The 288,358-nt window shown below is 44.1% G+C and overlaps 3 protein-coding genes across 8 annotated transcripts; 1 reads left to right on the forward strand and 2 right to left on the reverse strand.

The window, feature by feature from the left end:
- The first annotated feature begins 5,937 nt into the window (after positions 1-5,937).
- On the forward strand, positions 5,938-90,328 carry LOC121008636 (neurabin-1-like). 4 transcript variants are annotated; one of them, XM_040441301.1, is made up of 19 exons: positions 5,938-6,190; positions 8,276-9,987; positions 44,517-44,649; positions 47,104-47,224; positions 51,904-52,008; positions 56,970-57,099; positions 57,376-57,522; positions 60,856-60,909; positions 65,636-65,865; positions 67,407-67,503; positions 70,942-71,110; positions 71,890-72,041; positions 73,502-73,634; positions 74,821-74,899; positions 75,593-75,664; positions 76,211-76,391; positions 80,646-80,762; positions 86,726-86,914; positions 89,395-90,328. In XM_040441301.1, exons 2-19 carry the CDS (start codon positions 8,458-8,460, stop codon positions 89,563-89,565), a joined length of 3,810 nt encoding a protein of 1,269 aa, XP_040297235.1. In that variant the 5' UTR covers positions 5,938-6,190; positions 8,276-8,457; the 3' UTR covers positions 89,566-90,328. The 4 variants fall into 4 exon arrangements, with proteins under 4 accessions (XP_040297235.1, XP_040297232.1, XP_040297233.1 ...); XM_040441298.1 differs by having other exon boundaries at positions 8,279-9,987; positions 73,502-73,820; positions 89,395-89,565; XM_040441299.1 differs by having other exon boundaries at positions 5,939-6,190; positions 73,502-73,820.
- A 9,626-nt stretch (positions 90,329-99,954) lies between these two features.
- Positions 99,955-152,911, reverse strand: PDK1 (pyruvate dehydrogenase kinase 1). Of its 2 annotated transcripts, XM_040441119.1 has the most exons (11): positions 152,624-152,911; positions 143,266-143,407; positions 140,818-140,889; positions 139,903-140,087; positions 138,368-138,463; positions 133,791-133,868; positions 133,339-133,415; positions 131,501-131,599; positions 130,781-130,891; positions 103,212-103,325; positions 99,955-102,042 (listed from the first exon to the last, which is right to left on the reverse strand). In XM_040441119.1, exons 1-11 carry the CDS (start codon positions 152,745-152,747, stop codon positions 101,902-101,904), a joined length of 1,239 nt encoding a protein of 412 aa, XP_040297053.1. In that variant the 5' UTR covers positions 152,748-152,911; the 3' UTR covers positions 99,955-101,901. The 2 variants fall into 2 exon arrangements, 1 of the variants encoding a protein (XP_040297053.1); XR_005780589.1 differs by lacking the exons at positions 99,955-102,042; positions 103,212-103,325 and having other exon boundaries at positions 130,855-130,891; positions 133,339-133,410.
- A 13,863-nt stretch (positions 152,912-166,774) lies between these two features.
- Positions 166,775-241,106, reverse strand: ITGA6 (integrin subunit alpha 6). 2 transcript variants are annotated; one of them, XM_040441121.1, is made up of 26 exons: positions 240,778-241,105; positions 207,093-207,217; positions 206,048-206,127; positions 204,533-204,788; positions 202,980-203,111; positions 200,530-200,743; positions 193,609-193,805; positions 191,416-191,507; positions 190,640-190,767; positions 190,457-190,552; positions 188,796-188,857; positions 188,556-188,704; positions 187,703-187,849; positions 187,211-187,323; positions 185,204-185,393; positions 185,035-185,118; positions 184,831-184,910; positions 183,668-183,745; positions 182,717-182,819; positions 182,250-182,423; positions 178,720-178,821; positions 177,166-177,276; positions 176,974-177,072; positions 172,618-172,743; positions 170,136-170,266; positions 167,841-167,978 (listed from the first exon to the last, which is right to left on the reverse strand). In XM_040441121.1, exons 1-25 carry the CDS (start codon positions 240,957-240,959, stop codon positions 170,159-170,161), a joined length of 3,228 nt encoding a protein of 1,075 aa, XP_040297055.1. In that variant the 5' UTR covers positions 240,960-241,105; the 3' UTR covers positions 167,841-167,978; positions 170,136-170,158. The 2 variants fall into 2 exon arrangements, with proteins under 2 accessions (XP_040297054.1, XP_040297055.1); XM_040441120.1 differs by lacking the exon at positions 170,136-170,266 and having other exon boundaries at positions 166,775-167,978; positions 240,778-241,106.
- Positions 241,107-288,358: the final 47,252 nt, after the last annotated feature.

A 288,358-nucleotide genomic window follows, 5' to 3' on the forward strand; every position in this document is an offset into this window, starting at 1 on the left:
GGGCATCTTTACCATCGAGAGGTGCCCATACGGATAGGAGTTAGGGTCAGGAGCAGGGTTTTATAGGTGGTGACCCTTTTCCTTCCCTAGCGGTGAGGCCTAGTGTCTTTTCCCTTCCTTCTTGTTGTCCTTTGGTGTTCTCCCCTACAACATCCGTGACAGTTGGGGTGGTATTAAGGTATTGCTGGCCATGCCTACTTCTTTTCCCCGCCTTCAGTTAATTTGGGCCCGCCTGCAACATGGAGCCACTTTTAGATTTTTTTTCCAGGGCTACGTTAAAGGAGTTCTGCAGTTTTTTTAAACTGATGATCTATCCTCTGGATAGATCATCAGCATCTGATCGGCGGGGGTTCGACACCTGGGACCCCTGGAAATCAGCTGTTTGAGAAGGCAGCGGCGCTGGCAGTAGCGCCGCAGCCTTCTCGCTGTTTACCGCAGGCCCAGTGACGTCACTACTAGTAACAATGGCCTGGGCGGGCTAAGCTCTGTTCATTTGAATGGAGCTTAGCCCCACACAGGCCATTGATACTAGTCCTGACGTCACTGGGCCTGCGGTAAACAGCGAGAAGGCCGTGGTGCTCCTGCCAGCGCCGCTGCCTTCTCAAACAGCTGATCGGCGGAGGTCCCGGGTGTCAGACCCCGCTGATCAGAGACTGATGATCTATCCAGAGGATAGATCATCAGTTTAAAAAAACTGCAGGACCCCCCGCCCCTGGAGTTAAGCATGTGTATTATAGGTGTCAAAGCCGGAACATGTACAAGAGGGAGGAAGCTAAAACTAAGGGAAGCTTGTTAGGAGATCATAAAATCAACCATTATTTTGTCAGTACTTTATAGCTGGAATGTAACTTTATGATTCATACATAATACAAGTCAATGGGATGTCTTCAGCTCGTCCACGTTAACATAGGAGAATCCATTGACAGACAAAGCTGCTATGTGCTCCACCAATGTAATCTTCTGACCTGTCTCTATAGTTGATCAGGATTTTTCTAAACGCGTGATCACATTTACACTGCCTCTCCCTGTCAATCAAAGTGCAGAGGGTTCAGCAGTTGCAGAGAGAGCAGAGCCTCTAGGTGTAAGGACAACGCCCCCGTTGCTCCTAGAGGCTCATTTGCATATAATAAAACATCATTTTTCTCAGCAATGAGGACACATATGAACATGGGACCAACACAGATGTTTTCAGCTTCACAGGTCAGCCAGTGTCATAGGTACAAATCTGCTGACAGATGCCCCTTAGATGCAGTGCATGCAACATTGGCAAGTCTGCAATTCATTATGACAACATAAGTCTGTAGCTGAAAGGCAAATAAATCACTATAGGTTTACAGGGAGGAGATATTTGATAAAAATTACTTATGTGTGTCATAAACCTCAGGCAGAGCTCGTTCTGCCATATAAAGCTGTAAAATGTGAAATTCAAGATCATCATCAGCAGAAATTGCTGTAAACACGTTCCAGCCGCACGGTTCACAGTCCATCGGAGAAACTTCTGGGTTTGCATTGCCGGTTGCCTTGGCAACTTTTATTTTAGTTTGAAGAAATGACGGAAGCCGTGAACATGAGAGCCTGAACCCAGGAGAAGACCGTCTTTTACAGTCACTGCAAAACATATGTGACTTCTAATAAGTGCATTCCAGAATAATGGCGCTACAGCCAGGGAGAAGGTGTCTCTTAGACAGCGCTACAGCCAGGGAGAAGGTGTCTCTTAGACAGCGCTACAGCCAGGGAGAAGGTGTCTCTTAGACAGCGGTACAGCCAGGGAGAAGGTGTCTCTTAGACAGCGCTACAGCCAGGGAGAAGGTGTCTCTTAGACAGCGGTACAGCCAGGGAGAAGGAACGTCCAAGGAGAAAAGCTGATGTCTCCTCCCTGGCGTTCCGATGCTGTTACTTAGCATACAGCGCGGGAGAATGTAACGGGGGCCACAGCGGTGCCCAGAAATAATAGTAAGTGCAGGGACATCCCCCATGTATGCCCTACATTTCCTGCTACTTAGTTAATAAAGTATGGACTCATGAAAGGTCCTCCAGTGGCCAGCGGGGCTCAAGAGGCAGTTGCCTTGGGCCCCCCAGGAGCAACTGGGAACGGGGCAGCTGCCCCTTTTGCGCCGCGTTAAAGACATGCCTGGCTAAGTGAAAGGTATCATTACATTCAGCTAGCCCTACAAGGCATTGTGCTTGGTTTAATGGTGGATTTCCTGGTGACACATCCCTTTAAGGTATAAGGCGGAGCCCCCAACATTTAGGATAGGATTTGATATTAGCGCCAGCTATATGATTTTCACCCTGGTACCAAGTGTTAATAATGTGATGGCGCACAGTAATAATTGCAGCTGCCAACAGCTGGGGTCACATGCAGGGGCCCGAGGACCACACGTGCGCCAAGAGCCACTGGTTGACAAACACCGGAGTAAGGTAAGAACAGTATAAACTAATTACATGTTCTCCGTGTTCACAACCAAACTCGTCATACCTAAACCACAACAAATTAGCGTTGGCATCCCACAATTATGTCTGACAGAGTCCCAGGAGCATCCTGTAATCCTGGAGGATCCATAAGGAGCAGAGTCTGTTATGTTTGATGTGCAGAACAGCTCTGGATGCAGCACTATATGAAATGAGGGACACTGTGGCGGACCCTAATAAAGGTCAGTGGGGGTCTGCTGGTCGCAGTCAGCGTCTCGCATGTGACAGATCCAGGACATTCCTTTAGGCCAGATTCTAGGGATTTAGCATTTCATTTTACTATAGTGGCTGGAAGTGTTAAATGTTGAAGGAACACTCACAATGATACATTGTGGCACTGTATGGTGACATTATTTAAAGGGGTTTTTGTCACTTCAGCAAATAGCATTTATTATATATAGAAAGTTAATACCAGGCACTTACTAATGTATTGTGATTCTCCATATTGCCTCCTTTGCTGGCTGGATTTAGTTTTCCAGTACATTATACACTGCTTGTTTCCATGGTTACGACCACCTTGTAATCCAGCAGCGGTGGGCATGCTTTCACACTATAGGAAAAAACACTGGCCTATGTGCGCTCCCGCGGTCACAGCCACCAGACAGGGCGATGCTTTTTCCTATAGTGTGCAAGCACGACCACCGCTGCTGGATTACAGGGTGGTCGTAACCCCTGGAATCGAGCAGTGTACAGTTGTGGCCAAAAGTTTTGAGAATGACACAAATATTAGCTTTCACAAAGTTTGCTGCTAAACTGCTTTTAGATCTTTGTTTCAGTTGTTTCTGTGATGTAGTGAAATATAATTACACGCACTTCATACGTTTCAAAGGCTTTTATCGACAATTACATGACATTTATGCAAAGAGTCAGTATTTGCAGTGTTGGCCCTTCTTTTTCAGGACCTCTGCAATTCGACTGGGCATGCTCTCAATCAACTTCTGGGCCAATTCCTGACTGATAGCAACCCATTCTTTCATAATCACTTCTTGGAGTTTGTCAGAATTAGTGGGTTTTTGTTTGTCCACCCGCCTCTTGAGGATTGACCACAAGTTCTCAATGGGATTAAGATCTGGGGAGTTTCCAGGCCATGGACCCATAATGTCAACATTTTGGTCCCCGAGCCATTTAGTTATCACTTTTGCCTTATGGCACGGTGCTCCATCGTGCTGGAAAATGCATTGTTCTTCACCAAACTGTTGTTGGATTGTTGGAAGAAGTTGCTGTTGGAGGGTGTTTTGGTGCCATTCTTTATTCATGGCTGTGTTTTTTGGCAAAATTGTGAGTGAGCCCACTCCCTTGGATGAGAAGCAACCCCACACATGAATGGTCTCAGGATGCTTTACTGTTGGCATGACACAGGACTGATGGTAGCACTCACCTTTTCTTCTCCGGACAAGCCTTTTTCCAGATGCCCCAAACAATCGGAAAGAGGCTTCATCGGAGAATATGACTTTGCCCCAGTCCTCAGCAGTCCATTCACCAAACTTTCTGCAGAAGATCAATTTGTCCCTGATGTTTTTTTTGGAGAGAAGTGGCTTCTTTGCTGCCCTTCTTGACACCAGGCCATCTTCCAAAAGTCTTCACCTCACTGTGCGTGCAGATGCGCTCACACCTGCCTGCTGCCATTCCTGAGCAAGCTCTGCACTGGTGGCACTCCGATCCCGCAGCTGAATCCTCTTTAGGAGACGATCCTGGCGCTTGCTGGACTTTCTTGGACGCCCTGAAGCCTTCTTAACAAGAATTGAACCTCTTTCCTTGAAGTTCTTGATGATCCTATAAATTGTTGATTGAGGTGCAATCTTAGTAGCCACAATATCCTTGCCTGTGAAGCCATTTTTATGCAGGTCACCGTTTCTTTGTAGGTCACCATGGTTAACAATGGAAGAACAATGATTTCAAGTATCACCCTCCTTTTAACATGTCAAGTCTGCCATTTTAACCCAATCAGCCTGACATAATGATCTCCAGCCTTGTGCTCGTCAACATTCTCACCTGAGTTAACAAGACGATTACTGAAATGATCTCAGCAGGTCCTTTAATGACAGCAATGAAATGCAGTGGAAAGTTTTTTTTGGGATTAAGTTAATTTTCATGGCAAAGAAGGACTATGCAATTCATCTGATCACTCTTCATAACATTCTGGAGTATATGCAAATTGCTATTATAAAAACTTAAGCAACTTTTCCAATTTCCAATATTTATGTAATTCTCAAAACTTTTGGCCACGACTGTATAATGTGATGGAAAAATGAATCCAGCCAGCAAAGGAGGAAACATGGAGAATTATGCACTGTGATATTTGGTTCTGCTGTGGCGGTATAGTGTTCTGCACTGTGGTATTTGGTTCTGCTGGGGCGGTATAGTGTTCTGCACTGTGGTATTTGGTTCTGCTGTGGCGGTTTAGCGTTCTGCACTGTGGTATTTGGTTCTGCTGTGGCGGTATAGTGTTCTGCACTGGTATTTGGTTCTGCTGTGGCGGTATAGTGTTCTGCACTGTGGTATTTGGTTCTTCTGTGGCGGTATAGTGTTCTGCACTGTGGTATTTGGTTCTTCTGTGGCGGTATAGTGTTCTGCACTGTGGTATTTGGTTCTTCTGTGGCGGTATAGTGTTCTGCACTGTGATATTTGGTTCTGCTGTGGCGGTATAGCGTTCTGCACTGTGATATTTGGTTCTGCTGTGGCGGTATAGCGTTCTGCACTGTGGTATCTGGTTCTGCTGTGGCGGTATAGCGTTCTGCACTGTGGTATTTGGTTCTGCTGTGGCGGTATAGCGTTCTGCACTGTGTTATTTGGTTCTGCTGGGGCGGTAGTGTTCTGCACTGTGGTATTTGGTTCTGCTGTGGTGGTATAGTGTTCTGCACTGTGGTATTTGGTTCTGCTGTGCTGTGGTATTTGGTTCTGCTGTGGCGGTATAGTGTTCTGCACTGTGATATTTGGTTCTGCTGTGGCGGTATAGTGTTCTGCACTGTGGTATTTGGTTCTGCTGGGGCGGTATAGTGTTCTGCACTGTGATATTTGGTTCTGCTGTGGCAGTATAGTGTTCTGCACTGTGGTATTGCTGGCTCCACCTACATATGTTGTTCCTGACTACTTGTGTTGCCCACCTTCTGTCAATTTGGGCCCACCTACAACATGGGGCCACTTTTAGGTTTTTCCAGGGCCAGTTTAAGTATGGGGCGCCCCGCTATAAACCCACGCCTTTTCAGAAGTCTTGTTTCAGGTGCGGCACACCTTCTATCTTTCACGCTGCAGAGGACGTGCGGTGTGAACACCACGCTACAAGGCTGGCCGGGGACTGCTCTCGACCTCTCACAGGCTGTCAGTGTTATGCAGGCGGGCACGCGCAGCGAGCCTCGGGGGCGCGCCTTGGGAAGTTCTCCTGGAGCCTCTTCCTCCTCCTCCTCTTCTCTGGCCTGTGTCAGAGCCGGAGCGGGAGTGCGCGCCGCCGCGAGCTCCGGATTGGCTGGGCGCCGTGGACGCGCGCGGCTTGGCAGTTAGTTATTTGGGAAGAACGAGGAGGAAGAAGAAGGAGTCGGAACCAGGGGGAGGAGGGAAAAGTGATGGCGGCACGGCTAAGAGTGACATAAGAAGCCTTCCTTAGCACCTAGTACTCTGCCTCCCCCCGCGAGACCCGGTTGTATTATTCCTTGGCTTCGTATCGCTGCTCGGGACGGGTCCATCGCACGCTATTAGGAGGGGGGAAATAACAGGAGTTCAGGTAACTTTGTAAAGTTCTCTTGGAGGTCGCATGGAGCGGGCAGAGTGCGTGTGAGCTCGGGCCGGTCCTGGGGGTGTGCACCGCTTTGTGCTGGAGGGGTGGGGGTGCTGCTGCTGGGGGCTCCTAACTTCCAGCCTCTGGCGCAGTGATCCTTGTGCTCCACTTCCCCCGTTTGCTCCTCTGCATCCACATCCATTGTGTGCTCCTCATTGTCTGCAGCCGCTCACCCGGCTGGGCTGCCTTCCAGGAAGACTTGGAAGCCCTTTGTAGGACTTGAATGGAAGCCTGGGTGCCTTGTGTGGTGTCACAGCAAGTTCAGGAAGCCGCAGAAAAGCTGTAAATGATATTTTTATAGCATCCCTGTGAGAAATCTACCATAATGATGTGTACTCTGTGCCTGGTGGGGGTTGTAGTACTAGGCATGCACTCCATTGCAGAGCGTTGAGGCATGCTATGTGTGCCCGTCAAGATGCCTGTCATTTGGCATACTGGGACAATGACAGCGACGCATGACAGTCCGTCAACATCTGCGCTGAGCGTCAGATTGCACGTCTTATCAGTACCTTGTGGAACTACAAGGGACAGCAACTCCTGATGACTTCTTGATCTTAACCCTTTTTATTGGGCGTGCCCCTTTTCCGGATCGGGGCAGCCTAGGATGTCATGTTAAGCACATGCAGCCCAGTTACTATATATATTTCATATATAATAATGCTTCCTATGAACTTGGTTCCAGTGTGAGAGTCCCACTGGGGACAAGGACTGGTGTGAATGGTGACTCTCTGTACGCCGCTGTATAAGCAAGGAAAAAGTAAATGACGGTGCTAGATATCGGCAGCAGGTATGAAGCGGTGTGGTTTGCTGCCTATAAAGTATTCCAGCCAGAAGCACTGGATAGGTGATAGATGCTGGATCGGTGTGGTCTGACTGCCGGGACCCCCGCTACTAGGGGGAGATTGAGTGGAGCAGTGGTTGAGCATGCGATCTGCCTCTATTCAAAGTCCATGGCACCGATGGAAATAGAGCTCTAGTACTTGGTGGTGTTGGTGGTCACCTAATACACCTATACAAGTGTATGGAAGTTAGGGAAGCGGCGGCGCACCGTCCGCTTGGATGTTTTCACAGTTCTGACCATCACAGGCCGCCGCAACCAAGTCAGATGTTTGTCCAGGCTTGTCTTGAAAATGTGAGGCCTTGGGGTTGTCTGAGCTTTTGATATTGATGACCTGTCCTTGGGATAGGTCCAAGTACAGCTGTTATTTAATGGATGGCGCTATGTTTGGAAAGGCCTCCTCAAAAAGCTGATCGGCGGGGGTGTTGGGTGTTGGACCCCCCGTCAATCTGCTATTGATAACCTGCCCTGAGGACAGTTCATCAGTATAAAAATCTCGGAAACCCTTTCAATATTGATGATGTATCTTATCCGGTGCCTTCTCAAACAACTGATCGGCAGTGGTCCTGGATGTTAGACCCCCACTGATCTGATACTGATGACCTATCCAGAGTAACCTCTTGAAAACCCCTTTTAAATACAGTGAAACCTGTTTGAGACGACCACTGACAGTTGCTCTTCTACTAGGGCGGTCTTCTCAAAGAAGATGACCGGTTTACATAGCCTATAATGGAACTGAAGATCTTTCACCACTTGAGATGAAATTGTCTTCTGGACAGGTCTCACTGTGTGTTAATTATACTAAACATAATTGAGGAACTGATCCTTCATGTCACGGTTACTTTGGTACAGAAACATCTTCTAAGATGGTTTGTCACTTGACCCTTCTCAATACAGACAGGGAACCTTCGGCTCCCCTTAGTGTTTGGAGTTCCTGGTCCCGTTTTAACCTTGTTTGGCTTCCTGTTAGGTTATTGGAGTGCAGCGGGTCATTTGCAGAACATTTTTATCCTTCATTGTCCCCTTTTATTCCAGATCTTGTACAACTTTGCTTTTTTCCCTCCAGCATTTGGTGGTTCTCTCTCTGCTATGCAGATGTCTCTATTTTGCACAGTCTTGTTACAAAGCTTACGACAAAGCATCATGGAAAAATGTTTTGTTCCCCTGTATGATTTTGTTCTTCTTTCGTTCAGCAGATGGTCGTCTTGTGGCAATGAAATTAGACAGACAGCTGAGTGCGGAGGGAGTGATTCACTGCTCGGGATTTCCCATGAACCCAGCGCTGCATTAATTCCTATGATCCTTGCTGTCCATGCAGAAAGGGGAGTGACGACGTACATTTTCTCAAGTGGGCCAACTTTGTGACAAAAAAAAAATGATGAAAACAGAAGGCAAAGGGGAGCGGACCCTCAGGAGTGCGTCTCCACACAGGAATACTTATAAGTCTGATTTCCACGCTATCAAGTGTTCATTTGATGGGGTCAAGCCAGAAATCTCTCCAAAGCCTACGTCTTTGAAATTAAACGCTAATGGAGCACAAGGAGACCTTAACCGAGGCCGTGCCTCGTATGGTAATAGGGTGCATAAGATCAAGAATATGTTCATGCAGATGAGCTCCTCTCCTCCTGATCCGGTGGAAAGCAAACTTATAAAGCCCGAGGTTTCTTCTCCACCGACCAACACTCATGTAAGCGTGCAAAAGAACAATGCCTTAAACATCAGCCCCGATGTTCCGGGTTCAGATAAATCGGTCAATACGGTTGAAGAAGTAGATTTGGATAAAGTAACTTTGGCGGAGAAATTTTCAGAAACCAGAAAACTATTTGAAAGAAATCTCAACCGCCAGGCTACTTTCGACAGGTCTTCTCCAACCAAGGAGGACAAGGTGATCAGGCTTGAGCATAGACATGGATCTGTTGAAATGGAAAGTGCCTCTTGTGATCATAGCCCCATTAACGCTTCAACAAAGTCCAACACGTCTACGTCCTCTGAGAACAGTCAGTTTCATGGTCACAGGTCAACATCTTCATCATCCTCTTCCTCCTTAAATGCGGGACCCATAAGCAGGAGATTAGAAAGTTTTCTTGCCGACAGTGACGGAGAGGAACCTAAAGACTTGTCCAAGACTAACGAAATTCTAATAGAGTCCAGCAGTACTGCTTCATCTGTGACCGTAAACCACTCTAATTCCTTGACCGATACAGGACTAAATAATGATGGGACCAAAAACATTTCTGCTCAGAATCGAAAGGTAGGAGAGGACCTGAGCTTGGGTGGTGATCAGGCTGGAAAAGATGAATCCAGTTCTCTTCAGAATAACAATACGCTTCCGGGTACGAAAGGAGATGTTTCTGAGGATTCTGCATCTAAAAAATCTCAGACTGAGATGGTGCGAGCGCAGCTGGTGGTTCTACAAAATGAATCTTCTGAGAGTGAAGAAGATGGAAACTTAAAAGATGATGTCTTTGAGGACATAAAGGCGCTCGGTCCCAAGCCATGTCTCAATGACAGCCTCCAGATCGCAGAGAGAAAGTTCAAGGAAGAAGAACATAATGCTCCTGTGGACGAGGTAACAAACGCTCGCACGGAGGTTGTCATGAAACCAGCAGATGAAGCCCAAGAGGAGGTGGACAGTGACGAGGAAGATGGAAGCGAATTTGAAGAACAGATCGATAACAACAAAAACGTAATAAGATATTCTACTGAAGCTTTTGGTATTGAAAATGCAGCCTTTGATGATGACCGAGACACTGAAGGAGAACATCCTACAACTGACAATGAAAAACTTGTGGTAGATGAAGACGCGGATTATGACTTCAGCGATTATGAGGAAGTACCCGGCCTGTCGGAGGAAGAAGACCTAGCCCTGGCAAGGAAAGTAAAGTTTTCCACAGCTCCAATTAAGGTATATATAGTATTATTTCTTTTATCCCCAAAAAATTACAAAAGTTAGTGTTTATTTTATTGGTTATTTTTGCTATTGTCTATTTTATTTATATATTTTTTAAACTTCTTCATGTTCAGTATTTAAATATGTTGGAAATATGGGACTTTACAGTTTCTTTCCAAGTTTTTGTCTTCATGTTTGAGTCACGACTGATGTATCATGACTTTCTGAATCATCAGCTGCGGATGAATGCTTTATGACACGTGCCAGTAACACAACAATTAACTTGTCTTAAGCTGAATTCACACTGCATTTTCAGTGTCCGTTTGACGTATGTGCCAGGAAAGCTTCCAGAGCGTACGTCAGATTTATCCCCAGTCCTGAAGAGTGTTTCCTTTGGCCTCTGTCGGGCTGGTTTACATCAGTATACCTTATTTTTAAAGGGTTTGTGCCAAGTTTAGAGGTTATCCACTGGATAGGGGGTAACTAACTGATCGCTGGTGGTCTGATCGCAGGGCGAGTGGGCACCCCAAGAGCAGGAGTCCCATTCCCCTTGTCTGATGGAACTGCCAGTCAAGTATGCACCCTGCCACTCCATTCATTCTTTATGGGAGTGCCAGAAATCTCCAGTGCTGCCATAGAGTATGAATGGAGCGGCAAAGTGCATGCCTGACCTGCTGCTCCATCAGATCGGGAGGGATCGGGAGCCCTGTCCTCAGGATCGTGGGGGTCTCAGCAGTTGGACCCCCCCACACACACACACCTGTGATCAGTTAGTTATTCCCTGTCTTCTAGATAGGGGATAACTTCTTAACTTGACCCCTTAATTGTATGGAATAGCATAGTTTGCGGTGCTGTTCCATCAGGCAAAAAAAACCAAAACGTATACTACATGGTGAACATTTATTTAACTTGCATGCGGTACAACTACATGACACTACGGGGGAGACTTATCAAGTCAGGCGCTTGTCTTGATATCCCCTGCGCCGCCGGAGGATGCCCCTAAGTTAGGTGCATGCCTCGTCATAAATTTGGCGCTTCCCCCTGCAGTCCGTGCACCTAAACGGAAATCTATGGCAGCTGAGAGCTGCCGTAGATCTCTGGCTTCATTAGCGCCAGAAGATAAATTTGTCGGAGCAGTCTGCCACGCCCCCTGTAGGGAAAGTGTCGAGGGCGGCGTAAAACTTATAGTTGCACCTGTGACTTTTTAACGCCATTTTTCATTAGCAAGGGAGAGGATTCTTCCCTTTATATGCCTATACAGTGGCATGTTCTGGGAAATTCTTCTGACTTGCACCGCCTGCGTAAATTGCAAAAGCAGTGTGAATGGACCTCTGCTGGCTCAGATTTTTGATGGACAGGGTAGTTAATCCAGGACTTCAGAACACGGACAGCACACTGACGTGTGAATGATCCCTCAGAACTTCAGTGAGCGCCCTGTCCCATTGATCGTTCACCAGGCAGAGCTCTGTAGTTTTAGTAGCCGCTGTTTCTGATATATAAACGCTGCGGAACCCTGGCAGGTCCCCTACGCAATGGGCAAAGCTTTCTTCAGCTGTTCCCAGTGGATGAAGACGGACGATCAGTGCGGATCCGTTGTAACAATGCCTGTCCTTGTCCGCCAAAGGGACAAGAATATTACGTTTTATTTTTTTTTGTGAAGCGGACATACGGAAACGGAATGCACACCGAGCCATTTCATCAGTATCCAGAACCTGGACAGGTCAGGCATGCACCATCCGCACCCTCCCTGTTCAGAGTGACATTACACCAAGGAGTCTTGTACTACCTGCCAGGGAACGCCCCTCCAAATTCTAGAGGACCTGCAGTCGTGGAAAAGCTGGATTAACATTTACAACCAGAACAAGCTTTGTAAAGCTCATGAGAGCGCCCGCTTCACAATTCGGCAATGGAAATCCTAATTATTAAGTGTATAGGTGTAGTGCAGGGTCCTCGGGACCCGCCTACCGGTCAGGATTTGAGAATATCCCACACAATGAACACCTGCGGTAAGTCCTGATGAACTGACACTAATTATATCGCCTGCTCAATACTAAGGAAATCCTGAAAACATGACCGGTAGGTGGGTCCCGAGGACCGGAGTTGAGAAACCCTGGTCTAGTGCAATGTAAACATGATCATTACCAAACTGTGACATAACGTAATAACATACGCTAGCAAGTTATTAACCGCCTGTATCCATCAGATGAACCATTGTGTGGTACTAGTCATCGCTGTTTAAAAATAATCTGACACTTGTGTGTGTAAGGATCTGTTCACACTAGTGGTTTTAGGTGTCCACCGGTGGCTTCGGTATATCTGAGGACAAGATTAATACAGCTGCTATTCTTTGTCACAAATTATGGAATCGTAATAGATCCTCTTTATAAGTCGAGACTGTTTAGGCTACTTTCACACTAGCGTTAATATCTTCCGGTATTGAGATCTGTCATAGGGGCTCAATACCGGAGAAGAACGCTTCCGTTTTGTCCCCATTCATTGTCAATGGGGACAAAACGTAACTGAACAGAACAGAGTGCGCCAAAATGCGCTTATACCGCAGAGCAAACCACAGTATGCTGCAGTTTGCTTTCCGTCCTGGGATGCGGAGCAAAACAGATCAGTCATGACACACAATGCAAGTCAACGGGGACGGATCAGTTTTCCCTGACACAATAGAAAACTGATCCGTCCCCCATTGGTTTTCAATGGTGTTCATGACGGATCCGTCCTGGCTATGTTACAGATAATACAACCGGATCCGTTCACGGATGCAGACGGTTGTATTATCAGTAACGGAAGCGTTTTTGCTGTACCCTGCCGGATCTAGCAAAAAATGCTAGTGTGAAAGTAGCCTTAGCTGTTCTAGCTCTTTTATGAATGGAAGCTTCATCCTTCATATAAGATAGGGCCAGGGGCTATCCATAGTATTCAGTATATTGGGCAGACTAGATGGGCCAAATGGTTTTTATCTGCCGACACATTCTATGTTTCTGTTTCTTGAGCTCTGTTCATACTGTAGCTTTTTTTTTTTTTTTTTTTTTACAGTACTCGTATACAATGTTATGCCATACAGTAGAATACCTTAAAGGGGTTGTCTCATCTCAGACAATGGGGGTATATTGGAGCCCTGAAAGTGGTGGTTGGCGCACTGCGCATGCGCAGCTGCCCTCCATTCATTTCTGTGGGGCTGCCGAAAATAGCCGAGCACTGGCTTATAGAAGTGAATGGAAGTGGTGGACAGTCATGAGCGGTGCGCTCCCATTCACTTCTATGGGGAGAGCGCTTGGTGGTGGCCGGACCGGAGTCCTCCAGCCACCACTTTGCAGGGCTCTTTTTAGGAGATAGGTGCGGGTCCCACCTTGCACCTATCGGAGAATAGGGGCATATCCTAGCGATATGCCCCCATTGTCTCAGACGAGACAACCCCTCTGCCGTCCCCTCTGCACTTGGACATGGTCAGACAGTGAAAACCTCACCAGATCTGGCCCTGACTTCTCCTAAAGTCTCAAGCTGGGCCGTGCGCCTCAGTATCTGGACAGGCGCAATACAGGAGAGGATCACCGGCAGTTCTCTTCTGTGCTGCCAGACTCTTTCCAGCAATTTCAGAGAGAGCAGAGCCTCTAGGTGTAATGACAACGCCCCCGTTGCTCCTAGAGGCTCATTTGCATATATTAAAACATCATTTTTCTCAGCAATGCGGACACATATGAACATGGGACCAACACAGATGCCTTCAGCTGCCCAGCGCACATGTAACGGGTCAGCCAGTGTCATAGGTACCACATGAAATGGACCAGACGCAGTTACAGACAATAAGAAGAAGAAAAATCACACCAGCAAGGGACAAGACACCTGTAGGATGCTTACATTTTTCATTTTTGATGAAATTAATTCTGCGATTGAACAGAACATTGCATTCTCTTACCACACACTTGTAAAACTGCAGAAATGGTTTCCATGGAAACCCAACTTTATTCACCCCTTTTTTAAAAAAAAATTTATGACATGCGCGGAGAGCGGTATATTACGTTACATTGATTAATGGTGTGGAGAACGCTTTGGTCAGATTGGTTACACCGTATCTTTGCTGACTATACCGCAGCTGCTATCTGCAGCCATCTGAAAGTGCAGCTTTTACACCATCTGGATTTAAATGGCGCTGTATACACGCATGTGCAACCTTCCCTCGCATGCACACACAGGACCACATACTAATGGTTATAATGCAGTGTGAATAAAGCTATTTTCACATATTCGGCATAGTCTTCTGGCAGCTTGTTCCGGCATAGAATGGCAGGAATCGGCCAGACAAAAAGCTGCTGCGTATGTCCTCCCCCCGGACCTAATCCCAGCATATTTGCAGGGTAACAGCTGGACCCCATTTTAGTTTATGGGGCCGACTGGCATTCTGCTACCATTTGGCAACGCCGGATACAGAAAGCTCTGGCAGGCTGTTCTCTACATACGTGAAACTGACTTTACTTGTCCACTTTTGTTTTTTCCACCCCCCAAAAAGGGGAAAATATTATATAAACCTTTTCTTTATACCTCTCCTCCCTGCCTGAGCTGACCATAAGTCCAAGTACAGGCCACAATACAGAATGGAAGACAATTGACCATTTGGCATTGAATGAACCAACATCTACAGTTGCAAGAAAAAGTATGTGAACCCTTTGGAATAATATGGATTTCTGCACAAATTGGTCATAAAATGTGATCTGATCTTCATCTAAGTCACAACAATAGACAATCACAGTCTGCTTAAACTAATAACACACAAAGAATTAAATGTTACCATGTTTTTATTGAACACACCATGTAAACATTCACAGTGCAGGTGGAAAAAGTATGTGAACCCTTGGATTTAATAACTGGTTGAACCTCCTTTGGCAGCAATAACTTCAACCAAACGTTTCCTGTAGTTGCAGATCAGACGTGCACAACGGTCAGGAGTAATTCTTGACCATTACTCTTTACAGAACTGTTTCAGTTCAGCAATATTCTTGGGATGTCTGGTGTGAATCGCTTTCTTGAGGTCATGCCACAGCATCTCAATCGGGTTGAGGTCAGGACTCTGACTGGGCCACTCCAGAAGGCGTATTTTCTTCTGTTTAAGCCATTCTGTTGTTGATTTACTTCCATGCTTTGGGTCGTTGTCCTGTTGCAACACCCATCTTCTGTTGAGCTTCAGCTGGTGGACAGATGGCCTTAAGTTCTCCTGCAAAATGTCTTGATAAACTTGGTAATGAATTTTTCCTTCGATGATAGCAATCCGTCCAGGCCCTGACGCAGCAAAGCAGCCCCAAACCATGATGCCCCCACCACCATACTTCACAGTTGGGATGAGGTTTTGATGTTGGTGTGCTGTGCCTCTTTTTCTCCACACATAGTGTTGTGTGTTTCTTCCAAACGACTCAACTTTGGTTTCATCTGTCCACAGAATATTTTGCCAGTACTGCTGTGGAACATCCAGGTGCTCTTGTGCAAACTGTAAATGTGCAGCAATGTTTTTATTTTTGGACAGCAGTGGCTTCCTCTGTGGTATCCTCCCATGAAATCCATTCTTGTTTAGTGTTTTACGTATCGTAGAATTGCTAACAGGGATGTCAGCATATGCCAGAGACTTTTGTAAGTCTTTAGCTGACACTCTAGGATTCTTCTTCACCTCATTGAGCAGTCTGTGCTGTGCTCTTGCAGTCATCTTTACAGGACGGCCACTCCTAGGGAGAGTAGCAGCAGTGCTGATCTTTCTCCATTTATAGACAATTTGTCTTACCGTGGACTGATGAACAGCAAGGCTTTTGGAGATACTTTCATAACCCTTTCCAGCTTTATGCAAGTCAACAATTCTTAATCGTAGGTATTTTGAGAGCTCTTTTGTGCGAGGCATCATTCACATCAGGCAATGCTTCTTGTGAAAAGCAAACCCAGAACTGGTGTGTGTTTTGTATAGGGCAGGGCAGCTGTAACCAACACCTCCAATCTCATTCATTGGACTCCAGTTGGCTGACACCTCACTCCAATTAGCTCTTGGAGGTGTCATTAGTCTAGGGGTTCACATACTTTTTCCACCTGCACTGTGAATGTTTACATGGTGTGTTCAATAAAAACATGGTAACATTTAATTCTTTGTGTGTTATTAGTTTAAGCAGACTGTGATTGTCTATTGTTGTGACTTAGATGAAGATCAGATCACATTTTATGACCAATTTGTGCAGAAATCCATATCATGCCAAAGGGTTCACATACTTTTTCTTGCAACTGTAAGTATTTTTATGGCGTATCTATGCAGAATCCTAAATGATCTCATGTTTAATGTTGATGCACCAGGTTGGTGGTGGGGGGCACAATTGGATCGATTTGATTTCCATTTGTTGAAGAAAAGTGCTCAAATAACAAAAAAAACGATCTCCTAAAAAAATCTCTTGATGCCTAAATTCGTACTTCCTTAGGTTCTGTTCACTTCTGTATCATGGTTACCATGATAGACCATGCAGTCTGGGAAGTCCCGGCTCCAAGTAAATCTAAGATCTGTAGAGCAGCTACGTATTTCAGGCAGGCGTTGGGCCACAACCGTGAACCTCAGAATAAGTCCTCAGTTTTGGGTGCCTTTAGAGGAAAAAAAAAATTAAACTGAATCATACATCAGGATTTTCTCAGATGGCATTGCATACAAGTCACGGGATTACTAACACCCATGGACGAAGGTCTAGTTCTCAGCCACAATAGAACGTTGGAATGATTCAAGTCCTAATAGGATTTGTTGTCATAGATGTGTTTGTAGTAAAGTGGTCATTAATGAGTTGTTCTGGGTAAAGCTGGATATAAGTGGGATGCAGACATGCTACTTTTATGAGATTTTCATAAGGCTTGACAAAATGTCAGGGAAGGAGGTCACACATGGGTTACATGGAGCTCGGCCAACCGTTACGAATACAGAAGTCCTCCAGAGTTGATGGGCAGACCTACAAAGGGAATCTTAACTGCTTCCTAGCTATGGCTCCCTGCTTTTGATCATCTTGGCTACTCCACTGCGCTCCCAGGATGTCCTTTTCCATCTTAATGCTGCTGAACCCAATTGTTGGCTTCGGAGGTGACCTGCTCCCCTTGTGCCATGTGACCGCTTGACATGACGCAAGGGGAGAAGGTCACCGCTGTTGCAGCAGGGTCAAGACGGTAGTGGACAACCTTAGAGACAGGGGAGAGAAGGAGCAGTGATCTAGTGCCAGGAAGCGGGTGAGTAGGCTTCCCGTCGCAGGTTTCAAACCTCTTGATGGTGGCCGTAAACATTAGATTATGTTAACCCCGTTTCCTGTGCCAGCGATTCTGTCCCCACATGCAGGTTCGGGCGCAGGGCTTCCTCACTCCTCCCCACTGCTGTACGCTGTGCTGACCCGGCGTGGACAGCGGGGTTCTTGGCTGTGGTTTTTGGGGTTCCTGCCTCCAGCATCTCCCTCTTGGCTCTTAGCAGAGCTTGCACTTTGGCTCAGAGTTCCTTGTATACATATAGGGTGTGTGCGGGCGTGTCTCTTCTCCTTATGTGAGGCAGCATGCGGACGCCTCCTATTTTCCCTAGCCTATGACTGGTCTGCAGAGGGTATTTAAAGGCGCCTCCTTCTACAGGAAGGCGCCTGAGCAACTAACTGTCTGCTTTCTGTCATTACTGTTTACCGGACCCTGCATCTTGTGTAACAGACCTTGCCTTTTTGCCCTGACCTTGTATCTTGTCTTATGGATTTTGCTATCTTGCCACCTTCCCTGACCTCGGACCTCATTTACGGACTTCTCCATATTGCTGCCTGCCCTGACTTTGGACTCTGTATCCCGACATTGCTTTGTCTCCGTATGATCAGCTTCTGGCCACCTGGCACCCTCTGGGTGTCCTGAGCCATCTGGAGGCCAGTCCAGTGGGTCCAAACCCAGGTTCTCATTTCCTCATGTTCCAACCCCCCCCTTCAGAGGTAGGGTTTGGTGTACCCCTTGGGAAAGTATATCCTCACCATCAAAAGTATTGTGAAGAACGAGGGGTACACTTAGTCCTCCCCTCTGAGGAGGTTGGTCACTTGGGACAGCGGGTTCGCACCTGCTGATCATTACAGATTAATGTTGGCCAAACCCAGCATGAGTTGTAGGTTGGTGAACGAGTGCTGATACTTCAGGCAAAACTGACTTATTTTTTATTTATTTTCTGCTGAAACAGATATACTGCTGCTGTCACCTCTAGTGTCTTAGAACCAATAGCATAATCCTTATTTTGCCGTCTCTAAAGACTTGTGTATTTCAGCATCTTCCCTCTGCCCTAGTTCGCACATGCCTCTGAATGGCCTTTTCATCCTTTCATTGCCATGTTTGCTTTGTGACTTTGTTCTTTCTAACAGTATTCCTTTTTTTTTTTTTTGGGTTTTATATCTGTATTTTCTATGCTGACTTGCAGCTGTGCTTAGCGTATCAAACTTTTGAGGTTTAATGCTAGACATTGAGGTTTTTATCAATGCAGTGCTTTTTCTCTGAAATTCTCAGGCTGAAATAGGCACAGGTCCCTCAACAAACTTTGCATAAGTCAGTAGTAAAAGCGAATATAAGAAACTTTGCAATAAATCTTATGAGAGAAAAACGCCTCTTTCTCCACTTACCAGCCATTTCTCTATACTCTCCTCCATTTGAACGGATTATTCACCCTCTGTTCATTGATACACCAGACAGATTATCAGCTCACTGAGGGATCAGGTTACATGAAGCCTGTAAAAGTCAGCGCAGTTTCAGAAACCTCTGGTACTCCAACTATTGCAAAATTACTTTTAGCATGCTCTTCCGACTTTTATGGTGGTTTTGAGAACAATTTATCAGGTCTGCATGCTGGGAGTTGTAGTTGAACAGCGCCAAAGGTTGCTGCACCCTGGTCTGTAGAGAGGGAAGTGAGAGGAGGAATGAGCTGCTGCATGTAGACAGAGGCAAGAAGACACCACAAGAAGCTACATAGGGCTCTAGTAAGCTTTTTTATCTCTCCTCCGGGCTGGATACACAGCCAGACTGCTTAGTACTGCTGTATAATATCCTCCTGATCGTGTGCTACAGAGGTATAGGGGAGCAAGATCTCCTCCTCTTCTCTGTGTGTTGTGTATGGAAGATGACATAGTAGCTAGTGTCCACTCTCTCTAGCTCAGGGAAACTGACCAGGTGCTATTATAGTGTGGAATATGGTATAGACATATTATATGTGCCATATTAAATATTGTGAATTATTCAGAGAATACTGCTACGAGTCTACGACTGATATCTAACTCATACGGAGGAATGCCAGTCTCAAACTACATTATGCTATTATAGTTTGCTGGCAACCGAGACATACATATTATAGTGTGCAGTCTTATTATAGTGTGCCATGTGTTATAGTAGCATTAGCTGCTGCCCGGGGAGCTCGCAACAGTCCGGTAATTGGGCCTCCTGGATGATTGACGGGCTGAAAACGAATGAACCATTATAAATGTCTACATATCATGGCTTCCACAAAAACAATTGTGTAATAGGCAGGCCCTCCCTCTTTATACACTAGCTCCACTTTTTGTATTTAAAACCTTTTATAAAATCTTGACTGTCTTTTGATTATTTTTGTTTTTACTTTTAGTGTATGTGATCTGTCATTGTAAACGAAAAAGAAGCAAAAAAAAAAGTTACAAGATGAGTCATTGTGCTTATCTTATACTATTTGCTTAGTGTGTTTCCCCCCCCCCCCCCCCAAAGTAACCTCTCAGCTAGCTATTAGAGCGTTGTAGTGCTGTACACTACAGGATGCTTTGTAGTAGGAACCATGTGGAGTCACGTGTGTGTGTGTGTGTGTGTGTGTGTGTATATATAATGATGGAGTGTAGATAAACCATTGACACGCCTAAAAATCTTCACTTTGGATGTGAATGGAGATGAAAACATGCTTCAAGTTAGAATCGGTAAAATGTGATAAAGCCAAAGCACTAGAAATGTTGTAACATAGTTTATAAGGCTGAAAAAAGACATCTGTCCATCCAGTTCGACCTGTTATCCTGCAAGTTGATCCAGAGGAAGGCAAAAAAAAAAAAAACTGAGGTAGAAACCAATTTTCTCAACTTAAAGGGGTTTTCCGGGTTCAGAGCTGACCCCATACATATGCCCATTTTCACCCAGGCAGTACCCCTGACTTGAGCATCGGAGCAGTTCATGCTCCGATGCTCTCCTTTGCCCTGCGCTGAATCACGCAGGGCAAAGGCATTTTCCGGGGTTCCGGTGACGTACCGGGCTCTCCATGGGGCTGGCAGGTGGAGGCTTCCGCCCAGCAGTGAGCCCGTTGGCTGTAAAACGGCTAGGGCAGCGCTAAAGCCCGCCCATCAGAGCCGGTTACGTCACTGAACACCCTGCCGGGCGGAAGCCTCCGCCTGGCAGTGTGATATTGTAAACAAAAGAGTTGAATGAAATGCTCCGACGCTAACATCAGGGGGGCTGCCTGGGTAAAATTATGGGCATATCCGGGTTCAGCCCTGAACCTGGACAACCCTTTTAAGGGGAAAAAAAAATCCTTCCGAACTCCAATCAGAATAACTCTCTGGATCAACGACCCCTCTCTAGTAGCTATAGCCTGTAATATTATTACACTCCAGAAATACATCCAGGCCCCTCTTGGACTCTTTTAGTGAACTCACCATCACCACCTCCTCAGGCAGAGAGTTCCATAGTCTCACTGCTCTTTCCTCCAGACGCAGAGGATGTCCCCTCGTCACAGTCCTGGGGCTAAATAGATGATGGGAGAGATCTCTGTACTGACCCCTGATATATTTATACATCGTTATTAGATCTCCCCTCAGTCGTCTTTTTTTCTAAAGTGAATAACCCTAGTTGATAATCTTTCAGGGTACTGTAGTCCCCCCCCCCCCCCCCCCCCCAATTCCAGTTATTACTTTAGTTGCCCTCCTCTGCCCCTTTTGATGCAACCCATTATCTTATTGACCTTAGCAGCAGCTGCCTGACACTGTTTTCTACATCTTAGTTTGCTGTTCACTAAAATTCCTAAGTCCTTTTCCATGTCAGGTTCACCAAGTGTTTTACCATTTAGTGTATACGGGTGACTTGTATTACTCCTTCCCATGTCCATAACCTTACATTTGTCAGTGTTAGGCTACTTTCACACTTGCGGCAGAGTGATCCGGCAGGCAGTTCCGTCGCCGTAACGCAAAACGTATGCCAACTGATGGCATTTGTAAGACTGATCAGGATCCTAATCAGTCAGAAAAATGCATTGAAATGCCAGATCCGTCTTTCCGGTGTCATCCGTCAAAAAGGATCCGGCATTTATTTATTTTCTACTTTTTTTACGGTATTTTGAATGCCGGATCCAGCACTAATACATTCCTATGGAAAAAAATGCCAGCATTCCGGCAAGTCTTCAGTTTATTTTGGCCGGAGATAAAACCGTAGCAAGACTGAACTGAAGACATCCTGAACGCTCCATTCAGAATGCATGGGGATAAAACTGTTCAGTTCTTTTCCAGTATAGAGCCCCTAGGACGGAACTCTGTGCAGGAAAAGAAAAACGCAAGTGTGAAAGTAGCCTTTAACCTCATCTGCCACTTCTCTGCCCAAGCCTCCAGTCTATCCAGATCCCTCTGTAGTAGTATACTGTCCTCTTCCGTGTCAATTACTTTACAACGTTTAGTGTCATCTGCAAAAACTGATATTTTACTGTGCAAGCCTTCTACAAGATCATTAATAAATATATTGAAGAGAATAGGGCCCAATACTAACCCCTGAGGTACCCCACTAGTGACAGTGACCCAATCGGAGTATAACCACCCTCTGTTTTCTATCACTCACTTACTTACCCACATACAGACGTTTTCTCCCAGTCCGAGCATTCTCATTTTATATACTAACCTTTTATACGGTACAGTGTCAAATGCTTTGGAGAAGTCCAGATATACGACATCCATTGATTCGCCGCTGTCAAGTCTAGAACTTACCTCCTCGTAGAAACTGATTAAATTAGTTTGACATGACCGATCCCTCATGAAGCCATGCTGATATGGCGTTATTCGCTTATTTTCTTTGAGGTACTCCAAGATAGCATCTCTTAGAAAACCTTCAAACAGTTTACCCACCACAGATGTTAAACTTACCGGCCTATAGTTTCCAGGCTCTGTTTTTGGACCCTTTTTGAATATTGGCACCACATTTGCCATGCGCCAATCCTGTTGGACATTCCCTGTCAGTATAGAATCTGCAAATATCAGAAATAAAGGTCTGGCTATGATAGATCATCAGTTTAAAGGATAGTTTAAAAACTGCAGAACCCCTTTAAGCTTTTATTCCCCTAAGGTATGTACCTCTCTCAATTAGATTTTAGGATGCTTTTAAAGATATCCCATTTTGTGGCTGTATTTTTTTTATTTTTGAGGACTTTGTCCCAGTTAGTTAGGCCTATGGCCTCTTAGTTGGCTAAATTTAGCTTTTTTGAAGTTTTGGTATTTTTGTTCCTCCGTGTAGAAATGCTCGTTTGAATGATAATTGGAAGGTTATTACTTTATAGTCACTATTTACCAGGTGTCCCTCGACCTGCACGTCTGTTGTTCTGTCAGGTCTATTGGTTAATACTAAGTCCAGTATGGCCGTCCCTCTAGTCGGGTCCTGAACCAGTTGGGAAAGGTAATTGTCTTAGGTTATTGCCAAATAACCTGTTTCCTTTATGAGATGTACAGGTTTGTTTCCCAGTGTATATCTGGGTAGTTGAAGTCCCCCATAATAACCACCTCATTATGATTTGCCGCCTCGTCTATCTCGTTTAGAAGTAGATTTTCTGTGGACTCTGGTATATTAGGTGGTTTATACACTGCTCAAAAAAATAAAGGGAACACTTAAACAACACAATGTAACTCCAAGTCAATCACACTTCTGTGAAATCAAACTGTCCACTTAGGAAGCAACATTGAGTGACAATCAATTTCACATGCTGTTGTGCAAATGGGATAGACAACAGGTGGAAATTATAGGCAATTAGCAAGACACCCCCAATAAAGGAGTGGTTCTGCAGGTGGTGACCACAGACCAATTCTCAGTTCCTATGCTTCCTGGCTGATGTTTTGGTCACTTTTGAATGCTGGCGGTGCTTTCACTCTAGTGGTAGCATGAGACTGAGTCTACAACCCACACAAGTGGCTCAGGTAGTGCAGCTTATCCAGGATGGCACATCAATGCGAGCTGTGGCAAGAAGGTTTGCTGTGTCTGTCAGCGTAGTGTCCAGAGCATGGAAGCGCTACCAGGAGACAGGCCAGTACATCAGGAGATGTGGAGGAGGACGTAGGAGGGCAACAACCTAGCAGCAGGACCGCTACCTCCGCCTTTGTGCAAGGAGGAGCACTGCCAGAGCCCTGCAAAATGACCTCCAGCAGGCGACAAATGTGCATGTGTCTGCTCAAACAGTCAGAAACAGACTCCATGGGGGTGATATGAGGGCCCGACGTCCACAGGTGGGGGTTGTGCTTACAGCCCAACACCGTGCAGGACGTTTGGCATTTGCCAGAGAACACCAAGATTGGCAAATTTGCCACTGGCGCCCTGTGCTCTTCACAGATGAAAGCAGGTTCACTCTGAGCACATGTGACAGACGTGACAGAGTCTTGAGACGCCGTGGAGAACGTTCTGCTGCCTGCAACATCCTCCAACATGACCGGTTTGGCATTGGGTCAGTAATGGTGTGGGGTGGCATTTCGCCAGCCCTCCATGTGCTCGCCAGAGGTAGCCTGACTGCCATTAGGTACCGAGATGAGATCCTCAGACCCCTTGTGAGACCATATGCTGGTGCGGTTGGCCCTGGGTTTCTCCTAATGCAAGACAATGCTAGACCTCATGTGGCTGGGGTGTGTCAGCAGTTCCTGCAAGACGAAGGCATTGATGCTATGGACTGGCCCGTCCGTTCCCCAGACCTGAATCCAATTGAGCACATCTGGGACATCATGTCTCGCTCTATCCACCAATGTCACGTTGCACCACAGACTGTCCAGGAGTTGGCAGATGCTTTAGTCCAGGTCTGGAAGGAGATCCCTCAGGAGACCGTCCGCCACCTCATCAGGAGCATGCACAGGCGTTGTAGGGAGGTCATACAGGCACGTGGAGGCCACACACACTACTGAGCCTCATTTTGACTTGTTTTAAGGACATTACATCAAAGTTGGATCATCCTGTAGTGTGTTTTTCCACTTTAATTTTGAGTGTGACTCCAAATCCAGACCTCCATGGGTTGAAAAATTAGATTTCCATTTTTTTTATTTTTGTGTGATTTTTGTTGTCAGCACATTCAACTATGTAAAGAACAAAGTATTTCAGAAGAATATTTAATTAATTCAGATCTAGGATGTGTTATTTTTGTGTTCCCTTTATTTTTTTGAGCAGTGTAATAAACTCCTATTAGTATTTTATTATTGTTTTTGCCTCCATGTATTTCTACCCACAATGACTCCACATGTTCATGTCCCTCACTTATATCTTCCCGGACTGTGGGCTTTAGACAGGACTTTACATAAAGGCAGACCCCTCCCCCTCTCTGGTTTTGACGATCCTTTCTAAACAGACTGTAACCCTGTACATTAACTGCCCAGTCAGTTATCATCCAGCCATGTCTCAGTTATTCCCACTATGTCATAGTCCTCCTCACACATCACTAATTCCAGTTCCCCAGTTTTATTAGTCAGGCCTGGCAGTATACATACATTTGAGAGGTTTATGTATTTTTTTTTTTTTTTCCCCTACACCTTTCCTTCTGAACTGTTCTAGTCCCTCTTTCCATTCCTCCCCCAGTCCCACTACCTTGCCCCCGGTCTCTATCTGCACTATCTTCGCCTCCTATAACATATTTACCCTCCCCCCGAGTCCCTAGTTTAAACACTCCTCCAACCTTCTAGCCATCTTCTCCCCCAACACAGCTGCCCCTTCCCCATTGCGGTGCAGCCCGTCCCTACGATAGAACCTGTACCCGATAGAGAAGTTGGCCCAGTTCTCCAGGAACCCAAACCCCTCCTTCCTACACCAGTTCTTGAGCCACTTGTTAATCTCCCGCTGCCTTTCTTGTGTGGCTTCTGGTACAGGCAGTATTTCGGAGAACGCTACCTTTTGAGGTCCTTGCCCTGAGCTTGTGACCTAAATCTCTAAAATCATTTTTAAGGACTCTCCACCTACCTCTAACTTTGTCATTGGTTCCGATATGGACCATGACCGCTGGATCTTCTCCAGCCCCTCCCAGGAATCTGTCAACCCAATCCGCGATGTGTCGAACTTGAGCGCCAGGAAGACAGCACACTGTTCGGCGATCACGGTCTTTGTGTCAGATCGCCCTATCTGTACCTCTAATAATTGAGTCTCCTACTACCAGCACCTGTCTGGCCTGCCCTGCTCTCCTGGTTCCCTGCCTACTGGAGCTGACATTCCCCTGACTGGCAGAGGTGGTGTCTGGCTGCAGCAGTGCTGTCCCTGGACTGACACCCCCCCCCCTCATCTGCCAACCTGTTTGTCAGACAATTTTTGCTGGTTTTAACTAAGTACTACTTGTAACACTATTGCTTTGTGTGGATTTGACCAGATTCTAGAAATCTGTTACTCACTTGGTGGTTCAGGATGTTCTGCTGTTATGACGTTCACGAGGAGCGACTCCAGAGAGCAGTCTGACAGTATGCTCTGCAGTACAGCTTGCATGTGATTAATGCGATGGAGACAGCTTTCTCTAGGAAGGGAAAGTGTTACAACATGTCTGCTTTTTATAGGACCATTCAAGAATGACTGTCAAAGACCATTGCTGAAAGCATGTAGAGAATTGTAAAATGTTCAGATAAGTGACCGATGAACGTAACGTCACTGACATAGGAAAAGCTGAGAAGTCCACGGCTCTCACAGGAGTGCTGCTGCCTTCTGAAACAGCTAATCGCCGGGGTTCCTGGGTGTTGGACCCTCACCGATCAGATACTGATGACCAGAGGTCGCAATAACGCTGGTACAAGCGTCATAGACGCCTGTTCAGGCCACTTTACTCCCTGGAAAAAGTCTATGACGTAACAATACACCTTCGATTTTTTTTTTTCCCTGCCATTCATCAGTGCAGTGAACGGCACGGGCAGCGCAGCGATGTGGCTGCTGCCTGAAACAACCAATGACAAAGCTCCTTACAGTAAGGAGCTTAGTGATTGGTCAGTTTGAGCGGGCTGCCGGAGCCTATGGCACTCCGCTCTGAAGTAAGGAAGGAGGTGCACGCGATCGTCACTGGCGGGGTAAGCGGCCTTGCTGCAGCGCCTTGTTTTAACTTGTTCAGCCTCACATGCTGTATGAGCCTAATCCGGCTATGAAGACACATGGATATGTGAGCTATAGCGGTGCTCGTCCTCGGTGTGCGTCCTGTCCAGGACCAGCCCTGCTAGTAGTAACTGTTCGGTAACGCCACATTTCGCACAGGTTACCCATAAGTGACGGCCGGCAGCATGGTCAGTGTTGTGTCACTGACAACGTTTCAGTTTCCCGCCCTTATCTGTAGTGTACAGCTCCTAATGTGCAGGCATCGTGCGTCATGAGGACAGGAGTACAGTACAGCTGTTACCTATAGCAACCGGAGACGGCCTGTTCTGTAATTAGAGGAAGCAGCCACAGTCTGTTCATAAGTCATAACCCCATCAACCACATTACCCCCAGAACAGGACAAACCCTTTAAACCTCATAAAATCGGCGCAACAGTGTCCTCGGCGGTGCCGACCCCCTCGGCGCAACAGTGTCCTCGGCGGTGCCGACCCCCTCGGCGCAACAGTGTCCTCGGCGGTGCCGACCCCCTCGGCGCAACAGCGTCCTCGGCTAAATTTTTAATTGTCTAAATTTGCTTTTTATGCATGGAAGACAGTTCTAGTAATGGTTTCCCTGCATAAATAACAACCCCTTAATGTTATGTAGTCCTTCGTATTAACTATTTGAATTACTGTAACTTTCGTACTCCTCAAAGGCTGAAAATACTCCTCAAAAATGGTAAGAGGAGTATTTTTACTCTTCCAGAAAAAATGTAGCGCGACCTCTGCTGATGACCTACCCAGAGGCAATCTCGGGGAAACCCTTTTTAGGCCTCTTTCACATGTCTGTGACAAGATGTTCATTATTTAATCTGGGAAGGATCTGTGTTTGGTCCGCGTGTCCGTTTTTTGCCCTGTGTGTGTCATCTGTATTCTACATACACTGCTAAGCTGAAAATTAGTCTCCAGAGCACATCCTACCAATGGTTTGTGAAAAAGACAGACCAAACATACACTCACCTCAAGAATTATTAGGAACACCTGTTCTATTTCTCATTAATGCAATTATCCAGTCAACCAATCACATGGCAGTTGCTTCAATGCATTTAGGGGGGTGGTCCTGGTCAAGACAATCTCCTGAACTCCAAACTGAATGTCAGAATGGGAAAGAAAGGGGATTTAAGCAATTTTCAGCGTGGCATGGTTGTTGGTGCCAGACGGGCCGGTCTGAGTATTTCACAATCTGCTCAGTTACTGGTATTTTCACGCACAACCATTTCTAGGGTTTACAAAGAATGGTGTGAAAAGGGAAAAACATCCAGTATGCGGCAGTCCTGTGGGCAAAAATTCCTTGTGGATGCTGGAGGTCAGAGGAGGGGGTCCAACACCGTATTAGTATGGTGTTCCTAATAATTCTTTAGGTGAGTGTATATGCCATTTGTGTTCCATCCATGGTTTTCACCGACACATAGACTATAATGTGGAGGGGGGATCTGTAATCATGGGCAAAAGTAGGGCATTATTTCGTGCCATGGAAAGCCACTGATGTGTGAATACACACAATAAAGCGGTTATACAACCCCTATAATGCCCCCCCCCCCCCTTCCCCCTCCATTTCCCGGGCCCCTCGTATACATTATATTACCTGCTCCCTGGCACCCGGAGTTGCACAGGATCCCTGCACAGCCGCCACTTCATCTCCCCATTGCGCCAATCAAAACATCCCGTGACGGGGGGAGCAGCCAATAGCAGGCCGGAGTAGGGACGTCACCCGTGATACTAGGAAGGCTCGTCCCCATCGCGGCCTGCTATTGGCTGCCCCCCCCGTCCTGTCACCGGATGTTTTGATCCCCCTGCAATGGGGAGATGCCGCGGAGGCCATGCAGGGATCCGTAATGACGTGGGTGTCGGGGAGCAGGTAAGTATAATCTATACGAGGAGCTCGAGCATTGGGGGGTTATTATAGAGGCTGGTTTTATGGGGACAGCACATGTAATTCACTGAAGTGTGAAATTGGCCTTAGGCCTCATGCACAGGACCGTTGTGTGTTGTGCACGGACAGCCATTGATATAACTGCCTTTTCTTGTCCGCATCTTTTGCGGCCCCATTGAAGTGAATGGCTCCGCATCCAAGCCACAAAAACTGCGGCTCGGATGCGGACCAAAACAACGTTTGTGTGCATGAGGCCTTAAATGATGTGTAAATTTGGCATAGCATTAAAGAGTTAAATGCCGTATTCACCTCTGCTACGTCTGTGTTTGTCATTGATGCCATGTGCCGCCCTTTTCCTTCCACCTAAACTAAATATTGATTTCCCTTTTTCTCCCAGTTTGTTTGGCACGCCTTAACCTACCAGGATAATCCCTATCATTTGGGAGATTGGTTTCGCCTGCAAACTTAAATGCTTGAGAACGAACATTTTAATTTGCTTGTAAATGAAGAACTAAGCGTTAATTGTGTGCGGAGAGGCATTGTGCTTCCCTGATCCCTTTGTGTGTCTTCCCAGCTTCGTGTCTGTGTTTGCTTTTTCGCCTTTGAAGTTTATAAGAGTTTCTCGTAAAGTTTGTGTAGCCGCACGGTATAAGGACTGGGAGGTAAAGCGACGTCATTACTGGTACAGCCCAATGGGGAGGACAGATCACTATTATGAGTCCAGATTGTGTGCGGCTGACGTTTCACTATCAGCACTGTATCCTCTGTGTTTGAGGACTTGCATAATAACTATGGGGGAATAATCACCCATAAATGATAAGACTTCTCTCAAAACGGCAACTCAAGGACTTCTATGCGTCTACGATACTGTCATGTCTGTTTCTGAAAACTCTAGCTGACAACCAGTATGACTCTCATTACAACTCCCACTGTCACATGGGTTGTCACTGGGTTGCCGAATTGGTGGTGTGTTTTTTTGTTTTTTTTTTTGTTTTTTTTGAAGCTAAAAGGGGTTTTCTGGGACTTAAATTGATGACCTTTCCAAAGGTTAAGTTCAGCGAGAGAAGCGTTAGTGGGAATTCACGCGCCCAACGAGGACACTTCTTCAGCGCAACTAAACGAGCACAAGGATGTAGTTAACCTCTTTTTTTATTTTTAATTTTAATTTTTTTTGAAGGACCTTCAAAAATAAGAGGTTAACTACATCCTTGTGCTCGTTTAGTTGCGCCGAAGAAGTGTCCTCATTGGGCGCGTGAATTCCCACTAACTCTTCTCTAGCTGAACTTGCTCTACATGCCTCCTGGGGGCCGGCAACCCCTCTTAGTAAGGATCAGACGACACTGGCAGCACCAACCCCCCCCCCCCCCTTACTTTTACCTGTGTACACTAGGGTTGTGCCTTTGCTTGCACTACTTCACAAGGTTAGCCTGATCATCTATGTGATTCACGCTCCAAGCATACTGGAAAGACGCCGTCTAATATTGTATACCTTGATCAAAACTAGACTCCATGTAACCCAAATAAATGGCTTATTGACCTTTTTTTTTTTCTCTGATCACCTCCAAGGGGAATTCATAAAACAACTATAATCTCGATGGCAGCTACCACAATACGTATTTCTTTCTCTTGGAAATTCACAGAACCCTTCATTCCATACTGGATTACTACATGTGATCAGTTTTATAGGATGAAAGAACATGCTGACCAAGGATAGGCAATAACTATTAGATTGCTGGGGGTCCTAACGTTGGGACCCCAACTGATCAAAAGACAAGGTACCCAGTACCCTTCTGTGCCCAAAAAGAGCGAAACAGCAGGTTTGCTTTAGAAATAAAACCCGCTCTGGGTATGAGGACTACAACTTTAATTCTGGGCTTTGGTACGTGAGACCTAATGACTGGATGAGCCACGTACTGCAGTGCATGTCAGCGTGATCAGAAAATAGTGTTTGCTCCGCTCTCCAGCACACATCACAGCGACGCTTGCAGTTGGGCTGTAGATTTGTCCTATTTGATCTCCCGTCGGCTCTTTGGGGATCATCTTTCTGAGAGTAAATACCTTGAACTGTTTTACGAGAACGCGCTTTAATGTCCCCTGTGTGGTGGAGGTGCAGGCTCTGCATTGTGTACGTGTAATGGCGCCGTAAACGCTTTATTAGCTTGTTTCTGCTATTCATGTCGATCACTTTATAGCTGCAGATTATCTGGGATTTCTGTCGCTTTCTTAATCTGAAATATGTTATTGCTGGTTTATGAAGTCCCATCCAAGTCCGTACAATCCCGTGCCCATCGCAGTAGGCTTTGGGGCGATTGCTGAGAACATGAAGAACCATGGGCTGATGGTTGGGAATGAAAACCGATCGTTCCCCATCACTCTCCCTTGTAAACATTCAGTTAGTCTCTCGAGCATCCGTACGTTTTATTAAGGGATCGCATCTTTCTTAAAAAATTGTCTTTGGCAGCCCATTGCTCTGCTGCGTTAGGCTGCTTTCACATCTGTGTTTTTGCTGGATCTGCCATGGATCAGCAAAAAACGCTTCAGTTACTGATAATACAACCATCTGCATCTGTTATGAACGGATCCGGTTGTATTATCTGTAACATAGCTAAGACGGATCCGTCATGAACACCATTGAAAGTCAATGGGGGACCGATACGTTTTCAATTGTTTCTGAGAAAACAGATCCAGCACCATTGACTTGCATTGTGTGTCGTGTCGGATCCGTTTTGCTCTGCATCTTCAATACCATGCATCCATTAACAACGCAGAGTGACTATACAGTGCAGTCTTGGATAAAGAAGAGGCTGCAGCTGCCTAATTGTCACTGCGGTACACTAACGCCCATGACCACGCCGTGGTGCAAAAAAACACCCCAGCCAGATAATGTCCTACATGGTGGCATTTCAAGAAAGTTACCTTCGTGACCCTTGTTGTGTTTGGCAGCACCCTTACTGCTCTGTGCCAGGGTCTACTTTTAGGACCAAGGATGAGATTGCATCCTACGCAATAAGCAAGCTTTGGGAGGCTTCCGAGTTTAGCCGGACTGGATGGAGTTGAAGGGGTGAATAAAATATAAGTTTCAGCAGAGAAGTCTGTGTAGTCTGGACCCCCCCCCCCCCCCCCCAATACTCACACTATAATAATGGTATAGCTATGTAGTCTGGATCCCCCCCCCACTATAATAGAGGTAGGGCTTGTGTAGTCTGGACCCCCCCCCCCCACCATAATATAATACAGGTATGGCTGTGTAGTCAGGACCCCTCCTCCACCATAATACAGGTATGGCTGTGCAGTCTGGACCCCCCCCCCCCCCCTATAATAGAGGTATGGCTGTGCAGTCTGGACCCCCCCCCCCCCCCCCTCCTATAATAGAGGTATGGCTGTGCAGTCTGGACCCCCCCCCCCCCTCCTATAATAGAGGTATGGCTGTGCAGTCTGGACCCCTCCCCCCCTCCTATAATAGAGGTATGGCTGTGCAGTCTGGACCCCCCCCCCCCTCCTATAATAGAGGTATGGCTGTGCAGTCTGGACCCCCCCCCCCCTCCTATAATAGAGGTATGGCTGTGCAGTCTGGACCCCCCCCCCCCTTCTATAATAGAGGTATGGCTGTGCAGTCTGACCCCTCCCCCCCTCCTATAATAGAGGTATGGCTGTGCAGTCTGACCCCTCCCCCCCTCCTATAATAGAGGTATGGCTGTGCAGTCTGGACCCCCCCCCCTCCTATAATAGAGGTATGGCTGTGCAGTCTGACCCCTCCCCCCCTCCTATAATAGAGGTATGGCTGTGCAGTCTGACCCCTCCCCCTTTACCATAAGTTTAATGGTCCATTTACACAGCTCATGCACACATCTGTATCTTTTTTGTGGTCCTCAAATCGCCGGTCTGCAAAACATGGATACTGACCTAGTTTATGCCACCATTTGCAGCAAGCTATTTTTTTTTTTTTTAATGCTGCTTATAAAGATGCAGTCAGCCGACAGACAAGCATTTACCGTTTGCTGGCTGATCAGCAGCAGGGGACAGCAAATGTTCATCCCCGGAAATCTGCCTATGTAAAGGGGCACCATACGGCAGCGCCTCATAATAACCGCAGTCGGGCTCTGCAGCGCCCCCCATCTCAGAAGTCTTGCTGCCTCTATCTACTCTTTATCACATTCTAAGGCAGGGATGGCCAACCTGAGGCTCTCCAGCTGTTGCAAAATTACAACTCCCAGCATGCCCAGGCTACCTACAGCAGGGCATAGTGGGAGTTGTAGTTTTACAACAGCTGGAGAGCCTCAGGTTGGCCATGCCTGTTCTAAGGGCTCGTTATAGGATAAGGACAAATGTACATACTGCCAGAGCGATAAAAAAAAAATACCCTTGCAGAATTTCTGCCTCGTTCCCCCTGTGTACTACAAAGTGGGGCTGAATCTTTTAAATTCCGACTGCATGAGTGAATGGGCCCATTCTTCTCACCCCGCTCTCCGGTAGATCTGCGCTTCTGTATTGGATAACACATGACAGCGAGCCTATTGTCTGCTGCTGTTTACATGCTATGTGCAGCAGGACGGCAGCCAAAGTCATGTGCGCCAGGTCGTACGCTACTTGGGCTACTTTCACACTAGCATTTCTATTTTCTGGTATTGAGATCCGTCATAGGGGCTCAATACCGGAGAAAAACGTTTCCGTTTTGTCACCCATTCATTGTCAATGGGGACAAAACTGAACTGAACAGAACGGAGTGCTCCAAAATGCATTGCGTTCCGTTTAGTTGTGTTCTTATACCGAGAGCAAACCGCTCTCCGTTCCGTTTAGTTTGCTTTCCGTCCTGGGGTGCGGATCAAGACTGACCCGGCATGACCCCCAATGCAAGTCCATGGGGACGGATCCGTTTTCTCTGACACAATTTGCCACAGTAGAAAACTGATCCGTCCCCCATTGACTCTCAATGGAGTTCATGACGGATCCGTCTTGGCTATGTTACAGATAATACAACCGGATCCTTTCATAACTGATGAAACTTGTACTGGGGGGGGGGCGCGTGTATCTCAGATATATCTGGCTCCTGCTTCACAGATTTCGGCCTAGTGACACATTCCCTTTAAGATGGCACTTAACTTAAAGCTATATAAAAGTATGAAAAAAGGAGCTGCTGGGGAGAAGTTGTGGTGGCCTGGCTTATTATAGGGGGCGGGGGGGGGCTGACCGGTGGGACCCCTGCTCATAAAAGGGTGTCTGCCACTCCATGGACCCCATTCTAGTAATTATCGGGGGTCACAGCGGTCGGACACTCACTAGTCAGACATTTTTTCCGTGCTGTGGATAGGGAATAAGTTGTCACGGGACCCCGTTAATATTTTCTGGTAGGTAGTAAATCATAAAGGGTTATTTTATATCCCCCTTATATCTGTAACAATCTGTATAAAAAAAAAACTTTTTGAGATTGTGTATGTATAAATAAATAAAAAATTAAAGAGTAAGAACAAAGACAAAATGTATATATAATTATTATTTTTTTAAAAATAAAGCTTCGACCTAATAAAGCACAGCTTGCCCTGCAATACACAAGGGCGTGTTCAGCTCTTGATCTGAACTTTCTGTTCTTTTGATGTGTTGGAAGAACATGAAAATGGGGGAGGGGAGGGAGGACTTTTTTTTTTTTTTTTTTATCCCATTTATTTGAAATGGACATCAATTTATGTCAGTTCTGTCAGACATCAGTTATTTTTGACTGAAGCAAAAGTCCTGCCTGCTGTACATTTTCTCCCATCAAAAATAGCTGAAACCAGATGGAACTCGTGCTCAAAATGTTTTTTTTTTTTTTTTTTTTTTTTTTTTTTTAGCTTTAATTTGTTTTACAGCTCAAGAGAATGGAAAGCTCAATGTGAACACGATCGTTGTTTGAGTCCGCATCTGAGACACATTTTTTGCAGCTCGGGTGTGGACCCATTCACTTCAACAGGCGCCGCAAAAGATGCGGACAGCCCTCCGTGTGTTGTCCGCATCCGTTGCTCCGTTCCGTGGGGCCACACAAAAAAAAATAATTTTACGTTTCCTATTCTTTTCCATTTTGCAGACAAGTCTCGGCCATTCTATTATTGATGACTCGTTCCGTTCCGCAAATTGCGGAACACACTCGGGCGGCATCTGTGTTTTGTGGATCTGCAAGTTCGCGGACCACGAAGCACTGCGCGGTTGTGTGCATGAGCCCTAACAGAAATATCATGACTGTCAGTGCTCTGGAGGACAAAAAAACTATTGTCATCAGTTCACTAAATTTAAAACCTAAAAAAATAATAATGTATAAAAAAAAAAAAATTTTGAACGAAGAAAGTATATAAACTTGAAATAAAATTTTACTTCCATGAAACTTGTACTGCTCACAGTAAAAATAATAAAACCCCATAAAGATTTGTCAGACCGCTACTTTTTCCAGCTGCATAGCGCAGTGCAGTGACCCGCACTAGGTCGGTGTACCTCCAGGCGTCTAGTTGTCATGCGATCGGTAAATGTTTCTAACATAACACGTGAATCCTGTATAGCAGTCCTCCCGGCGGCCGGAGCGGGCTGGTCCTGACGTCACATGTGGAATTTCTACATGGACTTACTTTGTATTCCTCCCTTGTGTACTGTTCCCAGCACAGTCGCTGTAAAGGCTTCAGCGGACATCTGCACTTTTTTTTCCCCTTTAACAATAGGGTCTCGTTTCTATGCTCGTTAAATCACGTTGGCTCAAGGAGAGCATGTCATTTGGGATTTTCTTGGCTTCCCTTTAGTAAGAGGCTTTTGGTAAAGAAAGAGGCATTGTGTGCCATAGCTGAGGTATTCCTTAGCAACCGCTCACATTCTTCCTGCAGGACGCTGGCAGCGTGGAGTTTACATTGCGATGGCGTTACGTGTCGTTCCACAGAAAGTGCCTGTGTCCTGCGCTGTGAAATATCCCGAGGTTCTGGTTACTTGTGCATGGTGCAGAGCTCAGAAAGGTGCATGTGTTTTGCATTTCTATTCTTTATTTGTTTGTTTTAATTTTTAATTTATTATTATTATAATAATAATAATAATAATAATATTTTTTGTTGCTTCAATACGTTTGGCGAAATATAGAAGATGGAACGAGGAAACTCATTTGTGACCTCAGTCAGTGTGTGACCTGACATTATGATCAGCTGTTTGAGGCCACGTGATCACGGCACGGATTATCATGCAGAATAATCCACAGCGTAAGGGCTCTTGCAAATGGTCGTAGCCGTTTTTACTGTTGCAAATCGCGGGTCCGAAAAACACGGATACTACCCATGTGCGTTCCACATTTTACTGAACTGAACGTCCTTACCTCTAAAGAACTACCATATCCTTGTACATGATGCGGACAAGAATAGGACATGTTCTGTTTTTTTTTTTTTTTTGTGGTTGCTGTGGAAGGACATACGGATGCGGACAGCACAAAGTGAATGGGTCCGCATCCGGCCTGTACAAAGTGCGGATCGGATGAAGACAAAAACGATGGTCGAGACCTCAGGGTGCACTCGCGCTGTGTAATTTTGTTGCAGAATTTTCCACAGCTGAAAAATCCTTTCCATTCATTTACCGTAATACCGTACCAGCTACGTAGATGAGATTTTCATGTAAACAGTGCGGAACTTTTCCACGCGTAAAATGACCTGCGGTGCAGATTCTGGAATCCGCAGCTTGTCAATTGTTTTGCTGATAGGTGAGATCTAGGGCAAATCTACGACAAAATCTGCTAGTAACACAGGGTGCAGAAACGCAGTGAAATATGCACGGAAATCCACAGCTACACTGCTGTGTGCATGCGGCCTGGTGGGCAACTTGTGTACAGGGCTGTGTATATCTGCACAATGTGCATGTAGTATCTGTGCTGTTTATTAGCCACGTTGTCCCATTAAAGTAAATGTACGGCAAAGTAGTGTATGGAGCAATCACCCGAGCTCTGTGGACCCTTCAGACAGCTGGGCATTTGGGGGTGGAGGGCGTTTGGAGCCCCTCCAATCCTAAAATAGGCCATCAGTTTTAAAGACCTCGAATATGTTTTCTCAGGACCCATAGCTTGTATATCGGTGAACATGGGCAAAAATAGAACCTGCTTCAGTGAAATCACCACGGACCCACTAACTCTGGTAAATGATGGACTTGTGAATGCACACATTATTATCAATGGGTACGCATGCTGTCGGCAGAGAACACGGACAGCACCTGTGAATGAGACCTATATAGGTATGATGTGACGTGGAGGCTTCCTGCAGCCAGTTACGTGCTGGCCGCTACACGAGTGTGAATGAAGAACCCCACTTTTTCACAGTATTTTTCTGGAGTGAAGCCAACACTGCATGCGGCACTTTCAGATGCACTCACACATATATTCGTTGTGTCTTGGCTCCTGGTATACAACTACTAGCCGGACACAACTGATATATGTGAGCCCAGACCAACTGGTATGTCAGATTTTATCTTTCACGAGTAGTTTTTCAGACTACTCTACTCTACTCTTTAAAAATCCTGAAAACTTGATGGCATGGAACTGATCATAGATGTTAACAGAGCCTTAATGGGCTTGACCCCTGGGTCTCTCTCCTGACATGGCTGTCCATGTCAATATAAAGGTGGTTCCATTGACTCTCTGTTGTATCTCATAGAGGGGACCTCCATCTGTCATGTCGATTTGCCCTAAATGATCTTAATGAGACAACCCCTATAATGAAATTCCTTTGACACATGTGATTACTTTTTGCCACCATCTATATTTTTCTAGATAAGGCCTCTGCACACGTTGGCTGTCCTTTTTTCTTTTACAACCGTTCTCACACGTACAGATGTGCACGTCACCGGTATTGGTTTATACCTCGCTGAAGGATGAAGCTTGGTGTAAAGTACAGTAGTTGGGCACACAGTAAGCGGACTGTATCTGGCTCTGTGCTTGGCGTGTCACACCTGAGGAATGTGCTCCTCCTCATATGTCTACATTCCTGCTCTCTAGCTCATGAGGTTGTCCACACCCTTTGACGTTCAGGTGAGGGCTTCCTATATACACGCTTCTGGCCTTTTGCTCTCTGCATCCCATCAACTGTATAATATAAGCTAGAGGCCTTCAACCTGTGGTTCTCTAGCTTCCAGCATGGCCTCACAGCCTCCGACTTGAAATTGTATTTTCTGTGAGAGCATGAGCTTGAAGACCATTGATGATCATGATACACACCAATGACAGCTTTTTGAGTATGAAGCACAGGCTGTTTATTACTTAAGTTCCAATTTCATTGACTCTCAATTTAACGCGGCAGTAAATTGCTTAGCATTAGGTGCCTTCTCCTGGGGCCATTGCTACTTCTTGCTTATAATAGTATTTTGTATGAACCACCTGTAGAAGTGGGGACAGGAAACTGCACATTTGTGATTGAAAAACTGTCCTCTCCGGTATGCAGGATTATGGTGGTCGGCAGAAATGGTTGTTTGACTGGTGGCACTCAAATGTTCATCTGGCTTCAAAGGGTCCTTAAAGGATGATTAATATATAGCTTGGCTTGTAGCCAAAATGTGATCTTTCCCATCTTAATAGCGCCAGTATACTGATTAGTGACATTGGTTGGCTCTAGTGCCGTTTCTCAACAGCTCATCTGTGATTGCTAAAGACCATTGTGAGATGCAACGTCAGGCAGCCCATGTATGAGATGTAGGGCGTGAAAGCGCATTTGCAGTGTGAGTCGCAGTCGCTGGTGGGCTCAGGGTTGGATTTGGCATTCCTGGGGCCACGGACAAAGATATCTGGAGGCTCTGATTTTCACCGCAAAGCCCCACTTTCAGCTTGGCAGTACAGCTGACCACTACTAACGCTGCCCGCCCTGGACCCTGTGCAGTTACAGGGCTAATGCACCCCTCAGTGCAGGGCTGATCGTGGTCTATGGAGGACCCGACAGCTCCTGCATTCCCCGGCCCCCACGGTCACATAGCGCTTCCTGATCTGTATACCCAGTGCTCGGTGAGCGCTGTGTATACAGCGATCTAGAAGGCAGGGGCACCTGGGAACTGTCCCTGCCTTCTCTCTGGGTTGCTCTGCTGTCCCTGACAGCGGACCCCCTGCTCGGCAGCTGCACGATTAGAGTGCAGCTGCCATCTCTGGATGTTTTGGAACGTCCATTTAGAGAGAAACAACCGCACATAGGACGTTTATATCCTATGGGCGGTCAGGAAGTGGTTAAAAAAAAATCAAATCAATTTTTTTTTTTTATATATATTTTATTTATTTTTCTCTTCGGGAGCCCTGTATCGGCACATCTTCTTTACGCTCTTCAGTCTCTGCATGTCGGGCGAAAAACAGATCAGAGAACAAACACCCTGCAGCCATTGCTGGAAGAACACAATCTGGCGGTGGCAGCGTTATGGTCTGGGGAATGTTTTCATGGCATTCTCTGGACCCACTCATCCATGTGGAAGACACTCTGAGCTGTTTTGGGTATGAATCCATCCCTGCAGATCATCCTCGATCGTCGTGTTCGCTCCCTCCAGTATCTGTGGGACGCACTGCAGTCAGCATGGCTCCAGATACCTGTGACAACCTACTAGGACCTTATGGAGTCACACCCAGCTGAACATGGCAGGTACTCTGGATATTAGCTGGTGGTCATAATAATGTGACTCGACTGTGTATTATGGACGCGTCTCCTTTTATTCTAACACTTTGGCATTACTAATATAGCTCAAATATCTTCCCCATTGAAGCGGTAGTGACTCAGGGTCTTGGGCCAGCACTCGGTGCCCTAACCATTCCTTTCATGCCAGTGGTAAGAGACTTCGAGAACCCTTCCTCCCACACCCACCATTTTACAGTAACAGGATCTGAAAAGCAGCTGCATCTGAAACGAGTTTATATGAATATATTTGTATGTGAAGCAGAACGCACACAGCTTGTTATTACCAGGAATGCAGACACATTAAATGGTTGTGATTCTGTGGACCCCGTTGGGATAATCCAGTTGTGTGCACCAGGAACGATCATATTCTAGGAGAAGCTATAGTATGTGGAGTGCAAGCATGCTCTGCTCACATTACATGGGGCTTTCTTTCTGGCAGACTTCATTATGGTATTTTTATTTTTCCATGTTTCCATATTAATGAAAAAGTTCCTAAAATGATTACTTTTTTATTTTTTTTATTCTGTTAGCCCCTAAATACCCAATGTAAACTATTCATGACCTGAGAAGCCAATTACGTACAGTATATCACTCCCAGTTTCTGGATATGCAGTAATATGCAGGGTTACCTAAACCGAGCAACCCTTTCACTAAACTAAAAACTGCATCTACTACGCTAAATTATTATTAATAATAATAATAATTTTTTTTTAATTTTTTTTTACGTATATTGTTGTCTTATACCAGGACACCCTTATGGGTCCTCCATATGTTATGGTATTCCCCCCCCCCCCCCAAGCAATTCATCTAATGAAAAACATGGAATTGCACTTGTATTGCCACCAGGGCCCACTCACACGTCTGGTTTCGATAGTGTTGTTTCTGCCATGGTTGTTCACTCTGAATGCTGTGGATGCGCTTGATTAGCTTAAATGAATGGAGCTACACCACAGGCAGACACCTGTCCCGTTCCAGGGCGACGCTTCTTCTCATCATGGGATGCAGACACCACGCAGCTGCTGGTGGAATTTTTGTTGCAGTTTCAGTATGAACGGGAGCCGAAAGCATTATAAAATTGGGAAAGAATGATGACGTACTCGCCCTTTTAAAAGGTTTGTCTCACTTCAGCAAGTGTCATTTATCATGTAGAGAAAGTTAATACCAGGCACTTCCTAATGTACTGTGATTGTCCATATTGCTGCCTTTGCTGGCTGGATTCATTTTTCCATCACAATATACACTGCTCGTTTCCATGGTTACGGCCACCCTGCAATCCACCAGCGGTGGCCGTGCTTGCACACTACAGGAAAAAAGCACCAGCCTATGTGTGCTCTCACGGTCACAGTCACTAGAGAGGCCAGCACTTTTTCCTATAGTGTGCAAGAACGACCACCGCTGATGGATTGCAGGGTGGTCGTAACCATGGAAACGAGCCGTGTATATTGTGATGGAAAAATGAATCCAGCCAGCAAAGGAAGCAATATGGACAATCACAATACATTAGGTAGTGCCATGTATTAAATTTCTCTTCATGATAAATGCCACTTGCAGAAGTGACACAACCCTTTTTAACTGTCCCTCCATGCTGGTCCTGCTGGTAGGCCAAACCATGTGCATATTAGGTCATGTCAGCCACACCAGAGACTCCTCCAAACTGAAGAGTGACCCATCTGTAGACAGCTGTTTTGAGGTTGGCTGGGCGAGCCAGGAGTCGGCAACCTCCACCACTCCAGCTGTTGTAAAACTACAGCTCCCACCTTGAACGTTTGCTTGGCTGTTCTAAAAACTCTTATATACAGTAAGTGAATGGGACACGTCTGGAGCATCACCATAAAATAATTCTCCATACACCCACTAGGCCCACAGTCTCCATTAAAGAGGACTTTTTTTTTTAATCTAGTTTAACCATTTGGAATTAGATCCATGTTTCCTAAGTAAATAGAGTAGTTGCCCTCAACCCTAAAATGAGGACCTGGTGGTATATGTTCCTTCATTAATAAAAACTTCATCACTGCGTAGTAAATGAACAACCTCCACGTCCAAACCCCATCTGAACAGGTTACCTCTCCTTATGTTGGTGATGGTTCCTTTTAGTTATTGTAAGTAACTATGGTGTTTTCAAATTGGTGGTCAATGAGAATGCGTAGTAATAGTTCCATCTGGGGCTGGTCCTTTATGGACCAGTATTGAGCTTCTGCTCGTGGGTCTAATTTGCGCACTTGGTGAGGGTTGAGCTGCAATACAAAGCGCCAGGTAATGAGTTTTTAAGCTGCGAGGTTTGGACATTTAGTGGAAGAGGCAATATTTGAGTTTAGGCAGTGACTTCTCAAAGCTTCACTTTGCTTAGTCAACTGTTGTCTTGTTTCAGGGCCTTCTGATCCTCCGAAAAACTTTTTCAGACACGTATGGCCAATTTCACACGAGCTTTATTCAGTCTGTGAAATACCCTCTGCGTGTCAGCAGTATTTCATGGACTGAACACTGCTCCTGTGACACAAACTCACAGCATTAAAATTTTTAATACTTTTCTGACCCACCTCGGCTGAACTGCATTATGTCAGTACAATTCAGTACAGCCGAGATTGGATGGGAACACACAGCATTATAAAATAAAATGTCACAGGAGCAGGGTGCAGTCTGGGGAAAAACTGCTGACACGTAGAACGTATTTCACAGACTTGATACAATTGTGTGAAATTGACCTAACTCTAGGGTTGTTCCGCCCCTACAGTATACATGGCATGAAAATGGCAACCTTTTAAAGGAGTTGTGCAAGAATTGTGTGTGTGTGTGTGTGTGTATATGTGTGTGGGTTGGTTGGCACCACTTTACCAGAACTGTGAAGGTAAGATTACTTACCTGCTCCCGATCCGTCTTCTCCCTGTTTACATTTAGGCCGCCTGCAATGTTCCACTGGACTCCTAAATGTAAACATCTGGTTTGACACCGCCACAGCCAATCATTGGCTGTTGCAGAGACCGGCGTCCTTTGTCATTGCAAATGGTCACATGACGCAACTGGATCCTGTCACCGCCATGACCAGTGATTGGCTGCGGCGATGTCAAATCAGATGTTTACATCGAGGGAGCCTTGCAGAGCATCACAGGCCTGGAGGAGAAGGAGCAGGGAGCTGGTGGCAGAAAGCAGGTATGTAAGCTTTCCTTTACAGGTCCGGTACACCACTTTAATCTGTGCCCGGTATGACTTCTGACACTCATGGGTGACCATAGACAAGACCCCTCTAGAGGAGCGGTGGGGAAGGTCGCGGGTACTCCTAGATACACGTACTGTGACCGCCCTATAACCTATGACTCATGCCGAGTACAAAGAGCTGAGGAAATGTTTGTTGTGCAGCGGAGTAAATGATGGCTTACCTTGTGACCAGAGCATGCCCTGCTGTCTGATGGGAGCCCTCATCTATCCGTGTCTGGCAGGTAACTGCAAAGCCCAAAAGGATTTCCGCATTCCGTGTTACTCCATTGTAAAAACAAACATTCGTCTCTGCCTGGTTCTATTTGTCAGGCGAGATCGTTCTTGTGCTTGCTGTATCGCTGCATCATCACCTTTACATATTTGAGTTGTTTTGACTTGTTTGATATTGCAGTTATGTCAAAACTTCCTTGTCCTCTTTTTAAAGGGGTTCATCATCAACGTGCTTTTAAAGTAATCATCTATGAAGGTAGCTGACATTCTGTAGTGTATTTTTTACCTTTATTGCTCCTATCTTCCATGTTGACCATGTCCATGCAGTTTTTTATTTCCTGTGATGTTACGTCCATGGGCATGTCGGTGATTCGGGAGTGTCTAGATGTGTGGGAGGAGCTATAAACTAACTGGGTGTTAGGGGTGGGGCTGGAGGTGTGACAGAGAAAGGAGAAGTGCATCATGGGTTTGGTTGGATACAGCAACAGGAAGTGCTACATACAGGATGGAAGCCAACCAGAGGGATTGGTTTACATGGTGAAAAATGGGTGAGGAGAGGCCAAATTGATAAAGTTGAGAAGCATGGAGATGATGTACATAAGGTAATCAACTACATGACCATATGTGTAAAAAAAAAAATCATAGGAATCCTGGAGAACCCCTTACATTCTGCGAATGAGTTGGGACCCAACTGTAGAACGTGAATTTGCCCTCCATTTAAAAGCATCTAAATTTGTTTTACTTCTCCATTATATAAAATGATTTATGTAGCACCTGGAAGACAAGTGGTGAAAATGACTCTAGGCGTGCTGTAATGAATGACCCGTAGCTCCGGACACCTCTGGGCTTTGAAATTAAAAACCAAATCCTTTTAAACTCCACAGTTCATGCTTGATTGTTGTTTGGCAAAGCTAGGGTCCCTTTTTCCTGCTTTGCGCTGCCATAGGTTCAGTGTGGATCCCAAGATCATACTTACCATAAAGTCAGGTACTGGTTCTGTTATGGACGCCCAGATATAAGCCTTCTTACGGGTAAAGGGATTGTCCCACTTCTGCAAATGGCATGTATCATGTAGACAGAGTTTAAAGGGGTTGTCCGGGTTCAGAGCTGAACCCGGACATACCCACATTTTCACCTAGGTAGCCCATGCTCCGTTGCTCTCCTTTGCCCTGCACTGGATTGCGCAGGGCAAAGGCATTTTCAGGAGATCCAGTGACGTACCGGGCTCTCCATAGGGCTGCCAGGCGGAGGCTTCCGCCTAGCAGTGAGCCCGGTGACGTCGCCGGAACTAATGGGCGGGCTTTAGCACTGCCTTAGCCTCTAAAACGGCTAGGGTAGTGCTAAATCTCACCCATCAGGGCCGGTGATGTCACCGGGAACACTGCTGGGCAGAAGCCTCCACAAAGCAGTGTGTTATAAACAAAAAAAGCCCTTGCCCTGCGCGATACAGCACAAGGCAAGGGAGAGCATCAGAGCGTGAAATGCTCAGATGTGGATATCAGGGGGGCAGAAGAAGATTGGGATATGTCCGGGTTCAGCTCTGAACCCGGACAACCCCTTTAATACAAGGCACTTACTAATGTATGTGTGCTGTCCGCATATTTTGCAGCCCCATTGAGGTGAATGGGTCCATATACGATCCACAAAAATCGCTGATCTGACGTGGACATAAAATACCTTGTGTGAACAACCCCTGAAATTGAGAAATCTATAAAGAAATCTATGTTGCAGTAGCTCAGTCATGTCCCTCTCCTCCTCCTCACTGTCCTGTGTCTATCCTGTGTAAGGCCTCTGACGACAGCAGGAGCCTCCCCCTTTCTCTCTGCGCTTGGAAAAAGGACGATCACGAAGCTCTGCCCCCTTGACCCGTCTCCACCTCCTCCGCCAGAAATGGAACCGGTTTGGCAGATTATCCTCTGTTCTCTGCAGGATTTCTACAAGAATGTTTGTTTGTTTCAGGAACTTTCAGAAAATCCTGCAGACCGACCAACGGTGGTGGTGAAATGATCTCCAGTTTATCTTTCATTTCTAGGCATAGTGTTTCTTTAGTCTTCCTGTGTAGTCATTTTTCTACTTGCACAGACCAGTATCACCAGACTTTATTACCCCAGGTACTGAAAATTTGCATGTAATTTGTATGCTCTCTCTGTGTTTGTGTGCTAAGTACATGTATTTACAAGGTTTGCAGCAAAAAGCATAAGAATTGATCTAACATGAGGCATAATTGTAGCTCAATTACCAATAGTAATTTTACTCCGCCTATGTGTTTTTATATTTTCTTCCATGAAGGTATTCCCTACATTTTCCAACGAAGACTACGACCGGCGTAATGAAGAGGTGGACCCGGTGGCTGCTTCTGCGGAGTATGAGTTGGAAAAAAGAGTGGAAAAGATGGAAGTTTTTCCCGTCGAAATTGAAAAAGGTATTCAATGTTTGTCCATCACCGAGTAGGACCGCCCACGGGACTCCTACGCATAGAAAAAGCAGGGATTTCAATGTATACGTTTTTCAAGTTTTACTGACTCTTTTCCCACAAAATAATATATATCGGTCTGCTCAGCTCCTCCTGCTCGATAACATGATGGCAGTAGAGATTGGAAATCTCTTTAAAGGGGTTGTACACTAATTTCCAGACCTCTCAGACTGGCAGGACCTGTGTTGGTGATCGTACTTACCTGATCCCTGGCGCAGGGTCCTGGCTTGCTCGCGCCCCCGATCCTCCACTGCTGGTTTTCGGTCCCTCCATGTAAATTTCCAGTTTGACCCCGCAACTTTTATTTTTATTTTTTGTGGATTGCACACGGACTCATTCATTTCTAAGGGTCCCTCATCCTTGTGGCCATTTCGAAAATGATAGAGCATCTCCTACTGTCTATTTTGCAGACAAGAATAGCCATTTCTAGTATAAAAATGCAGCGTGCACACGGCTGGTACATGTATTTTTCAGATCCACGCGTTGCAGACCGTAAGATAAATACGGTTGTGTGTATGAGGCCTAAAAGGCCAGTAACTAACTGGTAGTTTCTAATTTGACAGTGTAACCCACCAAGAGGGACTTCGTTTACTTGGTGGTCCACTGCACATTTTAATAGGTTTCTTAACTTTACGCCGTCAGCTGATGTGTTGGTCAGCTACTTTCGTCACTCCAACTGCTGTGAAACTACAACTCCCAGCTTGCAAACATCCTTGGCTGTTCTTCTAAGGGTACTTTCACACTTGCGGCAAAGGATTCCGGCAGGCAGTTCCGTCGCTGGAACTGCCTGTCGGATCCGGAAATCCGGACGCAAACTGATGGCATTTGTCTGACGAATCCAGATGCGGATCCGTCTGACAAATGCATTGAAATACCGGATCCGTCTCTCCGGTGTCATTTGGAAAAAACGGATCCGATATTATATTTTTTTGCATTTTTAAAGGTCTGCGCATGCGCAGACCGGAAAGCCGGATCCATTTTGCCAGAACGCTTAATGCCAGATGCGGCACTAATACACTTCAATGTAAATTTAATGCCGGATCCGGCATTCTGGCAAGAGAGAATACTGCAGCATGCTGCGGTATTTTCTCCGTCAATAAAACGTAAAAGGGACTGAGCTGATGCATCCTGAACGGATTGCTCTCCATTCAGAATGCATTAGGATGAAACTGATCAGTTTTTTTTTTTTTCCAGTATTGAGCTCCTGTGACGGAACTCAATACCGGAAAACAAAAACGCTAGTGTGAAAGTACCCTTACTCCTATAGAAGTGAATGAAGCATTCTGGGAGTTGTAGTTTCTGAACAGCTGGAGGTTGCTGATCCCTGGTCTACTACCTGATCTACGCCTGCAGCTGTCAAGTGACTACAACTCCCAGCATGAATAAAACTGTTATGTTCCCACGATTTGGATGTTGTTCTAGTCAGTGGAGCTCATTGTTTCCAGATAGAATACATATTCATTGGCAATTATGTTTGTACGACGAGAGCCATTATTTCAGTGTTGTCCCACTTTCAGGTTTTGTTCCTAACTGCGTTTCTTTGAATGCTGGCAGACCACCCTTCCTTACTTGTAAAATATTGGTGGGCATTATTAATATGGACTAAAAAAAAAAAAATGCATAAATTGACTTGCACATTAGAAATTTGTGTCATGTTCATTTATGCTGCAGATCTCACTCTTTGCAGTGGATAAAGAGTATAAAATCCACGGCCATTTCAGAAGCAAAAATGTTTTTACCGTGAAATCGCAGCAAAAACTGCAGCAGCAGTTGCTTTGTTTGTGTACTCGTTATACAGGGGAAGTCTAAGGGTACTTTCACACTAACGTTATTCTTTTCCGGCATTGAGTTCCGTCCTAGGGGCTCAATACCGGAAAAGAACTGATGCATTCTGATTGGAGAGCAATCCGTTCAGTCTATAGTTCAGTCTTTTTGACTTTTCAGGACTGAGATAATACCGCGCATGCTGCGGTTTTATCTCCGTCCAAAAATCCGGAACATTTGCCGGATCCGGCATTACGGTCTGCGCATGCTCAGACCGCAAAAAAAATTTACAAAATGAAAAAAATAAATGCCGGATCCGTTTTTCTGCATGACACCGGAGAGACGGATCGGGATTTCAATGCTTTTATCATACGGATCAGGATCCTGATCCGTATGGCAAATGCCATCAGTTTGCATGCGTTTTGACAGATCCGGCAGGCAGTTCCAGCGACGGAACTGTCTGCCGGAATCCTCTGCCGCAAGTGTGAAAGTACCTTTAGAAATTACGTTCAGGGGTTTCTAATATTTTTATCTGTACAATGATGATGGGTCGTATTTGTCATCATGGATTCTTACAGAGTGCACTCTAGGTCTCTGTTTTCTGTTTTTCTTGCTTACATGTATATTTTTTCTGCCCAGGTGACAGTGGCCTCGGAATCAGCATCATCGGCATGGGGGTTGGCGCAGATCAGGGCTTGGAAAAGCTGGGAATATTTGTGAAAACCATTGCAGAGGGAGGAGCTGCTCAGCGGGACGGACGGTAAGTACCGTAATTGGTTTCTGGTTAATATTTCTTCTGGATCTTTAGGCACTATGATACTGTTGGAGCTTCACCTCTGGATAAAGGGAAGATTTGGTGAGCTTAGCAGAAAGTGTGCATACCTGCTTAAAGGGCATCTGTCAGCAAATTTATACCTATGAAACTGGCTGACCTGACCAATCTTCTCTACATTGAGATCATGGGATGGTCTAGGATCCATCTATCTAACCTCTATAGCTTTCCAAGCAAAGAATAAAAGATTCCCTTAAAAAATAAAACCTCCTAGTAGGGTGTTGTCAATGTGCTTCTCAAAGAGCAGAGATATTAATGAATGAATAAAAGCTATACTGAAAATGTTCCCACCAAACTATGGAATCAATCTGCTCAGCTTCTCTTGCTCTATACCATGCTGCATACTGGATAGCATCTTCAACGGGATGGGTTCACTTTAAAGGGCATCTGTCAGCAGTTTTGTCCCTATGACACTGGCTGACCTGCTACATGTGCACTTGGCAGCTGAAGACATCTGTGTTGGTCCCATGTTCATATGTGCCCGAAATGATGTTTTGATATATGCGAATGAGCCTCTAGGAGCAACGGGGGCGTTGCTGTTACTCCTAACAATGATTTGTTGAATTGGGTTTAACTGCAATGGAAGGCCGCATGCACAAGACTGTATGTATTTTGCAGTTTGCAAACCGCAGATTCACGAATATGGATGCAGTCCGTGTGCCGTCTGCATTTTTCTGCGCACCCGTTGACTTCATGCGGACCAGATGTCATCCGTGTGCTGTCCGTATCTGTATGTCCATTCTGCAAAATTCACACCATGGACCCGTTGAAGCCCATGGGTCCACAAAAAAATGCCAATGGCACACTGACCGCATCTGTATTTTGCGGATCCTCTGCTTGTGGACGGCAAAATAGCCTAACTGCTCTTTCACACGAGCGGATGCCATGCGGGTAATCCGCTGCGTGAAAGAATGCCAAGCCGCGCTCCGGACAGCAGAGACATGGACAATTAACATGACTGATAATGCTCTGTGCCTCTCCGTGATCTTTTTACTACAAAATCACAGTGAGGATAAGGTTGTCACCGTGATTTTGTAGTAAAAAGATCACAGAGAGGCACAGAGCATTATTAATAATTTTAATGCTCCGTGCTTCCTCTGTCCGCAGCGGATTACACTCGTGTGAAAGAGCCCTAAGGCTGAGTTGCAGGTACTGTGCTTGGGAAAAAATTGAAGGGGCAATGGCATTCATAGAAGCCCCCTTTGCTCAGGTGGTCAGTGGGGATTCCCAGGATTGGATCTCTACAAATCTCACATCCTACTCATAGGCCATCAAAATATATTCCTTGAAAACGCCTCCAAAGGGGTTGTGTCACTTCAGCAAATGGCATTTATCATGTAGAGAAAGTTAATACAAGGCACTTACTAATGTATTGTGATTGTCCATATTGCCTCCTTTGCTGGCTGGATTTAGTTTTCCATCACATTATACACTGCTCGTGTCCAGGGGTTATGACCACCCTGAAATCCATCAGCGGTGGTCGTGCTTGCACACTATAGGAAAAAGCGTTGGCCGTTGTGCACTCCTGCAGTCTCTGCCACCAGGGAGGCCGGCACTATTTCTTATAGTGTGCAAGCACGACCACCACTGCTGGATTGCAGGGAGGTCATAACCCCCGGACACAAGCAGTGTATAATGTGATGGAAAAATGAATCCAGCCAGCGCCATCCACATTGTAAAGCATCATTTTCATATGGCCGCAGGCCGCAGGATAGTTCTATAATCTGCAGATGTCTGTGTGTGCAGTGATATATAACCTGCGGTCGGTCAGCCTTCTGTGCCACCCACAGGCAACTAGTCGGTAGTATATGGGGCATTCAACAAACTATGCGTCTTGTGGTCTGGAAATTGTGGATCTGCAAAACACTGATACCGGCCATCTGCGTTCCGCATTTTGTGCATCAGCACGACCCGCCCTTTGTTAGGCTACTTTCACACTGGCGTTTTTGGCTTTCCGTTTGGGAGATCCGTTCAGGGCTCTCACAAGCGGTCCAAACGGATCAGTTGGCATTCTGAATGGAAAAGGATCCGCTCAGAATGCATCAGTTCCGTCTCCATTCCGCTTTGGAGACTGACACCGTTGCTTGCAGTGTTTTGGTGTCCGTCTGATGAAACTGAGCCAAACAGTTTCTGACACACAATGTAAGTCAATGGGGACGGATCCGTTTTCTATGACACAATCTGGCACAATAGAAAACGGATCCGTCCTCCATTGACTTTCTAATGGTGTTCATGACGGATCCGTCTTGGCTATGTTAAAGATAATACAAACGGATCCGTTCTGAACGGATGCAGACGGTTGTATTATTTGAACGGGTCCGTCCATGACAGATCCGCAAAAAAACGCAAGTGTGAAAGTAGCCTTAGAAATGCCTACTCTTGTCCACGAAACGGACAAGAATAGGACATGTTCAAATATTATTTTTTTTTTCCAGGGCCTCTGAATGGACATACGGATGCAGACAGCATGCGGTGTGCTGTCCGCATCTGATCCACGAACCGAAAATACAGTTTTGTGAATGCCCCCTAAAGGATAGAAGCAATGCAGGGAGTGGTCAGTACACTAATTTAATCCTCCTATTATTTAAAGGGGTTTTCTGAGATTTATTTTATACTGATGATCTATCCTCTGGCTAGGTCATCAGTAACTGATCGGTGGGGGTCTGACACCCGGGACCCCCGCCGATCTGCTGTTTAAGAAGGCAGAGGCGCTCCTGTGAGCTCCATGGCCTTTTCGTAGCTTTTCCTAGGCCAGTGACGACACTTTCATCAGTCACGTAAACCTAGGAGCAGCTCAGTGCTATTGAATTCAATGTGGCTGAGCTTTACAGTGTGAGCAGAGAGAAGACCGTGGTGCGTACAGGAGCACCGGTGCCTTCTCAAACAGCTGATCAGCAGGGGTCCTGGGTGTTGGACCCCCAGCGATCAGAAACTGATGACCTATCCTGAGCATAGATTACCAGTATAAAAATCTCAGAAAACCCTTTTAACCCTTGGAGAATTTCTTTATTTTTTACCTTGCAGTGGGCTATGACTACATTGCAAGATATTCCGTCCTGCACATAGCTGTGCACGGTTGTACGTGTAGCTGATGTCATGTTGACAGTGTCATACGGTCTACACGTGATATGTGCCTAGGTCAATAAACTGTCGGCAGGCGGCTCGCCAGTCCTACAGCTGCAGCCTCTCTCCCTTCAGGGCGTGTTTAATGTTGGGAATTTTGCGCTCGTTACTCAGTTCTTCTTAGTAATTATCACGTGTCGCTTGCTGTACATTGTAGGTTCTTTTTGTAACCCAAAAACAAAAGTGCATTCTGTCCAGAAAGCCATTAAAAGGGTTGTCCCATCAGGAGACCCCATGTCCTTGTCCTTATCCCCTATTGGGGCATGTGTATGTCATAATGTGGAGTTCCCTGCATCAGACCTGAGCCAGGGCAGAGACCCACTGAGTATTAGTGGCTCTAGTGGACCCGACCTCTTTGTAATACATGGATGACCATTTATGTAAAAGTCTGTACGATGCTTTGAAGTATCTGTCGCACGATGGAGACCACCGGTGTTAAGACACTACCTTACAATGGGGTTGGTCAGGTTGATGGGGGGATGGGGGGGGGGGGGGGGGGGGGGAATAAACTCTGTTCATACTGCAGTCAAAGACTCATGTAGCACTAAAGGGTCACTAACGACTATTTTGATCGGTGGGGGTCTAAGCGCTTAGACCCCCAGCGATCACTAGAATGAGGAGCGAGAAGTGCTGCTCACATATCGGGCGCTCTCTTCTCGCTGCGGAAGATGGAAGCTAGATGGGCCCATGGACTTTCTATTATGTCCATCTCGCTTGCATTACTGTGGCTAGGAAAGAGGGCATGCTATGTCAGCACTTCTCTCTCCTCGTTCTAGCGATCACCGATCGAAACCTCACTATGACATCAAAATTATTATTTTTTTTTTTTTTTTGTGTGACTGCTCAGTGACCCTTCAATACCACATTTCCTCTGAAGTGGCCTCAGCTACGGAAGTTCATGGTTTGCCACAACTTCCCCCTAGTTGATCTGTAGGCGTATACGAAATTGGACCAGCAGTGATTATCTGAATGGCGCTCTATTTCAGGAGGGGATGCCTTGAGGAACCCTTCCAAAAGTAATGATTTATTAGTATTGGACATGAATGTATTTAAAAAACAAACACACAAAAAACTATTCAATCATTTATAGCCCATTATGGAAACCACTTTAGCAGCTCCAACGCAGCTTTCCCAGAATCCAGACATACAGATCAGCGTGGTTGTACCGTGATCCGTTTTCCACAAATTTTCAATACCTTGGGTCATTTTATGCATTTCCATTCTTCTGAACTCTTAGGAACGATCATTGTATGTTTTTAGTTTTATACACGACACATTCGTCCTCCCGTGTAAACTGACCCTTGCAGGGCACCGTAGCTGTGCGTCTGTCAATATTGATTCGTATTACCTAATCCTGGTCGGTGTGTTAATAATTGACATCACTACTGCCGCAGCAGACCTCCGAGCTCTTTCTTCATTCTAACCTGTTGCATTTTTTCTTTAGCTGGTTTAGATAAAAGTTCTTTTTTGCTTTTCTCCCCCAGAATTCAAGTCAATGACCAAATTGTGGAAGTTGATGGTACAAGTCTAGTTGGAGTCACACAACTTTTTGCAGCTACGGTACTCAAAAACACCAAAGGTACAGTCAGGTGGGTACATCATCGAAACTATTCTTTTTAATCAGGTTATGTACAGGACATTTTGGATGTGTAACTGTTGGTATGAAGTGTCCACAACTGTGTGTAGCATTTAGGCATTTTGTAGAGGGTGGCATATGGACCACGTGTCTTGATAAGGTATAGGTTTCTGTATACAGCTGGAAAACCAGGGCATAATTCTGCTGCAGCATTATCCTGACAAAAATGGCTGATCGTAGAGTGACTACATGTAAAGCTTGCTGTAGAGGTGCCCCCCTGGCATTAACAGTTAAAGGGCATCAGATTTGTACCTATGAAACTAGCTGACCTGTTACATGTGCACTTGGCAGCTGAAGACATCTATGTCCCATGTTCATATGTGTCCGCATTGCTGAGAAAAATCAAGCTTTGTTTTATGCAAATGAGCCTCTAGGAGCAACGGGGGTGTTGCCATTACACCTAGAGGCTCTGCTCTCTCCAACTGCCGTGCACTCTCCACCTCATAAAAACATAACGCCTGGTCGTGCCAATCACAGTGGGGAAGGTGCGGCAGTTGCAGAGAGAGAGCTGAGCCTCTAGGTGTAATGGTAACGCCCCCGTTGCTCCTAGAGGCTCATTTGCATAGAATAAAACATCATTTTTCTCAGCAATGAGGACACATATGAACATGGGACCAACACAGATGCCTTCAGCTGCAAAGCGCACATGTAACAGGTCAGCCAGTGTTATAGGTACAAATCTGCTGACCGATGCCCTTTAAGACATCTGGATGCTAATTGCCCTATCAATACAGCAGAGGTCTCATCTTTACATTTTCTAGCAGGTCCTGCAAACCGGTCAGAGTTATGACGTGTCCTAAAATCTGCTTTTATTGACTCCATTTGATAGAAATGCTTTCTAGCTGCCAGGATGGAAACTGGTAAGACTATGGCCTATTCTGCTGCATAGAACGGGCAGCTTTGGATCAAATGACCCTTAGGGCTGTAATGAAGGACCCTTTTGACCATGTTTATTCCTTTGGTTACTAGACCTGGAATACAGCCTTATCTGCTCCAGGGAGTATAACGTGACATGTTACCAGTATAACCAATCTAATTTTTCTGAACTTCTCTGTGCTGCTGTGGGCTTTACACTGTTCTGATTTGATAGAGACATTTTAACGGAAGTCTGTCAGCAGTTTTCAGCAGATGTATTTAGAGAGATGGCCATGCAGGCCTGAGTGACAGATCTAGTGTTCTCCTCATTGGAATCTAGAGCTATCAATCAGAGGGGAGGGTCTGGGAAGCCTTCAGCGCAGAGGACCAGGGACTTGGACATGAAAGGGTCACCTCCTGGGAACTTGAGATCGGAGTGCTGGAGAGTCACCGATAGAGTGCTGTCAGCAGTTCTAAGGTCTCAAAGCTGCTGACAGACCACCTACATGGTTACAACCTATGGGGGACTGTATTAAACCCTGTAAGCCAGTTACTCTGGCATCAAATTTTTTTTTGGGGGGGTTTTCTGCATCACGCTCACCACTTTTCAAAAAATAAAAATCTGACGGCCTGGCACATTTATTATAATTTACGCTAAAAAATAAATAGTCCCTAATTAATACGTTTAGCCAGTTTTTTCACTGTGTTGCTGCAATATTGGGGATGTTCTGGGTTTTCTTGCCTCTCTTCGGTTTAGAGAGAAGAACCCGTACAAATGTCAGATCAAGGAGCCCTTCGAACCCTGGCAATTCTGATTTACCCAAAAAAAAAATATAAAAAATTCCAACCAAAATGTAAAAATGGCTATACACTAGTAAGTTAGAAGTTAGAACAGCTCCCAAATTTTGATGACCACTGTACGTCCCCTCATCCTCGGAGCACATTATTTGCTGTCCGCGACATACAATATGGCCAGTGACACAGCTCACGATGGGAACATTACAAATTCACTCCTTTGGTTACCATTACCCTATGTTGGTTTTATAGCACCGACCTATTCCAGAGCCCTGTACCGAGACATGTCATGTTGGTGTATAGTGTGGGCACATCCTGCGTGATTAGGGTCTGGGTCACAGTGTTTTGCCGCTTGGGTTGGCCGGTAATATCGGACGCCGACAAAACTGCGATATGGTAGGTTTCAAAAATTGTGACCTACCGCAGCGGCACCTGAACACAGCAACATGCCTTCTCTACAGTGAGTATGGGATACTGAACCCACCTGTATCGTCTTGCCACACTGCCGTTTTCAGTACGGAGGGCGTATTGAGCATGCAAAGATCCATCACTTATTTTTTGCTGTTAGTATTTCTTGCATTCCCTCTAAGGCCATGTAGAGTTTTGTCGTACAGAAGGCTATTGGGCCAGCATTTGTGATGCGGCTCAGCACTAGATATGGAAATAGCGAGCCTACCATATGCAGACTCTCTCATCTTTGTGCGCTCTGTAAAATGATGCGAATGTTATTCTCTGGTTTCTTGGATGACGTGGGGTAATTTCCATTGTAATTGCATGAGCAGCGCTGTGCCTGAATAGTGATGATGTCAGGTAATCGAGCTGGGTAGGAGGAAACATTGACATGACTAGTGGTGGATGACGCCAGCATCCTCTACACCGAGTGCTAGGCTGGTGTTTTTATGTGAAAATGTTTAACCCTTCTAGATTGCCAAACTTAGCAGGTTTGCCTCTGCCACCAGATATAAGGCAGCTATCCTATAAGTCAATTTACAACCTTTTACTGTAAATAGTCCTTTAGACATGACTTGGATAACAACTAAGCCATCATCTCATCTGCAAACCACTGTTTCGGGGTAATTGCCCCTCATCGGTGCAGAGCAGCAATAGTGCTGCAGCTTTGTAATCGATCAGAAGTAATCTGCAAAAGGACTTTAGTGTAGGTTAGGGCTCTTTCACACCTGCGTTCTTGTCTTCCGGCATAGAGTTCCGTCGTCGGGGCTCTATGCCGGAAGAATCCTGATCAGGATTATCCTAATGCATTCTGAATGGAGAGAAATCCGTTCAGGATGCATCAGGATGTCTTCAGTTCCGGAACGGAACGTTTTTTGGCCGGAGAAAATACCGCAGCATGCTGCGCTTTTTGCTCCGGCCAAAAATCCGGAACACTTGCCGCAAGGCCGGATCCGGAATTAATGCCCATTGAAAGGCATTGATCCGGATCCGGCCTTAAGCTAAACGTCGTTTCGGCGCATTGCCGGAGCCGACATTTAGCTTTTTCAGAGTGGTTACCATGGCTGCCAAGACGCTAAAGTCCTGGCAGCCATGGTAAAGTGTAGCGGGGAGCGGGGGAGCAGCATACTTACCGTCCGTGCGGCTCCCCGGGCGCTCCAGAGTGACGTCAGGGCGCCCCAAGCGCATGGATCATGTGATCACATGGATCACGTCATCCATGCGCATGGGGCGCTCTGACGTCATTCTGGAGCGCCCCGGGAGCCGCACGGACTGTAAGTATACCGCTCCCCCGCTCCCCACTACTACTATGGCAACCAGGACTTTAATAGCGTCCTGGGTGCCATAGTAACACTGAACGCATTTGGAAGACGGTTCCGTCTTCAAATGCTTTCAGTACACTTGCGTTTTTCCGGATCCGGCGTGTAATTCCGGCAAGTGGAGTACACGCCGGATCCGGACAACGCAAGTGTGAAAGAGGCCTTAAACATTTAGGGGGTCATTTACTAACCTACTTATGCCACTTTTGTGGCGTAAACAGGTCACACATTTTGTTGTATGCCATTTGTGCAACATATCCCCTTCACGCCACTTTTCAGAAGCGGTAAGAAAGGGTGCGTGCTGTGGGCTGCCACGTTTATCTTTACACCAGTTTTCTGGTGTAAAAGACTTAAATCTAAGGCACCCGGGAGGCTGCTGTAGATTTGTGTGTCGCATGGCATGCTCCGCTGCATAAATTTGGCTCATCCTCCAGCAGCACAGGGGGATGGCGTACAGTAAATGTCCCCCTTGGCTTTTAATGTCCCTCTTCAAGGGAATCTAACCCCAGAAAGTTCAGTTAAGCCAGGCACAATGCCTTGTAGGATGAGCTCTTTCACTCATTGAGCCGTCATTTAATTCTTGAGAGAGTCCTTGTCTTCCATATGCAGATGAGTAGTTAAGTGCACGGCGGGCGGACCCAAACCCGTCTGTGCACCGTTATTTCTTTTCTTTCCTTCTTTATTAACAGGGTCAGGCAAAATGAATATGCAATTACCTGGCTCTGTCAATCAAGACGGGGGAGGGGCTGGCAGAGGAAAGGGGAGGAGCAATGGTGCACAAAGTAGCATGGGGCATGTGGCTCGTTAACAGTGAATTTCCTTTCTTTAAAGCTACATGCACACGACCGTTGTGTGTTTTTGCGGTTCGCAAAACACGGATGGCGTCCGTGCGCGTTCCGCAATTTGCGGAACAGTACGGACACCCTTTAATATAACTGCCTATTCTTGTCCGCAAGGCGCGGACTAGAATAGGACATGTTTTTTTTTTTTTGTTTTTTTTTGCGGGGCCACGGAACGGAGCAATGGATGTAGACAGCACACGGAGTACTGTCCGCATCTTTTGCGGCAAAGTGAATGGGTCTGCATCCGAGCCGCCAAAACTGCGGCTCGGATGCGGACCCAAACAATGAGGCCTCTGGGACCTGCACCTATCCTAGCGATATGCCCCCATTGTCTGAGATGGGAATACACCTCTTAAATGAAGATTGCTTCGAGCTGCTGTTGAGCACAGACTGCTGAGATGCACCTAATTTAGGACTCAGCCTGTGCCTTCTTACAAATTGGGCAGATCTTCCGGCAGCGCTGGTCTATGATAAATCTCCGCCATGGTCCAGTCTACCACATCTGAAGCTTGGGTCTTAGTGGATCCTTGCTTTGACTCAAAGAGTGGGAACCAGCAGGTCCTTAGAGTGCATGCGGAAATGATTGTCCTGGCAGCACAAGCCATCAGTAGATTATTTCTACAGAGGAAATCATTGTGTATTTTTTATTTTAGGTTCCTTATTGGGAGAGAGAAACCGGGAACACAAAGTGAAGTTGCTCGGCTCATCAGTGAGACCCTGGAGCAGGAGCGATGTCAGCAGGAGATGTATGACCAGCAGTACTCGGAGGGAAGCACCGGGCAGGTAGTTGAGTAACTTTTTGTTCCTGTTTTTTCTTTTAGATATGAAATCCTGTAGCTTGTCTTTGAACATAACATTTAAGTTAAGGATTCAGTTGCATCTGGAACCAGGAATGTAGCTTGATTTCTGAAACCTACAGCCCTTAGTGTTGTAAGCCTATAATCTCGTCCAGGTGCTGTAGGGGACATGTGTAGGACATCTGTTTTTAAATTCATTTGTAAGTTGACAAATTCAGAATTTTGGGCAAATCTTCTTCTTTTTTTTTTTTTTTCCTGACAGGAAGAAGATTTCGAAGAGGATGATGAGGATAATCTCGAGTCACATCTACATGGAAATTCTGTCGAAGTTTTTGAGTTGCCTGAATGTGATGATCTAAACTTTCCATCAGATATGGATGCGTCTCAGCTGGCACTCAAGTTTAAAGAGGTAGACCGCTGCCAAAATGACCCCAGTCCCACATCATTCAGTTTTTGTACATCAGAAAAGTCAGCAGTGTTGAAGATATTGCGACTGCCTGCAGTAGATAAGAGCCAGGAGATGTCCCATTGTGCTGTAAAAACGGACACTTGATTGCTCATGCAGAGATCTGTGGGATTTGTTTAGAGGCACGCAGGGATGGGCAGCATTAAGTGAAATAAAGTATTACATAGCATTCATTGGTACTCGTGGTCACAAAAAGTTATCCAGAGCAGAGGACTTATATTATTACTCCGAGTGTACATCCCCTTTAAAGGGGTTCTCAAGGCATTTTTTATTTAACGTATGGTGCTAACTTGTGGAGGGAAGCGCTTTTACTTAGTGCCTGCCCTACCTCGCCCCCCCCCTCCAATGCTGCTCTCTGTCAATGCCTGGCGAATCCTTTTTAACTCTTTAGGGCACATGCACACGACCGTGATTGGCCCAGGAAAGACAGTCCATGTGTTTGTAGCATCTCTCGGGCTGACCGCGTCTCCCCTGACCTGCACTGCCTATCATAGTACTGTATTTTTCACCCTATAAGACGCAGCGGCCCATAAGACACCAAGATTTTAGAGGAGTTCAATAAGAAAAAATTTTTTTTTCATTATACCTCAGATCAGGCCCCAGTCAAACCCCCAATGTTAATAAGACCCCCAATAAGACCTTAGATCAGCCCCCATGCCACAGAGAAAATAATGGAAAAAAAAAACACTTACCTTTCCTGCTCCGGACGCCGCCGCTCCTCACCTCCAGAGCGCTCTCTCTTCTTCCTGCCGCAGCTGTCTTGTGACCCCACGCAGCCACAGCACAGCCGAGGACCAGGAAGTGGTGAGTACAGAGCCTGGAGAGCGCTGCATTCACCGCTTCCCTGTCCTCTAGTACTGGGGGGGGGAGAGAGAGAGAGACTGTCTTATGGGGTGGAAAATACTGTAATTTATGATAGTCTCTCTGATTGCAGGGCTATTGCAGTGTACTCTCATCATTACTCTGCAGTAGCCCTGTAATCATGTATGAACCGACTGTATCCTAAAACGCAGCAAGCCCGTTATAGGTGCTACAGTGGTTTTCCAGGATTATGGCTTTTTAGACAAGCAATATAGAGCCCCTTTACTGTAATAAATAAACTAAACATTCCAGTTCCCAATAAAAAATACCTACTTTTATTAAATACCAATCCTAAAAAGCATAAAAATTACTTAGAGACAGAATCCCTACATAACGTAAAGCCTCCAGGCGCTCCTGCAGTATCTCTAAACCATAACAGTACTAAAGAAGTATTAATCTCACTGCAAATTCAGTCACAACCGGGATCTTCAGCCGGCGGTGAGCTAATGTTTATTGTGATGAGATTACGGTACATATTGTATGTTACCGAAGTACGGGCGATGCACCCTGGCTGTGATTAATACCTATTTAAGTACTGTTATAACGGTTTACAGATACTGCAGGACCGCCTGGAGGCTTTATCTAAGGATTCTTTCTGCAAGTATTTACATTTTTTTTTATATTAGTATTTAATAAAGTATATATTTTTTTTAATTGTGAACTGGAATGCTTACTTTGTTTATTTGGGTTATGGCCCTTTTTAATTGGCTCCCGTAGCATGTTGTACCTAATAAGAAAATCCATACTCTCCTGCTGCTCTGTTCCGTAGCCCTGGCTCTGTTTGGCGATCCTTGTTCCCTGGTTTGTTTACTTCCGGCTGGTGTACGGACAGGGTCATGTGCGCCGCTGCAGCCAATGACTGACCTCAGCGGTAAAGTGTCTCCAAGCAGTTACTGCTGAGGCCAGTCAATGGCTGCGGCAGCACATGTGAATTCATCCGCTGGTAGTAAGCAAGCCAGGGACGGAAGATTGTGGAAAGGAGCAGGCAAGTATGACTTTTTTTTATTTTCTCATTTGGGAAACTCTTTATGGATTTATCGTTTTTTGCCCGGCCGAATCCCAGCATACTTGCCAGGTAGCAGCCAGATCTCTGCCAGTCCCCTTTATAGTCAATGGGGCCAGCGGGTATTCTGGTAACATCCGCAATGCAGGACCCAGAGAGCTCCGGTCGGCTGTTCTGTGCCGCGACTACTGCCGGCAGTGTGAAACGAGCATAATGGTACATAAAAATGTGTTATCGCTTACATGTGACTAATTTCTGATGGAAACCGGTAATGGTCGTCGTACTAGCAGCCATTTTCCTCCCGGAAGACATCTCGGCATTCAGCCCTCCACTCTGCGCAGCCCTCCACTCTGTTCTAGCACTTTTTGACCTGCACAGAGCATCCTCTCCATTTACTGCTACAGGGGTTCCATAAATAGCCCAGTGAACGCGCTCAAAGCTCCATAGCAGCAAATGGAGAGAAAACCAGGCATGTCGGTGCTCCGATATTTTTGGAAATCCCATAGCGGTGAATGGAGGTTGGCCACCGATGTGCAGCTGCTCTCCCTTCACTTTAGGGGCCCTGTTCTGGCCATAAGAGCACTTTTTTTATTGTGAGTTTATTATTTCAAGTTGTTACAGATGCACTGATATCAATTGTGTGTGTCTTTTTTGAGTTAATGAAGTGTTTTTAGGGAACTTGAACATGTATTAGGCCGGTATAATACATTGCAGTACTTCTGTATTGCATTGTATTATGGTTTTCAGCGTAACCTTGACAGCTATCCTATCTGGCTTTTCCTCAGACAGGGCCTAATAGGTGTACTAACAAGACAGACCTAAGGACCATTGTTGGACATCCCGCAATCATGCTGTGAGGTGTGGGGGGGCGGTGGGGTGACAGAGGGAGCCTATTTCCTCTAACAGTGTGGACGTAGCAGCCCATATCTAAGGCCTCATGCACACGAACGTTGTTTTGGTCCGCTTCCGAGCCGAATTTTTTGCGGCTCGGATGCAGACCCATTCACTTCAGTGGGGGTCGCAAAAGATGCAGACAGCACTCCGCGTGCTGTCTGCATCCATTGCTCCGATCCGTGGCCCCGCAAAAAAATAAAATAAAAATAGAACATCTCCTATTCTTTTCTGTTTTGAGGACACAAATAGACATTTCTATTATGGGCGCCCGTTCCGTTCCGCAAATTGCGGAGCCCACACGGGCGGCATCCGTGTTTTGCGGATGCACAGTTTGCAGTCCAGAAAACACAGCACGGTCGTGTGCCTTAGGGTTTTCATGACCTGGATGAATTTTACACACCTGGAGAATCCCTTTTAATGCTTCAGTAGGATGTAAACATACCTGTGGATACCTTGTTTTTGTTGATTTCGATGTACTAGTGTTGGGTTTTACTAACACAAGGGTTTCTTTTCTTCAGCTCCAGCTAAAGCATGCCGTCACTACTGCTGAAGTCAATCAGCTGAAAGACAGGGTGAGTCCACCTGCTTCAGGCATGCATTAACGTAGACTCCACAGATTTCCTTCAATTTTCCTGTCACTTTACGCTTTTAAGATATCTATATTTTATTGGGATGTAATGCTAGGGTGTCTCCTGTGGTGACTGAGAGATGTTGGTATGGCAAGTGTTTATACGGCAGAGCTGGCTGCGAATGCTAAGACGTTTTAACAGGTGGACATATGCTAATAAATTTGCATTTTTTTTATTTTTTTGTGGTCTCCCCTGTCTCTTGCATTACTTTTTCCTTTTAAAATGTCCTCTAGTTACAGTTCTCAGTGCCATTTAAGAAGTTTTGATCGGTCCGGATCTGCATTCTTTGCAGATTGGATGTGGACCCATTCATTTCAATGGGGCCGCAAAAAATCCATCCGTATGTCCATTCCGCAGCCCTGCAAAAAGCTATAACCTGTCCTATTCTTTTCCATTTTTGCGGACAACAATAGGCATTGTTACAATGGGTCCTGCAAAAAAATAAATAAATTGGACGTCATTTGTATTTTTTTTGTTGATCCACATTTTGCAGACTGCAAAATACATACGGTTGTCTGAATGCACCCGAACCCCGTGTCTCCAAGGATCAGCGAAGCAGAGCTGTATAGCGTTCAGCACCTTCATTTTAGCAATTGATGGGGGTCTCGCCACCTGGGCCAAAACTGATCAATGGCATTGCTCGTGGTACACTTGAAAGTGGACCTGACTGCTCTCCTATGCTGCCCTGTCTCCAGCTTTTCACTGTATATCCTTGAGCTCATAGTGTTGCCCTCTTTACTGTTCTACCTCAAGACAGAGGATCATACTGAACTGATCCCCACAGCTGCTGCGGGTACTTCGCTCCCATCACCCTGTGTCATCTTGTTTGACACAGGTTACATGGCTGCTGCAGCCAATGACTCCCCACAATGGTGACGTGTGACCCAGTGACATGACACATAGGGTACACATCATTACTGCAGTGGCCACGTGAAACTGGATGTTGACATGGGGAGACCCGAGATCTGCATCGGGGAGCGAAGTAGCCGGAACCCGGCGGCAAGGATCAGGTTAGTATGATTCCCTCCATAGGTTCAGCCATGCCGGCCAATCTGCCAAAAGGCCTCCCCCCCCCAGGAGTGAACAACCCCTTTTAAAGGCTGTTATAACTTTTACAGCCATGACTATCCCCTCAGAACTATAAATGCTGGGATGTCATTTAATCAACTTTTTCCCAGTATGAATGTCTTGGAACTATATGGAACTGCTCCAATTTCACAACTGATTGGATACCAGAATGCATTAATTAGCGCAGAAAGTAGATCCTTCCAAAATATTTTCTTTAGAATACCTGCTTCACATAATGCTTACAGTGAAATAGTAGGATCAGTGGCGCAACTAAAAATGACAGACCTCCACAGCAAATTTTTGAACTGGCCCCTTTAACCCCCAGCAACTTCTTCGCAACCCCATTTGCTGTGGCACGTCAGACAAGGCACGTTCCGTCTGCTTCCTACAGTGTCACTGTGTATAATGTCATTAAGTGTTCTTGCATGGCATGACTGTGCCTTCATTTTTAATATGTCAGATACATACTATGCATCAAAATGTAGGTCTGGGTCTTGTGATTTTCACAATATTAAGCTCTTCGCTGTAGGATTTATAATTTTCAATCTACACTACTACGTTTGAAGATGGCAACCGCCAGTGAAGTGAGCAAGTTGGAGCAGTTTGTTTTTAACCGCTCTTCTCTGCTCTTGCTGTAGAGTGAGTTGCCATAGGAACCAGGTGTGTAAGCAGCCGGCAGAATGACAAAGGCTAGAGTGTGAGCTGAAAAATCAGGACATAATTTCTAAACTGCCACCACTCCCTCATTTTCAAGCTCACCTACACAAATCGGCTGCTAATGTTTTTATAAATGTATGTTTTAATGTAACTGTGAAGCACTTTGGGCAACAACATTGCAATTAACCTCTTGCCGCCACGCTAACGCCGAAAGGCGTCATTGCGGCGGCTCTCCCAGGCTACACTAACGCCGATTGGCGTCATCTTGCGAGACGCGAGATTTCCTGTGAACGCGCGCACACAGGCGCGCGCGTTCACAGGATCGGAAGGTAAGAGAGTGGATCTCCAGCCTGCCAGCGGCGATCGTTCGCTGGCAGGCTGGAGATGCGATTTTTTTTAACCCCTAACAGGTATATTAGACGCTGTTTTGATAACAGCATCTAATATACCTGCTACCTGGTCCTCTGGTGGTCCCTTTTGTTTGGATCGACCACCAGAGGACACAGGTAGCTCAGTAATATCAAGCACCACACTACACTACCCCCCCCCTCACTTATTAACCCCTGATCACCCCATATAGACTCCCTGATCACCCCCCTGTCATTGATCACCCCCTTGTAAGGCTCCATTTAGACGTCCGTATGATTTTTACGGATCCACTGATATATGGATCGGATCCGCAAAACACATACGGACGTCTGAATGGAGCCTTACAGGGGGGTGATCAATGACGGGGGTGATCACCCCATATAGACTCCCTGATCACCCCCCTGTCATTGATCACCCCCCTGTAAGGCTCCATTCAGACATTTTTTTGGCCCAAGTTAGCGGAAATTTTTTCTTTATTTTTTTTCTTACAAAGTCTCATATTCCACTAACTTGTGTCAAAAAATAAAATCTCACATGAACTCACCATACCCCTCACGGAATCCAAATGCGTAAAATTTTTTAGACATTTATATTCCAGACTTCTTCTCACGCTTTAGGGCCCCTAAAATGCCAGGGCAGTATAAATACCCCACATGTGACCCCATTTCGGAAAGTAGACACCCCAAGGTATTCGCTGAGGGGCATATTGAGTCCATGAAAGATTGAAATTTTTGTCCCAAGTTAGTGGAAAGGGAGACTTTGTGAGGAAAAAACAAAAAAAAATCAATTTCCGCTAACTTGTGGCAAAAAAAAAAAATTTCTATGAACTCGCCATGCCCCTCATTGAATACCTTGGGGTGTCTTTTTTCCGAAATGGGGTCACATGTGGGGTATTTATACTGCCCTGGCATTTTAGGGGCCCTAAAGCGTGAGAAGAAGTCTGGGATCCAAATGTCTAAAAATGCCCTCCTAAAAGGAATGTGGGCCCCTTTGCGCATCTAGGCTGCAAAAAACTGTCACACATCTGGTATCGCCGTACTCAGGAGAAGTTGGGGAATGTGTTTTCGGGTGTAATTTTACATATACCCATGCTGGGTGAGAGAAATATCTCGGTCAAATGCCAACTTTGTATAAAAAAATGGGAATAGTTGTCTTTTGCCGAGATATTTCTCTCACCCAGCATGGGTATATGTAAAAAGACACCCCAAAACACATTGCCCAACTTCTCCTGAGTACGGAGATACCAGATGTGTGACACTTTTTTGCAGCCTAGGTGGGCAAAGGGGTCCACATTCCAAAGAGCACCTTTAGGATTTCACTGACCATTTTTTACAGATTTTGATTTCAAACTACTTACCACACATAAGGGCCCCTAGAATGCCAGGGCAGTATAACTACCCCACAAGTGACCCCATTTTGGAAAGAAGACACCCCAAGGTATTTCGTGATGGGCATAGTGAGTTCATAGAACTTTATATTTTTTGTCACAAGTTAGTGGAATATGAGACTTTGTAAGAAAAAAAAATAAAAAATCATCATTTTCCGCTAACTTGTGACAAAAAATAAAAAGTTCTATGAACTCACTATGCCCATCAGCGAATACCTTAGGGTGTCTACTTTCCGAAATGGGGTCATTTGTGGGGTGTTTGTACTGTCTGGCCATTGTAGAACCTCAGGAAACATGACAGGTGCTCAGAGTCAGAGCTGCTTCAAAAAGCGGAAATTCACATTTTTGTATAATAGTTTGTAAACGCTATAACTTTTACCCAAACCATTTTTTTTTTTTTTTACCCAAACATTTTTTTTTAATCAAAGACATGTAGAACAATAAATTTAGAGAATTTATATATGGATGTCGTTTTTTTTTGCAAAATTTTACAACTGAAAGTGAAAAATTTCATTTTTTTTGCAAAAAAATCGGTAAATTTTGATTAATAACAAAAAAAGTAAAAATGTCAGCAGCAATGAAATACCACCAAATGAAAGCTCTAATAATGAGAAGAAAAGGAGGTAAAATTCATTTGGGTGGTAAGTTGCATGACCGAGCAATAAACCGGTAAAGTTGTGGAGTGCCGATTTGTAAAAAAGGGCCTGGTCACTAGGGGGGGTATAAACCTGTGGTCCTTAAGTGGTTAAATGTGCTATATAAATAAATTAAAAGTTGAAATGCATTTCTCACTCTATGAAGCTTGCCATGTGCACTTTTTAAATTTGATCAATCAATTGGTTAGTGTAATCTTTACTCACTCCAAACACTCCACACAGTTACTCTGCCCACTCCACACAGTTACTCTGCCCACTCCACACAGTTACTCTGCCCACTCCACACAGTTACTCTGCCCACTCCATAAAGTTACTCTGCCCAGCCCAACCTTTCCACAGTTACTCCAGCCACTCCAACCACACAACAGTTACTCAAGCCACTCCTCCCAGTAACTCACTCCAGCTGTAGACTACTGGTGGAGGCAAGAACACTTCACACAATTTCCCCAAAAATTTCTAGTTGTATATTACTGTTGAAGGGGCCCTAACAATAAAACTTCTTCTTTTTTTAAATTTATTTTTTATATTCTAGATCAAGGCTGCAGAGAATGAGAAGATGGATTGGGAAACCAATCGGTTGAAGTATAAACAGTCTGTTGAGGAAAACAAGGAAAAGATTAAGAAGTTGGAGACCTACTGGTTGGAGGCTCAGGCGCTTTGCAAGACAGTTAATGAACATCTGAAGGAAACTCAGGAACAGTATGATACATTGGAGAAGAAATACACCAAGGCCAAGAAAGTACTGAAGGATTTTCAGTTGAAGTAGGTGCTCTACCACATATCACTCACACTAGGTCAAGATGATGCATGAACACAGCCGCACTTTCTGGTGTCCAGATCACCTAAGAAGTGGCTGTGTGATACTTTGTTTTAATGGCCATAAAATGATTCACTGTGTAATGTATATGCATTCAGCACTTTCAGTATGATTACATGCTTTCCTCCATATACCAAAGATGCATTGACATTACTTTATTTCTCCCGAAACTGTGCCATACCTATCCATAAGTTGTGTATTTGGAGCATTTACTTGGAGCTGACCTGCAGTACCATATAACGCCAATGTACAGGTGTGGTGCTGTTTCTAAAGTAGCCATTTTTTTAAAAATCCTGGACAAAAAGGACCTCTCAGCTTGATCAGCCCTATTAAACTAGGCATTCTTCTTGTAGGGTTGATGATGCTGATTAAAACAATATCTTTATTTATTTTTTTAGCTTGTACCGCTTTGGAGATATCATTACTTTTATATTTATCCAAATTAGTTAGAGCACTGAGGGGCTGGTTGTAGCACTAGGAGCACCGCTAAAGCTAGGTCCCAATGCTCAGTATACTCCCCCATCCCATTGACTGTTTGACAGGAAAAGACCTTTCATCTTGCTCTGTCTTCTGGGTGGAATGACTTTATCGGCACCTGAGCACTGTGAATCTGCACTGATCAGCAAGCATCTGCAGACCGTGAGCACAGGAGCCAGAAGACAGGGCAGGGTGAGATGTCTTGCTCTGTCAATAAAATGGGAGGGGGGAGTGTACTGAGCATCGGGCATAGCTGTAGCGGTGCTCCTAGTGCTACAGCCAGCCCCTCGGTGCTCTAACTAACTAATTAGAATAAACATAAAAGTATTGATATCTCTGCAGCCATACAAGGTAAAAATGATTTAATTTTAATTGGCATGATAAACCCTCGGGCAGTTTACCTGGTTTGATGGGGTTGATCATGCAGACAGGTACTCTTTAAATGACCTTACTTTAAAGTGGCATTCCAATCTTAAATAAGTGATGGCGTATGGCTAGGATATGATATCATGACTGGTGGGGGGGTCTGTTCTGTGGGACCACAACAATCCTGAGAAAGGGGCTGCAGCGCTAGTTTAGCAGTGTGTTCCCTTCCCTGTTTTTACTGCACAGTGGTGCCCTCGCTACCCATTGTGCAGGGGAGCTGCAGGATCCCGTTCACTAGATTGGTGCATCCGTGGGGGCCGGACTAGCGGCACTGTGCAGTTAAAGTTAGACAGGAACACATCGCTAAACCAGCACTGCTGCACCTTTTTATTCTCAGGTTTGTAGTGGGTCCCAAAAGACCACTTTAGAAGAAGGGAGAACCTCTTTTATTAAGCCTGCTGAGAAAAGTTAGGGAACTTCCCTTGAAATCTATCTTTTGTGGAAGACTAGCCAATTTAAATTGGCTTTAGCTCACCCATGGTTTTACCCAAAATATAGGTTAACCCAAGTCCCCTTTATTAGATCAGGCGTCAACCTTACAATTTTTTTGTAGCTGTTACATTTCTTTCCTTTTTAATTATAGGGAAATAGAATTTGAGAAGAACGAACTGGAACACAAGGAACTTTTAAGGGAAAAGGACAGACAACATGCTGAGCAAATGAGTCTTCTATATGCAAGGGTAACACTGATTGTATTAGGGGAAATGCTATTGGAGCGGAGTACAGGCTCTGTAGACTTGGTGGCCACTGCTGAACATCATTTTGTACATATAAACTTAATCCTACACCTTGGACCTATAAATGACCAGCTGTTGGATGGAGAAGTTTCAGAAACATTTACATTATTAGGAGCGGCTTTTTTTTATGTGACTTATTGCCGATGTTGAGTTGTATTCAAGGGAGTGGCCTTTACTAAATGAGTACCCAATGCCAAGCGCCCCGATCTGTGAGGGTGCTGGGTCATCGGTATAAACAGGCTGCACAACCCCTTTAAGAAAACCCTATACAGGCTAACTCTGCAGACATATTTGCTTGCTTTCTGTCACCTGCCTTAGGGCTCATGCACACGTTTTTTGTTTTTTTGTTCCGTTACAAGTCCGTATGCGGAACCATTCATTTCAATGGGGCTTGAAAAAACCCGTAAATGACTGTGCATTCCCTGTCCGCATGTCCGTTCTGCAAAAAAAATAAAACATGTCCTATTGTCTGTTTTGCGGACGAGGAAATACATTGTTACAATGAAAAAAAAAAAAGGATGCAACACGGATGTCATCCGTTTTTTAAAATATTTTTATGCGGATCTGTGTTTTGCGGACCGCAAAATACATACTGTTGTGTGCATGAGCCCTTATTCTAATGTACGCCTGATGGGTTACAAAGCAATAAAGGACAGATGGAAGGGAATGTGACTGCAGGGCTGTGACGGTGCAGGGCTTATTGGTTGTTACTATGGACAAAATAGTACCCTTATCTCCCCCGACGAAGCCACATATCTGGCGAAACATGTCTGGAGGGGTGGCGTGGAGGGTCATAAAATCTATGATTGCAGGGAAAGCGAGGGGGAAAGTGTGCAATATAGGAGGTGTGTGTGTGTGTGTGTGTGTGTGTGTGTGTGTGTGTGGAGAAAAGATACATAGTATCAGTATGCCTTAACTGCTAGCCACATTGTATCGGCTTGAGCAATGTAGGCTAGTGAGCATATGTATAAAGCAGTGTGTGTTTAAAACGTGCAAGGTAGCGGACAAGAGACTGTCAGATAATGTGGTCATTTTGAGCAGCACTGATATTGATGAGAAATACTATGATCATTTAATAGCACTGGAAGCGCTTATCTCAGGCACAATATAGCTGGTGTTTTGTACCCCCACCTTATAGAATATCTGCTGAGGATTGGCAGAAAGTGTGTAATAAAAGCACTACATAGTGCAAAAAGACTCTAAGAGGTGTGAGGGTGAATAAATACTGATAATAATAACACCACACAAACCAATTTATTTAAACACAAAAAGGAGAGTTTATGCACAAATAGCTCCGCAGTTATCAATAGTAACCACTAGTGACCCTGTTCTACTGTCCTGAGTATCACACATGATTTTCCTTTTCTTCACATTTGCAAGGTTTTAAATGACAAAATAAAGATGTATTTTTATTTTTTATATATAATGGGTTGGGACCCCTAAAGGGATCTCTTTTTGGTCAGTTGACCGGTTGGCGTTTTGTTGAAATTATCCTAAGGGTCCCAACCAGGGCCTCTAATAAGATTGTTACTATGGAGACGCATTGTCTACATAGGAGCTGTGGTAAGAAAACGTTGGGTCCGAATTTAACATTTTTGATATTTAGATGTGGCAAATTATCAAAAACTGGTAGTAAAGGCATACACGGCTTTTAATGCCGGGGAAGCTAAGAGTGGCTATACTTCTTGTATAACAAGAAAAAGTAATGCTGCATGCAAAGGCCGCACATCATATAAAAATATATTTATTTAAGGGGACACAGCCAAAAACATTAAAATCATTGTATACAACTACATCCTTATGTGTGGACTACATGTCATGTCCTACACATACCCACAACTACCAAGTTCACAATAAGAACAATAAATGCTGCCAAAGTATTGCAAAGGTGGTAAATAAAACATCAAGAATTGCATAATACTTATCAAATAGGATGGACAGGCATGGTGTGTAGGTATAAACGCCCCACGCATAACGTCAGTCACAGCTAGCTTCCTCAGGGGTCTATGTAGTAAGGGGAAAATGTGCTATATATATATATATATATATATATATATATATATATATTAGATAATACATTGTAATAATAATCACCTGCTAAATAATAATTGGGGAGGGACAGATGTTGAATCGCCGCAAATGTTCCCCCAGTGCAGAGACCCAACCCACATAAGATGGCTCCGTCCATTGCAAGGCGGCGTACCGGCAACTGAGTCTGCACACGTGCAAGATGGCAAACCAAAACACGGTGTGCTCCAGTCGCCGGAAGCGCATTGTGATCCAGGAAGGGGCAAGTATGCGCCAGCTTCCAGCCCTGCGTGTCAAGCATGCATTCCAAAGGCAGGAAGCATACCAGCCACTGCACGCCGTACACACCAGAGGCGCACTCACAATGCTGGAGATGTGATTATTTCATAGAATAGAGGACACAAAAAATATAAATGAATATTAAAATCATATGATTACTTAGATATGGAAATAAATATATATAATAAAAAAAAGGAAAGAAAATAATTAATTACATAATACTAAAAACATGATTATAAAAATAAATAAATGTGATAAACCAACACAATAAATTGTACATTAATACAAATAATATATGCCATAAAAATGAGAAGTGTGATAAGGATTACAATAAAATAGGGAAGTAATAAATTATATGTAAGAAGATAAAGCCATAGAGTGAACATAATAAACATATTAAATAATAACAGAATTGTGTATTTCATAAACCACTTTCCCAATTATGGTCATTTGGCCTCTTACGATTTATATTCATGCTATATGCCCTTCGGTCGTCTTGTCATGTTTGGCAAAAAGTTTTACATTTTATGAAATGTCCTTTGAGTGACCAGCGTTATATTCTACATGATGCACCTTATATTAAATCAACATATTGGAGTAATTTCATGGTTTCTTTTTTTCAAATTGTGTAAGTTAGCTGAAAAATTGAAGGATAATGAATAGTGTAATGTTTATCTGGGTTTGCTCCTAAATTCTATTTTGATGCACCATCGTTGGAAATGTGATAGAGATTTAGAAATTGGCCAAGTACAGCAGTTGTGTAGGCGGCAATATTAAACCTGTTCACGAAGATGATGATACTTTCAAAATATATTTAAAAACACTCAATTCATTGCCGCAGTCTTAAAATAGTCATAATTGCATACGCCTCTATCTAATGGATTAGAATGAAGCTCTGGTTATTAAAAATAGTCTGAGGGGAGTTCTCATGAGCAGACATCGTTCCATTCTCTTGATCTATCTGTGTGTGTGTGTGTGTATATGTATGTATGTATGTATGTATGTATATATATAATTACAGTATGTGGTGTATCTATAAGATGAAGATAAAATGACTTCTTCATCACTTTGTAGATTACAGCTCTAGAGAACAAACTTGGCGCATATGAACAAAAACTTCAGGTGATCCCAAACCATAAATATGAAAACGAGGAATTCACGCCGCATACTGCGACTGCTCCGACGGAGGCTCCAGCTGAACTGGGATCAGAAGGTTCAACCCTCCTAGAGTCTTCCATATCTGGTAATTGGAAAAACAAAATCGACATATTTGGATTTCCAGTATTGAAACGTGTTGAGGTCTTTTAAAGATTTTACTTAAACTCACCTTCGCCTTAGAGGGGTTATTCACTATCACTAGGGATTTTCCAGCTTTCTTATTTTTAATTTTCTTACCATCCAGCTGTACTTGTGGAGAAATAAATACTCGCCTGCTCCCTGCCACTCCATATTGGCTCCTAGGCTCTCTTCACTGGACTTCCAGTCCCTGTCTGCCAACATCTGGACAAACAAAGCCACGTGCACCTCTGCAGCCAATGACTGGCCTCAGTGGTGATGTGTCCCCAATCGGCACATCAGTACTGGGTCACGTACCGCTTGGGGACATATCACCACTGAGGCCGGTTATTGGCTGCAGCAGTGCACTTGACCACATTTTGGAAGTGGTGGAACAAAGGTTTTGTGTTTAGAGGGATACCTTTTTATTTATGGCAGTGCCCTTCCACATGCCTACCAATGGTCGTCACCTCGCTTCTCAGTTGTTGCGTGTGGAAAGGGTTTTTACCCATGATCCATTCAGCAAGATCCCACTTTGCTGGCATATAGGAAGCACACACAGAAGGTTTTGGAGGGCCAGAAGGCATCCTGCACTGTGGTACTTGTATGCAAGACTGAATAGAAGACGTGCAGAATATGTCAGCGCTGGGATTTCTTTTGCTTAACATTCTTATGGTTCTGATTTAACATCATTTGTAGTGAAAATGACTTGTTTAGACTTGGCTGACAGTCTTTGATTGACACTAGATTTTGATGCATGCGTGGGAGAGATCCAACGTTTGGACACCAGCGCCCACAAAGCCAAAGCACAGCTTGCTCTTAAAGTAAAACGCCAGCGACCGTCGAGGAACAAATTAAAGGAAATAATCGTTGGCAAGGAGCAAAAATTGTTTCAAGAGGTAAGATCATAAAAATTAAATATATTCGGTTCAAAGGGGTCGTGCCAAGTTAGAAACTTATCTCCTATCCGCAAAACGGGAGACTAGTAACTGATCGGTGGGTGTCCGGCTGCTGGGATCCCCACAGTTTACGAGGAGAGTCCTGTGCCCCTGTTTGGATTGAGCGAAAGGTAGCCATGTCTGCTGCCACTCCATTCTATATGGGTCTGCAGGAGGTATCGGAGTTCTGCTCTGTTATCCGGAAGTCCCACCTGCCACCATGAAGACATGGATCCCTTTTTCTCATGATCGGTTCAGGGTCGCAATGGCCTGACCCCCACATATCAGATACATATCAATATGGTATACGTTTCTGTATTGGCACAGCCCCTTTATATAGGTTGTCCCGTCTCAACATTTATCATTTATTTGTGTTTTCAAGTTTGGCGTACAAGGTTCGGGTTATCTAAGAATTCTGTTATGTATTTCGCTACCATGGACCATAACTTATGATCCGTTGTAGAGGAATCCATAACTGGATTCTTAGTTAACCTGGACCTTGTATGCCAAACTTGAAACCACAAGTTTGCTCAACACTAATGATGACTTATCCTTAGGATAGGTCATCAGTATGTGATTGGCTGGGGTCCAACATATGGGGCCCCATGGATCAGCTGTTTGAGGAGACTGCTGCCTCCTGACCGCTTACCAAGCACAGCACTGTACATTAAGAGGCTGTGTTTGGTGTCTCAGTTCGGTCCTATTTCATTGAATGTGTGAGCTGTGCCTAGGCCATATGACCGATGAACGTGACGTCACTGACCTAGGGCAGGCATCTTCAAACTGCGGCTCTCCAGCTGTTGCAAAACTACAACTCCCAGCATGCCCGAACAGCCTACAGGTATCAGCCTACAGCAGGGCATTGTGGGAGTTGTAGTTTTAAAACAGCTGGAGGGCCACAGTTTGAGGATGCCTGACCTAGGGTAAACTGCGAGAATGCAGAGAGCATTGGTCCTTCTCAGACAGCTGATCAGTGGAGCTCCCTGGTGTTGGACCCTCAATCAGAAACTGATCACCTATCCTGAGGAGATGGTTATTGGAAAACCCCTTTAAGGCTGGGTTCACACGAGCGGATGCCGTGCGTGGCATCCGCTCCGTGAAAGAGTGCCAAGACCCGATGCAGACTGCAGAGGCAGGGAGCATTAACATGACTGATAATGCTCCGTGCCTCTCTGTGATCTCTTTACTACGAAATCACAGTTGTCACTGTGATTTCGTAGTAAAGAGGTCACAGAGAGGCACGGAGCATTATCAGTCATGTTAATGCTCCGTGCCTCTGCAGTCTGCATCGGGTCTTGGCACTCTTTCACGGAGCGGATGCCACGCACGGCATCCGCTCGTGTGAACCCAGCCTAAGCCAAATTGAGAATTGTATTGGACTTCTTCTTTCATTTTCTAATCCACATATAAACACCACATAGGAGGATGAAGCAGAGGAAACCCTGCAAGCTGAAACTGTGAGCCCTAGTGAGAAAACAGACGATTCTGAGGACCAGCTTGGCTCCCAAGATGAAGATCAAAGGATTGAAAAGTCTCAAACCGCAGAAAGTTTAGGTAGTCTCCTGGAGTCAAACCCTTCCATTTCCACTTCCTCCTCCCCAGCCCACAGGACTAACACTGAAACCATTCTAACCTCCAGTCAGTCTCCCACTGGGGAAGGGCTAGCTCAGAGTTCCTCAGGAGGATACATTAGGAATACCAAGCTGAGAGAATCTAAAGGCAAAGGCAAAGTCGCCAAAGGTAAGCTTGGGTAGAAGACAAATTACGTATGTACAAAAGACCCAAGTTCCAGCGGTAACTATAACGTGGGGATGTAAAGTCAAGTTAGGGTTGTATCAATAGCAATCCTGGGTAGGTGCAGAAATGAGGATAACCTCAGTAAGATAAGAATTGATCCAGCACCTGTGGTTGAGGGATAAAATCCAAGTTTATTTAGCTTGGAATAAACTTGGATTTTGGTGCAGACATGATGCAGAAATGCACATAAATCCTCACATTGAAATTCGTGCAGATCTTATGTGCGTTCACCCACACTCGTGTGCAGGGCGTCTTAGGTTTTGTTTTTTACATCTCTCTTTGCCTATGCGTTGGAGGTCTACATCAGGCGTACACCTGCTGGAAAGTGCAGTGTGCGGTGCTTTACTGTACAGTGTAGGAAACACTCCCTACCCCCAGTGCCTCCAATTGATAAGGATATGTCAGAGTTTTAGATCATTGAATTCCAGAGGAGAAAATTAAGAAAATATTACTTTGTTGACTAACAGACCATTGTCACTAAATCCACCTGTTCTGACCGCCCGAAGGGCAGGGAGAGAATGCTCACTGCAGCTTATCCCCATTTCTGCGGTCCTCTCTATGGTATATAGGTCATGTAAAGCCAAACTGAGCTCTAGTTTTTCCAGGCTTGCATCTGCTGTTATGTGGTGATGTAGTCACATCTCAGGGCGCTGGGCTAATAATGTCTTCAGGAGCAGCTGTACCGCTTTGTACGTGCACTGTATTTTACATCTTATCTGATCTCTGTATCTAAATCCTGCAAATTATGCACAGCGGTCCATTGATTTGCTCATTTATATTTTTTAGGATTGTTGAATATTTTCTTCCTTCTCTCCTCTGGAAGAACAGAATCCATTCTAGTTACATTACATTCATGTTTGTCTCCATGCATACCATTGCTCGACCGCTATATATGTTGTATGTTTTAGTTATAAAATGCTGTGACTTGTATTTGCCTGTATAGATGAAAAGAGAAACGACGATAAAGCTGCAGAATCGACTGAAAACGCAGGAAAGCATAAAAGAAGGTTCCCAGATTTTGGGTAGGAGACCCCAATGCATATTGCTGTATCTATTTTATTATTATTTTTTTTATTTCTTGTATGTGTTTTTACATAAAAATAAAAGAATATTCCATCGATACTTACCATCGTGCATTTCTACAGACTGAGGGATGTCAACATTAAGGGGGTGAGGTTGCCACTTGCACCCGGGCAATAGCAGTAACATATTTGGGCAGTACACAGCCTATTGAGGTTTTCATATATATATATATATATATATATATATATATATATATATATATATATATATATATATATATATATATATATATATATATATATATATATATATTATATAATATATATGCAAATTCAAAGGGGAACTTGGCCAAATTAACCTTAGCCGTTTATGTAAGGAGATCACATCAGTAAAGTCTTTTGAATCACCACTGATTTCTACTCAGATGGTGTCTGTGTTCCCCATGAAAAATTTTGAAAATTGCCATTGTGCAATTCTCTTAGGCGCATTTATTTAACTGTAAAAGTAATTATGATGTGAATTTATACATATAGTCACAAATCTCATCTTACAGCCTGAGCCGCCTCGCACATCTGTACTTGCCCTCTGTAGAAGAGCTGTGTACATTGTCTTGTGTGTTGGCTTCATTGCTTTACAATATTACTGCTTGACCGCAAAATGTATTTTATTATAACCTAAATGTTTTACTTTAGGGGACTGCGAAAGTCTGGAGGGAAAGGCAAAAGGCAAGACCGGGAGAATCAGAGGGGATCCTTGGATAGTCGGTAAATAATATGCTTGGATTGTGCTTTCCTTTTATTCACTGTTGGTTGTGTGTGGTTCAGAAGTCAAATATATTCCTCAGGATAGGTCATCCATGTCTGATCGGTGGGGGTCTGACACCCGGGACCCCCGCTGATCAGCTGTTTGAGAAGGCGCTCCTGTGAGCTCCATGGCCTTCTCCCTGCTCACCAGGCACAGCGCCGTACATTGTATAACGGCTGTGCTTGGTATCGCCCTTTTGTCCCATTCACTTCAATGGGGCTGAGCTGCGTCTAGGCCACTTGACCGATGAATGTGTTGTCACAGGCCTAGGGAAAGCTGTGAGAAGGCTTCAGCACTCACAGAAACGCCGCTGCCTTCTCAGCTGATCGGTGGGGTCCCTGGTGTCGTACCCCCACCCATCAGATGGTGATGAGGATAGGTCATCAGTATTAAAAACGCAGAAAACCCCTTTAATGTTACGGCTCACGTCATTGGATGGTCAAATCCTGTTGAAGGTCGGTGCTGCATGTCAAGCTTTTATTAAGTCTGTTCTGTCTTATTTCCAGTGGTTCCAGGGACTTGCTGGATGAAGCTGGAAATCAGTCCTTGTCGGATTCAGACTCCCCAGTTCCTACTTGCATGCCCTTTTCTTGGTTTGGTGAAAGCCACAGGGAATCTGCATACAGTGGCAGCCTGTCCTTCCCCAGCTCTGACCCTCTGGATGAGCCGGAGAGGGCCCGACTCAAGGTAATGACTGAGAAGCTCCTTATATTCTCTCTAATAGCCCATATTCTTAGAAAAACCAGTAAGACCACTGAAGACGCAAACTTTTTTTTTTTTTTTTTATATATATATTATTTTCCGTTTTTGGATTGACCTTAACTTTTATAGCCCTCAGTAGAAAGACTTCCTGAAAGGCCAGTAACAAATTATATTTACTAACATTAAAGGGCATCTGTCAGCAGATCTGTACCTATGACACTGGCTGACCTGTTACATGTGCACTTGGCAGCTGAAGGCATCTGTGTTGGTCCCATGTTTATATGTGTCTGCATCTGAGAAAAGTGATGTTTTACTATATATGCAACAGGGGCGTTGCCGTTACTCCTCCAGGCTCGGCTTTATCTGCAACTGCCGCGCCTCCTGCACTTTGGCAGGGACAGGTGTGATGACGTTTTCACTGCCTAGGCCTGTTAATCAACGTGCAGAGGGTGCAGCAGTTGCAGAGAGAGCAGAGCCTCTAGGTGTAAAGGGAACACCCCCGTTGCTCCTAGAGGCTCATTTGCATATATTAAAAAAATTTTCTTAGCATTGCGGACATATTATTCAGATCGGACATCGGCGCCGATTACTGGCTGCATGCAATGCTGCTTCCAGCATATGTGCAGCTAGTAATAGATACTGGCCAACCCCTTTAAGCCGTAGTAGTGTAACCAGTTTGAGCCAGCTGCTTGCCCCTTGTGAAACTATGCTGGGAGTGTCTTTAAAAATTCATGTGCTCCCGACATGGTAGGCTCTTAAGACGTTCCTGATGAATAGTGCATCGGGCAGCTATTTCAGGCAAATGTAGACTGTAGAGTGCTGCCCTGTTTTATTAGGTCCAAATTAGGGCAAGTGCATTAGCACCAAATGCTGGCAAAGGGTTGAAGGAGTCTTAAAGTGACAACCGTCAATGAAAAACTGTCATGTTCAAAGGAGTTGTCACTTCTCATCCCCTAGAGTGCTGCCCTACAGTGGTGTAGGAAAGGGAACCAACACTTTACGGACGGGTGACCTTGCAGGTTAACGAGGTCCCATTTGTTTATTCTTGGATCAGTTATGTTCACATTTCTATTGTGGTTTCCATTATAAACAGAAGCCAGAACTCTACCACCAGTCATCTAACACTGCCTTCAGCGCTGATTTATTGATTTATTTTTTTTACCATCAAACAAGGCAGAATCTGCGATGGAGGCTCTGATGCAGATGTGTATAGAGCCTTACAGTTAATATGCGACACATTCACTTTCAGTTTTAATGTTTCACTTTGTAGAATGTTGGAATCCTGAATCCACCAGACGGGAAATGCAAAATTCTATCTTAGAAGTGAAATGTCTGCAGACTTTTAAACATTATTTTACTTTAAATTATCTCTCTGAATATCTGTGTTATCTGGAACAAAGTGAATTGCTGAAAAACAATAGGGGAGGCATCATGCTACGTAAGCAACTCTCTGGACTGACTTACATCTGTATTAATTTGGCTGATAATTCAAGTCCGTCTTCCCCAGTACCAGTTTTATAATGCCAACCAGGTGCGTGCTGTGCCTGCGGAACCTGTCACAGTAAACATGGTGTCTGAGCTGCATGCAGCACGTTATAGAGCAGGAGGAGCTGAGCAGATTGATATATAGATTTATGGGAAAAGATTCAGTAAAACTTGTAATTTATTCATTAAATTCCTGCTCATTTGGGGTTTTGAAGTCCAGGAGGCGGTCCTATCAGTGATTGACAGCCTTCCCTCTATGACTGTGTATACAGAGAGAGCTGTCAATCACTGATAGGACCGCCTCCTGGACTGCAAAGCCCAAAATGAGCAGGAATATAAATTAATGAAGTACTGAATCTTTTCCCATAAAACTATATATCACTCTGCTCAGCTCCTCCTGCTCTATAACATGCTGCCTGCAGCGCTCGTGTACTGAAGAGCACATTTAATAGCAGCAAGTCTAAAAACTAGACTGTTTATGCACTGCCATATTGTATGTTGATTATATTCTGGGTTTGAGGTTCTACATCTATCAAGATGTTGCACATTTATCAAGCCATACACTCCTGAATTCTGGTTTCAGAAAGGGGCAAAATTGGGCCTTTGTGACTTTTTGGGCTCATTTGTGTAAAAGTTTTGCAACAGTTTGCATTTTTACACCAATTGCTCCAGTTCTGGAAGGTGGATGTGGATAGCCTGTTGATTGTCCAGGTTTTTTTTGTTTTGTTTTTTTGATCTTTCCCACCAGCCATCAGGACCTGTGGAGAAATCTGTACTCGCCTGGTCCCCACCACTTTGGTCACGTGCTTCTCAAGGGTTGGGTCCCTGCTGAGGCCAGTCATTATTTGCTGCATCGGCACACATGACTTGGTCAGTGACTGGATACTGGAAGTCAGTCACCCATGACCCTCGTTTGTGTGATGCTTATATGATTATTAAGGGGCAGATACAGTCTATACGATCTTACAATGTGCCATGGAGACATCTGAGAAGATCACATTGGTTTAGTTTGTGATCTTGGACCTCCACTGATTTCTGGAAAGAATCTGCTCTACAGACTGGTGCCACCTTGGGCATTGCTCCGAGATTTCAGTTTCTTGAAACAGTCTATCAAACATTTCATTCACCAGAATGAAGCTTTGCTTAGAGTTTATATCAGATTTCCAAAATCAAATTCTGGTGGTCAGTTGTGGTCCGAGAACAGACTGCACCAATGAGACCTTCTCACAGGCATCTGTGATATACCAACACCTTTTGACTAGATTTCCCCTATAGAAATTGTCGTCCCATTTATTGCAACACTCAACCTATTGGTTATTTCATTACTATTCAGGAATATCTCTGTACCCGGCGCTCTTCTCTGGTAATAGACATACTCTAAGCAGAGAAAGCGGCCATTGTCCATGTCGCCACTAGCACCGTGAGAGGGATGTAATCTAATCCATACATCTGCTGCCACCGTGTCCTGTCCTGGCTGAATCTTTGCTCTTGACTATACAATAGAGCCTTATTTTCTGAGTTTGCCTGTAGAGATGAGGGAGTAGTAGGTCTAATGTTCTGTAGGGCTTAATCATTTTATATTTGGCTCCAAATCCACAGCATAGAAATGTTAAAGGGCTTCTGTCAGCAGATTTGTGCCTATGACACTGGCTGACCTGTTACATGTGCACTTGGCAGCTGAAGGCATCTGTGATGGTCCCATGTTCATATGTGCCCACATTGCTGAGAAAAATTATGTTTACATATATGCAAATGAGCCTCTAGGAGCAACGAGGGCGTTACTGTTACACCTAGAGGCTCTGCTCTCTCTGTAAGGCTCCATTCACACGTCCGTAATAATGGGTCCACATCCGTTCCGCAAATTGCGGAACGGGTGCGGACCCATTAATTCTCTATGGGGATGGAATGGATGCGGAGAGCACACTATGTGCTCTCCGCATCTGAATTTCCGGAGCGTGCTGCCGATCCTACGGTCCGCGGCTCCGGGAAAAAAAAAATAGAACATGTCCTATTCTTGTCTGCAATTGCAGAGACGAATAGGCATTTTTATGGGGTGCCGGCCGGTTGTATTGCGGATCCGCAGTGCACTACAGACGTGTGAATGGAGCCTAACTGCTGCGCCCCTCTGCACTTTGACAGGGCCAGGTGTAATGACGTTTACACTGCCTAGTCCTGTCGGTCAAAGTGCAGAGGACGCAGCAGTTACAGAGAGAGCAGAGCCTCTAGGAGTAAGTGCAACGTCAAACATCACTTTTCTCAGTAATGCGGGCACATATGAACATGGGACCAAGACAGATGTGCGCTTGGCAGCTGAAGACATGTAACAGGTCAGCCAGTGTCATAGGGACAAATCTCCTGACAGATCTCCTATTAAATGATAAAATTCTGGATACCTGCAGCCACCACTAGAAGGCGCTTACAGCTTCATAATAAACCAGACAGAATTGTGTAATGTAACTCTATCTATGAAGAGGAATAATATAAATGCCAGTAATATATATTAGCCGTATAAAGGGGCTTTGTTACTGAGGTAGTGAATACATCAGGCTCTCTTTTGGTTCTTGCATGCGGCGCTGAGCGTTGCACTTACGTGACGTATCGCGAGTAATTTGGTGCACTGGAATTGATTGTGGCCTTCATTGACCTTCACCCCTCTCTTGCAATACAGTTCACTTTCAATTTGTGTTTGGATGTTTTCTCTGTGACGAAGGCGAGGGACGAGGATAATCCAGTCTTGTTTCTACTTGTTTTCAGAGTAGAGTTTACATAGATGATTCATACAGTTACCGCCATTGCTCTGATCTATCAGGGCTGGTGGCAGAGCCCTCCCTATCGGGACGCTCGCACACTTTCACCTTCTCGTCTAATGAGGTGAGTTGTGTACATGGTGTGGTTAGTGTCTTGTGTCCCTGCATGTCCCTCGTGTCGTCCTAATCATTTGTGGGTTGACCAGTGTTCACGACTACAACCTTTTCAGTGTCTGGTATCATTTATGTGCCATAGAGGTAAACTCACATGACCGAACATCACTGTCCACAAGTCATTTTGCAAAAAGTACGAAATAGGCACTGAAAATGTCAACGTCATTTTCATTACTTAACCAGAAGATCAAAAAAAGTTAACCCTAATAATGCCAAATTAACATTACACTGCACATGGGAGGTGTTTGCAAGAGACGTCATCAGTTCAGATATGCTGATGGACGTGATGGAAGATACTTCTATTGAGGCTGTGCAGTGTCGGGTAAATCCACTATTTGCTAGCTTAGTGCCCTCATTATGGGAAGAGATGGGGCCAGAGACTCATTAGTATATTCTGCTAGCTTTTCCCCATCCCAGAGATCATCACTTTAAGGGCAAGTTCACGCAGGATGGAGCTGCTGCAGGTTTTACCTGGTAAAAATCCTTAGATTACAGCACCAGGCAAGTGGATCTGACAAAGCTGAGCCACACGCTGCAGACCATATGGAAAATTACACGCAGTGCAGAGTTTGAAATCCGCAGTGTGTCTAGTTCTCTTGCAGATTTTCCCTGTGAATTCAGCCCTTTTAAAAGGACATCTGTCAGCAGATCTGTACCTGTGACACTGGCTGACCTGTTACATGTGCGCTTGGCAGCTGAAGACATCTGTGTTGGTCCCATGTTCATATGTTGAAGCATTCCTGAGAAAAATGAGGTTTTAATATATGGAAATGAGCCTCTAGGAGCAACAGGGGCGTTGTCATTACACCTAGAGGCTCTGCTCTCTCTGCAACTGCTGCGCCCTCTGCACTTTGTCTGACAGGGCCAGGCAGTGAAAATGTCATCACCCCTAACCCGGACTTCTCTTAAACGGTTTCGGTCACCAGAAATACCTAACTTAAACTGGCTGACATTAGCGATGTGCTAATGTCAGCTGAATCTAACTAGCCTATTCCTAGTTTTATCTATGGCCCCCGTTACTCCATAAATCTAACTTTTATAATATGCGAATTAGCCTCTAGTAGCAGGGGAGGGGGGGGGGGGGGGGCGCGTTGCTCCTAGAGGCTCCGTTCTCCCACCTCTGTCTCCTCCATCCAAGTCTTGATTGACAGGGCCAGGCAGTGTTCGCATCCTCCTGCCGGGGCCCTGAGTGCATGGTAAATCTTGTGTCTGCGCCGTGCCGTTCAGTGTTCAGTGCAGGCGCAGTAAGGAAGTCTGCAGCCAGTGAGTGTCCTTCCTTCACTGTGCCTGCGCAGAATACTAAACTGCATGGCGCAGGTGTGAGATTTACCATGCACTCAGGGCCCCGGCAGGAGGATGCAAACGCTGCCTGGCCCTGTCAATCAAGACTTGGATGGAGGAGACAGAGGTGGAAGACGGGAGCCTCTAGGAGCAGGAGCAACGCCCCCCCCCCCCCCCCCGAGGCTATTATAAGTTACATTTATGGAGTAACAGGGGCATGGATAAAATTAGGAATAGGCTAGTTAGGTTCAGCTGACATCAGCACATCGCTAATGTAAGCCAGTTTAATTTTAGGTATTTCTGGTGACAGAATCCCTTTAAAGTCAAAGTGCAGAGGGTGCGGCAGTTGCAGAGAGAGCTGAGCCTCTAGGTGTAACAGCAACACCCACGTTGCTCCTAGAAGCTCATTTGCATATAATAAAACATCATTTTTCTCAGCAATGCGGACACATATGAACATGGGACCAACACAGACGCCTTCAGCTGCCAAGCGCACATGTAACAGCTCAGCCAGTGTCATAGGTACAGGTCTGCTGACAGATGTCCTTTAAAGGGGTTGTCCGGGTTCAGAGCTGAACCCGGACATACCCTTATTTTCACCCCGGCAGCCTCCCTGAGCCTAGCATCAGAGCATCTTATGCTCCGATGCGCTCCCGTGCCCTGCGCTAAATCGCGCAGGGCACGGGCTCTTTTGTTTACAATAACACACTGCCGGGCGGTAACTTCTGCCCGGCAGTGTGTTCGGTGACGTCACCGGCTCTGAGGGGCGGGCTTTAGCTCTTCCCTAGCCGTTTTACTGGCTAGGGCAGAGCTAATTCCCGCCCATCAGTGCCGGTGACGTCACCGGGGTTCCTGTCAGCCCCATGGAGAGCCCCGGTACGTCACCGGAACTCCTAAAAATGCCTTTGCCCTGCGCAATTTAGCGCAGGGCAAAGGAGAGCATCGGAGCATGAACTGCTCCGATGCTCATGTCAGGGGGACTGCCGGGGTGAAAATGGAGGGATGTCCGGGTTCAGCTCTGAACCTGGACAACCCCTTTAATGTAGCAGGGGTGGTATTTGCATCAGAATCTTGATTTTTGTGGACATACCCTAAGAGTGTGAAAGATGACCTAATTACAAAGGCTCATCCTGGTGACTTTATACATAATACATACTGTGTAATTATCATTTCTGGAGGACACAGAATTTCCAGTCTGTGGACTATGCTGACTTGGATCATTTTTCGTTTTGGTTATTTGTTACACGTTGTAATGAGGATCTTGTATACGTGGAAACCGTTTTTAAGGAAGCTGTTGAAAACCACCAATGTGCATGTTGGCCCAGGTTTTGGCTGAATTGCATCCTCCGCATGTGAATTTAGCCTTAAAGGGAACCTGTCATCGGAGTTTTGTGTATAGAGCTGAGGGCATAGGTTGCTAGATGGCCGCTAGCACATCCGCAATATCCAGTCCCCATAGCTCTGTGTGCTTTTATTGTGTAAAAAAAAACGATTTGATAGATATGCAAATTAACTTGAGAGGAGTCCTGTACGTGAGATGAGTCAGGGACAGGACTCATCTCAGGTTAATTTGCATATGTATCAAATCGTTTTTTTTTGCACAATAAAAGCACACAGAGCTATGGGGACTGGATATTGCGGATGTGCTAGCGGCCATCTAGCAACCTATGCCCTCAGCTCTATACCCAAAATCCAGGTGACAGGTTCCCTTTAACGGTACAGGTCAGGCACAGATTCACTGACCACGTACACAGAATAGTGTACATCAGGGATCGGGAACCTCCGGCGCTCCAGCTGCTCCCAGAATCCTTCAGTGGGAGTTACAAGAACAGTGTGCATGCTGGGAATGGTAGTTTCACAGCACCTGGAGTGCTGAAGGTTGCTGATCAGATTGAGGATTAGACCAATGCTAGTACTAGTATATTTTAACTTTGAACTACATTGAGATAAATAGCAATCGTATACCATTTATTTGTGGCAAACTATAGTTCCTCAGTGTACAGGAATCCTCCTCTGTGTTCTTTGCATGCGTGTGCTCAGAAGCGCATGAAATGCATCCGCTTTGGCGTAAGTTCTGTTCTACATCCCTTGTAAAAGCTCCCCATCCATCAGGTAGAATAGATTTTACTACTTGACGTTCTGCAACAGCTCTGTGCTTAATTCCAAATGTAGCAGCTCTTTTCTCACCCACAGCAGGAAATCCCAGCACAGTTCTAAGCCTTAGGCCTCATTCACACTTCAGTGAATTACGGACATGTGCTGTCCAAGGACAGCACACGTACTGATTGATTGTAATGTTTTTGTTTAGACGTCTGTGTTTTTTTTTTTTTTTTTACTGACCATGTGTCAGTGGAAAAGTCGGAGGCATGCCCCACTTTGGTTCGTGATGCGGACCAAACACAGCCCATTGAAGTCTATGGGTTGATGAGAAGCCGCTGACACGACACGGGGGGCCACGGACCATTGGTAGGGGATGCTCTGGAAATTCCATGGAATACAGATGACCAAAATAATGGACACATGGATCAAACATGGATTCTTCACGGATGAAACACTGACCTCAAACGGACACGGAAATATGAGGCTTTAATCAGAAGTTGCATGCAGCCAATCCGCTAGGTTAGACTTGTTTTTACCTCCCACCCACTGTTGAAGACAGCAGAAGAAAGAAGCGATTTCTCTGCTCAAAAGTGTGATGAATGAGAGTGAAGTTTCTGTTTTTTCTTACCAGAAATGTAAGGCACAGAAACGGCATATTTTCAGGTGGCTGGACGGCTGGTGGCACGCTGCCCTTATACCATGTTGCTTTCGACTCTCTAAATGCTCACAGTGCTCAAAGGGAAATTACCAATATTGCCAGTGCATCCTAGTATTCTTGTGTTGTAGCTTCCCGTATAGCCTCCAATCCAGCTGATGGAACCTGAACAAGGGGATGAAAGATCATTCGTTGACAGCGAACTCCATTTACAGGGCTAATGAAATGTCAATGCAGATTTTTTTTTTGCACTATTTTTGTCCATTACTAAAATCGCCTCCAATTAAAAAAAAAAAAAAGCAGGTAAAATGGTGATATGAACATAGAAAGCCACCACACAAGATCATTAGGGTGCACTGGTAGGATTGGTTAATGGACAGTGTTATTTCTAACATGTTCTAGATGGTGACACTCAATTAAAAGGAGCGCCACTGCTGCGCATATTAAAAAGGCTACCATAGATATACTAGACTACCAGACGTACAGTGTTCAGATAAACTTTGCATATGCAGTCAGGTTTTTTTTTAATGTAATTTAGCATAAAAAGGGGTACTCTGGGTATATTGATATAATTTATGTCCTTTTTAGTGTGTTTAGATTTTAACTTTTTTTTTATGTTGAGCAGCTCTTGGTTGTATTAGGATTATAATATAAATATAGTTTTTTTTTTTTTTGTTTTTTTTTATATAGTTTTTTTTATATATAATGTTCACTATAAGTCCTTGGGTGTCAATTAGCAGGTCACTATAGTTTTCAATCCACATTTCATACCATTTTATTGCTGTAGAGTGTGTGTAACTCCTGTACCTAGCTGGCTGAGCTGCCGCTAACATGTCGGCTGTCTGCACTCCCCATCCTTCACTCACATCTCTGTTAAAACAGTGCAGTTGAAGGGGTTGCCCAGCCTTAAAAGGAAGCCCACTCCCCTCAAAGGTCCATCTGCTGAAGCTGCAGCGTCCACACCATTTTTCCCTATTATTGGAGGTTCACTTTAATAATGGACAAAAATATAGTACAAAAAATCTGCTACATTTGCATTTCATCAGCATTGTAAGTGGAGTTAGTTGGACAAATTATCTTTCATCCCCCATGCAGTGTCCTTCAGCAGGCATGGAGGCTTCTTGCTTTGTTGTCAAGGAGCGCTTTGCTTTTTTTTTTTTTTTTGCTTGATCTTTTTAAGATATGGAAGTATTTATAAAGATCTGTGTTCATGGTGGTCAAAGTTTTTATAGGTCCGAGCTGTAGAAGAACTGCAGGATTAGCCGATAAGGTCTCATTCACATCAGTGGTATTAGTTTCCATTTCTTCTCCTCCATTATAGGAGCAGAAGATCGGAAATAACAGAACTGACAGGAACAAAGCCTAACAGATCCTATTGACTATTATGGGATCTGTTCCGTTTCCATTCTGGTGAACATTTTTTTTTTTTTTTCTTTCTTTGATATGTTTGACAATTTCTGTGACCGAGGCTCTGGACGGCGCCTCCAACACAGATGTGAACATATCCTAAAAGACCTGCAAATGATGGTCACATGAACCAGGAGGAATCGTTGTTTTTTTTTAATATTTTTACGTTTTGTGTTTAGTGAAGGATAACGTTCTTGTAGAACAGTCTGCAGCACTATCAGGATTAGGCTCTGGAGACCAGAGGCAGAATTACCAAATAAGTTCAATCAGATAGAGCACTAGGATCCGGGCCAGCTCTGACTGCATCACACAGAAATGAGAGATTTCATTCCAGAATATTGGGACTTGTATGTTTTTCTTTCCACCACTTATTACTTTTTCACCTGGAGTCCTTCCAGAGATCTGTACCCAACAGACCACCCGTCAGCAAGGTTCTTAATCATCGTTACTAAGCTTTTCTCTCATTACAGGCTTTAGACGACGAGGTTTCCCCAACCGGGAAACAAAACCAGTGGCATAGCCGGCCTGTGTCTGACTGGAGCGCCCAGCAAGTGTGTCACTGGTTAATGGGAATGAACATGGAGCAACACATTGAGGAGTTCACAGCCAAGAACATCGATGGTCAGCAGTTAATGCTACTGGACAGTGATAGATTGAAGGTACGGTTCATTGTGTGCTCCAGCTTGTGGGGTTGTGCATCTTTTTGTTTTCATGAAATATTGTTTCTTAGCAATAACAATAAATAGTAACAAAACAGCACTAAGTATTTATCAGTAATTGGAAATATCTATGTTTCGCTGTCCCTCTTCTAGCTTCGTTCATGTAGTGTTGGTGAAAGGCTGCCATCTGCTGGTAAAATAAAAAATAGCACTCACTTTTAAAATTGAAGTCATTAAAGGGCCTCTGTTAGCATGATCAACCCTAGTAAACCAAGCATATTGCCCAGTAGGGTTGATCATGCTGACGATATCTGCAGCATTGTGGAGATGTCATTACTTTTAGCTTTATGCAAATTAGACAGTTCAAGCAAGAGGGGCCGGAGTAGCTCTTGGAGCACCACTGCTGCCATGTCCCCCGTGCTTAGTCATTGGTTGCCAACATTATTTATGGTGTAAAAACGGTCGTTGGCGTCAGTGTGTTTTAGGTTGAATGCATGATTTTGCTAATGCGCTGTGGCCAATATGTAGGCATTTATTCAAAATAAGGTCTAATATGTAGGTATTCAAGGGAGCGAAGGAGAGAATACTTACCGTTGCGTCTTCCCAGCAGCCACCAATGACCATTTTTACGCCATAAATAATGCTGGAGCACCAAAGACTAAGCGAGTCGCAGCATAGGCACCATTATACAGGGCTGTCAATCAAAGGGGAGGGTACGGAGTACTAGCGGTGCTCCAAGAGCTACACCGGTTCCTCATTGCTCCTGCTGCCTAATTTGCATAAAGCTGAAAGTAATGATAATCTGCACAACGTTTCAAGCTAAAGAGAAACGACAGATATCTTTTTTATCTGCATGATCAACCCCACCAAGCAATAATCCTGGTTTAATAGGGTTGTTCAAACTGACAGAGGCTCTTTAAAAAAAAAAAATTGCATAGTGTAGGTGCACTAATTATACATTTTATCAGCACGGAGAATAACCCACTGAGGCTGCCGGGAATTTCAAATTTCCAACTTTTGTCCATGAAAGTTCTGGTTGCTTGATTGAAGTCCCACAGGCTGAGTATGACCTCACAAGCCACATCTGGTGCACATGCAGCGAGGCAAGATATAATGGCCTCGGCTTCATCTGCGCATGCACTGAAGGTGGCTTGTTTTAAAATATCTGACCTGTGGGCCATCAATCTAGATCAGGCATGCTCAACCTGCGGCCCTCCAGCTGTTGCAAAACTACAACTCCCAGCATGCCCGAACAGCTTACAGCTATAAGCCTACAGCAGGGCATGGTGGGAGTTGTAGTTTTACAACAGCTGGAGGGCCGCAGGTTGAGCATCCCTGATCTAGCCAAAGGAGGGAGAGGCCAGCCTGACTCCTGAAGAGTGAGGCCACACCTGTGACTATATTGGCACAGGAATGCAGCATTGGGAGTCCTTTTTCTGCATGGTGCAAACAAGCAGAAGAACATCATTGGGAATCTATCATTGTCCTCAATAACAGATTGGTGGTTTAGAGGCCTAGAATGTACCGGCGCGTTCCCTTTTAAGTATAGTTAAAGGGAAGGTTTACTTTACCCAGTGTTATATACTCTGAGGGAATTTGGAGTTAGTATAGGGGGACCCTTCTCTTTTGGGCAGAGCAGAGAGCAGTTACAAGGAGTGTCTTTAGCTGTAGAAGACCAGTCCTTTCCGGTCCTGCATTACAGAGACAGCCTTGATAGGGCACGGTGTAATGCTTGATTTCCCCTGTGGTGGCGCTGCTGGGAAACTAAAGTCTTACCGACAGGTTCCACCAAAGATTACAGCTAATCATCGGGGATCATAACTGGGGACAGTGTCAAGAAACTTCTAAGGCCGGGTTCAAATCTGCGTTGGAGAATTCCATTATAGGTTCAGTTGTAACAGAGTTAGGACGGAATGCAAAACGGAAGCCTTTAAGAGGCATTTTTTGCTCCGTCCTAATACATGTCTATGGGGTCATGTATGACCTCTTAAAGGCTTCCGTTTTGCATTCCGTCCGAGAATTCCATTATAACTCTGTTACAACGGAACCGATAACGGAATTCAATAACGCCAATGTGAACCTGGCGTAACAAGCAGGGATAGTCCACAGTGGACAACCCCTTAAAGCAAAGATCCGCAGCCTCCGGCACTCCAGCTGTTCTTCCAGAATCCTCCTTTCACTTTTTATAAGAGATACAAGAACAGCCAAGCAACTGTGCATGCTGGGAGTTGTAGTTTTACAATAGCTGGAAAGCCAAAGGTTGCTGATCCCTGCCTTAAAGCTATTGTACAGTATTATGAGGAAGTGACCGCCATCTTTTCTTTCTGGCGCAGTTCCACTCTCCTCCATGGGTTGTCTCGCTAGCTGCAGCTCCGTCCCAGTGCTGTGTACATTCCCTTCAAGAAGCTGCAGCCCACTGCAAGGATAGCTGGGTTTCATATATTTAGTTTTGTTCACCTTTTTTTCCTTTTACTTTAAAGGCACTGGGTGTTTCGAGCCACACAGACAGGGCCACAATCAAGAAGAAAATTAAGGAAATTAAAAAAGCACAAGAGAAACTGGAAAAGCAAAAGGAAAAATGTTCAAAGAAGGAAGCACAGAAGAGGAGCGGCGGCGGAAAAGTGGTCCCCACTGTAGAATCGAGCTGCTAAGATAGCCCCCCGGGTGTTGTATATGTATATATCTGTACAATTAAAGTGACCATGGCAGTTCTCTAACGTAATTAGACGATTTAACTACTCGTAGGGTCTTCTGAAGTGTACGTCACCTGAGGAGCAGGATTTTTATCTAGCATTTTTTTTTATAAAAAAAAAAAAAAAAAGATACTATATTTGTACTGATTTCATGAACTGTAATTTTTAGGTGTCTGAGGATGTGGATATTTTAGAGATTATCTTTATTTTCTCCTTTCCCTGAAACAACCACTTTAATATATAGCATATTCGCATATGACAAACGGGTTACACGCGCTTATAACTCCTGCGGTTACAAGACTGGTTGACTAGTACGTCTGTAGGTTGGCGACAGGAGGTGTAAATGAGTGATGTGAACTTGAAGGTAAAATATGTGACCAGAAATGACCTTGGGGCCCCGGATGCGGATACGTTTTTATAAGACCAGTGAAACTGATGAGCGTGACCACTGCTAACCCTATAAACAATGATCTGTAAAATAGTTTATAATCACTTGCCATTGAGCGCCTATTTTCTTATTCTGTCCTGCCTAATTTCTTGATCTATTGTGGTCAGAGACAAATCATAAAATTCTAGCAGCCGTCCCCAGAGGGGAACGTGGAGCCATACTGGTTATACATTTCTTCCAAAGATAAAACTGTATGCATTAAAGCTCCCCCTAGTGTTGGATGAAGGCGGCTAAAATTTTATAATTTAACCCTAAGCCTAGCAGCTCTGTATCCGAAAAAGGCATGTCAAGCGACTAAGATATTTTAAGAAATGAATCTGTACAAAAATGACGTGGTGTTAGAAGGTGGATGTGCATTTTCAAAATTGTATTTATTTGACTCCTGTGTTTTAAATAAACCCTATAAGATGATGGATGCACTGTAGGTACTTAATAGGAAGAAATATGTGCACCTGTTTACCTGTGGTACTCCGTTAGTCACTTTCTAAGGCACATTTATGTGGTCTGCCCCCCCCCCATCATTGCTTTGTGTGATTTGTCTATGGACCCCATAATACACAGTGCTTAAAGGGTTTCTATCACTTCGTATGCCATAATTAGCTCTCAGACACTAGCGATCCGCTAGTGTCTGCTCTGGCCAACCATCCTAATATAAGAGCTTTTTGGGCAGCCGTTTTGCTAAAAAAATAACTTTTATAAATATGCTAATGAGCCTCTAGGTGCTATGTGGGCGTCATTAGCACCTAGAGGCTCCGTCTACCTTCATACACAGCCACCGCCCAGCGCGTCCCTCCAGCCCGCCCATGTCCTCCTCCGTGTGACGCAGCGGCCGAATTCTCGCGCATGCGCCGTGCGCCGCTGTATTCGGCGCATGCGCAGAGAATGACTGACCGCTTCCCTGCTCAGACATCTCCACTGCGCCGATGACGTCATAGTGCTCCAAGGAACAGGCGCAGTGGAGATGTCTGAGCAGGGAAGCTGTCAGACATTCTCTGCGCATGCGCCGAATACAGCCGCGCACGGCGCATGCGCGAGAATTCGTCCGTTGCGTCACAAGGAGGATCGCATTCATCAGGAGATGGGCGGGCTGGAGGGACGCGCTGGGCGGTGGCTGTGTATGAAGGTAGACGGAGCCTCTAGGTGCTAATGACGCCCACATAGCACCTAGAGGCTCATTAGCATATTTATAAAAGTTATTTTTTTAGCAAAACGGCTGCCCAAAAAGCTCTTATATTAGGATGGTTGGCCAGAGCAGACACTAGCGGATCGCTAGTGTCGGAGAGCTAATTATGGCATACGAAGTGATAGAAACCCTTTAATACTTTACACTGCTGATTAGTAGCTATATACAGTACCGCACTGCATGAGAAGTCATGGCTGTGACCTTTTGCAACAGAGTGGGACGTGATCCATAGAAGTCAATGGAAATGGATATTGCTGCTGCACTGACTCTTCTGTTGCTGATTTAGTTACCATACATACAACACCCAATACAACTGAGTTAAAGGGGTATTCCCATCTCAGACAATGGGGGCATATCGCTAGGCTATGCCCCCATTGTCTGATAGGTGCGGGTCCCACCTCTGGGACCCGCACCTACAACGAGAATGAAGCGGGGAGCGCTTTGGCTGGAGGACCCCGGATTTTCCTAGGGTCCGTCCACCACCAAGCACTGCTCCCATAGAAGTGAATGGGAGCGCACTGCGCATGCGCGGCCCATGCTCCCATTCATTTCTATGGGGCGGACGGCAATGGCCGAGCCAACGCTTGGCTATTTTCGGCGGCCCCATACAAATGAATGGAGGGCAGCTGCACATGCGCAGTGCGCCCTTCGTTCATTTCCCGGCTCAGTTCTCATTGTAGGTGTGGGTCCCAGCGGTAGGACCCGCACCTATCCGACAATGGGGGGCATATCCTAGCAATATGCCCCCCATTGTCTGAGATGGGAAAACCCCTTTAAGGGGCACCACTACACTACCAGCACATTCTGTATCTTGCACCACTGCTGTAGCATTACTAAACTCCGCTTTTTACTTTCAGCATAACCTCCATAGCAGCAATTTTTAAACAACCCTTTCTGGAGTTGTAGGGGTAAGGAATGGTGTAATAACCCCTCGTTCACATACTGGAAGTTGCTGTGCGTTTTCTTTATTTTTTTTGCTGCCAAAACTAGGATAAGATCAAACAGGGGACAGAAATTTAAACCTTCTCTTCCCTGCTGGTCCAGATTCTAGTTATTAAAAAAAAAATAAAGCAGGAAACACACCACCCCAAACGACAGTGTGACTGTGGCCTAAGTTCTGTGGTAGCTGTTTTATACGTCTGGAGTACAGGTTTTGTATACTTTAATAGAGAGATTGATGCACCAATATATTTTTGTATTCTTTATTGGCGATTGCGAAAGGTAGTAAAATGCTGTTAGGCTTAACCTCTAAAGGGAATGTATCGGCTGTTGGTCTCATGCACATGAGTGTATTATGGCTCTTTATAACCTGAATTTTTAAGGAGCTGTAATACAGCACCCTAATGTACTTCTGCATGCCTTTGATTTCTTTAGGGTGAATTGTGTTTCTACACCATGGGGTGGACAGGTGACTTAGAACCTCTGTATGTATGACACCTAACCATGAACATGTCTGTGGGGGTCAACACTTATCTTCTGTATGGGGATGAATGATCCTTACTGCCATCGCTCGTCCCCATACACATTCATTGTTTACACGGCACGATCTGCTGCCTAGCTACAATGACTCTGGTGTTGGACTCTCATAAACAAGCTCATGGAAGTATTTCAGATGACCGGCAGCACCTTCACACAGAGCAGTTATCGGGAACAACCATTCCTAGGAATGCTACTTCATTGAAAATTACCACAATTTTTTGACCTGCGCAAAAAGCCTTAAAGGCTATGTACACCTTTTGGGGGAAATTTTTTTAATTATTGCATTGTACTTATTTTGAGCTAAAAATAAATTTTTCAATTGGTCTTTATTAACAATATGGAATCATTTTTTTGTACAGAGCTGACATGCTGCAGTGACAACCTGTGGATTTTCTGTCTTTTCAGTCATCTGGGGAGCAGACAGACTCCTTATCTCTGCTCTCTGCCATTATAAACACTCATTATAGCTCCGTTCTTATATTATTGATAAGAATGTTGCTTAAATACGTGTTTATGACCTTTTAGTAGTTTAGAGATTTGTTATTAGGTGGCCAGCAGAAAGTGAAAGTACCAGTCACGCAGGTAGAAAAACAGTTAACCCTTTGACAGAATAGCTCAATATTGTTAATAAAGGCAAATTGAAAATCTGCATTTTTTTTTTTTTGCCAAAAAATGAGTAAGATTCAATCAAACAAAAATTGCCTCCAAAGGTGTACATAGCCTTTAACGCCACTGACACTACATTACCATACTTATTTGGCTTGGTTGCTTGTGCCCATCAGCTGCTGTACAGGTCTGATGGGGGGGGGGGGGTTTCACCAGCACTGCTTATCTTGGGAATAGCCTGAAAAAGTCCAAACATTAGCAAGATATTTGAAATATTTGTGCTGCTGAACTCTGTCAAATGTAATCTATCCCAGAGACCTCCTCAGACACATTGGGGTGCAGGTGTATCAAAGCTGGTACAAAGGAAAAACAGCAGCCTATCACATTCAGTTGTTTTGGGCAGTTACCGTACTTTTGCATCAGTTTTATACCTCTGCCTCTCCATGTTTTTACTCAGTCGGAAGCCACCTATTTGTCACAACATGAGTGACAGACCTTTTTAGGGGACAGTATAAAAAAAATGAAATCACTTGTATGTAATTTTTTATTTTTTTAGTAAACCTTTCTCAACCAAGCTATCCATTTCCTGTGTTCGCCTCTTCACTTGTTTAGATGATGCTGTCTCTTTATAGATTATAATTGTACAATAGTTTTTGTTCTTTTACATACAAATGGATTCTTTTACCACTGCATTACTGCTGTGCTTTTTACAATCCTGTGCTAATTATAATATATATTTTTTTTTCAACTGTGGACCAACCCTTGCTCTAAATTTCACTTCTTCCACTAAATGTAGCTCTTTAAAAAAAATTATGAGAAACTAGAACATTTTTGTAAAAAAAGAAAGTGTTTTATATAATAAAACTGACCATTTTCTGCAATTTTGGGTTTGTCTCTTATTATGTAAATGTGCAAACTACTCCTAATCTGTTGTATTGGATTTTCCTGACCGGTAAATGGCCATAACACAGATTATGGTATGATAAGCCAATTAAGGGAAAACTGCATGGTAGAACACTAGGACTGCACATGGCCTTATTCTGCCTCCATTATGTGCTGCCATGGAGGTGCCTGAGCCCTGTATGTCTAACCTGCAATTCGGTATCAGGCCTCATGCACACGACTGTATCCGTGTTTGCAGTCTGCGAATTGCTTGTCTGCAAAACACAGATACGGCTGCGTGCATCCCACATTTTTACCTTCCACAGTACCCGTAATGTATTACAAATGTCTATTCTTGTCCGCAAAATGGTTGGGGGACGAGGACAGGGAAGGACACAGATGCGGACAGCACACTGTGTGTTGTCTGCATCTTTTGCAGCCCTAAAAATGAAATGAATGGGTCCGCATCCAATCCACAAAAAATGTGGACTGAAACATGAGGCCTCAATCGAGCAGAAAATTTGTGGGACGCTCCATCTGTATGCTGCTAAGCTCCTGCAGAAGCACTGCTTTTATGGTAGACTCTCAGTGCACAGGTAGTCTGACCGACTTACAGCTCTGCCGTGTTCAGGAGTACCTAAGGTATCTTCGCATGTGACATTTACTGCAGAATCGTCGGTGACTGTCCCATTCAACTGAATGGGGTTTGTAGAAGGCCTTGCACATGATGCAGACACAGCAGGGGAACATGAGCGCCCTCAGAGAGAAAAGACCGCCAGCTCCCAGGCAATTATATGTATGGGAGGGGGATCATTACACTTTATTGGACACCCCTCATGATATAATGACCCCCCATACAGTATAATGGCCCACTAGGGATCATTCTACTGTGTGGGAGCCACAAGGGGACATGTAAAAATGTTTTTCTTTTGTATTGGGAGGGTGCCAAAATAACTTGGGTAATCCACTGGGAACAGCCATATGTAGAGTTCTAAGAAAACCTGCTTGGGAATTATTAGTACAAGTAGTTACTAAAACAGGACCTGTCACGTCTAGTGATGTCTCTTTTTAGATTCAAAAATGGCAGCATAGGTCAAACAGTAAAAGCGATAAGAGGCATAAACCATCTCTTTGTTTCTCTGTTCCTATCAAAAACTGGTTGCCTTATCGAATTTAGTTTCTATGTACACCTTTGCTTAGTCCATTCAGTACGTTTAAAAAGCTGCAAACATTTCCAGATGCTATGGATCTTAAAAGGCCAAACGGGAATCTAAAAAAGCATAAGGTACTATAAGGACGGAATAAGCAGCAGATCTTAGGGTACTTTAACACTTGCGTTAAACTTTTCCGGTATTAAGTTCCGTCCTAGGGGCTCAATACCGGAAGAAACTGATCAGTTTTACCCTAATGCATTCTGAATGGAGAGCAATCCGTTCAGTATGCATCAGGATGTCTTCAGTTAGTCACTGTACAGTTTTTGGACGGAGAAAATACCGCAGCATGCTGCGGTATTTTCTCAGTCCAAAATTCTGGAACACTTGCCAAAATCTGGCATTACTTTCCATTGAAATGCATGAATGCTGGATTCGACGCCAAGTGTTCCGGAAAAACTGATCCGGTTTTGCGGTCTGCGCATGCTCTGACCTTTTAAAAATGGGAAAAAAAAATACCGGATCAGTTTTTTCCAGATGACAACCGGAGAGACGGATCCGGTATTGCAATGCATTTGTGAGACGGATCCGCATCCCGATCAGTCTTCAAATGGTATCCGTTTGCATACAGATTGCCGGAACTGCCTGCCGGAATCCAACAACGCAAGTGTGAAAGTACCCTTACATACATCACCAAAGATGTCCTAGAAACCTACTACTTACAAATATTGCATCTGTGGAATCGCTGGCGCCATCCAGTTCGTGTTCCTGAATTTTTTACAGATTGTGTGTGTGTATACACACACACACACTGTATTTTTTGCTTTATAAGATGCACTTTTTTTTCTCCCCTAAAAGTGTGTGAGGGGAGCGGCGGTGGCCGTGTATCTTATAAAGCAAATAATAGTGAGCGCTTCCATTACGGAAGCACTCACTAGTACGCATTAGGTGCGGGGAGTGAAGCGCTTCCGGTACTCTCCCTTCCTGGGGCTGGCACTGCACTGTACTGACCCCGTACAGATTCAGAACATAGTGAGCGCACTATGACCTGATGCTGCACAAAGTCAGGTGACATGGTAGTGCGACTGCTGCCGGAGATAGAGAGGAGCTAGAGGTAAGAGGAGTTTTTTTTATTTTCTGATCTGCGGTCTTCTGTTTTTGGCAAAGAACTCTGATGTGGGGGGAGGGGTCTGACATTGAGGGCTGATGTGATGTCCTGATATGGGGGTCCGATCCAATGTTCTGATATTTATGGGTGTCTGATGAAAACAATTTTTTTCTTATTTTCCTCTAAAACCTGGGGTGCGTCTTATAAAGAGAAAAATACAGTATGTATTTTTTTTTTACAGGCAAAGCATGAAATGAGTTTATTACACACAGAGGATATACTAAAGGGTTAGATACACACTTACTGGAGGAAAACACAGGCAAATACAAGTGATCTCAGAATCCCAGTTTAATGATCTTGACTTATCTTACAAATAAAGATGGAGGTGACCGTGAATCATACACAAATCGGTGCTACAGCGATATAGAAAGAATTAACATCAAATCTCCACTAGCAGCAGCGGGTTATACTGAGCAGCTCACAATTTTATAGCAGTTCTGTCACAGACTGTTTAGACCGAGTTCACACAGGTGGCTATGGTTCTGTTCATACAAACCCTTTATAAAGGGTCTCATCAGTCTCAGAGACTGTACCATTCTTACTATGTAAATTACCAGATTCTCTGACTAAAACCTGTTCAGATGTCCAGAATGTTCTAAATCCCCTGCAAACTTAGAAGGTAACATGCTGAGCAGTTGCCACTAAAGGGACATTAGGAGACTATTGCATACTGTATGCAGTAAGCTCCCTCTAGTGGTGGCTGCAGGTAGTCAGCTTTTTTCTTTTTTTTTTTTTAAATCTGTCGATGCAGGGGATTTGGAGCTCTGTATCAGAATCAGAGCAATGGCCACTATTTCGATAGATTAAGGAATTAAGACAAAAAAATGCAATCAGTAGCAGACATTAATTTAATGCGAGCAGATCCTTCACTATTGCTGTTGCAGTGTTTTAACAGCAGTCAGAAATGCAATGTTAGCGAATTAACATAATATATATATATATATTTTTTTTTTTTACTGCTGCAGTCCCACAGACTGCAGAAGGGCAAAAACAAACTAAATTAAAATTACAAAGTGTCTCTATAAACCTTATGTGCAGTACTGTACGGGTTATAGAATCACACTTCTACAATATGAACTATGATTAATTTTTTTCCAGTGATTGTGATGTAGTTCTTACCATCACCACTTCTAATGGCCCCTGTGTGAACAAGGTCAGCACCACAAAAGTAGCACTTAAAATATCACATCATACATTTTAGTTCCTTTTACATCTGCTAAAAATGGCAGTTGTATAAATTCTCTATCTCTGCCAAAATATATATAAAAAAAATTAAAATACGAAAAGAACAAGGGTTACAGTTTATTCACTTTCTGAAAAAAAAGGGCCAAAACTAAAAGGCACAATACTGGAACAGAGTAAAAATAAATCTGTACCTTAAAAAGGCAGAGATCAAAAATCCAAACCTTCAGGAAAGTGCAACAATACAGTGATGGTTATAAAAATAATAATAAAAAGATTTTTTTTTTTTATAATTTTATCCCCCAGGTTTAAAGGGCTTGTTTACATTTGCCATTCTGGGAGCCTTAAAAATTTTTTTTTAGATTAGTTACTTAAGGAGAAAAAAATTGGGGGGTATCCACTATCCAATCTGTTAAAATAAATAATTGGCCCCAAGAAATGCACGCGAGAATCAAGCCTCAATAGCAGCTCAGTGATGTGGACCCCCATATTTGATCTGTATTCATCTAGAATACTGCACTATGGAGCCATAAGTTTAGCTAAAAAGGGGTCACCCCGTGAACAACCAATATCACCTATCCACAGAGAACACGAGCCCCAGAGTCCATTGTGTGAATGGAGCATAATGCCCATGTGCAACCAGCGCTCCATTCACTTCTATGGGACCAAGTGCTGTACAAGTGATTGGGGGGGGGGGGGGTCCCACCAATCATTACCTATCCTGTGGATGGGTGATGAAGCTCATTCGTAGGGTGACCCCTTTCATTTGGGATTTTTTTTTTTATTAACCCCAAAGACTAGGTTCATGTCACCACATAGATAAATACTAAGATTCAGTGGAGAAAATGGATCAAGACTGGCGGTATCCACTGTGCACACAGGCCTCTTAATAAACGCCATGCATGTTTTTGCTGTCCGTGCACCAGAAACTGAAATCTTTACCAGCCATGAGCTGGTGTAGACTTCGGCTATACCTTACGCCAATTTCTGGCATAAATTATAGTAAATCCCATGGACTGCAGATGATCACCCTCTCTTTTCGTACCACTCGGAAAAGTGACAAGCTCAAAAATTCACAAATGATGCTGTAAATATCTTGTGTAAGATAATGTGACCTTTTTTTTTACCCTACTTTAAAAAAAATATATGTTCCGTGCCAAGTCCAATAGCTCCTGGTAAGGGCTCGTTCACATTTTACTGTTGTACGTCTGTCCATCGTCCACAGCTGAACTGAGAATCGTTGCATGCGACATTTCTATCGGCTGCAAAATAGAATTGACCCATAGGAAACGATAGGAGCAGTGGTCATTCAAATTCATGGGATCCTATGGCATCCATCTGTTTATTGGTCTGCAATAATGCATCTTAATTACAGGTAATATAGGGGATCCCCTAAAAATTAAAGGGGTTTTCCAATCTCAGACAGTGGGGGCATATCGCATAGGTCCAGGTACTACACCGAGAACGGAGCCCTGAAAATTGGAGTGCACACTGCACCCCACAGAAAATAATGGGAGCGGTGGCCGCACAAGCGCGGTGTGCACTCATTCACTACCACGGGGAGAGCAATTGGTGGTGGCCGCACCCGGGGTCTTCCGGCTACCACCTTTCCCGCTCCATTCTCGGGACCCGCACCAAGTAGACAATGGGGGTTATATCCTAGGGATATGCCCCCATTGTCTCAGATGGGAATACCCCTTTAAATATACCATATTACTAAATACCGCAACGACCAGTATATAGCAGCTATCCTGTTTATTAGTAGCTAGATGGTATGCCCATGTTAGGGGTCCCAACTGTCAGCTCCACACCAATCTAACAGTTTTTCCCTACCCAGTATACCCCTTTAAGAACTGATTCTTCTGTTATTTCACCTGGAGATGTACGAATACATTAAAGGGGTTGTCCAAGTTATTTTTATTGATGACCTATCCTCGGGATAGGTCATCAATATCCGATCGGCACAGGTCTGACAACCACCTCCAAGTGTTTGAAGAGAAGGTGCGTGCCGTGTCAGCGCTGCCTTCTCTTCATTCTTTACCTGCTCACCGTTGACTTTGCAGCAGTGAGCAGGTGTTCCTATTATAGTGTATAGGAACGAGCCGTCCCATTGAAGTGAATGGGATGGCTTCTTGTAATTACACTGCTCACTGCTGCAAAGTCAATGCTAAGCAGGTAAACAATGAAGAGAAGGCGGCGCCGACACGGCACGCACCTTCTCTTCAAACACTTGGGGGTGGGTGTCAGACCTGTACCGATCTGATATTGATGACCTATCCCGAGGATAGGTCATCAATAAAAAATTACTTTGACAACCCCTTTAAGGGCTGGGCATTCATCCCCCTTGTCAATGAGGAGTGTTCTCAACACTGACTGGACAGATTGAATGGATACAGCCCATTAACAAGAGGAATGGTAATGTCAAGTGGTCAATATAAATCTAAATTTCTAGGAGGAGGAATAACGGAGGAACGGAATTTTAAGAAAATATAATGCAGCTTTGTTATTTTTAGGAGGGATACAGTTATTTATTAAGACAGATATGACAGAAGAGATGAAAGGTCCACCACAGTGATTAATGTGTGAATGTTAGAGATCCACTTGGAAAATACTCATTATATTATTATGAACATATTTTATATAGAAAAACGACACTGTGAACTCTCTGGCTCCATAGTGTAGCAAGGAAAATCTAAATCAAATTGAGTCTCACCTTGTCCTGCTCAAATGAAGCATTTTGCTTCGCTCAATCATAATTCTTCACTCTTGGTATGTCTGAAAATAAAATATATACAAAATAGCACAAAAATATCTGTAGAGAAATCCAGTTCTTTCCAAAAAGGCATTTTACACGTGTCCAGTCAAGAACAAGTCTAGAAAGAATTCAGGCTTGTGACACCACAAAGTAAAATAGAGGAAGTGCCAAGTGACCCCCCCCCCCCCAAATAAAAAGTATTGCTAAGGTTAAAGTCAATGGACACATTTGGAGCAATCTTTTTTATTATTGCATTTTAACTTATTTTGGACAAAAAAAATCATTTTTTCTATGGGTCTTTTTCTTCTACAGCTTTCAGTTTCAGTGCCTCTGCAGACTAGCAGGCTCCCTGAGACGCAATCTGCGGCATTTATCTGTGTGCTTCCAATCACAAAAAGTTGTCTGATGGATTCAATGCGACGTCGAGAGCCTGCAAATGCACTGAAACTGAAAGCTGTAGAAGAAAAAAAAAAAGAAAAAAAAAACCTAAAAATGTTTTAATAAAATGTTTTTAGCCCAAAATGAGTGATAAGCAATAATTTTAAAAAAATGCCTCTAAATGTGTCCATAGCATTTATTGTTTAGCCTCACAGCACACCCGATACTAAAATACAAGCAGAAAAACAATATAATGAAGGGGGAAGTGCAATAGAGAAGGAATACACAAAATATGCAGATTGCTTTGACTTGAAATGCTGGTTTTCATGAAAGAGCATTTCACCTAAATAAAAAAAAATAAAAAAAAAAAAATGCTTAAAATGCGGTTTTCCAGTTACACAAAAAATAAATAACAGCATTCAACTTTACTGCATTATATACCGTATGTCAGAAGATGAAGTTCTGGGTGCATTTTGAGTCCTCCAGGGTAAGGCTTAATGCACACGGCCATTGCCCGGCTGTAGCCATATTGCGGCCCGCAATATTCGGGCGCCGGCCATGTGCTCCCCACATCACGGATGCGGACCCATTCACTTGAATGGGTCCGCAATCCGGAGCTGCGGTGCGGTGCGGAGGCATGGAAGTTTTTGTTCGAGGATTCAGCAGCTGGAACAGATCCCTATTTAGGTGGAACAACCCTTTTAACTGTGATTTTTTATTTAGGAGAAATCATATTCTGGTGCTGCTTTCCAAAAATAAGCCAAACTATATTTATTAGCCTATCAAACAGGAGTATGTATATAGTTTTATCACATTATATTTTTGTATGTGAAATCTCGATGTCAGAACTTCCTCACCTGAGCGGCCATATACGCTGCTGCGCGTATTATGATCGGTTTTCTGTATAACTGGCCACAGGAGGCAGGGGTAAGCTCATACAATAGATTTCATCACAGAATGCACAGGTTTATAAGCGCTGAATAATATATAAAAGGGTGCAAACTGAACAATGAGACTGTGAGTGACAAGCCGGGTCCAAGATGTGCCGAAAACGACAGCTGTTCAGCTGCTGCGGAAAGTGGTCATGTCTTTAGGTTCGCTGCTCGGCACACACCAATCGTCGGCCTCCAGGTTGGATTTATAATGCTTCCATGCTGACTTATTATACACAGGGAGCCTCTCTATTGAATCTGTAGATAAAGCCTGGTTATGGGGGGGGGGAAGAAAATAGGTTATTTTTCAAACTGCAGCCCGAGGAGTGGAATTTTCCAATATATAGGACTATGACAGTTTACAAAAAAATAAAAAATTGTTGGCTAGTCCATTTGGTCCAAATAATTAAAGGGGTTGTTCCATCTCAACATTTAAAGAAGATCTTTCACCACTCCAGACAGGCCTGTTTTAATGGCTACATGCATTCCCCATGTCATAACACTTCTTATGACTCTGTGTTGTGCCATTGCGGAATGAATGAAGCTATTAAAACAGGCCTGTCAGGAGCGGTGACGGGTCCTCTTTAAGGCATATCACTATGCCATTAAAAATTAAAAGAACACCATCAAAAATTGTTTAAAAATGTTAAAACACAGAAACATGATGTAAACAATAGGTCATTTTCTGATGACACATTTTCTTTAAATGTTGAGATGGGACAAGCCCTTTAAGAGACAGAGATAGGTAGGATAGCCGATAAATGTCTGATTGCCTGCCGCTCCATTCAAATTCCTCTTCACTCAATCTCTGTAGTGAAAGGTGCAGCGGTCCAGTGCGGTGCCACTCCCGTGGAAAGGTTATAAATGACAATTGTGGCATATCCCCTTAAAGAGGACCATTCACGGGTTCTGACATTAAAAAATGTACATTATCAATACCTGGCAGTGTAGGGCATGTTCACTAGATGTGCTATCGCAACTTTTTTTTTCTGATCCACTGCTCCGTTGCGCTGCTGTGGCCCCTGTTCTGATTTGCTGCCCCATATGCTAATCAATAACATCAGTACAGGGAGGAGGAGACCAGTGTTTCTTAGGGGGCATCTCCTTCTCCCTGGTCGTGAGCTGCCCAATCACAGTGTACCACGTTACAGCCAGGCATAAGGTGGGCTGTTTTTTCTCAATGCCAGTGACGCGGTCTGCTGTGATTGGACAGCTCGCGACCAGGGAGAAGGAGACGCCCCCTGAAAAAAATTTGGCCCCCTCCCGATGCTTTTAATTAGCATACAGAACTGCAAAACAGAATGGGGCGCACATCGCTCCAACAGAGTAGCGCATCAGTAAACAAAACAGCGATATGACATCTAGTAAACCTGCCCTACAGGCTGGGTGCATGTTCCTGGGACGTACATAATACGTAATAAGATCCGTATCTTGCCATACCTTAATATATATTACAGCGTCCGTTCCATATCCTTCTAATGAATACAACTTCAGATCTCCTTGGAAGTACTGCGCATAGAGTTTAGATATAGGTAAGCCATAGCCGAACCCCGCCTGTTAACCACATGGACAGAGCAAAAAAAAAAAAAAAATGACTAAACTGGTAATGTAATCAATGTTTTTTTGAATCAGATCATTTTTATTAAAGGTTTTACATACAGCCAATTGTTCAGATAAACCATACATTATATGACAATAGGATATCAATACAGTAAAATCACTTTATCCAAATCAGCATGTCAATAACACTGCAATGTAATCAATGTTTACTGTGCAATTACACAGGATTGGCTGCTAGTGAAATCATGTGATTTTTGCAGCCAATCACTGGCTTCAGCGGTGTCCCCAAGTGGCACATTACTGCTGGGTCACCGCTGAGGCCAGCTCGCTGAAAAACAGGTTGAAGCTAGAATACCCCTTTAGCGTCACAGCCATTAAAGTAGCAAATGTCTTTTGCCGCAATCCTCTAGGCATAACTTATATGTACGTAATTGACGCATAAAAATCTACCCTCTGCAAATAAATTTTTAAAAAATGTAAGGCCTCACACAGCTATGCCACAGTAAAAATATTTTTAAGTTATTTTTGCATTTATTTCTGTTTTGTATCATGTATTTAATAAAAGCAATATTGAATTTTTTCTTCAAAGGGAACCTGTCATCAGCTTTAAGCTGACCTCACTGAGGGCAGCAGAAAATAGTGACAGAAATGCTGATCTCAGCGGTGTGTGACTCAGGAGCTAAAAGTAAGTGGTTGCTGAGAACCAGCATCATAATCATTGCAGCCCAGGCCTGGAAAAGAGTCAAATCTACCTGAGAAGAGTCCTGGTTATTCCTAATCTCCTGCTCTCTCGCACATCTGCTGATGATCGGCAGTTCTCTACCAGGGAGAAACTGAGAAAACTAGGTAGAAGACTGTCAGTCATCAGCAGGAGAGCAGGAATAACCAGGACTCTTCTCAGGTGGCCGTGACTCTTTTCCAGGCCAGTCTGCAATGATTGTGATGTCGGTTCTCAGCAACCACTTCTAACTTTTTAATAACAGACCGCTGAAATCAACTCACCTGTCTCTACGCTATGCTGCTGTTAGTACGGGCAGCATAAAGGTGATGACAGGTTCCCTTTAATGTTTAATTTACGAGAAAATTGTATTGAAATGTCTTCATACCAAGTCATCGGTACATTATTCATGTATATTATAATGAACTCATTCATCTTTTAGGACAATGTTCCTCAATATGTAGCTCTCCAGCTGTTGCAAAACTACAACTGTCATTATGCTCCGACAGCAGCTATCGGGGCATGGTGGTAGTTATAGTCTTGGAACAGCTGGAGAGCCATAGGTTGGAAATCACTGCTTTAGGACAAGCCTAAACTACACCGAAAGTATCACAGGGCAACAGAGGGGTCTTTATCAGTGTCGGAGTGGGGTGCCTTGGGCCCTCCAGTAAAATTTACTGTTGGAGCCCACCACACAGATACATGCAAATGTTACCTGCTCACACAGCAGCAAGACGTTACAAAATGATTGATTACGGGGGGTCCTTGTAGTGACTTCAAGAAGGCGGGTGCATTTAAAATAATAATTACCCAGTTCTTATATGGAAATAGGCTGGTTGAGATGCTGTATTCTTCCCATCTATATGTAGTGCAGTCACTCCACTGTGCCAGGTGTGCAGGGGGTGGGGGGGACTAGGGGCCCAACGGTGGATATGATCACAGGTCCTTCCCACTGCTGAGCTCTGCCCCTCCTGCACTGATCAAATGATGGTGACATCATCACACGTCCTTCAGCTCTTGCACTTTAGCACATTATAGTGCCCGCCCTGCGCTGACAGAACTCTAGTATCTGTGTGTGTGGCTGGCACTAACTATGGTTGGCAGTTATGAAAGCAATCCCAGACTCTTGAGTAAATTAGGGCTCAGTCTCACATTTATGGTAAAGGGACACAATGAGGGCACTGGGACTACGACTTGTGGTGTTCTTACTGTACTGTGATTATAGGCCTCAGTTACAAGGACTGTCTTTGTTGCCCCGAGCAACCAATCAGAGCTCAGCTTTCATTTCTTTAACTGCTAGGGAAAAATGAAAGCTGCTCTCTGATTGGTTGCTATGGGCAATGAAGGGAGTCTTACTGGTAGATAGCACTGAGGAATAAGAACCCATTCCTCAAGGGGGAGGTGCGCCCATGTTATTATTTATTGCATGTAATCCCCTAATATATATGATACACATTTATATATTTAGGCTAGGCAGTGTTCCAATTTAGACACAAAATGGGACATGCTTCCAAATTTGCAGCTTTCCAACACCATAGAACTGGCGTAGAAGATTGATCCATTCGCCCCACAGCGTTCACCTGAACAGTCGTTGAACCTCTGGGTCACCAGCGACTGTTCTCGTTCGGTGCAACGGTGCTGGGACTCCTAACACTGCTCTGAGTCCTAGCAGCACTGGGAGGTGATCCTATGTTATTATTTATTGTATGTAATCCCCTAATAATATATATATATATATATATATATATATACATATACACACTGCTCAAAAAAATAAAGGGAACACAAAAATAACACATCCTAGATCTGAGTTAATTAAATATTCTTCTGAAATACTTTGTTCTTTACATAGTTGAATGTGCTGACAACAAAATCAGACAAAAAAAAAATGGAAATCAAATTTTTCAACCCATGGAGGTCTGGATTTGGAGTCACACTCAAAATTAAAGTGGAAAAACACACTACAGGCTGATCCAACTTTGATGTAATGTCCTTAAAACAAGTCAAAATGAGGCGCTCAGTAGTGTGTGTGGCCTCCACGTGCCTATATGACCTCCGTACAACGCCTGTGCATGCTCCTGATGAGGTGGCGGACAGTCTCCTGAGGGATCTCCTCCCAGACCTGGACTAAAGCATCTGCCAACTCCTGGACAGTCTGTGGTGTAACGTGACGTTGGTGGATAGAGCGAGACATGATGTCCCAGATGTGCTCAATTGGATTCAGGTCTGGGGAACGGGCGGGCCAGTCCATAGCATCAATGCCTTCGTCTTGCAGGAACTGCTGACACACTCCAGCCACATGAGGTCTAGCATTGTCTTGCATTAGGAGGAAACCAGGGCCAACCGCACCAGCATATGGTCTCACAAGGGGTCTGAGGATCTCATCTCGGTACCTAATGGCAGTCAGGCTACCTCTGGCGAGCACATGGAGGGCTGTGCGGCCCTCCAAAAAAATGCCACCCCACACCATTACTGACCCAATGCCAAACCGGTCATGCTGGAGGATGTTGCAGGCAGCAGAACGTTCTCCACGGCGTCTCAAGACTCTGTCACGTCTGTCACATGTGCTCAGTGTGAACCTGCTTTCATCTGTGAAGAGCACAGGGCGCCAGTGGCGAATTTGCCAATCTTTGTGTTCTCTGGCAAATGCCAAACGTCCTGCACGGTGTTGGGCTGTAAGCACAACCCCCACCTGTGGACATCGGGCCCTCATATCACCCTCATGGAGTCTGTTTCTGACCGTTTGAGCAGACACATGCACATTTGTGGCCTGCTGGAGGTCATTTTGCAGTGCTGCTCCTGTTCCTCCTTGCACAAAGGCGGAGGTAGCGGTCCTGCTGCTGGGTTGTGGCCCTCCTACGGCCTCCTCCACGTCTCCTGATGTACTGGCCTGTCTCCCGGTAGCGCCTCCATGCTCTGGACACTACGCTGACAGACACAGCAAACCTTCTTGCCACAGCTCGCATTGATGTGCCATCCTGGATAAGCTGCACTACCTGAGCCACTTGTGTGGGTTGTAGACTCAGTCTCATGCTACCACTAGAGTGAAAGCACCGCCAGCATTCAAAAGTGACCAAAACATCATTGCATATGTAATTGCTCACATGACTCAATTAGGTAAATGGACTTCACATGTTAATTGGTCACATGTTTTTGATCTGTATGTTCATTGGTCACCTGATTATTTGAGTGCTATTTAAAGGGTTTCTACCACCACATTTTGACCTAATTAGCTGTCAGACACTAGCGATCTGCTAGTGTCTGCTCTACCTAACCATGCTATTGTAATTCCTTTCTCTGCAGCGGTTACCCTAAAAAACGTAGTTTTATTGGTATGCAAATGAGCCTCTAGGTGCTATGGGGGCGTCTTTTCAGCACCTAGAGGCTCCGTCCACTCACCATTTCTGCTGCCCAGCGCGCTCCAGCCCGCCCCTCTCCTCTTGATTGACAGCCTACTCGCGCCTGCGCCGTGCTTCTGTATTCGGCGCAGTGACTGTCTCCCTGCGGCGGCATCTTCACTGCGCCTGCGCCAATTACGGCGCAGGGAGCAGTCCAACAGTCACTGCGCCTGCGCCGAATACAGAAGCACACGGCACAGGCACGAATAGGCTGTCAATCTAGAGGAGAGGGGCGGGCTGGAGCGCGCTGGGCGGCAGAAATGGTGAGTGGACGGAGCCTCTAGGTGCTGAAAAGACACCCCCATAGCACCTAGAGGCTCATTTGCATACCAATAAAACTACGTTTTTTAGGGTAACCGCTGCAGAGAAAGGAATTACAATAGCATGGTTAGGTAGAGCAGACACTAGCAGATCGCTAGTGTCTGACAGCTAATTAGGTCTGTCACCCCACTAAACTTATTTTTTATTTTTGTGTACTTATAATCCCTATCCTGCGATATATCTATATATTATGTTATTAATCATTTTCGTTCAGTAGATATGTCAAAAAACGTACTTTTATAATATGCTAATTACCTGTCTACCAGCAAGTAGGGCGTCTACTTGCTGGTAGCAGCCGCAAAAAAACGCCCCCTCCTCCTGTTGATTGACAGGGCCAGCCGCGATCTCCTCCTCCGACTGGCCCTGTCAGCATTTCAAAAATTGCGTGCCTGTGTTGATTCGGCGCAGGCGCTCTGAGAGAAGGAGGATCGCCTCCTCAGCACTCCCTCAGTGCACCTGCGCCGATGACGTCTTCTCTTTCGGTGACGTCATCGGCGCAGGCGCACTGAGGGAGTGCTGAGGAGGTGAGCCTCCTTCTCTCAGAGCACCTGCGCCGAATCAACACAGGCGCGCGATTTTTGAAATGCTGACAGGGCCAGTCGGAGGAGGAGATCGCGGCTGGCCCTGTCAATCAACAGGAGGAGGGGGCGGTTTTTTGCGGCTGCTACCAACAAGTAGACGCCCTACTTGCTGGTAGACAGGTAATTAGCATATTATAAAAGTATGTTTTTTGACATATCTACTGAACAAAAATGATTAATAACATAATGTATAGATATATCGCAGGATAGGGATTATAAGTACACAAAAAATAAAAAAGGGTTTAGTGGGGTGACAGAAGCCGGAAGGCACAAGCTTGTATTTCTTTGCTTGAGAAAGGCTCAGTTGTGAGCTGAAACGTCGCTACTGCTTTACATGGGTGAATAAAGACACAGTTTTTTCAAGTCTTGGAGTGCTGTCCTATTTCTGGTATATATATATATATATATATATATATATATATATATATATATATTATACGTATTTATATATTTAGGCCAGGCTGTGTTCCAATTTAGACACAAAATACATGAGTCTAAATTTGCAACTTCCGGACACCATAAAACTGCTGTGGAAGATTGATCCATTCGCCCCACAGCGTTCACCTGAACAGTCACTGACCTTCGGCGTCACCAGCAACTGTTCTCATTTGGCGCCACAGTGCTGGGACTCCTAACACTGCTCTGAGTCCTAGCAGCTGACTTGGTTATTTCATAATGAATTTCACTTTAAGGAATATTCCCATCTGGGACATTGATGGCATATCCATAGGATAGGGCCCCCGAAGTGTAAAGCAAGTCACGCATGCGCAGCCACCCTTCATTCACCACTATGGAACTAAATAGCTGAGAGCTGGTTTGGACATTTTCAGGAGTCCCATAGTGGTGAATGCAGAGGTGGTCGCGCTTGTGCTGCTTGTTCTCCATTCACTGCTATAGCACTTCCGAAAACAGTCGAGCTTGCTCTCTATTTTGGAACTCCCATAGCAATGAATGGAGAGGACTCCCTGCATGTGCAATGTGCTCTATTTACTTCGGACTCCTGTTCTGGAGATATGAGCGGGTCCCGGAGGTGGGACCCCCACCTATAGGACATTTATGGAACATCCTATCAATATATACTGTATATGTCCCAGATGGGAATACCCCTTTAACCTCCTCCCTGAGAAAATCATGCATACACCCCTGAAACCAAAGAACGCAAATTAAAGAAACAGAATAAAGACACAGAACACGTTAATTGGGGGATAAATGGCCAAATTGTTTATTTAAAGTATTAAAAAATGGCAAACCCCCGACTCACGGAGAGTCACCCTCCAGCACTCAGGAGAGGAAAACTCCCTGTGGAGGAAACCTCTAGGGAACCATGGCTGGAGGGCTGCCCTTCCCTTGGGCTTAGAGGGTAATGCCACTATGTGGCTGCCACATAAATAGTAGGGGGGAAGCAGCAGCCGGGCTGATCTGGTTGGCTAGGTGGATGTCCCTTTTCTCCCGTTGGGCGATGGACTTCCTGCTAGAACCTCCAAATATCTTTAAGGTGCGGTGGGCGGGTGGTCAAGCTCAAGGTCCTCAGGCCATCAAGTACGGCACCAAATATGGCCGCTCACCCGCTTTTTACAAGAGTTCTTCTCTTATGACACACGTGCTTGTGATGTCACAGGTGTCTATGACTAATGTTGGAGGTAGTGTTCTGAAGGGTTAACCCTTTAGTGACTGTCAATGTGCCTTACTGCAGAGACCATTAACCCTTTCTGACCACACTTTTTCAACATACACCATATAATTATTGTCCCCTGACGATCGCAGGGTTTCTGCTTCGGGGGAGCAGGTTTGTTCTGTTACGGACACCTATTGGTCCAGATGCTGACACCGAGCCCCCGGACCAGTGGCTCTTATTTAACCACTTCCCGCCACACTAACGCCGAAAGGCGTCATTGCTGCGGCGCTCTCAGGCTACACTAACGCCGATTGGAGTCATCTCGCGTGAGCCGAGATTTCCTGTGAACGCGCGCACACAGGAGCGCGCGTTCACAGGATCACGTAGTGCAGCGATCATTGGCTGGCAGGCTGTGGATTTTTGAATCGACCAATGAAAGAGGCATGTCAGACGCTGTTGTGCCTTTTCATAGGTAAATGCATTGATATCCAATTCATTATTGTCAAGATGGATGTTCATTGCCTTTAAGAGCCATGCTCGACTATAGTTACAATTTTGTATGTCACACAAATTAAGGTCACACAAAGGTTTATACTCTTCAGTGTTATCCTTCTCATGAATGTACCAGTCTGAGAAGAAGCCTCCTTGTTTACTTTTAAATTTACGACGGGAGAAAAAGATAAGCTCTATGGAGCTGGTGATAATTACCTATACAATTAGGCATTTATAAATGAAGCAAAATATATAATATTCATTTAATGAGCCTTAGTCCTTAGCATAAGACAATCAATGGGATATATATATATTTGTTTATATTATATTGTTATATGTTACGAAGACAACATGTATCCAGTACATTGTATATATTTCTCATTAGAAGAGTGTCTGTGAAGATGTGTGTTTTGTAACCGTTAATCACATCTTTGGTATGACAGAGGAGGTACTGATATCTCTGTGAGAAAACAAGGCTATTTACGATCCATAAATTAGCAGTGTGAGAAACGTTTAAAGAGACACCTAGAGGTCTGTCTCTAATTGCTACAAGTGTCAGAATTAATCCCTATAGCTTTGAATTAAGGGCTCTTTCACACTTGCGTTCTTGTCTTCCGGCATAGAGTTCCGTCGTCGGGGCTCTATGCCGGAAGAATCCTGATCAAGATTATCCTAATGCATTCTGAATGGAGAGAAATCCGTTCAGGATGCACCAGGATGTCTTCAGTTCCGGAACGGAACGTTTTTTGGCCGGAGAAAATACCGCAGCATGCTGCGCTTTTTGCTCCGGCCAAAAATCCGGAACACTTGCCGCAAGGCCGGATCCGGAATTAATGCCCATTGAAAGGCATTGATCCGGATCCGGCCTTAAGCTAAACGTCGTTTCGGCGCATTGCCGGAGCCGACATTTAGCTTTTTCTGAATGGTTACCATGGCTGCCGGGACGCTAAAGTCCTGGCAGCCATGGTAAAGTGGAGCGGGGAGCGGGGGAGCAGTATACTTACCGTCCGTGCGGCTCCCCGGGCGCTCCAGAGTGACGTCAGGGGGCCCCAAGCGCATGGATCACGTCATCCATGCGCATGGGGCGCTCTGACGTCATTCTGGAGCGCCCCGGGAGCCGCACGGACTGTAAGTATACCGCTCCCCCGCTCCTACTATGGCAACCAGGACTTTAATAGCGTCCTGGGTGCCATAGTAACACTGAAAGCATTTGGAAGACGGTTCCGTCTTCAAATGCTTTCAGTACACTTGCGTTTTTCCGGATCCGGCGGGCACCTCCGGCAACGGAAGTGCACGCCGGATCCCAACAACGCAAGTGTGAAAGAGGCCTAAAGCTTCTAAGGTCAAAATGTATATTCAGACTTGCATAAGTTAACCCTTTATACTATGATGCAGATAGCTTATACAGCAGTGCCACCTAGGTATCAGTAGGTGACATTACAACAGTAGCAAAAGTGCATTCTGGGTAGGGTTATGATGTCACATTTTTATCAATGGTCACGCCCATCCGACAATCATTGGAAAGTTCCAAACTAGGAAGGTGTGTCTAACTGATAAGTATGTGATCATAAGCCATACACAGAAGGTAGAAGAGGAAAAAAAAGGAGAAAGAAAGGAGAGAGGAGAAGAGAAGTTGAGGTCTATCTAGATGAAAGCCATGGTGAGATGTGCTATGATGGACCACCCAACTTTCCTAGGAGCAGAAGTGAGATTCCTACTAGGACTTGGTAAGAGACACAGAAAATGATATTTCATTTTATTAAGACTAATTTGATAGTGTGGGTGAAATTATACCATCTAGATTGGCGAATAAATAAATAATTAAATTAATTGATTATCTCCATATTGAGATGTAGTCTTAGGATATTGTGAGGCTTCATTCTACCTGCAGAAGAATCTAGACTCATAATCTAGCAAAGCATTAAATAATTGCATATATATATATATATATTATATATATATATATATATATATATATATTGATAGAACATTCTTCGCCAAGCTAAGTAATGGATTCCCACTTAAGATATGGTCTAGCAAAATCCTAGATCCCTGTTATTTGTCTTAATAGTCTTACCAAAGTTATATATGTGAAAATAGTCCAGGATGGGGCGGAAGGATACAGTTGTATCTTCTAAGTTATATCCTTGGATGGATTTGCCCATCTGGAAGTCACGTGATGTGTAGTTGGTTAGGGGGGTGGAATGTATTTAGCATTCTATATTGATGTCTAGGATTAGACATGCCCATCCTGATATCATGAGGTTTTCTCTGAACAGAAGTAATATATATAACTTATGTTCATATTTTGATTTCCTAACCTATTAATAGCTTGTGTATAATGTGACAAGTTATTTCCACTCACATGTATTGTTAAGCTTGTAATGCTTTATATTAACGCTATATATATTCATTTGCATGTATCATTGTGTTTATTTACTTATATATGTTTATAATCTTGTAACCAATAAATCTGCATATTTTTATAATACCTGAGTATTGTTGTATAAAGAAGAACTACATTTTATCATTAATGTCATCTCACGTCAAAAAGAACTTATTTATCTGAGGAAATAGTCGGCCTCAGATGTAAATTGTATCAATTAGGTTGTCTACAATTCACCAGGTCATGATTTTAAGAATTTATGACAAATTTTATAAATTTAGTTTTTTTATGGTTAATTATTTTTAGGACCATAATTAATAATTCTTAATTGAATTATTACCCACCGACAACGCTATTTTGAAAATAGTGTCTAATATACCTGCTACCTGCTCCTCTGGTGGTCCCTTTTGCTTGGATCGACCACCAGAGGACACAGGCAGCTCTGTAAGTAGCACCAAATCACCACACTACACATTAGATATTACCCTGTCATTTATTAACCCCTTATTTAGCACCTGATCACCCATATTAGACTCCCTGATCACCCTAATCACCCCCTTGTCCACCCCCCTGTCACTGATCACCCCCCTGTAAGGGTCCCTTATCACCACCAGTTACTCAGCTACTTGCTAGGTAGTTAGCGCCCAGCCCACCGCACCGCAGTCACTGATTAGTCGCTGATTAGCGTCATCGCTGTCGCTAATCAGCACTAGTACTATATAGTATCTGTAAGTGATCAAGACTGATCGCAATCAGATCTATATCAGTACATTAGGGTCACCTTAGGTTCTACAAAAAACGCAGTGTTCGCCCGATCAGGCCTGATCTTTTGCGCACACTTGCGTTCAGTCCGCCCCACCGCAGTGACAGAATTTTTTTTCTGATCACTGCAAAAACACCGTAAAATCGCTGCGCCGCTATAAAGATCACTTTTGAGCTTTTTGGATCTTTATTAGCGATCGCAGCTTTACTTCGCAAGCACTCCTTTTTACTAGGTAGGTTTGCTCTTTTTCCCGGGTAGTCTCAGAGGAATACCCCCTAAATTTAGTGAACCCAAAATGTCAAACAAGGGGTATTCCGCTGAAGAGGCCTACAGGATTCTGGCCGTGACGGATGAAAGCGATGGGGACGCCTCACCCGCTGAATCCAGTGGTTCAGAATATGAACCTGTAGACAGCAGTGGCACTCTAACCGCTAGTGAGGATGACGAGGTTGATGTCCCTGCTACGGTCAGGCGTACTCGATCCCATGTCAGAGTTCTGCATACCCCGCATGATGATCCTCATTTGCAGCAGAGTGGTGCTAGCGCTGATCTTGTTTATGGTGCGGCATACACCAGCAGCGCAGCACACCCTGGACCTTCTACCAGCACTACCGTATTCCCTGGTGAAGTGGCGAGCACCAGAAGGGCAGTTCCAGCTGGTACGGTGGCACGTGCAATAACTCCCCTGTCGCAGCCACCGCGTTCACAGGCCCGTAGAACCCCTAGTCTCCCAGAGGTGCTGGCAAATCCTAATTGGCAATCCCCTGCTTCCGCCGCACCCGTATTGCCCTCTTTCACCGCCCAGTCTGGAGTTCGCGTGGAGACAGCTCATTTAGGATCGGCCCTTCAGTTTTTTGAGCTGTTCTTCACCGCGGATCTCTATGACCTAGTTGTGGCAGAAACCAACCGCTACGCCACACAGTTTATTACCGCCAATCCGGAAAGCTTCTATGCCCAGCCTTTCCGGTGGAAACCAGTCACAGTTTCCGAGTTTAAAATTTTTTTGGGCCTTCTCCTCAGCATGGGTCTAACAAAAAAAAATGTATTGCGGTCATATTGGTCTAAAGACCCAATACATTACATGCCCATGTTCTCTGCTGCAATGTCCAGGGCACGTTTTGAGGTCATCATGTGCTTTATGCATTTTACTGACAATAGCACCTGTCATCCAAGAGGCCACCCTGCTTATGACCGGCTCCATAAAATTCGGCCCCTCATAGACCATTTGTCATCCAGATTTGCAGATGCGTATACCCCTAATCAAAACATCTGCATAGACGAGTCCCTAGTACATTTTACCGGGCGCCTTGGCATAAAACAGTACATCCCCAGCAAGCGCGCCCGTTATGGGGTCAAACTGTATAAGCTCTGTGAAAGGGCCACAGGCTATACATATCGGTTTAGGGTCTATGAGGGAAAAGACTCAAAACTGGAGCCGGTCGGATGTCCTGACTACCTGGGGAGCAGTGGCAAGATTGTCTGGGACTTGGTGTCACCCTTACTCCACAAGGGGTACCACTTATACGTGGACAATTTTTACTCAAGCGTGGCCCTCTTTCGGCACTTACATCTAGTCGGAATTCAATGCTGTGGCACCGCGCGACCTAGTCGCCGGGGCTTCCCCCAACGGCTCGTTAGTACCCGACTTGCACGGGGGGAGAGGGCTGCCTTGTGTGACCAAGAACTGCTCGCGGTGAAGTGGAGGGACAAGAGGGACGTTTACCTTCTGTCCACCATTCACGCAGACACGACTGTACAAATTGAAAGGGCAACTGGAGTCATTGTGAAACCCCTCTCTGTCCACGACTATAACCTTCACATGGGAGGGGTGGACTTCAATGACCATATGTTGGCTCCCTATTTAGTGTCCCGCCGCACCAGACGCTGGTATAAGAAGGTGTCTGTTTATTTAATTCAATTGGCGATGTATAATAGTTTTGTTCTCTACAGTAAGGCTGGGAGAACAGGATCCTTCCTAAAATTCCAGGAAGAGATCATTTCGGAACTCCTGTATCCAGGAGGGTCCGTGCCCCAAGGCCCTGATGTAGTGAGCCGGCTACATGGCAGACACTTCCCGTCTGTCTATCCTGGTACCCCAACTCAACGTTCCCCAAGAAAAAGATGTCGTGTCTGTAGCAGGGGTGGAATAAGGCGTGACACCACCTTTTTTTGTCCTGACTGTCCTGACCAGCCTGCCCTATGCACACTCAGGTACACTATTAGTGTAGGGATTGCGTCACACAGGACAGGCACACAGGGGTCTTAGGGCCCTTTCACACAGAGCTGCCACTAACCTCTCCTTTCACCTGGGACAAAGTGCATAATGTACTTCGCCACATCTCTGGGCGATTTGCGCTTTGCACATTGTCCCATCATTGTTCCATGGGGAAGGAGAGGTTTGTCCTATAAAGGTAAAAAAAAAAAAAAAAAAATCACTGGTAAGCAAAAAAGTTATTGTTCTGTTTCAAAAGTTTATAAAAGTGAATGTTCTCTAAAGTTAATGTTAATAAATTTATTGCGTTGCGGCCTTTTTTTTTTTTTTCAACCTTCTAGGTGGACCAAGCGATCAAGCAGCTGCAGCACTGATGTGCATTCTGACAGAAGCATTGCGCTGCTGTCAGATTACACAAAAGTCGGTGTATGCGGCGCTGCAAGACGAGATTTCTCCTCTGCAGTAAAAGATACGTTTGCCGAGGCATATGAGCTGAGGAGGCGGCGGTGTTCATATACTTTGGCAAACACTTTGTATATATATATATATATTATATAAAAAAAAATAATAAATACCGGCAATGATTTATTCATCCACATCGATTGATGTGAATGGAGAAATCTGGTTTGCCAGGGCATACAAGCTAAGTGGGTATGGATGTTGGGCGGAGCTCCTATGTCCTGGCAGACGCCTTTCCCCTCTTTTTTTTGGCAGAGATTTTTTCATCCACATTGATCGATGCGAATGAAGAAATCTGTGCCGTTCATTTTTTCTTTCAGCCCAGAGGCTGAACGGAAAAAAAAAATATCTCATTACCCGTATGCTCAATATAAGGAGAATAGCAGAAACTCCTAATGCTGGCCATACATGTAATGACTGCGGAGACCCTCAAATGCCAGGGCAGTACAAACACCCCACAAATGACCCCATTTTGGAAAGAAGACACCCCAAGGTATTCGCTGAGGGGCATATTGAGTCCATGAAAGATTGAAATTTTTGTCCCAAGTTAGCGGAAAGGGAGACTTTGTGAGAAAAAAAAAAAATAATAAATCAATTTCCGCTAACTTGTGCCAAAAAAAAAAAAAAATTCTATGAACTCGCCATGCCCCTCATTCAATACCTTGGGGTGTCTTCTTTCCAAAATGGGGTCACATGTGGGGTATTTATACTGCCCTGGCATTTTAGGGGCCCTAAAGCATGCGAAGAAGTCTGGGATCCAAATGTCTAAAAATGCCCTCCTAAAAGGAATGTGTGCCCCTTTGCGCATCTAGACTGCAAAAAAGTGTCACACATGTGGTATCGCCGTACTCAGGAGAAGTCGGGCAATGTGTTTTGGCGTGTCATTTTACATATACCCATGCTGGGCGAGATAAATATCTTGGTCAAATGCCAACTTTGTATAAAAAAAAAAAAGGGAAAAGTTGTCTTTTGACAAGATATTTCTCTCACCCAGCATGGGTATATGTAAAAAGACACCCCAAAACACATTGCCCAACTTCTTCTGAGTACGGCGATACCTCATGTGTGACACTTTTTTGCAGCCAAGGTGGGCAAATGGGCCCACATTCCAAAGAGCACCTTTCGGATTTCACAGGCCATTTTTTACAGATTTTGATTTCAAATTACTTTGCACGCATTAGGGCCCCTAAAATGCCAGGGCAGTATAACTACCCCACAAGTGATCCAATTTTGGAAAGAAGACACCCCAAGGTATTCCGTGAGGGGCATGGCGAGTTCCTAGAATTTTTTATTTTTTGTCACAAGTTAGCGGAAAATGATGATTTTCTTTTTTTTTTTTTTCTTACAAAGTCTCATATTCCACTAACTTGTGACAAGAAATAAAAACTTCCATGAACTCACTATGCCCATCATGAAATACCTTGGGGTGTCTTCTTTCCAAAATGGGGTCACTTGTGGGGTAGTTATACTGCCCTGGCATTTTAGGGGCCCAAATGCGTGCAAAGTAGTTTGAAATCAAAATGTGTAAAAAATGGCCTGTGAAATCCGAAAGGTGCTCTTTGGAATGTGGGCCCCTTTGCCCACCTAGGCTGCAAAAAAGTGTCATACATGTGGTATCGCCGTACTCAGGAGAAGTTGGGGAATGTGTTTTGGGGTGTCATTTTACATATACCCATGCTGGGTGAGATAAATATCTTGGTCAAATGTCAACTTTGTATAAAAAAATGGGAAAAGCACCTTTCGGATTTCACAGGCCATTTTTTACACATTTTGATTTCAAACTACTTCTCACGCATTTGGGCCCCTAAAATGCCAGGGCAGTATAACTACCCCACAAGTGACCCCATTTTGGAAAGAAGACACCAAAGGTATTTTATGATGGGCATAGTGAGTTCATGAAAGTTTTTATTTTTTGTCACAAGTTAGTGGAATATGAGACTTTGTAAGGAAAAAAAAAAAAATAAAAATAAAAAATTCAGCATTTTCCGCTAACTTGTGACAAAAACTAAAAAGTTCTATGAACTCACTATGCCCATCAGCGAATACCTTAGGGTGTCTACTTTCCGAAATGGGGTCAGTTGTGGAGTTTTTCTACTGTCTGGGCATTGTAGAACCTCAGGAAACATGACAGGTGCTCAGAAAGTCAGAGCTGCTTCAAAAAGCGGAAATTCACATTTTTGTACCATAGTTTGTAAACGCTATAACTTTTACCCAAACAATTTTTTTTCCCACAAACATTTTTTTTTTTATCAAAGACATGTAGAACAATAAATTTAGAGAAAAATTTATATATAGATGTCGTTTTTTTAAAAAATTTTTACAACTGAAAGTAAAAATTTTGTTAAATTTCGATTAATAACAAAAAAAGTTAAAATGTCAGCAGCAATGAAATACCACCAAATGAAAGCTCTATTAGTGAGATGAAAAGGAGGTAAAATTCATTTGGGTGGTAAGTTGCATGACCGAGCAATAAACCGCTAAAGTTGTGGAGTGCCGATTTGGAAAAAAGGGCCTGGTCACTAGGGGGGTATAAACCTGTGGTCCTTAAGTGGTTAATCCTTTCCAGAACGCACCATGTAAATAAACAGACTAATAGCATGGTCCGTTCAGTCTTATATGTGACCCTTGATCCTATCCTGGACTCCGTTCAAACCGATGTGTAAAGGGGTCTGAATAGAGTCCAGCACCAATCAGATGTCTAGGCTCAGTCCAGGAGAGAAGACAGAAAGAGACAGTTGAGGGGAAGATAACAGTTGGAAGGAGGGAAAAGAGTGTGTCTAATGCCCTCCATAGCGTGGCCCTGACAAAGAGAGCCCTGATCCACGTTCCCCACCACATCTTGGCAGGCATGAGTTGTCCGAAACTGCAACTGAGATCTGTAACTATAGGGCCATGTGCCTCAGTGAAAGACTGACACCATCAAGCGGTTTACCTGATAGACTGTTCAGTTGCCCAATGTAACCGCCAAGATTATAATAACAATGTAACCATCAGGTGACTGTAACCGCTAAGCACTGCGCCTCCTGCAGGAGTAAAGTCAAGATGCAAGTGTCCGTCTCATGGCTGCGCGGTCCTCAAGTGCGGTCCCAGGATAGGGTCAAGGGTCACATATAAAGCTGAACGGACCGAGCTGTTAGTCTGTTCATTTACATGGTGCGGTCTGGAGGGGGTTAAATAAGAGCCACTGGTCTGGGGGCTCAGTGTCGGCACCTGGACCAGTGGGTGTCAGTTACAGAACAAACCTGCTCCCCCGAAGCAGAAACTCTGCAATCGTCAGGGGACAATAAATATAAAGCGGTTATCCAAATTGGAGTATATTGACAAAGTTCAGTAAGGAAGGAGTTAAAGACCTCTGTAGTAAGGCACATTGACAGTCACTAAAGGGTTAACCCTTCAGAACACTGCCACCAACATTAGTCATAGACACCTGTGACATCACAAGCACGTGTGTCATAAGAGAAGAACCCTTGTAAAAAGCGGGTGAGCGGCCATATTTGCTGCTGTACTTGATGGCCTGAGGACCTTGAGCTTGACCACCCCCGCCCACCGCACCTTGAAGAAATTTGGAGGTTCTAGCAGGAAGTCCATCGCCCAACGGGAGAAAAGGGACATCCGCCGAGCCAACCAGATCAGCCCGGCTGCTGCACCCCCCCTACTATTTATGTGGCAGCCACATAGTGGCATTACCCTCTAAGCCCAAGGGAAGGGCAGCCCTCCAGCCATGGTTCCCTAGAGGTTTCCTCCACAGGGGGTTTTCCTCTCCTGAGTGCTGGAGGGTGACTCTCCGTGAGTCGGGGGTTTGCCAATTTTTTATATTTTAAATAAACAATTTGGCCATTTATCCCCCAATTAACGTGTTCTGTGTCTTTATTCTGTTTCTTTAATTTGCGTTTGGTTTCAGGGGTGTATGGATGATTTTCTCAGGGAGGAGGTTAAAAGGATATTCCCATCTGGGACATATACGGCATATATCGATAGAAAAAAAATAGTGAGCGTGCTCGTCTGTTTTCGGAAGTCTCATAGCAGCGAATGGAGAACAAGCAGCACAAGCGCGGCCACCTCTCCATTCACCACTATAGGAATTCCTGAAAATTTCCAAACCAAAATGAAGGGTGGCCGAACATGCGTGACTTGCTGTACACTTCGAAGCCCCATGCTATGGATATGCCATAAATGTATCCGATGGGAATATCCCTTAAAATGAAAATCATTACGAAATAACCAAGTCAGCAGAGCGCTGCTAGGACTCAGAGCAGTGTTAGGAGTCCCAGCACCGTTGCACCGAACGAGAACAGTCGCTGGTGACCCAGAGGTTCAACGACTGTTCAGGTTAACGCTGTGGGGCGAATGGATCAATCTTGGAAAGCTGCAAATTTAGAAGCATGTCCCATTTTGTGTCTAAATTGGAACACAGCCTGGCCTAAATATACAAATGTGTATCATATATATTAGGGGATTACATACAATAAGTAATAACCTAGGCGCACCTCCACCTTGAGGAATGGGTTCTTATTCATCAGTGCTATCTACCAGTAAGACTGTCTTCATTGCCCATAGCAACCAATCAGAGAGCAGCTTTCATTTTTCCAGAGCAGTTAAACAAATGAAAGCCGAGCTCTGATTGGTTGCTCGGGGCAACAAAGACAGTCCTTGGTAAATGAGGTCTAAGATGTACGTTGGAACAGATTTTTCACATATCTGTATCATCACAGTACAGTAATAACACCACAAGTCGCAGTCCCAGTGCCCTCATTGTGTTCCTTTACCATAAATGTCAGACTGAGCCCTCATACATTTAGTCAAGTGTCTAGAATTGCCCTCATAACTGCCAACCATAGTTAGTGCCAGCCACACCACTCCTACAGATCTTACAGTTGTGGGCCCCTTGTGCTATTCACAATGTCCCCAACAGACATAGTGACCGACAATGCCATATAAGTGCCAGTCAATGCCCCCATAAGTTTCCTCCGCTGTCTCTGTAACTGGCAGCCATAGTTCCCCAAGAAATCCCAGCAATATTGACCCCATAGGTGTTACCCGCAGTGATATCCCAGTGGCCCCACAACGGCCAGCTACTGAGTCTCCATAAGTGAAATCCACGCTGCCACTACAACTCCCAGCAATACTGGTAACATAGGAGCTATTCACACTGATGCCAAAGGTGACAACCATGGTGCCCCTACAAAATGCCATCCACGGTGCCCCCATAGTTGCTAGCCACAATGCCTGTCTAACACAGCAACCACAGTGCTACCACAAGAGACAGCCATTGACATTTCATCCACTACCTCCAGAACTTGCCATAGTTTCATCGTTCCTCCCCTACAGATGCCAGTCACGGTTCCCCCATTACAGATAAATGTCCTATAAAGCTCAGCCAAAGCCCTCTATAAGTTTCCACCATATCCATAGTTGTGCCATAAGTGACAACCACAGTGCCCCACAAGTGTCATAGCCTCCTCCAGAACAGTCTTTAGGGTGACCAAATGTCCTCTTTTTTTCCAGATATGTCCTCTTTCTGGGACCTTAACCCCTTAAGGACCGGGCTCATTTTCACCTTAAGGACCAGGCCATTTTTTGGAAATCTGACCATTGTCACTTTAAGTGCTAATAACTTTAAAACGCTTTGACTTATCCAGGCCGTTCTGAGATAGTTTTTTCGTCACATATTGTACTTCATGACACTGGTAAAATGAAGTAAAAAAATTTTTTTTTTTTGCACAAAAAGATACCTAATTTACCAAAAATTTGGAAAAATTTGCAAATTTCAAAGTTTCAGTTTCTCTACTTCTGTAATACATAGTAATACCCCAAAAAATTGTGATGACTTTACATTCCCCATATGTCTACTTCATGCTTGAATTGTTTTGGGAATGATATTTTATTTTTTGGGGATGTTATAAGGCTTAGAAGTTTAGAAGCAAATCTTGAAATTTTTCCGAAATTTACAAAAACTCAATTTTTAGGGACCAGTTCAGGTTTGAAGTCACTTTGCGAGGCTTACATAATAGAAACCACCCAAAAATGACCCCATCTAAGAAACTACACCCTTCAAGGTATTCAAAACTGATTTTACATACGTCTTTAACCCTTTAGGTGTTGCACAAGAGTTATTGGCAAATGGAGATGAAATTTGAGAATTTCATTTTTTTGCCTAATTTTCAATTTTAACCCATTTTTTCCACTAACAAAGCAAGGGTTAACAGCCAAACAAGACTGTATCTTTATTGCTCTGACTCTGCTGTTCACAGAAACACCCCATATGTGGCCGTAAACTACTGTACGGGCACACGGCGGGGCGTAGAGTGAAAGGTGCGCCGTATGGTTTTTGGAGGGCTAATTTTGCTGGACTGTTTTTTTGACACCATGTCCCATTTGAAGCCCCCCTGATGCACCCCTGGAGTAGAAACTCCATAAAAGTGACCCCATCTAAGAAACTACACCCCTCAAGGTATTCAAAACTGATTTTACATACGTCTTTAACCCTTTAGGTGTTGCACAAGAGTTATTGGCAAATGGAGATGAAATTTGAGAATTTCTTTTTTTTGCCTAATTTTCAATTTTAACCCATTTTTTCCACTAACAAAGCAAGGGTTAACAGCCAAACAAGACTGTATCTTTATTGCCCTGACTCTGCCGTTTACAGAAACACCCCATACGTGGCCGTAAACTGCTGTATGGTAGAATAAAACAACACCCGTCAAGGTATTCATCTAGGGGTGTAATGAGAATTTTTAGCTTTGTTATGGGTTTTATTAGAATGCCAATTGAAATGTGGAGAAACGGGAAATTAGAATTTTTACCAGCATACAGTTTCAAGGGGGTGTTTTATAAAATGATCAAAGGGGGTTTAGTTAAAAGTCAACAGAGGTGTGGTAGATTCTAAAGCAATCTTTTATGCAAAGACCTGGCTTTGAGGGGCACGTCTCACAATGATGAATTGTGTCTTTCCTGATTCCATTTCTGGAGCATACCCGACACCTTTTTTGTGGCCTTCTCCGTGTCTCTGTGGGGGGAACTACCCCAGGGAAATGCTGTCCTCGTATTATTCTGCTCTCACTTCCTGTGGCCCAGCTCCCTTCCCTTTCCTGTTCCCCAAATAAAAAGTTCTTTATTACTTTTTCTTGAAAGTGCAGGAATTTTCCTCTGTTTCCTGCACTTCTGTAAATTACAAAAGCATTATAGAGGGCAATTTGCGTCAGGTGCAATGCCAATTTTTTATACCATGCCCGAGTTTTGCGGAGGGCACTGTATGGTTGCAGTACCTGGTCTGACAGATCCACCCCTCCCATAAACTTATTATAGTCCTGGATGCACACAGGTTTGGGGACTGATTCTGTGGATCCACGTACTGGAACAGGGGTTGATCTGTCGGCATGTATGGTAGTAAGTACAAAGACGTCACGCTTGTCTTTGTACTTAACAAGCATCATGTTATCATTGCAAACTGCCCTGCTTTCCCTCACTCTTATCCTTTGATCTATAAAATTTTTAGGCAGATGTTTTTGGTTTCGTCTGATAGTACCGCATGCAACAGTGTCTCTGGAAAACAGGCATTTCAGTAGTGGGACACTTGTGTAGAAGTTGTCAAGGTACAAGTTGTACCCTTGACCTAGCAGGGGGTGAATCAAGTCCCATACTATTTTTCCTGCTATTCCAAGGAGAGGTGGGCACTCTGGGGGTTCAATTTTTGAATCTTTTCCCTCGTAAACTCTAAATTTATGTGTATAGCCACTTTGGCTTTCACATAGTTTGTAGAGTTTGATGCCATATCTGGCCCGTTTGTTGGGCAGGTATTGGCGAAAATGCAGTCTGCCCTTGAAGTGCACAAGGGATTCATCAATGGACAGATGCTTTTGGGGGGTGTAGACTTGGGCAAACTTGACATTATAATGATCTATAATGGGCCGAATTTTGTATAAACGATCGTATCCAGGATCATTAGGGGGTGGAGAATCGGCATTATTGTTATAATGTAGAAATTTCAGGAGACTTTCGAATCGGGTCCTGGACATAATGGTGCGGTATAGTGGTGTGTGATGTAGAAGGTCATTACTCCAATATGACCGTAGTGATGGTTTTTTAATTATCCCCATATTAAGTATTAGACCCCAAAATGTTTTCATCTCCAAAGGGGTCGTGGGAGTCCACTGAAGGATCTTGCATAGTATGAGTTCGGGTGGGTGGCTAAAAATTGATTGGCATAAATATTAGTTTGCTCCACTATCATGTCTATCAATTCATCAGAAAAAAAAAGGTGGAAAAAATCAGCTTCCGTGAAACCTGCAGTGTTCACATGAATGCCTGTAGTGGCCGTAAAGTCCGGCAACTGAGGTACAAAGTTAGTAGCAGAAGTCCAGCTGGGGTCATTTGTAGAAGCTGATGCGCTGCTAACTCTACTGCGTCTGTGAGAGGGTTCGTCAACTGAGGAATCAGATGAAGAGCTATACACAAGAAAAGATTCTTCTTCTCCACTGTCAGCGTCAGACTCTGAGGCAAGTATTTCATAAGCCTCCTCAGCGCTGTACACCCGTTGAGACATTTTGTAAAATTTATATTTATTTTATATATATATATATATATATATATATATATATATATATATATATATATATATTCAGAAAAAAATGGAAAAATAAAATTGTGGAGCTTTATATCACTGGTAGAAGATAGAGGTTCGGAGGTATGGGGGGGTTTGAAACAGAGTATTTATAATCGGGGACAAGTACGGACGTCCCCAATATTTTTTTTTTATTTTTTTTATTATTATTATTTTATTTATTTTTTTTTATTTTTTTTTTATTTCAATAAACGTCTAACTTACCCTAAAACAAGAGCTCTAACCCTAATAACTCCCTAACTAACCCTAATGATTTGCCAAAAACAGGTATGGATGACAGGGACTGGGGTGCTGATGTACTGTCACTATTGGCAGACAGCACACAGGCACAGGGTCACAGGGGACTAATAAGTGGGGTGATGAAGGGCACAGGAGACAAATGAGGGGTGATGAGGATCACAGGGGACAGATGAGGGGCACTTTTGGTGTGTGTGTTTTATCACAGGTCTAACTGCACTGCCTCCAACTTCTCTGACTGAAATGACAGGATCGAAGGTGAGAGATAGCGTCCTGTACATAACTCATTGTGATTGGTCCTGACTGTGGACCAATCACAATGAATTATGTTCAGACAGCTATTTCTCGTCTCCGATCCTCTCATTTCAGCGACAGCCGGGTGCCAGAAGAGGAGGAGATGTGTGCGCGCATGCGCACACGCGTGAGATCGCTCTTTTGAACGAACGGGATCTGCGGCGGTGATCTGCGGCCGGGACCACTGCTGATCGGTCCCTGGCAGTCAAGGGGGAGATGTTTGGTCCCCGATACAGCACGGTAATATGCGCATCAGGTGCGCGATCTCGGCAGGGGAGCTTTTAAATGAACGCCGTGCATGTACGGCGTTCTGCGTTCTGGCACAGTTTTCCCCGCCGTACATGCACGGCGTTCTGCGCTAAGGGGTTAAAGAAATTGTCCAGCTGGAATTTATAAATTACCAAAAATATCAGAGATTTTCAAGGAAGAAGGGGGTGGGGGGCGCCGCAGGGCGGGCACTATAATCTGCTACAGTGCAAGAGCTGAAGGACCTGTGATGACCTGAGAAACCTTGGAAGTTGTAGTCCTCTCCTCCTATACTCCCTCTCGGAATGGTCTGCTGATATCCCATAATAACAGAATGGACATGCTGGAAGTTGTAGTCCTCTCCAGTGTCAGACTAGGATACCTAGGGCCCACCAGTAAAATTCATTTTGGGGCCCACTACACAAATGACTGCAAATATTACCCGCTCACACAGAGACAGACAGCAGCAAGACGTTACAAGGTGATTAATTACAGGCGTCCCTGCAGTGACTTTAAGAAGGCGGGTGCCTAGAAAAGGAGGATACTAGGTGGCCTGCCGCTGTGTCTACAGGTCATCGCAGCCACCAGATGCATCTGTAATAATAATCTACCAAGTTTCTATATGGATTGAGATGCTGTACGCTGCCTATCTGTATGTAGTGTAGTAAGTCTACTGTGCCGTGTGCCAGGTGTGCAGGGGGTGGGTGACTAGGGTCCCACCTTGCTCGTGGCCCACCAGGGGATTCACCTGTACCCCTGTGGGCCAGTCTGAGCCTGGTCTTTACTAATTGTCAGGAAACCCAGCAACCACAAAACCAAGGTTCACAAGGTTTCTTAGCTGCCCCCTGCTGAAGATCTGGAGGCCACAACTGCATGCGTTTAAATCACTGTACATGAATACCCATGGGCAGGAGTTGTCCTCGTGTCTGCAATATACAGGGAGTGCAGAATTATTAGGCAAGTTGTATTTTTGAGGATTAATTTTATTATTGAACAACAACCATGTTCTCAATGAACCCAAAAAACTCATTAATATCAAAGCTGAATATTTTTGGAAGTAGTTTTTAGTTTGTTTTTAGTTTTAGCTATTTTAGGGGGATATCTGTGTGTGCAGGTGACTATTACTGTGCATAATTATTAGGCAACTTAACAAAAAACAAATATATACCCATTTCAATTATTTATTTTTACCAGTGAAACCAATATAACATCTCAACATTCACAAATATACATTTCTGACATTCAAAAACAAAACAAAACAAATCAGTGACCAATATAGCCACCTTTCTTTGCAAGGACACTCAAAAGCCTGCCATCCATGGATTCTGTCAGTGTTTTGATCTGTTCACCATCAACATTGCGTGCAGCAGCAACCACAGCCTCCCAGACACTGTTCAGAGAGGTGTACTGTTTTTCCTCCTTGTAAATCTCACATTTGATGATGGACCAAAGGTTCTCAATGGGGTTCAGATCAGGTGAACAAGGAGGCCATGTCATTAGATTTTCTTCTTTTATACCCTTTCTTGCCAGCCACGCTGTGGAGTACTTGGACGCGTGTGATGGAGCATTGTCCTGCATGAAAATCATGTTTTTCTTGAAGGATGCAGACTTCTTCCTGTACCACTGCTTGAAGAAGGTGTCTTCCAGAAACTGGCAGTAGGACTGGGAGTTGAGCTTGACTCCATCCTCAACCCAAAAAGGCCCCACAAACTCATCTTTGATGATACCAGCCCAAACCAGTACTCCACCTCCACCTTGCTGGCGTCTGAGTCGGACTGGAGCTCTCTGCCCTTTACCAATCCAGCCACGGGCCCATCCATCTGGCCCATCAAGACTCACTCTCATTTCATCAGTCCATAAAACCTTAGAAAAATCAGTCTTGAGATATTTCTTGGCCCAGTCTTGACGTTTCAGCTTGTGTGTCTTGTTCAGTGGTGGTCGTCTTTCAGCCTTTCTTACCTTGGCCATGTCTCTGAGTATTGCACACCTTGCGCTTTTGGGCACTCCAGTGATGTTGCAGCTCTGAAATATGGCCAAACTGGTGGCAAGTGGCATCTTGGCAGCTGCAAGCTTGACTTTTCTCAGTTCATGGGCAGTTATTTTGCGCCTTGGTTTTTCCACACGCTTCTTGCTATTTTGAATGAAACGCTTGATTGTTCGATGATCACGCTTCAGAAGCTTTGCAATTTTAAGAGTGCTGCATCCCTCTGCAAGATATCTCACTATTTTTGACTTTTCTGAGCCTGTTAAGTCCTTCTTTTGACCCATTTTGCCAAAGGAAAGGAAGTTGCCTAATAATTATGCACACCTAATATAGGGTGTTGATGTCATTAGACCACACCCCTTCTCATTACAGAGATGCACATCACCTAATATGCTTAATTGGTAGTAGGCTTTCGAGCCTATACAGCTTGGAGTAAGACAACATGCATAAAGAGGATGATGTGGTCAAAATACTCATTTGCCTAATAATTCTGCACGCAGTGTATATCTACCGTAGTGTAGGCTGCAAGTGGCTAAAAAAGCAGGTCTAGGAAATCCCTCAACAGAAAGCTGCTCACCCCACATGCCCTAAGAAGACATTTTATTTAGAAATTACCGCTGCGGTAAATTAGTAGCAACACCAGATATAAATGCACATACCTTTCGAGAAGTGGATTAAATCTTTGGCTGATGGAAGTTTGATAAATTACTATATAAACGGAAAATGCAAATGTGATCGCACTCTACATCCAGCATTCTGCCCTGCCTCCATGCTGGATGAGACATTGGTGTACATTTTGGCCAAAGCGTAATAAGCCACTCACCACGTCAAGGATCCCCTCATTTGAGTGGTCCCCAACACTAGTTCCTACCTGTTTATGGGCCATGACAGCCACACAAAGTCCAGGGAATGCAGGTCAGCATGCAAGCCAAGCGCACTCTGCTTTTAACCCCGTCCGGTGCCATTACAGCTTTCATCGGATCCAGGGATGCAAGTACCAACATGCCCGCTGAGCCCACCATATACTTCTCCTGGAGCCAAATGGCTACTGGTAGGTTCTATATAAGCAGACTCAGTTTTATACTGACTTTAAAACCAGCCTCCAGGACAGATTGACTGGTCAGGTGTGCATGACTCAAAGGAGATCGCCACGCCTCCAATATATACTACAAAGAAAAAATGTGGGGGATTGGGTCAGCACAACCCTGTATGCAGGTGCACATCACTATGGCGAAATACATATACAAACGCAAAATACAAATGTGATAGCACTCTGCAACCAGCATTCTGCCCTGCCTCTATGCTGGATGAGATATTGGTGTACATTTTGGCCAAAGCGTAATAAGCCACTCACCACGTCAAGGATCCCCTCATTTGAGTGGTCCCCAACACTAGTTCCTACCTGTTTATGGGCCATGACAGCCACACAAAGTCCAGGGAATGCAGGTCAGCATGCAAGCCAAGCGCACTCTGCTTTTAACCCCGTCCGGTGCCATTACAGCTTTCATCGGATCCAGGGATGCAAGTACCAACATGCCCGCTGAGCCCACCATATACTTCTCCTGGAGCCAAATGGCTACTGGTAGGTTCTATATAAGCAGACTCAGTTTTATACTGACTTTAAAACCAGCCTCCAGGACAGATTGACTGGTCAGGTGTGCATGACTGCATGGAGATCGCCACGCCTCCAATATATACTACAAAGAAAAAATGTGGGGGATTGGGTCAGCACAACCCTGTATGCAGGTGCACATCACTATGGCGAAATACATATACAAACGCAAAATACAAATGTGATAGCACTCTGCAACCAGCATTCTGCCCTGCCTCTATGCTGGATGAGATATTGGTGTACATTTTGGCCAAAGCGTAATAAGCCACTCACCACGTCAAGGTCGCCTCTATGAGTGGTCCCTAACACTAGTTCCTACCTGTTTATGGGCCATGACAGCCACACAAAGTCCAGGGAATGCAGATCAGCATCCAGCATGGAGGCAGGGCAGAATGCTGGATGCAGAGTGCGATCACATTTGCATTTTCCGTTTGTATATGTATTTCGCCATAGTGATGTGCACCTACATACAGGTTGTGCTGACCCAATCCCCCACATTTTTTCTTTGTAGTATATATTGGAGGCGTGGCGATCTCCTTTGAGTCATGCACACCTGACCAGTCAATCTGTCCTGGAGGCTGGTTTTAAAGTCAGTATAAAACTGAGTCTGCTTATATAGAACCTACCAGTAGCCATTTGGCTCCAGGAGAAGTATATGGTGGGCTCAGCGTGCATGTTGGTACTTGCATCCCTGGATCCGATGAAAGCTGTAATGGCACCGGACGGGGTTAAAAGCAGAGTGCGCTTGGCTTGCATGCTGACCTGCATTCCCTGGACTTTGTGTGGCTGTCATGGCCCATAAACAGGTAGGAACTAGTGTTAGGGACCACTCAAATGAGGCGACCTTGACGTGGTGAGTGGCTTATTACGCTTTGGCCAAAATGTACACCAATGCCTCATCCAGCATAGAGGCAGGGAAGAGTGCTGGTTGCAGAGTGCTATCACATTTGCATTTTCCATTTATATATGTAGTTCGCCATAGTGATGTGCACCTACATACAGGTTGTGCTGATCCAATCCCCCACATTTTTTCCTTGATAAATTACTAGCCTCTGTTCACACTGTCATCATGAGTCTGCATCAGAGACTCTGACAATTTTAATGGCAATAACAGCCCAACATGCAGAACTACTCTTGCTGTGAAAACATCAGAAATCTTGATGGAACCAATCATAAGTCAGTGGGGTCCATGAGTCACTGCTGGATCCATATGATGGATCGGGCACAGCTCTATGGCTTCCACCTGTGGCGTAAATAGAGAAGTAAGGGCCCCATAGCAAGGATCAAAACAGGCCCCCCCACATAGGACAGAAGAGTTTCTGCCTAAACCCCTTTCAATGACCCTTGCGCCATTTTTTCCACTGCCACCTTTTATAAAAGTTGTTCCTTTAGAGGGTGGAGTCCTGATTAAGTTTTCACCACCAGTAGAAGAGGAGATGATCCCAACTAAGACTGGGCCACCTCTTGCCAATCCTTAGTTCACCATGTCTGTTGTGAAGTTATGGACCTACCAGTGGCGTGGCACGAGAGTTCTCCATTTTAGGAAGAGGTGCTGTCGAATACATGTAGTTAAACAGTCTATCGATCTTCCGGAGCGGCACTCCACCCCCGCGATCACTGAGCTGTAATATAACACAACGCTTATAACAAAGCTTATTAATTGTATAATTTATTACCCTATACATCTTCTAATTTAAATCTCTCAAGGGTTTCAAGAACTCTACTTGCAGTCACGGAATGAAAATCTTCATGGCTTACTTCCTGAAGACGGAAATCTGCCAGGGTCATGTGAGGCTGACATAGGTGCACTTCTCTGAGCCATCACTTCACTCGAATAGACCTTTATCTTTTAGAAGTAAACAGTGAAGGTTCCAACTCAATGACTGCAAGCAGAGATCATGAGTAGTAATAAAAAAAAATAAACATATTACAAATGTTACTATAAAATAAATACGCTTTATTTGCAGAGACTGGAATATCCCTTTAAAGGTAAAGGGTGTCCAAGAAAGTTTTCAACCCAAAATGGAGAGCATCAGTGTAGGGCAGTGCCTGCAGCGCTTTCTGTCCGGCCGAACCCTGGCACATTTGCAGGGTAGCGGTCAGATCCCATTATAGTCAATGGGGCCAGAGGGCACTGCAGGCTGTTCTGTGCTGGATAACGCCAATATAAAACCAGCCTAAAAGAGTCACTGATGGTAATGCTGTTCCACGTATTAGTAAACTGTACTTACCTTGACTGTTAAGTCTTCACTTCCCAGAGACACTTTCACTTTGATGGAAGGCAAGACGCCTCTGTCTGCATGGAATTCCATGGTAGCACGCATTGCATTCTAAGCCGAAGAAAAGACGACTCAAAGTCATGCAGACACCTATGCAGTCCTAGGATAATGCGGTGTGATCCAGGAGTCATTAGCATTAGTTGTGCATATAAAATAGCAAGGATTGGGGAACATATGTAAATGGCGGATATGTTAAAGGGAACCTGTCAACAGCAGAACAAAGTAGACACAGGTGAGTTGATTTCAGTGGTCTGTCATTTATAAGTTAAAAGTAAGTGGTTGCTGAGAACTGACATCACAATCATTGCAGACTGGGCCTGGAAAAGAGTCACGGCCACCTGAGAAGAGTCCTGGTTATTCATGAATTCCTGATCTCCTGCCCACCTGCTGATGGCTGACAGTCTTCTACCTAGTTTTCTCGGTTTCTCTCTAGGAGAGAACTGCCAATCATCAGCAGATGGTGAGAGAGCAGGAGATTAGGAATAACCAGGACTCTTCTCAGGTAGATTTGACTCTTTTCAAGGCCTGGGCTGCAATGATTATGATGCTGGTTCTCAGCAACCACTTACTTTTAGTTCATAAGTCACACAGCGCTGACATCCGCCTTTCTGTCACTACTTTATGCTGCCCTCAGTGAGGTCACCATAAAGCTGATGACAGGTTCCCTTTAAAAATTTCAGTGTATCACCCAACACAAATTCTGTGCAACTAAATCTCCCTGGTGTGACTAATGAAAAATAATGAATGGTGGTGTTTGTGTGCAGATACTATATACTGTATTCGTGTGTGTGTATGTGCTGTTACATGTGTAGATGTGTTTGTATATGCTATAAACTGTATTTGTGTGTATATGCTGTATACAGAATTTGAGTGTATATACTGTATATATGTGTATATGCTATATACTGTATTCGTGCGTGTATACTGTGTATATATACTGCGTGTATGTGTGCGTGCTCTACACTATATTCATGTGAATGCGTGTATAAATGCTGTGTACTTGTTACAAGTGTAAGCCCGTCCCCACACCTATTCCTGGTTGTCTGTATGGCAGGATAGTGGAAGCTTTTTTTCTTGAGGACGAGCCCGAAAAGTTTGCAGAAAAATCCTAATGTTCTACAGTGGGTTTTAAGATTTCCCCACGTTTGGCCATTTTTTTCTGCTTAGTTGATTCCTCTGTCAACCATCTTCTGCACAACGGCTGGTCTGGATATCACTTCTGAGTCATTGGCATCACTGCTGCAGCACCTGTGCCTTTACCAAGCGCTTTCCTTTTTGCATAGATGATGCAGCAATGAAGCAAAACCGAAACATGTGGATTCCTCTGCCCAGAACAGGGTAAAGCAGGTGGCGCATACGCCGATCCTACGTTGTACAATGCAAGCAATAGATTTTAAACGTTATTTATGCCTGGTTCACACTTCAGTGTTTGGTCAGTGATTTGTGAGCCAAAACCAGGTGCGGGTCAAAACCACAGAACAGGTGCAGATCTTTCCCTTATACCTTATGTCTGTGTAGGATACACTTCTGGTTTTGACTCACTGATGGAAATCACTGACCAAATACTGAAGTGTGAACAAGGCCTTCAGAGGAAATATCTTCAATCAAAGGAAGAGGGGCTGGCTTCAGGTGCATTTAGTAGAGGAGATCACTGCGTGTAAATGCATGGTCTCCTTCACTGAACGAGCAGCCGACCGTCGGGAAGGAAGCGTACCTTCATAGACACAGACTGGACAGTAAAAAGTTAAAAGCGCTGCTGATCATTAAGATATTGAAAATACATCACGCACCTTAAAGAGCTCAAACACCATATGGTACAGATGAGAGGGGACATACACCACCTGAATCGGCTGTCCTGGATTCTGTGCTGGGACAGGAATAAAGAGGACAGTCAGACATCTGCATGTAGAACTAGATGATTCATTGCATTTTTTTTTCTTTATTCTAAACAAATGCCAAGTAGATAATCATAGACAACCCCATTTTGTTAAATGGATGACTTGAGAATTAGCAGATCACAAAGCCGACCCAGTGCTTGGAACATCAGCGATCAGTGGTGATCAGTGTGGAAACCCTGCAGCAAGTGTTCACTTTCCCTGCAGTGCCACCACAGGGCAAGAGAAGCATTACACTGTTCTGACTGTGCACAGGGTCCTCTAGAGAGATGCTCTTTGCAGTTGCGCTCTTCTCTGGCTAGTAGATGAGTTTATTAGGGTACTGAAAAAACTATTAGGATACGCACCGTTGAATTCTGCAAGCTCTAGTTCAGGACAGCTCATGTAATACAAGTCACACAGCTGTTTTGCATTCTCATACCCATCTAGGAAGAAAAAAGGTGCATCAGTTAATAGACTGGTGTATACAGACATGCTTTACATGTAACCAGTATGTACTGTATCATCTCCCAGTTATGGAGGTAATGCTGGCCAGTTCTTCAGATGATCTTCTAACAGATGGACAGAAGGTACATGATTATTTTATTTTACCTGGCTCGGCTCCTGCTTTGCTACATTGCAGAACATATTTTTGACATCACAAGAATGAATGCAGATTAGGCAGATTCGCTGCGGATATTACCTGCGGTAAAACTCACACCGGATTACAGTACAAGGCAAGTGGATGAGGTTTTTTAAAAAGCTGCATCCTTAAAAAATGAGAATGCTGTGATTTTCAAATTAGCAGCATCATCAGTCTGTTGTGGATCTGTCACAGAATTTACATTCAATGTGGCAGTGGCACAGTGTTCATGTAGCACATAAGAGACGGACTTAAAAATAAAATTCTGACTACCAACAGTCACCACTAGGGGGAGCTAGCTGCTTACTTTTCATAAACTGAACTCAATAATAAAACAAGAATATGGTGATGGGTATTGCCTGAAACATTCACAAACTAAATTATCAGAATCATCATAAATCCTCACTTCCAGGAAAAAGAAGGTTGCCAACAACATATCGCAGCTTCCAGAAGAAAAGTCTGCAGGGACTGACTTATATAAGAGAGTTTCAAAAGGTGCTGCAATTTATTCCTAAGCTTGGCAGTGGCTCCTATTGGAAAATATGACAGACTTTGACCGCGGTCTGGAACTTCTCCAGTGCAGTAACATAAAGGTGACCTTTCTCTTAGTAAAAGAAGTCACTGCTTCATGTGAGGCTGCGAGACTTCGTTTCCCTTTAACCCAACAGAAAACATGGAGTAAAATAAAATCACCCCAAAGTCTTATAGAAAACGGTGCAACACAGAAGACCCAAAAGGTGAATCAAAGCCCTTGCGCAACCTCAGCAGAAGCGTGTCAGGGCAGTGCTCCATGGCAATTACAGCATGTACAGGCGACAAAAAACTACTAAACAAGCCAGACAGGCTCGATGCCTAACTTGACCCAGATAATTGTAACAAAATAAAATATAACTTCTAATAGTATCTGGTAAAACACATACAGTAAGTGAGCCAGACAAACAGGTATTAAAATAAACAGTTCCCTGTGTATTAATGTCTATCGTGTTTGTGTGTTATTTCTGCTGGCACCTTCCCTGCTGCAGTAACACACTTCCTCATATCACTGCACTGATCCCAGTTACTTCACTGGCTCTTATATAGCGCTGAAACATCGACATTCCTTGTAGCTGTACAAGGTCACAGAAAACTAAAACCTAGAAACTGCCCCCCCCCCCAATCAGGGGTAATGGGCAGCATGCTGGCTTTATCAGGGGTATTGGGCAGCATGCTGGCTTTATCAGGGGTATTGGGCAGCATGCTGGCTTTATCAGGGGTATTGGGCAGCATGCTGGCTTTATCAGGGGTATTGGGCAGCATGCTGGCTTTATCAGGGGTATTGGGCAGCATGCTGGCTTCATCAGGGGTATTGGGCAGCATGCTGGCTTCATCAGGGGTATTGGGCAGCATGCTGGCCAATACCCCTGATGAAGCCAGTTTAGCTGACAAAACATGTCGGGGGGTAGTTTCTAGGTCTTAGTTTTCTATGACCTGTGTATTTGAGTACAGCTACAAGGAATGTCGATGTTTGAGCGCTATATAAGAGCCAGTGAAGTAACTGGGATCAGTGCAGTGATATGAGGAAGTGTGTTACTGCAGCAGGGAAGGTGCACACCCCTGCCAGCAGAAATAACACACAAACACGATAGACATTAATACACAGTTTATTTTAATACCTCTTGGTCTGGCTCACTTATGTGTTTTAACAGATACTATTAAAAGTTATATTTTATTTTGTTACAATTATCTGGGTCAAGTTAGGTATCTAGCCTGTCTGGCTTGTTTAGTAGTTTGTTAAATACACTTATACCCAGATAAGGTCCCTCAGTTCGCATGTACAGGCGATATGGCATTCAATAATACTAAATATGATCACTTGAGTTTTTTTTGTAATTTTTTTTAGGGTCCTTCATTCACTTCCTGATATGCGGATGTGCATATACAGGTGAAACTCGAAAAATGTGAATATCGTGCAAAAGTCCATTTATTTCAGTAATGCAACTTAAAAGGAATTTCATTAATGCAGCTTAAAATTAGAATTTTGTGAAAAGGTTCAATATTCTAGGCTCAAAGTGTCACCCTCTAGTCAGCTAATTAATCCATACCCTTCTGAGCAAAGGAGACCTGAGATTGTGACTTTGGGGTTTCATAAGCTGTAACCCATAATCATCCAAATTATAACAAATAAAGGCTTGAAATATCTTGCTTTGCATGTAATGAGTCTATCTCATATGTCAGTTTCACCTTTTAAGTTGTATTACTGAAATAAATGAACTTTGCACAATATTAAAAATTTTCGAGTTTCACCTATCCCTATCTACAGCAGTGACAAGGACACTGTTCATTATTTGTTCCTATTATCTACCAAGAGTATACAGCTACAGAGGCTGACCACCTTCTAACACGCTCTAAAATGAAAAAAAGATTATGATTTATTAATATTATGTGTTATTAAAGGGCATCTGTCAGCAGTTTTGTACCTATGACACTGGCTGACCTGTTCCATGTGCGCTTGGCAGCTGAAGACATCTGTGTTGGTCCCATGTTCATATTTGCCCGCATTGCTGAGAAAAATGATGTTTTAATATATGCAAATTAGCCTCTAGGAGCAATGGGGGCGTTACAATTACACCTAGAGGCTCAGCTCTCTCTGCAACTGCTGCGCCTCCTGCACTTTGATTGACTTTAGGTGAAGGCAGGGCCAGGTGTGATCACGTTTATACTGCCTGGCTCTGCCAATCAAAGTGCAGAGGGCACAGTTACCATTTAACGTCTGTGCCGAAGTGGAGGGAGTATGGACAGACCGTGGAAGGGCTCATGTGGATAACAAGTGAATGCCGCCATTTAATTTTTGGTATTTACATGGTCTGTAGCAGGGCGGCTGGGGACCCTCTGTGTCAGAACTGGGGTATAAATTCACTTACAACTGTACGCCCAAAGCTTTAGAGGTTATGGACTTCTCTGACATTTTTATACAAAATGACCAACTCTCCCTAAAAAGTTCTGCTTGATTTTTGATCCTGAATCAGTTAAAAATAAAAAATAAGCATACTCACCTCACCGGGGTCCCTGTTCCCTGCTGTTCTCTACCTCCTGGTCCTGGCTGAACACACAGGAAATGGTTGGAAACACCTTCCCAGCCAATCACTGACTATAGTAGTTTCCCTATTCTGCCAATGATTGGCTGAGCGCTCATTTTCAGCTATTGCCCTCCTGAACAACTCCTTAAAAGACAAGGCATTATAGGACCCCCAGGTAATGAATGGGTATTCTTGGTCTTAAATGCTTGTGGTCCTTGAGGTCTCATGACTTACCAATATCCTAAAAGCTGAGCAGCACAAATTAAGCTATTTACATTGGACTCTATTAGGCCTCATGCACATGGTCGTACCCGGTTTGCAGTACGCAGATCCGCAAAATGTGGATACCTTCTGTGTGCATCCAACACACAATTGTCGAAATGTGAATTCTTGTCCACAAAATGGACAAGAAGAGGACAGGTTGTATAATTGGCTGCACAGCCGCACGGATGAGAACCGCTCACAGATGACATGCACGTGGATCAGACACAGACCAAAAAATCCGATCTTGTGCACGAGGCCGAAACCATACAACTGCTTTAAATGAATATGCAGAAATTCTGCTTTTCCCAGCGACACTGAATATTCACAGATCTGTTTCTGCGCTTCTAGCTGGGGGAACATACAGAAACAGGAAAGTAATGACTAATGATTGACCTAGCCCACTTACCAGGCATGCACCTCTAGGAACCGCGAATAGAGTCAATAAGACATTTTTTCACTGCTTCATTTGCTAAAAGTTGTTCCTTTAGACTGAGGGTAGAGTCCTGACCAAGTTTCCACCTCCAGTAGAAGAGGAGATGATCCCAACTAAGGGTCCATTCACACGTCCGTGTGTTTTTTGTGGATCCACGGATCCGTGGATCCGCAAAACACAGATAACGGCGATGTGCGTTCCGCATTTTGCGGACCGCACATCGCCGGCATTCTCATAGAAAATGCCTTTTCTTGTCCGCAATTGCGGACAAGCATAGGACATGTTCTATTTTTTTCGGGATCGGAATTGCGGACCCGGAAGTGCAGATCCGCAATTCCGGATCCGGGCAGCACATCGTGCTGGCCCATAGAAATGAATGGGTCCGCAATTCCGTTCCGCAAAATGCAGAACGAAATTGCGGACGTGTGAATGGACCCCAAGACTGGGCCCCCTCTTGCCCTGGGCCCCATAGCAGTCGCATGGTCTGCCGCTATGGTAGTTACACCCCTGGTTATACTACAGTCTGTACCAAAGCAGAAGACAGCTCACCTCTCACCACATCTATCACATCACACACTGGGTCTATGCTGCCGATGTGTTTCGGATGCGCCGGGTTCTCCTTCACTTTTCCACCAAAAAGCAGAGCTACAATATAAAAGGCAAGATTTTTAAAGACAAGTCATCCATCTCATGGGACTATCTGATAATAAGCGTTCACGTGACGGCTGCCTGTACTCATTACAGGGGATTTTAGTATGGGTCGTGGACCAGTGATCACAGCAGACGACGGGACGGTTTCTACTCTTTTCGCTACTTACAATTAAGCCTGAAAATCTGGCTGTGTGTGTGCGCCAATGTCCCTGGCAATTTATAGCATTTCATCTCACTTGTACATTTTAATTACTTGGGTGAATAAGCGCCAAGGAAGAAAATAGGAATCTTAGTCATACAGTGGACAAAGGCTTCCAACCTCTGCCACACCTTAATGACTCAAGGAAGAAAAGTTTATGTGAATAAGATGGCTCTTTGCCCGTACCCTTGCCTGAGAAAGGGGAAAGTTCTAACCCCGAAACATGTCGTTAATCTTCCCGTCTCTTGCATCAGACATTCGAAGGGGTGTGTATCCCAGAGAGAAGAAAAAGGTGAAGAGTTTTTTTCTGGGAAGCATAATTTTTTTTCCCCTTCTCTAGGAATCTTTTTTTATTTAAATAATAAAAAGACATTGGTGTACCGTCTGGTACATGAGGCACCATGATGTACAAGCAGTCATGTTCCCACTCTTTCACCCCAATCTCGCCAGGCTATACGGACATTGCTGTGATACTGCCTGTTAGGATATACCTTAGGCATGTCTATGTATTTTATATCCATAGGCGGTAATGTAAACTTGTATATATACACATCATAATGATGAATATGAAACTATGGATGGAGTGCATGGAGGCAACACAAAAAAAGTCATGTGGGCCTGAGGGGGAAAAATGTCTTGGCCATTAAAGGGGTATTCCAATCTAGGACACTAATGGCGTATCGCTAGAAAATGTCAGATAGGTGGGGGTCCCAGACTATCTCCAAAGTGAACAGAGAGCGGCCGTGCATGCGTGGCCACCTGCCTTTTGTCGCTATTGCAGTTCCGAAAATAGGCAAGCACGTTCGCTTGGCTATTTTTGGAACTGTGATAGTGATAAATGGAGAGAATGCCGTGAATGCGTAGTGCGCTCTCTTTCACTTCTGGTGCCTCATTCTCTAGATAGGAGCAGCTCCCAAAGCGGGGGGCCTGCACCTATCTGACACTGACGGCATCCTCTAGAGCACGGATGGCCAACCTGTGGCTCTCCAGTTGTTGTAAACCTACAACTCCCACCATGCCCTGCTGTAGGCTGATAGCTGTAGGCAGTCTGGGCATGCTGGGAGTTGTCGTTTTGCAAAAGCTGGAGAGCCTCAGGTTGGCCATCCCTGCTCTAGAGATATGCCAGCAATGTCTCAAGATAGGCTAACCTTTCAAAGGGTTAAACCACATTTGCAGGGGGGGATACCCAGTAGAAATATCCATTGCCGTGACGGATGCAGGCCTGCTCACTCACTGTGCTGATTAAGAAGCATCCTTATGGATATACGGCTCATGTAGAAACGATCTAAGAAGTACTGCACGTTTTGAGATGTTACTGGGTCGGCTCCGAAGCTGTCTTTATACTCCACAACGCCCTGAGCCATGGTCGGGATGACATCATTGTGACGATTTCGGATCGTTATTACGGTATCTGTGAAGCTTTAGGGACAAAAACAATAACCGAAAATCATTCAAATTTTACCACGCGTCAATGCCATCATAACAATGTCTAGCGATCAAACTCGGAAAACATAAATGTTAAAAAAAATATTTAAAAAAGGTCCAAAACAAACATAAAATGCATTTTTATTTAATCTTACTGCTATTTAGCTATTTATTTAATCTTACTTCTATCCTACAACTAACTCCACCAAGAATAAATGTATAAAGGCCCTTTTATGTGCAAAAATAAAAATGTGAAAACCTTGTTTCTCTTTTTCCCTGCCAGTTCCTGAGCTCCTCGACTGCCATCCCGGACGGCCGCGCCACTTCTCAGACTACCTGATGCATAATGTACATTTGGTAACACGAGACACTTCCTGCTTGTCCAGCTCTGCTCTTGGTTTGGCCAGCACTGTTCATGTGAGCAGAGCCGGACAAGCAGAAGGCGTCTTGGACTATGAGTATCAGATCGGTCTGAGAAGTGGTGCGGCCATCTTGGATTACAGAAGAGAAGCCCAAGAATTAGCGGATCTGCAACTAAAAATATAAAAAGCAGGTCACCAGGTAACTGTTCTGTTCGTTCCCCAGCTAACAAGGTTTTTTTTATTTTTTATTATTGAACTAGAGGGTCGCTTTAACTGAACTACTTACTGTCTAATAGAGTGGATTCTAGAGCGGATCCACGTGAACGCATAGGACAGAAATGATGGCTGCGCAGCGTACTTACTGCCGGACTGTGTCAGGAGCGTCTGTATTTTTGTCTTTAAAATCAACTATCTCCTGGAAGCTCTGAACGTACCTGCAAAGAAACAGGCATGTCTAATGATCAGAAACATGCACTTTTTAATATTTTTAAGCAGCATTTGAAACAAGTCTTAGACCTCCCATTGTCCACACTGAGACATGTGCAAAACGTCATTGTAAAAACTAGATATGGCCGACTTCCCACCGACCACCTCTAATGTCTTCCAGGGATACGTGATCGTGGGCATCACAAAGCTAAAGCATGCCTGACCATAAGAAGGCACCTGGGGGGGGGAGGGGGGCCTGCTCCAGTTTACGGCATGATTACATTTACAAATGTGGCACCTGTCACGACCACCATAGCTATAAAAGCCAAATGCTAGTTTTAACCCCAAAAAAATTACACTGTGGGTTTGTAGGTTCTGTCAGTAAAATGGTAGCAGCATTCCTATCGGGCTTATTCATGAAAGGGGTTCTCCAGGATTTTTACCCTTAGGATCAGATTGGCTGGTCCAGGACTGCACATGCCCCGATGCCTTCCGTTCACTTCTATAGGCGTGTTGAGCATATGTTTTCAGAAGTGCCATAGAAAAGAACGGGAAGCGCACCGCACAGGTGCTACCACCTCACCATTCACTTCTATGGGACGGCTCCTTTCTGTTCACTTGAATGGGAAGGAACCGTCCCATAGAAGTGAATGGGACGGCTGGGATGCAATTACACTGCTCACCGCCGCGGTTGCGACAGCAAGCAGGTAAACAATGAAGGTAAGGCAGCGCTCGTACAAGCTTGGACTTCTCTTCCAACAGCTGATCGGTGGGGGTGCTGGGAGTCAGAGCCACGCCAATCTCATACTTACATAAATTGAACGGACAAAGAACAAATCATCAAATCGATCTCTACCGTGGACTTCCATTGATGGGAAGAAGATGGGTGGTTTGAGAGGAATGACTTTTTGAATTACAGCACTGACATGGCCGAAAGAAAATTAACACGACAGATCAACTATATGACAGATATCTGCCATCAGCCGGCATCTGTTACAAGTGTTCACGGCACAAAAAGGACGACAGAAAATGTTCCGTTTTTTGCGGATCCGTGTTTCCGCAAAACCCTTCTGTCCGCATCCGTTCCGTTTTTCCGCAAAACAAAAATGGAAGGAGGAATATATGTTGCTAGGGTACTAAAAAAATATATATATTTTCTATTCCCTGGAAACAGATCCGCAATTGCGGATGACATATTGATGCATTCCGCATGTCATTTGCATTTTTTGCGGACCCATTGACTAAAATGGGACCATGGGCCGCATTTTGCGGACCAAAGTAGGACAAGCTCTATTTTTTTTTGCGGATCCGCATAACGGATGCGGACAGCACACGGAGTGAGCCATAGAAACTAACGGGTCCGCAAAATACTGACGTGTGAGTTGACCCTAAATCTGCCTTTTTGCTCATTCAAAATATTGTATCGTCCGCCTAGGGGTAGTCTGTAATTTACAAATACAGAGCACCACCATGATCTGACTATACACATAGAGGACATGCATTCTAGTGTAACTGTGTAAGGCTACTTTCACACTAGCGTTTTTGCTCGATCCGGCAGGGTTCAGTAAAAACGCTTCCGTTACTGATAATACAACCATCTGCATCCGTTATGAACAGATCTGGTTGTATTATCTGTAACATAGCCAAGACGGATCCGTCATCAAGTCCATTGAAAGTCAATGGAGGACAGATCAATTTTCTATTGTGGCAGATTGTGTCATAGAAAACAGATCCGTCCCCATTGACTTGCATTGGGGGTCATGCCGGATCAGTCTTACTCCGCATCCCAGGACGGAAAGCAAACTACAACATGTTGCGGTATGGTAACGCAACTAAACGGAACTTAATGCATTTTGGAGCACTCCGTTCTGTTCAGTTCAGTTTTGTCCCCATTGACCATGAATGGGGACAAAACTGAAGCATTTTTTTTCCGGTATTGAGCCCTTATGACGGAACTCAATACCGGAAAACTTAAACGCTAGTGTGAAAGTACCCTAAGATGGCCATACAAGATGGAAAAAAAAATTTTTTATCACAAACTGGCAGCACAACATGCAGGCTTTACATGTGGATTTTGCATCCTGTGCATTGCAAAATCTGAAGGAAGAATTGAAGCAAAAGAATAGCTTGAAGGTCCTGGGACACGGTGTACAATCTGTACCAGGAACCCTAAGGCCTCTCTGCTATCCCCTTATGTGGCAGAGAAGTTTTTAGGGCCACCTCCTGCACTATAGTAATGCCATGGCAATCTGCTCTGTGTTCAGCGTCCTGAGGCTCAATCCTCTGCGTTACTAAACTGCAAACCTAAAGGGGCAAGTAAGAAAGATGGAGGCTGCCTTAGAAGAAGTGCTAGGGAAGACTTGCTGTCTCACTGTGTCACCTACCAGCTCTGCACCAGTTTGATTGAAGGCATCTTCAGGAGGTTATCAGGAAGCAAATTAATCTCTTTCATTATATTAGCTAGTCGTACGGGCAATTCCTGACGGAGAAATATAAATGATGTCTTTTCACATGCGTTTACCGATCCTGCAAAGGAAAAAAATATAAATAAATTCATGACCAAAAATAAAATATATCCAACTCATGGTTTTGACGCCAACAGTTTTATGAACACCTTTGACACGGAACAATCATTTCTACATATGTTAGTGGTTTCAGGCTGCAATCTTTATTACTTCATTCATTTAATTTTCAAACTCCCCCAATATCTATTTTGTAATCTGCTCCTAGCTTCAGACTTTAGTGGTAAGAACGAGTCCCTCTCGGTAATACCGTACCTAATGGATGTGAGGTTTGTGTGTCCAGGATGCTGCAACCTTCACTAGCTCTCGTGTATCAGCACAGCTTCATTTCTGGACTGATTTCTCCTTCTACAGCACATGAGGGAACTCTGCCTCTCTTGTACGGTCACTGATTTTGAGGAGTGTGTGATTGCCCCTCTCCCTCAGAGTCTGTCATCAGTAACCTTCTCTTTCGATACTTCTACACAGCCTTTGTGATTCAGCCCCTGCAGACCACCATGTGTTCTCCACCAGACTACACTAGGACACAGCTTGTGAGATCTGCCCTCCCTGAAGGCTTGGCTTCTGTCGATCTGGCACTCCTCCAGTCAATCATTTGCTGTCCTGCTACTTCTGACATAGTTCCTACAGTTTCTTCAGGACCAAAAAGATCCAGCACATGCACTACGGATAAAATCCAGCCTTTTTATTTTAATTCTTTTAAAAATTCCATGTGCTGATCAGAGTGCTTTGCGGTCTACGCGTTTCGACAAACTGTCTTATTCGTGAAACAAGTGTATGATATAAAAATCATTGAATCCGTTTGGTCTGAAGCCTAAACGGCCATTCTGCTTCTTTGTGTAGCAGAAGATTGTCAATATTGTCCTCTTCCCCCCCCCCCCCCCCACTCTCTTGGGGATGGCCTATGGTTTTACAATTAATAAAGGATCTTATATTGTAGCTACGTTTGGTCACAGAACTAATTACTTGACTGCTTTTTTTGATGGCTTTACATGCGATACAATTGCCGCATTATACGTAGCTACATGAGAGTGCCAAAAACAATATGTGGGCAAGACTAATAAAAGGGAGTTTAGAAGACGGGGATACCCCAATAGCGCAGCATGTGTTGAAGTATCACGCAGGAAGAAAAAACGGCATCAGCTTTCAGGGGATTGAGCATGTCCAGCCGTGGGGGGGGGGGGGGTTCTCTTCCACACATGTATATCCCTTCATAATTCTGTGGAGTCTAACTTTATTTATGCTTAGGCAACATGTCATCCTGGTTATATACGGATATGCATTGATACCCTGTGAAGCCGCGTCTATGTACTTAGGGCGGTGATCATCTGTCAACATATCTGTCTAAGTACAGTTTTGTTATTGCTAGGGCTGGATACAGATTCATTATATCTGATGCCCCGTATGCATGAATTCCATCAACATGGGGCGCGGTCTTAAAGGGAGTCTGTCACCACATTTGGGCATATTAGACCGATCAAATAGGGTTATATGATCCACCCAGAACTTAAAAACGGTACCTTTGTTGTAGAAAACTGACTTTTCTTTTAGCCGAAAATGAACTTATAAGGTTATGTTAATGAGCCCTCTCAAGTGCCCAGGGCGGTCTCTTAATCCTCGGAGCCCCAGGCAGCACCTCCTAAACGGCTCATAACCCCGCCCTCCGTGCGCCTCTGCCCGCCCGTTTACTCCCCTCCCCTGTCCTTTTCCACTGCGGCTGTGCGGTCCAAATCGTAGCGGGCGCATGCGCAGTAGGTATCGCGATGCCCTGCCAGGAGCGGGCATCGCATTGCGCATGCGCCCGCTACGATTTGGACCGCACAGCCGCAGTGGAAAAGGACAGGGGAGGGGAGTAAACGGGCGGGCAGAGGCGCACGGAGGGCGGGGTTATGAGCCGTTGCGGAGGTGCTGCCTGGGGCTCCGAGGAATGAGAGACCGCCCTGGGCACTTGAGAGGGCTCATTAACATAACCTTATAAGTTCATTTTCGGCTAAAAGAAAAGTCAGTTTTCTACAACAAAGGTACCGTTTTTAAGTTCTGGGTGGATCATATAACCCTATTTGATCGGTCTAATATGCCCAAATGTGGTGACAGACTCCCTTTAACATTCTGATCTGCCCAATATGCTCCACAATTACCATACAGTTTGTCTTCACCCGTACTATCAGGCCATACTCATAGGGATCTTGATATTCTGTATGTATATATGTATGCATTGTGTGGACCTGTTCACCAATTAGTACTATATTTAATAGCGGCTTTATTGCGGTCAAGGAAGTGAATTACTTTCAAGGGATCCCAGCACCATGATTGACTATGTCTCCAATGAGCGTGAATAGTAGCCGCCTAATGGTCACTTTTTAACTTTGTATCTTTCTTACCCGCTGGTAGATTGGCGAGGATTGTATACAACGGGGGGGGGGGGGGGGGGGAGTGGCTATTTGCATATTAGGAGTCAGGTGCGGCGGCCGTCACAGTGCCGGGAGCTATGTGTAGCTGCGCGCACGATATCAGAGGCGGGCAGCTACGTGCCAACATTGTTCATAGGTTCTTCTTAGCGCTGCTCCTGATGAAAAACTGGCGATGTCCAGTTTAGAAACGCGTCGAGCCAGATGCTAGACAGGGAACAAAGCGTCAAGTATAGCTCATAGGGTGAATTGTGGGAGATGGAGAGAGGATCTACCTTAGGGCAGCACTAGATTGCATGTCGCTAACCAATAGCCAGGTGATTCAAGTGGGCCAAAGGTCAGGCTCAGGTGATCAGCATTGGAAGTTTAGCTACTTGGCGCCATAGTGTACTGTCCATCGCTACCTCTTGAGTGCTGTTGGTTTTAAAATTTTGGGCCCACATGCACCCCCTGACTGGTAGAGGGGTTGAGTACAAAAACCCTATATCCCTTGTTGCATTGGGGTGAATGTGGGCATGTGTATACAGTGTGGACTCTCCGCCCCACACACCCGCAGTAATTCTACAACAAGAGGCAGACAGACGTTTTTATAATATTTTAATGTGATTTCAATAAAGTTTTTTTGTTTTTCTTTTTTGGAGCGCCATTGAGAAGTGGAGGTAACAGATTTATACACCGATAGGCGTTAACCTTCATATAATGTTCTTAGTTAACCTACCTTTACGGATACCATAGAGGGAGGTCCCCGGCTTTGGAGCCCCCTCTATTAGCCAGGGGGAGAGAGCCATAGCAAAAAAGGGTTTCTTGTTTTTGGGGGCTCATTGTGACCATATTATGACGATTTCCCCTACATTACCAAATTTTCAAGCAGCTGGACCCCCACAATCGGCTCCTCATTGGGTGAGCTGTTTAACAAAAAGGTGTCTGTTCTGTTGCTATAATTTGTAGTGGATGGCACTCAGTGGTAATGATCAATATAGATATAGGTAAAGACCACGGCACTCGTATTTTAAGTGATCAGAAATGAATCATTTATTGTCCATCCCAAAAATTTAATCTTATAACACTGGCCAACGTTTCGGTCCACCAGGACCTTGTTCACGGCCGTAGTGGTGAGGATCTGGAGGCATCGGGTGGACTCTTTCTGACCATCTAAGGTGTATGGAGGTCTCCCAACTCTCCCATGGGGTGAGATGAATCGGGCAAGTTACGTTTCGGCGCCTGGTCTTTTTTTCTGCCCTTTCTGCTGCGGCTCTCTCTCTATCACAGCTAAGGAAGCGTGTCCTTTCTCAGGGGGCATGTGCTGTAACGGTCACAGCTTCTAACAGAAGATATGGTTAGTGGCAGTTGAAGGACAGAACTGAGCATGTGCGTCCACCTCAACAAAGTGGACAGAGATGAGGAAAGGACAAACAGCAGGTGGCGCTATACAGATAGATTTTATATAATAACTCAGTGGCTATACAACATTTTTTATTGCATGCAATTACAAAAGTATTCGCTGAATTGAAAAGAAAAGTTGAATATTCTTTGAGGAACAACCTCTTTAAACATCCCGAATATCCACATATGACTCTGCAAGGATGTTTCTAAATGTCTTTGCAGCTTAATGGAGATCATGCAGCTGCAGGAGCAGTTGCCAGTGAAAGCTGGGCTCCCCACCCCTGACCCTGCCTTCCCCATTACTGTGTACATGGTGTTTAGTGAAGGAAGCGGACATGACGCTCCCTTTAGGGGCGTAGCTATAGGGGGTGCAGAGGTAGCAGTCGCTACCGGGCCCAGGAGCCTGAGGGGGCCCAAAGGCCCTTGTGCCACATAAGAAGACACTGGTGCTGTTTCAATTTTTGTCTCAGGCAGCACAAAGGCTATGTGCTGTCCAGTCCCTGCCCAGAAAGCATTGAGGAAAGGGGGCCCAAGCAGAAGTCTTGCACCAGGGCGCATGAGCTTTTAGCTACGCCCCTGGGCTCCCTCATCCAGATCAACTCTGCAGTGAGGCATATATGTCAGCCACAGTTACAAAAAAATGTAATGTTTAAGATCCCACCCAAAAGTCGTGTATGACCTTATGAGGACACAACATCGAAAATAAAAGGAAAAGACAAAATAAAATGTAAAAAAAAAAAAAATACCCTATTTTTCGGACTAAAAGAGGCACTCCCCCCCCCCCCCCCCCCTCAAAAGCAGGGGGGGGAAATGGCAGTGCATCTTATAGTGCGAATGCTAATGACCGCATCCATTATGGACGCGGGAATCAGTATGCAGGGGGAGCGGTGAGTGTAGTGCTGCATTGGCTGTACTCACTGCTCCCTGGTCTTCTTCCAGGCGCCACACTGCACGTATCCTGACTGCGCACAGTGTCAGGACGGAGTGCACGTAGGTGAGCTTTATGACCTGACGCTGTGTGATGTCACGTCACAGTGCAGCGTTAGCGGGCAGAAGACCAGGGAGCGGCGAGTATCAGTTGGGTCCACAGGACTCCAAACTCCACAGGTCTGATCTGAGGTCTCAAGAGGAATGGGGACTGATCTGAGGTCTGATGGAGTTTAGGGGTCTAATCTGAGGAGGAATGGTGATCTGATACAGAGGTCTGATGGGAGCATGGGAGTCTGATCTGAGGAGGAATGGGTGGTCTGATTTGAGGTCTGATGGAGCATGGGAGTTTGATCTGAGGTCTAAAAAGGAATAGGGGTCTGATACAGAGGTCAGATGGGGGTCTGATCTGAGGTCTAAGAAGGAATGGGGGTCTGATCTGAGGTCTAAGAAGGAATGGGGGTCTGATCTGAGGTCTAATCGAAAAAATTAAATTTTTTTTATTTTCCTCCTCTATATCCTAGGTACGGTATTTCTTATGGTCTGGTGCTTATTATAGTCTGGAAAATACTGTATATTTCCCCTATATCAAAATGACTAGCGCAAAGCAGAAATAATTTAAAAATGTATATTTTCCCCAGGTATAAAAAAATCTGAACTATCTGAACTGTGAATACAGGTCTAACATAAGACAGGCATTTGTACAGTTACTCAGCTTTCTGTGTAAGCGGACGAGATACTGATTTATCATTATTCATGGCGAACCCTCAGTCACTTCAGGCTCATAGAGCAGCGTCTGCTGCTGCGGATAAACCAGACGAAGCGTCAGCTTCTTGTCCTTGAGGAGGAGGAAGGATGAAAGTACTTCATTGCTGGCTATTAATAAGCCCACGACCTGCTAAACATTTACATGCTGCTTTATTCCAGAGGCCTCACAGGACACAGAGAATGTGTTACCACAGCCATGATACAACGCTGCGGGAAGGGGTTAAAGGGGTACTCCACCTGTAAAGCCTCTGTCAAGAATAGATTAGGGAATAGCATGCTGTAATCCAAATCCTCCCACGCCAGGCCAGTAACGTTATACTCTGGGAATACTGAAGTCGGCCATTGATACTGAATAAGGAACTGCGAATATCACATTCCCTAATGTCACCCACGCTGCTCCCACTGTGACCAGACACTGGACCTGCTCTCATGGGACCTCGGGAGATTAGAGGGCTCCACCACATCCTCTTTTTTTTTTTTACGTATGGAGACTACTCCCAATATTCTTGCGGCACAGAGAACGTGATGACAGCATCTCCCCTTAAGGCCTCATTCACACGACGGTATTTTTTTTTTTTTTTTCGCCTCCGATCACCATTTGCTGCAGATCAGATGTGAACCCATTCATTTTAATGGGGCAAAAAATGTGGACAGAACACCATGTGCTATCCGCATCTATATGTCCTTCCGGCAATAATATTCTTGTCCGTTAGGCGTTTTGGAGCCTGTGGAAATATTTTGCAGATCCGCGGATTGCAGACCACAACATGAATATGGCCGTGTACATGAGGCCTTAACCTGACTCATTCCTATTCTTAAAGGGGTATTCCCATCTTATTCTACCAATGTGTCATCACTTTATGATTGGGGGGTTCCAACCTCTGAGACCCCCACTAATCCTGAGAAGGAAGGGCTGCTGCGCTGACTGAGAACTGGGTTTCTAGGTCCTCCCGGCTGCGGAGGGAACTGCATCCTGCCTCGTTTACTTGAATAGGACCGTGCAGCTCTGCGGCCCCCCCGTCAGCGCGGATGGGGGGGGGGGGGGGTCTAAGAGATTGGACCCCACCCATCATAAAGAGCTGGCATGTTCTAACCCGGGGATCAGCAACCTTCGGCACTCCAGCTGTTGTGAAACTACAACTCCCAGCATGATCCATTCTCTTCTGTGGGATTTCTGATAACAGCTGAGCAAATGTGCATGCTAGGAGTTGTAGTTTCCCAGCAGATGTAGTGTGACGGTTGCTGACTCCTGTCTTAACCCCTGTAAAAGAAGCAGTTCGGGCAATGGAAGCACAATAAGGTACTGGAGGTCCTGAACGTAATAATTCGGCAGCTCGGGAAGTGATGCTTTGGGCCAGAATTATAGGGTCTTCGGGGATATGGGCGGCATATCCTCAGGACAGGTCATTAACAGTGATGGCCAGTTTGCAGTGTTCGGCGATGCACAGGTAAGCCGTTACCTGTGCCTGTGCCGCGAGCCGGTCTGAAACAAATGTGGTCACCGGGAGCAACAGCCCGATGAAGGCCCCCGGCGGCTGCTCTCGGAACTGCCTGCTCCCGGTGACTGCATTTGTTTCAGACCGGCTCGCGGCACAGGTAAGGGCTTACCTGTGCATTGCCGGACTTTTGAGTCAAGATGGCAACCCGCATGTGTTCGCTGGCGAACACTGCGAACTGGCCATCACTGGTCATTAATATCAGACTGGCGGTGGTGTAACAACTGGCGCCCCCTCAATCCTGGCACTGCTGGAAACTCTACAGTGAACAGAAAGGTTCCAGCTCGGTCTAACGGGTGATGTCCAGCACCGGCATACTGCAGCTCAGCCTCCGTTCACTTGGATAGGAGCTGAGCTGCAGTATCTGGCGCGACCACTACACCGGGAACAGAGTCTTGTGCTTCCGATTCCTGTGTAATTTCCGGTGACAGCGCCAAAACAGCATATTACTGGAAGCGTCCGACCAATCTGATACGGATGACCTGAGGATGGACCGACAATTTATAATCCAGGAAGACCTCTTAAGTTTTTCTTTAAACATCTTGCCAAGATTACTTTATTCTCTGCCCAAACTGGCAATTCTGCTTTAGTAATCTGGGACAGACTGGTTACTATGGGTACCGGTTGTTAACCAGTATATCCCTAGCAACTAGACTGTCAGACATGATCCAGATGTTCTGCTCAAAGCCAGACTGGCGCAGCACTTTCTGAAACGTCAAAGAGCCAAGAAATTGGTCTGAGTGCAAGTCCTGAGCTACATCAGCGGTCCGGGCTCCCGCGGATCATTTCCTTACGGCACCTGCCCCCCATTCTGACACGTCTGTCTTAGACTTGTATTCTCCATGAAATCTCAATTGTGTAGGATCTTTTCCAAGACCACTGTATTTTACCATTCCTCTGGTACTCCTCCTGGAAACGTAGTAAAGGGGCTTTTTTGAGATTCTGAAATTGATGATCTATCCTCAGGCCTACTACTACTACAGCGAGCGCAGATGCCTCGTCACAGATCAGACTCCCACCGATCAGATACTGATGATCTATCCAGAGGATTGGTCATCAGAAGTAAAGTCTGGGGAAACCCATTTAAGGGCTCATGCACATGACCGTATGTATTTTGCGGGCCGCAAAAAAAAATAAAAAAATGTCCGTGTTCATTCCGAATTTACTGGAACGGAACAGTTGGCCCTTCATAGAACAGTACTATCCTTGTCCGTAATGCCGACATATGGAAACGGAATGAACACGAAGTAACTTAGTTTTTTTTGCAGACCCATTGGTTCCACTTACGGTCCAAAAAAAAAAAAAACGGGACACGGAAAGAAAATACGTTTGTGTGCATGAGCCCTAAGGGAGAGTTCACATCTCCATTTCATTGTCCGTTCTTCTGATCCGTCAGAACAGAACAGAATAAAAATAAAAAAAAAATAAAAAAACAGATCCTGTCGCACACTTTGCATCCGTTTGAGCCATTTCCGCCTGAGAAACGTTTTTTAGATGGGAAAAAAATCCTGCATGTAGTATTTTTCCGTCTAAAAACAAAAACGTATCTCAGATGGAAATGGCTCAAACAGATGCAAAGAGTGCGACAGAATCCGTTATTTTCTGACGGGTCAGAAGATCAGAAACATTACGGTGATGTGAATCTCCCTAAGGGCTCATGCACAGAGACGTATTTTTTTCCCCATGTCTGTTTTGGGGTTTTTTGGCAGCCCATACGTGGAACCATTGACTTCAATGGGTCCGCAAAAAAAAAAGAAAATGCGTATATTCTGTTTCCGTATGTCCGCTCTGCAAAAAAGATAGAACACTTTCTATTCTTGTCCGTTTTGCGGACATGGATAAGCATTGCTACAATAGATCCGCAAAAAGAAAACGGATGCAATACAGATGTCACACGGACGCCGTCCGTATTTTTTGCGGATCACAAAATACATACGGTCGTGTGCGTGAGCCCTAACACTGTCTACATGATACATACCATACGCTGAAGAGAGACAACCACTTTAACTAAAACACGTCAGGCGAGGCGACAAATAATGAGAGTGATAGTAACAATGTCCGCCACCAACGACCTGCAGAGAGAAGGCGACTGACAACTACTCCAAGCATCAGACAGGCCCATTCAGGCTGCACTACACCGGACGCAGGTGCTAGAACACTGCCCCCTATGGACAAGAACAGGGAACTGAACTGGTTGGAGAATCTGCCCTGTAACCATAGGGTTGTCAGTCAACTCACCAAAATCCAAGAACTGCTTCATGGAGAGGGGGGATGGGGAGAACTTGGAGTAGTAGTCCACCAGAGTGGGGGTGCTGCTGCTGGTAAGGGGGGCACTTCTCATGAGGGCCCGGAGGAGCCGCATTTTGACAGATGGGGAGGGAGACCTCGTGGGATCACTTAAAGGGCGATGTGAATCCAAATGCCAAGCACCTCCCTTTACTGTGACATCAATGAGGCCCGTCTTCTCCCGTGCGCTGCACACAGTGACTGAGCCCCCGCTGTGTCCTCTCACACGTGTGCCTCCCACCCCAGCCAATCAGACGGCACAGAGGACGGCAGGAGGCGTGGCTTCTCGGATAAACAACCGGCGACATCTTTGTCCTCTCAGCCAATCATAGCGATCAAGGTATATACCACGTGAGACGGCAGACTGCCAATTAAAACCCTGCAACGGGCACCGCCTACTGACGAATCCTGGCGAATAAGAAGGCGAGGAGCCATGAAGCTGACCAATCAAGGAGCAGCGCCGTGCTTCGGTGAGGAATCTGCAAAAGGACGTCACACGCTCAGCACCTATTAGGGAATACAGAGACTGGAAGGTCAAGTATAGTGAAAAAGATTTTGAGCGCCCTCTGCTGTACGGGGGTGGTGGGATCGTAAAATAGGTGCCAAAAACTACAAAATACACGGCCGCTGGGGCAATTTATTAAAGGAGAGCACAGTAACTATAATAGTTCTTTATTGTAAGACGTAAATGATAAAGGGGTTTTCCAGCCGGAAGCATTTATCATCCATCCACTGATTTTGATGAAACGGTGGTAATGACAGTTTAATAGAGAAGTTGCCATATCTAGAGCGCCCTCTGCTGTACAGTAATGGGATTCTAAAAGGTAACTAGGCTCATAAAGAAACAGGGTCTAGTTGTTTTACATGGTGCCCACTAAATAAACCTGCTCCAAAACGATCATTTTATTATATGTAATGATTTTGAAAAGGCATGTATGCACACTGTATGCGCAGGAGGCAAAATGCATCAAGGGCTGTAAGTAGGGTTGCCACCATTTCCATAAAAATTGGGTTTGGGGCCCAGCTTCCCACAGGGTCTTAATTGAGACCAATGAATTCATCATACTTTTCTTTATTTAAAGGGCATCTGTCAGCAGATCTGTACCTATGACACTGGCTGACCTCCTGTTACATGTGCTCTTGGCAGCTGAAGACCTCTGTGTTGGTCCCATGTTAATATGTGCCCACATTGGTGAGAACAATGAAGTTATAATATATGCAAATTAGCCTCTAGGAGCAACGGGGGCGTTGTCATTACACCTACAGGCTCTGGTCCTGTCAATCAAAGTGCAGAAGACGCAGCAGTTGCAGTGAGAGCAGAGTCTCTAGGTGTAATGGTAATGCCCCCATTGCTCATTTTCATATATTAAAACATAATTGTTCTCAGCAATGCGGGCACATATGACCATGGGACCAACACAGATGTCTTCAGCTGCCAAGCGCACATGTAACAGGTCAGCCACTGTCATAGGTACAAAACTGCTGACAGATGCCCTTTAAACCTTATTTTCCTGTTTTAGAATATGCATTGTATTTTATTATATTTTATGAAATTTTACACTCAAATTAAAGCCTATATGCCAATACCCACTAATGTGCGCCCCACACTATAATGCCCACAGATGTGCCCACCCCCACACACTATAATTCCCTGTTTATGTGCCCCCACACATGATAATGCCCCTCCTGTGCCCCCACACATTATAATACCCCTTCTATGCCCCACACACAGCATGATAACCTCCTTATGTTCCACCAGCAGTAAGTATGATGACCTCTTATGTGCCCGGCCTATTACACCTGTAGCCATTATGATAAGCCACGTTTGTGCTGCTCAAAAACATAAGAAACTCTCAAGCCCAGGCGTCCTCAGGGGTCTGGAGGGACTCGATTGGCGAACCATAGCGAGGGAGCTTTAGTTTAAAATTTAAAATGCCAATTCCTTTTTCTGGGGGTGGTTTATCTTCAGGGATTCAGTGATCCTTGGGGCCCTGTGTGCCCAAGGGACTTCTTCACGCCAACACTGATGGGTGTGTGTAGCTTCATTGAGTATTTTATCGCGTTTCCTGGCTTTGAATAACCCCTTTAATCTGCTACAACCTGCAGTCCACCGACAGACTGCGATAGTAGATATAATCATACTAGGAAGCTGTTATTTGCACAATTCCCTATTAATTAAAAAATTTTCCCCCATTATTTCCCTGCTATCTCTTATATCACTTTCTAGATATAACATTTAATCATTTCTCACTTGTTTTTAGAAAAACATCTTTATTTCACGCTTTTATTTTACAAATATCCACAGGTCTGTATTGTTCACTTTATAGAATTGTTCAACATGTCTAGTTAGTACAAAATAAACTGCAGATAGACACAGAAGCCGGCGTTGAACTCCGTACATCTCGTTGTAAAGAAATGGGGATTTGGTACAAGTGCCGGGGAAAAAAAGAAACTAAAAAGAAAAAAACACAAAGTGGCGGCACTTCACTGCACATGTTCCTGGGAAGCTGGGAGAGGACACCTATTGCCAAAATGTCCTACTTTCTAAGGAACCGGATGGATTCAATCTTTTCTGGATTCAATCATTGAAAACTTTGTAAAGATTCTTTTTGGGTGAAAAAGCTACTTATAGCCAACAAGCATTATCTCCGGGGACTTGGAATCTATGTATCTATAATTGATGTTTTTTCATCCAGGATCTCTTAATGTTTTTTGAAATGCTTAAACGCATCCGTAATAAAGAAAATCATGGAAAGAAACCTTCCTTAGAGCGGGGATGTACACAATACTGTGCCAACCTGACTGCTGCAGTGTCATCATAGACATCAATAGAAAACATCCCAAAAAGTTAGGTGCCAGTAGGAAATTTCTTTGTGACAGGATTTTTGGAGCCACGTCTTGGAGTTAAAGGGGATTTGTAGCTTTTACCACTTGTCACCCAACCACTGGACCTCCTCTGAATGCGGAATTAGGGTGAGAACGATCAGCTTTTTCTATATCCCTCCAAAGAGTCATATAGAGCTCATACAGTCGCCAACATGCCAGTGGGGAAGGCTGGCAACTATGCCTTTGACTTTAAATGATCCAGAATTACGGTACATTAGTTTCCTACGTTTTTCCATTGGCTATAGGAAAATGCCATATACATAAATAATTCACCTGTCTGAGAAGCCAGAGCACTGAAATAAGGTTCACATCGTTTTCGAGATCCTATACACACATCATTGTAGTTAAAAATGAATTCTTCATCCAGTGTTAAGTCAGTCTCCCAAAGCAGCAGGGAAACCAACCCACAAAGAGATCGGGCACCTAGTTTCCTTATAATAAGAGCACGGGTCTCTTTGACACCATTCAAATACAATATGTTGTCCGCTAATATGGGCTTAGGACTAGTGTTGATCGCAAATATTCTCATCGCAAATTTTTATCACGAATATCGGCACTTTGAGAATTCGTGAAAATCTATAAACTAATGCTATACATTCGTAATTGCGAATATTCAAATTTTTTTTTTTTCCATCAGTAACCTCCCTTCTTGCTTGTGGGCCAATGAGAAGGCTGCAATATCTTTGGCAGAGCTTAGCAACATCCCTAGCAACCAATAGGAAAGTTTCCTACCCCTTACTATATAAGAACCTCCCCAGCAGCCATTTTCTGCAGTTTTTTTGCAGTTCTGAGAGAGAGAGCGGTGACATTGCTGTGCTCTGTGCTTTCATCTGGATCCTATTACTAGTTAGCTCATATATATATATATACAGGAAAAACGAGCGGCACTCCGTTGGATAAAGAAAAGTGAACCTTTAATCACCCAGAGGTGCAACGTTTCGGCTCTGTTCTTGAGCCTTTTATAAGCATGCTTGAAAAAGGCTCAAGTGCAGAGCCGAAACGTTGCACCTCTGGGTGATTAAAGGTTCACTTTTCTTTATCCAACGGAGTGCCGCTCGTTTTTCCGGTATTTATACATTGGGGTAAGAAGCCTATTCCCCCTGGGACGTGCACCCTACTTTCCACATTCATTTTTACCAGTGCCGCCATTTTTCTCGTACTATATATATATATATATATATATATATATATAATACAGATAGTGGGAGATAGTCAGTGTAGGTTACCGTAGATAGTGATAGTCTGTAGAGTAGCTGATAGGTTCCAGTGCAGGGTGTTAGGTAATGTGATAGGAATTACTGTGCTGTGATAGGGCTTAGGGCTCTTTCACACTTGCGTTATTGTCTTCCGGCATAGAGTTCCGTCGTCGGGGCTCTATGCCGGAAGAATACTGATCAGGATTATCCTAATGCATTCTGAATGGAGAGTAATCCGTTCAGGATGCATCAGGATGTCTTCAGTTCCGGTACGGAACGTTTTTTGGCCGGAGAAAATACCGCAGCATGCTGCGCTTTTTGCTCCGGCCAAAAATCCTGAAGACTTGCCGCAAGGCCGGATCCGGGATAAATGCCCATTGAAAGGCATTGATCCGGATCCGGCCTTAAGCTAAACGTCGTTTCGGCGCATTGCCGTATCCGACATTTAGCTTTTTCTGAATGGTTACCATGGCTGCCGGGACGCTAAAGTCCTGACAGCCATGGTAAGTGTAGCGGGGAGCAGGGGAGCAGCATACTTACCGTCCGTGCGGCTCCCCGGGCGCTCCAGAGTGACGTCAGGGCGCCCCAAGCGCATGGATCACGTGATCACATGGATCACGTCATCCATGCGCATGGGGCGCTCTGACGTCATTCTGGAGCGCCCGGGGAGCCGCACGGACTGTAAGTATACCGCTCCCCCGCTCCCCGCTCCTACTATGGCAACCAGGACTTTAATAGCGTCCTGGGTGCCATAGTAACACTGAAAGCATTTGGAAGACGGTTCCGTCTTCAAATGCTTTCAGTACACTTGCGTTGTTACGGATCCGGCAGGCACCTCCGGCAACGGAAGTGCATGCCGGATCCCAACAACGCAAGTGTGAAAGAGGCCTTAGTGTCTCTGTTAGGCTACTTTCACACTTGCGTTGTTCTTTTCCGGCATAGAGTTCCGTCACAGGGGCTCTATACCGGAAAAGAACTGATCAGGTATGTCCCCATGCATTCTGAATGGAGAGTAATCCGTTCAGTTTGCATCAGTATGTCTTCAGTTCAGTCGTTTTGACTGATCAGGCAAAAGAGAAAACCGTAGCATGCTACGGTTTTATCTCCGGCTAAAAAAACTGAAGACTTGCCTGAATGCCGGATCAGGCATTTTTTCCCATAGGAATGTATTAGTGCCGGATCCGTCCTTCCGGTATGCGCATGCGCAGACTGAAAAAAAGGTGAAAAAATAAATGCCGGATCCGTTTTTGCCGGATGACATCGGAAAGACGGATCCGGCATTTCAATGCATTTTTTCGACTGATCAGGCATTTTTAAGACTGATCAGGATCCTGATCAGTCTTACTAATGCCATCAGTTAGCATACATTTTGCCTGATCCGGCAGGCAGTTCCGGCGACGGAACTGCTTGCCGGATCTCTCTGCCGCAAGTGTGAAAGTAGCCTTAGACACAGCGCTGTGATGTCACAACAATACTTGCTGCACCAATCAGTAATATCTACTCAGACCTGATAAAATGTGAAGTTGCATGTATTGCGCAAAAAAATGCACATCATTAGTGCCGATTTGCACAGTCGGGAAAAAATTGACTGGAGATTGCGAATTCGAGAATTTATTGCGAATATTATGCGAAAAATTTGTGAAATATCGCAAAAATAAATTTTGCTTATGCTGCTCATCACTACTTCGGACAGCAGATCTCCGAAAAGATAACTACATTCATTTCATGGAACTGCACAGTGTGAACCTGGCCTTGTACCCGTGAGCCAATGTCCTCCCAATTCCTTTGTAACATGGTAAGTTAGGCCTCTTTCACACTACCGTTTTTTTTTTCCGTTTTGCGGGCCGTTTTTTGCGTTCCGTATACGGAACCATTCATTTCAATGGTTCAGCAAAAAAAAACGGAATGTACTCCGTATGCATTCCGTTTCCGTATTTCAGTTTTTCCGTTCCGTTGAAAGATAGAACATGTCCTATTATTGGCCGTAAATCACGTTCCGTGGCTCTATTCAAGTCAATGGGTCCGCAAAAAAAACGGAACACATACGGAAATGCATCCGTATGTCTTCCGTATCCGTTCTGTTTTTGCGGAACCATCTTGTGAAAATGTTATGCCCAGCCCAATTTTTTCTATGTAATTACTGTATACAGTATATGCCATACGGAAAAACGGAAACAAAAAAACGGAACAACGGATCCGTAAAAAAAAGGACCGCAAAACACTGAAATTGCCATACGGTAGTGTGAAAGAGGCCTTACTCACACTATAAGGTCTCTTGCACACAAACGTTGTTTTTTTCCCGTTTATATTCCGTTTATTGTGTTTGGTATACGGACCGTATACGGAACAATTCATTCCAGTGGATCCGCAAAAAAACGGGAGGTACTCCGTATGCCTTCTGTTTCCGTTTTTCCGTTCCGTTCAAAGATAGAACATGTCCTATTAGGGCTCGTTCACACGACCGTATGTCTTTTTAAGGGCTCATGCACACGACCGTATGGCTTTTTCAATGTTTTGCGGTCCGTTTTTTATGGATCCATTGTTCCATTTTTTATTTCCGTTGTGTTTCCGTTTTTCCGTTTCGTTTTTCCGTTCCATTTTTCCGTATGCCATATACAGTATACAGTAATTACATGGAAAAAATTGGGCTGGGCATAACATTTACAATAGATGGTTCAGCAAAAACGGAACGGATATGGAAGACATACGGATGCATTTCTGTATGTGTTCCGTTTTTTTTGCGGATCCATTGACTTGAATGGAGCCAAGCACTGTGATTTGCGGACAAGAATAGGACATGTTCTATCTTTTCACGGTACGAAAATACGGAAATACTGAAGCGGAATGCACACGGAGACACAGTTTTTTTTTTGCTGAACCATTGAAATGAATGGTTCAGTATATGTACCGCATACTGAACTCAAAAAACGGCCAGTATACTGAACGCAAAATACTGTCGTGTGCATGAGCCCTAAGTGTTTTGCGGGCCGTTTTTCACGGATCCGTTGTTCAGTTTTTTGTTTCCATGTGTTTCTGTTCCTGTTCCGTTTTTCCGTGTGGCATATACAGTATACAGTAATTACATAGAAAAAATTGGGCTGGGCATAACATTTTCAATGGATGGTTCTGCAAAAACGGAAAGGATACGGAAGACATACGGATGCATTTCCGTATCTGTTCTGTTTTTTTTGCGGACCCATTGACTTGAATGGAGCCACGGAACGTGATTTGCGGGCAATAATAGGACATGTTCTATCTTTCAACGGAACGGAAAAACGGAAATACGGAAACGGAATGCATACAGAGTACATTCAGTTTTTTTTGCGGAACCATTGAAATGAATGGTTCGGTATACGGAACGCGAAAAATGGTCCGTATACGGAACGCAAAAAATGTTTGTGTGAACGAGCCCTTAGGCTCCATTCACATGTCCGCAACGTGTTTTGCGGATCCGCAAAACACGGAAAGCGGCAATGTGCGTTCCGCATTTTGCGGACCGCACATTGCTGGCACTAATAGAATATGCCTGTTCTTGTCCGCAATTGCGGACAAGAATAGGACATGTTCTATTTTTTTGCGGAACGGAAGTGCGGACCCGGAAGTTCGGATCCGCAATTCCGTGTCCGGGCAGCACATCGTGCTGCCCCATAGGAATGAATGGGTCCGCAATTCCATTCCGCAAAATGCAGAACGAAATTGCGGACGTGTGAAAGGAGCCTTATTGTCCGCATAATGGACAAGGATAGTACTGTTCTATCAGGGGCCAGCTGTTCCGTTCCGCAAAAAACAGAATGCACACGGATGTCATCCGTATTTTTTTGCGGATCCGTTTTTTGCAGACCGCAAAATACTGAAAAAGCCATATGGTCGTGTGCAAGAGGCCTAAATGTGGGTGAAATTTAGGTTAGCGTCTGAAACTCTTGTCACACTAATTTTGTTCAATCAGTTTCTTAAAGGGGTTATCCAAAGTGTAAAACATGCCTCCAAATGCCTGGGCCCCTCATATAGATGATATTTACTCCCCGTCACCTGTGTCGCTCCTTATCCCCGTACGGCCGCTGCTGTATCTCCCCATTGTGCGGATCTAAACAACCAGCGACGGGGGGGGAGCATCCAAGAGCAGGCCGCAATGGGGACGAGCCTCCCTAGCATCGCGGCTGACGCTATGGAGGCTCGTCCCCGTCGTGGCCTGCTATTGGCTGGGGGAGGGGGTAGGAAGATAGCTGATAACTGGAGAGCTAGGCATTTTTCTCTCATATGCTATATTGCAAAGTTTCTTTTAGTCACTTGTACTATTGAAATTTTACTGACCATGTAAAGTTATATTATCCATCTTGAGAGAGTGAGACACACTGTCAGCTAACTTCTCCTTCCCCCTCCACTGTCCATAGACCTCTATGGGCAGGGTATAATCTGATCCTTGACAAGCGGAGAAAGATGCATTTTCTTTAATCAGATATATTACAAAGTTTCTCATATTCAACTGTACTATTGATTTATGAATAAGAGAAATCCAGCACAACGTCTGGATAAAACAATTCTTTATTGGTCCCTTCTTAAAAAGCTTTTCTTAGTAATATATCCTCAGTGTCCCAGCATTTTCTGAAGTATCATCCAAGTGTTCTCTCAGGTTTGAAAGTACAAGGTTGTGAATGGGTACCTAAACCACCTAGAGGAGGAGATTGGATTCAAAAGGTACGGGTGCGAGAGTTCCACCGGATTCTCAAGTTAGGTACCTGCACACCCAAAGGGCTAACCTACAATCTGATATCACTTATTTTTATTAGATTTATGTGGCCATTGTTGCATTATTTCAATACTGCTCTATTTATTTGTTATATCCAGATATTTGTAGAGGTGTTATATACGTAACATTGTTATTTGCCCTTTAGGTTTTATTACAGGTGTCCAGTACCATTAGATCCTGGAGGTGTGCTTTGTTTTATCATGTCATTAGACCTTCCCAGTTTCTTTCCTTTAAATGTTTGCACATTGTAAGTTCATGCCATCAAGATGAAGATGACGTCATGCGCTCGTCTGAAACGTGTAGCATGTGAATCTGCACTTTATGGATCTTTTTAAGAAGTGACCAATACAGAATCTTTTTATTGAGACGTTGTACTGGATTTCTCTGATCGGTACTGGACTGTTTCCAGAGCGGCTTCTCCGTGCACGTCACATTTCTCCAGGATCTGGACCTCGCATAGTGGTGCGGCGAGCTGCATGACCTTCCCCTATCTTCGCTTATCTGACCATTGATTTATGCAATGTTAGGACCATCCAATGCAGCTCTGCTACATCTGTACAGCCTCCCAAGAAGTGCACAATCTGCTTGAAAACGGATTCCCTCATGTTCAATGTCTGAAGGTTTCCATTTTTATTTCATTGCACATTGCAGTCATATAAAGATGTCCTATTCTATATGTAGACACAAACATGCTTTAGACAATGTTTTTTTCCATACACATGATCTTCCTCCCCTGGACAAGAAAACGGATAATGAATATTCTATGAAACACCTGTAGTGCACACTGCATGTTCCTGTAAGGCCTCATGCACACGACCGTTGTTTTATTCTGTGTCCGTTGTGCCGTTTTTCGTGATTTTCTGAAGACCCATTGACTTTCAATGGGTCCGTTGAAAACTCGGCTAATGCACCGTTTGCCATCCGCGTCCGTGATTGCAGTCCGTCAAAAAAACATAACCTGTCCTATTATTTTCGCGGAAAACGGTTTGCGGACCCAAGTCAATGGGACCGCTAAAAAACGCGGAGGCACACAAGATTGTCCTCCGCGTCCGGTTTTTTTCCTATCATTTGCATGGCAAACTTGACTTTTTTTTACTTTCCTTCATGTCTGGTGATCCTCCAAAAATAAAGCAAGACACACGGAAGCAAAAACGGATCACGGAACAACGGAACCCCATTTTGCGGAACGGTCGTGTGCATGAGGACTAAGGCACATTTTCTTCTGGTACTGTACAGAGTATCATCTAGGACAGGGGTAGGCAACCTCCGGCACTCCAGCTGTTGTGAAACTACAACTCCCAGCATCCCTACTTACTCTTCTCTTCTCTGAACTCCCATAGAAATGAATGGAGAACACTGGGAATTGTAGTTTTTCCAGCAGCTGGAGTGCCGAGGCTTGCTGACCCCTGATCTAGGACATTGCTGCCGAATAAATCACTCAGTATACTGACACAGATTAAGATGATGGATCTTGTAAATCAGAATTCTGTCAGTGACCTTCTTGCCCTTGCAACAAATCAAAAGCTCAGAATTACATTTTTTCCAGTGTAATTTAAAAAATTTAATTCTGATTACAATGTGCAAACTTTTTTCTGAGGCAGGTTTATTTTGACTATTTGACCAAAGTGCCTACAGGTATAGTAGTGCACTGGACACCATAAAATGGCAGTGTATTTGGCCTCGTGTAACAGGCTATTACCAAGTGAACTCAGCCTAGTTGTCTGTAGCAACCAATCAGATCCTGTCATCCATTTCTCCAATGCAGTCAAAAAATAAAAGCGGCGTAGGGAACGGGGATTGAGGTAAGTATATTCATTGTCAGGGGCCCAGACATATGGGGGGGATTTAATAGTCTTGGATAACCCCTTTAATGTAAAAAACATGAAAATCAGACATCATATAGTACATGACAACCTCTTTCTAAGGCCTCATTCATACGACCGTTCAGTTTTTTGCGGTCCGCAAATTGCGGAACCGCAAAACACGGAAGCCGCCCGTGTGCCTTCCACAATTTTCGTAACGGAACAGGCGTCCCATTGTAGAAATGCCTATTCTTGTCCGCAACACGGACGAGAATAGCACATGTTATATTTTTTTGGCGGGGCCACGGAACGGAGCAACGGATGCGGACAGCACACCCATTGAAGTGAATGGGTCCGCACCCGAGCTGCAAAAACTGCGGCTCGGATGCGGACCAGAACAACGGTCGTGTGCATGAGGCCTAAGGGCTCATTCACACGATCGTATGAACGGATCCGCACCCGTTCTGTAATCTTGCGGAAGGTCTGCAGGTCCATACATTTCTATGGACCCTCAAAAGATGCGTACAGCACTCCATGTGCTGTCCACATCCATTATTCCGTACCGCGGCTCCGCAGAAAAGATAGAACATGTCCTATTCATGGAGACAAGAATAGGCATTTTCTATTATGGTTGCAGCCATGTGCGGTCCTCAAATTTCGGAACGCACATGGCCGGTATCCGTGTTTTGCGGATCCGCAAAGCACTACGGCCGTCTGAATGGGCCCCAACAAAGCTAGAACCAGCCCTGTACCTCACATGGATCCAGAGATCTGCACATTTATTGCTCTGCTGGATTTATTTCAAGCTGTCAGCTCAGGAGGCGTGCACTTTCTCAGGGGTGTGTCCTTTGTGCTGCAGCTGGAGGCAGATGAAGGATGTAACTGAGCATGTGCGTCCATCTTAGTGAGCAGGACAGAGAAATTTAGAAAAATAACAAACAGCAGGAGGCGCTATACAGATAGATTGCATTGAATAACTCAGTGGCTATGCTACATTTTTGCCTTGTATCTGAGGACATAAAACGGCCATAGGCAGTGCTGGTTGGAGCTTGATTATCCTGCTTGTTGATCCTTTAAATCAGGCATCCTCAAACTGCGGCTATCCAGCTGTTGCAAAACTACAACTCCCAGCATGCCCGAGCAGCCTACAGGTATTAGCCTACAGCAGAGCATTGTGGGAGTTGTAGTTTTGCAACAGCTGGAGGGCCGCAGTTTGAGGATGCCTGCTTTAAATGGTTTTGAATGAATGAAATAAAGGAGAGGTGAGTGCCATGGAGTTTTCTATTTATATTGGATATTACATGGGCTTTCTTTTAAATATAAAAGAAAATAGGAGACAGGAGGCCTCGTGTGTGTGGCTGCATAACAGTTGAATCGCACTATATATAAGAAGCGCTTACTATTTGTTGTTGTGATGAGCCACACCTGTAGATAGCCTTGCTGGTATTTGCCCGTCCAGCATGCGGGATCCTGTACTGCTGCCAAGGTCCTTTTCTCTGCCGCAGATGTGGCAATAGAAATAAAACTTAAAGCAATAAAAAGGGGGGATTTTGAACCTTTTGTAGCGGCGCTGTAAACAGGAGAATACGTGCCAGGTAATATTATTAAATAAGTGCCAGGTAATATTATTAAAAGTCTCCTGTTTACAGCGCCGCTACAAAAGGTTCAAAATCCCCCCTTTTTATTGCTTTATGGATTTTCTTTTGACACTCACTAAGGCTACTTTCACACTGGCGTTTCTGGGTCCGCCTGTGAGATCCGTTCAAGGCTCTCACAAGCGGCCCCAAACGGATCAGTTCAGCCCCAATGCATTCTGAATGGATAAGGATCCGCTCATAATGCATCAGCTTGGTTGCGCTTGGTCTCCGTTACGTTTTTTTTTTAAGACGGTCGCTAAAACGCCGCTTGCAGCGTTTTGGCGTCCGTCTGACTAGGCGGAGCCAAACGGATCCGTCAAGACTTACAATGCAAGTCAATGGTGACGGATCCGTTTTTCACTGACACAATATGGTGCAATTGAAAACGGATCCGTCCCCCATTGACTTTCAATGTAAGTCAAGACGGACACTTTTCTTTTTGAATGAATAATGCAAACGGATCAGTTATTAACGGATACAAGCGTTTGCATTATTTGTGCGGATCCGTCTGTGCAGATACAAGACGGATCCGCACAAAACGCGAGTGTGAAAGTAGCCTAACCCGTGATAAATGTGCCTGAGTCGGCCTCACAGCTCCATACTATTTGAAGCCGTGCCAATAGTTTTTTTTTCTTTTTTGGATACACTAACTTTTTAATTGCATGTAATTACAAAACTATTCAGTGGTTTGAATATTTGCTGTAGAATATTTTTCATGGGACAACCCCCATTAAGTAGGTAACCTGCTGACCTGTCCCTTTAAGCACTACAGACCTAGCATTGTACAGACATAGTAAACAGAGACATGTCGGGCTTGCGTCCCTCACTTTTTATGTACACATTACAGTATTTACACATTCAGCGCTCCCACAAAGTCATGGGAAGCCCTTGGCAGTTAGGAAATTTCATAGGCACAAGGCAGATCTATTCACACACTAAACACAACAGAAAATGTAGTACTGCATTATAAAAAGAAATATAACACAATAGAAAAACGCATTAGTATAGAGTTGACCATTTAGATTGCGATAGTTACACCCGAACAGAAAAGCAATAAAGAAATCTTTGACTTTAAAGTGTATTTATCACCTAAAGACTAAGTGGAGTCGGCCATTTTCACGGGCTCAGGGATATCACGGATACAAAATGGCTGCCTCCATGATAGATCCACTTTAAAGTGAAAGGCAAAAAGAAGCAATAAATACCTCACAGGTTCAGCTATATACAAAAAGGACACCAAAGCATTGTCGCTAGGTTTGGAATCTGATTTACAAATGTTATTATGTGGACAGAGAACCATATTGCACATTTAAAAAAAAAAAAATTACACTCTTTTTGCTGCCTTTAAAACATCAGGAATGTGTTTCGATAGTAGAAGCAAATCTGTGATTTACAGTTTCAGGATGGCTAGGTTCACATCTATTAAAAATGAATATCTACACTTTTCAATACATTTATGGCAATGAAATACCAGACAAACATATGCTAAAAAAAACATGATTTTGACATACATCTGGGTAGTAAAAGTCCATGGACACATTAGATATATACACATTAGGTGTAAATGTGGTATGAACCTAGCCTAAGAGATAACCCATCAGTATTGTGCAAGGTGTACCCTGCAACAAAGAGGTTAAAGGGCATCTGTCAGCAGATCTGTACCTATGACACTGGCTGACCTGTTACATGTGCGCTTGGCAGCTGAAGGCATCTTTGTTGGTCCCGTGTTCATATGTGTCCGCATTGCTGAGAAAAGTTTATTCTTTAAGTGACAGGTCATCATGCCTGGCCCTGTCAATCAAAGTGAAGAGGGCGCGGCAGTTGCATAGAGAGCAGAGCCTCTAGGTGTAATGGTAACGCCCCTGTTGCTCCTAGAGGCTCATTTCCATATATCAAAACTTCATTGTTCTCAGTAATGCAGACACATATGAACATGGGACCAACACAGATGTCTTCAGCTGCCAAGTGCACATGTAACAGGTCAGCCAGTGTCATAGGTACAAAACTGCTGACAGATGCCCTTTAAAGGCACCAATGCTGTTAGGCACTCAAAGGCCTACTTTGGCAAACAGGACCATGTGCCATTGAAATAACTTTATAACAAGAGTTTGCATAGGTAATATTAAAAAAGTAATAGGCGTATCATTTGGTATATGGCACAGATGTAAGTGGTTTAAGGCAAACAGATCACAGATCTCATCAGCTTTTGTAAGAAGGTCTTATAGCAGCTATAAAATCCTCTTTACATTATTAATGCACTTAAAGTAAATCAGTGGCTGGCCTCCATTATTGCATAATAACAGCAGATCAGCATTAAATAAAACATAGCACCCCTTCTTCCCGACACTTTGTACACCTAGAAATCAAATCATTACCAAGTAATGACTATCATGTCAAATAAAATGACTTACCAAGATAACCCCTTTCTGTAATGAAGACGGCCCGGCGGTCAGATGTGCCCTGCAGCGGCCACTACAGGGGACATGAAGTATTACATGGTGCCCGTTTGACTGGACAACCATGTAATACATGGAAGGGCCGGATGAGTCAAGTTTGGAGCTGCTGAAACTTGGCAGCTTTCAACTGTGGCTTACAGTGGTGAGTCCCGAGCACAAGACCCCCTCAATGACGTCCACGAACAGGGGTTGTCCTAACAGGCTGACCCCTTTAATTCAATAGTTCACAAGGTAGCCTCAAATCAGAAACTCAAAATGAAATACCATTTCACAGAGCAAGTCACATATGCTTTAGAATTAAAATCCAGAGAGCAATAAAGTCTGTTGTTTGGCACATACCCAATCCAATGTGGTGCCATCTTCCTACAAAATTAAGCCTTACTTTTTAAAAAAAAAACATACAAAAGATGAAATAACATTTCTAGGAATAGCTTTCGTTTTCACTCCAATTGGTGACCCATTGCTTTTTTTCAGTGTTCTCTTTTAATTTTCCGTCTTTGAATTGGCGCTCTTCTTTGGGGATCCGTATGGCGTGGTATCGCGGGACACTGTCATCGTACCTGGAACGTTTAAAAAATCCACACTGGAAAGAGAGAGAGAGAGAGAGAGAGAGAGAGAGAAGATTTGGGTCATTGTGAGGAAATAAAGCGCGGTTCATTCAGGTTCAATGTGAGCGGTGGACAATCTGGACATAAACATGAAAGCACAGGACCAAGCCACGGAGCTGTTAGAAGACGACAACACGGAGGGGAAATAAAATAAGATTTTGGATGCATTTTCTTGTTAGAAACCTTTTAAAAAAAATAAGACGGATGCACTGTGATAAATTGTTAGTACTGAAAATATATAAATATAAAAAAAAAAAATCGGTATGGTCGTGTCTATATTTTCCAGGGGCGGACTGGGAACTGAAAGTGGCCCTGGAAAAAAACCTAAAAGTAGCCCCACATTGTAGGCGGGTACAAAATGAAAGAAAGTGGGGCCACAGAATTGGGTGGGTCTAGCAATACTGTAGAGCAGCACAAAATACCGTCCCAGCAGAAACAAATAACACAAAATACTGCGGCCCCCGCGGGGTCTCAGAATTTCCTGTGGAAAGGAAACACTAGTGTGCACTCAGTTTACCGAGTACAGCGCTTAGCTATCAACAGCAGCTGTATGGAAGGGAATAAAGCAGTGGTCACGCATGCACACTACTACTCCATTCACACAGAACTTTGGGTCCCCAATGAGGGTCCTAGAAATTGGACCCTCAGCGATCATACTTTTCTTATCTGACCTGAGCACAGGTGATAAGTATTGGTCATAGGCCAACCTCCTCAGCGTTGGACTGGCCCACCAAAGTACCAGAGGATCCTCCAGTGGGTCCAGGCTCTAATAACATGGTCCAAGAGAAGAAAAAAAAAATACATTCGGAGCTGCCATTGGAGCCAATCACTTGGTCTATTTCTTTACATCAAAACCTATTAGACTTCATTGATGATGTGAGGGTTGGGCCTTGAGAACAACTTCCTCTGGTGTGCCCAAGGAATCCCAGTGTGACACTAGTGCAAGAGTTCAGCTTGGGCCCCCCTTCCCTCAGTGCTTTCCTGCAAGGGGCAGGGGAGCACATAGCACCCCCCCCCCCCCATGCCATATTCTTGACCTAACCCCTTCACTTCAGCCAGAAGTGTAACATGAAGATTCTGGGCCCCAGTGCAAAATCTATGACAGAGCTCTACCAGCATGCACTTTCTATAATACTGGTGTTTTCTTATATGGCACAAGGGTCACTCTCCTGGGCCCGGTAGCGACTGTTACCTCTGCACCAGCTACAACTATTCCCCTGGTGACACTGAACCCCTCTAAGACTGAAGCAGTGCAAAAGAAGAAGTGAATATGAGAGGCTTACCCTTTGCACGGTAGGACTACTGCTAGCCACATGTATGCCGAACAAGTGTCCTCTTAGCCTAGAAGTCAATGGCCGGTATATGCAAGGCCTACATCTAATGCATACAATTGACATAGTATCTCAACTACCTCTGCGACAAAAGGGTGAACCTAGCCTAATGTAGTTTTATAAACCTTTCAGCCAGCAGACAACTCCAATGGTTACTGTAATGGCTGCCATTAGTGACTGTTACCCAGTTGAAACCCAAAGCGTCAAAAAAACAGGTAGATACAATATCATAGCATCTCATATTTCCCGGTGATATTTAGACTGAGAAATGTTCTTTAGGCTACATTCACAAGACCGTATGAATGGGTCCGCATCCATTCCGCAATTTTGCAGATCGGGTGCAGACTCCTTCATTTCATTCATTTGATGGCAAATATTATAGAGAAAGTCCTATTCTTCTTCGCGGACAAGGGGCGCACACCCCCGGAAGTCACGAGGGTTAAGGTATTTTTACGAGTAAGGATTTTTGTTAGAACACCGGCCCTGTGCGTTCATTCATCTTCATAGAACCATCTTCGTCCCAATTGAAAAAAAAATAATCATGAATCTTCCCAGTCCACAGTGGCCGGAGAGATAGAGAATAGTATGTAGTAATGTTTTAGTACTTTTTTCCATGCATGGACATGTTTTATATAGATATGCTTTAAGGATTATGCCGCCAGACCAGCCAAAGCAAGAAGAAGGAAAGGCAATTTAATGATTAATGAAAGTTTTCTGCAGCGAAAGCGATGTGTTATGCTTCATGGAAAACCTGCAGCCAATCCAAAACCCAAGAAAGCAGTGATTCAAATCGTCAATTACCAATCACAGGACGCTGATCAATACTACGCGTCAGATGTCAGCCTCTCTTTATCAGACGGCTGAGTGTGGATTTCAGCTTTGTGATAAGTGGCATCAAATTCATCTTGCTTACTTCTCTTGAAAAAGCCACACTACAAAGAATGAAGGTTACATATCGGATGATTGGTGATGATCGGAGGAAGGAATATGAAAGCAAATCAAAAATATCAGTAAGTCCTGTATGTCATGGAGAAGCAGGGGTCACAATGGTGAAGGTCTGCTCGGTGATGTCCCATATCTCCCAGCAGAGAAGGAAGAAGTCATTAACATTGAATAACTCACACGTCCATGTTCCATACGTCTTATACGTTTCTATTACTTGAATATGTCACGGCTGACCATGGGTTTAACGGATTTCGGTGCAACTAACCCTGCAGTCGGGCTATGACATATGTGGCTAACACAGGCGTATAATAACGCCTGGAACATGGACATGTGAATCCGGATGTAATTAAAATCTTCAGGGGGTGATCTAGGGCATCGCTTGGGGGCTCACCTCCTAAAGGTACTTTCACACTTGCGTCAAAGTTTTCCGGTATTGAGCTCCGTCCTAGGGGCTCAATGCCGGAAAAAAACTGATCAGTTTTATCCTAATGCATTCTGAATGGAGAGCAATCCGTTCAGGATGCATCAGGATGTCTTCAGTTCAGTCCTTTTACGCTATTTGGACGGAGAAAAAAACGCAGCATGCTGCATTTTTATCTCCGGCCAAAATTTCGGAACACTTGTGCCGCCTTGACTGATCCGGTCTGCGCATGCGCAGACCTTTAAAAATGTAAAAATAAATAAATACCGGATCCGTTATTCCGGATGACACTGGAGAGACGGAACTGGTATTGCAATGCATTTGTGAGACGGATCCGGATCCGTCTACAAATGGTATCCGTTTGCATACAGATTGCCGGATCCGGCAGGCAGTTCCGGCAATGGAACTACGTGCCGGAATCCAGCAACACAAGTGTGAAAGTACCCTAAACTCTACCAATGTGAGCTATATTTTCCAAATTAAGGAACAAAAATATTTTCATGAATCTTTACCGCAGACCCTATCAACCAAATTATTAGTCAAAGTTTCCTTAATAGCTAATTGATGATCGCTTAAAGCAACAGGCCAAAGCCTGAACTGCGTTGCTGCCAGGTTCTAATAATATTTCATGTTCATTAGGTGCGGAACTAAAATCTTACAAACACATCAATATCTACTCGCATACATGGATCAAGACAAAGCATTTTCATACGTGCCACTGACTAGTAGACTAAAGGTCCCTTTACTTTCCTCAATAGAGTAGATTGTCAGGAAGGAAGCATTCAGCATGCTCGTCAGTGGAGGAGACCGCTGCTTATTACATGCAGTGATCTCCTCTATAGTATAGGAAGGAGCGATCACTAAGGCCATCACTCGTCCCCATACATAATCATTGTTTGCAGGCAGCAGAGGCTGTTTAGATGGCACATTTTGCTGCTGGCAAACAGCGATTTAGGTTCTTTGCATCAATGAGCTATTACCCCCATCAACAAGTGTTTCGCTTGTTCATCGGGTAATTGGCGGCACCTTTACACTGGCAGATTATCAGGCAATGTAAAAAGGTCTTAAGTAGATATTGTAGATTGGTGTGGATCCACAGCACCTGATCCTTTGTGCCTGTAACTCCAAGCTTCAATCTCACATAAATATAACTTGTTAGGCCCCTTTCAGACAAGCAAGTTCCACGCATCGGACTCGCAGCGTGAGTACGCCGCAGCTTCCGTCCTGACCTCCCAGCACTGATGGGGTCGCATAGCATTATATTGATTTATGATGCTATGTAACTCTTAGAGTTCTGGAATGTATTGTATAACACTGACATAATGCTGTCACTGTTATCCAATACATTCCAGAACTGTAAAGGTTACATAGCATCCTAAAATCAATATAATCCTATGCAACCCCGGCAGAGCTGGGAGGTCAGAACGGGAGCTACCGCATACTAATGCTGCGATTCCGATGCGTGGAACTCGCTCATCTGAAAGGGGCCTTAGCCTTTTTAGCTTTATTGTGGCAGGACTCCTGTAAGAGGCAATATTGGCATCTAAACCGCCACAAATTGTCCAGCTTAGAGTAAACCGACAGGGACTATCAGAACAAATTTAGGATAACAATGCAAATGAGTTTTTAATGGATTTTAGTGATCATGATGCGGGTTAAGAAGCAGCATCAAGTGAACTGTAATTTAAGCCACACAGGACTCCCCCTTCACTTTCTAAACGTTTGCCGGGTGCAATATTCACTTATTTCCATGGTAACACTGACCTCGATGAACTGATGCAAACCCTTCTGAATGCCAAGCTATAGACCGGTTCAGTAAACCCTCAATGTGCAATTCGATAACCTTGTATGCTTTAAACATTCAGTCCTTAGGCTGTAGATATAGCGGTATATATAAGTAACCATTAACATACTCACCTTCCATAGTATAAACACTAATAGGGCAAGCATTAAGATTCCGGCTAGTATAGCCACCAGCACAATCCACCAGGGTACTCCAGTATAATGCACCTGCGTCTTCTCTGGGAAAACTGTAACACGCACCTATATATATATAGAGAGAGAGAGATAAATATGGTAAGTGTTCTGTAACTATGGAATAGACCTCACCATCACCCAAAATTAATTCCAAACCCATTTAAACTGAAAGTGGTATTCCCATTTGGACATTTACGGCATATGCACAGAATAGGCCATAAACATCTGACAGGTTGAGGTCTCACCTCTGGGCCCCACCTTATGTTACGGATGTGGCTCACGTCCGGCTGTCTACATTCCCATCTATGAGACTTCCAAAAATTCACTTGGCTATTTTTGGAAACTGTTGGCCTCATGAGAGATAAGCCACTACCAGGGGTGTTTCTTTCAGCACCTTATTTCCTTTTCCCTTTAGGAACACATGCAATCTCAGCTAATCCAAGTGTGCAATAGCGGTCGGCCTAATACGCATTAGGCCGACAGCTATTGAAGGTGTAAGCCTTTGACTTATATGGATGAGCATGGAAAATAGCTCTCCTCCAGAAGGAAGAGACCAGTCTCTCTAGCGCCACCTATACGTTATTACACTGTATGTCCATGCCTGGCCCTTTAAAAGACTACCCACCAGCTCTCTACCTCCACAAAGAGAATCACTACTTTCTGACGGATGAGCCTGGACATGTTCATAGTCTGGGGGCAGTTTTACAAAATACTACTATATAGATTATCTATATCTATATCATTGCCATGGGCGTCCGCAGGGGAGGGCAAGGGGGGGCAAGTGCCCCCCCCTGGGGTCCTGGAAATCTATGAACTGAGTCAGGGGCGTAGCGTGGGGGGGTCGGGGGGGCATTGCCCCGGGCGCCAAATTGCAGGGGGCGCCCGGCAGCAGGCATTTTTTAAAGGAGGGAAGCAGGCATTTCCATTCTGCCTCATAGGCTTCAGAACAGGTATAGAATGTATTGGCTGCTTCGAGGGAATGACGTCATGAGATCATGTGACCGCTTCCTCCCGCCCCTTACAGACTGTGCCAGATGCAGGAATAGGGCTGTAAGGAGAAGCAGAGCAGCGTTCAGAGCAGGGAGAGTGCAGGCACTTACAGTATGCTGTGGTCAGTGATTTCTGGTGAGGGGTTTGGGGGCTGTATTTCTATGTAGTTTGTAGTGGAGTATATGAGGGGTGTGAGAGCTGCTAGAAGCTTTTATAAAGTCACCCACAGTTACATTGCTCACCATACAGTACATCCCAAAACAAGGTATTTTAACTCCATAAGGTGGTTTTGTCTCCTCTGTGCCCCCTCCACACAGTGGTAAAGATGAGCGAATTTCAGATTTTGAAATTCGTTTACACTTCATTTGGTGGTAAAAGCAGAATTGCGTTATGGATTCTGTTACCACGGACCATAACGCAATTCTATGACGTAGCATGCATAACGGAATGCCTTTAAAGGCATTCTGTTATTCCTTCCGTCATAATAGAAGTCTATGGGCTGCATAACGGATCCGTCCCGTTTCCGTTATGCAGGGGAGTCCTCTCCTGCATAACGGAAACGGGACGGATCCGTTATGCAGCCCATAGACTTCTATTATGACGGAAGGAATAACAGAATGCCTCTAAAGGCATTCCGTTATGCATGCTACGTCATAGAATTGCGTTATGGTCCGTGGTAACAGAATCCATAACGCAATTCTGCTTCTACCACCAAACGAAGCACAAACAAATTTTATAACATGAAATTCGCTCATCCCTACACAGTGGTTTTGCCTCCTCTGTGCCCCCTCCACACGGATTAGAAAATATAATGGCCTCTCTGTATTATTATAATATATAATAGCCCCCTGTGTATTATTATACTATATAATAGCCCCCTCTGTATTATTATAATATATAATAGCCCCCTGTGTATTATTATAATATATAATAGCCCCCTGTGTATTATTATACTATATAATAGCCCCCTCTGTATTATTATAATATATAATAGCCCCCTGTGTATTATTATTATTATAATATATAATAGCCCCCTGTGTATTATTATACTATATAATAGCCCCCTATGTATTATTATAATATATAATGGCCCTTCTGTATTATTATAATATATAATGGCCCCTCTGTAATATTAGTATATATGAGTGTGTCTCAACTCTGGTCCTCCTATCTGTCTGGCTCTACCACAGTATTGGGGGGCAGCAGGATAACAGTGTTGAGGTACAATGAGGATGATAGTAAAGTGAGGAATCTAAAAATGCTTTCTGTGAAACTCTGTAGAGACGCAGCTGAAAGAAGGTGTCATGGCGGTCGATATCTCCGAATGAAGACGTTGAGGAAAGTCTACATCACAAGAGATGTCACTGGATGGATGAGGTATGTGGTGCTATATTATACTGTATATTTCGTAGCAATGTATGTTATGTCCATCCACATATCTGTTTCACGGTAGGGTTGGGGGGTGGATAAAGAATTTGGCCCACCCTGCCGCATCCTGGCATCAGACTTCAGTTCACACTGTGTGTGTTCTGAATTCTGGGGCCTCACACCCATCTACTACATTATCTGTACTCAGAGAGTTATCCCTGTGTTATCTGTGGTGTTACATAGGACTGCAGGTGACATCTACTTCATTATCTGTACTCAGAGATATCACTGTGTTATCTGTGGTGTTACATAGGACTGCAGGTGACATCTACTACATTATCTGTACTCAGAGATATCACTGTGTTATCTGTGGTGTTACATAGGACTGCAGGTGACATCTACTACATTATCTGTACTCAGAGATATCACTGTGTTATCTGTGGTGTTACATAGGACTGCAGGTGACATCTACTACATTATCTGTACTCAGAGAGTTATCACTGAGTTATCTGTGGTGTTACATAGGACTGCAGGTGACATTTACTACATTATCTGTAAAAAGGGACGAGTCCACAGGTTTTGGGGGGGGGGGGGGGGGGCGCAATACATGGCTTGCCCCGGGTGCTGGCAACCCATGCTACGCCACTGAACTGAGTTCTGCCTCTGTTCTGCAGCTGCTGTACTGCGCAGCGCCGCAGAGTGAAGAGCAGTATCTATCAGGAGCATGCACGCGCCTTGATGAATCACCAGGGCCGGGCGCGCACGGCAGAACGAAGCTCCGCCCACCTTCAGGGCGGGAAAGACATTGCGGAGACAGAGCAAGAAGAGCCGCCCACAGTGTGTTGGCCGCTTCAGGACTCCACAACCACAGGCAGCCTGAATGAATGAGCGAGAGCGACACTAACACAACAGTGAGTGACAGTCAGTGTCACAGACCAGTCAGTGTGACAGTACTCCCTGAGTGTTAGGTGTGGGGTGACCAGGCGGTATATGAAGGGGCAATACTGCCTGGTATTATATGGACAGCAGATATGGCATCCTCTGGGCAGTACTGTCTATGGTCAATTCATCCTTCACAAGCACCCTGACTGCCACCTGCTTGTCTATCAGTGAGTGACAGTCAGTCAGTGTCACAGTGTGACTACGGAGTCACTCCCTGACCCTGAGTGTTAGGTGTAGGGTGAGTCACTGATAGCCAAGCAGCAGGCAGTGAAGTGCCATGAGAGCCAGGCCAAGCAGGTGGCAGTCAGGGTGCTGGTGAAGGATGACCATAGACAGTACTGCCCAGAGGATGCCATCTCTGCTGTCCATATACCAGGCAGTATTGCCCCTGCAGTTTCTACATTTTTTATTTGGTTATAGTGCCTTGATCCTGGGTGTATGACTAATGTGGTGCATTGAATAATGTTTACATTAAAGGCACACTATAGTCACCAGGTCCAGAACAACTGCAGCTTATTATATTAGTTCTGGTGAGTATAATCAGCCCCTTCAAGCTTTTTGCAGTAAACCCTGTGTTTTCAGAGAAAATCCAGTGTTTACATTACTCCCTAGGAATACATCCACGGACCACTCCTCATATGGCAGCTAGAGGTACTTCCTAGGGCAGTGCTGCCCACTGTGACTGCAGACTGGAATAAAAGTACCATTTTATTATATATGAGGGGGCAAGGAGGGAGAGGGAGGCAGAGGGAGCTATAGAACCAGGGATACAACTTTGTATTCCTGGCACTTATAAAATACATTTAAGCTTTTCCATCACGTTGCACAGCTCATGCGTTATTATACTTTGTGATAATGAATATGCCCCTCCCCTTCATTACATTCTCAGAAACAAGCAGAGCATGGATGTCAATAAAATTATGCCCCCCCCTGGAAAAAATTCTGCGGACGCCCATGATCATTGCCCTGCAGTAAGCTCGACATAGGTTTATTCACCTGGTAAGCTTCATTTGTCCATTTAATGTTGTCGGCTGTTGTGTTCAGACTGATTGAGGCCTTCACAATTATGTCGAGATAGCTCATTTTGGAATATTCCTGTTAACAAAAGGTTAAAGAGCAGAAGTTGAACCAATGGAAGTCAATTAATCGAAGGACGTTAATGATGTCAGAACATTGCTGTGATGATACCTCAAGGAACGTGCTGTTCCATAACCTGGAGCGAATGTTAATGACAGCATTACTGTCCAGTCCTTGAAGGGGACATCTAATGGTCACACACTTTGCATGAGTATTGCAGTCCTGAAAAAAATTAGAAAAATATTAGCAAAGAATCATATGTATGAAATCAACATTGTAAGATTGTCATGTTCACAGTTACATAGCTTAGGGGGTCAGTAGGGAAGTGAAGTGGTCTACAGGCTCCAAAGTTACTGGTTCTCACTCATGTCTGTAATCAAGTAGGTGGGACAATAGGAGAAAGGACATACTTCTCCTATGAGGACTGTTTGGGCTGCACACAAAGAAGGTGCTCTTCCCCCAACTTAATTCAACTCTGTGACCAAAAAATTAATTAGATAGATGACGGATATCTAAATTAGGCTTTGTTCACACCAGTCAGGGCCTCTTTCAGGGACTTCGTTGACCTTTCTGGCATTTTTTATGTCAGGAATGGCAGCATTCAAAGCAACGCATTCTCACATTTGTTTAAATTGTCATAGGGACATATCAAAAGTTTAGATCTGTATGGGTCAGAGCTCTAAGACCCCTTCAGATCTCTAGAATAGAATGAGGGGAGAGAAGCGCTTGCTTAGTGCGCTCTCTCTCCTCATTTCCCAAGACGGGCCCATAGACTTTCTATTGAGTTCATCTCGCTTGCTGTCCTGCAGTGAGGAGAGAGAACGCGCTAAGCGAGCACTTCTCTCCCCTCGTTCTAGAAATCGGTGGGGTCTCAGCACTCAGACCCCCACCAATTTAGACTTTTGATATGCCCAGGGACAATTTAAATCAATGATGTTCAGAAAAGGTTCCACAGATTAACAGGTGGTCTAGGTTATGAGCAGGGGCGTAACTATAGAGGAAGCAGGGGAAGCGGCTGCTTTGGGGCCCTGACCTAGAAGGGGCCCATCCAGGAGGATGAGGACTAAAAGATTTTGTCAGGGCCCCCTCAACAGTATTACACAATGAAATTATTTACAGTGACAGTAGAGACAGTGTATAAAACGGATGGAACAGCTGCCGGGCCTGGTCTAAGAGAGAGCGATCTTTACTAGCCACAGGAATGGGGGGGGGGGGGGGGGGGGGGGGGGGGCGGCATGAAAGGAAGGGGTTGTGAAAAAATTACTGGGGGAGGGGGGCCCTATTCAAAAATTTGTTGTGGGGCCTAGTCATTTCTATCTACGCTACTGGTTATGAGCCCCACTTACAAAGCAAATTGACGCATTGCCCCCCCCCCCCCCATCCCCATCAGTGATACATATACTACTATGAGCAAATCAATAAGACATGTCATTAGAGTCAAATTGTTGAGCTACAGCCCTAATGCCAATGCAGGGCCATTGAATTAGCAAGGTGAATCTTTGGTGTTGGAGCCACAGCTTCTAGATTCTTCCATTATAACCCTAAAAAAACACATTTTACCTTATATACAGACTAAAGCAAAGACTGAGAAAGGATTCTCCAATTGTAAAAAACGACCTGTACAAAAGTCCAGACACATAAGAAGAACGCGTCACCAAATCTTACCAGTGTCATGTACTTCCTTTCTGAGAAGAATGAAAAAGATTTGTCATCCGGATCAGATTTTTTTTCTCCTATTTCACGTCTGTTTCGACTTTTACCAGACTCCTGTCACAAAAGAGAAAACTGAGTAAAATACCACAATGTCACAGGAACAAAAATTCTATAAATTTAATAGTGATTTCTGTCACTAGGTTCACAAATTCTGTTGATTTTCATATGTAGACCATAACCATCTTTAATACAATATTGCAGATACAAAGACCTGGCAGAGGAGTTTGCTGCCCTTTACACATCTCAATGCCCTGGCTATGACAGAGTGGCTGGTTGTCAACCATTCTGGAATGCAATACCATGGTCAGTCTGGCCAAACTGCTGCTATATTTTAAGCCATAGATGTGCTAATAGGTTCCCAGATGGGACGTAGCTATAGGTTGCTATTGGGCCCAGGAGCCTGCGGGGGCCCAAAAACTCTTATGCCGCATAAGAAAAGACCGGCATTATAGAAAGTGCATGCTGGTCAAGTTACACCTCTGGCTGGAGGGAAGAGGTTAGCTCAAGAATTTGGCATGGGCGGAGGGGGGCCCCTGACCACAAATCACTGAGGAAAGGGGGCCCAAACTGAACTCTTGTACCAGGGCCCTGTTGTGCATTTTCATACGTATACAATATTATCTAATGACATTATAACCAAAATGAATGCTCATTGCTTTTAAGAATAAAATCAGCCTGAACCATAGTTCTATTATGTGGCTGAGGAAGCCAAGATGAGTTCATGGTAAGTTCAGTTTGTATAAAAAAATAATTGTGAACATGAACGGACATTATATTTTTAAAGTTATAACAAAAGATATGGGTTTATATATGGGGAGTACACATGTCTGTCTAAAGGGAACAAGGTTGTTTCATGGATAAGCCATGATGTGATAAGAATTCATATCCTTGAGGCACACCTGCTGTATGAGGTTCAATTTATATATTCATAATTATATTTTATATATCTCTGTATGGTATATTTAGTTTACAACATATTTTAACCAATAATTCATATAATGTGTTGTCTATGTGTAACAATGTATCAATTTACATATATATATATATATATATATATATTATACCATGTATTTATAATTTAGAATCGATTCTGTAGAAGGTACAGAAACATTGAAATAAGTTTCTGTTAATTGGATTTCTGAGAAAAGTTAACATATATTTCAAAAAGATGGGAGAAGACAGTGACTCCAACAAGTCCAGGATATAGGTAATTAAAAGTGTCAGGAAAAGACCTTCCTCAATGATGTATATTAAAAAGGTTAAGAAGGTCATGTGAACGTATTATTAGATATTTAGTTTAAAGTTGTGATGTTCATCTGCAGTACCACAGTGTCATCTGGAGGCAGATGGACAATATTATATTATTTTATCATTTGTTTTATGTCATATCAAGAGTTAATATGACATCATGGTGTTATTAGCATGCGAATACACCCACCTTACCTGATTGGAAATCCCTACTCTAAAAGGGGATGATTCTTAGATAAGGGGGGAATAATTACTCGTGTGCGGAGCAGCAAGATAGATCCATTGATCCATCCATCCATCCATCCATTCAATCAAGACCAAAAGAAACTCAAAAGAAAACTTTACCAGAAGAAACTTGGATTATTTTTTGGATTACTAGGAAAGTTCTTGAGAACTGGTCCCAATCGAACTCTGTCTACCTTTGACCCGGTAACGTATATTTGTGTTTACTGCTCGTGATATTAATAAGATATTTCTCTCGGTATATAGCCAAGAGTTCCCATACTGTGGGATAGTGTTAGGCGCCTCCATAATGCTGATTATTCTCTTAGCAAAGATGCATATTGTTAATGGAAGATCTGACATTATTTGAAAAAGAGGACTAAACCCTTTGGAAAGTTATTTTCCATAGTCTGATTGCCGAGTTGAATATTTTATCATATTAATATCATATATTTTTGATTGGTCATAGGAAAACAGAGTCAGGGGATAACAGTTATTTTCCTGTATAATCCGTGTTTTATTGTTATAGCATGTTTGATAAACAGAAGATCCTTAGGGCTCTTTCACACTTGCGTTGTCCGGATCCGTCGTGCACTCCATTTGCCGGAGGTGCCCGCCGGATCCGTAACAACGCAAGTGAACTGAAAGCATTTGAAGACGGATCCGTCTTCAAAATGCATTCAGTGTTACTATGGCAGCCAGGACACTATTAAAGTCCTGGTTGCCATAGTAGTAGTGGGGAGCGGGGGAGCAGTATACTTACCGTCCGTGCGGCTCCCGGGCGCTCCAGAATGACGTCAGAGCGCCCCATGCGCATGGATGACGTGATCCATGTGATCACGTCATCCATGCACGTGGGGCGCCCTGACGTCACTCTGAAGCGCCCCGGGAGCCGCACGGACGGTAAGTATGCTGCTCCCCCCGCTCCCCACTACACTTTACCATGGCTGCCAGGACTTTAGCGTCCTGGCAGCCATGGTAACCATTCAGAAAAAGCTAAACGTCGGATCCGGCAATGCGCCGAAACGACGTTTAGCTTAAGGCCGGATCCAGATTAATGCCTTTCAATGGGCATTAATTCCGGATCCGGCCTTGCGGCAAGTGTTTAGGATTTTTGGCCGGAGCAAAAAGCGCAGCATGCTGCGGTATTTTCTCCGGCCAAAAAACGTTCCGGTCCTGAACTGAAGACATCCTGATGCATCCTGAACGGATTTCTCTCCATTCAGAATGCATGGGGATAATCCTGATCAGGATTCTTCCGGCATAGAGCCCCGACGACGGAACTCTATGCCGGAAAAGAACAACGCAAGTGTGAAAGAGCCCTAAGTTTCTCTTGGTATATGAGTCTGTTTGTTAAAGGTATGACACTGGTCGTCATAAATCACTAAATCATACTGTGCTGGTGAGATAGGGGTGTGTTAGCACCACCGTGTGGTACATTTGGGGTGTTATTTTGTAACTTCATCATTTGTTTTGCAATTGTATTGATTTTATATTCTTTGTTTTATAATAAACGATATATATATATTTGCATATACAATTGTCCCTTTCTTTTCACCCCTTGCACAAATCAAATTAAGATACTTGATAAAAAGAACTTAGAGGCGTTTTATGCCCGCCTGAAGGATCATATAATTTTTTTTGATCCCCTCTTTTATATGAAGTTTCTTTTTATATAGAAGATATATGACAGCCCATGAGCCTTTAGTTACGCCCCGGGTCCCAGCTATGGGGCCTAGCAGCTAAGGACCCCTCTCTATTTATAGGTGAGATACAATTAGTGTTAGATCACTGGGAGGCACACGAGGCCTCAGTCCGAGTTCTGGCCACTAACTGATTGTCAATAAACGCGCAATTTTGCCCGCACAGTTTTGTTGGTAAAACTTCTGTTTAACTGCATCGAAATCCTGTTCTGTTCTTGTTACAAGCGATACACTTTTATAAGTCATTTTCTCCTGCAATTGACATGTAGATATTTAGATTCCCTCTAAGACAGGTCAGTAAAAACATACCAGCAATTTCAGTTTGTTAATTTCAGAAAATGGCTGGCATGCGACTTTCTCCAGTCCCTTGGAGTCTATTTTTACAATGTAGAGAAGCCATTTTCCATTGCTGATTTCTTTTGGCCACTCAATTTCTAAAAATGCAGTGCCCAGGGACTTAAGAGGCCGTCCAAAATTAGTGACCTAAAAAAAAAAAAAAACACATACAGGAGAAATTATAAAATGCAAAGAAAACTGAAAATGTAAGCAGAATGTCCAATTGTTTACTGGGAAGACCCAGTGTGTGAGACATTATGGACAGCATGACATCAAATCATAGTATATCCTCTGTTGTGGTTGAATATAAAGAACAGATAATAAACTAAATCCACAGTAGGATATATTTAGGTGCTTGCATTATCATGGTATGTCTGCAGAGGGCGCTCTAATCTTGAAATTAAAATCAAAATGTCTATGTCACCGAGCTCAACACTCACTGTGAAGTTAACGTTAACCAAGCTTCCAACTTCATCTTCTGTTTTCATGGCGCTTTCTCCAATGACTTTACCTCCAAAGTACACCTGAGAAGGATCCGCAATCCTAGCAAACAAAAAACATACATGTACATTACACATACAGTGCAGCTATTAGGCCTCATGCACACGACTGACGTTTTTTGCGGTCCGCAAACCGAGGATCCGCAAAAAACGGAAGCCGCCCGTGTGTCTTCCGCAATTTGCGGAACGGGCGGCCCATTGTAGAAATGCCTATTCTTGTCTGCAAAACGGACAAGAATAGGACATGCTATATTTTTTTGCGTGGCCTCGGAACGGAGTAACGGATGCGGACAGCACACGGATCTTTTGCGGCCCCATTGAAGTGAATGGGTCCGCACCTATAAGAAAATGGGGACGATATGCCCCCATTGTCTGAGATGAGACAACCCTTTTAATTAAGTAACGTCGACATGCATCAACCCAACTAGAGGTTTAGTTTACTGTATGTGAGGCAAATTGTACATGAGGACATTACTGATACTCATATTGTTACACACAGAAGAATAAAATCTGTATAAAAATGAAATTATTATCCTCATTATTATCTTGAGTTTGATGCAGAGTTTGACATTGATTTACAATACCACATAGCAATTCCATCCATGTCACACAGTGCTTGCCGAGAATGAGATGGTAAAATATGACATGAACGACAAGGTTTCCTTTCTCATTTTTGGATCATACGTTTTATTTTTGCATTTCTGCACTAGAGTATTATTGCATGTTTAGACTACATGCTTTGTTCAAGTCAGAAATAGAGCTTCCTAGCCACATTTTTCCAACCAGGGCTTTAGGCTACTTGTGTTTTCTTTTTATATATTTTTTGGGACCATTATGTATTTTCAGGTGACATTGATATATGAATTTTTAGGTGGTGACACATAAACGTACCCAGATACAGAGAGAAGAAGTTCAACCACAACTCGAGCCTTAGCAACAGCAGGTCCTAGATCCGCTTGAGAGCTTGTTCTGTAAGGTTATATGAAATAAATATATCATTTTCTCTAATAGTTTCATAAATATTAGTCCATTGGTAATTATTATCATTTAGACAATCTGACAAAATAGCCTAAAACGATGTTAGCATTATTCATTGTACTAGATGGATATAAGTACACTGGGGCAAAATATTAATGACCCTCTAGATGACTTAAACATAGACCTACACCAGATTCTATACCAACTATTGGTTGACTGACTTTGAGACAGAACTTTATGCCAAAGTTGTGGCACAAGTTTGGCGCAAAATGGTGCATATAAGACTGTGCCTCTTTCACACTAATTCACACCCCTTTCATGACAAGAAACACAGCCTCATCAGGCTGGACGAAGATCATTTCTCTAAATCTAGATGCACCACATTTTGGCACAATTTATGCCAAAGTCTAGGTGCACTCAAATAAATGTGGGCTAATATGTTTTTCTTCAAAGCCATTACCCCATTAAGTACACATAGTAAAGTAGCTGGCATACCTGAAACATGGCCTACAAGAAGAAGGGTGCAATCATTTGGAATTAAGTGGTTTGGCTGTTTTTGTATAGACTCATTTCAAGGATATTTTCCAGTAAAGATAAACCAACTTCCCAACCAACTCACAATTCTGTTTGCTAATCCTGAATTTTGAAGTTGGCAAATCGAACCTAACAGTTTGGGCAAATCGGAGTCCGGCAGGTTCACATCACCGTTTCATTTTCCGTTCTTCTGATCCATCAGAAGAACAGAAAACAAAAAAAAAACAAAAAAAAAAAAACGGATCCTTTATTTTGAGCATCCGTTCTGCTCAGTTATGCTAATTTTTCATCCATTATAGCCATTTCCGCCTGAGATCTGTTATTTTAGAAAAAGTAGGAAAAATAACTAATGTTTTCTGTTCTTCTGATGGATCAGAAGAACGGAAAAAGAAACGGTAATGTGATCCTATCCTAACTCAACACCATTTCACCAGTAACTGAAGAACATTGATTATTACAAATCAAGCTTTAGTACACGCTTATTTTTCGCGTTAGCATATCAATACCATTTCTGAACTAAATTAGTTTTTGAGATCACATACGTTTCCAAAATGAGAGGAATCTGCAGTTCCTTGGTGTCAACCGCTATTCCACTAGTGCTCAAAATGAGAAAGAATGTCACCTGGAGAAAAATAATGCATCATTACACATCTGCATATCTGTAAAGGCATTCCAGAATTTTTACCCCCTGATCCTAATTTTATCATATATAGTCTAATGAATACAAAAGGCACTGCATCACTTACATTGGAACCTCTTTTGAAAGGATTTCCAAGCTCGCACTCCACTCTGGATCCATTTTGGTTGGATGAACAGAAAAAATTTCGCTCCTGTGTTTCCATGAGAGAATACATTGTTATTCCACAAATGGTGTCTATTATTTACTAGTTGCCAATTAATGGTTTTATTACTTACATTACTTTTAGCGGAGTCTTTGAATGATGAGAATGATAAGGTGGGTGGTAGATCTGCAATAAGTCTCGCTTCATGGGCGTCGTCACCATCCTTTTTGGGGTTGTTTGGATCTGAGGGTTTGTTTGTCACTGTGATTTCGAGAGCGATATCTTTCTGATTTTGAAGTGCCAAAACTGGAACACCGTTCTCACTGTGTTGTGGAATGGAATAACAGCAATCAGCACAAGCAGAGGCCATTTTTGTAGTCTGAGCAAATATTTAGTCTTGAGTTAAGTATAAACTGAATTGTACATGGTTATTTTTATTTAAAGCATACCTCGAGTAAAAACCAGAAAGACTCACAGTGATCTTGGACCTTATGTTCAGTACCTGTGTAAAGTCTTTCAGTTCAAAGCTCAGCTGTTTGTGCTGTAGATCACTCCTTAATTCACTAACTGTAAATTATCATTGTCTACTTTGTTCCTTTACAACCCTGCTAGCTCACGTAACATGTTAGTGCATTCCCACACACAGTTTGTGCTTTAGTGCTGAGGCTGCTATAATCACATGGCTTTATTAACTAGCAACTTCTCTGTACGGATACACAAACAGCTTTTAATCCCTTTTTTGAGTATGATATCTATGATATCTATGCTATCTATCTATCTATCTATCCATCTATCCATCTAATCTATCTATGCCATAACAGGGAGGAGGTAAAGGGCTGCAGTAATTCAGTTTAATCTCACACTACCACAATAAAAACATTAATTGTAGAGTAAAAAGCCTTTCACATTCAGGTGTATATGTTAGGTGGTTTTAAGTGAATTTCTGGAGGTATGCTTTAAAGGGGTAGTCCAGGATTTCTTCTAAATATACCTCTAGTCAGCGAGACCTGTAAGGAGAAACATACTTACCTAATCCCCACTGCTTGCTTCTGGTTCCCGGGCTGCCTGCAAAACACTTCTGTTCCTCATCTGTCAATATCTGCACGGATGGGCTCACATGTGCCGCTGCAGTCAATGACTGGCCTCAGCAGTGATGTGTCCCCAAGCGGCACATCAATGCTGAGTTACGTTGACAGATCGTGACCAGTAGTGCAGTGCAGACAGCCCAGAAGTCAGAACCGAGCAGCAGGGCACAGGTAAGGGATTGTTCACATAACTGTTGTGGATTCTGTTGTTTTCCGTTATAACGGAAAATAACGGAATCCATAAGATGGAAGTCAAAACGGAAGCCTATAAGAGGCATTCCATTTTGATCCTTTATAATACAAGTCTAGGGGCAGCATAACGGATCTGTACAGGTTTCCATTATGCAGGAATCCAGTCCTGCATAACAGAAACCAGGACGGATCCGTTACGCTGCCCATTGACTTGTATTATGATGGAATGCAAAACAGAAAGGCTTTTAAAGGCTTCCGTTTTGACCTCTGTCTAAAGGATGCCATTATTTTCCATTATAACCATGTTATAATAAAAAACAAAAACTGAATCTATAACGGTGATGAGAACAAGCCCTAAGTATGCGTTTCTCCCACTGGGAGTGGGGGTTTAAAAAAAAAAATAAATGAAAACACTTTTAACTTTTTTTTACAATATAAAAGGAAATAAAATATAGGTGCCTCAATGGTTTGTTTAATACAATGGTTATCCAGTGACTGCCAGAAAGGATGTGTCCTGCTAATATACACTCTATGATTTTGTCTTCCTCCACCAATTGCAAGGCCTACAGACAGAGGATGAAGAGTCTGGTGTGGGGCTTAGGAAGTGCATGTCCCATACGTTGGATCCAAAAAGTGGTTTCCTATAGGCAGTTGCAATGGGCATCTATGTATTAACATAGGAGAGCACTTCCTGGATGACATTCCAGGTCATGCTCTTTAATGTCTTCACCACTGCTACCCTCTTCTCCTCAACCAAAAGGATTCAGGAGGGAAATATATAACAATATAGAACCCCCGACCTCATAGCTGCCCCTGGGCAGTAGTCAGGCTTTGATGATAAACCAGATATTCAGATATGTTACCTCTTCAGCTCTGTGTAGGAGTCTGGTCCATCCTTAGTGAGAAATTTGTAAGAGATCTTCATATTGCTGTTGCAGACATTGTCTTCTCCACATCCTTCTTTCAAAAACTGAACCTGTAAAAGTTAAGATTAGATTTTGCTATTAATGCTCACATAAACGTAAAAAAAAAAGAATTTGCAATGGTTTAACTTAGTGTTACAGGTGATCATTACAGTTTAATGTGCGCGTCAAAATAAGTATACTCACATCACTTACATGGTTAGTAGTCAATATATTTGGTCTGAATAGGGGGCTATGAAGATTTATAGACAGGTGCTCTCTAAATGCTAAATATAAATGGTTCTAAATGAAGTACCGTAATGGCATAACTACTATAATCTATAATCTGGGCTGCAGCCACCTCTGTGTTTTATGGGAGACCCTCATACACATTAGATGGTTGACCAGTCCTGCGGAAATCAGTGGGTTCATCCAACATGTTATCTACTGTACCTCTGCAGTAACTTTTTTGGGCTCATTTGCGTTCTGGATTGGCATAAGTTCTGGCAGTGGAGTGCTCTGCCTCTTCTTCCGCTGGACATTTTTGATATCTACTGTAACAGACACAGGAATTTGTCGCAGTCTGTCCTTAATGTTATCCTATTAGAGGGAGAAAATCATATTGTCAGTTCTATGTGCACAGCATAAAGTAATTTATACATTTAGAGAATCACATTTAATATTGTTGCAAAATTATAATCATAAAACAATAAAGGTAAATTAAAGGACTTGTGTCATAGACTACTTCTAACTCAAGTTTATTTTTATCAATTACTTTAACTCCTATTCCTACTTGTATTGTTTTTATTTATTTTTTTAATTTACCTCACTTGCAGTTTTCTCTTATCCCCCATGCTTGAATCCTACAAACTGGCTTGTCATGCGTCAGCTGTACCATCATGCCTTAGGGCAGTGAGATACGGTATGTCCTGACATCAGCAGATCATGTGACACTAACCACGTGACTTGTTCTTACCAATGATGCTTCCCACGTCCTACATTACAAGGCTCCAATGCAGGACGTAGCCTACAGCAACTGAGTATCAAAACGTTCAGTAGTAGGCTAATAACTAGTAACAGGAGACTAATAACTAGTAATAATTAGCAACTAACCCAATAATAGTTTTCTATTATGGATTTGTAACATCGTTAATCTTGGCACCTAGCACCATTCTAGCCCTCTCCTCACCACGTCGTGAAGAAAGTAGTAGTAGGTAGAAAACTAGAAAGGGCAGTACAGGGAATGTTAATGGGTGAGCTTAAAAATATAGAAGTAACACCTATCTAGACAAGGTAGTCCACTTACCTGTAGGTGGAGAATGGTGTCAGAACATCTCACTTGATTTTGCGCTCTGAGTTCCATTGTGTTTGTTACTGGTCCTGAGAAATTGCCAATCCTGGAGGACAGGCCTAGGCTTTGTCTTACACTTTCAACTTCAAGGGTGTAAGCGAGAGCTAAGAAGTAAATGTTGGAAAACAATTATAAGATCTTACAAAGCAGCTTTCAAGAATTATTGAAACAATAACATATGTGAAAGGCACTTACTTAATCTTGGATTGTAGTCTTTAGGCTGCGCTGTATACGACAAACAGACCTCCACCGTCAAACTGAAAACCAGAAAGGTTTCCAAAATTAGGCCATGTACAATTTATTAATAAACTTACATACACTGAACAAAAATATAAACGCAACACTTTCGGTTTTGCTCCCATTTTGCATGAGCTGAACTCAAAGATCTGAAACATTTTCTACATACTCAAAAGACCCATTACTCTCAAATATGGTTCACAAATCTGTCTAACTCTGTGTTAGTGAGCACTTCTCCTTTGCCGAGATTATCCATCCCACCTCACAGGTGTGGCATATCAAGGTGCTGATTAGACAGCATGAATATTGCACAGGTGTGCCTTAGACTGCCCACAATAAAAGGCCACTCTGAAATGTGCAGTTTGATCACACAGCACAATGCCACAGATGTCGCAACGTTTGAGGGAGCGTGCAATTGGCATGCTGACTGCAGGAATGTCTACCAGAGCTGTTGCCCATGCAATGAATGTTCATTTCTCTACGATAAGCCATCTCCAAAGCCGTCCAGCCCCCCGGACAGCTGCAGCAAAAATCTGTTTGCATAACCAAAGAATGTCTGCACAAACTGTCAGAAACCGTCTCAGGGAAGCTCATCTGCATGCTCGTTGTCCTCATTGGGGTCTGGACCTGACTGCAGTTCATCATCGTAACCGACTTGAGTGGGCAGATGCTCACATTCGATGGTGTCTGGCACGTTAGAGATGCGTTCTGTTCACGGAGGAGTCTGTTTTCACTGTTCAGGGCAGATGACAGACAGCGTGTGTGGCGTTGTGTGGGTGAGCGGTTTGCTGACGTCAACATTGTGGATCGAGTGGCCCATGGGTGGCGGTGTGGTTATGGTATGGGCAGGCGTATGTTATGGACAACGAACACAGGTGCATTTTATTAATGGCATTTTGAATGCACAGAGATACCGTGATGAGATTCTGAGGCCCATTGTTGTGCCATTCATCCACGACCATCACCTCATGTTGCAGCATGATAATGCACAGCCCCATATTGCAAGGATCTGTACACAATTCCTGGAAGCTGAAAACATCCCAGTTCTTGCATGGCCAGCATACTCACCAGGCATGTCACCCATTGATCACGTTTGGGATGCTCTGGATCGGCAAATATTTAGCAACTTCGCACAGCTATTAAAGAGGAGTGGACCAACATTCCACAGGCCACAATCAACAACCTGATCAACTCTATGCGACGGAGATGTGCTGCACTGCGTGAGGCAAATGGTGGCCACACCAGATACTGACTGGTTTTCAGACCCCCCCCCCCCCCCCCCCCAGTAAGGCAAAACTGTGCACATTTCAGAGTGGGCCCTCATTGTGGGAAGTCTAAGGCACACCTGTGCGATATTCATGCTGCCTAATCAGCACCTAGATATGCCACACCTGTGAGGTGGGATGGATTATCTCGGCAAAGGAGAAGTGCTCACTAACACAGATTTAGACAGATGTAGACAGATTTGTGAACAATATTTGATAGTAATGGGTCTTTTGTGTATGTATAAAATGTTTCAGATCTTTGAGTTCAGCTCATGCAAAATGGGAGCAAAACCAAAAGTGTTGCGTTTATATTTTTGCTTAATGTATAAAGTCAAACTTGCGAATACATCCTACCAGATTCCACTGGGAACCACACAGTTTCTCTTATTATAATCTATCTTGTCCGGGGTCACTTTAATTGTCTTCTTGATGCTGATCACTGGACGTGACCTAAAAAGAAGAGATGCAAAAATTGAAAAATTTAGAAACTTGCAAGATGCATTTCTATAGATCACAATAGTGACAATTTTATCTTACCTGAATACATTTATAGAATCTGACAAAGATCCTACTGCAATATCTGGATAGGAATTCTTATCTAGATCCATATTTCCGACAACAGAGTAACCAAAGAATTTGGTGTTTGTGTTCCTGCCATCAATGACCTTTATAAAAGGGAGACATTAAGTTAGTAGCAATACATTGGAAATCAGGGTCACGTTCACACAAGCATTTTACGATGTTCTTTTAGGCCATGTTTAACTAGTTGGGGGCTTCTTCATATTCGAATTTAGATAAGACTTGGGGTCCATTCACACAACCGTATTTTCAGTCCACATCTGATGCATTTTTTGTGAATCGCAGGTATCAGTGTTTTGTGGATCTGCCATTTGCAAAATGCAAATCTGATAGTCATAAATGCCCCCTTAGTAGAGTATGGGCTCTGGACCAGTCCAAACCAACAAGTTTACAGCCATATGATCAGGTTTTCTGATGTAGTTCTGGAAGCCAGAATCAGAAATGGATTATGAAAAGGAGAGAAAGTATAAAGGACAGATACGACTAATCCTCTTTTTTGAAATCACTCCTGGTTTTGGCTTCCAAAGTAAGGTTACACCTCCTTTTAAATAAAGTTTCTACAACTACTGTAACCACTTCTTTATTGGAGCTTAGATGTACAAACATTTACTCCTTCAAAACAACCAAATATCATGTTTGAGCCAAATGGGCATACCTGGTTATGACGGAGACTGGATAAATGTGCATTACTATCATGATAACATTCATTTTTTTGGCTGGTGTAAATGATATACCTGTGATGGTTCTTGATTGATGCCACTTTTTGAGCCATGGAATATATAGACTTTTCCGAAACCATCAGCATATGGTGCTCCGACTGCAATGTCTGATTAGAACAAAAGATATACTTTGTGAGCACCCAAAATAAAGTGGTTCTTCTTATCAATTATGGTGTTTTAATTAATATCAAAAAGAAACAAAATGTTATGCAGACATTAGCCTATGTAGAAAAATTCAAGCTGCCACGCAATTCAGGGTACATTTTTGGGCTACACTGTAAAGGCTGTAACATTTATAAAATGCCCATTAAAGATGACCCGGCACCTCTCCTGACAGGTCTGTATTAGTAACTACTTGTATTCCCCATGTAATAACAATTCTGGAGCATCTATCATTCATTATGACTGTTGTGAAATTCCTTCATTATTCATGCTAAAACTTATGCATGAATTGCTAGCAGTTTGTAATAAAGGTCCAGCTGGGTGTTAGCAGTTGGGGGTGTCTCTGCACAGTCTGCCATTATCCAATCAGTGCTGGCAGTGTCAGACGGTGCAGGGACACCCCCCCAACGGGTAGCACCCATCTAGACCTTCATTGCAAACTGTTAGTAATCAATTGGCACAACACAGATTCATAAGAATAGATGCTCCAGAATTGTTATTACATGGGTAATGTAAATAATTGCTAAAACAGACATGTCAGGAGAGGGGACAGGTCCTTTTTAAGTTCTGCACACCTTTACTGCTCAGCTAAATGAGCTTCTTTTATGGCAAAATTTAGAACCCATTTCCGTTCATGTTCTGAGAAAGGTTGGAGCCATGTGATAAAATCATTTGCAATGTTGTAATATAAGAATATCACACTGTTATATATCCATGTTTCTTCTAATAAAACCGGTAAGACGCAATACGATGGAATCCTACAGCACAACCCTGCTGCCTCAATGGTCTACAGTACTGACAGCCACCAGCAGGCTACCCACTACTACACCAGTGCTGTATATACACTGCAACATAGAAACCACCAGCAGGTCTTAAAGGGATTCTGTCGTGACATTTTAGGCCTATGACCTAAACATATGGCCAGGTCCGTCCAAATAGCATGAATCTGAAACTGTCCTTATTAAATCTGCCTGTGGCTCTATTAGCACATAAAACTGGTTTTTATAACGTGTCATTCACCTACCTAAGGTGTCCAAGGGGACGTCGCTTCATACAGGGTGCCCGGCTGCAGCCATCTCCGTCTGGTGCCCAGCGCCGCCTTCCCAGTTGAAATAGCCGCCTTCCTCACCTCAGCAACGCCTCCGCAATCGTCCGGTCCCTCAGGTTATGCCTAGTGCGCACGCGCGGGATCTGGCAGAGGGACCGGACGATTGCGGAGGCGGGGCTGAGGTGAAGAAGGCGGCAATTTCAACTGGGAAGGCGGCGCTGGGCACCAGACGGAGATGGCTGCAGCCGGGCACCCTGTATGAAGCGACGTCCCCTTGGGCACCTTAGGTAGGTGAATGACACGTTATAAAAACCTGTTTTATGTGCTAATAGAGCCACAGGCACATTTAATAAGGACAGTTTCGGATTCATGCTATTAGGACGGACCTGGCCATATGTTTAGGTTAAAGGGCTAAAATGTCATGACAGAATCCTTTTAAAGCCATATCCATGTATACTATCTTTAAAAAAATATAGGGAAATTAAATATCCAAAGTTTTTTATGATTGGTTCCAGTATGGGAGCTACAACTTCCATATCACGTGAAAACCATTTCCATAATAATAATAATAATAATAATAATAATAATAATAATCTTCTACTGGTATAGCATTTTAAAAATGATGATCATTTCTGCATCCCTTTCCTAGTGATCATCTTAAAATAATCTATTTTGATGCAAAACAGAATAGCCAACCACGAGTGGCACTAAAGACTGTTTGTTTCATTCTAGAGGAGAGTAATTAGGCAAAAAAAATATTCTCAGGGAGCATTGCCTTATAGAATCCCCACCACTATATCTCATTGAGAAGCAATCTATTCTTAACATTGGCATTGACAAAATCTACTAATTGGTAATTAGTAATGAATCTCGTAAAATTGGTAATGAATAAGAAAGTTTGAGGTACACCCGCAGAACATATGTTTAGCTAGAAAAAGTCTACACAATATTACGAGATTGTAAGCTATAAATCATTAGTTAACAATAAAGCCTCCTACCAGGGTATCCATCTTGATTCACGTCTCCAACATTTTTCACCGAAATTCCAAACATAGAATCCCTGGGGCCCTCAATTCGGATTGGCTTGACATTCCCCCATTTTCCCTCCTGATTGATGTACACATAGATGGCTCCCCCTATGTCTTTGTTATCCTTATCGAAGTATTGGGGTGCACCAACAACTATATCCTGCCACCTGTGGAAAAGACAAATTAAATTCATCACTATAGGCAAGGTGTTGTTATTTCATATTTTTAGCTAAATTTCTTATGTCTTTAAAAATAGAAAAACAATATGGTGGTTCACCTGCTTACTGTCATAGATAAGGTGCTCTTTTCTATTCGACTCACCCAGTCAAAAAAGTGAACAAATACAGTAATCAATGATAGGCATAATGTTTCAAGGTACATACAGTAATTTATTAGGTAAAGACCCAAAAATAACCCCCCAAATTAAAACCCAACCGAACAAAAGATCAAAACACGGACAATAAAATGTTATGACGGTGATATCGACAGCTATATGTATGTCAGGTTCTAGATGCGTAGTTATTATTTTATGGCATCCATATAGGCGTAGTTAATGGCTCATGGGCCCTGGTGCAAGAGTTCAGCTTGGGGCCCCCCTTCCCTCAGTGCTTTGTGGCCAGGGGCAGGAAGCACAAGGCCTTCGTGCTGCCCGAGGCAAAAATTGAAACTGCACCCCCTTGAGCCAGAGGTGTAACTTGACCGGCCTGCACTTTCTATAATACTGATGTCTTCTTATGCACCACAAGGGTCTTTTGGGCCCCCTCAGGCTCCTGGGCCCGGTAGCGACTGCTACCTCTGCACCCCTTATAGCTACGCCCCTGCATATAGCTGTACATACGGATGGAGTAGAGTTAACACTCCTGTTTTCTGAGATTTCTGAGTTGTGTTATCTAATCTAAGCAAACACCTTCAATTGCTTTTTAATGACTTTTGTCTCAAGATAACGCAATGAGTTAAGAAATTTGAGTTAAAGAGCTGGAGTGCTAACCCTGCTCCATCTGTATACCGTCACAACATGCAGCACACAAAATGTCTATAATATATCAATAATATGTAGATATGGCGTATAATATCATATCTAAAAATGCATATTAGTATAATTGCTTGCTTTATAATATTTGCTTGCTTTGTAGTAATGTCCTCTTTCTTAAGGATTACTTATAGTGTCATACTGTACTCTGGCTGCTGTTACCTCTCTCCAGTCGTACTGTATGCCACGTGGGATGCCACGTAGGCATCTTACTAGTACCTGATTGCCATATAACATATACTTACCTGGTTGTTGTCTGGCGGTCAATTGCGCAGCACTGGGAAGCGGTGCTGTTTCGCAAAGGAAGAGATACATTGCCGTCATTTGGTTGCATTGTATGTAAAGCTGAACACATTGAACTTACTCAGAAAACTTTTTAACTGTTGCCATTTTCCTTTGATATTATGCGCACTATTTACCGTGGATATTATGCGCATTATTAAATACTGATTTTACCGATCGATGTGAAAAGAAAGACTGTGACTCATAAGGTTGATCTGCATAAATTGCAAGGCATATTTAATCTTATAAATGACACTAAGTAATCCTTTAAGAAATAAGACATTACTACAAAGCAAGCAAATATTATAAAGCAAGCAATTATACTAATATGCATTTTTAGATATGATATTATACGCCATATCTACATATTATTGATATATTATTGACATTTTGTGTGCTGCATGTTGTGACGGTATATGTACGTCTATATGGATGCCATAAAATAATAACTACGCATCTAGTACCTGACACATATAGCTGTTAATATCACCGTCATAACATTTTATTACAAAGAAAAAAATAAGGGGTTGGGTCAGCACAACCTACCTGCAGGTGCACATCACTATGGCGAAATACATATACAAACGGAAAATGCAAATGTGATCGCACACTACATCCAGCACTCTGCCCTCCATGCTGGATGAGACATTGGTTTATATTTTGGCCAAAGCATAGTAAGCCACTCACCGCGTCAAGGCTGTCTCATGAGTGGTCCCTAACTCTTGTTCCTACCTGTTCATGGGCCATGACAGCCAGATAAAATCCAGGGAATGCAGGTCAGCATGCAAGCCAAGTACACTTTGCTTGTAACCCCGTCCGGTGCCATTACAGCTTTCATCGGATCCAGGGATGCAAATACCAACATGCATGCTGAACCCACCATATACTTCTCCTGGAGCCAGATGGCTAATGGTAGGTTCTATATAAGCAGACTCAGTTTTATACTGACTTTAAAACCAGCCTCAAGGACAGATTAACTGGTCAGGTGTGCAATGACTCCAAGGAGATCGCCACGCCTCCAATATATACTACAAAGAAAAAAATAAGGGGTTGGGTCAGCACAACCTACCTGCAGGTGCACATCACTATGGCGAAATACATATACAAACGGAAAATGCAAATGTGATCGCACACTACATCCAGCACTCTGCCCTCCATGCTGGATGAGACATTGGTTTATATTTTGGCCAAAGCATAGTAAGCCACTCACCGCGTCAAGGCTGTCTCATGAGTGGTCCCTAACTCTTGTTCCTACCTGTTCATGGGCCATGACAGCCACATAAAATCCAGGGAATGCAGGTCAGCATGCAAGCCAAGTACACTTTGCTTGTAACCCCGTCCGGTGCCATTACAGCTTTCATCGGATCCAGGGATGCAAATACCAACATGCATGCTGAACCCACCATATACTTCTCCTGGAGCCAGGAGAAGTATATGGTGGGTTCAGCATGCATGTTGGTATTTGCATCCCTGGATCCGATGAAAGCTGTAATGGCACCGGACGGGGTTACAAGCAAAGTGTACTTGGCTTGCATGCTGACCTGCATTCCCTGGATTTTATGTGGCTGTCATGGCCCATGAACAGGTAGGAACAAGAGTTAGGGACCACTCATGAGACAGCCTTGACGCGGTGAGTGGCTTACTATGCTTTGGCCAAAATATAAACCAAAATATAAACCAATGTCTCATCCAGCATGGAGGGCAGAGTGCTGGATGTAGTGTGCGATCACATTTGCATTTTCCGTTTGTATATGTATTTCGCCATAGTGATGTGCACCTGCAGGTAGGTTGTGCTGACCCAACCCCTTATTTTTTTCTTTGTAGTATATATTGGAGGCGTGGCGATCTCCTTGGAGTCATTGCACACCTGACCAGTTAATCTGTCCTTGAGGCTGGTTTTAAAGTCAGTATAAAACTGAGTCTGCTTATATAGAACCTACCATTAGCCATCTGGCTCCAGGAGAAGTATATGGTGGGTTCAGCATGCATGTTGGTATTTGCATCCCTGGATCCGATGAAAGCTGTAATGGCACCGGACGGGGTTACAAGCAAAGTGTACTTGGCTTGCATGCTGACCTGCATTCCCTGGATTTTATGTGGCTGTCATGGCCCATGAACAGGTAGGAACAAGAGTTAGGGACCACTCATGAGACAGCCTTGACGCGGTGAGTGGCTTACTATGCTTTGGCCAAAATATAAACCAATGTCTCATCCAGCATGGAGGGCAGAGTGCTGGATGTAGTGTGCGATCACATTTGCATTTTCCATAACATTTTATTGTCTGTGTTTTGATCTTTTGTTCGGTTGGGTTTTAATTTGGGGGATTATTTTTGGGTCTTTACCTATTAAATTATGTACCTTGAAACATTATTCTTAGTCTGGACTCAGATGCGGAGTGCCTGCCATTGATTACTGTATTATCTGTTCACTTTATGTCTTTGTAGATGTTTTTAGTTGATATTGACATGGCTGCCTTCAACCAACAACAGCACCACAACGGTGCATGGGTTGTGTCGTAGTGAATGTTATTTATAATATAAAATAGAGGTATCATTTAAAAAAAACTTTTTGGACATTTCATAGTGACATTTCAAAAGTCTTAGGCCTTGTTCACACTTCAGTGTTTGGTCAGTGATTTCCATCAGTGATCTGTGAGCCAAAACCAGGTGTGGGTCAAGACCACAGAACAGGTGCAGATCTTTCGATTATACCTTATCTCTGTGTAGTCTTCACTTCTGGTTTTAGCTCACAAATCACTAATGGAAATCACTGACCAAACACTGAAGTGTGAACGAGGCCTTAACCAGTGGGATCTGCCATCGATCGCTAAATCGAGGAGATAGACACGCTCAGTCAAACACTGTCTCTCCTTTCTCACTAAAGATGGGCTCACAGACTTTCCATTAACTTCATCTTCAACCAGCATGGAGAGGCAGTTCTTGGCTAAGTGCTTCAAGCTCGTTATTTTAGCAATCATGGGGAATGGGTTCAGTACCCAGACCCCCACCAACTGACTTTAAATCTTACTGGGATCTATTAAAAATAGCTTGCAATCAAAGATGTCTTTACTAGTACGCTTGCTTCACTGGATCATCGAAATATACAGTACTTTAAGTGTATCGTTGCTGTTTTGTGTACCTAAAATTGAGAATCTAATATATATAAAGCACCAAGCCAACTCTTTTAGACAGTTGATATATATAACAAATAATTTGTAATTAGGGTCGATAGTCACAAGAGCCAGAGGGCTCTCACAGCTATTTTATATCTATGTACTAAAATGATTAGGCGTATTTCAGGCGCAGATGGTTGCACAATGGTTAGTTGCTCTGCTATCTGCGACTTCGTCCCGCTCACGCCAGGTCTAAAATTGTGGATGTGGCGTGGGCGGGGAAGGGGACGGAACTGGCGGGGTCAAAATGTCGAATAAATTTGCCCCTATGTCTGGTGATCCCCATCATTTAAAATGTGGCTTTGGTTTAGCATAGATGAAACTGTTTCCAACTAGTAGAAACATCAACTGTAATGTTCAATTTATTTCACGTACACAGTGGAGGAATCAGATTATGACAGGAAGGATGTGATGTCTGCAGGTTTCAATATGACTGTATCGCCAGCGCTGTAGTAGACAGAGGGTCTCTGTTATCGGCTGCCAACTCTCTTATCAGCGGCTGTCGTCGGTGTGTGTGTGTGATACATTCTCAATAGGGGAGGTCAGCAACAAACTCTCTAGAGCTCCATAATAATTGAAGGATTTAATCACACCCCCTTAAAAACGGAGAAAAAATCAGCTGGAGGAAATTTCCTGAGACGACTTGTCCCACAATGCTAGAACACAGCACACTGCATGCAAATAAGTCATCCAAGTCTTACATAACAAAATTGACATGAACATTCAACAATCGTTCCCACAAACACTCAGTCCATATAAAAGGTGCCACAGATCACCCAATTAACGAGCAAAACGCTTCTTCATCAGGTGAAATTATCTTTCATGTGGGCACCTCAATCATCATTTCTGGGCAGCAGATCATGCTGTGTAAACTAACGAGCAGGCAGTTATCGAGAAGGAAAGTTTCCGTCCCAATAATTTTCTGTTCGTTTGGCGAGTATTAATGTGCCTTCACTTTCCCGATTCCTAACTCCTCCAACATCGGCAATCTGGGGAGAGTTGGGAGGCCCCATGAACGTTGTATGTCAGAAGTGGCTGACTATCTATCTAATGTGTATGGTCAGCTTTACCTGAGGAAGCAAACTTCATAAAGTGTGACCTACAGTAACTTCCATATCCAAAGTCCACAGATCAAAATAATGTTTATGCTCAAAAAAAGAGATTTTCAAGCTGAAGCATCAGTTTGGCAAATGAGTAGTAAATAAGATTTCTACCCTTTGCCCATTCTCCACAAGGAATATTACAACTTTCTAATGTTGGTGTTATGTACCTGCCCCTCATCCCAGTAAAAATAAAGGTCCTGCGCCTTTTAGCAGTTTAGTCGTATCTCTACATTGCTAAGAATCTATGCACAAAGAAGAAGACAGATTGCGACCTAGTTCACATTATAGATATGAGGTGGAACTTTACACCAAGATCAGATCTTTATTATTTTTGGGTCTGCAATTTTCTTCTGGTTAATATACAGGAAACTTTACAGTTTACTGTAAAACGTTTTAACTTGTTAACAGTATTTATCATTGCAGTTCTTTACCATTTAGGTAGTTAGTGAAGTATGTCGAACACTTGGAAGGTTTTATATTTTTATATAATGTAGTTATGTCTAACGCAATATTTTTAGTACAAAATCAGAATAGCTTGATGCTTTCGGAAATTTTAATGGAGCTTGTGTATGTAAAACAGGAACTAGGAAAAGGAAGAAAAGGAGCTGTTGTTGAGAGATAAATAGGACACAGCAGTCAAGTAGGCAATGGGGAAAAAACTGCTGAAATGAAAACATGTGAAAGGGCACAAACATCAAGGAACTAAGAACCAAAGGAAAGATTTAGGAGATGCCAGTGGATAAGGGATACTATTTTATGCGGGGGAAGGGTCAGTGAGAAAGTAGGGCACTAACTTCTGAGATTATAAGCTAGGGAGTATGGGGGCTTTGAGTTGGTAGGAGAGGATTTGGAGCTAGACAAAGAGCCCTAGAGCTGATGAAAGGAAAGTCTTTTGACTCTGTTCGGGAAACAGAAAGAGAAGAGATAAATTTTGGTAAAAAATTACATTTGGATCTTCCAAAGAAGACAAGAGTGTTCAAAAGTGAATACATCAAGAAGGTATAGAAGAAGTCATGCGATACTGCCTATTTAAAGATAAAGTTGCTAAAGAAAAGGAGAAGGATCCCCTACAGGAAAAGGACAACTGGAATTATAAAACGGTAAACTAATCTACAGACCTGATGAAGAACATCTGAAAAATAAGAATGGTTACATGCAAGGAAAGGAACGGGGATCTGAGGTTAGATAAACAAGGAGTACGTATGTATGATCCATTCAGTCCTTGGTAGACAACACAGATAGGAAATGTTGCTCGTTTAGGAGACATTACTTTTATTTAGAAACCTACTGACTAAGTATCTTACTTGTCTCTGTTGAGATCTGCTACTGCTACATCGTAACCAAATGAAGAGGCCAGTCCCTCCCCCTCAAAGATAAACTCGGGAGACAACATCCTCTCGTTGGGTGGATACTTCTTCAGGAGAACCACCGCTCCACTGTGATTGGCTCTGGGTGCACCCGATACAAACGTAATTTCATCTTGTGAGGTGATTCCTTTGCTAGTATCCAAAGAGAACCCTGCGAATAGGAGCAAAGAAAATCAAAATTAATGCAAGGGTGATATTGCAAACTATGCAGAATGAGTGAAATGCAAAAGTGATAACATGCAGAGAAGTTTGAGGTGAATACCGCCGCACAGTTACCCAAAGTCTTCACATATTTAACACTTATTTTGCACAATCTAAGGTACTATGTGAACTGCGGGATGGATTACTTGCTGCATATCAGCCTTGGAACATTTAATTTTTAAATCAGTAATTGAATCAGAGAGGCAGCGGCAAATATTTCTCAAATTTGCAGTTCTAAACCATGGGGTTGACTTAAAGCGTAACTGCCATTCTATTTTTATTTGTGTAATGTATCGGGGCAGTGATACTGACCATTTTTGTAATATACTTTAATTACTGAAATAATACATTTCTATTAGAAAAATAGCTCTAAAGTGACCCATTTTGAGCCTTTGCAACGCTCCTCTGTCTTCTGTTTACATAACAGTGGAGACCTGCTCAACACTGACTGTTATGTAAACAGAAGACAGAGGAGCGTTGCTAAGGCTCAAAATGGGCCACTTTAGAGCTATTTTTCTAAAAGAAATGTAGGATTTCAGTAATTAAAGTATATTACAAAAATGGTCAGTATCACTGCTCCTATACATTATACAAATAAAAATAAAATGGCAGTTACACTTTAAAGGCTATGTACACCGTCAGGGACATTTTGTTATGATTGCATTTTACTAATTTTGGGCTAAAAATATATTTTTTTAATTGGTCTTTATTAAAAACATTGAGCCATTCTGTGACAAAATGTTACAGTTTTTCTAGCTATGCGGTACTTTCACTTCACTTTGTGCAGTCATCTAATAACCCTTATCTCTAAATTGCTAAAAGGTCATAAACACTTATTTAAGCCAAATTTGTATGAGTAAAATAAGAATTGAGCTTTAATGAGCGTTTATAATGTCAGAGATCAGAGATAGGGTCCATTCATACATCTGTATGTGTTTTGCAGATGCATGGATCCGCGGATCCGCAAAACACGGACACCGGCAATGTGCGTTCCGGCACTATAATATAAAATGCCTAATCTTGTCCGCAATTGCGGACAAGAATAGGACATGTTCTATTTTTTTCGGGAACGGAATTGCAGACCCGGAAGTGCGGATCCGGAAGTGCGGATCCTGACAGCACATAGTGTGGCCCCATAGAAATGAATGGGTCCGCAATTCTGTTCCGCAAAATGCGGAACGGAATTGTGGACGTGTGAATGGACCTATAAGGAGCCCGCACAGAGAGAAAATACAGATCCTGTTTACCAGATAAAATCAAAGCTGTGCAGGGAAAATGGCTCCTAATTTTTTAATAAAGACCAGTTTAAATTTTTTATTTTATTTTTTTCAAAATGAGTACAATGCAATAATAACAAAAATGGCAACAAAGTTCAGTATTTTCACATGGCAACTGCTGTAAGACCTTATTCCAACCTGCGTAGGTTGGCTCCATATTCTGTTACATTTGAAGCAGGTGCAAAATATAGAGCAATATATTAAGCCTATGGAGGTGGTTTTGTTTTCCAATATGCTGTAGGAGAAATTCTGTGGTATATATGTATTGTATGAATGGCACACTAAAATAAATACCTACCACAATACACTTCCGTATTGTGAACTTATTGACAAATGCAGGTATGAATACGGTTTTAGTAGCGTTCCCCAGTTTTATAAAAACAGAAATAAAATGTGGGGAGCCGAGAACTGTCAAAGTTCCATGTCATGCACATGTTGGTGAATTCATCATGGTGCTGATAATTGACGATATGACTTCATGCTATCCACAGCAATGAATGAACATTGCACATTCACCAGAACATAGCACATTCCACAATGAACCACAAACCTAAGTAGCTATTGGCGGCCACATCAATGGATTTATGACCCCTTGAATTGGAGGGTTCAGATTTATAGAGAAATTGATCTGGATCCGTACTGGAAATGGTAGTCATGAAAAGGAGACCTGTGCATTTATGATATCAAAAAATACAAAAAAGAAAAAAAAAGGCCATAATTTGACATACAAGACGTAAACAATTCATTGTACAACCCATCAGTTCTCCATACAGATGACAACAAGGAGATGTGTCCGGTTCCTAATTACGGTAATTCCTAATTAATACATTAGTTCATAAGAGGACATCTACCGCTGATAAGTACACATGTATGGACCCTCAATGCATTCAGAAGTGAATGAATGGTTACCTAAGTAACTGTTAGCCGGAACAGGTACTAAATCTGGATTGCGTTTTGTTTCCCCACCAGTCTCATAAGGACCATCTTCAAAAATGAACAGGTCATCGAATGAACTATTTTTGTGCTCTGCTCGAACAAAACCTGAATGAATGAATGAGTGAAATGGTAAATTAAAATAGGCACAGAACATGGCAGAAAATATAACAAAACTACATGATCTAGTGAAATATATGGTACCAATAAAAAATTATTGATGGTTTTGTAACTAAAAAAGTAAAACGGTGATAAAGAAATTAAATTTGGATCTCCGAAGAAAAACGTGGCCAAAAGTGAATGCATTGAGAAGGTATAGAAGAAGGCGTGGTTCTGCCTATTTAATGATAAGGTTGCTGAAGAAAAGGAGAAGGATCCCCTAGGGAACAGGACAACTGTAATTATAAAGCATGGCAGGGTAAACTAATATATGGAGCTGAAGAAGAACATTTGAGAAATAGGAATGTTTCATTGCAAGGAAAAGAACGGGGATCGTAGGTTAGGTAGAGGAGGACTACGTATGATCCATTCAGTCCTAGGTCACCAACAACAGATAGGACATGTTACTCATTTAGGAGACACCACTTAGAGATCAATTTTTTTTTTTTTAAAGAGGTGATAATGAGCACTTATGAATAAAATCCCTGGCTGGATATTGAACTTTTTCTACATCCATCTAGAGGTCCATGCAGTGTTCTAAGTAGGTAGGCTTTAATTCACCCAAGGCAAAGATGAGGCTTGCTACCCTGTTTCCCAATACTCTGGCAGAAAGATTAGTTGGAGCCCTATTTGGCACTTAGCACCCAAGCACCTGTTACACCAGCCCCTCCTTAGCTAGGGCCTAGACAAAATGGCATATTGCTAGGGTAACTATATGGATATAAAAGCGAATCAACAGCATTTAGACATTAGATACAATTTTTTGAAATTAGGCGTAAGCTTTACAGCAGCCATATGGAACATAGGTCACAATAGACAGGAGATGTTCATTGTCTTGTTTGAGACAGTTTTATAAACAAGCTTACTCATATGTGCAGAGGTCACTGTACAGGGAGGGGGAGCCGATAAGCTGTGACATCACCAACTGTGAATGGTGGATCCTGGGATATATCTATACAGAGGTGTTATCATTCATTGTAATCCTGCCTATTATGACAATGATTTCATGATAATGAAATGACTGCTGAAAAGTGAAGGAAGAGAGAGCATAGACTTAGGCTTAGTGGCCAGAGTGAAAACTGGAACAAGGAAAATTAAGAAAAATTATTTACCAATATGTTTTACATAAAAAAAAACTTGATTTAAACCTAAGGTCATTTTCTGATGACAAGTTCCCTTTAAAGGACGGCATCCAGACTAGATCACTGACGTCTACATGTATAAATTGATGAGAAGTATAGATTGAAGACCACACCCTGTTGGGTCACAGTTGAGTACACAACAGAATAAAGGCTGGTCTTCTGATGCTTCTTACACTGCCCATGCTTACAGGTATATAGACTGACATACAGTAGGACAGGCCTGCATACCTTTCCAGTTGTATGTCCCAGGTGCACCAAACACAACATAATGGTAGTCCTTTGTAAACGTTGCAGCAACACCTTGCTGACAAGACCCAAATTTCTCATGACCCCTGAGTCGTCCATCACAAAAATTCCAGTCTCCGCCATCCATTTCATCCGTGATAGTGAGGTCTTGGCTCAGCACATAACACCTTCCAGTGATGTCCCGAGATTCTTGGGGAGTATTCACAAACCTTCTTCTTTCATATCGATGAGCACAAGTCTATTTTTTAAGATAGGAAATATTACTATTAGTACAATTTTCAAGGTGCATTCTGCTCAGGATCCCACCACCATCAACTCTGATGCCCGTTCAATGGACATTCATGTGCGTACAAAATATGATGTATGTGTTATGGCACCAACATACTAATCAGTGCTGTATAATTTCCATTTTGGACATTTTTACTGGTTAAACAAAGGAGAAAACTGTTTCGTTTCATGTGTCACTATTTCGGAACCCATTTAGTCCTAGTGAGATCAGGCACATACAGTACAGGCCAAAAGTTTGGACACACCTTCTCATTCAAAGAGTTTTCTTTATTTTCATGACTATGAAGGCATCAAAACTATGAATTAACACATGTGGAATTATATACATAACAAACAAGTGTGAAACAACTGAAAATATGTCATATTCTAGGTTCTTCAAAGTAGCCACCTTTTGCTTTGATTACTGCTACTCTTGGCATTCTCTTGATGAGCTTCAAGAGGTAGTCCCCTGAAATGGTCTTCCAACAGTCTTGAAGGAGTTCCCAGAGATGCTTAGCACTTGTTGGCCCTTTTGCCTTCACTCTGTGGTCCAGCTCACCCCAAACCATCTCAATTGGGTTCAGGTCCGGTGACTGTGGAGGCCAGGTCATCTGGCGCAGCACCCCATCACTCTCCTTCATGGTCAAATAGCCCTTACTTTCAAAGTTTTCCCAATTTTTCGGCTGACTGACTGACCTTCATTTCTTAAAGTAATGATGGCCACTCGTTTTTCTTTACTTAGCTGCTTTTTTCTTGCCATAATACAAATTCTAACAGTCTATTCAGTAGGACTATCAGCTGTGTATCCACCTGACTTCTCCTCAACGCCACTGATGGTCCCAACCCCATTTATAAGGCAAGAAATCCCACTTATTAAACCTGACAGGGCACACCTGTGAAGTGAAAACCATTTCAGGGGACTACCTCTTGAAGCTCATCAAGAGAATGCCAAGAGTGTGCAAAGCAGTAATCAAAGCAAAAGGTGGGTACTTTGAAGAACCTAGAATATGACATTTTCAGTTGTTTCACACTTGTTTGTCATGAATATAATTCCACATGTGTTAATTCATAGTTTTGATGCCTTCAGTGTGAATCTACAATTGTCAGTCATGAAAATAAAGAAAACTCTTTGAATGAGAAGGTGTGTCCAAACTTTTGGTCTGTACTGTAGATAGGACATATCTCTGTATTTTATTGAATTATTTGCATTGCATTTTTCACAAAACTTACCACAATTTTGCCTCCTGGTCCTTGACTTTGAACACTTACACCCATCCATTGGTTTTCTTTACTCTCAGATGTCAGGTCAACTGTAGAGAGAAGTATTTCATTTATTAAGCTATATAGTATTTATCTTAATACAGGTGATTATTTCCATTTAACATTTGTGGCTTTTTATTGCTTGGATTTGCACAAAATTGCGCCATTTTTTTTCCATGCCTTTGCATAATGGCTGCATTTTGGCAATCTTTTGTATAAATATAGGTTGTAACCTTTCAGTCTCAGCTCTAAGGTAATTGCTTAGAAATTGATAGTAGTCAAACTAACTTGAATATAACACTATAGATAATAAATCTATCATATAATCAATATCCAGCCCTTTGGGTGTGCCAGTGCCTAACAATCTTTATTGGCAACACGTTTCAATACTGGTCTCGTATATTCATCAGGCCATCTCTGTATTACTTTTATTGACAACAGAGATACCCACCAACCGCTTGGGCTAAGGAGCAGCAGCTGGATAGAAATTCTTCTATCATACATCTAATCAGAGTTGTGCCTGGGATACGCACAACTTAGAAAGCTGGGTTTACTGCGCTATGTGGCACCACGTTTTTTTTTTATATCTACAGTCACATATTACACAGAAAGCAAGAGAGTGCCCCATACCAAAGATCAAAATGGGGCTCCATTATGGTGCTTGGTTTTGTCACCTAGAACCGAAGGGTCTTGTATGGTCTTCGCTCTCCATGCCCTTTCCATAGGACAATTTCCCACCCCTTGTATGCTAGAAATGCAGTTCCTCTGTAAAGGGGACTCCTACAAGGTAGCAAAGTGAATGGGACCAACCAAAATAGGGCTCCCTATATCCCCATAGCAGCTGTACGGTCTTAGTCTATGGTATGAATCTACTCACTTAAAGTTTCAGTATGGTCCAGCTACAAGATCAAGACCACCTTTGTGTTTTGCTAAGAGGACAACATAACTTACCATTATAGTTACCCAACGTATATGGTGACAAGCAATTATATGGAAATGGCTGTCACGAATTTACCTGCATTGTCGAATACAACCCTTGAGCACGGAGTAGAAGACGTGATATCACAGGAAAACAATCCACCCGATACGTTAGCTCTCTGTGCAGGAAAGGCCTTTGTTCTAGGTGCACCAACCAGCAATCTATCAAATAAAAGAAAATCCGAATTAATCATAAGGCTGATAGATTACACTTAGGTTACTGATAAACCAAAAAAATTGGCTTTATAAAGGTTACCCCCTAATATAAATTTCCTGTATTGTCTATTGTATATAAAAACCCAAGGGCCACGGACACTTAAAATGGCGAGTGCACATTGGGAGAGACTGGTTTTTCTAATGCTAGTCTTAGCGATGGCATGAGGTGGATCAACCTTATTAAGAGGAGTTCCTCGGGGGGATTGGACAGATTGCCTGTAGAAGACAACAACCACAAGAGTTACTTCTTTTACAGTAGGGGTTTCAAATTTAGGTAACTCGTAGATGTTTGGCATGGATACAGGTTAAGCAGTGAACAAGTCTTGTCCAAATTTGAGTGCTTTACCCAGGCTTACGCCAAGCTTCATTGATGTAGAAATGAAAATGGTGGCGCCATTTTTCAGGGGTTCCCCCAGGTTAATAAGATTGGGAATCAATGACCTACAGAATATATCATGCATATATTGCTAACACAGGTAAAATAATAACTCAAGCACTAATTATTTTTTTTTCATTCTCCTTACTTATATAGCACTGACAAATTCTGCAGTGTATTACAGTCGATATCATCACTTGCTGTCCCCAGTGGAGCTCACAATCTAAGGTCCCTATCAGTATGCCTTTGGAGTGGAGGAGGAAACTGGAGTACTCGGAGGAAACCCATGCAAACATGGGGAGAACATACAAACTCCATGCAGATGTGGTCCTAGATCAGATTCAAACCTAGGACCCCAGTGCTGTAAGGCACCATTGCTAACCACTGAGCTGCCATGCTGCTAATAATATCTTGCATTGATTTTTGTAACTATCTATCATTCCAGTAACTAAAGGTACTGCACCTCTGTTTATCCAGAATACTGCAGATTGTCCTTTCAGCATCTGCCTACTGATTCTAGAATAAAAATCAAAACTTAAGACTTGTGCCAAATTGTCCTCCGTCGGCTCCACTTGGCACCTACATGGACGGCCAAGCAGATCTTTCCCACTGCCATTGCTAATTCATTCTAAAAACTGGATGGAGTCTCACCCCCTGATGATCAGACATTGTGGCACATCCTAGCGATGAGACAACCCCTTTAATAAAGAACAATATATTACAGGCACATGGTCCTACAGTTATGTATATTAAAGGGAATCTGCCCCAGGATGTTATGCTTCCCAAGTTCCCAACCTTCGAATCCCACCAGCCTCACTTTCTCTGAAACGAAGCAACATCTAGTACTATAATATGACTGTAACGAGGGAGCAGCCCTGCACCTCACATGGGTTCAGAGATCCCCCCGTTCATTGCTCAAATTGCTCTGCTAGATTTATCTCAAGCTGGCAGCTCAGGGAGCGCGTCCTTTGTCGGCTGCAGATGGTAGCAGTTGAAGGATAGAACTGAGCAGGTGCTTCCATCTTATTGGTGCTAGCCATCCAACAAAACAAGATGTTCCTAATACTAAGGCCGTGAACAAGGTCTTGTGATAAGACCGAAACGTTGGCCAGTATTCATTAATTATTACTTCCTGGATGGATAATAAAGAAGCATTATTAATTTAGTTGTAAAACGAGTGCCGTGGTCATTCCTATTATATTGTTACTGCAATTACCGCTGAGCACCGGAAAAAGCAATAGAGGAGGAGTGCCGTCCAAATATATTTTTATATTGAACTTCCATCTTATTGAGCTGGACAACGAATTTAGAAAAAGAGCAAACAGCAGGTGGCGCTATACATGTAGATGTCTGTGCAAAAAGTAAGAGGATCATGAGTAAGGATCGTTAACTTGGGATCCGAAACGTGTCGATTTTGCACGTGTCTTGCACTGTATGGATTTTACCGCATTAAATAAATGATATCGTTTTACCAGAAGCTGGATCCTCTTACTTTTTGCACAGTTTATGTTGGCCTTGTCCTAGCCACATCAGTGCCTCTGATACGATACGCAGGTGAGCGCTGCATTTCTGACTTTCTATACCTAGATGGATTTCTGTGAATTACTAATTTTTTAATTACATGCAATTACAAAAGTCTTTAGATCCAGGTGGTGGTTTGAAAAATGTAGAATATTTTGCACAATCCCTTTAATTTCCTGCAGATTCCCTTTAAATCTAACATAAGATGACCTTTATATACATAGAATAAATATATGAAAAGCACAATGTTATTTTTTTCCTTTTAGAAAGTAGACAAAAACTAGAATACTGTCGCAACCCAAGATTTTGACAGTTATCCATTTCCATTACACTGTAGCTGTACAAAGTTTATTGACGAGAAGGTCAGGACAGCAGATCTGGAGCCATTGGGGGAGATTTATCCAAACTGGTGCAAAGGAAAACTGGCTCAGTGGCACCAATCAAATTCTACCTTTCATTTTCCAAAGGAGCTCTGAAAAATGAAAGGTGGAATCTGTTTGGTTGCTATGGGCAACTAAGCCAGTTTTTCTTCACACCAGTTTTGATAAGTCTCTCCCACTGAATCTGAGAGTCATACAATGAACCTCCCAGAGTTGCTCAGACTTGGCGCTGACACCTATGATGACATGAGAATCTATTCACAAGTGTGGGATGACTGGAACAAATAGAATTAAATTATAAAAAACGCCTATCAGTAAGGCCGGGTTTACACACTGCAGTTGCTGTTGTCACGGACGTTCCCGTGGCAGGTACCAGGAGATCGGAGAGACTAGCAACTCGTGGGTTAAATTGACAAGTTCACTGTGGATCTTATTGTGCCTGTGTTTTGGTGAATGCCACACCCCTTGCTTCAGGTGTTGCTTGTTGGTAATTTACCTTTCCCATAAGTAGCCGCTTCTCACTCTTGGAGGTGCGATTTGTAGATTTTCTTCCTGCCTTCTAACTAGCTGGTCGGTTGTACTCTGTGGGTGATTCTGGAGTTGCCAGTTTTCTACTTTAAGATAAGTCTTGTCTTTTCTTATTGTTTTGTGTTTGTTATTTTCCCTGTTGTTTGTATCTGGGCCTGAGACAGAGACTTCCATTCGTCCATCTGGGGAGGAATGGGTTGTCTCTGGTCCTAACCTTTCCCAGGGCCTTATAGGGATATAATGGCCTAGGTATCCAGCATATGAATATTCCTACCTTCAACGTCTATTCATATTGATAGGTAGTTAGGGCCCGGATTAAGGTCGTTTAGGAGGTGACCTGTTCCTTCCCTAGTTTCCAGGCCCAGTTACTGTTCCCCTTCCCTCCTGTGTTTAGTGTGGCGTTTTTACCCCACACTAATCGTGACAACTGTATGCTGCCGAAACACCGGCCATCCCCGGAGGTCAATGGACATACAATTTTGTGGGTAAAAACAATATATTAACCCTAAAAAACAAAGTATAAGGAGTGGGATCTTATCTGGGCACCAAAATGTTGGAGTACCATGCTGTGAAATTCCTGGAATGACGCACCTGTACACACAGCTTACAGGGGTTGTCTCACTTCAACAAATGGCATTTATCATGTGGAGAAAGTTATTACAAGGCACTTACTAATGTATTGTTATTGTCCATATTGCCTCCTTTGCTGGCTGGATTCATTTTTCCATCACATTATACACTGCTCATTTCCGCGGGTCAAGACCACCCGGCAATCCACCAGCGGTGGTGGCAGTGCTTGCACACTATTTTTCCTATATTATGCAAGTATGGCCACCGCTGCTGGATTGCAGAGTGTTCGTGACCGCTGGATAGTTGCAGTGTATAATGTGATGGAAAATGAATCCAGCCAGCAAAGGAGGCAATATGGACAATCACAATACATTAGTAAGTGCCTGGTACTAACTTTCTTTACATGATAAATGCCCATGAGATGTAGTCACCTATAATGCTAGAGGTAATCTGTGTAAAGCGGATCATTCTGAGTCACGTCTATGTTGCACGACCCATTATAGAAATAATAACACATTCCTAAAGGTTTTTCTTTGCAGATTTTGCCAGGACTTGTATAACTAGCGTACAGATGATTGAACGTGTCTGCATGTTAGGATGCGTGTCTACTGATCTACGTATCTGTCAGTTATGTATCATGGGTTTTACTGAGGTCGGGATTCTATAAAGTCAAAGTACAGGAAACGTTCCACCCTGCTATACTTTAGTGCTGCTTACTTGAAATTATGGACTTCTATCCAGAACTATATAGCATGGCTAAGATTTTATACTCTTTTAGGGATAACCTAATACTCCTAATTACTGAATGAGACCTAGGGAGAGTCACCAAACTACACCCAATTTACACCCCTTTTGCAATACTCTAGTTGACTAGCAGGTGGCGTAGTGGTTAGACTTTGTCTATTGGTGACCTACGGCATTCAGCTCTGTTTCTTGCACTCCTGGGATACAAATACTGTATAGGTCAGGGGGCAAGGACAGGTTTTCAGTACAGCCTCTCAGGGTGATGCATTTACATACCGAAAATCACTGCCACTTATATGCTGGTCGGCTTTTAGTCTTTTTTGTTGGATTCAGTCCCATTCAAAAATGTGGGCAGACATTTTACATGTACTGTTTGTTACAGGTTTTACATTGTATTTGTGCACATTTGTAAGCTGATTCTGCTGCCTCTCTAACCCATTGTAACTCATCATTAGACATTCAAATGACACTAGATAATAAATGAGACATCAAGGTACTCAATGGGGAGTATCAAACACCGCCTGCCCCCAGCGTCGCTATTTGTCCACTAAGCGGAGCCAGTCACCTGGAATTAGCCCGTCTCCACTCCCGGGCACAGGGCACCAATGTAACCAAAGCCTGACAACTTTTTTAAACCAGGATGAACCAAACTAATAATTATGGGATAGCAATCTGCACAAAGACAGAGGAATATATAATGGGCTTAGTTTTGGATTTTGTGCTGCTGAGTGTTTGTTTGCACTAGTAGGAAGGCGTCATTTACATTTTGTCTCTTTAAAGTACGGTATGCTGCCTCCAAGCTGGATAAAACAGAACCGGTGTCTAACATATTCCTAATCTAACTCAGTTCATTTAAAGCAGTTAACTTAGGGTACGACCACGCGGCGCGGTTGTGTGGCATTTGTGACACAGCCATGAAAAGGCCACAAGCGGGCTCTAATTAAACTAACGAGACCGCACTGTTTAGTCAGTGTATATTGTTAACGGCCGCGCAGCATCTTCAATATCGGACGGCCATTAACAACACAGACCCATGACTTTCATTAGAGCCCGCAGTGGCCCTTTCAGCCACATGGTATTCAAATGCAGCACGGCTCGGGTGCGGACCCATTCCCTTCAATGGGACCACAAAAGATGCGGACAGCACACTGTGTGCTGTCTGCATCCGTTGCTCCATTCTGTGGCCCCGCTAAAACAATAGAACATGTCCTATTCTTGTCCGTTTTTTTTTGTTTTTTGGACGAGGATAGGCATTTCTATAATAGGAGGCCCATTCCGTTCCTCAAATTGCACACGGAGAGCATCTGTGTTTTGCGGATCCGCAATTTGCAGACCTCAAAACACGGCTCGGCTTTCCGCTATTGAGATCCGTCATAGGATCGCAATGGCGGGGGGAAACGCTTCAGTTTTGTCCCCATTCATTGTCCATGAGGACAAAACTGAACTGAAGAGAACGGAGTGCACCAGAATGCATTCCGTTCCGTTTGGTTGCGCTCCCATCACGGACAGAATAACGATGCAAGCAGTGGTTTTCTGTCCGCGATGTGGTGCGGAGCAAGACGATCCTGACTCACAATGTAAGTCAATGGGGACGGATCCGTTTTTCTCTGTCAAAAGAAAACTGATCCGTCCCCCATTGACTTACAATGGTTTTAGTGCCGGATCCGTCTAGGCTATTTTAGAGATAATACAACCGGATCCGTTCATAACAGATGCAGCCGGTTGCATTATCGTGACGAAAGCGTTTTTGCCGATCTATGACGGATCCAGCAAAAACACAGATGTGAAAGCAGCCCAACTATTACGCATATAGCTGGACGTTTATCTTTTTACTGAAACTCCCATTCACTAAACATGATGCCAGTCTGCTCTAGGAATCCGACCTTCACACATAAATGCTTCTGTCCTTGCAAATGCAATTAACTACAAGGAATTAATAAAACCCACAAAGAACAAAGACTCTGATTCTGCGAGATGAAATGGAGCATGGAAATATATTATTGTTATACAATTTATGCAAAAATACTGGCCCTCCACAACTTCATAATACGTCCTGCAGTTCAGGTTCTTTGTAAGGAGGGTGAACTGTAAGTGACCCGCACTTTCCCTCCTTACAGAATCTACCATTGTGATTGTGTTTGCAAAACATTAGGGCAGATTTACTAATCCAGTCTAAGATTTAGCCATATATATTAGATTACGTATTAGCAGATGAGAACTGATCACTGGGGCAAATGTATATTTTTATATATACTGTACATGACAACATTTTCTGCCCAGACTGATAACCCCTTTAAGATAAAATGAATATTCAATACGGTTACATCTTTTGCTCTGACTTTTAAAGGGAATCAGTCACCAGTGACCTCCCTATTTAACCCCATAGCTGTGGTTCACATGTTCAAAACACTGTTTTTCTTTTGTTGATCTGAGCCTCCGTTCCTTAGTTATGACACTTTTTCTTAATACTCAAATTAGGTCTTTGGTGCAAAGAGGGCGTCACCGTTGCTCTTGTTGCACACAAGCTCCACTCCTTTCTGTGACTAGCCCCTCTCTGTGTCACGGATGATGTTCCAGATAGCTGGAAGTTATGGATAAACATCCGACTGGCTTGATCCCAAACTAAGAAGCATAAAGGTGACCCCTATAAAACCCTAAGAGCTCACCCTGACTGCTAAGCACATACAAGGGTCTCAGAGGTAGACGATTGCATGCCCTCGTACCTAGACTGTGTGACACCTGAAAACCCTATAATAGTGAGGGGACACGACCACCGGCTCCCTGCACTTAATACGGAGGGAGTCAGGGTCACCTAGAATCAAGCCAGCAAGGAAACACAATACATGAATGGACTTATCTGAACAAGCAGCAACAGAAGTCTCCAGCAGTGAACAGTTTAATCCAGGAAGTAGTATAAACCGCAAAGTGAGGCAGTATGGGAGGGAATATAAAGGAAAGAGGATTAGTCTAAATAGGTGACACCTGGGAGAAGGAAATGAGATGACAAAGTGAAACCAAAACAAAGAACATCATGCAAGAGGTAGAAAAGGACGTCTGTCAGACCTTCTCACGGAAGTGGCGGTGACACTCTAGCTGCTTTGATTGACAGGACAAGGCAGTGGCAAAGCAGCCAGAGAGGGGCTGGCCATAGAAATGAGAGGAACTTGGGTGCAACAAGGGCAATGGTGACGCCCTCATTGCACCAAAGATCGAACTTGCATATTAAGAAAAAGTATTAGAAATCGGAATCGGAGCCTCAGATGAACAAAAGAAAAACAGCTTTTTAATCAGGTTAACCACAGCTATGGGTCTATGCAGTTTGAGGTCGCTGGTGAAAAATTCTAATAGTACATTTTCATATGTATATATACTGTATGATGTTACATACAAGAAATGACATTAATTACAGCATATGTCATATGGTAAAGTGGACCTGTTACCTCTCCTGACATGTCTGTTCTGGTAACTACTTGCATTTCCTTTGTAATAACAATTCTGGAGCATCTATTCGTATGGCTCTATTATGTTCCATTCCTTTATTATTCCTGCTAGAAGTTATGAATGAATTGCTAGCAGTGTGCAATGAAGGTTCCCATAGGTGTTACCAGTTAGGGGTGTCTCCCTGCACAGCACTGATTGGATAGTGTCAGACTGTGCAGGGACAAAAATGGTAACATCCATCTGGACCTTCATTGCACACGGTTAGTAATTCTTTCATAAGGAATAATAAAGGAGTGGCACAACATAATGTCATAAGAATAGATGCACCAGAATTGTTATTACATGAGGAAGGCAAGTACTTACTGAAATAGACATGTCAGGAGAGGCGACAGCTCCTCTATACCGGTCCTAGCCATTAAAGGTTTTGTCTCACTTCATCAAATAGCATTTATTATCTAGAGAAAGTTAATACAAGCCACCTACTAATGTATTGCTAGTATCCACATTGCTTCCATTGCTGGCTGGATACATTTTTTCAGCACATTACACACGGCTCATATCCAGGTGTTACATCCACCGTACATTCCATCAGCAGTGGCAGTTACTTGCACACTTTAGGAAAAAGCGACCAGGCTATGTTTGCTCCCCATGGTCCTTGCCACCAGAGAGACTGGCGCTTTTTACTATGGTGTGCAAGAACTGCCGCTGCTGATGGATTGTACGGTGGATGTAACACCTGGATATGAGCCGTGTATAATGTGATGAAAAAATGAATCCAGCCAGCAAAGGAGGCAATATGGACAATCACAATACATTAGTAAGTGCCTTGTATTAGCTTTTTCTACATGATAAATGCTACTTGCTGAAGTGAGACAACCCCTTTAAGTGTGGCGCTTGAAGCTAAATGAACTGGCTACATAACAGATAAAGGAATATAAAATAATAGTTAACTTGCATCTTAGGGTCCATTCACACGTCCGAAATTCTGTTCCGCATTTTGCGAAACGGAATTGCGGACCCATTCATTTCTATGGGGCCGCACGATGTGCTGCCTGGATCCGGAATTGCGGATCCGCAATTCCGTCCCCGAAAAAAAAAATAGTACATATCCTATTCTTGTCCGCAATTGCGGACAAGAATAGGCATTTTCTATTAAGTGCCGGCGATGTGCGGTGTGCACATTGCTGGTGTCCGTGTTTTGCTGATCCGCAAAACACTTACGGACGTGTGAATGGACCCTTAGAGTGAGATCTTCTGTAAAGCCTTGTTCACATTGGTTCAATATTGTAGCAGAATGGGAGTGGAATTGACTCATGTGATGCGTTTGCCCTGATCAGAGCCAAGTGTCCAAAAAGAACCAGGACTGGTAGCATACAAGAGAAGAATACAATGCTGTATTTTCTGTCACTAGTGGAGCGAGAAGATAAGATTTCATTAAGCCCCATATTTGAGGAACACAGACTCTACAAAGAGAACAAACCACAGTTGGCGTCTTGGCATTTAGAGGTGTCCGGTTACATCAAAACAAGGTATTGACTCCACATTCACTGCTAGGAGTGATTTTCAAACCCAGGGAAAGTAATAGATGAGTGATGGGAAGTTCAGACTTGACAACAGTAGAAAAGAATTCGGAATAAAACTTTAATTTAGTTCCCTGTGTCTGGAGAGCTGGGGGAGGACCAAGCGCCTGGTTAAAGAGATTACCGGTACACTGACAACACAAGCTCTAATGACCGGTGTGCCAAACACTGAACCTGGACTCTCCTGATAATTATCACTATGTAGTAACCAATGAAACAGAGATCTCTACTGAAGTTGAAGTTTAAACTGTAGGATCACAAATAGGTGCAGCCCGAGCAGAGTCAGAGTCACCAATGTTGAACACCCCTGGTCCACCATAAGCAAGGGAATGCCCATGGGCACTACTTCGGGAGGAGCAGAATTTTAGGTAGGTTTACGTAGGCCGGGCAGTCAAACTCTCTGTACCGACTCCCTCACGCTTCATTTTGCTGAGCGCGTATGTGTTGGCAATGGGGAGAGAGGAGAAGGTGACTACCAGATACTTCTGGAGACAGCTAATCTCCCTGGAGAGCAAAAGGGTCAGGCATTGACATTCAATGTGCCTGATCCTTCTCTCCCCCGTCAGGATTCAGGAGCTCACAATACACATTACATCAGGGATGTCAAACTTGTAGCCCTCTTGCTGCTGCAAAACTACAACTCCCAGCATGATAGAAGTTGTACTTTTGCAACAGCTGGAAGGCCACAAGTTTGACATCCTTCCATTAGATCATCAGCTGGTGCCACCTAAAATGTCTATTGCCTTTAGTCCTCTTCTTGGGAATACTACATGCTGCAAAGATCTAGAAAGCAACCCAATGCTTATGCCTAGTACATAAGGACTTCTCTACCTTCCCCAAAATCAGTTTTGCAACACGACAGATGGACTCTGTTTCAACAGATTTTTCAATCATAGGGTACAGCCACATGATCAGGCTTCGTGATGCAGTTTTGGAAACCAAAACCAGGAGAATTTAAGAAAAAAAAAGAAGTTATATTTGTCCTCTACACCTTCTCTCCTTTAATGATCCACTACTGATTCTGGCTTCCAAAACTGCATCAGGAAACTTGAATTTGTGGCCGTGTCCTTAGACTACTTTCACACCAGCGTTTTTTGCTGGATCCTTCATGGATCAGCAAAAACACTTTCCGTTACTGATAATACAATGATCTGCATCCATTATGATCCAATCCGGTTTTATTATCTTTAACATAGCAATGACGGATCAGTCTCTAAAACCACTGTAAGTCCATGGGGGACTGGACCGTTTTCTTTTGTCAGACAAAACGGATCCGTCTCCATTGACTTACATTGTGAGTCATAATGGATCCATCCTGCTCCGTATCCCAGGACGCACTCAAAAATGCTGCTTGCTGCATTTTTGTGTACGTTATGGAAACGCAATGAAACGGAATGCATTCTGGTGCATTCTGTTCCCTTCAGTTCAGTTTTGTCCGCATTGGCAATGAATAAACGTTTTCTTCCTCTATTGAGACCCTCTGACGGATCTCAATAGCGGAAAGGGAAAGCGCAGATGTGAAAGTAGCTTTACTGTTGTATACAAATTATTCAAGGATAACATTCTCTGTACCTGTTCACTTCAGTGACATAGCTTCCATTCATAATGGAGTCCACAATGCTGTCCCAGGTTTGCCATACAATGGATCCCAACAGTGCCTGGTGGACCCCAATGACTTATAATGCTTTCCATCATGGTTTAATTATGGTTTCCATAAATTTAGATGTCAATAATAGTTCTGACAGAGCCTCCAGTGCAGATGTGTACAAAGCCTAACTTATGCCTTCTTTCCTAAGAAGTCTAACACAAAAGGGAATATCTACAATGAAACCCAAAACTGCACTGAAAAATGGTCTTCTAGAGGTGTTGTCCTCTGAAAAAGCAACACCAGCAAGCATAGTGGAATGGAAGTGAAAGTCCATACAGACAACTAGAGGTGGGGTCATGGGGGGTGGAGAGAGAGGCAGGGACGTTGCCAGGTCAAAACATTCACGGCCTGAGCTCCGGATGTCAGGGCTCCAAAGCTGTGGCCACAGGCTATACAACTGTATTGCCATCCTGATACAGTTGAGTTACTATGGTAAGACTTGAGAGCCAATGGAAGCCATGACCCACCACTCACTTAGGTCACAGGAGAAAGTAGAATGGCGAAGATGGTCACCAAGCAACCACTTGTGCCGGGTCTCAGGTGGTGCGATGCCAAGTTGCAGGTGGCGCGTTGACTTCAATGCAAAGGGAGCATTATTCAGTAACTAAAGGGGCCTTAATACTACTGAGGCACTACAGGGGACTTATTAGTACTAGGGGCACTATAGAGAACCTTCCTACTATTAGGTACACTAGTGTGGCCATTATTATTTGGTACAATATAGAGGGCACTACTACTAACAGGAGCACTTCTTGGGAGCAGTATCATTATTGGGGGCATTTTATGGAGCATTATTACTAATGAGGGAACTCTGGGACAGAATTATTGCTGTTAATGAGACTTTTATATTAATATACGGGGACTGTATGTATGGAAGTATAACATCTGCAGTATAGTATTTGGGGGCATTGGGGAGCACTGTATTGGGGGTAGCAGCAGAATAACACTGGTGGGGCACAGATGACAAAAATGTGAGGAACCTAAGATGTCTGTGTAACAAACTCTGCAGAGGTGAGAGGTGGCCAAAAGAAGTCATAATGGGCAGAATGGAGAAGATGAGAAAAGAGAACTTCAACATCAGAGGAGATGTCGCATGATGATCTTTTGAGAACCTAGCAATGCCCCAGGAGGAAGGACTACTTTAATGACATCCATATTCCGTATGAGTGGTTGTTTTGCTTTCACTTTAAGTTAAGATGCAAAATAATATAGAACTTTTCAAACTTTCATCTGTACTTTCAACACCCACAAGTGTCTAGTCCTCAACTTCCTTCCGCATCCAGTCTGTACAAATCTTTTCTGTTAAAAAGTACCTTCCGTCTAAAAAAAAAACTACAGGAGCCTCACACTACTAGCACCACAACTACACCAAACAAGGGTGAGAAGAACCTAAAAGCCATTGTGTCCTGTCACTTCTGTATGTACATCCCTGGTGCTCACACAGACATCGAACACATTTACTTGAAGATTCTGCCATTTTAACTGTATCGTAATTCCCACATCAGGGGTAATTGGGACAGCATCAATACTTGGCATCAAGACACAACTCTGAGTGGATGAGCAAGAAGATAATAACCACATATATAATCTATGGATAAGTTGCTCAAAACATCTGTCGGTGACAATAACAGAACATACTGGTTGACTGAGGTCTGTCCTTGTCATGCACTGTATACTAGACTGTTGCTACAACAGCTTAGGCAAATATAAGTGCATACCTTATATGATGCTGGAAGCCAGAAAGAACAGCAATGGCCTCTGACATAATCATTGCAAATGAGAATCTACATGAAAAATATGACAGAATTGCATTGATAATGTGTATAATTAAAAGGTTCTCCGGTTTCATAAGAATTTTTTTTTTTAATTACACAGATTACCCCAAACACGGCATATTTTTGCCCTGCACGCCTATTTTTTTCATGTCAGCACTTTTCTTCTCCTGCTTTCAACATCACTGCATCCTGGCTGGATACTTACATAGAAAGCTGATGGAAACAGGAAATTCTGTGTGTGTTTTAAACTAAACCCAGCATGCTTTGGTCTATAATGTTTTACCATGCTTGCTCCGCTTGCCACAGTTCCCTCTGGAGCAGTCACACCCCCTACTCCATCATAGCCAAGTAGGGAAAGCCATGTGAAACATTACAATTACAATAACTTAGCAAGAAGCTGATGAAAAAACAGGAAGTTCTGCATGTAAGCATCCTGCCAGGATGCAGTGATGCTGAGAACAGGGAAAGGAGAGTGCTGCCATTAAAAACACATGTATATATATATATATATATATATATATATATATATATACACACACACACCGTACAGACCAAAAGTTTGGACACACCTTCTCATTCAAAGAGTTTTCTTTATTTTCATGACTATGAAGGCATCAAAACTATAAATTAACACATGTGGAATTATATACATAACAAACAAGTGTCATATTCTAGGTTCTTCAAAGTAGCCACCTTTTGCTTTGATTACTGCTTTGCACACTGAAATCTAGTCACACTAGTCCCCTGAAATGGTTTTCACTTCACAGGTGTGCCCTGTCAGGTTTAATAAGTGGGATTTCTTGCCTTATAAATGGGGTTGGGACCATCAGTTGCGTTGAGGAGAGGTCAGGTGGATACACAGCTGATGGTCCTACTGAATAGACTGTTAGAATTTGTATTATGGCAAGAAAAAAAGCAGCTAAGTAAAGAAAAACGAGTGGCCATCATTACTTTAAGAAATGAAGGTCAGTCAGTCAGCCGAAAAATTGGGAAAACATTGAAAGTAAGGGCTATTTGACCATGAAGGAGAGTGATGAGGTGCTGTGCCAGATGACCTGGCCTCCACAGTCACCGGACCTGAACCCAATCGAGATGGTTTGGGGTGAGCTGGACCGCAGAGTGAAGGCAAAAGGGCCAACAAGTGCTAAGCATCTCTGGGAACTCCTTCAAGACTGTTGGAAGACCATTTCAGGGGACTACCTCTTGAAGCTCATCAAGAGAATGCCAAGAGTGTGCAAAGCAGTAATCAAAGCAAAAGGTGGCTACTTTGAAGAACCTAGAATATGACATATTTTCAGTTGTTTCACACTTGTTTGTTATGTATATAATTCCACATGTGTTAATTCATAGTTTTGATGCCTTCATAGTCATGAAAATAAAGAAAACTCTTTGAATGAGAAGGTGTGTCCAAACTTTTGGTCTGTACTGTACATACACACACACACACAAATCTGTCAGACGGGTGGCAGCCAGTATTCTGCTTATAGTGCAACAATCATAATTAGTCATAATACAGTCATTGGTTTGCTGAATGTAAACTTGTTGAGGATTAATATATATTATTATATTATAGTATAATATATATATATATATATATATATTTTTTTTTTTTTATATATATATTATTATTTTATATATAATTATGGAATCACTATTTAGGTAGTTCCCCAGAACAGTAATGTTAGTGTTAGGCTGCTGTACACATTTTTACTTCCAGATTTATAATATTATTGTAAGAATATGAACATTGCGGAGTTTTGTCCTGTGAAACTGCTGCTGTAATACAGAAGAGAAAGCAAAATCTGCTCAGATTACAAACACTTCTGATCTGAAAAGTAAAAGTCTCTATCTTCCAGAAGCAGAGAACAGATGGCAAGTCATGTAACAGCCCTATCACATCTTTAAAGCATATGGAAGGGCAGGGGATTTATTTGGATTGGCGTTCCAGTCTTAAGAAGAAAACCCGCTGGCGCATAATGTGTGGAAATTATTGCCTCTTAAAAATTTTGGTGCATCCTGGGGAGGTTCTTGTGCTAGAAAATAATATCTAAATCGCAGGTGTAATATGTTCCAGTATTCTGGTACATATTGTTGAACGCATCGGGCCATAAAGGTCTCAACCCAAGGGTGGCCCATTCCATTGACTTTTTGTTTAAATGGCAAGAGTGTTGGTAAATGTTGGCTCAAAACATGACTTGCACCAAATCTGCGATTTTTCTACATCAGAAAACTGATGAATAACAATGATGAAGTCAGTTTTACAGGAGTCTGTTTAGCAAATGTAGCACAATGTTTGATACATTTGTTGAATCTTTTAAGGGTTTGTCTGATCTTGGACATTGCGGTCATATCGCTATGATACGAACCCAAAGTCTAATAGGTCCGGGTCCCACCTCTGGGACCCACACCTATCCTTAAAACAGACCCTGCCAAGTGATGGAGGGCGCACTGTGCACTGCGCATGCGTGGCTACCCTCCACTCATTTCTGGGGGACTGATGAAAATAGGGAGCGCTGGCTCGTCTATTTCAGTCAGCCCCATAGAAATGAATGGAGCTGTGGCCGTGCTTGCGCGGTGCGCTTCCCAATCATTTCAGTGGAAATCCCGAAAACAACCGCTCAGCTATTTTCGACACTTCCATAGAGATAAATGGAGGACGGCCACTGTCACTTGCGCATGGTACCCGCACCTATCAGACATTATGGGAATATCCGAGTGATATGCCCCCAATGTTCAAGATGATATAAAACCCCTTTAGGTCTAGCACTTCTGTCTTGAGATGTTACTTTATTTTCGACACCACCTCTTGAATGGAGTAAGGTTGTGAAAATTTCAGTGACTTTAAAAAAAATTAGCAGTTGATAAATCTGTCTTAAATCAGCCAGTCTAACCATGTTCACTTTCCCACCTACTTTTTCAAAATGTCCTGTCAATAACACCTATTTTTGAAACATTTTGCAGCCAGAATTTTTTATAAATCCTCCCTATGCCTTTTTGAATGGGTGTCTCAACTTGAAATACATGATCATTTACCATGAAGATGTGCCATACAAGTCCAAATGTCTCTGACACAATCTAAAGATAAGATAAAAAGGTTCTGTAGGTAAAGAACACTAATTAGACGCAACTGAGATCACATAGAAAAATAAAAAATCTACGCATTTTTCTCCCGTGTCAATGAAATGGAAAGTATCAGACATCTAAGGCTACTTTCACACTAGCGTTCGGGTGTCCGCTCGTGCGCACCGTTTGAAGGGGCTCACGAGCGGTCCTGAACGCAGCCGTCCAGCCCCAATGCATTCTCAGTGGAGGCGGATCCGCTCAGAATGCATCCGCCTGCCAGCGTTCAGCCTCCGCTCCGCTCAGTGAGCGGACACCTGAACGCTGCTTGCAGCGTTCGGGTGTCCGCCTGGCCGTGCAGAGGCGAGCGGATCCGTCCAGACTTATAATGTAAGTCAATAGGGACGGATCCGTTTGAAGATGACACCATATGGCTCAATCTTCAAACGGATCCGTCCCCCATTGACTTTCAATGTAAAGTCTGGACGGATCCGTTCAGGCTACTTTCACACTTAGAAATTTTTCTAAGTTATAATGCAGACGGATCCGTTCTGAAAGGATGCAAACGTCTGCATTATAGGAGCGGATCCGTCTGAGGAAACATCAGACGGACCCGCTCTGAACGCTAGTGTGAAAGTAGCCTAAATTGTGGATGGCAGCACACATGGTGTGATAGAACAGGCAAATATGTTGGTGAGACATCTGACCAGCTTTGAGCAATAGATATTTAGCCATAGATATTAACTAATTGTCTTGGGGCTCTAATGACACCTATATAGAGATATCCCAACTAAAGGGGCATTTCCATCTGCAGATGGGCAACAGACTGTTGGGAAGGAAGTGCCCCTTCCCGACAGTTGGCCTCTTCCTTAGTGGAGGGGAAGAGATGCATTTACATGGAGTGATCACCTCCACAGTATGAGAATGCGCAGTCGCTATTGTGATCACTCATCCTCATATAGCGGTGTTGTTTCTGGGCAGCAGATCTTACCGTCTAAACAGCGATCTGCTGCCCAGAAACAACGCAGCTATATGAGGATGAGTGATCACAATGTGAAGAAACAATCATTTAGGTGCCTGCACGAACGAGCATTTTGCTTGTTCATCAGGTGATCTGCTGCATCTTTAGACGAGCAGGTTGTCAGGAACGAGCATTTGCAGGAATCTGCCCCATTATTGCACCGTATAAATCCACCTTAAGGCCTCATGCACACGACCGTTGTTGTGTTCCGTGTCCGTTGTTCCGTTTTTTCGTGATTTTCTGCGGACCCATTGACTTTCAATGGGTCCGTTGAAATCTCGGCTAATGCACCGTTTGTCATCCGCGTCCGTGATCCGTGGTTCCAGTCCGTCAAAAAAATATAACCTGTCCTATATTTTTCACGGAAAACGCTTCGCGGACCCATTCAAGTCAATGGGACCGTGAAAAAACGCGGAGGCACACAAGATTGTCATCCTCGTCCGCGTCTGTTTTTTTCCTATCATTTGCAAGGCAAACTTGACTTAGATTTTTTTTAACTTTCCTTCATGTCTGGTGATCCTCCAAAATTAAAGGAAGACGCACGGAAACGGAAACTGATCACGGAACAACGGAACACCATTTTGCGTAACGGAACACAACAACGGTCGTGTGCATGAGGCCTAAGGCAGGATTTACATGCTCCAGCAGCCTCATGTGGACAAAACTCAGCCCACCCATGAGGTGAGTGGCCACACGGTTTTAAAAGTAAGACCTCGGCTTTTAATGATAGAACTGAAATGTGAAATAATATATAAAACTACATGCACAGGATGGCACATACATTCAAGTAATATTTATAGTTCAATTTAAACAATAGCTAAGAAAGTTTTGTGGTGACACAAGCTGTTGGCATGTTTTACATAGGATTCCATAAATGGAGGCATTGTGCTAAAAACAATCACTGCGATGGAAAAAAAAGGAAATCGGGACTGAAGACAGAGGGAATGCACTATACCAAGTAAAGGCACAGCCACCAACAGAAAGAACAAACCTGACACAGGAGATAGTGCTGAGATCTATCTCTTGTGAAAACATTCCAGTCTGCAGAGATAAGACACACAAGTTTCCTTCTGCATAAATGGATTCGCAGTATTTTCCAGCAACGATGTCATGTTACAGTCGTTGGAGTCAGCAGTCTCTAGTAACACAATTGTCCAAATCTTACATTAGGTTAATAGTCACCACTGGCATCATGAAATTTATCAGATCTTAAAAAAAATAAAAAAACACAACAACTGCCGTACTGCCATTTCAGTATGCAACAGCAAGGTAGGTCCCCCTAGGGGGGTTCAAAGGTGAACACTTAAAAATGCATGCTCATCTGCCATTATAACTTTGGTGTACAGCATTTACTTCCTACGTCACCCATTTGTGCTCCTCACCTTTTATTCTACTAGTAGCGAAGTTACAGAAGGAGTCTATTGTTGGCTGAACCTGCCAAGAACAGTTTGAACAACACTCAAAGGCCTCATGCACACGACCGTTCCTTTTTTTGGCGGTCCGCAAATTTCAGATCCGCAAAACACGGAAGCCGCACGAGTGCCTTCCGCAATTTGCGGAACCGAACGGGCGGCCCATTGTAGAAATGCCTATTCTTGTCCGCAAAACGGACAAGAATAGGACATGTTATATATTTTTTTTTGCGGGGCTACGTAACGGAGCAACGGAGTGCTGTCCGCATCTTTTGCGGCCCTATTGAAGTGAATGGATCCGCACCCGAGCTGCAAAAACTGTGGCTCGGATGCGCCCCAGAACAACGGTCGTGTGCATGAGGCCTGAAGCTTATATTATACCGGCAGACAATCTTTCAGATCAACGCTAACAAGCATTCATATGAACGCTCGTAAGGGATGATCTGGCAGTGTAATACTGCCGCCAATTACTGGATAGACGAGCAAACGCTCGCTCATCGCGTAATTGGAACCTTTCAACAGGTTTAAAAATACTCATTTGCCAGCGGCAGATCGTGCTGTGTAATCACAATCTGCTGCCGGCAAACAGTAATTCTGTATGGGGACGAGCGATGGCATTAGCGATCGCTCCTCCCTACACCGTGGAGCAGATCGCTGCAAGTAATAGCAGCAATCTCCTCCAGTAATGTACAGGCGATTGCCGGGAAGGAACAATAGCCTGTGTGATATGAGCTTAATGTGTATAGGGAGCTCCGACTCTCCCCCAAAATCATCTGTGAATATCTTTGCCCAATCCTTTTGTTCTCCTGGGAGATAAGCCACCGCCACAGAAGTGTCTGGCTGAAGTTTTCTCCATTCTCTCCATAGAATACACGTACATTTGGGGGAATCAGAAGACATAGCTGTTGGCCAAATGATCATTCGGTTGACAGCTACTGAATGTGGAAGCCTTTAGTCATACACCTTTGATAACTTGCCTGACAGCTATCCCAACTCCCCCATGCGCAGACACTCTTGGCTCAGTGGAGTGTACATGCATTCTCAGTAGTGAGAGGCGAGGAAGCAAAAGCCAGACTACTCAGGCACAGCCTTATCTTCCATGAAAACAAAGATCAGGCATATTGATATCCTGCAGCCCCTACTTTCTCCTCTGTGTTCATCTGTCTGTGGCTTCTCCCATTACATCTTACACTAAACACAACCCTGTATTTATAAAATTTTAATAATAATAATAATGAATAATTAAAAGTTTTAATAGAGTACCCTGAGATACATCTCCATGTGAATAATAGAAAGAAGAAAGCAGCATGGAATAGGTTAAAGGGGTACTCCCACCTGGGATTTATGGCTTATCAATAGGATATGTCATAAAGATCCAATAGGCAAGGGTCCTGCCTCTGGGACCTGCTCCTATCTCCTCAAGAATGGGGCCCCACTGTGAATGAAGAGCGCACCATGCATGCGTGGCTTCCTCCATTTCAAAGTACCATTGCCGTAAATGAAGAAGTGGCTGCACATGGTGGATTTATGCCATATGGTATCGATAGGCCATACGTTTCTAACTGGGAATACCCCTTTAAACCTATATAAAACCCTTTATACAATGCTGCAGTCCTTCTTCTATGATTGATGAAGAGTGGCTATTCCTACAGTCAAAGTATGGCTCCGTCTGGGCTCTCCTAAGATCTCCACATTAAGTCCTAATTAGCTATAAAGACATGTCTATTTTAGTAAATGCTTGAAATCTGAAAGTAGAGACCAGCGGGGACCTGGGAGACATTGGCACTGGAGCGGCATGGGATCTGTAAAGTTTTTTACTTTCCTAAGGGTACTTTCACACTTTGGAACTGCCTGCCGGATCCGGCAAAACGTATGCCAACTGATGGCATTAGTAAGACTGATCAGGATCCTGATCAGTCTTAAAAATGCCTGATCAGTCAAAAAAATGCATTGAAATGCCGGATCTGTCTTTCCAGTGTCATCCGGCAAAAACGGATCCGTCATTTATTTTTTTTCACCTTTTTTTCAGTCTGCGCATGCGCAGACCGGAAGGACGGATCCGGCATTAATATATTCCTATGGAAAAAAATTGCGGATCCGGCATTCAGGCAAGTCTTACGTTTTTTTTTGCCGGAGATAAAACCGTAGCATGCTACAGTTTTCTCTTTTGCCTGATCAGTCAAAATGACAACTGAAGACATCCTGATGCATCCTGAACGGATTACTCTCCATTCAGAATGCATGGGGATATGCCTGATCAGTTCTTTTCCGGCATTGAGCCCATTTGACGGAACTCAGTGCCGGAATAGAAAAACGCTAGTGTGAAAGTACCCAAGCCAGTCTGCTCTTATATATATATACACACAGTACAGACCAAAAGTTTGGACACACTTTCTCATTCAAAGAGTTTTCTTTATTTTCATGACTATGAAGGCATCAAAACTATGAATTAACACATGTGGAATTATATACATAACAAACAAGTGTGAAACAACTGAAAATATGTCATATTCTAGGTTCTTCAAAGTAGCCACCTTTTGCTTTGATTACTGCTTTGCACACTCTTGGCATTCTCTTGATGAGCTTCAAGAGGTAGTCCCCTGAAATGGTTTTCCAACAGTCTTGAAGGAGTTCCCAGAGATGCTTAGCACTTGTTGGCCCTTTTGCCTTCACTCTGCGGTCCAGTTCACCCCAAACCATCTCGATTGGGTTCAGGTCCGGTGACTGTGGAGGCCAGGTCATCTGGCGCAGCACCCCATCACTCTCCTTCATGTCAAATAGCCCTTACTTTCAAAGTTTTCCCAATTTTTCGGCTGACTGACTTTCATTTCTTAAAGTAATGATGGCCACTCGTTTTTCTTTACTTAGCTGCTTTTTTCTTGCCATAATACAAATTCTAACAGTCTATTCAGTAGGACTATAAGCTGTGTATCCACCTGACTTCTCCTCAACGCAACTGATGGTCCCAGCCCCATTTATAAGGCAAGAAATCCAACTTATTAAACCTGACAGGGCACACCTGTGAAGTGAAAACCATTTCAGGGGACTACCTCTTGAAGCTTATCAAGAGAATGCCAAGAGTGTGCAAAGCAGTAATCAAAGCAAAAGGTGGCTACTTTGAAGAACCTAAAATATGACAGATTTTCAGTTGTTTCACACTTGTTTGTTATGTATATAATTCCACATGTGTTAATTCATAGTTTTGATGCCTTCATAGTCATGAAAATAAAGAAAACTCTTTGAATGAGAAGGTGTGTCCAAACTTTTGGTCTGTACTGTATATTCCTAGCTGGACAACCCCTTTAACATGTATCAATGTTTTGGAGTCCGTAATAAGTGAATGTAAGTACCGTACATTAAAAACTTTGCAGCATGGGGAAGTTTCCTCTTCTTACATTCTGCACTGAGAGAAACTGATCACCAATGCTTTAAGGCCTCTTTCACACGAACTAAACGGATTGGCTCCGGATGCGTTCAGTCAGTTTTGTCTACGATTGCGTTCTGTTGTTCAGTTTTTTCCCGCGCGGGTGCAATGCGCTTTGATGCGTTTTTCACACGTGTGAAAAAACTGAAGGTTTACAAAAAATATCTCTTAGCAACCATCAGTTAAAAACGCAGCATGCACTTGCTAGCGGATGCGATGCGTTTTTCACTGAAGCCTTATTCACTTCTATGGGGCCAGGGCTGCGTGAAAAACGCAGAATATTTAACATGCTGCGATTTTAACGCAACGCAGAACTGATGTGTGAAAAAAAAATGTACACAGACCCATTGAAATGAATGGGTCAGGATTCAGTGCAGGTGCTATGTGTTTACGTCACGCATTGCACCCGCGCGAAAAACTCGCTCGTGTGAAAGGGGCCCTATAATGAGTGACAAGTCATAATATGCTTTAAATAATGAAATACATCTTAAGAGGCAGTCGCGGACACTTCACCAGCCGGTTACTGGAATTGCACTATTCACAGTGGTCCATGAGAATTTCATAGTATCTCCAATACCAGACAATATTTGCAACACACACTGCAAGACATAAATCAGCCAAGTTTAATGCCGCTGGATTGTTAAAGCACAGACTTCTGAAAGCCGTAATGTGGAAGGAATCAATGAATAATTTCCCCATGGATTTCTGTAACCCACAATTCATGAACTGTACGTGTGACTGAACAAGGAGGCATCACAACCAGGAATTTTCAAAGCTGACCAACAGCTAGATATGGAAAAATGTCCACCCTTACTACTTTAGACAGTTCGGAAATATCCACAGGATATGTAATAAATGCCTGATATTTGGGGTTCGTCTGGAACCCCCACATATTGGCAGTACAGGAGTCCCCTGACCCCAGATCCACCTAGTGAGGTGGCATTATAGATCACATTTACACTGCCAGGTCCTGCCAAAGTGCAGAGGATGCGGCAATTGCAGAGAGAGCAGAGCCTCTAGGTGTAACGGCAACGCCCTCGTTGCTCCTACAGGCTAATTTGCATATATTAAAACTTTATTTCTCTCAGCAATGCGGGCACATATGAACATGGGACCAACACAGATGTCTTCAGCTGCCAAGCGCACATGGAACAGGTCAGCCAGTGTCAGAAGTACAAATATGCTGACAGATGCCCTTTAAATCTATGGGGTTAGAGAAACATAAAGCATGGTGGGACGCCCTGCCATGAGACTAAGGCAGATTTACTAAGACTGGAATTTCACATCTCAATTTTAGTAAAAAGAGTATTGGTTGCTGGAGTAAGATGCGCCATATTAATTAAAAGGCAGGCCTCCTAATAAATTCAGGGTATTTTCCAGCCGTCCATAAGCCAGAAATTCAAATGTACGCCAGCTATGAGCTGGTATAGATGTAAACTATAATTCGTATAAATTTTTGTAAATACGGCGGGCTGTGTCTGCTCATGCCCCCTTCTGCTATGCCAATCCCCTTTTCACAGCACTACTGAAAAGTGCTGACCAGCTCAAAGTCACAAATTATGACACAAATATAGCACGCAACATAATTTTGTGCCGTTTAGAAAACCCCTTTAAAAACATATGTATGAGTTCATTTATCAAACTGGTGTAAAATAGAACTGGCTTAGTTGCCCATAGCAGCCAATCAGATTCAACCTTTCATTTTCCAAAGGAGCTGTGAAAAATGAAAGGTGGAATCTGATTGGTTGCTATGGGCAACTAAGCCAGTTGTACTTCTACACCAGTTTGATAAATTACCCCAATAGAGGCAGATTTAGGAAACTTCCTAAATTAAAAAACTCTTTCTTGCCCTTAGCAACCAATCACAGCGCAGCTTACATCGAAGAAGACCAGAATATGAAATGAAATCTGTGCTGTCATAAGTTGCTATGGGCAACACAGTTTTCATTTTAGACAGCTTTCATAAATGTCCCCCATGATTAATTTGAAGTAAAGATATCAGTTTTATCGGCAAACCTTACTCTTTGAAGTCGGCAACTTAAGGTGCTCGTAAAGATTGTGCTTGATGGGGCAGGTCAACGGGCCTCATGCCTGAAATTGAGGGAGATTCAAACTGGAATTATGTCATCTGATTGCTATTGTTTATGGTAGAATAGGCCGGGACCAGAGCTGCCTCACTGGCACCTGCCTAAGACTGCATGTTCGGGTGATCTCAGAATATGATAAGACATTTCAAATGAAATATCTTTATGTGGTTGGAAGATCTGGCTTTTATCATATACCAGACATAGCCGATGGTCAGGGTCTCTGGTAAACATTACCTTTAATCCTAGCTATAAGTGATCCTGCAGGATCTCCCACTGCCGGCAGCATCTCCACTTATCTGTCCACGTACAACTAATGCCTAGTGGACAGAGTAAAACGCACGGACACACCAAGGCCTTGTTCAGATTTTCGTTTTTCACTGACGTGTGCTGTCTGCATTTTCCACAGAGAGCACATGTACCCATTGATTTTAATATCTGTTCACACATCAGTATTTTTTTTAGTGACCATGGGTCAGTGAAAACAATCACAGAGATCTGCACTACTTTGGTCCATGATACAGACCAAACATGCCCTATTGAAGTCTATGGGTCAGGACACAACTTGGATGGTATGCATCTTTGGTCCGTGTTTAGTCAGTTTTTTACTGACCACTGATAGAAGAGGCTTTAGAAAATAATTTGCAGCTAAGCCACGTCTGTGGAATATGGTTGACACATGAAGGGTAAAAAACGGACACACGGACCAAATACGGGTCCTCCACGGACATCTTCACGGATGAAACACTGACGGATTTTTTCACGGACATCAAGCAGATACTGAAATGTGAATCAGGCCTAACCAATAATATGCAAGCCGTTTATTTCACTCAATCAGGCCCCAATATATTCTATGTTCAAGCAAAGATGAAACAACCCCCTCTCTAAATTAGTAGCACCATTTTGATTCCAGGCAGGGATATTCACCCAAAAGTGCATGAAAAATGGTCCAAACACTGCCCAGATTAGAGGACAGGTTATAAACTTAAGTTAGGTTGAGGGCCAACCTAAGACCCCACCATTGCGAACAACGTGGAGCTCAAGGATCTTGTTCTCAGCTGGAAAGCAGAAGGCGTATAAGCCGGCTCCATAGAATGTGATCATTTACTCTCCCATTCAAGTCTACAGCTTTTTGACAAATAACAGGGACTTGTTCTCGGGCAATGGGGGGGTCCCAAAGGGTTGGAGCACAGCTCAGTCCAATTCAATTAAATGGGGCTGAGCTGCAATACCAAGCACAGACACTATCCAATGGAGGGCACTGTGCTTGGTAAGCTGCAAGGAGGCCACAGCACCCACCGGAGCACCGCAGTCTCTTCAAACACTCAGACAACCCCTTTAAATGTAAAGATATATTGTTCTGTAAAGCTCTTTTATTCTGCAAAATGAGGTTTTCCCCAGTAGTGATATCAATCTTTAGATCACAAAGGTTCTTATTGAGATCAGATAATATACACAGTATATATGATCCTAACCATTTACAATATTACTACTTATGGCTACAATCTCAGATTGTAGGTTACATTGTAGCAATAATCACGGTGTGAAAATCTGGCCTGATAGAACATGTTCAATGACATAATGTTTGCTTAGGGTTACAATAAGTTTTACAAAAAGATCAGCCCTACAAATATTTTTATATGTCTATTGTCTGGTTCCCCAAAGGTGAAGTGGCCATACATGCTCATTCGGCCAACACCTTGGGGGAGATGAGGACACCCCTTACACATTAGATGGTTGTCCGGTTCTGACAAAATTGGTGGGTTCTTCCAACATCTCTCTAATAGGCCTTAACTATCATTATTTAGGCACGTACATTTTTTCTGCACACCACCTCTTGGAATGTCTGTCAGGCATGTGCAGGCAAGATTGGACACACTTCATTTGTGTCCTGGCCAGACAATATGCATCTTGTCTTTGTATTTATTTAACCAGACCCTGCAGATAAAAGCCTTATCAGTGTCAATGTGCCAGTGATTTGTTAGAAAAACTGCCCGTTCCTATAACAACGTTGTCATCAAAGTGACGTAATGGCAGAGTACAAGATAAGAGGGTAGTGAAACTTCCTACTAGAGCCAGTTTGACAGCGACAAAAATAAGTTTCCATTATTCAGAATGCGAGCATTTCCTCCCCAACTATATATACACATGGATGCAATTAGTACCATGTATGAATACGGTATAGTACTGCGTTAATATGACCATAAACATTGGAAAGCTGAAAGTCATCGGGCCGGCATTTGTTGCCCCTGATACATGCATGTTCAGATTGAAACAGCTGGGTCACCAGAACCTGAGAACAAGCCAAATGGCTGGAAAAAAAAGATTCCGTCTATTTTCCAGTGGGATCTGTCATCAGAGATACCATGGTTTTTGGCAGGATCTACTGGCATAAAAAATAACTTTGAACACTTGCAGGTATGAACTAAACCGTTAAGGTTGAATGATCTTATTTGGGTTTTTATTTAATTACAGTAGGTTCCAAATTCAGTGCAGATTAATTTCATACCACATCACTATAGAGGATGGAGCCAAGTTTTTCTATGACACAGTACCATGCTTCCTTTCTCACATCCATGGAGTTAGATCATAACATTATGGCTCCTTAGAGCCACCAACAGGGAGCGATTAGGAGTTCAGTGAATACAGATTATTATTGAGCATAATGTGAGCTGTATGAATTGGTGACACGAGCTCCCTTTAGTGGAGGCTGAAGGCAACCAACATTTTAGACTTCAGCTCTATGGATGTGTGATTCAAAACCATGTGCAATTGGCTAAAGGTGGGCATAGATGGTCCAGAGGGTCTTTAAAGAGACACTTCCATCAATATTTCTTTATTGCATATTAACAGTCTGTATGTGAATATTCTATGTACTGTTCTTTATTTTTAAAAAAATGTTTTTGTTTTGTTTTTTATATTTCCTGTTGTGGTTCTTCAAAAGATCACTGAGTTTTCCAAAAACTTTTCACAGGTTGTACAGACAGCACTCCATATGCTGTCCGCATCCGTTGCTCCGTTCCGTGGCCCCGCAAAAAGGCACACGGGCGACTTCCATCTTTTGCGGCCTAAGGCTACATGCACACGACTGTGAAAAATAGACATGTGATGGACATTTTTTTAACAACCATCACACGTCCATTTTAAGACCAATGGCAGTCTATGGGGTTATTCACACGTCAGTTTTTTTTTACGGCCAGTGAATAACGGACGTCAAAAAATAGAACATGCTCTATCTTGTCCATTTTTCACTGACCGACTGCCCCCATACAATTGAATGGGTCAGTTTTTAACGTCCATTTCTCAGAAACGCATCAGTGAAAAAAATGTCCGTTAAAAATTGACAGTTTATCCGTTTTTAACAGACTTTTTTTTTTCATGTAGCCTAACACTACCAGGGCAGAATTGCAGAAATTCTGTACTGCCCATGACCACTTAGATGTCATACGTTCTTATCCAGGCTTGGACTGGCCCACAGGGGTACAGGGGAATCCCCCGGTGGGCCCCTGAGCAAGGTGGGCCCCTAGTCTCCCACCCCCTGCACAAGTGGCACATAACACATTAGATTTAGTACACTACATACATATATTCAATGTACAGCACCTCAACCAGCTTATGTTCATATAAAAAAAACTTGTTAGATTATTTATTATATTTGAATGTATCCGTACGGTGGGCCCCCAAAATAAATTTTACTGGTGGCCCCTAGGTACCCCAGTCCGACACTGTTCTTATCTGCTACATTTCAAAAATGTCTTGGCTCAACTAATGCAAGTTTATGAAGGGCATAACCTTGCACATTCTTTGAGAATAAACCAAAGCAACCGCCCTACTGCAACACCTTGTACTGCACAGCATACAGTGACACAAGGTAGGGAGCAAAACAGCCATCGGCTATATGGGATCAATACAGCATAAATCAAGCATCATAAAGACTGCTATAGCCTGGGCAGCTAGTAAATCACTAAACCATGCGGAATGCAGAAATATTTCCCTAGCAATCATGGCTCTAGAGACAATCTAAGTCATTCAGCTGTGTCAGATAGAATGCGAGATTGAAATTCATAAAAAATTTACTGCAGGTCAAGGCCTCTTGCACACGAACGTTGTATGCCCGTGGCTGGATTGCAGCCCGCCTACGGCAGGTACGCAAAACACGGGCACCGGCCCGTGTGCACTCCGCATCACGGATGTGGACCCATTCACTTGAATGGGTCCTCAATCACGGAGATGCGGAACAGAAGCATGGATCGGAACCCCACGGAAGCACTACGGAGTGCTTCCGTGGTGTTTCTGTCCGTGCCTCCGCACCGCAAAAAAAAAAAAATAGAACAAGTGCGGACGGATCACGGACCCATTCAAATTGCGGTCTCCAATGCACGGAACGGATGCACAACTTTTGTGTGCAAGAGGCCTAATACAGAGCAGGGAGTGGTTCCTTTTACTGCCTCCGGAAAGATCCATCAATAACTGTTATTGGACTGAATCAATGGTGATATTTAACCTCTAAACATATAACACATATACAGTATGTATCAATGGCAGCCATGTAAAGGATCGAAAGCAAACACACAACTGAATGAATGAAAGAAGTGACAACAAGCAAAGTACCCGCTCACCAACATATAGATCGGTGCAGGGACTGTGCAGCTGGGATTTTAAGTTGCTAGTGGGGGTCTCTGTCTTTGAAGCCCCCTTCCCCTAGGAAATGGAGGCGTCGGGGCAATTGCAGTTTGCTGATCAGATTCCAATGATATTTCTGATTAGACTGAGAGGCTGAATTAATAAAGATGAATTAATGGGAAAAAAAAAGTATAACAATAAGGAAAAACTTTTATCAGTAAGGATGCGTTCACATCTCCGTTTTGGAGATCAAGCACTAATGCCGGCTGTCCGCTTAAAAAAAAAAACATTGCATGCAACGGTTTTTGTCCAGCCGAAACCTGGTATATATTCCGGAAATCATCCAGAACACCACCAGACCTCATTGCAGTCAATGTGGATCTGGAAGTGAAGTAGAGGATCCAGCAGGCACCTCTCCTGACGGAGATCTGAATAAAGCCTAGATCTTCAGTCTCAGGCTACCCTTCCCCCCCTGGGGCTGCTATTGCAATGGAGACCTTATCCCCCCACCTCAAAACATAGGAAGGATTATACAATCATAAATGGCTTTCTAACATGTTGGAAAATCTTATTGTAGGAGTTTGAGCACCTCGAGTGACAATCATACCCTTGTGTATGGCCGCCGGCTTATGTGACCTGTTACCAGACAACCTGCTGTCATTTCGGTGCATTTCTGAGCAGGTGAAATCTTCATATTTACTTGTGCCAATTATTAAAAATTAAAACAGAATCCAGAACATTGAATCCTTGTGTAAAAGATTCAAGACATAGCTGAAGTAGTAAGGGATGGCATAAACCTTCATAGAAGAAAATCTTGTTGATAGTGCCTTGGGTTTTAATGGGGGGAGTAGTACATTCTTCAGTCCCATAGTCTGCAATAGTCGGCATTTTCTCCTCCAACTTAAGCCTGTTGAATAACAAAAGGCTGCCTGCCTCAACACTAGGCCAAGTCATTGAAAGCACTGACCTTTTGTAGTCCTGGAATTCTCTTCCAGCCAATAAAGACAACTCCATGTACACGTAGGTAGGAACGACACTGCCCTGTGCACTGAACGGACCAGGAGATTAAATACTGCACCTTACAGTGCGCTTACTATATAAACCTCGTGTTCTACAATGTACTATGTGGGTTACAGTGCAAATTTGAATAGACAGATTGCAATATAGGAAGACAAATCACTTACAATATGTGATACATATGTAGAACTAAAAGGGGTTGTCTCACCTCCAACGTGGCATATCCTACCAACGTCAGATAGGTGAGGCTCCTACCTCCTTGGACCCGCACCTATCTCTAGAACGGAACAAGAACACACCGTGCTGCGTGTAGCAGTTTTTGTCCGGCTGATTTGCGGCATATTTGCCGGATCTCTGCCGGACTATATTATAGTTAATGGGGGCAGCAGGCAGTCCAGTAGCGTCCAGCAATTCTCTGCCTGAACAGCCTGCTGGATCTCTTACCGCATAAGTGAAACTAGCCTTACTGATAAAAACGACTTTACAAATTTGGTGAATCTTGGCCAAATCTACCAATTTCAGCAGGATCGGCTGACCACCCAATGTGTATAGGGATGTTCCTATCCAGTGTCGGACTGGGGTACCTAGGGCCCACCAATAAAATGTATTTTGGGGGCCCGCCGAATGGATACATTCAAATATAATAAATAAATAAACAAGTTTTTTATATAAACATAGGCTGGTTGAGGTGCTGTACACTGAATATATGTATGTAGTGCAGTAAATGTGTTATGTGCAGGGGGTGGGAGACTAGGGGCCCACCGGGGGGATTTCCCTGTACCCCTGTGGGCCAGTCCGAGCCTGTTCCTATCTATGATGTATAGCCATCTTTACATTGCAGAACAGGGATCATGGATTCAAATTTGACCTTGGACAACATCTGCAGGTGGTCTGTATGTTCTCCTTGTGTTCGCATGCTTTTCCTCCTACACTCCTAGCTCATCTGGCTCCACTTGAAATTGGTCCTAGCGTGTGTGCAATTTCTTTGCAGGATTTGGGTGGGAATTACTAAAGTAAGGACATTCGTCAGTTATTTCTTTAACATTTTGGAGGCCATCAATGTGTGGTCAGTGGGCATCCAAACCCCAGGACTCCAGAGTGGACCAGCAGTGTACTGCTGATAACAGGGGTCTGATCCACACAAATGACACATCGATTGAATATTTCAAGCAATATTAAATGAAGTGATGTAACTTTCCTGCTAAAAATAAATATTTAGCAAATACTAATAATAAAGAAGATAAAATGAGCACCAAAGCCACATCGGACGTGCATTTCCGAACCGCCCTTAGATTTCCATTCTAATCTTACAGTGGAGTTTTATTAGAGAGCTGGCAGTCAGCACATAGAGAAATCACTGGGGTGTGAAAAGCCAGTGCAAGCACATTGAACAATGCAAACATCCGTGGATGGGGGAGAGAGACTCTCTAAAGAATTCCCACAGGGACAAAGTACAAAGTGGAGGCAGGGTTGATAGAAGGGGGAAGGGGGCAATTAACCATTTAAATGGGAATATAATTACTGTGCTTGGGATGGGAATCCACTTGTTCAGTGAAATGTATTTATCAAACATTGCAGGTATAATTAACACTTCCAACTCACAGGCAACCTGTAGGTACCCCTCCAGTATGGGTCTGGGTGCAACTTAAAAAGGTTAAATTAAAAATAAATCTTTGCTTTTTCTCTGGGTGATTTGATTACACGTATTATGTGTGGGAAAATACAGCACTGAACATGAAAATATATAGGGGGAAATTCATCATTCCCCCACTGGCATTTTACACTGCCCTCACCAGGCCTATGGCTCATGCACACTCCGTAGTGCTTCCGTGCCTCCATTCCGCACCGCACCTTCCGGATTGTGACTCATTCAAGTGAATGGGTCCGCATCTGTGCACAAACAGCCGGTGCCTGTATATTGCGGACAGGCTGTTTGCAATACGGGCACGGCCGAGCAACAGCCGTGTGCATGAGCCTTTGGAAAAGGGGGGCATGTAGTGGGCAGGGAATGAGCCCCGACTCATTCATCATTATTTATTCCAGAAAGTGGAGTAAACAATGGCTGAAATCAATTTCGTTTTGGCACACAAAGAGCCGTGTGAGGCATGTCATATATGACATAAATGACATAAATGACATGCCTCCTCTGGCAGCACAGGCCTTACCAAGATCTGGCAGCAAGCGCTGGTCTTAAGAAATCAGGGCCATAATGTTTTTTGCTTCATTGGGAAAGGTGGGGGGGGGGGGGGTAAAAACAGCAAAACAAGATGCTTTTTCCCTTCAGTATTAAAAAAAACAAAAAAAACAGGTATTTTTTGTGGTTATTCTGCGTTCATTAGGGATTGTGCCCAAGCTAAACTAGGTGTCAACACTGCCATACAGGTATTTTCACTGCCATTGTCCATCAGGCCTGTGAGTTTACTAGGCCTCAGTGACATCACGTGTTGTGTCATCCATTGACTACTAGTGATGTCACAGATACTGGGCCAAGCCCTTGTTGGTGATTTCTCCTGGCTCCTTCATAAACACGCAAGCTAAACTTGACCAGCCATACTACATTTTTTGGTGGCATCATAGTTACAGTGGTTTTGTGGAAACCTGGGCTTACCAATGAATGGCAAATCATCCTGGTTATATAATAGGATGGATACTACATAAATACTGTAGACAGGACTAGTCTCTGTTCACTTGCCATCTTGGATTCCACTGTAAGAAAAATGACAACAGTGCCATATCCATCACATGTGCCAACAGTGCCTGATGGACCCCAATGACTTATGATGGGTTCCTTCGGGTTCCACTGCAGTGTTCACCAATGTGATGGGATGAATAGCACTGCACGCTGCTCTACTCTTCCCATCTAATCTGACGGATCTTCAAACGATGGCCTCTGACTGCAGTGTGAATGCGGACATATTGTTCAGAAATGTGAGGAAGCTGGGTAAAAACTTGTGTGGGGCTATGAAGGTAGTCATATTGGTTGCCATCCAGCCTTCCTACAGATATAACTAAGAAGATAGCTGAATACCTGGTACATGCAGACAACTCAGGGAATTACATTTAATGGTGACTTTTTGAGGCAATGCTCTTAGGGCAGCAACCTGTGGATTTCTAGCTATTCTGTAACTGTGAGCTGCAACCAGATGATGAGACCGGTAGTCCTCAAAAATCCTAATTTAGATCCTATGGTCCTGCCCGACAGCCCTCATTCATTGCATACTGTGGAGTCATTTTGCTCTGTATGTTTTCCTTATACCACATTTTCCAGTCTTTCTGGATGAATATCAAGAAGAGAGAACTAAGAAAGCTATAAAGGGCAACGTCTCATATTATTCACCCGTTTAATCATTTACTCCGCAGTTTCAAAGTCCACCAACCTAAGCAGATGTTTGAAAACTACAATAGAGACTCACTTTCTAAACATTGGGTATGAAGTGCTGTAAATGACTGATCAGTGGCCTTTTTCCCCTGTGCTCTGAACACAATGCAGGTAGTCAGCTCAGCCCAGCGTCACTGTATAAACTATGCAGAGCCTATGGTCTTACAAGGAGCAATTTTACAGAAGATTCAAATATCAGGTTCAATCTGGACTCTCATTGTAGCCTAAAGGATGCAGCTTACAAAGGGACCTGGGCAAAGGGGTTCTTCACTCAGGACATCCATATGTAATTGTAGGTGTTGCTAGTTCTTCTTGGTTTGTAAACCATTAATAATCTAATATTTTAGATAAAAGGACCCCCTTTTATCAGCCCAAGCAGAGGGTGGTGGTTGACTGCCAGGGTTTCAAGCCCTCAGATCAACTTCTGAGTAGTTTGATTGAATAACACACACTACAGGCAGCCTCTCCCCAAACTGAAAGAGACTGCACTCAAATGCAAATAATACAACACTTTGGGTTTACTATCCCTTTAAGAATTCTTGCAGAACCCCAAAGCTGCCGACCACTACCAGAACCAGTGGTCATCATGGCCCAAATCTCACCCAGAAGGAATCTCCCTGCCTGTTAATAATAATTCAAAATGATACCAGGTAGAAAACCTGTCCTCTGCTACAATGTGACCGCCAACATAGGACAGATACATTGTTACACTGTCCTCTATCTCCAGCACAGGATAGACACATGTTGCACTTTATCTCCAGCACAGATACATGGTTGCACTTTACATACACGGTTGCACTTCATCCCCAGCACAGATACATGGTTGCACTTCATCCCCAGCACAGATACATGGTTGCACTTTATCCCCAGCACAGATACATGGTTGCACTTTCTCTCCAGCACAGATACATGGTTGCACTTACAGCCTCTTGTCCTCGGGCTCCAGCTGCCGGTGCATGGCCAATGAGAAGCCGAATAGACTCCCCGGTTCTCCCTTCTTCAGGATGAAATTCTCAGTATCCAGGTTAAAGGCAGTGATGCCCGCGCCCAGCAGAGCCCCCGAGCACAGCAGGTAGAGCCATGCCATCCTGCCCTCAGCCGCCATGTGTGCCAGTCCTGTGCCCTCTCCGCGGCTCAATGCTGTCCTTGTCCTCCGGAGAGATGGGCTTTTATAGGAGCAGACCCCGCCCGGGGGTAAGGTCTCTTCTCCGGGGCTTCCCTCCCCGGCTTCCGGGCTCTACAGCAGGTGCTGGCACTGTGAGCCCTGCCTGATAGTGCTGTGTACAGTGCAGAGCTAGGGAGGGGCTGACACAAAGCACCGAACCTGGGCAGGGAGCCAGCTCCAGGTGAAGGGCGTGGGCACTAGGCTCTCCCTGTGCCCCATCTATGCTCCCTGTGTATTACACATATGTACTCAACACTCAGAAGCTGCCTGTCTTGTTTTGGACTTTGTATCCTTTTTGTGGCATCTTTATCAAATAGTTTTTTTATTTTTAATGAGTTTTATAAATATACAAACACAAAATATGACAGACTGGTCGGTTGCTGTCCTGTTGCGGGAACTGAATCAGAGGGGGTTGTCTGGCTTCAGCAAATGTCATTTATCATGTAGAGAAAGTTAATACAAGGCACCTACTAATGTATTGTGATTCTCCATCTTGCCTCCTTTGCCGGCTGGATTCATTTTTCCATCACATTATACGCTTCTCGTTTCCATGGTTATGACCACCCTGCAATCCATCAGCAATGGCCGTGTTTGCACACGATAGGAAAAGGTGCCAACCTGTGGGCCGGCACTTTTTCCTATAGTGTGCAAACACGACCACCACTGATGGATTGCAGGGTGGTCATAACCATGGAAACGAGAAGCGTATAATGTGATGGAAAAATGAATTCAGCCGGCAAAGGAGGCAAGATGGAGAATCACAATACATTAGTAGGTGCCTGGTATTAACGTTGTCTACACGATAAATGTCATTTGCATGCACAATACATTTTTTGCGGGTCAGATGTGGAGCCATTCACTTCAATGGGGCTGTAGAAGATGTGGACAGCACACCGTGGGATGTCTGCATCCATATGTCTGTTCCATGGCACCAGCAAAAAAATAAATATATAAAAAATAGCAAATGTCTTCTTGTCCAGACAAGGATAAAACAGTTCTAGAGGGCAGGATGTTCCTTACAGCAAAACGCAGAATGCACACAGCCAGTATATGCGTTTTGTGGATCCGCAAAAACAGCTATGGCCGTGTGCGCCCTTCCAATCATAACCAAAGCAAATAAAGAAAAAAAGCATGTGTTTTATGGCTTCTTCTTTTTTTTTTTTTTTTTTTGCTAGCCATGGGCTTATTTTTATTTATTTATATTTTTACAGGAAAGTATGCACCGCCCACCCCCATGGTCATTTCTGATGCTGATCATTATAAAAAAAAAAGCCATTGTACAAAAAACACCATGTAAAAACGCCCTAGAAAAAAAATATAGAATGGTGATCCCAAGCCTGCCATCAGTGATGGCCAGTTTGCATTGTTCGCCCGCGAACACATGCGGGCTGCCATCTTTTCTCACAAGTCCGGCGAGGCACAGGTAAGCCCTTACCTGTGCCTGTGCCGGTCTGAAAACAAGTGCGGTCAGCGGGAGCAGGCAGTTCAGAGAACAGCCCGATGAAGGCCCCCAGTGGCTGTTCTCGGAACTGCCTGCTCCCGCTGACCGCACTTGTTTTCAGACCGGCTCGCGGCACAGGCACAGGTAAGGGCTTACCTGTGCCTCGCCGGACTTGTGAGAAAAGATGGCAGCCCGCATGTGTTCGCGGGCAAACAATGCGAACTGGCCATCACTGCTTGCCATTCCTCCCCACTGAATAGCCACTGGAGTGCTGGCAACACTCATTGGGGGGTTCATCAGTGGCACAACTAGAACTGACTGGGCCCCACAGCAAATTTTTGAACCCCTTCCATTCCCCCATCCCAGCAACCTCCTTGCGGCTAGTCAACATAGCTCTCTCAGACCAGTTCAGACTGTTTCCTACACGTATATACTGTGTATAATCCTGAGCATCCGTTATGCACATTTTGCATCCAATTTTGCCATTTCTGTCTGAGATCCGTTTTTTGAGAAAGAAAATAAGTACTGCATGCAGAGCTTTTTTCCCCCATCTAAAATAACGGATCTCTGACAGAAATGGCTCAAATGGATGTCAGATATACACAACTGATGAACAGGATCCATTTTTTTTACAGGATCAGTTTCATTTTTTGCGGTACGCAAAACACGGATGGGGTCCGTGTGCGTTCCACAATTTGCGGAACGGCACGGACAGCCTTTAATATAACTGCCTATTCTTGTCCGCAAAGCGCAGACAAGAATAGGACATGTTATAATTTTTTGCGGACCACAGAACGGAGCCCCGCAAACGGAGTGCTGTCCGCATCTTTTGCGGCCCCATTGTAGTAAATGGGTCCGCATCCGAGGCGCAAAAACTGCGGCTCGGATGCGGACAAAAACAACGGCCGTGTGCATGAGGCCTTATAATGAAAAGATCTGCAATCTCCTAATAAACTCCAGCACGTTACCTATGAAGTGCAGCTCGAAAGTGGCGGAACTGAAAAAAGAGGACATGCAATATACATATATACAAGTATTATCTGCAAACATCCAGAGGTTAAACGATACAACTTCTCACAGCTGGAGGTGTGTTACAGTATATCCAGCCTATGTAATCCTGTGGGAGTCAGACACATCTTTTCTGCTCTGTTATGTTGCTAGAATGTGTCATTGAAGGTAAAATGGATCCGTCTATTCAAATGGTAAAAACTGTAATATGACTGCATTTTGTGAATATTGGCTGTATTCACACTGGTCAAATGTGACTCGGAAATCCTGAAGTTCGATGACCGATAATAGGCAATAATCTTTATTGCAAGTCAATGGAAATCCCGCGACTCTGTTCACATGAGTAAGAAACTTTCCCAGAGATTAAGCCCATTGATAACAGTGAAGCTAATCCTTGTGCGGCTCCGCGGCAGGGCAACAAAAGTCTGAGATTCAGCCTAGGATTTTTGTCACCGAAATACACATCAGACTATTATCTAATGATCCGACAAGTAATCATAGCCCACGGTGCATTCACAGGTTGCAGTCATATTACAGAATACTATCGTTTTGCCTACATTTAAAAAAAATGTGGCAAAACATGAACTATGACCCTAACGTATGGACAGACCTTTAAGGGTACTTTCACACTAGCGTTTTTGTTTTCCGTTATTGAGTTCCGTCCTAGGGGCTCAATACCGGAAAAGAGCTGATCAGTTTTAGCCTAATGCATTCTGAATGGAGAGCAATCCGTTCAGGATGCATCAGTTCAGTCCCTCTTACGTTTTTTGGACGGAGAAAATACCGCAGCATGCTGCAGTTTTCTCTCCGGCCAAAAATACTGAACACTTGCCGGCATTAATTTACATTGAACTGTATTAGTGCGAGATCCGGCAATAAGTGTTCCGGCAAAACGGATCCGGCTTTCCGGTCTGCACATGCGCAGACCTTTAAAAATGCAAAAAATAATAATACCAGATCCATTTTTCCGGATGACACCGGAGAGACCGATCCGGTATTTCACTGCATTTGTCAGACGGATCCACATCCGGATCTGTCTGACAAATGCCATCAGTTTGTGTCCGAGTTGCCGGATCCGGCAAAACGTATGCCAACTGATGGCATTTGTAAGACTGATCAGGATCTTGATCAGTCTTAAAAATGCCTGATCAGTCAGAAAAAGGCATTGAAATGCCAGGTCAGGCATTTATTTTTTCCACCTTTTTTTCGGTCTGCGCATGCGCAGACCGGAAGGTCGGATCCGGCATTCAGGTATTTTGAATGCCGGATCCGGCACTAATACATTCCTATGGAAAAAAATGCTGGTTCAGGCATTCAGGCAAGTCTTCAGTTTTTTGGGCCGGAGATAAAACCGTAGCATGCTACGGTTTTATCTTTTGCCTGATCAGTCAAAATGACTGAACTGAAGACATCCTGATGCATCCTGAACGGATTACTCTCTATTCAGAATGCATGGGGATATGCCTGATCAGTTCTTTTCCGGCATTGAGCCCTTTTGACGGAACTCAGTGCCGGAAAAGAAAAATAATAGTGTGAAAGTACCCTAATAGTGTTTGTTGCTTAGCACTGTCTAAGAATACGAATCACAGTTTTAATATTAGACAAATTTACTATTCTTTCACATGGACCTTTATAAATTTGGAGCATTGTAAATCCTGTTCCAGATTCTGTCCATGCACCAAAAAAGAATAACCTCTTTTAAATCTATACCTATAAGATGGCGTAGTTTTACTCCAAAAATGTGCCAAAATTTTGGCAGATTTTTGGCGCATGGAGTGCGTTTAGGTCACGCCCCAATTAATCACAAAGTGATGACCCTTTCCCGCAAACCACGCCTCCTCATTGACCAAGGAAGAAAAAGCTTAGACGAGTGTGCAAAATAGTTGGTAAATGTGATGCAAAGCATGCACGACAGTTTTTTGGCTCAAAATGCACCAAAAACACTGGCGCATTTTCAATAGTAAATCTGCCTCTGTCACTGTGGAAATGCTAAGTACCTATTTTACAATGAGTCAAACTCTTCCAACAGCTTTAAAGAAAATCCATCATTACGGACAAGAAAATAAAAGTGAACAAAACCTTCTTTTGAGTAGATGCTAATTAGAATCCGACCATTGTCAACAACAAAAACCTACAGGAACAAATGTGACTGTTCTTAGTATGGAAACCTCAGGGAGTATAGGATGCAAACCTAAAGATATTGTGGCAAATCAAAGGAGAGACAAAGAGTGGTGTGATTGAAAAAGCTGGTACTTGGTCAAGAGGTTTAAAGGTCATGAGCACCTTCAGGGGCAATTTTTTATCGTTGCATTTTACCCTTTTTGGCTAAAAAAAGAATTTTTTCTGTTGCTCTGTATTAAAAATTTTCAGCGGTTCAATTTTTGTTTACTTTCAGCGTATCTGCAGAATATTGCTTTGTATTTTACAATGAATCCGACAAGGAGCTGTTGTGACAGCTCAACGTGTAGACGTAATGTCTCTGAACTCCTGACAACTTGTAAACACTCATATAATGGGGTTGTGACGATATTGACAGATAGGTGGGGATGCAACCCGGCTAATGCAAGCTCCGAGTCCTCTTCATTGTTTATCTGCACCCTGTCTAGCTTGTGATGGCGGCACAACGTAATTACAACTGCTCGTCCCATTCTAGTGAATGGGACGAGCAATTGTAGTTACACTGCACCTCTGCTACGATCTAGGTGGTGTGCAATTAAACAGTGAAGAAGACACAACGCTTGCACTAGCCGAGTGTCGGACCCCCGCCTATCTGATATTGATGACCTATCATAATGATAGGTCATCAATATCACAACCCCCTTATATGAGTGTTTATGAGTTGTCAGGGGTTCAGAGATAAGGATTACACATTGAGCCATCAGAGCAGCTCCCTGACGGATTCATTGTAAAGCAGAAATAAATGTTTTGCAGAGACAGTAAAAGTGAAGGCTTTAGAACAAAAACTAGTGAGAATTTTTAATAAAGACCAATGGAAAAGTGATTTTGTTCAGCCTAAAATGGCTAAAATGCAGTTATAAGAAAATTACCCCTAAAGGTGTCCATAGCCTTTAAATGAAAGGAGTAGTTCTGGCACCAGTAGTGCAAGTACTAGATTTATAGAGTTTAATCTGATGATTAGGCTCTGTACCCACTCACATTGTAGGCTTACCATCAGGGGTTGTCAAACATACTAGAATCCTAATGGAAACCCAATAGGTAAAAGGAACTTTCACTGCCATCAATAAAAAAAAGGTCAGATGCCATTGGCTACCTTACTCTTAGGATTTGTTCAGCTCAGCTTTTGTCCAGAAGCAGAACAAAACATTTAGTAAAGAGCTTATAATGATGCTAAAACACAAAATAATCAAAACTGAACCTCACATATCCCCTGTGCCATTCCTACGCTCATCAAGTTGTTGGTCTGGTCTGATACCAAGGAAATGGTAGAATATGATTGCTGAAATAAACACTGATGACTGGCTGAGCGGTCCTCGGATAGCTCATCAGTATCAGATTGGCAGGGTCCTACACCCCGCATCCTCTCTGAGCAACAGTTTGGTAGAAGCTCCAGTGCTGGACGCAGGCAAAGAAAGTGCACAGCTCTGTTCATTGTGTAGTGGATGGAGCTTGTTACTGCAGCGCTCTCCTACTCACTTCAATGGGAGCAGTGCAATGGAAGGGGCTGTGTCAATCCGACGCCTATTTCCAGTACCAGAGCTACTTTCCAAACGGCTGATTGGCAGGAGTGCAGAGCGGGGGACCTCTTCCTATCAGATACTGATGACCTTTTCTAGGGATTTTCTAGCCAGCTAAGACCAGTCCTAGGTTGCTAACATGGCTTATATGTTTATACAGCTAGACCTGCCAATAACCTTAATACAGTTCCAATGTTTGTGTGTTAAAGACAAAAGCAGAGTTATTTACAGTGACTTCATGTTTGGATGACATGTAATAGTTATATTTTGTGTCCACATAAGCAGAAAAGATAATGTGCCTTTAAGATTCATTATATAATGTAAGGTAAGCTCAATGACACAGCAGACACAACAGAAAGCATAGAGTTAAACTGTTGTTGCTAAGCAGGAGTCTTAACCAATCCTAGCCAGCCTCACACAGCCCAGGAGTTTTGACCAATTACAGCCAGCCTCACACACAGCTTGTGTGGGAAATTCCCCTAGCAGGAGCTGCTGGAATTATTATTCACCAGAGAGAGGAGCTGAACAGACAAACACTCCACTAACTGCTGTGTTTTATGAAAGCAAGAGGCCAAAATACACTCCACTAAGAAGCTGTGTTTTATGGAAGCAAGAGGCCAAAATAGGTATTTAAAACAGTTATATAATGTTCCTACTGTTAATATAGTGATTAGAACTGTATACTGAACTGGTTATATGTATGTTTACTTACAGTTCCACCATACAAACAAACTATGCAAACGAACTACTGAGCCATACAATCATACAATCCAAACAAATTGAATACAAATGCAAACTGCTCATACCAGATCATAAGCAATTGTATAGAGCAAACTGCAAACCAAGTAGAGGAAGTGAACTATTGGTTAACATCAGATATGCCTCTCAGAGAGATCATAAAGTGCTTAAATAACTTAAAATCAGAGTACAGATACTCAAGAGAGAAATATATCCACCATTTTATGTTGAATGACAAGATTGAACAGTTGAACCACGATCTTATGCATACCGCCATTTTATGATACTTTATTCAACACGTGTTTTGTACATGGACTATCTGCTGCGGAGGCAGCAGTGTAATATATAAAGAAAAGTTTAAGTTAATAAAGAACTTATTTCAAGCATTTGGTGTTCTCTTTAAACCTACTGCTTCCATAGAACGGCGCTAGAGGAATTACAGAGTAATTAACAGTCTGGTTAGACTAAAAAGACAGAGTTATCAAAATTCTTCTAATGCCACAGCCACAGCGCATAGTGCTGCACCTGCCACATAGGCCATCAATTGTCAAATCCTGGATAATAATTTTGAAATGTTTAGCACTGTCTAATGGTCAGGAAATCATTAGCAACAGGGGTAGATCTGCGCCAAAAATTGCGTAGCTTACCTTATAACAAAACTATATTGCTTTGGAGATCTCACTTTTCAAATTTGGCGTGCAATGAGAAAAGTTGCAAATTTGTCTTCAAGTTTGTCACAACTTGTCATCTGCAATTTTGTTGGGCACAGTTTATGCCAAAAACTGCTTAGTAAATGTGGGCCACAGACTTTAATGTCCTTCTTGCTTGCTTTTATGTGATGTTCCCAGGTTAGGAGCAGTTGAAAGCCCATTACGAATTAACATAGTGTCTTGGCTGCTGCTGAATTATCTGATGATTTACTCTGCCACATGATTATATGAAATATCATTTGTTAAAAGCATCATGTCAGGGGTTACCAGAAGTAGAGACCTAGCACTTAGCAACTAACTGATGCATTGCTGAGCAATATTATCATTAACTCTAACCACTAGAATCTTCAAGGAAATCATATTAACAAGTGTGACCATCTAATTTTCTGAGAGTGAAAATCAGTCCCATTCAGCTGAATGAGGGCTTGCAATGAGGGCTTGCAGAAATCCATGTGCTTTCCACCAAAACAACCCCATTCAAATGAACTGATTTGCAGTTGCACAAAAATTTTTTCAACAAAATCTGCCACATGTGAAGGGTTTATGCAGCAGGCGCCTCCCCCCAGGGCCCTTTAAGAGAAAAAAAGTACTTGTTTTCATGACGTCAGTTGCAGTGAAGCAATAAGGGCACAGGACCCCTTTTTAGTAATGTAGTAGATGGTACCCAGATGTGGGAATACCAGAGTGGTGTAGGGTGGCCTATAATGTCCCTTAATGTTGGTGTACGTGTCATGATGCTCCTACCTGGATACGCTGGACCCCAGACATTTGCTTCGAAGCAATGTAAAGGTGGGATGAAGAATAAATTGAGTCCAGACCTTCTGATGAAGTTGAAAACAGCTTTACTTTCAATAAACATTTCTCCAGAAGATGTAAAGGAGTTATCTTGGTTCCAGCAGGCTTTGGCATTAACTGTGGCAGGCAAACTCCTCTATGCTACATCTGTTACTCTCTGGCTCTGCTGTGCTGACAGGGTATCTGTATAATTTAGCTTTCTCTGGGTGCTGCAACTTCTCTCTGTAGTCTGGTCTGTCTCTAGATTTGTCCAGGGAAAACTCCCCCTGGCATCTGAGGCTTTAAACTATGGCCTCCATGTCCAGCAGAGCTGACGGTGCTCTAGCTGGCCTAGACAAGGCACGTCGAGGAGGGACGTGCACCTGCTCACCTTCCCCTATTAGGGGGTAAGCTAGACTGACTCTAACTAAACTCCTCCCTCCCTGCAGCAAGTGGGACACGCCCACCACACCATAGAGGGGAGTTAGTGGGGAAAGGAAGGTTCCACTCTATGTACCTGTAGCTCTGCCATGTTTGCTGCCACCTGCTGGTGAACCAGGCACATTTTACTTGAACACAACAGTTGCATAGAAATAGATATGCACATTATACAGGACCTAGAAAAAAAATACACAGAATGACATTAGGTGAGTACATTAGAGATAGTAGCAAGGTTTAGAAGTGGTAATGCCACTCTGGGGCATTACATTTACACAGGCAGATTCTCTAATCATAACTAGTGCTGACTGACGATGCAGGTGTGGCGAACCCACATGGCAAGTGTTGTGAGGAGGAAAGAAGTGGTGGCTGTGGCCCTGAGGGGGTAGTACAGGTATAATGCCCTCTATTGCTTCACTAGGTATAATGTCCCCTGCAATGCTCCCAGTACTTATAGTGCACCCCTGTGACCGAATCTTTTATGCAAGCATAAAAACATTCACTGGTCAACAGCAGATCTGCTCATGTAAATGGGAAGAATGATCATGCTAATGCTTGCTCCTGGCTGAAAGTAGCCCTTCTAAAAGGACTCTTAGACCCATTCCTGGCTGTAAGAAAACTTTTAAAATCAGGAACCCTAGCTGAATGCTGTGTCTGCAAACTAGGTAACCAGCATCTATGCAAGTTTCATCCCCTTACTAAAGTCCAAGTCTGGTCCCTGTTTACTTTCCATCACATATTGTTTCAGAATTAAGATATTTCTAGAACGAGAAGCTTTGCTTTCGGCTTTTCTTCCTTTAGTTTGTGCCCCTTTAATAGTCTACGTGACCATCAGAAACCATGACATGATCCATACCACCAGAGCCTGACTTACAATGGAGCCCATCGGGGACCATCCCAGTGCTTTGACAAGAAGAAAATCGCTGATGAAATTTACGAAGGTGGCTGATCCTCCAACACAAATCTGAACACAGCTTAAGGGCTTGTTCACATGACCGCATGGCTTTTTCAGTGTTTTGAGGGGTGTTTTTAACGGATCAGTTTTTCCGTTTGTTTCAGTCGTGTTTTCGGTTCGGTTCAGTTTTTCCGTATGGCATATACAGTATACAGTAATTACATAGAAAAAATTGGTCTGGGCATAAAATTTTCAATAGATCAGGCATGGCCAACCTGTGGCTCTCCAGCTGTTGTAAAACTACAATTCCCACCATGCCCTGCTGTAGGCTGATAGCTGTAGGCTGTCTGGACATGCTGGGAGTTGTAGTTTTGCCACATCTGGAGAGCCTCAGGTTGGCCATCCCTGCAATAGATGGTTCCGCAAAAACGGAACGGATAAGGAAGACATACGGAGTACATTCCATATGTGTTCCTTTTTTTTTGCGTACCCATTGACTTGAATGGAGCCACGGAACGTGATTTGCAGGCAATAATAGGACATGTTCTGTTCTATCTTTGAACGGAACGTAAAAACGGAAATACAGAAACAGAACGCATATGGAGTACATTCAGGTTTTTTTGCGGAACCATTGAAATGAATGGTTCCGTATACGGACCGTATACGGAACGCAAAAAACAGCCCATATACGGAACGCAAAAAACTTTGTGTGATCGAGCCCTAACCTTATTAATTCAACTGAGATGAATTCACAGTGACCAAAACAAGGTAAATCATCATGACAATGATCTACATTGACGAAATAGGAAAGAAAATAGGACATTGCAGATATTTCCTCCATAGGAGACCAAATCCTTCAAGTCAATGGCCTTTCTCCGTATGTGACCTAATTTCATTTCAAGATTCTATTCTTCTCCAGGATATATTTGTACGATCCTGCAGTAGGAACAACCCATCTGATAATCACTTGGCATTAGTCACATCCTGTATAACATTAATCTCAAAAATGTTACACGCGTCTATGACTGCTCAGATTATATAGCTACATATTTCACTTTCCCTCTTTTCTATGAACCTTCTGCATGGCGCCCAAAGTCCTCTGATAGACATTCAGATATTTTTTTTTTTCTTTAATCTTGAGGCTATAACTTATGTTCTTCTGATTTTATGCCCCTTCATATGACTAATCCTACATTCGTATTTTATCTTCTGGATTTTCTTTCATTCCTGACAGTTTAATTTTATGTCTTGGTGTTTTATCATGAACTGTGTTTATGTAACTAAGTTTTCTTTTACCTAAATCTTTCAAAAACTCATTAACCATAATAACATCATACAAAATACAAATAAAACTACCAGATAACCCATCCAAATAATACTGCTCAAGTAGTGAAGACTGAAGAGTAAAGTATAAGGTCCTTTGTGGTCCAGAGGTTATACAAGCTGTTGCCATAGGTTGCGACCATTGTGTGGCCCCTAGGAAGCAGGGTCCCGTGCAGTTGTCTAATTGCTACCTCCAAAACCAGCTTTGACTTTTATTACTAGGTTACATGAGCCTACTTCGTATAAACTGGAGGTACCTATTAAATGTCTATGGCATGCCATGATTGCTGTGACACAGAGGGTAACATAAATGCATTTTTATATTATTTACATGTAAAAACAAAGGTGCCGCTGTGTATAAAATGTAAGAAAACTTACTGTGTGGTGTGATCCCCCAGATAGCAGGTCTGCTTGGGGCCCAGCCCTTTTCACACAGAGACTCGATTGCTGTACTCATGACCTACTGCTGTGAAAGGGACAGTGTAAGCGTGTAGGAGAGCAGACACGTATCTGACCAGAAATAGCCATTTTTAGAGTCTTCTGTACTGCATATACATGCTGCTCAGCAATGAGGTTTACATACCATGTATTCAGTCTCATGTGCTTAGGCAGCACCAGGTAGGGGCAAGAGGGGGGTAGCGAAAGGGCCATGGTCAGTGAGCGCTTTTATTGTGGCAAAGGGGTTAGGTTAAAAAAAAAATAGCATTGGGGGGGGGGGCCGTTTCAGTTTTTGCCTCAGGAAGCAGAAAGGCTAGGTGCACCCCTAAGGTCATGTGCCTCTTGTGGACACATCACTGCTGAGGCCAGTCATTGGCTGCAGTGGTGCACATGACCCTAAAGTTTCCATGTAGGGACTGAAGTGCTATGAAGACAGCCTGGCAAGAGGCAAGGAGGGGGTTTTTCCTTTTACAAATCTGGTGGGGAGGGGTGGAATTTAAGAAAAAAGATTCAGTCATGGATGACCCCTTTAAAGTTCTTCTCCAGGAGACTTATGAATACCTGTGTGTCTTTATGGTATTGGGACGTGCCTGTTGACTTGTTCTCCTTATTCTTCTTTTTGATATAGAACATACACACTTGATACCAATCAAGACAGAATAATGCTTCAGATTTGATGGGGGGGGGGGGGGGGGGGATCGGGTTGACAGCATTTGGCTAACAGATATCTTTCTGAATATAACCTGTATACTGTCCTTACAGACAGCGGGGACAATATAAAGGGAGGTTTGCCATTTAAAGTTACAACATGTATAAATTCGGGATAACCACCACATAATTCTGACCCCAGATCAGACATCAAAGTTCAGACCCCCAGACCAAACCCCCTTAAAGGGGTTATCCAAGACTTATAATGCCCCCCCCCCCCCGCTAACCAGTACCCGCGTCGCTTCTCATGCCCACACGGCCGCCGCTGCATCTCCCCGACAGCGGGGGGGGGGGGGGGGGGGGAGTCAGCCAATATCAGGCGGCGACTGGAACGAGCCTCCCTAGCATCCTGGGTGACACTACAGAGGCTCGTCCCTGTCGCAGCCTGCTATTGGCTGCCTCCCCGCCCGTCGCCAGATGGTTTGATCCATGTGACAGGGAGATGCAGTGGCGGTCGTGGGGGCATCAGAAGAGACACGAGGGCCAGGGAGCAGGGTAAGTATAATTGTAAGAGGTGCCGGGGCATTTTGGGGGGCATTATAGGTCTCCGATAACCCCTTTAATGAGTCACTTCTCCTCACTCTCTGTTCCTCTTTAGCTCCAGGCACCTCCGTACACAGTTTGAGAAATGAAAATTGAGCTCTGGGTTGCTATGGGAACAAGGACATTTTTTTGTTGTTTTTGCATTACACAATTTTGATAAATGAAGCTCAGATATCTTAATGCCCAAAGATGCACTTTTTAATTCATTTGTCCATTTCCATCTTGGATGACCTTTCAATAACTTACGAGCAAGCGAGAAAACATTAATTTGCCTGTCATGAAGCCGACAGCCAGCCCCCGACTGCTGCTAATTATGCAGGAACGACATTGCTCCTATGAGGTCAACCATGTATTGAGAATAGAGTAATTCTATTAGGAGGTGGCCCCATACACGGATACTTGTGTGGTGCTGCAGGAAGCTTAGTGCTGTCGCCTGCAGTAAATGGTTGATGTTAGCTGCAGGAATGTGAGCTGTGAATGACACATTCATGTGATATAACACGGGAAGGGAAATGTTTGGCTGACAGTTTTCCATTTACCTTCCACGTTTCTTTTCTAAGTGATTGAAATCCTAAACTTGCCAACACTTAATGCCGTATTTTGCATATCCAAATATGAGGATTTATATGCAAACGTCATAGCAGCGTCAAACGTCCATGTTTGTGGCCGTTAGAAGCTCAGTGTAGATCTCGGGAAACATGGCCGTACACATCGGGATTTACGTTGAAAGGCAAAAACATTTCTTCATGATCATTTCAAATTAAAGGTGTTATCCAACCCCTATAATGCCCCCCATACAGGTTATACTTACACCGCTCCCTGGCACACGTGTCGCTCCTGATGCCCGCTGTATCTCCCCGTCACGTGAATCAAAACATTCAGAGACGGGGGGAGGCAATAGCAGGCCGCGACGGGGACGAGCCTCCCTAGCGTCAACTGCGATGCGGGATCTACAGAGATCAGGTGTCATTATTTGATTTGCGCCTATTTTGTGTTATAAATAATTGATCACACAACTGAAGTGTGAACTGAGCCTTACGTAGACAAACGCCATGCTGTCGCACCCGTCACCATAGAGTTCTATTGTAAAAAAAAAAAAGTATACGTTAATGGATACGTTTTTTGCAGGATGGGAAATCGTAGTATTACCAGATTTTTTACCAGATATTACCAGATTTTTTACCAGTATTACCAGACTGACTGCCAGGAGTGTAAGCTGATTCCTGTTCGTCTGCTAGCAGCTATTCGTGAGGTTCCAGTTTGGAGTGCTACTTTTTATCCAGTTCGGGACATTGGTGTTCTGCAGTAGCTGGGCCTGTCTCTCAGAAAGGGGCACATCGCCTAAACTGATTTTAACCCCTTGTCTGCTGAAACGGTCCGTTACACCAGTCTTATAGTAAATATTTAAGATAACTATACAACATGAAATTTTTTGCAAACTTTGACCCTTTATTAAAGTTTTTATAATAGTGAAACAATAATAAATGGTCATTCAAATAACAATACACTATAGTAAATAGTTTTTTCAAATATTAGAGGGAGATTTATTAAAACTGGTGTAAAGGAAAACTGACTTGGTTACCCATAGCAACCAATCGGATTCCATCTTTCATTTTCCAAAGGAGATCTGGAAAATGAAAGTTAGGATCTGATTGGTTGCTAGGGGCAACTAAGCCAGTTTTCCATAGAACCAGTTTGGATTAATGTTCCCCAAAATTTACAAATATTCGAAGAGCCAATCTGGAGCTTTGGCTATGCTCTGACTGCTGCTGGCCTCTTTCTCTCGGTCACTGCTCCTATTCTGTCTCTCTTTACGCAGGTGCCCAGTACAAGAACACACACCCTGGATTAGTAATACTGTAGATTAGAGACACTCTCTGCAGCCTTGGCTCGCTCTGCCTAAAATGGAAGATGGCGGCCGGCTGCTGCTCTGCCTGACTGAGATCCTTCACACAGACCCAGCCCAGCGCACCACAAGGTGATGAAGCTGGCGCTGGAGAGAGAGGGGCACGGGCATTCGAGACATCAGAGGCGGCGGGCATGGCATGAATTCTCTCCTTGAAAGTGATTGGAGGAGGTGTGCAGTGACGTCGGTACATTCCTCCTCACTCTCGCTCCTTCCACTCCGGTCCGGCTGTTATTATGGCAGCACTAGCGCTGCGTATACATATCATATGAGAATGCTATAGAGATGCGGGCGGTGCACAGGTGTTTATAATCCGCCATCGGTGGTCATGGTAGAGTGGGGCCTCATTACAGGTTTTGCTATGGGACCTTATGAGTCATTTTTGGTCCCCTGTTAATATTTATTTGTTGCTGTTCTGAATTGCCCTGTTTAGAGCAGTGATGCCCAACCTGCGGCCCTCCAGCTGTTGCAAAACTACAACTCCCATCATGCCCTGTTGCAGGTTGATAGCTATAGGCTGTCCAAGCATTCTGGGAGTTGTAGTTTTGCAACAGCTGGAGGGCCGCAGGTTGGGCATCCCTGGTTTAGAGGGAGCAGCACCCATGCCCCTACATCCCTGCTCACTATCTACAGAGGCTTAGACACATCTTGGGTTGCTGGGCACCCACTCACAGCAATAGTTTTCTGATTAACAGAAGCAAGGGGTCCTTCTAATAGCTTCTAAATGAGGGCAACGATCCATCTACAATGAAAAATCTTCTAGTTTATTGATACATCAATAAAATCCACATACAACACTATGGACTGCGGCAAAACCTGCAGCAATGCTATTCTGTACGGCCCCTAACCACGTGGACACGGGAATGGTCTGTGTGTGGCTGCTCACATGTAGTTTCCATGTCTGAGAGAAGATGGGCGGCACACGGCTCAGGAGCGGCAATGGGCAAGGACTAATGGCACACTCTGTCATCTTTGGGTCCTCCGTATATCAGGAGAATGGGGTCACTTGATTTTTGATTGGCACTCCACAAAGGGGTATATGCATCAGAGATGTATATAGTTTATGCGAGTTGTGAAATGCTACACAACACCCATTATGGAGATAGCCAGATTCTGCATGGTCTCCTCCTCTCGCTGATTGGGGCAGGTAGGTGAAAACCTTGGCAGCAGTACCCATGTGTAGCAGACATTTATGGCATTTATAACTTTTATAGTGGCCCTTGGAAGTGGTTCATAATAACAATGTGGCCTTTGGACTAAAAAAGGTTGTGCACCCCTGCCCCGTAGATTTCCAGCGAAGCTTACAATCCGATCACAGGTTATCTTACCTTTGTTCTCTTATAATCAAAGGAGTTGTATGGAAGTTCAACATTAATGACCTGGGCAGTTCTGGCTGGACCTATTCGGTTAGTTTCACACTAGCGCTTAGTATCCAGCAGGGAACAGCCTGTCGGATTTCTCTGCATTTCGGCATTGCCAGAAGTTAAAGTGTCGTTGTCCGGCTCCATTAACTGTAATGAGGACCAGCGGAGACCTGGCCACAACCCGTCAAATATCGGCCGGACAAAAACCACAGCTTGCAGAGACATCCACTAAGCGCTAGTATGAAACTAGCCCTAATGTTCACATAAGATGGCTGAGTGCTGTGCTGTAAGTAATCCAGGGGTGGACAAAGGCAGCACAGGGCCCCTGTGCAAGAACAGTATATGGGCCCCTTGCACCCAAATAGCTTATCCGCCTTATATCTGCCTAACAGATAGATTGTAAGCTCTTGCGAGCAGGGCCCTCATTCCTCTTGTAATTATTGACTTGTCTGTTGCTGTGTTATTTATGACTGTTTGTACATGATCCCCTGAACTGTAAAGCGCTGCAGAATATGTTGGCGCTATAGAAATAAAGATTATTATTATTATTATTATTATTATTATTATTAACAATCCACCAGTAATTCTGTGCAATAATAGCCATTAGCTCAGTCCCTTACATGCGATAGATTGGATTCCGATATAATGCTGCTATTACAGCATAGAGCTCTATTACTTGCATATGTGAACTGAGAAGAGACTGCTACATCGACCTTCAGTATATGACCTGCGGAGCAGCCCTGACCTGAGGACCTAGTATCCTTGTCTGCAGGACTATGGGCACAGACCTCTTGTGTCTAATGGAAATTCTCTTGAGTGGACTTGTATTATTAGAAGTGAAAATTTAACAACTATGTTTAACAAAAAAAGGCTGCTCATGCGGCATATGCCAACATATGCCATCAGCGCACAAACAGAATTGGCTATGCTGTAGTGCCAGATACATATGATCCATACCTGTCTAATAGTGTATATGTTACAGCGATGCCAATGGTTCACTCACTGGTCATGGGTTCCAGTTTCCTGGCGGCCTGGTCCACTTCCCACTGTCTTCTTTACCGCAGTCCTGGATGGTTGGTCTACTCTGTCCTTCCAGGCAGGCTGTGACCTGCTTGCCAGTAAGGTCTCTCTTTAGGGCGCATTCCCTCTCTCTGGCTTTTAAAGGGCCAGCATGCACCCTAATCTTTGCCAGGGTGGGAGGGTGCCTGAGCAATAGGTTCCTAGCTTGCTAGTTCCTGCAAAGGTGTCTGTTCTGTTTTCTGCCCATTTACTGGATTCTGACTCTCTGTTGCCTGACATGACCTGTGTCTGACCTCTGTATTGATCCTTTACTGCCTGCCCTGACCTCAGACTGTTTATCAGATAGCTTATATTCTGCCTGCCTTGACCTCAGCCTGTCCCTAACTAGGGTTTTGCCTAACACCTTTGTTCTCAGCACCAGTGTCTCTGACCACCATGGGTCAGTTGTCTATCACACACAGGCTACTCCAGGAAGTATCGGCCTGGTGATTCCCCTGCAGCAAAGTCCAGATCCTTGTACAGGGGAGAAAGTATGAATACCATGGGACTGCCAGAATAATGCCCTTAGGATTAGCCCAAAGCCAAATCTGTCGGTTGACACAGTGGTTCTGCACCCACAGATTGCAGCGCCAAATATAATGTTACATTGTATCAATAAAAATATGGTTACATACATTTTATGATACATTCAGGTACAACAAGCCCCAAGCAGCATGTAATCTGTTCATTCAGTAACACTATTATTAAAGCATGGTGAATCCTTAAAGGGGTTGTCTCACGTCAGAAATGGCATTTATCATGTAGACAAAATTAATAAAAGGCGCTTACTAATGTATTGTGATTGTCCATATCGCCTCCTTTGCTGGCTTGATTCATTTTTCTATCATATTATATACTGCTCATATCCAGGGGTTACGACCAACCTGCAATCCAGCAGCGGTGGTCGTGCTTGCACACTGCAGGTAAAAGCGCCGGCCTCTCTGGTGGCTGGGACCATAGGAATGCACATAAGCACGCATTGGGTAGAAGCTCCTGACCCTGTATCTGCTCTGAAGCGGTGGTCCTAACCCCTGGATATGAGCAGTGTATGCAAGTGTGATGGAGAAATGAATCAAGCCAGAAAAGGAGACAATATGGACAATCACAATACAGTAGTAAGTGCCTGGTATTAACTTCCTCTACATGATAAATGCCATTTGCTGAAGTGAGACGACCCCTTTAAAGGCTATTTAGAGCTTTGCATTGCGAGAATTTTACAAAGGGTGTAAAACCCCACAAGACTATAAGACAGAAGGCAAGGATATAATTACTTTCCCATCTGTCAGCAAACAGAGGTCCGGTGGGAGTCAAATGTTTTCTAGATGTCATATCCCCAGAACGCACTTACACTATATAATGTGACATTCACACTCAGAAAATAGAAAGTGAGTTTTACAAAACTGAATTGTATATATCTCCAATCCGTACAAGGTCCAGCTCGCCACCTATGCCCGCCCTCTGTTTTAGACCTGGGGTGAGTGGGGAATAAGTCGCAGATTCTGCCACAACATGGAGTGCAACAGAATCTGCGCTAGATATAAGCCACAAAAGTGTCGTACATCTGTTCGTAAATGACCCCCAATGCCCTTAACAGTGACAACCTTCACCAGTTCCTTATCTGAATGGTTTTAGCCATGGTAACACAATGTGTAAAGGCCAATTATGTAGAAAAGGCAGGAATGTCAGCTTTTGTAGCTACAGATGCAGCAGAGCTGACCTTGACGGTTAACGCGTTAAGTAAAGAATGGCAAGAAAAAGATAACTAACTTTTCAATGGATTTCAATGGCTTTTGTCGGGAAATAACCAAGATAACGCTGTGCCACGTGTTATCAGAGTCCATTTTAGCCCAGCTACATCTGTATATGCTTCAGTGCTACATACATCTCTCTATTTTTTATGGGAAATCACTGATCTGTTCCTCCTTTCTGCAATAAGATGCCAGCTATATTTTATGGGAGCTTGTAGCCAGCTCATGAGCTTCTATCTAAACCTGGTCATTTAGTCTCCATTCACACGTCCGCAATTTCGTTCTGCATTTTGCGGAACGGAATTGCGGACCCGTTCATTCCTATGGGGCAGCACGATGTGCTGCCCGGACACGGAATTGCGGATCCGCACTTCCGGGTCCGCACTTCCGTTCTGCCCAAAAATAGAACATGTCCTATTCTTGTCCGCAATTGCATATTCTATTAGTGCCGGCAATGTGCAGTCCGCAAAATGCGTAATGCACATTGCCGCTTTCCGTGTTTTGCGGATCCGCGGCTCCGTGTATCCGCAAAACACATTGCGGACGTGTGAATGGAGCCTAATGATGATGAGTATATTAGGCCAAAGACACAACCAACTGAAGCTGACAGAGGAATGGACCACTTTGTGCTCCATATCGGCTATAAGTGATCTAATCAAACTTCTTACTATGATATTCATTTGTGAGGACCATTAACCAAAGGTGTATGCAGTGCAGTCTGAGAACTTAAAGGGGTTCTGCAGTTTGTTTAAACTGATGATCTATCCTCTGGATAGATCATCAGGGTCTGATGGGCGGGGGTCCGACACCCGGGACCCCCGCCGATCAGCTGTTTGAGAAGGTAGCGGTGCTTCAGGAGCGCCGCAGCCTTCTCACTGTTTACCGCAGGCCCAGTGATGTCACGACAATGGAGCTTAGCCGCGCCCAGGCCAGTTGATACAAGTCGTGACGTCACTGGGCCTGTGGTAAATAGTGAGAAGGCTACGGCGCTCCTGGAGCGCTGCTGCCTTCTCAAACAGCTGATCGGCGGGGGTCCCGGGTGTCGGACCCCCGCCCATCAGAGCCTGATGATCTATCCAGAGGATAGATTATCAGTTAAAACAAACTGCAGAACCCCTTTAAGTCTGCTCTGGAGTCCTTGAGCATAGGAGGCTTCGCCATGGTTAGTTATATCCCCTTTGCAACTGGGTAGCAAGGACCTGAGCAGGACTCCTTATTCTAGAGCAGTGCCCTTCAACTCCAGTCCTCAGGACCTACCTGCCGCTCATGATTTGAGAATGTCCCTCAGAATGAGTACCTGTGTATGTATTGACACTAATTAGATCACCTGCTCAATACTAAGGAAATCCTAAAAACACGACCGTCAGGTGGGCCCTGAGGACTGGTGTTGAGGAACACTGTTCTAGAGGACCTGTCTTGTTACTATGCAGAGGCTTAGGGTATTGACCCAAGGTTTATGGGAAGGCAAAAGAAGGAGAAACCAACAACCCCCTTCAGTCCTGGGTGTCAAAAATGGCACCATAATGGTGGCTCCTTGTGATCTTTGCTTTGGCGCTCCCCCTTCTCTAAGGGTGACACTGCTGTCATAAATGAATATCCCTGCAAATCACTACTGTAAGTACTTGCTGGTAAGAGCTCTTTATTTTTTTATGTATGCATGCATATTCAATAGCCGTTTTATGAGCTGAGAAATACATTAAGTGCGTGGGATCTTAGCAGTGCAACAAAAATGGGACATTGTTCAGATGAATAGTGAATTGACAGACATTTGTCGCTGCAGTGCCTGACATATTTCAGTTATTCATACCATGCATTGCTCTGGAATACCACACTGCAGACAGATGGGGTCCAATGGCTGAGAAATAAAACCAGGGCAGAGTGAGATTGCATTGTATCAAACATTTATCAGAATGAAATCTAAGCACAGAGAGGTAAAGAATTCATTAGAATACATACATTATCCTATTTTAGCAGTGAATATAAACATTGTAATTGAAGACCAGGATTTATTTTATGCAGAGGTGCTAATACAAAGGGGGTCATTTATTAAGACCGGCGTTTTAGACACCGGTCTTAGTAGACCCTTGCCCTGGCGGTGGATCCGCCAAAGTTATGTAGAGACGCCGGCCGCTAAATAACTTCAGCGCATTCAGCGCCAGTCTAAATGTACGACAGCCTCCTTGCTGGCTTAAACTTAGACCATTTTCTACGCCTAAAACAGGCATAGAAAATGATAACTTCCCCGCCAACGCTACACCCCCTTTTTTTAGCCCTGGCAGGGATAAGTCACAGATTGCAGTGCAAATACCCTTTGCGCCACAATCTGTGGCACCCAGCATCCAGGACACATACCCTGCCAGCACCCCTAACTGTGCCGTATCTTGTTGGTCTGCATCCAGTTCACCTATGTGGTAAATACAGGCAGCAAACATTTTTCTCAGCAATGTGGACACATATGAACATGGGACCAACACAGAGGTCTTCAGCTGCCAAGCGCACATGTAACAGGTCAACCAGTGTCATGGGCACAAATCTACAGACAGATGCCCTTTAAAGAGGACCAGTCCCCTCTCCTGACAGGTCTGTTTTAACAACTACTTGCATTTCCCATGTATTAACAATTCTGGCAATCTATTCTATAAATCTTTGGTGTATGGTACGTGGGGGCTCTAATACAGATTCGCATCGGGGTCATGTTACACTTCCGATGTCGCATGCGCTGCACAAATATAAGCTACATAGTAAGGCTACTTTCACATTAGCGTTTTTTGTGGATCCGTCATGGATCTGCAAAAACGCTTCCGTTACAATAATACAGCCGCATGCATCCGTCGTGAATGGACCCGGTTGCATTATGTCTTCTATAGCCAAGACGGATCCGTCTTGAACACCATTGAAAGTCAATGGGGGACGGATCCGTTTTCGATTGTGTCAGAGAAAACGGATCCGTCCCCAATGACTTACATTGTGTACCAGGACCAGGATCCGTTTGACTCCGCTTTGTCAGGCGGACAGCAAAACGCTGTAGGCAGTGTTTTGGTGTCGGCCTCCAGAGCGGAATGGAGACTAAACTGATGCATTCTGAGCGGATCCTTTCCCATTCAGAATGCATTAGGGCAAAACTGATCCGTTTTGGACCGCTTGGGAGAGCCCTGAACCGATCTCACAAACAGAAAGCCAAAACGCTAGTGTGAAAGTAGCCCTAAAGGGGTATTCCCGTCAAAATCATCACTGTTAAATCTGTCAATGATCATTTTTCGAAATACATTTTATTACCCAATTCCCCCCCTTTTTGAGAAAATAAGTTCCCTCTTACCTGATGTTGTCTTTCGTCTCCCCTGGTTACGGCCACCTCTCCTGTCGAATGCTGCCGGGCCGCGCTTGCGCAGAAGACTGACGATTCTCTCCCGGCTGGGCCGTGCAATATCCTGAACGTGCACGCCGCCGCGCATGCGCAATGGTGACTTCTTCCTGGCCAAAATAGTACAGAGCCGCGGACGCCGGCTCTGTACTATACAGGCCAGGAATAAGTCACCATGGTGCATGCGCGGTGTGTGTGCGCGTTCAGAACATTGCGCGGCCCGGCCGGGGAAAAAAATTTGTCTTCTGCGCAAGCGCGGCCTGACCGGGAGAAGACGTCACTCAAGCCCAGCCGAATCCAGGAAGTGGACGTCGTGCTGGACGAAGGTAAGTATGAAAACTGAAGATGGGAATACCCCTTTAAAATAATGACTGTAGAGGGTTAACACCATTAAACAGCGATGACACTACAACATCTACAACATCTGTAGCCATCTCATGCATCAGTTGTGGAGACCGACTGTATACTTGCAAAATTTTTCAAGAACCATTTTCTTTATGTAAGGGATCTAATATAAACGCAGAAATACTTGTTTAAACCGAGGCACTCAAGAATGACACAAGTAATTGACTTAAAGGAAAATTTCTCTCCCATGACTTGTTCTGAGCCAACGCCCAGATTTTTAGTGATTTGTCTCTACATGCAAAGACATAGCCCCAGGTAGTATGTATTGTAGGATGCTGTGTGCGAAGTGAGGCGGTCCTGACGGGAGGCGCAGACTGCCTCTTCTAAAAGGTCGGATTAATAGCAAAGACTTCTCCATCCATCATACCTTGCATCAATCAATGCTTATCGGGAAGTGAGGTCTTGCCTTGCAGTAAATCATTGCACCAAATAATACCACTCAATGGAATTCATTTCACCTAGTGCAATAAGGGCGGCACCTGTTCCGCCTACTAAATGTGAAAAGCGCTTGCCTTGATTTAGGGGACAGCCAATAAAATAGTTTTATGGAGGCCATGTATGAAAACGGTCCCAACCAGTAATAGAACTGATTCAAATGATGGGACCGCCAAATTTAAACATATAGAGGGTCATTTATTAAGACCAGCGTTTTAGACGCTGGACTCAATATCCCCCCATAGTTGGCGGTCCGCAATGCACGGGCACAGACCGTGGTCCAGCCGCATGCGGATCGCGGACCCATTCCCTTGAATGGGTCCGCGATCCGTCCGTTCCGCAAAAAGATAGAGCAAGTTCTATCTTTTTGCGGTGCGGAGGCACTGAACGGAACTCCAGGAAGCACTCTGTAGTGCTTCCGTGGGGTTCCGTCCCGTGCTTCCGTTCCGCACCGCATCTCCGGATTTGCGGAACCATTCAAGTGAATGGGTCCGCATCCATGATGCGGAATGCACACTGTCGGTGCCCCGTGTATTGCGGACCCGCCATATGCGGGCCGCAATAGGACAACGGAGGGGCAATGGTCGTGTGAACGAGTCATGAAAGTCACTTGCACACAAATGTGTTTTTTTTCATAGTAGTGTTTCCATTTCCGTTCCGTTTTGCCGTCCTGTTTTTCCATTTGGTTTCAGTTTTTTGCGGATCGCAAACGGAAACGGAAGCATGGCATATACAGTAATTACATACAAAAATTGGGCTGGGCATAACATTTTCAATAGATGGTTTCACAAAAACAGAACGGATACGGAAGACATACGGATGCATTTCGTATCCGTTCCATGTTTTTTACAGACCCATTGACTTGAATGGAGGACATGTTCTATCTTTGAAAAAAACAGAAACACGGAAATACGGAAACGGAATGCATATGGAGTACATTCAGATTGTTTTGCGGACCCATTGAAATTAATGGTTCCGTATACGGAACGCAAAAAACGGAACGTAAACGGAAAAAAAAAAAGTTTTTTGTGCAAGAGGCCTAAATGAGACAGGCCTGCCAGCACTTCGACTTCCCTGCACACGCAACGCATGAGTGAGGAAAAGTGCAGATTGCGGCGCAAAAGTCCTTTGTGTCGCAATCTGCGCTAGAAATACCCCTATAATATAGGCATATTTCTGGTTATCAAATGACCCCCATAGACATTATTTTTGTGGCACACTTGGCTACCAGTTTCCCATTTGGGATCATGGCTGAAAATGACACAGATGTGAACCTCTACAGCCGCAGCGCGTTCGCTTTCTACATCAAATACTGTTGGCGAGCTGGTTTTTATTTTGTGACACTTCTTCTATTGTGCAGACAATGGCCCAGATTTATAAATGTGTCTGTGCATAAAAACTGTCTTGAGTGTGGCCCAAAGTGGTGCAATTTGGAGCAACTAGGGTTTTTATACTTTTTTCCAACTTGCTCAAAAAGGGGATGTAAATAGGAAGGGTTGCAGAGCTTTGCAGGGCAAGAGGGTGTACCGGACCCATTCATTTCTATGGGGCTGTGCACATGAGCTGTGATTTTCGGGAATCACTTGTGCGTTGCGTGAAAATCGCAGCAAGCTCTATATTTTGTGTTTTTCACGCAACGCAGGCAGTGCAGTTTCTAGGTAAAATTTCTCTCAGGGCGAGTGTCAACCCCCCCCCCCCCCCTGTCAAAACCCCCCCCCCCCCCTCAAAACTGCTCGATGAAATAAGTGTCTCCCCATTGTAAAAAATGTGTAACCACATTGCACGGACGGTCAAAGTGACGCACTGTCCCACAGACTCAGGCTCTCACTCATAGCAGGCGGGCGGTAACAGGCAGGCAGTGCGGGCGGCGGTGCTCACCTCACTCACTGTACGTCACGCGCCTGCGCCGCCTAGTGGGAGGAGCAGGCGCATGACGTCAGTAAGTGCCGCCCGCACGTACCGGAGCTGTGGACACTGTCTGTAGATAAGAGTGAGAGGACTCGGCACTCGGTCGCAGGGCATGGGAGATCTCAGAGGGAGCGAGCCAGGGCACATGGCACGACAGTAATAACAGACAGAGAAACGACAAGAGGGCGCCCCTGCCGGCGCCCCCCTTCTGACAGCGCCCCGGGCGGCCGCCCGCCCCTGGAAACGGCCCTGAACGCAGGCACCATAGAAGTGAATAGGGCCGCGTGAAAATCGCAAGCATCCGCAAGCAAGTGCAGATGCGGTGCGATTTTCACGCATGGTTGCTAGGTGACGATCGGGCTGGGGACCCAATCTGTATTATTTTCCCTTATAACAGGGTTATAAGGGAAAATAATAGCATTCTGAATACAGAATGCAAAGTAAAATAGTGATGGAGGGGTTAAAAATAAAAAAAATAAACTCACCGAGTCCACTTGATCGCGTAGTTGCGGATCTCTGTCTTCTTCTATAATGTTGAGCTGCCGGCGAAGGACCTGTGGTGACGTCACATCACATGGTCCCTAACCATGGTGATGAACCATGTGATTGGACCATGTGTTGAGCACAGTGACGTCACCACGGGTCTTTTGCCAGGTCCTGAAGACAGAACAGAGACCGGCAGCTATGGAGCAGGTAAGTTAACTTTCTTTTTTTTAACCCCTCCACCCCTAATTTACTTTGCATTCTGTATTCAGAATGCTATTATTTTCCCTTATAACCATGTTATAAGGGAAAATAATAAAATCTACACAGCACCTAACCCAAACCTGAACTTCAGTGATGAAGTCCGGGTCTGGGTCTGGGTACCAAACATGGCGATTTTTCTCACGCACATGCAAAACGCATTAAAACGCTTTGCACAAGCGCAGAAAAATCGCGCATTTTACCGCAACGCACCCGCATCTTATCGGGCCCTCACACACCACGCTCGTGTGAAAGAGGCCTTAGAGGGTAGAGTCCTGACCAAGTTTCCACCTCCAGTAGAAGAGGAGATGATCCCAACTAAGACTGGGCCCCCTCTTGCCCTGGGCCCCACGGCAGTCACATGGTCTGCCGCTATGGTAGTTACGCCTCTAGCTCTGGCACTGGACCTACACAGCTGTGACCATTGTCCAGCGGACAGAGCTTGTAACTACAGCGCTACTCCCATTCACTTCAATGTGATGAGAGGGTTTTATAGAGCTCAGGACTGGGACAACAGTGGGATATGGCGCCATGGGCGGGGTCACAATTTATAAATATTTAAATAAAAACGATTTATTTTAAAAGTCTTTGTAAGGCCTCATGCACACGTCTGTATGTATTCTGCGGTCCGCAAAAAACGGATCTGCAAAAAATACGGATGATGTCCATGTGCATTCCGTATTTTGTGGAACGGAACATCTGGCCCCTAATAGAACAGTACTATCCTTGTCTGGAATGCGGACAATAATAGGACATGTTCTATCTTTGAACGGAAAAACGGAAATACGGAATGAATGGCAAGAGGCCTAAAACTGCTCATAGGAATATATTACTAAAAATATGTTACCAAGAAATTCTGAAACTAAGGCTACATGCTCACAACCGTATGTGTTTGAGGTCCGAAAATTGCGGATCCGCAAGAAAAACGTATGACATCCGTTTTTAGTTTTTTTTTTGCAGATCCATTGTAACAATACCTAAAACGGACAAGAATAGGACATGTTCTATTTTTTTTGCGGGGCTACGGAACGGATGTACTGATGCGGATAGCACACGGTGTGCTTTCCGCATTTTTGCGGACCCATTGAAAAGAATGGGTCCGCATCCTATCCGCCAAAAAAACGGAACGGACACGGAAACAAACAACGTTCGTGTGCATGTAGCCTTTATGAAATTACTTCCTCTAAAGAACTTCTCAGGGCTCGTGCACACGACCGTATGTAGTTTGCAGTCCACAAAACAAGAATCCGCAAAAAATACAGATGACATCCGTGTGACATTCATATTGCATCCATTTTTTGCGGATCCATTGTAACAATGCCTGTCCTTGTCCACGAAATGGAGAAAAATAGGACATGTTCTATTTTTTTGCAGAACGGACTTGCGTACATGTGTCTACGGAATGCACACAATGTCATTTCTATTTTTTTGCAGCCCCATTGAGATGACTGTTTTTCCACATATGGTCCGCAAAAAAAAATACGGACAGACATGGACAAAAAAATATGTTTTTGTACATGAGCCCTTAGGCCTCTTTCATACTAGCGAGTTTTCCGCGCGGGTACAATGCGTGACGTGAATGCATAGCACCCGCACGGAGTCCTGACCCATTCATTTCAATGGGTCTGTGTAAATGAGCATTTCTTTCACGCATCAGTCCTGCGTTGCGTGAAAAACACAGCATGTTCTATATTCTGCGTTTTTCACGCAGTCCTGGACCCATAGAAGTAAATGGGGCTTCAGTGAAAAACGCATCGCAAGTGTGGATGCAATGCGTTTTCACTGATGGTTGCTAAGAGATGTTGTTTGTAAACCTTCAGTTTTTTATCACGTGCGTGAAAAACGCATCAAAACGCATTGCACCCGCGTGGAAAAAACTGAACAACTGAACGCAATGGCAGACAAAACTGACTAAACTTGCTTGCAAAATGGTGCGAGTTTCACTGAACGCACCCTGAACGCATCCGGAGCCAACCCGTCACGCTGGTGTAAAAGGGGCCTTAGGCCCTTTGCAGACCAGCGCTTCCGGATTAGGTCTGGATACGTTGCGGATGTGCGTTCAGTGAAAACATATTTTTATCACATGCGTGAAAAACGCATCAAAACGCATTGCACCCGCGTGGAAAAAACTGAACAACTGAACGCAATCGCAGACAAAACTGACTGAACTTGCTTGCAAAATGGTGCGAGTTTCACTGAACGCATCCTATCGTCATTCAGCAGGACCTGCGCTGACGTCACTGCGCTCATCATGTGGTGAGCGTGATTATGTCATCAAAGGTCCTTTGGCAGGTCCTGAAAGAAGAAGAAAGAAGACGATGCCGGCTGCGCGAACAAGAGGATGAGCAGCTTTTTTAACCCCTCCAGCCCTATTGTACTAAGCATTCTGTATTAAGAATGCTATTATATTCCTTTATAACCATGTTATAAGGAAAAATAATAAAATCTACAGAACACCGAACCCAAACCCGAACTTCAGTGAAGAAGTCCGGGTTCGGGTCTGGGCACCACAATTCGTTTTTTCTCACGCGCGTGCCAAACGCATTGTACTTGCACTGAAAAAACTTTCCCTGATCGCAGACGCAACGCATCGCATCCGGACCTGATTCGGACACGCTCGTCTGCAAGGGGCCTTAGTCTTCTACTGGTGCCGGCTTACTTTGTACTGAAGATTAGTAATTAAATGACTTTCCCTATCATTTCATTTAGATGTTCCTTAATAAAAGCCCTTCGTTCTTATCCCACGACAGTAAGGTCTCAGAGAACCAAGCAAGCCATTATCTTCAATTAGAAAGCTGCGGAGGAGTATGCCATTGCAGACAATAGACGTCTGTCCAGGACTGATACTGTAGGTCTCAATTCATTCTGCTGAAGCATCAGAAACAGAAATGTAAAGGAAGACAGAATAGCTCTTGATGTGACATAAATCTACTTAGATGGAAGAACATGACTATCTAAGAGGACTATGCATCATTTATCATCGTCACCATCTACATATATCAGAAAGCCCACATTATAGCAAAAATTCACCATGTTGTTATGTTCCTGCACCTGATAGGGCCCTTCCCCCCAAACTTCTGGGCCCCATAGCAAGTGCTATGGCTGTGATGGCTATAGTTACCCCCATATTTACAGCATCTGCTGAGATGAATTGAAACCAGACTCTGACATTGCAGCCCGAGGAGCTGATGGGGTTTTCTGGTTTTATTACTTAGGCTACTTTAACACTGGCGTTTTAGTTTCGGTTTGTGAGATCCGTTTCAGGGCTCTCACAAGCGGTCCTAAACGGATCAGTTTTGCCCTAATGCATTCTGATTGGAAAAGGATCCGCTCAGAATGCATCAGTTTGCCTCCGTTCCGTCTCCATTCTGCTCTGGAGGCGTTTTGGTGTCCGCCGGACGATGCGGAGGCAAACGGATCACAGTACGGCACAATAGAAAATGGATCCGTCCCCCATTGACTTTCAATGGTGTTCAAGACGGATCCGTTTTGGCTATGTTACAGATAATACAAACGGAACCGTTCTGAACGGACGCCTGCGGTTGTATTATCTGAACGGAAGCGCTTGTGCAGATCCATGACGGATCCGCACCAAACGCGAGTGTGAAAGTAGACTTAAAGGGGTATTCCCATCTCAGACACTGATGGCATGTCGCTAGGATGTGCCATCAATGTCAGATAGGTTCTCCTATCACCAGAAGGGGTCCCCCAAAGTGAAGGAGAACACACCACCTCTCCATTCACTGCTATGGGAGTTCCAAACATAGCTGAGCGAGCGCAAGAAACAATGGGCAGACACTGTGAGTGAGCGCTATTGGAGTAAAGAGCTACAAGGTAGTCACATAAATGAATTCATTCTAAATTGCACACACAATTAACTCCTTCCCACCCTGAGCCATTATAGGATGCCGCAAGAACCATGCAATTCCCACAAGCCTCCAAACTATTAGGCCCCTTTCACACGGGCGAGTATTCCGCGCGGATGCAATGCGTGAGTTGAACGCATTGCACCCGCACTGAATCCGGACCCATTCATTTCTATGGGGCTGTGCACATGAGCGGTGATTTTCACGCATCACTTGTGCATTATGTAAAAATCGCAGCAAGCTCTATTTTGTGCGTTTTTCACGCAACGCAGGCCCCATAGAGGTGAATGGGGCTGCGTGAAAATCGCAAGCATCCGCAAGCAAGTGCGGATGCGGTGCGATTTTCACGCACGGTTGCTAGGAGACGATCGGGATGGGGACCCGATCATTATTATTTCCCCTTATAACATGGTAGGATATAACATAAGGGAAAATAATAGCATTCTGAATACAGAATGCTTAGTACAATAGGGCTGGAGGGGTTAAAAAAAATTAAAAAATCATTTAACTCACCTTAATCCACTTGTTCGCGCAGCCGGCATCTCTTCTGTCTTCTTCTGTGAGGAATAGGACCTTTGATGACATCACTACGCTCATCACATGATCCATCACCATGGTGATGGATCATGTGATAGATCATGTGATGAACGCGATAGATCATGTGAGGAACCCCTCCAGCCCTATTGTACTATGCATTCTGTATTCAGAATGCTATTATTTTCCCTTATAACCATGTTATAAGGGAAAATAATCCAATCTACACAACCTTGAACCCAAACCTGAACTTCTGTGAAGAAGTTCGGGTCTGGGTACCACATTCAGTTTTTTATCACGCGCGTGTAAAACACATTGCACCCGCGCGATAAAAACTGAACAACGGAACGCAATCGCAGTCAAAACTGACTGCAATTGCGTACCTACTCGCGCAGGTTTGCCGCAACGCATCCGGACATTATCCGGACACGCTCGTGTGAAAGAGGCCTTACACTGCAGGGATAGAGCGGGGACAGGAGCTGTGTCTGCATCATCACTTGTAACCACCGATCTTTTTATACAGCTGACAGCTCTTTCAATGCAGACCCTGGTATCTAAGTGATTAGACAGAGGAAGGGGCGTTGCTCTGTCGCTCCACTGGTGCTCCCGGGAGGCAATATACATTGAACAGAGCAGCAGTGTACATGTCGACCACTACGTCACTCAAACCCCTCCAGAACTGGGGGCTCAGGATTCTCATGCTTCTGACTGATGGGGGTCTTAGCAGTCTCGAAGTCAGGGAAAATGGTTAGCAATCCAGAAGTTTTATTATTTATTATTATTATTATTTATTATTAAAGCGCTATTCATTCCATAGCGCTGTACATATGAGAAGAGGTATACATACATAATACAGACAAGTGCACTAAGCAGGAACAAGACGAGTTACAGACTGGTACAGAAGGAGAGAGGGCCCTGCCCGTGAGAGCTTACAATCTACATGAAGTACAAAGAAGTCCCATACTAATAGCATAGTTAAAGGGGTTGTGCCACAAAAAATATTCTACAGTTTTTAAACCAGCACCTGGATCTGAATACTTTTGAAATTGCATTTAATTTAAAATTTTGTATAGCTAGTAAGTTATTCAATAAAATATTTCTATATAGCGCTACTTAATTTCTTATTTCTTTTACCTGCTCACTGAGATGGCCGCGCATGCTCAGTTTCAGTTTCAACTGCCTCCTGAGCTGTGATAGGGAGCGCTGAGACACACCCCCTGAGCTGCAGCAGAAAGGACACGCCTCCTGAGCTGTGATAGGGAGAGCTGAGACACACCCCCTGAGCTTCAGCAGAATAGACACTCCTCCTGAGCTGTGATAGGGAGAGCTGAGACACACCCCCTGAGCTGCAGCAGAATCGACACTCCCCTTGAGCTGTGATATAGAGAGCTGAGACACGCCCCTTGAGCTGCAGCAGAAAAGACACGCCTCCTGAGCTGTGATAGGGAGAGCTGAGACACACCCCCTGAGCTGCAGCAGAAAATACACGCCTCCTGAGCTGTGATAGGGAGAGCTGAGACACACACCCTGAGCTGCAGCAGAAAAGACACGCCTCCTGAGCTGTGATAGGGAGAGCTGAGACACACCCCCTGAGCTGCAGCAGAATAGACACGCCTCCTGAGCTGTGATAGGGAGAGCTGAGACACGCCCCCTGAGCTGCAGCAGAATAGACACTCCCCTTGAGCTGCCAGCTTGATATAAATCTAGCAGAGCAATGAATGAGAAGATCTCTGGATCCATGAGAGGTACAGGGCTGGTTCTAGAGGGGTATTGTTACGGACTATATCATTTCATTTTTTATATTATTCATGGGATAACCCCTTTAAGTAATTTGGGTCATTCAAAATGTTAAAGGGGTTGTGTCACTCCAGGAAATGACACTTATTATGTAGAGAAGGTTAATACCAGGCACTTACTAATGTATTGTGATTGTCCATGGATTCATTTTTCCATCGCATTATACACTGCTCGATTCCATGGTTACGACCACCCTGCAATCCATCAGCGGTGGTCATGCTTGCACACTATAGAAAAAAACACGAGCCTATGTGCGCTCCTACGGTTCTTGCCAACAGAGAGGCCAGTGCTTTTTCCTATAGTGTGCAAGCACGGCCACCGCAGCTGGATTGCAAGGTGGTCATAACCCTGGATACGAGCAGTGTGTAATGTGATGTGAAAAATGAATCCAGCCAGCAAGGAGGCAATATGGACAATCACAATACATTAGTAATTGCCTTGTAGTAACTTTCTCTACTTGCCGAAGTGGCACAACCCCTTTATTGATTGGCAGGCAATAGACATCAGCAAGATTCAGGGTATAAACCGCTATAACTGGTACCAGCAGCAGCAGCTCACAACTGGATTACAGTATGGCGCTCTCTTTCTAACTGATTTGGTGGCCACTAGTGCTTACAGACAATACTGAAGTGTGTGTGTGGGGGGGGGGGGGGGGGGGGGGTAAGTGGGTCGATGGCGTTTTGTGCACTCCTGCACTTCATCAGGCCAAAGTGCAGGAGCGTGCAAAACGGCCGTCACCTTTTCAGTCCACATCCCATGTGCCCTGCTGTCTGAAAAGGGGTCAGCGCCGCATCCTCCTTCCTCTACTATATGTTAGAACCTAGAGAGATGTTTAGTGACATAGACCACCAAAGGGTGTGTCTTCAGTGTCTTCATGTGCGAAAAAACTGCCAGCCATGTCCTTCTCATCTTTGGATTTTACCTGCGGTGCACAAGGCACTACCATTGTATCGATGATTTCCCTGTGCCACCCATTGTAGTTATCCACCAGACAGACTCATCTCCTCTGCGCACCTTTCTTTCCATTCAAAACAGTAGGGGTTTTCACATAACGTAAGACTGCAGAGACGGGAGAAGAATGAGCCTATTCTTACAGAGGTTTGATGGGACCTTGGAATAAAAATGCTAAAATATTAAAATGTGAATGTTTCTAACGAACTTGCCCAAACGTTTGAGGTGTTTTGGGCTTTCCCATGATCTGTAACAACACGATTGGAGCAATATGTACAATGGATTGTCTCTCTAGTCCTTACCATGACATGAACACTAAAGTCAAATGTTCTGGGAATTCTGAACACTTTTGGAAAGTCAAGCCATGTCTAAAAGCGAGATAAAAGTATTAATAAAAATATAGAGGATGCTGTGTACACTAGATAAGGAAAGAAAACAAGCTTACTAATCTTAATAAAGAATAAGGAAGCAGTTGTTTCCTTTGCACAAGCGACTGCTTCTGAACTAGCTCCATAAAACATGGCGGCCGATAACCTGCGATTGTTCGAAAGTAACATAAAGAGAACTGACTGCTGCCATGACTGCAGTGCAGGGTTCACGATCTTGTATCTCCCACATCCATGTCATTGCGATATTCAAGATTTTTTTTTTTTTTTACTGGAGATTCTACAAGCTTTCCTTTTTTCAGTTTTAAAGATGTGATATTGTGGAGCACTCTTAGGCCTCTTTCACACGAGCGAGTTTTCCACGCGGGTGCAATGCGTGACGTGAACGCATTGCACCCTCACTGAATCCGGACCAATTCATTTCAATGGGTCTGTGTACATGAGCGTTTTTTTTCACACATCAGTTCTGCGTTGCGTTAAAATCGCAGCATGTTCTATATTCTGCGTTTTTCACGCAGCCCTGGCCCCATAGAAGTGAATAGGGCTTCAGTGAAAAACGCATTGCATCCGGAAGCAAATGCAGGTGCGATGCATTTTTCACTGATGGTTGCTAAGAGATGTTGTTTGTAAACCTTCAGTTTTTTATCACGCGCATCAAAAACGCATCAAAACGCATTGCACCCACGCGTTAAAAACTGAACAACTGAACGCAATCGCAGACAAAACTGACTAACCTTGCTTGCAAAATGGTGCGAGTTATACTGAGCGCACCCTGAATTCATCCTTAGCCAATACACCGCGCTCGTGTGAACTCGGCCTAACTGACGGACACTTTAAGCCCTCTTTCACACGAGCTATACGGATTGTGTCAGGATCTGTTCCTTCATCTCTATGGGTGAAAAATGCACAATACAGAACATGCTGCAATTTTTCCTGAACCCAGAGATGACGCTTTAAAAACGACGCTCACGTACACAGACTTTCTGAAATGAATGGTTCAAGATTCAGTCCGGATTCTATGCGTTCGCTACACGCATCGGATCAGAATGGAAAATTCAATCGTGTGAAAGTGGCCTAATGGAGAGGATATGCAGGCGTGATGTGTCTCACGCCGATATAGGTACATTGTGGCTGACTATTTTATAAATGCACTGTAGCACCTGTACAATTTGCGCCATACATTTTAGTGATGTGGCTAAGGCTACTTTCACACCATTGTTTCCGGTATTGAGATTCGCCATAGGGTCTCAATACCGGAGAAAATTGTTTTCGTTTTGTCTTTTGTCCCTATTCATTGTCAATGTGGACAAAACGGAAATTAACATAACGGAATGTTCTAAAATGCAAGCTGCGCTTTTCTTTCCATCAAGGGAGGTGGAGCAAAACGGATCCGGCATCACCCACAATGCAAGTCATTCTCGGATCAATAGAAAATGGATCCGTCGCCCATTGACTTTCAATGGTGCTCATGCCGGATCCGTCATTGATATTTTAAAGATAATACAATCGGATCCGTTCATAACGGATGCAGACGGTTGTAGTATCAGAACGGATACGTTTTTACTGATCCCTGCCGGATCAGGCAAAAACGCAAGTGTGAAAGTAGCCTAAGCAGGGTGAAGTAAGACAGCGACCACCACCCACCGCCAAAGGCACAGTTACCAGCACTGAGTACATATAATCTGTTAGGCCTCATGCAAACGACAGTGTTTTTTCACTGTCAGTGATTTGGCTTCAGTGGTCCGTGTCCGATTTTGCTTCAGTTGTGTTTCCTTGTGTCTTCCTTTTTTTTTTGTCTGACAGGGGGGAAAAAAGGAAGGTTAATGAAAAGTGTAATTTTATTGCACCAAGGTCTTGTAGAAAAAAACGGACACGGACGCGGACACGGATGACATACCAGTTGTGCATCCGTTTTTTTTTGACGGACACATTGACTTGAATGGGTCTGTCCTCCGTTTTCCACTGACCCCCTCCGTCCTCCGTTTTCCACTGACCCCTTCCATGTCACATTTCTCCCCCTCCATATCACATTTCTCCCCCTCAATGTCCCATTTCTCCCCCTCCAAGTCCCATTTCTCCCCCTCCATGTCCCAAGAATAGGACAGGTTATATTTTTTGGACGGACTGGAATCACTGATCACGGACGCGGAGAAAAAACTATCAGTTTTTTTCACAGCTCCATAGAAATGAATGGGACCTCCGCTAAACTGTGAAAAATGACGGAACGGAAGCGGATGCACACAACGGTCGTGTGCATGAGGCCTTAGTCTAATGTTCTACATAGAAACATGGGACACATATCAAAAATCAGCACAGACTCCCTCTCCTAGTACCTCATCCTATTCCAGGAAAGTATGGAGCGGCCATTGTTCTCACCCCTCTGCTCGTTACTTAAAGAGGAGAAGGGTGGCATTGTTCTTTAAGAAAGCCAAGTCTCATTTTACAGGCAGGATTAATGACCTCGGCATGGGAAAATCAGCTTTCAAAAAGTTGTGTTTTTTTCTTATACTGAGAAGCACTTCATTCTTTAAACCTAAATTACGACTGATTATATTGTTGTCAACCCTGTTGGTTCTCTTTGATTTCAACTTATGATTTCTGCTAAGAGCCAACAGGCTACTTGGACATAGCTGGATCATCGTAAGAAAAGCATTTTATAATGTAAGAAAAATAGGACAAAATTCAGAAAAGGATAAAAATTCCCTTTGTCTTTTTTCCTTTCTCTGGCATAATTAGATGTTCCTCAGAGATCTGTTTCATTCAGTAGAACTGTGTGGTATCCAGATGTTGTGGCCATAATAACTATTGGGATGAGAAGTCTAGAAGATTAGACCACTGTGTTCGTGAAGATATCTTGGTTTGCAATAGCTAGAAAACAATATTTTCATTGCCAGAAAGGAAACTTATTGTTAATGGTATATGTCGAGAAGATTACCAGGAAGACTCCGACGTATAACACCATTTAGTCATACAGTGGCATACATTGCTTGGTATACTTTATTTGCAGTGGCCCTCTGTGTAGGAAAGCCCAGTATGATGGCTTAGGGTCCATTCACACGTCCATATGTGTTCTGCGGATCCGGACACTGGCAATGTGCATTCCGTAATTTGCGGACCGCACATCACCGGCACTATAATAGAAAAGGCCTAATCTTGTCCGCAATTGCAGACAACAATAGGACATGTTCTATTTTTTTGCGGAAACTGAAGCACGGATGCGGAAGTGCGGATCCGCAAATGCGGAGGCGGACAGCACATTCCGGCCCCATTGAAAATGAATGGGTCTGCGGACCTATTTTGCGGACGTGTGAATGGACCCTTACAAGGAGGAATAGTAACCCCAGATCCTGACAAAGGCCTCTCACACAGTTCTCCCTGCTCTGCACTAATTTTCTAGTGATAGCAAATGCACAAAAGAATACCAAAGGTATGTTTTAAACCAGGGGCATAGCTACCACGGAAGCAAGGGAACCAGCTGCTACAGTGCCCAAACTCAGGAAGGGGTCCAGGAGGAGGACAAATAGATTTATTTTCAGGGCCCTGGGTATAGTGCTCATAGTCCTAGCACTGGTATTACTCACCGCTCCCTGTTTTTCTTCTGCGGGCACCTGCGCAGCACTAAGTGCCGGCAGTTCACAGTTTTAGGATGGGGCGTGGTGTGCATAGGAATGCACGTGCAATATCGGGTCGCAGTATAGTGCAGAGGCAGGAGAAAAGAAAGGGACCAAGGGAGGCCTATTCCAAAATTTGCTGTGAGGCCCAGTCAGTTCTAGTTACGCCGCAGCATTACTTATATAGACCAAATATTGATTACAGATTCCCTTTAAGACTGTAGTCCTAATTGGGTGAAACAGTTCACTCTGTCCTTGCCAGACAGTAGGAATACTGCCTGTGACAATCCAATTTCTGTGATCAGAAAACACAAGCTCCAGGTTTTTAGCTATAGAGGGTGCACAGGTAACAGACCTTGGTGCCTATTGCCGGCCAAAAAAACGACCTCTGCCACACCAGCTTAATAAAGGGTACATCATACAGTCCTGATCAAAAGTTTAAGACCACTTGAAAAATGGCAAAAAATCATATTTAGCATGGCAGGATCTTAACAAGGTTCCAAGTAGAGCTTCGACATGCAACAAGAAGAAATGGGAGTGAGACAAAACATTTTTCTGAGCATTCAATTTAATGAAAACAACGAATAAACTGAAACAGGCTGTTTTTCAGCTCACCAAAAGTTTAAGACCACACCTCCAAAAAAAAACTAAACCCCCCCAAAACAGAAATCAACTTCCAAACATGAACTCAGTAATGAGTAGCTCCGCTGTTATTGTTTATCACTTCAAAAATTTGTTTCGGCATGCTTGATGCAAGCGTTTCCATGAGGTGAGTGGGAACATTTCTCCAAGTGGTGAAGACGGCCGCACGAAGGCCATCTACTGTCTGGAACTGTTGTCCATTTTTGTAAACTTCCCTTGCCATCCATCCCCAAAGGTTCTCAATTGGATTTAGATCAGGGGAACACGCAGGATGGCCCAAAAGAGTGATGTTATTCTCCTGGAAGAAGTCCCTTGTCCTGCGGGCATTGTGTACTGTAGTGTTGTCCTATTGAAAAACCCAGTCGTTACCACACAGACGAGGGCCCTCAGTCATGAGGAATGCTCTCTGCAACATCTGGACATAGCCAGCGGCCGGTTGACGCCCCTGCACTTCCTGAAGCTCCATTGTTCCACTGAAGGAAAAAGCACCCCAGACCATTATGGCCTCCACTGTGGCGCGTAGAAAACATCTCAGGTGGGATCTGCTTGTCATGCCATTAATGTTGGAAACCATCAGGACCATCAAGGTTACATTTCTTCTCATCAGAGAATAAAACTTTCTTCCACCTTTGAATGTGCCATGTTTGGTGCTTTCTTGCAAAGTCCAAATGAGTAGTTCTGTGGCGTTCAAGGAGACGAGGTCTTTAAAGACGTTTTTTGTTTTTGAACCCCTTCAGTCTCAGATGCCGTCTGATGGTTATGGGGCTGCAGTCAGCACCAGTAAGGGCCTTAATTTGGGTCGAGGATCGTCCAGTGTCTTGACGGACAGCCAATTGGATCCTCCGGCTCAGTGCTGATGACATTTTTTTGGGTCTTCCACTTGACTTTTTTGTTCCATAACCCTCAGGATCATTTAAGAATTTAAGAAATTCCAAAAGACTGTCTTACTGCGTCCCACCTCAGCAGCGATGGCGCGCTGTGAGAGACCCTGCTTATGCAGTTCAACAACCCGACCACGTTCAAAAAGGGAGAGTTTTTTTGCCTTTGCCATCACAACGTGTGACTACATGACAGAAAATGACAATGAATCCACATCTTTGCACAGATTTGACCTTTTAAAGGCATGTGGTCCTAAACTTTTGATCAGCTGAAAAACAGCCTGTTTCAGTTTATTCGTTGTTTTCATTAAATTGAATGCTCAAAAAATGTTTTGTCTCACTCCCCCACACCCATTTCTTCTTGTTGCATGTTGAAGCTCTACTTGGAACCTTGTTAAGATCCAGCCATGATAAATATGGTTATTTGCCATTTTTCAAGTGGTCTTAAACTTTTGATCAGGACTGTATAAGCTGTTTGTAGAATAAGCAATCCTTTCTGTAATGCCGGAAACCCCTTTAATGTCTAGAGATCTCCACTGGGACATGAAGGTAATGTGACATCATTATCAGTAGTGACAGTAATATTACACAACCAGACGCCTCCTTGCACTTTCACTGGTATGGAATGATTATACGAGGTTAGCGGTGACTCATATAAGGGTGTGTGTATGATTTGTGTTGCTGTAGGTGACCCATTCCTGAGTAGGCAAAAGAAGGCATTATTCAAGCCTGGGGATAAACATTTTATGATTGTTGCCATAGGTGTGTGCATGTTAATGGTTTACACATCTGCATTTCCGGAACATTTCATAAGCCATGGGCAAATATGAAATTCTCTTCAGAGCCACCGACTAGACTTTGGCGGAGTAAAACATGACAGATGTTCGGCATGTAGCAGCCTGTATTTACAGCATGTTCATGCTATGTGTCTTGCCTTCACGCCCGTCATTGACGTGTCATGTGCAGGGCCGGTGCAAGGATTTTTGCCAACACAAGCAAAGCTACATTCTGATGCCCCCTCACCCCCACCAGAACTCGTGGGGGTGATGTAAAAAGGAGGGGGTGATGTAACATGGAGGCGGTAATATGACATGGACGGGGACAAAAGTGACATGAAGGGGAGAAATGTGACATTTCTCCCCCCATGTCCCATTTCACCCCCTCCATGTCCCATTTCTCCCCCTCCATGTCCCATTTCTCCCCCTCCATGTCCCATTTCCCCCCCTCCATGTCCCATTTCTCCCCCTCCATGTCCCATTTCTCCCCCTCCATGTCCCATTTCTCCCCCTCCATGTCCCATTTCTCCCCCTCCATGTCCCATTTCTCATCCTCCATGTCCCATTTCTCCCCCTCCATGTCCCATTTCTCCCCCTCCATGTCCCATTTCTCCCCCTCCATGTCCCATTTCTCCCCCTCCATGTCCCATTTCTCCCCTTCCATGTCCCATTTCTCCCCCTCCATGTCCCATTTCTCCCCCTCCATGTCCCATTTCTCCCCCTCCATGTCCCATTTCTCCCCCTCCATGTCCCATTTCTCCCCCTCCATGTCCCATTTCTCCCCCTCCATGTCCCATTTCTCCCCCTCCATGTCCCATTTCTCCCCCTCCATGTCCCATTTCTCCCCTTCCATGTCCCATTTCTCCCCCTCCATGTCCCATTTCTCCCCCTCCATGTCCCATTTCTCCCCCTCCATGTCCCATTTCTCATCCTCCATGTCCCATTTCTCATCCTCCATGTCCCATTTCTCCCCCTCCATGTCCCATTTCTCCCCCTCCATGTCACATTTCTCCCCTTCCATGTCCCATTTCTCCCCCTCCATATCACATTTCTCCCCCTCCATGTCCCATTTCACTCACTCCATGTCCCATTTCACTCACTCCATGTCACATTTCTCCCCCTCCATGTCACATTTCACTCACTCCATGTCATATTCCCCCCCCTCAATGTCACATTTCACCCCCCCATATCACATCACCCCGCCCCATGGCACATTTCCCCCCCTCCCATGTCACCCCCCCTCTATTAATGTTGTGTAAAAAACATTATGCTCACCTGGCCCTGGTCCCGTCTGCAGAAGCTCCCCTTCTCCTCTGTGTGTTATCCTGGTATCTTCTCTCTGGGCTCCCGACAAGTTTGAGGACCTTCCCCACTCAGCCAATCAGTGGCCGCAGCTGTGTCACGTGTCAAGCCAGTGATTGGCTCAGCGGGAAACCACACAGAGGATAACAGCCGCGGGCAAGCAGCTGGCGGCGCGCAAGTGATATACAGGGTGGGCCATTTATATGGATACACCTTAATAAAATGGGAATGGTTGGTGATATTAACTTCCTGTTTGTGGCACATTAGTATATGTGAGGGGCGAAACTTTTCAAGATGGGTGGTGACCATGGCGGCCATTTTGAAGTCGGCCATTTTGAATCCAACTTTTGTTTTTTCAATAGGAAGAGGGTCATGTGACACATCAAACTTATTGGGAATTTCACACGAAAAACAATGGTGTGCTTGGTTTTAACGTAACTTTATTCTTTCATGAGTTATTTACAAGTTTCTTTTTGTTTACAGCCATTGACATGTCGCCGAGGTTAACACGTGAGGAGTGGATAGAAATTGTGTTGATGTCTGGTGAACGCAGTAACCGGGTCATTGCAGCAGATTTCAATGCAAGACACCCTATGAGACCACCCATCTCCCATGCTACAGTTAGCAAACTGCTTGCTAAGTTTCGTGAAACTGGTTCAGTGTTGGATTTGCCAAAATGTGGACGCATGAAATCTGTCTCTAATGAAGAAACATCAGTGGCTGTCCTAGCTTCATTCAGCAAGAGCCCACAGCGTAGCACTCGCCGCATGTCACTGGAGAGTGGCATTAGTTGAACATCCCTTCGGCGGATATTAGCTACTCACAAATGGCACCCTTACAAACTCCAGCTACTGCAGCATCTCAACGAGGATGACCCAGATCGGCGCACTGAATTTGAAGAATGGGCAAAACAAAAATTGGAACAGGACCCTCAGTTTACGCAGAAGATTTTGTTCAGTGATGAGGCAAACTTTTATGTGAATGGTGAAGTTAACAAACAAAACCACCGCTATTGGTCTGACACTAACCCACAGTAAGGTGCCCAGAGGGGCGTAATTCTTGCAGGAAGGAGTCCAGGCACGCCTCCTGCCACAATGTGCCCACCCACTCCTCCTACATCACATTCAAGCCATAACTCTGCCCCCCTTTTCCCTGCTCCCAGCATGAGGGTGTGCTTGGGCACTAGCAGGAGGCGTGCCTACTTCCTGCAAGAGTGATGCCCCTCTGGGCACCTTACTGGCTCATTTGCATACCAAATAAACTGGATTTTCAGAAAATAGAAAACAACTATTGCTGGAACAAAGGCACATCTGGAAATAAGGTGCTAAGTGCTATTAGGCCATGGCTTTACTTCAATAGCCTTTATCCTGGTGACAGATTTTATTTAAAAAAAAATCTTAAAAGCAGAAAATAAATATCGGTATCAGGGGACACTGTGCTTACGCATTTCGAGTATTCACTCTGCTCTTTGTCATAGCCTACACTAAGAGTGTCTGCTCGAAACGCATAAGCAGATTGCCCGCCAATACCAATATTTTTGTTCTGCTCTTCTGATTTCTTTTAATATCATTTATCAGTAACATAATTTGCCACTGACAACATCAACACTGCAGTATTACAAGCAAAATTTATTATTTTGAATAGAATTCAAGGGACATGAAATATGGCTTGGAACCTATAGATATTTTATACCGTAAAAATAAATTAATAACCACAGTATAAAACTCTCCGCAGATAGGAATATAATGTGTGAAATGACGAGGAGTAAAATACAGAAGAAAAAATATTCTGCCTATTTCCCACGTTCTCTGGCAACTCTCAGGAACCTTGCTGTATTATTACAGGAATCTGTCTGCAGACTGTTTTCACACGTGTTGTCTTATCTGTCTGCACACTCGTGATATCCCAGGATGAGCTCCGAGGTCACATTCTGATTTTGTTGAAGTCACTTATTCCTGGCTGTATTATTAAATTATAAAATGAATCAAAGTGATTTGACCATGACCAGTCATCGCAGAGCTAGCGTATAACCGAACATGAATCTACAGATGGTAGGAGCAGTGGAGCATTAATTATAATTGCTGCAATGTTTGTAGCGGTCACAGACTACCACCCCTAAAACATAGCCTTTATTTTACATCATAAAAAAATAAAATAAAAATAACCCAAATGATAACATAAAGAGAAAAAAAAAGATGAATTTATGAAAACAATATCAATGAATCAATCCACTGCATTTAGGGACACGGATAGGCAGGTGCGGGCCAAACGTATTATACTATGGGCTCTGGCCCTCAAACTGGCCCTAAATCTGTAGTGCCCTGCCTAAAAACGGAATGGCCGCTCCCATAAGGGGCGATCCCGTATCAGGAACCTCCTGAGCGCCCTAGGATGGCCCTGAGTAGGGGATAAGGCTACCAGCTAATATATGCTGACTGAAAGATCATTGCTACCATGATGAGAAGCACAAAATACTCTCAAAAGAAAAAAACAAAAATATGCACAGAAAATAATAAAGTAATAAAGTAAATAAGAGTCCAGGTGTGTATATCACTATTGTAAACCAATCCTGATTATAGGTAGCTGTAAAATTCATATTATAGCAAAAATATGCCGTGTTAGTTTATCAGGTCATCATTAGAGATGTCCCGAACGACCTGCGGAGGCACTGTTATGGGGGACCTGCGGAGGGCACTGTTATGGGGGACCTGCGAAGGGCACTGTTATGGGGGACCTGCGGAGGGCACTGTTATGGGGGACCTGCGGAGGGCACTGTTATGGGGGACCTGCGGAGGGCACTGTTATGGGGGACCTGCGGAGGGCACTGTTATGGGGGACCTGCGGAGGGCACTGTTATGGGGGACCTGCGGAGGGCACTGTTATGGGGGACCTGCGGAGGCACTGTTATGGGGGACCTGCGGAGGCACTGTTATGGGGGACCTGCGGAGGGCACTGTTATGGGGGACCTGCGGAGGCACTGTTATGGGGGACCTGCGGAGGACACTGTTATGGGGGACCTGCGGAGGGCACTGTTATGGGGGACCTGCGGAGGGCACTGTTATGGGGGACCTGCGGAGGGCACTGTTATGGGGGACCTGCGGAGGGCACTGTTATGGGGGACCTGCGGAGGGCACTGTTATGGGGGACCTGCGGAGGCACTGTTATGGGGGACCTGCGGAGGGCACTGTTATGGGGGACCTGCGGAGGCACTGTTATGGGGGACCTGCGGAGGACACTGTTATGGGGGACCTGCGGAGGGCACTGTTATGGGGGACCTGCGGAGGGCACTGTTATGGGGGACCTGCGGAGGGCACTGTTATGGGGGACCTGCGGAGGACACTGTTATGGGGGACCTGCGGAGGGCACTGTTATGGGGGACCTGCAGAGGGCACTGTTATGGGGGACCTGCGGAGGGCACTGTTATAGGGGATGTGTGCTATGACACATGGGGCCACGAGGGGGGCCAGCATAAGACACACATATAGCATCTTATGCTGGTCCCCCTCATGGCCCCATGTGTCCCTTCATGTGTTAACTCTCCTATTCATAAAATGGCCAGCCTCTGTACTTTCACTATGAATGCACTCACACTGCAGAGAGCGGCAGAGAGCGAGCCGGCCGGCGCGTGACTGACGTCACTGGCACGCTCCTCCCACTTAATTCAGGAAGCAGGAGCGTGACTAAGTGACGTCAGTCCCGCGCCGGCCGGCTGCCTCGCTCGCTCCCGCTCGTCGGTGCAGTGCATGCATTCATTGTGAAAGTAAGTACAGAGGCTGTAATAGGACAGAGGACTTTTTTTTATCAATAGGGGCCCCTTCATATATAATAATCGCGGCATTTTCGGCTCGGCCGAATCGCCAAACCGCATTTGCCGATTATCGCGATTCGATTACTTTTGCGATATATCGTGCAGCCCTAGTTCCCGGCGAACATCGCTTGTTCGCGTTCGCCGCGGCGGGTGAACATATGCGATGTTCGGTCCGCCCCCTATTCGTCATCATTGTGTAAGCTTTGACCCTGTACCTCACAGTCAGCAGACACATTCCAGCCAATCAGCATCATACCCTCCCTCCCAGACCCTCCCACCTCCTGGACAGCATCCATTTTAGATTCATTCGGAAGCTGCATTCTTAGTGAGAGGAGGGACAGCGCAGCTGCTGCTGATTTAATAGGGAAATCGATAGTCCTGAAAGACTCATCTGATCTCTGCTATAAGGACAGCACCCCAAAAAGCCCTTTGTAGGGCTAGAACATCAGTCTGCTTTTTTTTTTCCTGTGTAATCTAATTGCAGTTGCCTGCCTGCCAGCGTGTGTGTCAGGCTCACAGCATATACTGTGCCCACTTGCCCAGTGCCACCACTCATATCTGGTGTCACAGTAGCTTGCATTTAAAAAAAACAAAAACTTTTTTGACTGTAATATAATAGCAGTCAGTTGCCGGCACGCGCGTGTGTTTCATGCCCTGCAAGTGCACAGTGTCACCAGCGCAACTCATATCTGGTGTCACATTCGATTTCATTTAAAGAAAAACAACAATTTTGACTGTGAATAAATAGCAGTCAGTTGCACACACGTGTTTGTGTTTAAGGCCCAGCTGCAAGTGCATAGTGTCACCAGCGCAACTCATATCTGGTGTCACAGTAGCTTCAGGGCTGTCTTTAATATTGATTGGACCCTGGGCAAAAATGTACTTGGGCCCCCTGGATCCCGCTTTCCCACACCTTAGCAGGCAATCACACCCTCCACCACAACACACACACAAAAAATCCACACATCTTGTAGAGTCCAGTGAATTACTGTAAATACTTCCAGTTCTGAAGACTCCAGCGGCTCAGGATCAGTGCTCTGGGCAGCTGGGCTCAGGCTGGAAGTGGGCACCGCTCTGCAGGAAGGAGACCAGGGCTCGGCTCACCCTAGTGTTCCAGTGCACCCCAGCACCCACAGTATGCAGTATAGCACCCTATAGTATAGAGCAACCCACAGTATGCAGTATAGCACCCTATAGTATACAGCACCACACAGTATGCAGTTTAGCACCCCACACTATACAGTACCCCACAGTATATAGTAGAGCAGTATAGCAGCCCACAGTATACAGCACCTCACAGTATACAGCACCCCAAACAATACACGATACAGCCCCCCACACTATACAGTACAGCAGTATAGCACTCCACACTATACCGCACCCTCAGTATACATTATACAGACCCCACAGTATACAGTACAGCAGTATAGCCCCCCCCCCACACTATACAGCCCCCCCACACTATACAGCCCCCCACACTATACAGCCCCCCACACTATACAGCCCCCCCCCCCCACAGTATACAGGCCCCCCACACAGTATACAGCCCACCACACAGTATACAGCCCACCACACAGTATACAGCCCCCACACAGTATACAGTCCCACACAGTATACAGCCCACCACACAGTATACAGCCCCCACACAGTATACAGTCCCACACAGTATACAGCACCCCACTATACAGTAGTTTACAGTATATTAACATAACAGCCCCTGTCACCTTTTTCTGATGTAATCTTCACACAAAAAAGCTCCACAGTTAACTTCTGCAACACTCCACAGGACCTGTGATGACCTCATAGCCATGTGACCAGTAATTGCTAGGTTACTGGTCACATGGTGATGATGTCATTAAGGTCCTTGATCACAACTTTAACACAGTACGATCATGATGCCTGGAATCCTGGTAGAGCTGACAGCCTGACACCCGGGGCAGTGGCTAGCAGGGCTCAAGAGGCAGCTGCCTTGGGCCCCCCAGGAGCAACTGGGCCCGGGCAGCTGCCCCTTTTGCCCCTTGGTAAAGACGGCCCTGAGTAGCTTGCACACGCATAGTACAACTTAGGGCTCATTCAGACGGCTGTATGCTGTCCGCAAAAATACTGAATGCTATCCGTTTTTTTGCGGATCCGCAAAAAAACGGATATGCAAAAAAACGGATAGCATTCAGTATTTTTGCGGACCCATAGACTTCAATGCGGCCATGTCCTGATTTTTACGGACAAGTATAGGACATGTTTCATTTTTTTTTGCGGATCCGCAAAAAAACGGATAGCATTCAGTATTTTTGCGGACAGCATACGGCCGTCTGAATGAGCCCTTAACGAATCAAAAAAAAAATGACAGGCAGAGGCAGGCCACCCTGCAGGGGCCGTCGTGGTCGTGGTGCTGTGATTCCCTTTGGCCCTAGAATAATGCCCAGTGTTCAGAGGCCACGTACCCTGAACTCGAAAAGTTCTGAGGACATAGTTGACTGGCTAACACAGGACACCCAATCTTCTACAGCTTCCGCTCGGAACCTTGACGCACCATCCTCCTCCAGCTCAGCTTCGGGCACCTCTCAAGTTACCACTCGCCCCCTGCTGCCACCACCAACACTAGCACCACAGCCGCTTCATTTGATCTGTCAGAGGAGTTATTTACACATCAGTTGGAAGAAATGAGTGATGTGCAACCATTATTGCCAGAGGATGTAGATAACAGGGATATGTCTCAGTCAGGCAGCATTACACACATGGACGTACGGTGTGATGATGATGATGTTGTACCCGCTGCTTCTTCCTTTGCTGAGTTGTCAGATACAAGTGAAGCGGTTGATGATGACGATGTGTCTGTGGATGTCACATGGGTGCCCGCTCGAAGAGAAGAAGAACAGGGGGGAAGTTCTGATGGGGAGACAGAGAGGAGGAGGAGACGAGTTGGAAGCAGGGGGAGGTCGTCGCAAGGAGCTAGTGGCACAGTCAGACAGCATGCATCGGCACCCGGGGTCAGCCAGACAGCACGCCAATCAACGCATGCTGTTGCCACCACCAGAATGCCGTCATTGCAGAGCTCAGCAGTGTGGCATTTTTTTTGTGTGTCTGCCTCTGACAACAGCGATGCCATTTGCAACCTGTGCCAAAAGAAACTGAGTCGTGGGAAGTCCA

This window comes from Bufo bufo, chromosome 7, assembly GCF_905171765.1.
Source record: "Bufo bufo chromosome 7, aBufBuf1.1, whole genome shotgun sequence".
Taxonomy (NCBI): Eukaryota; Metazoa; Chordata; class Amphibia; order Anura; family Bufonidae; genus Bufo; species Bufo bufo.

Excerpts from the sequence above, each read along its gene's own strand:
- LOC121008636 (XM_040441298.1), top strand. The coding sequence starts at position 8,458 with ATGATGAAAACAGAAGGCAAAGGGGAGCGGACCCTCAGGAGTGCGTCT. Across the intron at positions 47,225-51,903 it reads GCTGCTCAGCGGGACGGACG|AATTCAAGTCAATGACCAAA; the intron begins GTAAGTACCGTA and ends TTTCTCCCCCAG. Across the intron at positions 67,504-70,941 it reads TGAGTCTTCTATATGCAAGG|ATTACAGCTCTAGAGAACAA; the intron begins GTAACACTGATT and ends ATCACTTTGTAG.
- PDK1 (XM_040441119.1), bottom strand. The coding sequence starts at position 152,747 with ATGCGGCTCCTCCGGGCCCTCATGAGAAGTGCCCCCCTTACCAGCAGC. Across the intron at positions 143,408-152,623 it reads GAAGCAGTTCTTGGATTTTG|GATCGGTAAACGCATGTGAA; the intron begins GTGAGTTGACTG and ends TTTCCTTTGCAG. Across the intron at positions 133,869-138,367 it reads TGTGATAGATGTGGTGAGAG|ATGGGTATGAGAATGCAAAA; the intron begins GTGAGCTGTCTT and ends TTTTCTTCCTAG.
- ITGA6 (XM_040441120.1), bottom strand. The coding sequence starts at position 240,959 with ATGGCGGCTGAGGGCAGGATGGCATGGCTCTACCTGCTGTGCTCGGGG. Across the intron at positions 200,744-202,979 it reads TCCGGCTAACAGTTACTTAG|GGTTCTCTTTGGATACTAGC; the intron begins GTAACCATTCAT and ends TCCTATTCGCAG. Across the intron at positions 187,324-187,702 it reads CCAAAAAAGTTACTGCAGAG|GTTCAGTTTTTGAAAGAAGG; the intron begins GTACAGTAGATA and ends TAACTTTTACAG.